At 53.2% G+C, this 286,985-nt stretch overlaps 1 protein-coding gene across 5 annotated transcripts; it reads right to left on the bottom strand.

Annotated features, from left to right (window-relative positions):
• Positions 1–78,810: 78,810 nt before the first annotated feature.
• ARHGEF10L (Rho guanine nucleotide exchange factor 10 like) lies at positions 78,811–224,386 on the bottom strand. Of its 5 annotated transcripts, none has more exons than XM_082613283.1 (27): positions 224,256–224,386; positions 187,861–187,934; positions 182,367–182,558; positions 181,548–181,581; positions 169,243–169,334; positions 167,397–167,480; positions 163,452–163,624; positions 155,754–155,862; positions 153,136–153,242; positions 150,815–150,892; positions 149,189–149,368; positions 148,133–148,249; positions 146,740–146,832; positions 145,822–145,995; positions 141,049–141,194; positions 138,853–139,034; positions 135,861–135,976; positions 135,209–135,336; positions 133,758–133,858; positions 124,727–124,848; positions 118,622–118,708; positions 117,129–117,355; positions 115,342–115,496; positions 108,314–108,462; positions 88,454–88,628; positions 81,167–81,289; positions 78,811–79,894 (listed from the first exon to the last, which is right to left on the bottom strand). In XM_082613283.1, the coding sequence occupies exons 2-27, from the start codon at positions 187,892–187,894 to the stop codon at positions 79,356–79,358; spliced, it is 3,717 nt and encodes a 1,238-aa protein (XP_082469409.1). In that variant the 5' UTR covers positions 187,895–187,934; positions 224,256–224,386; the 3' UTR covers positions 78,811–79,355. The 5 variants fall into 5 exon arrangements, with proteins under 5 accessions (XP_082469409.1, XP_082469412.1, XP_082469410.1 ...); XM_082613286.1 differs by having other exon boundaries at positions 163,452–163,621; XM_082613284.1 differs by lacking the exon at positions 224,256–224,386 and adding an exon at positions 214,935–214,952.
• Between the last annotated feature and the right edge of the window lie 62,599 nt (positions 224,387–286,985).

The following is a 286,985-nucleotide window of genomic DNA, read 5'->3' as shown; positions in this document are numbered from 1 at the left end:
GGATGGCGGCATCCTCCCATAGAGCCTATGCAGGGAGCAAGGCCCTACCTACACCTTCATTTCAGTAAAGCGATACTTACTTCCGATTTCTAGCCTCCAGGACTGTAGAGAAAACACACTGCAGTTATTTTAAGCCAGCAAGTTTGTGGCAACTTGCTAGGGCAGCCCAGAGAAACGGACACAGCCCCTCATCCCAGAGAGACTATAGGCCCCAGTGTAGACCCTCCTTGGTGTAAGCCAGTAGTTCCCGAATCTGCACATGCAGGTCAGAGCCCCCTGGACACTCCCCACTTCTGCCTCTTTGTCCTTTAGCCTCAGGGTGCTCCCCGCCCCCCCAGCCCCGCCTCTGCCCTTCTCCAATGTTCTGCTTCAGTACTGGTTCCATCCACCCAGGCTCTGAAGCCAGCACCCTCAGCCACCACTCACACCCTCCCCTCCTCTCCCACATCCTATTAATAAAACAAAGAAAAATTAAATTACTTCTAACATACCCCCAGTCTGCTTTCAAGAGGGCCGGATGGTTTGAAATTCTAATTTGCTTTCCAAGGTCTTAAAATAATTTCACAAGAGCCCCAGCGACTCCACCCCCATCCCTGCCTGCATCACAGCAGGATTAGACAGCAGGACTCCAGGCTACAGCGTCAGAAGAATAAGGAGGAAAGGACAGTGTCTGGACAACCGGAGGTCTGAGAACAGTTCCTCGCCCCTTTGCAGACTCCACGTGCTGCCTCGGGTGAGACCCCTCCCGCTCTGGACCTCAGTTCCCCCATCTATAATGTGACATGGGAGGCATTCCAAGTCTGTCCAGGCTAATGTCACTTCTTGGCTACTGCCAGTCATGAAACCAGAGGCTCTAACCCGTTTTGGATTCATGGACTGTGATAAGAGCCCTTAGTGCTCATCCAGATCCAGGTCCCCCTCCCCAGGCACGTGGAAGAAATTTCCCTGCCCTGCTTGGGGCCGAGAGACCAGTTCTGGCCTGTGAAATGTGAGCAGGAGTGATCACTTCTGGAAGAAGGTATTTAAAAGTCACTGAGCACGGGCCTCCCTGGTGGCGCAGTGGTTGAGAGTCCGCCTGCCGATGCAGGGGATGCGGGTTCGTGCCCCGGTCTGGGAGGATCCCATATGCCGCGGAGCGGCTGGGCCCGTGAGCCATGGCCGCTGGGCCTGCGCGTCCGGAGCCTGTGCTCCGCAACGGGAGAGGCCACAACAGTGAGAGGCCCGCATACCGCAAAAAAAAAAAAAAAAAAAGTCACTGAGCTTGGGCTTCCCTGGTGGTGCAGTGGTTGGGAGTCCGCCTGTCGAGGCAGGGTACACGGGTTCGTGCCCCGGTCCGGGAGGATCCCACGTGCTGCGGAGCTGCTGGGCCCATGAGCCATGGCCGCTGGGCCTGCGCGTCCGGAGCCTGTGCTCCACAACGGGAGAGGCTGCAGCGGTGAAAGGCCCACGTACCGCAAAAAAAGGAGAAAAAAAAAAAAAAAGTCACTGGGCCATCTCCATATGCTGCCCCTTTCGCAGTGACCACGGAGGCCCCATGTTGAAATGGTGGAGCCAAGGCCCACCCTGGATCTCTGAGTTACACTGTGGAAGGGAGCCATCCCAGAGAGCCACCCAACTCGTCTCAGAAACTTTGCATTGGCAAGAGCCACACTTGGCTGCTTAAACCACAGAGATTTCAGACCACATTTATTAATGCAGCATAGCCTGGCCTAGCCTGACTAACACAGGTACTATTTCCTTTTAAGGATCTGATGATGAGGAATCTGGGCAGAAAGTAAAAGGGGCTTTCCCAAATTCACACACCGATGGCAGTCATATCCAGACAGTGAGGCAGAAAACTGAACAGGCAAGGGGGTGGGTGGTGGGAGTCTTGGATCGCCTCTAACTCAAGCTAGGCACAAGGTGCAGGGCAGAGGTCAGAGACAGCTGTCCACAGAGCTCCACTCAAGCTGAGTGTTAAAGGAGCCGAGAAGAGGTGGAGGAAGGAAAGATCCAAAAGAGGAATCAGCAGGTGCAAACACCCAGAGGAGAAACCAAACACGGAGCTGCACATTATCGAGTGTGGCTCAAATCTCAGGGGTGTACAGGGAAATGAGGGCTGGAGAGGCCAAGGTGAGAGCACCAGCGGGGGAGGAGGTGACCAGAGGCTTTTCCATGAGCCTGGCCCACCTCCAAGCACGACCAGCCCTGGGGAGAGGTGGGCCTGCAGACGGGGCTGTCCTGACCCAGAAGAGGCCTGTCTTCAGTCTCTCTATGATCTCCCCACCGGCCACTCAACTCTGGCACTTCCTCAGCAGCCCCCCTGCCACCTCATCCACACACAGGAATGTGCAGTCAATGACCGGGAGAGCGGGCCCCCGGGACGCACCACCACTGCTGGGTTCAATCTGCAGACACACCCCGCCTGAGAGTAATCAGACCCGGGGTGTGCCCAGGACAGCCCACTTCTGCAGTTAGAGCAGAAAAGGCCCTCAGATCTCTAGTCATTCCCCTTCCTTGTATGGAGAAGAAAGATGGGCACAGAGTGGGGAAGCAACTTGCCTAAAGCCAGACAGCAAATCCATGGCACAGCTTGGGGACTAGCATGCAGACGGGGCCCCCAGCATGCTGTTCTTTCTTTTACTACTCCACTTCTTAAGATCCCAGGGTCCTTGGGATTTCTGTTGCACCAGAAACTGGCCCTTCTCTGATTCAGCAGCCACTCCCAACAATACATCTTCAGGGTATCAGTTCTAGTTTGTATGCAGGGAGGAGGGGAAACGGTGATCCAGGGTCTCTGTGGGAAGAACTAAGCCTAGGCACCTTCATGGGTCCTGATAGAAACCCCAGCCCTGTGCTCCTCCCCACCCCCACCCCCAGGAGGCTGAAAGGCATTCTGGGTTATGGCCCAAGAGATGCTTCAGCCTTGCAGCCGCTCTGCCCCGTGAGACTCCACTGAGGAAAAAGCAAGCTCTGTGCACCAAGACTAGAAGAATCTCAAGGCTTGTATAATCACATCCTGTTTACCCCGAAATGTGTGCTGGCTCTTGGCAGAACACATGCTATCAGATAATCACATATCTCAGGATAGAGCAATTCCCAACTGTTCCCCAAAACCAGAACCTGTCTCCCATTCAGCCCTCAAAGCAGCCGATGGGCACCTCCACCCACGATTCCAGCTTTCAGAGCCCACGGCACGACAAGAGAGGAAAAGGCAACAGGGAAGGTCCCTAGCCCCAGATGGCAGGTTCTAGCACACGGTCCACCACTCCGCTCCCTCGCAGTCGTGGCAGACATCACTAATCAATCATGCGATTCTTCCCCTCTAAGCACAGCCTGGAATCTCTCCACAGCCCATTCCAGTTAGCAACGGTCATCTATCAGAGCTGGCGCACTAGACGAAAGCCACTTTCCACACATGCTATCGCCGGCCAAGAATCTCAGATACGAGGGCTGCCGTCCACCTCTGGGCACGCATTTGTCTGATGTCGTGAGTGAAAGAGTCAGGACACACTGAGAGGTGGGAAGGATGCATGCTTGGGGCCCCGGGATAAGGAATTTCAAGTGGTACTCTTCCTAGCAAGAGATGCTGAGCACACAGAAGTCACGGGCGGGGGAAGATGGCGTTTCCATGATGTAAGCCACCAGTTAGTGCTCTGGAGAGGCCATGAGGTTCCTTGAGAACCAGGACATAGAATCTCAGACTTCCTGAAGGGTCTGACCTGACACAACACATACATTACTTGCATTTTTCAAGAGATGGGCTTGCTCTGCTGTGGTTAGGTTACTGGCTTAGAAAACAGGAAATAAGAATAGGGACAAATAGGCCCCTTTGGAAGGGAAAATGTGAAAAGTGAGGTCGCCCCAGGGATTGGTGCTAGAACCAGTCTTACTTAAAATGCTTAGAAGTGCGCCGGGCAAAAGAACGTGCACAAGATTGCCAAGACTGCAGATGGTGTCGCCTGCCTGCGAGGGGAGATGAGGCCATCGGACCACGTGGCAAAGAGAAGGAAGAAGGGGGGAGTGGAAAGGAAGCCAAGACGGTGACTGCAAGAAAGCTGCCATCCACACTCCCAGGAGGCTGCAGGGAACCGCCCTCCCAACTCCTAGAACTGCCCCTGCACCAGCGGGAGGATGAAGGGCCCAGAACAGGAGCAAGGCAGGCTCAGGACCAACACAGAAGTTCTCATAGCCCGCTCCAGGCACTGAGCCACTCGGACTCATTGGCCCCAGTGGGCTGACACAGGATCTGGCTCAAATCCATGGCCTTTGCCATCTGCTAGGTCCTCCGTAGCACCTCCCAGTGAGGACAGTTCTTGCCAGAGCCAGTGGAAAGGGCAAGGTGAAGGCTGCCTGGGCAGGTCCTATCCTGCCCAGGACCATCCTGCTGCTCTCATCACAAGCCTCTGTCCATAGCTCTAAAGCCTTCTATGGCTCCCTGTGGCCCTCAGGGGCAGGTCACGAGACATGGATGGGGAGAAGAGTCTAAAGGGTGCAAATCCTATCCTTGTGACTTCCCGCCTGTGTGACCCTGGCCAGTGACCCCGCCATCCTGCCCCTCTGGCACCTCCACAGTGCAGATAATGACAGCTCCTCCAAGAGTGGAAGACAAGAGACAATGTGTGCCTATGCCCCATAGATACTCAAGGGGTCGCTGTCATTGGTATCAGTCTGTACAAGACCTTCTATGATTTTTCTTCTCCAGCCTCCCATCCAACATGCCCCCCAACCCTCAGAGATGAACAGCAGGCACGTGGAACTTTCTGCAGTCTCTCAAACATGCCGTACTCATATCACTGTGCCCTTCTGCCTGCAATGACTTTCCCCCCACCCCACCTTAGACTCCCAAGTAATGGCTCTGCTTCCAGTCCTTTCACTGAGTGACGCCTCCTCCAGGAAGCTCTCCCTGACTCTTCCAGGTAGACCAAGCACTTCCCCATACTATCCCAGGAGCCCCTGTCCTAGCTCTAAGACCACCTCCCCATCCCATGCTGGCTTCACTAGCCCTGGTCTGTCCACCCCACCAGACGGAGACATCTGAGGGAGGTGAGCGTTATGAGGGAAGCAGGAGGGAAGACAGGAGAAGCCCCAAGGAGCTCCAAGAGAGACGTGCTCACACATAAACAGGGAGTGCGGTTAAGTCAGGCCAAGAGACAAAGAGTGTATCTTTGAGTTGAATCAGGTTGAGGACTGAAGTGGTTGTTAGTGTCAGCTGTCATCTGTCACAGGTGACCTTGGAAGGGGGCTGCAGCCTTTTGATGGTCCACTCTGGTCCAGGCCCACAATGGTTTCCTTTCAGTGTCACCTTTGGGTACACCTGAGCTTTCAATGCTGATGGCACAGCCCTAGCCGGCTGGCCCGCCTGGCCTCTGGCACCTTCCATCCGCTTCTCTCTACAACCTCCTGCCTCCCCAGCCCGGTGCTGGTTAATGAACTTCTTGGTCACTCCCATCCCCAAAGGTACCTCTCTTTCCTCCATCTCCAGGCAGAGCTAACTCAGCTTCCAGAAGCCCATCAGCGGGGTGGGCAGGGGGCAGCCTCTGCAGGCCCCTCTCAGGACCCTCGTTCCTGCCCCCACCCAGCTAGACACCTTGGGCTCCAGACTTCCAGCCTGATGTCAGCCCTGGGTCTCTAACTGCTGGGTGAACTTGGGCCAGCCCCTCCCCTACCTCCCTCAGTTTCTCTCCCTGCACTTTGAGAGAGTCAGAGTTAATCCTGCTCTGATCTCCTAAGTCCTTCCCACGGAGGAGCCGGCAGACCCACCCTCCCTGAACTTTGGGGAGGAAGCATTTCCCAGGAACCTCTAGGCCTCTCCCCTCACCCCCAGTCTCCGGGGCCATGCCTCCCGCATATGAATCAGGTAAAAGAAGATGGCTAGAGGCCATGTCAAAGAGGAGGCAAAGCCTGACAACCAACTAGGTGGGAGGGGACACCTGTCGCCAGAGACTGGACAATGACACTGGTACAAGTCTTCCAGGAGGTGTTCCTCAGCCTCCTTCTAGCTGCCCTGGAGATTAACTGCCTCTGTCACCACCCAGAGTCTGGTGCCCCAGCTGTTGTCAAAGCAGGGAGAGCTCTGACCTCATCCCCCTTGCTCCCTGCACTCCGGGATCCCTGGCCCCCTTCTGTTCTTTAAACACTCCAGGTGTATGCCCACCTCAGGACCTCTGCACTTGCTGTTCCTTCTGCTGGAACCCCCTTCCCCCAGACAGCTGCACAGCTTGCTCTTTCACTGCTTTGGAGTCTCTACTCAGGTGGTACCTTTTCAGTGGGTCTTCTCTGGCCCCTGGGGAGTTAAAATTACAAGTTTCCCAAAATACTCTCCAGAATCCCTGTCCCCATTCCCTGCTTTATCTTCCCATTACACTTACCATCATCCGACATACTGTAAGTTCCAAACGAGCAGGGGTGTTTGTCTGATATTTACTGAGCGCCTACTATGTACCAGGAGCTGTGTCTGGCCCTGAAGACAGAGCAGTGGATGAGACAGCCCACACCCCCACCTTGGTGCTGACATTTGAGCCGGTAATAAACCAAGATGCCCAACAGAGCCGAAAGTAAGGGCACCATAGCTCCTCAGCTGGCAGAAGAGTGTCCCCCATTTGCAAAAAGGGGGAAATGCAGGACCAGGACCAAATGTAGGAAGCAATGATTTGTAAGGCTGCTGAGCTCTTGGGCATAAAAGCCCACTGGAGCCAAATGAGCCCAGATTTGGGGCTCAGAAAACGCCGAGCTTTAGTTCTGATCTGCCGTCTGCAGCATGCACTTCGGACTGTGCTTGTCTGTGAAAGGGAATGAAGAGACACCTCTAGGGTCACAGCGAGAACCGACCCCCATCTCTGACTGTTCCCAATGTGCCAGGCATCACACAGACACAACCCCACCACATCCTCGTGATCACCCTGCAAAGCTGGCATCACCATCTAGCAAACGGAAGCTTAGAAACCCTGTCTATCTCCCAATAACCAGCATCTAGTCAGCATGGGCCAAGCACTGTTCAAACACTTTGTATTGTTATCTCGTTTAATCCTCTCATAACCCTGTGAAAGAGATCCTCTAACTATCTCCATTTTACAGACAGGGAAAGTCGGGCACAGAGAGGCCAAGAATGGCGCCCAAAGTCACACAGCTGATGGGAGAGCAGAAATTTGAGTGCTTGCAGTCCTATCTCTTCTCTAACAGGCAAGACCACCCCGTATATAACATAAACTAGGACACAACCTGGCACTCTAGAAAAGCTCATTCCAGATACAAAACTGCTAGACTTTCAAGCACAATAAATATATATGTGTGAGTGGGGTTTAGCTACCTGCTTTATTTGGCCATTTCTAGAACAGCCGGCATTTATTCACACTTGCTCTGCGCTAAGAAAGTGCTTCCCGTGCATTCTCATTTCACTGTCATTGCTGAGTCCTCTCATTTCACACAAGAGGGACCAGAGAGGTTAGACCACCTGCCTGAGCGCACACAGCAAGGTGTGGTGAGCAGCAAACCCCTGCTCCAGACTCCCAGCCCAGTGCTCTCCTGACTTCGGGTTGAGGGGCAGGTGCTGGCAGTCACTCAGCTGGTGGCTGCTTGAACTAAGAGATCTGCTTCTCCTAAACACAGAAAACAAGCCCCTAATCCTTGTTATTAATGTAAATAATATTCCGGCAAAAGAAAGCAAGCTCCCTGCCTCCCCAAGGGGCTTCGGGGGATTACGTGTACAGAGTCTGCCGCAGCAAGGACAATAACCAGTTGACTCTTATTAAAATTCCAATAATGCTGGTGTGATTGCGGCTTTGATAAGCGCACGCCTGTGGGTGGGAGGGTCAACATTAGGAAAATGTAATTAGACTAATAAATTCTGGGCAATCCTTTTGTGTTTTTTTCCCTCTTTGCTCCAAGGAGGAGCCACTTACCAGACCTCATTACCCATGTGGAGGCCCCACTGTGGGCTCTGCTGCAAAGGAAGGTGGATTCTTAGACCGCCTGGGTCTGACCAGAGAAAAATCCCTTGGCCCCCAGAGCTCCGGCCAAATGGCAGAGGCTCCAGGGAGCTGGGAATGCATGAGTGAGATCAGATTTAGTAGAGGACCCGGTGTGGGGCCTTGAGATCAGAGAGACCAGCTGCTGGGGGTCAGAAAGGGGACAGACGTTAGGGGAGAGGCAACCTCACTCAAGTCCCAGAGGCCTGAATTGCGGAGCACGAGCCCACCTTGTGGGGTGAGGCACGACTTACAAGGAAGTCCCTATTTAAGAGACACTCCCACGCCTCCTAAGTCCTGACTTTTCAAAGTACGCTCTAACCTGCTAGAGCACTTGTTCTGAAAATGCAAATCTGTTCCAACACAATCCTTGTATTAGGGGACAGTTTGAGCATCATGCAAATTTCACGTTTGCTTCCGAGAGACTTCATCCACAAGAAACACTAGGTAAACAGAGTGCCCTGCCCGGCTGAACTGAGCCAGGTAGGAAGACACAGACAGGACACACCTCTCTAGACAATGGGCGCGTCCACACCTGGGGCTACAACTTCCATCCAATTTCCCATAACCTTCCTCCTACCACTTCCCAGGGCAACCTCATGCCCTCCCCACTATTTCCCTTCAGCCAATTTTGTATTTTTTTCTCTCCTTCCTCTTGCCTTTTTCTCTCTTTATCTCTTTCTTTTCTTCCTCTTGCACACTGGGTGGCAGGTGTGGGAACTGGGCGGGCGGCCAGCAGGTAGAATGGCACACACTCCCACAAGCAAACTTCAGGTCTCCTTCAAGATGAAGTGCCATACTTACTTTAGTATTTATGTATTTCTTAACCTTCAACATGGATAAAACTCGGCTACCATTTTATGTGGTTTCTATTTTTTTAATGTGCTTGAGTGTTGCGCTCTTAATCCCATTTTCCCATAAACCCTGTAGTTTTTAATGTGCGATTTTGCATAGCACGATGATTCTAAGGCACAAGTAAAGGGCTGCTACAGCAGAAGCGGCAGTTCTTCTCATGCACAAACCATCCTGTGAGGCAAGAGCAGTGATGGGGATCACGTCCCCATCACACAGGAGGGAACATAAAGCCCAGGGTGAGTCAAGACACACCAATCTCCTAATAACTTCATGCTAGCCTCAGTCTTGGGTTTTTATGTTTATTGCTCACCTATTCTGTGCCCGATGAAGGCAGGAGAGCCAAGTGAGAACAGGATTCAGAGTTAGAATTCTTGGGTTCAAATCCCAGGCTCTACCGCTCAGCTTTGTGAGCTCGAGCAAAGTATTTATATGACCTGTCTGTGCCTCAGTTTTCTCACCTATAAAATGGGAATAGCTCAGAGAGTTTGTGAGGATTACAAAATTAATCAATGTAGGAGAATATTGACTCTTTTATCCTTTACACTGTTACTTAGATCAACGTCTGGAGCATCATAACCGCCCCCAGAAAGCTGGCTACTCTCATCATCAGGGCTTACTCTATACCCTGTGGTCTCCAGTGCCAGCCAAAAGGTGGAAGGAGGTAGGGATACGGGGTTGGCAGATGCAGGCTTTTGCTGTCAGACCCAGGTTCAAAACCCAACTCTCCCACTTTCTCCTCCGTGGCCCCAGACAGGTGGCTGGGCTCTCAGCCTGGGTTTGTTCATTCATATAATGGGGTAAAAACTGCAGGCTCCTCATAGGGCAATTGTGAGGATTCATGGAGTCCCCCGTGTGAGTTGCTCCTGTGGGGGGCCCAGACCCTGAAGCCGGTGACCTTCCCAGCCCAACATCCCCACCTGCTGTCACCGCTGGATCACATGGGCGGTTGCTATGCCCCAGACTTGGCTTCACCTCCCTGCAGGCTCAGAGACGTCTGGGCTGGGCTGGAGTCACTCCATCCCTAACACCCATCCCTGCCCTGAAGATGCCGGCACCACAACGTCAGGAGAGGATTCTGATACAGCCAACTGCTGGTGGACAGGCCATGTCCCAAAGGACAGCTCCTCCCTGACCCTCCCAGGACACCCCAGCAGCCTGGGACCAATGGCTGGGACTAGGGTGGCCACGAGAGCAGACTGAATCCCTACTGTCTGTCCGCAGGGATGCTGACGTTTTACGTGCAATAACTCATTTCAGCCTTGCAACTGCTTTGTCAAGGAGGTGATATACTTCCACTTTACAGATGGGGAAACTGAGGCTCAGAGAAGGTCACAAAGGTAGGAAGCAGCAGAGCTGGGATCTGAACCAGGTCCAGGACCACAGTCTGTGTGTTTCCACCATACCATGCCTCCCCACCTAGCTGGCAGATCCGGCCAGCTTGTCCTCTATCCCCCACTCCCCCACCTGTTAAAGAGGGGTAATGCCGGACCCGTACACATCGCTGGATTATTCAAGAAGCAAGAGGGCAAGGGGCTTTGTGAATTAGGAAAGGGGACCGTGGAAGAGCAGGAATCTCCTCACCCCCTCTCCGCACCGGCCAGGGCTGCAGGAACCCAGCTCGGACCCCGGCACCTCAGCATCCATTCACCCAGTGAGCCAGCCTCCTCCGCAGCAGCATGTCAGGGGAACCTGGCCTCTGCTTGAGCACTTCCAGTGGCAGGAGCTTACTACGCCCAAGGCAGTCTGTTCCAACTTTAGGTACCTCGAGCTGCTGCTAGAGGTCTCGGAGCCAAAAATACATCAGTCCCGGAGGACACCCCTATTGGACTATCAGAACAAACTCCACCTTCCCTTCCTGAGTGCAGTCACTATGTACCCTCTCTTCCCCACCCAAGTCATCCCGTTCTGGACCAGATATTTTACTGCCTTCAACCCACCCTCCTAGGATGAAAATAATAATGAAGGAGATAAAGGTAATTTCAGTGACTAACACTTAACGAACATATAATAGGAATTATTTTATAACAGGAGCCAGCAAACTATGGCCCATGGGTCAAATCCAGCTGCCTACCTGTTTTTGTTTTGTTTTGTTTTGTTTTTTGCGGTACGTGGACCTCTCACTGCTGTGGCCTCTCCCGCTGCGGAGCACAGGCTCCAGACGCGCAGGCTCAGCAGCCATGGCTCACGGGCCCAGCCGCTCCGCGGCATGTGGGATCTTCCCGGACCGGGGCACAAACCCGTGTCCCCTGCATCGGCAGGCGGACTCTCAACCACTGCGCCACCAGGGAAGCCCCCTGCCTGTTTTTATATGTGTGGCCTGTGAGCCAAGAATGGTTTTTGCATGTTTAAATGGTTGGGGAGAAAATCAGAAAAAGAGGACTCATTTGTGACGCATGAAAAGTATATGAAATTCAAATTCGAGTGCCTATAAGAATAAAGTTTTATTGGAACACAGCCCAATCCATCATTTACATATTGGCTACGGCTGCCTTCAAGTTACTACAGCAGAGTTGAGTTTGGCAGAGATTCTAAGGCCCAAAAAGCCTCAAATGTTTACTATCTAGAACCTTGACAGGAACAGTTTGCCAACTCCTATTCTAGATGCTTTACGTGTATCATCTCAATCCTCAGCATAACCTACGAGGTGGTTACTGTTATGATCTTCACTTTACAGACAAGGAAGCTGAAGCTCAGAGATGTTAAGGAAATTGCCCAAATCCCATGGTGGTGGAATCAGGAATCGAACCCAGACAATTTGATTCCAATATCTGTGTCTTATCCACTCCCCTATTCTTCCTGTCAGAGCCCAGGGCTGACAACTAACATACACCACAGCTCCAGAGGAGCTGTCTGCTTCCCCTGCCTACAGGCCCTCTCAGCTTCACTGTGCATGGTGGGAATGACCAGAATACCTGGTCAGCTCATTGGCCACTATGACCCCCCAGATCCTCTTCTACTCGTAGTGGCTCTTTTAAATGGGCCTATAAACCCATTGCTCTCTGGATACTAAAAAAAAAAAAAATTGATCCGCAAGTACCCTCCAGACTAACGACAGCAGCAGATGTGATAAAGTGAGGAGCTCTAGCCAGAGGTCTCTAAAACTTTATGAGAGCCAACAAATCTTGCTCTTGGGCTGCCCACTGGCTTCAAATAAACCTGTCCTGCCCACAGTCTCACAGGGGTAGAAAGTAGAAGTCCCTGGGACTGCTGTCCAGGTTATGGAAATCTCAAGGCCGCTGTGCCCGCTTTTTTCTCTCTGTGAGTATACGATGTGGGGAGAAAGCAGCATACTCTGTTGCCATAGAAACTAGGCTAGGCCACGTCTGCATCAGGAAGGATTAAAGATAGATGTTAGAGGCGGAAGTAATCCAGAGGGAGAGGTCCAGGCACACAAACTCCTAATCTGTGATTAAAGTTTCTCAAAGAAGTTCCTGCCCCATTATTAACTCTGAGCTTACATGCACATTATAAATCACAGAGGTCATCAATAAATACAAATCAATATATCTGGAAGGCAAATATTTGATTTTTATTTATATGCATATTAAATGGAGCCACATCTCAGCCGGCTAGAAGAAACCCAAACAATCCAGCCCAGGCACTGCAAGCCAGCAACCCACAGGCCAGCGTCCAACCATGTAGCTGCTCTTACTGGCTTCCACAATCTTTCCCCAAATTTCTAAATAAGTTGCTAACATTTAAAATTTGAAATATTTTCAAGTACAATTCAGAGTTCTGGCTTTTTTTGAAAAGAATCTGAAGATCGGGCGATAGCAACCCTACACTGCAGCAACCGGTTGGCCCTGACCGGGGGCTGGCCCTGCAGGCAGGCACGTGCCTGCCAGGCCCCTAAGTCTCCAGCACCCTCTTCTCTCCCACACCTGGCCCATTTCACACCTTGTGTCTCTTGGAGGATCCCTGTAGGTCTTTGAATTTGTGACACCCCACCCGAGTACCAGCACCCCCATTTTACCAGTCGAAATGCTTAGGCCTACGGAGGAAGAACATCCTGCCTAAAATGCAACAGTAGATTCATGACAGAGCTGGTCTCCCAACAACCAGGGCAGGACTCAGCTCAGACCTGTCTGGAAGCAAAGTTCAGAGGCTGGGTTAATATCTGTCAGCTACAAACGTGTCTAAGGTAAAAATTAGATTTTTCTATTGACTCCACTTTTGCCAGCTTCGTTCCAGCTCTTTTCAGGGAAAAGGGAGGGAGGAGGGAAACCTCTGCAGAGACAAGGGGAAAGTCTCCTCGGACCCTCCCCAACCCCCCTGCCTTCGGCCATCCTTGCCTGCCCATAGCCACACTCAATGCTGTTTAGGAATACTGAGGAAGAAAAGGCTGGAGGAAAAAGAATGGGGGTCCGTAGCCCAGGAGAGCTGGCCAGGCTGCCCCCGACTTCACAGCTGATGATTCTGTAGCACAGATGAGTAGAGAACGTCAGCCAGGCCTGGGCTCAAATCCCCTTTCTGTTATTTGCTCACTGTGTGATCTTGGCCAAGTCATTTAACCTCTCTGAGCCCGTGTCTCTTCACCTGCATAGTGGGGGTAATAGCAGCACTGTCGGGTAGGCTTGCTACGCAAGTTAGATAAGGCCTAACAAAGCACTTGGTGGAGTGTCAGGCACACAGTAGGTCCTCCATAAAGCAGTGTATTCCATTACTACTCAAAATGTGCTTCCACCCCAGCCAGACACAGTCACCCTCCCCCGCCTGGTGTTCCGTTCCATCCTCAGCCAGCAGCTCCAGCTGCACGCCCCACTCCCTACCAGTGAGTGAATCACCAGCTGGTCTCCGCCTCCACTAAAACCAGCAGGCACATCCCAGCCTCCAGCCTCTGTGACTTTGCCCAAGCGGTAAGCCTCACTCAGAGCACCGTTCCCCACCCTTCCCCCTCCTACTCAAGAACACTCAGACCCCCAGTTTCCACAACCTCCCCCAGACCCAGAAACCTCTGTCCACTCTGACCTCTGCTCCTCCATTCGCTTGGAGGAATTTGGTCCTGTTCTCTAATATTCCATATGGTGACACGCTCTGCCTTTAGCATCCTGAAGGTCCAGGATGCAGCTCACATCTCTGAGATCCTTTGAGGGGACACTAGGTATCTGTAGCAGCCAAGCACTCGTCCCCTCTTCTTTTGATACCAACACCCCCAAATTCCTGTCCAGGACTGATCCTCACTTCCAAAATGCAGTCTGGGCGGGACCACTGATCACGAAGTCCTAAACACCCCCAAGCCAAGACTGGTCATATGACCAAAGCCCTTTCAGTTAGATCCTTCTCTCCCAGGGCACAGAAGTACATCCTGTGCAGTGCTTAAAAGCTGGGGCCGCCCATCCTGGTGGGGTCCCAGAGGCCTTTGAAAGATCTTGGTAAGAGACCACCTAGAGCTACCTGGGCTCTTGGTCTTTTTAAGCCAGTCCTTCAGCTCAGCCTCAGATCCCCCGAGATTCCTTCTGATCAATTCTTTTTCTGCTGCTGTTTGCAGAGCCTGCTGTTTGCAAAAAAGAGAACTGGCATTCTCTGGACTCCACATCACATACGTGCTCACATAAGCCTCCCAGAACCAAATCCCCAGACACCCAGTCCCATCAGAGAGGCTCATAGGTACCACTTGCGTGTGGCCAAAGAGGCCAAAAGCCTCACGCTTTCAGGGAAAAAGCCAAGCAGCTTAACTCCTCCCCTGTGTCAGCAAACAGAATCCAAGTGCACTGAGAAGCCAAGTGGGGGTGATACCTCTTGCTTGAAAAAAATAAAGGTAACAATAAGATGTACTTAGCAGACTACATATAAAGCAGGTATTTCTGCAGATGCCAAAAATAAGAATTGAGGACCTAAGTAGGACAAACACAGCATGCACGAATCTTCAATGTCCAAAGAGCAAAGGACTTACAATGTGCTGAGAGACCAAAGGACAAGACAGCCCAGCGGGCACAAAAGAGCAGCACCCAGGGGCCCTGGGCATAGATACAGCCAAACTTACCCTTCCAGGAGTGCAGAGAAGGTCTTGGCCATGAGGGAAAGATGCTTAGAAGTCAGCCAGTTGAGGAAAGGGGAGAGGAGAGATTTCTAAGAAGATCCTTAGAACCACCGTGGTCGAAGCAGCCAGGACCCTCTCTCCCCTGTATCACGGCAACGGCGTCCACACTGTCCCCTCTGCCACTGCCTCACCCTACAGCCTGTCCTCAACAGTGGAAGTCAGGTCGTATTCCTCTGCTCAAACCCCACCACCACCACCACCACCCAGCACCTCTCCACTCTAATCTTTCTCCACTCCCACCTCCCTGCAGGTCCCTGAGCATGCTTCACACAGCCTGACCACAGGGCCTTTGCACATGCTGCTCCCTCCGCCTGAGACCTCCTCCCCATCATATTCTCATGGCCCACCTCTTGCCTCCCTAGGGTCTCTAACCCACCCCTACCTCTCTAGCTAAGGTCTCCCCTCTCCCATCACTCTGTCCTCCTTCCTAATTCATCTCTCTCCACAGCTCTTCCACCCTGAAACTGCATTATCTGTCTGCTTGTGGTTTGTCTCCCCCAACTGGAATGGAAGCTCCATGGGGGCAGGAACCTTGTTTTGCTCAGGACTGAATCCCTAACACCTAGAACAACGCTTGGCCCACAGTAGGCACCCATAAACAATGGTTGAATGTGAATGAATGAATGAATGAATGAATGAAGTCCCTGAAGAAAAACTAGAGTACATCCAGGAAGGCTGACTTTCTGCACAGCTCACAAGGCAGGATGGTTAGAAGCTTGGCCCTGGGGACTGCCTGGGTTCCAACCCTGGCTCTATCACCTCCTGGCTGCCTGCCCTCAGGTCAGCATGCCCTCTCTGGGTTTCAGCTCCCTCATTTGTAAGCTGGGTATTATAACAGCCCCTACCCTGGCGGGCTGGGAAGATGAAACGTGTTACATATACAAGGCAAAGAGGATGGTGCCTGGGGTGAGCCGTGAGTGCCCAAGGTTATGATTTTTGCTTTTATATTATTGCTCTTCAAGTGTCCGCTGGGTGGTAGAATCATCAGGAAGTCCTCTCTAAGGGGGCCTCTGAGCAGGAGGGATGGGAGACAGCAGGAGAGCACGTGACCTGGGGGCAGGAGACCCAGGCTGGAGCCAGGCCATGCCACTCACACGCCGTGCAATTTAGGGGGACAGACAACTTCTCTGCCCGACACATCAGGGCCAAGCACCCCTCCTAGCTCACTGGCCTGCCACGAGCCTCCAAACTGGATCAGCCATGTGTACACAACATGGGGGGGACAGTGAATCAATGCGTCCCACCCTTCAGTCATGATTCTATTCACACAGCAACCACGAAGTCAAAAAGCCAGAGTTCAAAGGTGACGATGCTTCCAACACAGGCCACGAAACCCTAGCTCCCTTGGGAGATGTCGGCAGTGTTTTCAAAGCCTCAATTACAAGGGCAGGGAGTGTCACCACTCCTTACGTTTCAGTCACAATATCAGCCAAGAGCTGAGGGTGATGCAAGGGAAATTATAGTAATTACTTCGCAGGAGGGCTGGCTGCATGAACTTCGGCTGATCTAAAACTTGGGGTGAAATTTAACTCCCTGGAAGCTGGGGTGGGGGTACACCGGGGGAACCTCTGCTTCGCATCAGGGTACCCGGGAAATGATGCCAATGTCACTTAATGAACTCACAGCTCTCGTCAAGCCTAGCGGCAGCAAAGTGTAGTCATCAAGAACCCAGATGTCAAGTCAGATCAGCTGGCTCTGCCCTCCCTATGCCCACCATGAGGCAGATGCTGTTCTCAGAGACCTTTTTCCCAGGGCAGTAGTGACAGGACATTCCTACATGCTATGGAGGAAGCAAGGAGGCTGATGTCTATGCAATTGGCCCAGGGGTCAGGGCAGACCCCTCCGAAGAGGCAAAACCGAAGCTGAGCCCTAAAGGATTGTGAGGAGCCAGCCACAGAGAGGGGCCTGGGCATGCTCCCTCCCTTCCCTAGGCCTCAGTTTCTTCATCTGTCAAATGGGTATAAATATCATGCCTACTTCATGGCCTTATGATGAGGGTGTGATGAGTTAACAGACACAAAGCACTGAGCACAGGGTCTGGTCCGTAGGGTTCAAGAAGAGATTGTGGTTTGGAGGCAAGGAGGGGGCTGTCCTGTCTGGTGAAGTGTGAGACCCGCTCTGTGCCGGACCCAGTCCAGCCACCGGAACACAGTGGTGAACTAAAGCAGATACAAATCCCAGCCCCCAGAGACCAGGATGGGAGGAAGGCTACCCCACCATGGGGTACCCCACCAGTGGAGCCCTGGGTTCACTGTCCCTTTTCAGGGGGGTTCCGGCTCATCCCATCTCTCCACCAGCTCTGGATCCCAATGGCGCCCCTCCCCCGTCCCCTCTGGCTGAACCCCCAAATGCTGCACAGTTGCCCACTGAGAGCTGTGTGTCCCCAGTCCCTGAATCAAGGTCTCCGTCATGATCCCCTAGGGAGCTTGTGACAAAATACAGATCCCAGGGCCCCTCCCAAGGCCAGGCATTCTTTGGATCTGAGGAAGACCAAGACTTCATTCTGATGCTTGGTGACCACACACAAGGCCACGTGCCCGTCATCTCTCCTCAGCCCTGAGTCCCCAGGGCCTGGCACACAGGAGGTGCTCAGCAGAGAAAACAGAGGGTGTTCAACAAAATCAAAGCCTCCCCCTCCCCCGCCAGGGCACCAAAGGCCCATCACACAAGACACGAGGGGTGACCTGCTCTGTACCTGGCTAAGTGGAAGGTAGGGGAGGGACAGGCAACCTGGGCACAGAAATGCCTTCTTCTGAGCCTCCATTCCTCATCCTGGGAAGGGAACTCCATCTCCTCCAAGTTTGGAGAATTCAAGGCTCAGAGGATTTTATCTCAGACATCTTCCAGTCCAGCCCCTCACACACCTGAGAAGGATCCCCTCTGTCCCACCTGGACAATGGCCATCGGCCCCTGCTTGAATACCGCCAGTGATGGGATGCTCACCACCTCACTAGAAAACCCATCACACAGATAGGCTGGTCTATTGCTAGAAAGTTCTCGCTTTAGAAGCCAGTCCTGCCCTTTGACTCCACAGATTAAGGCTGCTCCTTGTTTCACTCATCCAACTGAAGGGAAGTCACGGGAAACCTGCTAAGGACTGAAAAGAGGGCCATGGGTGGCAGGCTCCGCAGGCACTGACCCGGGTCTAAGGCCCAGGGTCACCACTCACCAGAGGTGAGACCTTGGGCAAGTGACCCCTCCAAGTTTCAGCTTCCTGGTCTGTAAAATGGGAGAAATAACAGCATGCCCATTATTACGTAAGGTTGTTGTGAGGACTGAATAAAATAAGGCTTGCTGGGTGCCTAGCTCAGAAGCGTTCCAGGAATTTTGCAATGACAAGGGAGGCGTAGGGAGGAGGCAGATCACAGGGCCTTGAAAGCTGGGAAAAGCGGCTGGATTTATCCCCAGCACAGCCTTGAGGGCCTCCCTCTGTTTCCCTCATGGAGAGTGGGTGGCTGGACAAGGCACAAATAAATGACCACGCCCTAGAAGGGACCAGAGTTTGGCAGTCCCAGGGCCCGCGGCTCAGGCCACCAGGTGGATTCTGACATTTGCTGCCCGCCTGCCCCCCCCACCGCCTGGACACAAGGCCCAAAGTCAAGCACCAGCTTGGGCTGCAGGCAGGGGAGCAGGGAGCAGCATAGAGGCTGCCGCCCTCTCCGCAGGAAGCTAAGTGGGAGCCAGACCGAGAGCTGCTGCCGGTCTATTAACACATTGGTTTCTGCATGAACTCCCACGGGGAGCCAGGCAGGCAGAGTTGGAGGAATGAAGGCCTCGAGACAAGTAGAGTTTTTTTAAAGAAATATTCAGCTGTTAAAACCCAGGCTCTCGGGCCAGGCTGCGGCTGCATACCAAGTGGGCCTGGTGGATTGTCAGCAGCGCGTGGGTGAGGCGAGGAGGAGGAGGAGGCTGGAAGGGACTTAGGCATCAGGTGGTGGGGTCCACGGAGGGGGCCCAGGAGGCTGGGCCACTGTGGTCACAAGGGTACCCAGGCTCGATCAAGCCTGCCTAGCGGAATCTTGTAATGTTCCTGTACACACCCATCAAAGCAGTGGAAAGAAACAACGTGAGACAAGGAAGGAAACTCCCAATTTTCAGGCTGACTTCATACCAGTCCCCTGGCCTTGCCCCAGATTCTCATTCAGCCAGACGTTACTGAGAGCCGACTATGGGCCCAGGAATACTGACATTTGGGGCCAGAGAAGTCTCTGTCGTGGGGGGAGGGGCACCCTGTGCAGTGTAAGATATTTATTAGCATCCCTGGAGTCAACCCACTAGATGTCAGTAGCACCCACTGACCCCAAGTTATGACAACCAAAAGTCCCCTGGGGGACAAAAAAGTGCCCCCATGTCAAAGACTACTGGGCTAGAGAGAAAAGCAATTTAAAAGCAAGCTTGATCTCACTGCTCCCCTGTTTCAAACCTTCCCTGGCACCCATGACCACTGGCATGGAATCCAAGCTCCATGGCCTGACATTCAAGGCCTACGTGACCTGGCTCTTCTACGTCAGTGCTCACCATTCCCTGTCCCACGCTTGACCCTCCAGCAACAGCAAGGCACAGGTCATCCCTACCCAGAAGCCCTCTTGCCTCCTGGCCTGTCCTTCCAACCCTCTTGTCTGCCTGTCTCCTGTCTGTTCGTGTTTAAAGATCCTATTCAGGTGTAACCTCCTCCAGGAAGCCTTCCCTGCTACTCCCCACCCCCCGGGGGAAGTAGCTCACTCTCTGTGCTCCCACACCCCGTATCTAACTCCATCGTAGCACTCACCTAAGCATTTTGTGGGCAGGACCATGCTGTGGTCAGCTGCTTGCCCAGGACAGCCTTCACCCTCAGGGAACTTGCAACAGAATGAGTGTTCTCTGCCTCCTACTGAAAGGGGTCCCGCTCTTTCCTTTGGTCATAAAGGGAAATCCAGAGCTGGAGGGGACGCTGATAAACTTCAGGGGGACCCAGACTCTCAGGGAAAGACAGAGGGACCTTAGGGGAGGAGGACCAAGGACCACACCCAAGGCCAGCCCACCGGGTGGAGGAACTAGCCAGTGGTTTGTGCACACATCGAGGGGCACAGAACCACGACTAGCTCTGCCGCTGGCTTCCTAAGCCTCACTCAGCTCCACTCCTCATGGCTCTGTTTCCATCCTTTGCTATTAGATCTGGGACACATCACCCAAAACTCATGATGACTGTGATAGAAAGCATAAGAGGAGCCCTTTCTCATTAACCCTGGTGTCGCCCTGTGGGGTTACCGTCCCCACTTAGCAAATGGGAAACTATGGCTCAGACTCACGGGGTCATCAGCTGATAAAACAAAGAGTTCCGTCTCAGATCCAGGGTTCCTGAGGACAGACGCCCATCACCCACTACACCTGTCAGCTGGAAGCTCCCAACCTCCCGTTCTTTTGGGCAGGGGGCGGGGGCAGTGGGAAAATACAGGAAAAGATGAAGGAGCATTTTGCTCTAAGCGTTCCCGTGCCAGAGGCCTGGACACAAACGCAGAAATCACGGAGAAGGCCTCCGGCTAACAAGGAATTGGGAAGAAGCGATGTAATCAGCCCCTTAGAAAAGCCCCTCCAAGCCTGAGAGGGAATCTACAGTGCCCTCCAAACCATCCTTTCCAGAGGGAAATCACCAGACTCCCCTCCCAGACTAGAGGCAAAGAGCCCTGGGAGCGGGAGAGAGGGGGCGGGGGTCCTACATCATCATGGTTCAACAATGGGGAAGTGGGGGGAGTGGAACGGGGGGAGCTCAGAGCTGCCGGGCTCCAGGCCTGGGGGCTCCCAATGACAATCCCCGCCCGCAGCCCGTTTGAGCTGGGAGACCCGGTGGGGCGGGAACATGCAAATGTGACTGAGGAAACCGGGAAGCACCCCTCCCCACTGGCACACTTCATCCATTATGTCCACTGCATGGTAGTCCCAGCGCTGCGCCTTATCTGAAAACTTTTATGCCTGGGTTGGCTTGGTCACCGTCCATCTCCCCACCCCACCAGGGGCACCACGTGGGCTGGCTTCTGGCCGTCCTTGCTTCTCCTGCCCCTAGTACAGCACCGGGCACCAGAGGGCACGTTCAATACATAAATGCTGCATTCGTCACAGTGACAGGAAGTCCGAGCTCCGAGGCCTGAAACCAAGTCCCTCCAGCCCAGCCCCAACCCCTAAGCATGTTTCGTCATTTGTAAAGCAGGAATGACGCAGGCTGTGTTGCTATCCTGACATCAAAAGCAGGGGAAGAGGGTGGGGTGGGGACTTGGGGGAGAGGGGAGGCAAGAATGAGCGCGTGTGCGTGTGCCATGGGCCAAGCCAGGACCACCATAGGAGCTGAGCCAACAAAGCCCCCACCACTGCTTTATACACCGTGAAACCCTGCCAGGGCTAAAGCTATCAGCACAATGGAAGCTCATCCAAAGACCAAACTCCTGCTGTTGTTCAGAGCCTACAGACACCAAGGCCCTTCCCTGGTGCCCACCCCGTCACAGGCTCTTTCATCCCCCAGTGGGGTGCCGGGGAGAGTTCTAGATACTCAAGTCACTCCAGCCCCAAAGCCTCCCCTCCCCAGAGGTCTCTTAGCCTGACCCGAAAAAGCAAACACGGAATCAGAGACCCACTCCTGGCCAGGGGTTTCTCTCCCACACTCTCCTCTCACTGTTGCCCTGACCCTACAAGGCAGCCTTGTCATCCCCACTCACAGGGATGGAAACCAAGTCCCCGGGAGGTCAGGGGACCTGCCCAGATCATGCAGCCGCAGCAGAGCTGGGGGCCCCTGCGCAGCCAGATTCCCCCATCCACAGCCCCCGGCAGCCCAGAGGACCAATCTGTAGGAGGGCCCCGTCTGAGGGCTGTGGGGGGACCCAGGGAGAAGGCTTCCCTGACAACAGACGCCACCAAAGGGCTCGGCTCCTCGTGCACCAGTGCCTGCCACGCCCCACCCTCAGCCCCAGCACCCATGGCTCCAGTCAGGCCCCAGGGGACTCGAGACACACCTGCTAAATGGTCACCCTCAAACCACCGGGCAGATAAAGGGGCCCAGCCCAGAGTTACCTGCACGGAGGTGGGCCCGGGCCTGGGAAGGACATCCTGATGGCTCCTGGCCCTAGGTGTGGGCTATTCAACAGCTGACTCTAAGGAATGAAAGTGCAGCCGGCTGTGAGGCCTGGGCTTGTGCCCCTGATTTTAAAAGGGTCCAAGAGGGAGGGGGCAGGCTAGTTTGTGCTTGATGGGGAGGTGGGCAGGAGAGGCCGGGGAGGGACAGAGAGTGACCACGGAGAGACCCCTGGCCTAGCAGGCTGGGGACAGTGTGTCTTCAGACTCTCAGGCCCAAGCCCTGCCTTTGAGGGCTTGGACCCTATGAACTGCTCTCTCTGGGGTCGGGTAATTCACCCCCACCCTCAGTCCTGTTTGAATCCTTTCCAGCAAGACCACTGACCTCACCGGTTCACCCCAGGAGCCCAAGTTTGCCCCCAAAACGTGGTCTTGCTCTCAGCATCTCAAGTAGAGTGAAGGAAAGGGCCTGGACTTCTAAAGCTATGCCCCTCCGAAAAAGCAGGAGCACCTGGCATCCAGGTGCCCTCAGATGAGCCCCAAAACCTTCCCATCCAAGACGGAGGATGTCACCTTCATCCCCAGATGCTGAGGGGTTAAAATGGGTCAGGCACTGGAGCACAGCCATATATTAGTAACAGAACAAGGTTGGGCCCACATTCTCAAAGATCTTCTCTCCCCAGGTTCCTTTGGGATGGACGCTTCGTAATTAATCGTCCATTTTAAAAATGAAGCTTTAGAGACGCAATGGGGTTACATGGCTGCTCACATAGAGTCTGTGACAGCAAGACCCTGGCCTAGAAAGACTGCTGCCTCTGACCGGGAGCTGGGCTCAGGCCTCAGTGGAAGAGGGAGGGAAGCAGGGAAAGCAGAAACATGCGTTCATTAAGCACCTGCAGCGTGCATCCAGGATCGCTATAAATGCCACAACCCCCAAGGTTCAAACGCAAAGGCCCCTTTTCTTCCTCCCTCTGCAGTGATGGACCTGCCCCCAGCAGCCCAGCCCCCTCCGGCCCAGCCAGCTCTGGTGATCTGGCTCACTCTGATGAGGACACCTGCAACCTTATTTAAAAGTCACTACTGCACATAATTAGAGGCACTTACCCCCGTAGGTCCATCCTTCTCCTCCGATCAGTTTTATAGCCAGTAATAACTCTCATAATTTCCTCAGCAGATGGAAATTTTATTTGACTAATCATGGCCATCTGACTTGCTGGGGTGCAGTGGCTCGGGGCTCGGGCTGGCAGGGTGCCAGTTGAGGTGACTGTCAGGGGGCCGGGCAAACAGCCCAGACCCCAAGGCCATTTTGCAGGTCCACTCCCCAGAGGGAAGCCACAAGAAGGCATCAGAAAGCGCCAGGCGCTGGACAGCAGTGGGCAGCTGTGCTCCGCCTTTTCTGGGTCCAGAGGTGCCTCTGGGCAAGGTGTTGAGACCCTTTTCCACCCCTCCAGGCTCTGATCTCTGAACACATGGTCGCCAGTGCCAGGGAGAAACTGCAACATCCTGGCTTAAACACCTAACAATATCAGTGTGTTGGCTGTCACGTCCCATGCACACCTATCCCATGCCAGCCCTGTGCCAAGTGCCCCATGGGCATCATCCCATTCAGTCCTGCCGACAATGCTATGGATACATGTGAACATTCCCATTTCATAGACTGGTTGCAAATAGATGCTACAGCAAAGCCACATGCCAGACTCACTAGGCTGAGCTGCCACCTTCATCTTGGGGAATTTAAGTTTGGTGCTCCACCCCGCCACTCACACAAGGCCAAGCAATCCTTCTAAGACCCACAATGAATCCCATCGCCGCTACAAGAAAACAGACCCACAAAACTCCTGGTAACTCCTCAGTACCCTCCAAAGTTAAAACCCATTAGCCGGGGACTTCCCTGGTGGCACAGTGGTTAAGAATCCGCCTGCCAATGCAGGGGACATGGGTTTGAGCCCTGGTTCGCGAAGATCCCACATGCCACGGAGCAACTAAGCCCGTGCACCACAACTACTGAGCCTGCGCTCTAGAGCCCATGAGCCACAACTACTGAGCCCGCAAGCCACAACTACTGAAGCCCGTGTGCCTGGAGCCCATGCTCCGCAACAAGAGAAGCCACCGCAATGAGAAGCCCACGCACCGCAACGAAGAGTAGCCCCCGCTTGCCGCAACTAGAGAAAGCCTGCACATAGCAACGAAGACCCAAGGCAGCCAAATTCATTAATTAATTAACTTAATTTTTAAAAAACCCATTAGCCTGGCCTTCACAAAGGAACCCCATTCGAGGTATCTATCCAAGCAACATGAAAACATACTACACAGAAAGGCTTGTCCATCTGGGAATATGCATAGCAGATTATTCATAATATCCTCAAATTCGAAATATCAACATGAAAATGGATAAGCAAACTATATCTATACATACAATGTGTATCACTTTGCAATAGATCAGGAGGGAAAACCACACAGTAATTTGAAGAGGGAAAGTGCCACATAAAGAATTACTGGGGGGCTTCCCTGGTGGTGCAGTGGTTGAGAGTCCGCCTGCCGATGCAGGGGACACGGGTTCGTGCCCCGGTCCGGGAAGATCCCACATGCTGCGGAGCGTCTGGGCCCGTGAGCCATGGCCACTGAGCCTGCGCGTCCGGAGCCTTTGCTCCGCAACGGGAGAGGCCACAACAGTGAGAGGCCCGCGTACCGCGAAAAAACACGGACTGGCTAGAAAGAAGTAAAGAGAACTCGAGCGAACAGTATCCAGGAAGAATCCCCCAAGGGCTGACATAGAGCCCCTGAGGAACAGCCCCCCTGCAACCTGGACTGAACAGAGCCCACAGGAAAGCACCCCTCTACCCCAGGATGAAAGAGTGCCCAAGGAAGAACCCCCAAGGCTGAGGCAGAACCCCCAAAGGAGTATACACACACACACACCCTCCAGAGCTGACATCCAGACCTTGTTGAGTGGGGCATGCCTGTGGCTCAGGCATGTAAAAAGTGGTCTGTGCCACACACCCGCGGAACTTGCTAGAAATCCAACCTGTGGAACTTACCAGAGATCTGCTCTGGAGGATGCCACACAAGCGGCTCACAGGAGGTGTCTCACCAGAGGCAACCCACTGCAAAACTGCCTTTAGAAGCGTGCTGGGGGAGCAGCTGGCCGCTACTGACCACCGTGCCCTGCAGGAGCCACGTGCCGGAAAGGCCGCACGTGGCACCGGAGCCTGCCTGTGAGCGCCTGGAACCCGGAAGCAGAACCCTTTGCTGCTGCATGGGCTCTCCAGCGCCCTCTACTGATGAAGCTCAGCTTGCCGGCCGGGCGGCCAGGAAAAAAATATTTAAAGGGCCCAGATCCATTTTCAGCCAGTAGGCAAGAAGGATGAGTTTGGAGCCGCAAGGCAATCGTGTATAACCAGCACACTCCATCCCTCGGATGACTCAGCTTCCACGTGAGCCCTTCTCACACGACTGAACTCCTGTACAGCAACACAACTCTGTATTTCTATCTAAGAAGACACAGCTATCGTTCTTACAAGCCAAGTTCTCACCCTTTCCATAAAATGAAACCAACAGTCCCACAGTCATAATACCGTCTTCATTACCCCTCAAATTCAGTCACAGTTCCACAGAATATTGTCACCTAAAGACTAAATTGTAAAGCTAACCTACAAAAATTTGCATATAAAATAAAACTGGAAAGGAGAGAGAAGAAAACAGTTAGTTGCTAAGTGTCCTTATTCTAATTTTTCATTCAAGAACTGGGGAAATAACCTCAAGGTGGGTCCATGGACCCGCCCAGCCCATTGTGAGTCAGACTGGAGCCAAGACTCTATCACCTACCATCAGCCCCACTTTGATTTACGGGCCACAGTGGCACTCTAGGTCCCTAGGAATTACGGTGTACTCAGGCCAGTGCCTAGTAATCTCAGAACCATCTGGGCATTTCCTTTTCCCCAAGGCACAATCACTCTGGTAAATGGCTGCGGGTCCCTGTGGGGGAGGTTTAAAGGAATATTTACAGTAAGTACTTGCAGCAATGATGCAGGCTCCTTCCTCAAGGGGACCTGGCCTCCTGAGGGCTTCTGGGTCGGTGAATTGACTTAGGTCTGGGAACTGCAGATTTCATGTAATACATCCAGCCCAACACTCCTTTCTCCCCAAAGCTTTGAATTCCCTCTTCCACATCATGACCTTGCAACCTCATTAATTATAGGCCACTGTTGAGTCCAGATTTCAGTCAATCAACCAAGTAAGCTGTTAGAGCCCCCCCCCCGCCAGCTGCACTTGCTAATAATCAAACCCAGAATCTCTAGTAAGGGCATCCAGAGCAATGAATTCAGCCCAGTCTAGTGTTGTATGCTGCCCTCTTCGGTCAGAAAACCTTAGAATACATTCCCACACATGTTCCCCAGGTTTCTGCTGATATATATTAGCAAAGTCCAGCAATTCTTTTGGGTTTTCCTCGTAGGTCCTACTGTGTCCCTGTCACCAAGGGATGGGCTAAGATTTGATCCTTAACATCTAGTGACAACAGGGGGTGGTTATGTAGAACCTTAAGGAAAACGGGCATCTGCCCCCACTGAGGTTATTACAGGATTTTTAAGTAGAGGAAGAATAGCCTCCTCAGACAATGGAGGGCAAACTCCCACCACCCATATGGGAGGCTCAGAGCCACTTGCAGTTTGAGGTCATCAGTTTCACCTGGGTCTCACAGATGTCCCCATTCCATGTTTCAGGACCCCCTTCTTTCCCAACTAATACCCTCATTTTCACATGAGCAATTTGTCAAGATGTGAATTCAATTCTCACTGTAATTCAGCAACCAACACAATTAAATTTTGTATTTGACTTTCAGCAATATCAGCCCTGGGACTGCAAGAAATAAGAGCTTCTGTAAGGGCTGGCATGGAAGCTCTCTGGTTCTCACACCAGATGAGAGTGAGAGTTAATGGACCTGAGCTTGTCGCTTTTTCTCTGTAAGTGCTCAAGAGCCCTCAGAAGAATCCACCCTGGGCTTCCCTGGTGGCGCAGTGGTTGAGAGTCCGCCTACCGATGCAGGGGACAGGGGTTCGTGCCCCGGTCTGGGAAGATCCCACATGCCGCGGAGCGGCTGGGCCCGTGAGCCATGGCCGCTAAGCCTGCGCATCCGGAGCCTGTGCTCCGCAACAGGAGAGGCCACAACAGTGAGAGGCCCGTGTACCGCAAAAAAAAAAAAAAAAAGAATCCACCCCATCCCACAGTTCTTATAGTCATCAGTACTGCCCTAGCAGTCACGGGCAGCATCACTCAGGCTCCCAAGGGATGCGTCTCTGTGGCACTTTATCTCAATCAACCATGGATGATACCTTGGTTAACTGTAAGGCCACTACGTGCCTTGGGCTACCAACACGCCATTTCCTATTGGCAAGTGCTCATGCTCGGGCCCAAAGATATGAGAAAACCAATCTGTAAATCTCATATTTACAGATCAATCTCCCGGTATCTCTCCTGACACCAATTCTATATTGGTTTGGGTCCAACCAAGAAAAAGAAACCACACAGTAATTTTAACAGGGAAAGTTTCAAATGATGAATTATTAACTTATAATAGGGGACTGAATCAAGAGGCATTGGCTAATTAATGTAAGAACAGCAGCTATAAAGAGCAGCGCAACCCACAGAGTTGAGATTGAACCCCTAAGTATCCACCACCCACCCCCAGAGCTAAGATACAATCCCCAAGGAAGATCCTCTAAGGACTTTGGTAGACCTCCCCGAGGATGAATCCCACTCCCCAACCCTGAGGTGAAGAAAAGTCCCAAAGAAAGCGTCCCCTGGGGCTTCCCTGGTGGCGCAGTGGTTGAGAGTCCGCCTGCCGATGCAGGGGACACGGGTTCATGCCCTGGTCCGGGAAGATCCCACATGCCGTGGAGCGGCTGGGCCCGTGAGCCATGGCCGCTGAGCCCGCGCGTCCAGAGCCTGTGCACCGCAACGGGAGAGGCCACAACAGTGAGAGGCCCACGTACCACCAAAAAAAAAAAAAAAAAAAAGAGTCCCCTGGGGCTGAGGCAGAACCCTGAAGGAAGAGTCCCCCCAAACCATGGCTGATACAGAGCCCCAGAGAAGAGCCCTCACCCTAGGGCTCATATAGAGCACAGAGCCCCAAAAAAGAAACCTCTCACCAGGATAAGATAGAACCCCAAAGAAGAGCCCCCCCACAAGGAGGAGCTCCCACCCGGAGCTGAGCTAGGGTCCCCAAGCAAGAGCCCCCCTGAAATCTGGAATAAGGTCCCCCATGAAAAACCCCTTAGCTGAAGGAGAGCCCCCGGAAGTAGTGCCCACACACACAACCCTCCAGAGCTGACATCCAGACCTTGTTGAGCGGGACATGCCTGTGGCTCAGGCATGGCAAAAAGTGGTCTGTGCCACACACCCGCGGAACTTGCTAGAAATCCAACCTGTGGAGCTTACCAGAGATCTGCCCTGGAGGATGCCACACAAGCGGCTCACAGGAGGTGTCTCACCAGAGGCAACCCACTGCAAAACTGCCTTTAGAAGCGTGCTGGGGGAACAGCTGGCCGCTACTGACCACCGTGCCACGCAGAAGCCACGCGCTGGAAAGGCTGCACGTGGCGCCGGAGCCTGCCTGTGAGCACCTGGAACCCGGAAGCAGAACCCTTTGCACGTGGCGCCGGAGCCTGCCTGTGAGCGCCTGGAACCCGGAAGCAGAACCCTTTGCTGCTGCATGGGCTCTCCCGCGCCCTCTACTGGCGAAGTTCAGCTTGCCGGTTGGCCAGGGAAAAAAAATTTAAAGGGCCCAGATCCATTTTCAGTCAGCAGGCAAGAAGTATGAATTTGGAGCCGCAAGGCAATTGTGTATAACCAGCACACAGTGAAATATTACCCATCAATGAAAAAGAAGAAACTACCGATGCCTGGATTAATCGTCTAGATATTATGTTGAGTGAAAGAAATCAGACACAAAACAACACATTCTGTAATTCATTTTTATGAAGTTCAAAAACAGGCAAACTAATCTACAGTGACAGAAATTTAAAAAACAAGATAGATAGAGGTGTCTTACTGTAAAGGGGCACAATGGAATTTTCTGGGGTAATGGAAATATTCCCTATCGTGATTGGGGCAGGCATTTACATTTGTGAAAAACGTTCAAACTGAACATTTACTATCTGTGCGTTTCACTGCAGATAACTTATAACTCAAATGTTTTAAATTAGCCCCCCAATTTCTGGTTTCAAACTTAGCCGCTATGTAGTGCTTGCACACGGTAGGCAAACACATATGTTTAAGTAAATAAATGCATGCATGAATCACATACTTTTTACTTTTCTCACATCTAACTTGACAATCCCCCCAAATCATTAAGCTACTGGTCTGCTTTTCTGGGCTCCCATAGCCCTCAGCTCTTAGTTCAGTCATAGCTTTTATTATACTGATGTTCACTGCAGAGGGGTAAAAAGCACTATCAGAGTGACCAGCATATCGTGAGTACTCTGTGCCTGACCCTGCTTTGAATAGTCTAATATGTCTAACAACCCACGCAGTAGTTACTTCTATCATCCCCATTTTACAGATGAGGAAATTGACATACAGTTTGTGTACACTCTTAACTACTTTGCCTCTGGAGTCAGACTGTCCTAGGTTCATATCCCAGCTCTTCCACTAACTGTGTGTCTTGGGCAAGACAACTGATTACTCTGAGCCTGAGTCTACTCATCTCTGAAATGCAGATGATATTTTGCCCTTGGGTTGTCAAGAGGTACAAGTTAGTTTATTCACATAGACTATGTCCAGTGTCCATCCAGAGCAATGGCTCACCATAATAAGTAAACAATGCATTTCATTGGTACTAAGACCCATATGTTTTCACGTTTTTGCATGTTTGAAAGCAGAATGTGTCTTGCAATCAATGGCATCTCACAATCTCCTTAGACAGTGGCTGTCGTGATATAGTTGTCACAGCCTATGCAGGAGGAAACCTGATCTAGACTATTCATATCACTGCCACTTCTATGTCTAAGTAAGTATTAATAGCTCTTTCCGTAAGAATAAAATAAAAATACAGTGAGCTGAGAAAGCATCATATCATACTTCAGCTGGCGGTCACTTTTCTTTCTTAGTGGTACATAAATTAATGGTGTGTCTTAAGGTTGATGGTTTCCTAAATTTGATGAAATGCACTACAGTATTATCACAGGTCTGTCTTCCCCCCTGCAGATGATTAGATTATTGTTCCCTATTCTTCCTGCCTCCCTATTAGAGAGTTAGAAATCCGTGCCTTTGTTGTATGACTTTGCAGTTCCTCCCACCAAGTAGAAAAAGAAAATTTCCCCACCCCATCAATGTAGGGCTTGGCCACTTAACTTGCCTTGGAATATGAGCAGCAGGACAGTGCCCCCATTTCAACATGAAGCCTTAGGGGATATTGTATATTTCTGCCCAGCCATGAAAGCAGGAGCTGAGTAGCCACTGTTACAAGGAGATGGAGACAAGGGAAGCTGATCTGGACCCAACTGGCAGCTTGAAGCAGAGCCTTCACAGCCGACCCAAACACTGTGAGTAAGAGGAATAATTGCTTAGAGTTATAAGCCACTGAGATTTGGGGGACTATTTGTTACACAGCATTCATGCAGTAGCAATAGCTAATACACTCTCTAAACTAGGAGTGCTTTGAGAGCAAAGCCCATAGCCCATTTACCTCTGTGTCTCCAGTATCCAGACTGGTACTTGGACACAGTGGGTGTAGAGGGCACTCAGAGAGATATTAGAGATGGGAAAAGGCAGCCTTTGGAGTCAAACAGATCTAGATTCAAATCTCAGCTCTGCCACTTAGAAGATGGGTGACCTTGGGAGAGTCATCTAGAGTTCCTAAGTCTCAGTTTCCTCATCTGTAAAATGGAGACTCCTATATCCCAGGTGTGATGAGAAGTGAAGCAAAGGATGTGCAAGGGCTTCACTCAGTGCCTTGCACCAGCAGGCACTCTGGATGCACACCAGTCCCCTTTCCTTGTGATTGAATACATGACTGAGACCCCTGTAACCCATCTATACCCCAGGTCCTGCCAGAACACTCTCTCCCAGATGTTCCTGGCTCATGGCAGGTAGGATCTGGCAGGGAGGAGACATCCCTAAGATGGATGGTCTGGCAGGAGCCAGGAGAGGTGGTTGCCAAATTGCTCCCAGCAGTTCAGCCCCTCAGGGACCCTCTTTACTAATTCTATTTCCAACTTGCTTGGTACCCAGGTGCCCAGGCTGATGCCAGACTCAAACTTGGCAGACTGTGTGCTCCCCCAGAATTTTCTGCCCCAGTTATTCCAGTGAAAACGCGAAGATGGAGAAGATGGGAGAGGAGAGGGCAGCCCATCTGGTCCAGGCAGGAGGCAGGGGTGGGTCAGTTCTCCTGGCAGTAGATCTACCAGCCAGAGGGGCCCATGCACACAGGAGGCCTCTGGACTAGGGCATTCCAAGACACCCACCTTAGGCCCCACCCTGGGACAGAGTGTTCAGCAAGGAGGCCTGGATTCCAGCCCTGAGTCTGTCACAGCCTGCTGTGTGACCTGAGGCAGGTTCCTTAACCTCTCTGTTCCTCCATTGCTCTTGTGCCTACAATGAGCAATATCTAGGAATTCTCCATGGTTCAGGTCACAGTCCCATCTGAGAAGCTGGGGAAAGCCATAGACAGCCTCCCAAGAACAATGCTTCTAACTTCAGATCGCCAGGACCTTGGAGCAAATGACCCCAAGGGAGCCATCTGATGGGTGCTGAGAACCTTGTGCTTCTAGAATGTTGGGACTAGAGGTCCAGGGGCTTACCTCCCATTCAGACCCTCTTTGATATCTCTCTACCCAAGAAGTCTCACGGAACCAGGGAAGCAAACCCCAATGGACCTTCCTCCTGGGCTTCTTTCTCTGCCGTCTCAGAGATATACCAGCTCCTGGCCTCCCCCATCCCTGCTCATTAATTATCTCTTTGTTGCCATGGTTTTTCTGAGCCTTCCACAGAGAGAAGGCCAGAAACAAGCAGGGAATCAGATCAGCTGCCTTGGGCTGAAGGGTTGTCAGAGGCGACCTAAACACACCCACATATACACACATATACAAGCACATACACACATGCACAAGTGTTCACATGCACATGCATACACATGCACATATGTGCGTGCACATGCATACACACGCGTTCACACACATACACCCGCACATGCACACATATTTGTACACACACCCCTACATAAACATATACGGTATGTGTATGCACATGCGTATACACGTGCACATACATGTACATGTGCGCATGCACGCGTGCACACAGACTGTTCCTGTGCCTCAGCCCTACACCCCCTGCACATACCATGGCTGCTCGCCCTCCCAGAGGCCCAGAGACTGTCACCGCCACCATCACATCTTCTGCCCCTCCACCCCCGATCCTGCCATTTCATTTCTGGCAAAGCCTCCAGTGCCCACCAAGGTCAGTAAGGTTTAGGGGACACAAATGGTTAAAACAGGGCATCTGGGAAACACAGGATCATCAACCCTGTTACCCCCTTGGTATGCGACTCTGGGGGTTGTCAATGATATGCTTTATGCTGTCATTGTTATATCTCACACAGCCTTCAACATGCATCATGTACCATGCAAAGTGCTTACCTGAATTTCATCCTCACAACAAACCTACAAGACAGATATTATTATCCCCATATGTTATTTACCCACTACTGTGTACCAAGTTACCCCATAACTTCACAGCTTAAAATGACAAACACTGATTATCTCATGCAGCTTCAGAGGGTCAGGAATTTGAGAGTGGCTTAGCTGGATGGCTCTGGGTCTCCCATGAGGTTGCATGCAGGCTGTCAGCCAGGACAGCTCTCTCATCTCAAGGCCTGCCTGGGCCTGGAGAATCCACTTCTAGGCTGATCCACATGGCTGTTGGGAGGCCTCATTTCCTCACCACGTGGGCCTCTCCATATCCTGCCTGAGTGGTCTCAGGACAAGGCAGTTGGCTTCCCCCAGAGCTAGTGATAAGAGAAAGAGAGAGAGAGGAAGAAAGGGAGAAAAAGACAGAGACAGAGAAAGAGAAACCCAAGACAGAGTCTCAGCATCTTTAATAACCTAATATCCTAGCCTTGGAATTGAATACCATCCCTTTTGCCATGTTTTGTTGGTCACACAGACCAAGCCTGGTACAATGTGGAAGGAGATTGATAAAGGGTGTAAATACCAGGAGGTAGGGGTCATTGGAGGCCATCTTGGAGACTGGCTATCGCACCCCATTTTGCAGATGGAAAAACTGAGACTCGGAGAGACGAACTGACTTGCCCAAGGTCACACAACCAGCAAGTGATGGAGTAGAGATTTGAATGCAGGATTGTCCAGCTCCAACGTGTCTCCCCTTAACTGCATATCTTCTCCTCCATCTGGCCTTGGTTTCCACAAATAGTAGAGATGTTAGAGGAAGGAGTTAAACTGGAAAATCTTTAAGGGCATGGCCCATCTCTTTAAAAGTTCACCAAAATGTTCATCGCAGCTCTATTTACAGTAGCCAGGACATGGAAGCAACCTAAGTGTCCATCAACAGATGCATGGATAAAGAAGATGTGGCACATATATACAATGGAATATTACTCAGCCATAAAAAGGAACGAAAATAAGTTATTTGTAGTGAGGTGGATGGACCTAGAGTCTGTCATACACAGTGAAGTAAGTCAGAAAGAGAAAAACAAATACTGTATGCTAACACATATATATGGAATCTAAAAAAAAAAAGATAAAGGAAAATGGTCAGAAGAACCTAGGGGCAAGACAGGAATAAAGATGCAGACCTACTAGAGAATGGACTTGAGGACATGGGGAGGGGGAAGGGTAAGCCGGGACAAAGTGAGAGAGTGGCATGGACATATATACACTACCAAATGTAAAACAGATAGCTAGTGGGAAGTAGCCACATAGCACAGGGAGATCAGCTCGGTGCTTTGTGACCACCTACAGGGGTGGGATAGGGAGGTGGGAGGGAGGGAGACGCAAGAGGGAAAAGATATGGGAAAATATGTATATGTATAACTGATTCACTTTGTTATAAAGCATAAACTGACACACCATTGTAAAGCAATTATACTCTAATAACGATGTTAAATATATATATATAACTAAAAATTAAATAAATAAAAATAAAAAATAAAAGTTCAAAGGCTTAATTAACAAAGGTACAGAGTGAGACCAGTCTCCTGACTTCCAACCACCAGGCTCTTGTCTACTTCAACAGAGCAGCCCTCAACCCTGGGACCTTCTCTTCTGTATAAAATTGGCTGGTACAAGTCTCAAACCATCTCTGGGTCTCGATTACCTCCTCTGGAGAATGGGAGCAAGAGAGGGCATAGACAAGCGCTAATGATGATGCCAACCACAATGAAAATGAAGTTGATAATGATGATAAAGAAGATGATGCTGATGCCAGGGATAAAGATGGTGAAGTTGAAATGACGATGATGATGGTTGCCGTGATGATGATGGTGATGATGATGATGATAAGTAATACGTACTTTGAGCACCTCCTATGATGCTAAGAACTTACATTTCATTTCATCTTCACAAGCTTTGCCATTCAAAATGCGGTCCATGGGCCAGCAGCATGGGCACTACTTGAACACTTGTTAGAAATTCGGAGTCCTGTCTCACTTGCCCACTCCAGGAGATCGGTGTGCACAGTTGAGCTTGAGAAGTGCTCAGACTTCCCAGAATCAAAAGCTAACACAACCGGGCTTCCCTGGTGGCGCAGTGGTTGAGAGTCCTCCTGCCGATGCAGGGGACACAGGTTCATGCCCCGGTCCAGGAGGATCCCACATGCCACGGAGCGGCTGAGCCCGTGAGCCATGGCCACTGAGCCTGCGTGTCCAGAGACTGTGCTCCTCAACGGGAGAGGCCACAACAGTGAGAGGCCCGCGTACCGCAAAAAAAAAAAAAAAAAAAACTAACACAACCATCCAGAAGGGGATGTACCAGTCTTGACCCTACTTTGCAGGTAAGAAAACTGAGACGTGGAAAATTTCCCAGCCAACAAGGGGTAGAGCCTGAATAAAGTTCTTGATCCTCACCCCAGACCTCTCCCACTCCTGCCCCTTTGGATTGAAGACTCTGTCTGTCCCTCGGCGAGGTGAGGTTACAGCCAGGGAGGACCCAGCCCTGAAAGCATCAGGACTGGTCCCAGCACCTCCTCCATCAGACTGTCTCCTGCTGGCTCACAGCCCCTCCTCCTGGCAGGGGCCTCAGCAGATAGATCAGATGCGAGGAGGCCCTCCTGGTAAACAGTGACCTTGTTCCAAATTACTCCAGGGGGAAGGACATTCAGAATCAAGAAATAACACTCAGCACAACATTTCTGAAAGAAGGGAAAAAATTAAGTCTTTGAAATAACATTAATCATGATAATGCTTTTGCTGGTTCCTTCCCTTGGCGTTTGCTGGATGTTCTTTCCTGATGTAGGTTTAACCCTCGGCAGCCCGGGCTCCCACAGAGTCCCTCGTGCTACATTCTCTCCCTGGCTTGGCCAAGAAACTCACCTGGTGCCTTGCAGCCCAGGGAGCTCATCTTTTCCAATCTCCCACCAGCCTTCCTAGGGCCAGGTGTCACTCCAAAGCAAGGTCAAAACTCAGGGGCCGGGACTTCCCTGGTGGCGCAGTGGTTGAAAGTCCGTCTGCCGATGCAGGGCACACGGATTCGTGCCCTGGTCCGGGAAGATCCCACATGCCGCGGAGCGGCTGGGCCCGTGAGCCATGGCCGCTGAGCCTGCGCGTCCAGAGCCTGTGTACCGCAACGGGAGAGGCCACAACAGTGAGAGGCCCGCATACCGCAAAAAAAAAAAAAAACAACTCAGGGGCCAGGCAGGTAAAATAAATGAAGGAAGTGGGCTGTGATTTAAGACTTGAATGCCCAGCACATCCTGGGTTGCCTTGTTTTAAAAATGAAAGACTGGCGTCCCAGGAACCCCCTCTGTCCCAGGCAAACCATGAAGGGTAGTCACCCTAATTGGGACTGTTATGAACAGAAAAAAAAAAAAAGCCCTGTCCTGAGGGAGCAGCTGCTGTTCACCTTGGGCTGATGCTACACCATGATAGTTTGGATTGAATTATGTCCCCTGAGTTGACGCACTAACCCCCAGTGTAACTACAATTGGAAAAAAGGCCTTTAAGGAGGTAATTAAGATTAAATGAAGTCTAAGTGTGGCCCTAATCCTATTGGACTGGTGGGTTTTAAGGAGAAGGAGAGACAGCAGGGATGCACATGTACAGAGGAAAGGCCATGTGAGGACACAGCAAGAAGGCGGCCGTCTGTGCACCAGGAGAAGAGGCCTCAGGAGAAACCAACCCTGCCAGCACCCTGATCGTGGACTTCCAGCCTCCAGAACTGTGAGAAAATAGGTTGTTTAAACCACCCTGTCTGTGGTATTTGGTTGTGGCAGTCCTAAGCAGGTTAATATCCATGGGGAAAAAAATAACAGTAAGAAAAGACAACGTTTACACAGCCCTCACTGAGTTCCAGGCACTATTCTAAATCTCTACATGCATTAATATTTAATCCTCACAATGACCCTATAAGGAACGTACTATCACCGTCCCCATTTTACAAATAAGGAAACTGAGGCACAGAGTTTAAGTAACTTCCCCCAAAGACTCACAGCTAAAAAAGGTCAGCACTGGGATTTGAACTCCTGGCTGGGTGCAAAGCCTGGCTCTTTACTACTACGCTAGGAGTAGGAGCCCATGTTGCCCAAGCTTTCAGTTTTCCGAGGGAAACTGAAAAATTGCCTGATTGTTAAATGCTGGCTGTTAATTAAGAAAAAAATCCCAGTATTTATGGACATGAACAAAGGATACCTGTGTCTCAGCTGCCAGCTTATAACTGTTGCTTTTCAAGAATTTCAGCAAGTCAAAATTTAAATTTCATCCACCTCCACCACCCACACAACTACCTCTGCTTTCCAGTATGAGTGTGGGTCTTACAACTCTGGGGCTGAGAGAAAATTAGATCATCAAAGAATATTAGGAACCCAGTGGGAATTTGGAGACTGCTGCAACCAAGCCCTCATTTCACAAATGGTACCACTATCCTCAGAGAGGTTAAATGGGTCACTGAGGTCACACAGCAGACTAATGTCAGGGCCAGTGAGACCCGCTCACTGGCCACCCATCAAATCAAGGACAAAGGGAGCTGCTGTGCAGCCTGTCTTCATTGCCTGCTTTTCTCTATGTCTCCAAATTTGGCTTTCTGTCCATCCATCTGTCTATCCATCTATCCATCCATTCATCCACCCATCAATGAGTGGATGCACTCATTCATTTGTCCATTTATCTACTCATCCACCCATCCAACCATCCATCCATCCGTCCATCCATCCACTCATCCAGCTGGTCAGCCTAGTTCAAGGCTTGCCCTGATTGTGAATACCTTGAAATCAGGGGCTTTGCCTTGCCTGTTTTTGTATTCCCAACTGTTACACAGCACAGTGTTTAGCAACTTAACCCTTATCCAACTTAACCCCTTCCTGGCTGTTATCCTTGGACAAGGCACTTCACCTCTCCAAGCCTCAGTTTCTCCATCTGTAAAAATGGGGCCATGGGCTTCCCTGGTGGCGCAGTGGTTGAGAGTCCGCCTGCCGATGCAGGGGACACGGGTTCGTGCCCCTGTCCGGGAAGATCCCACATGCCGCGGAGAGGCTAGGCCCGTGAGCCATGGCCGCTGAGCTTGTGCGTCCGGAGCCTGTGCTCCGCAACGGGAGAGGCCACAACAGTGAGAGGCCCACATACCGCAAAAAAATAAAAAAATAAAAATGGGGCCATAAAGGTACGTACTTTGTAGTGTCAAGAGGAGAAGAAGGAGATGTGGGCACCTAATAGGTGTGCAGTAACCACCAGCTGTGATCATCAGCTCTCCTGTGGGGCTGGAGCCCATGTTGTTCAAGGCCCTTCCAGCTCCACACTGCTGAGCCTGCGTGATCAGAGGATGCGACAGGGCAGGTGAGCCTTGCTGCAGGAGAGGGGATCGGGGGGGTGGAGGACTGCAGTGGGCCATAGAGCAGCACAGGACAAGGCTGCAGAAAGCTGACTGGAGATCTGGCATTGCAGAAGAAGACAAAGAGGGACAAAGGTCAGTGTGGTCGCAAGGGACACAAGATCTGCATAGGGGGGATGGGGGGAGCTGCCCAGCCTCAGGGTCTCTCTTGGAACCACAAACACTTTGGGAGGCAGGGCCCACCCACCCTGCTCCCCTCCTGGTACAGCTTCCAGAACGATGCAGAGCTGCACTAGTTTCTCATCATCAACTTCTGAGAAAAATCAACTGTGATAGCTGAACTCCTGTTCCATTGTTGTTATTGTTTTTTAATTATACCTCCTTTTTTTTTTTTAAGCTCAGGAGCCAAGTTGGATCTAGCCGACCTGAAATTAATTTGTGGTGTAACGTGATGGTGTAGAAAACTGGGCCATCCGCTCTCTCAAGAAAACTGGTCATTCTCTTCTCCCCCTTTCTTCTCCATCCTGTCCCTGTTGGGAAAAGACGTTTTCTCCTCCACGGAATCGAGGCTGAAGAAAAGCTGATGCCTGGGGATTTTAGCTCCTGTTTCAGGGCACAGATGGCATTAGAACCCCCAAGGGGATTCAGGCTCCTCATCCCACATGCCACTCCCAGGGAGCATGGGAGTCCTGGGGGGACAGTGGGGGCCCTTTTCCAAGACTGAATTTCTCTCTCCCTCTTTGTACCCTCTTTTTTCCATTATTTTAATGTATTTTTGCTCAAGGCAGGGGGCAGGGAGGATACGGAGCCCCTTTCCCTTGTATCCCTGGGCTTTTTTGGAAAGGGTTTTCCTCCTCCTCCAGAAGTGGGCAGGTCAGCCCATGTCCCAGTGCCCCAAGCTGGGAGAGCCCCTTAGGCCAGCCAGAATCCTGTGTGGCTCAGGACTCCTCTTCCCATTGCCAAGACACCCCCATCAGGGGTCCCTGCCCCACTGCTGGGTTCAGCAAGTTCTCCCTAGGGACTGCTGACTCCCACTGGCCAGGAGGAGCTGCCCCGGCTCCCTCCCCGCATCTTCTCACCCACCTGCCCTTCCTCCGTGTCAGCTTGGTACACAGCAGACATCCCAAAGGCACCACGCAGTTCTCTGGGAGGGAACTTTCCCAGGAAAGAGAAGAAACATTCCCAGGAAAGAGATGACCTGGTCACCCTGGGCTCCATTTGCCTGCCACCATTTCCCATTTTCTTTTCAACCCGAGTCAACTTGGGACTCAAAATATAACAGCCTCAGTAAATATGGTCTGTACAAGATGACCTTTAAAAAGAATACGGTGTGGGCCTCCCTGGTGGCGCAGTGGTTGAGAGTCCGCCTGCCGATGCAGGGGATACGGGTTCGTGCCCCGGTCTGGGAGGATCCCATATGCCGCGGAGCGGCTGGGCCCGTGAGCCATGGCCGCTGGGCCTGCGCATCCGGAGCCTGTGCTCCGCAACGGGAGAGGCCACAACAGTGAGAGGCCCGCATACAGCAAAAAAAGAAAAAAAGAAAAAAAAAAAAAAGAATACGGTGTTAGAACAAAAAATATATACTGACATTAAACTGTGAACAGCGGATGTCTTTGAGAAGGGGGAGGGTTACAAATGACTCTCACGTTCTATAGCATTTTAATTTTTCTCTATAAGCAAACATTACCTTTCTAATCAGGAAAATGAAATGGAGCAGTTTCAAAAACACAAAAGTCAGAAACCCCTGGTTCAGTCTCAGTTTGACAATCAAAGGTCTAGAACAGGGGTCAGTAAACTATGGTAGGGAGCCACATCCAGCTTGCCACCTGTTTTTAATAAATAAAGTTTTATTGGAACACAGCCACACCTATTCACTTATATATTGTCTACAGCCCCTTTAGCCCTACAACTACAGAGTTGAGTAGTTGTTACAGAAATTGTGCGGCCTGTCAAAACAAAAATATTTACTATTTGGCCCTCAGAGAAAAAGTTGGCCAAGCCCTGATCTAGAAGAACATAGTTTTGTGAAGAAAAAATTAGTCCTTGCCCAGTGCCAAGGCAAGATTACCAACATTTATAGGTTGGTAATCTGGGCATTACAGAATCCTGGGTCATTCGGGATTCAGAGGTCACTCAGTCCATCTCCTGCCTCCAACCCCCATAGAGAAGGGTCTTCTCTGCCCTGACCAATCACCTAGGGAGAGCAATACCACAACCACCTTCTGACAGGGGAAGTCCTTTCTTAAGTCTAACTTAAATCTGGAAGCCCTGAGTCCTCCTGCCTCATGGCTCAGACCCCTGGCCCAACCCCAGGCACTTTGTTGGATGACCCCATTGTTACTGGCTGAGGCTTGGATCTTGTTCAATATCCCATCAAGACAGCAAGATCTCAATTATCAGGAGGGAAGATGGCGCTACCCTCCCCCTCCCCCTCCTGGCCTCCGGGCCCTGGGGATGTACACAGGCAGGGCTGACCGATGGGGTCCACCACCCTGGCAGTAGGTAGGAGCTGATGGCTTTGGAAGCAACGTTACCACTTCTGGAAGAACGATTACTTTAGCGTTGCATAAACCCCCATCCAGACCCGTTCCTCAGGGGTAAATGAAAGTATGAGAGCAGCTGGGCTGATTTATCCCAGCCAAAGGAAGCCAGAGAAATTCATTTCCCCCTCTAAACGATCTCCTCTGGGTCCTAAATATTCAATAATTTCCTAGCTGGGAAATGGATTTCCTCCCCTTCCCCGTGGCAGAAGTTTGCATTCTTACGCCTGACGCCATCAGGGGATTAAAAGGCACACTTTACGGTGGGCTCTGTAACGCAGCTCAGGGAGACTTAGTAGCATGTCAGGACCACAGACCCCCTCTGAGCTGGGGCAGCTCTCACCTGTCCCTGAGCCAGGTCTGTGGTAACTGCCCCAGCCCAGCCCACCCAGCCCACCACCAGACAGGCTGAAGAGGAGGTCTGGCCGCCCAGACCTGGAATCTGATGAGAGCTCGGAGCCTTGTCTGTCTTCCCCACTAGGGGGTGACTCTGAGGGAAGGGACTGTCTCAGGTTTATTCCTATATCCCCATGTGTCGGTGACATAGAAGGTGGTCACTATTTATTGAAGGAGTGAATGGATAAATGGATGAATAAATGAACGATGAGAGACTAGAAGGGTCGATGAATGGCACTTTCAACATCATTCACTTGACTCCTTAGGGTGAGGACTGTGATTTATTTCTCTCTCTGCCTCAGTGCCTGCAACACCATAGGCAGCCCACAAATGTTCATTAAATTAAATGTATCAGAGAATGAACCAGAGTCACTGCCCTAACTAGTCTTGAGGACTGAGCTTCCTAACCCAACCAAGATTGGAACCTGTTCAATGGAGACTCTGACCCCTAAGTAGCCCCTACCCACTCCAGGCCTGTGGGGAGGTGGAAAGGCAGGATGCTACAGTCTGCTCTGCATGCCCTGGCCAGGGAGAGAAATTTGCATCCATTGGCAGAGGAAGGGAAGCAAGTCAAGCTGACCAAGGGGTCTCGGAGCATCAGGCTTGGAATATGTTCATCGAGAGGGAAAGGATGTAGCCAGAGAAGAGAAATCCAATCATGAGAGACGCTTCCAGATGTCCCAAGGTGTCAGGGGTCCGAGTGTGCCTGCAGGGTTGGAGACAAGCAAACAAAGGAAAAATGGAAAGAGAGAAGCAGAAAGAAGGGGGCAAAAACAGAAGATTGAGACAGAGAGTGAATAAAAAAAGGGGGACAAAACCAAAGAAGGAAGAGAATGGGGTGGAGACATGAGAAAAAAGCAGCCCCCAGACCCACCACCTCAAGACAGGCCCCAGGGGAAGACCTGCTGCCATCTTTTCTGGAGGCAGAGGGGTGGACTGGATGATGCTGAGATGCCCGTCACCTAGAAGCTGAATCAAGGTCTGACAAACAGGAGATGGAACCCAGGAAAAAGTGTGACTCCCTTCTTGGCCAGGTTTTAGAGACTCTACCTAGAGGGTGTGCTGGGAGCCTCCCCTACTGCCCCTGTACCCAACCCTGACCCCACTGCCTGCCCCAGCCTCCAGGCTCCATCACTTTGCCAGCCGTGAGTATGAACAAAGAGATGTTCAGATGCCAGAACACCTCTGGACCACACTTGGCATCATCAGCACTATAAACTCAAACTTGAGCTTCATGAAAGCAGGGATGTCTCTCTGTTTCACTCACAGAATGTATACCCCAAGATCTAGAACAGTGCTCATAGTAGGTGCCAAATACGTGTCTACTGAATATGGGTGAATGAATGAACAGACCCCCTCACAGTACCAGATCCAGGAGAAGCCATCTCAGTAGCTCCACGAGGAGGGTCCTGGGCTGCCTGGGCCCTGAGTCTGGGGCTGCCCCTGCTGGGAGCTAAACCGAAGGTTCTGCCCCAAAGCCCCAAGGTGTGTCTTTCCCCCTCGCATCTCAGAAGCTCTAACAGGACACAGCTGCTTCTTACTCACCCCCATCCCAAGCTTGGCTGAGCTCAGTGGTTCTTAGCTCTTGACCACACAACTGGAATCACCTAGAGAACTTTTTTAATTACCAGCTCCATCCCAGATCAATTAAATCAATTTCTCAGGGTGGGTAGCGGTTTAAAATCTCCACAGATGAGGGACTTCCTTGGTGGTCCAGTGGTAAAGAGTCCACCTTCCAATGCAGGGGATGCGGGTTCGATCCCTGGTCAGGGAACTAGGATCCTACATGTCACGGGGCAACTAAGCCCGCACGCCACAACTACTGAGCTTGCACGCCTCAACTGGAGAGCCTGTATGCCGCAAACTACGAGCCCACACACTCTGGAATCCACACACCACAACTGCAGAGCCCATGCACCCTGGAGCCTGCACACCACAACTAGAGAAGAGAAAACCCACACACCACAACTAGAGAGAAGCCCACGCACTGCAACGAAGAGCCCGTGCGTCACAGCGAAAGATCCTGCGTGCCTCAACGAAGATTCTGCATGCCACAACTAAGACCCAACACAGCCAAAAATAAATAAAATACATAAGTAAGTCTTTGAAAAAAAACTCCACAGTTGATTGATTCTACAATGCAGCCTGACATACATCCAGACAAAACAAGAATTCAAAAAGATACATATGCATCCCTATGTTTATAGCAGCGCTATTCACAATAACTAAGACATGGAAACAACCTAAATGTCCATCGGCAGATGAATGGATAGAGAAGATGTGGTGTATATATATATATATATATATATACACACACACACACATATACAATGGAATACTACTCAGCGTGAAAATGAACGAAATAATGTCATTTGCAGCAACATGGATGCAACTAGAGGTTATTGCACTAAGTGACGTAAGTCAGAAATAGAAAGACAAATACCATATGCTATCACTTATATGTGGAATCTAAAATATGACACAAATGAACCTATCTATGAAACAGAAACAGACTGATAGACATAGAGAACAGACTTGTGGTTGCCATGGGGGACAGCTGAAGTGGGAGGTTGGGATTAGCAGATACAAACTATTGTATATAGGATGGATAAACAACAAGGTCCTACTGTAGAGCACAGGGAACAATATTCAATATCTTATGATAAACCATAATGGAAAAGAATATAAAAAAGAATATACATATATATATGTGTATAACTGAATCACTTTTCTGTACAGCAGAAATTAACACAACATTGTAAATCAACTATACTTCAATTAAAAAAATTAAAGTACTTTGAAGGCTAAAAAAACTACATTTCAATAAAAAAATAAAGAAAAAAATTTTTAATAAATAAAATAAAATGCAGCCAGAGCTAAGAACTTAGCATCTAAGTTCCAGAACAGAAGTTTTCACAGTGTGGTCCTGGGACCAGCAACATCAGTTTCACCTGGGAACTTGTTAGAAATATAAATTCTTGCGCCCCAGACCTGCTGAATCTGCAGCTCTGGAGGTGGGCCCAGGCAGTGTGTGTTTTGAGGAGCCCTCCTTGTGATCGTGATGCAGTTCAAGTGGGAGAGTCAGGCTCTAATATTTCTCCAAAATCCCTCCAGGGAGAAAATCCCTCACAGGGTCTCCATCAGGCCTGGAATGAGCTCCTGGGAAAGCCAGGTTGCCGAGGGCCTAGGGATGAGAAAGGATTGTTTCTGGGGTACCAACAGCACAGGGAATAAATATTCTGGGAGGATCAATTTCCTGGGATGGGAGTCCAAGACTTCTTGAAAAACAGCATTCTTGGGTGATTAACACTCCTGCAATCACAATTCCCAGAGATTGTGGTTCCAGTGATCCTTAAATATCAGTGTTTCTGGGGCATCAACTTTCTGGGGTATCAACAATCCAATATCAACAGTTGGAGACCAGCAAGATGGGAACTTTAATCTCCCGAGATGGGATTCCAACCCTCCTTCAATAGGAGGTCTGGCAGCGCATCATTTATTTCCAGGCTACTTTTCTCCGTGTCCTGTGGGAAGTCTTTCCCACACCATTTGCCAACTGGGGCCTGTTTCACAGGTCTTTCCTCCAGCCCCGGAGCCTTGGGGGAGAGGGCAATGGGGGTTCTGCAGGTTCCAAAAAATGCTTCCTTCTTTGCTCCCCAAGTTGTTGAAGGGCTCCTAATGGGGCAGAGGAGGGTTGAATGGCCACCTGTTGAAACTGCAAGACTCCTCCTGGAGTCTCCGTCCCATCTTAACTCAGTCCCATCTTAACAATGGTCCAGTCAGGTTAGTTTCTCCAGGGCGTGTCCAGCCCAGCTCTGGGTGGGAACAGGGAAGGTGAAGGCTCAGACACTGGAACGGCAGCCCAAAAGGGCACAGTTTCTACCTGGCTGGACCCATCAGAAGAGGCAGATGAGGGAGAGGCAAGAAGCAGGAAGCCTGCAGCCAGGAGATGGGTTACACACTTGCTGACTGGGGAGAACCCAGATGTCCCAGCAGGAGGGAGGGCCCCCCTGAGGCCACCTCTTTGGTGCTGGCCGTAGAGGCTGGAAACTTCTGGCCCTGGCTCCATCCCAAATGCTGTGTGATCCTGGAAACTCTCTCTTCTTCTCTGGGCTTCAGTGACCGCATCTTTAAAAGGGTAGAACGAGCCTGGATTGTTTCTGAGGCCCCCCTCCAAACTTCCGGTCTAATCCAATCCATCTAATCCAGCTGTCGGCCTTCATTCAACAAAAGTAATATGACCAGGCTTCCCTGGTGGCGCAGTGGTTGAGAGTCCGCCTGCCGATGCAGGGGACACGGGTTCGTGCCCCGGTCCGGGAAGATCCCACATGCCGCGGAGTGGCTGGGCCCGTGAGCCATGGCCACTGACCTGCACGTCCGGAGCCTGTACTCCGCAACGGGAGAGGCCACAACAGTGAGAGGCCCACGTACCGCAAAAAAAAATTTTTTAATAAATGAATAAGTAATATGACCATCTTAAAGATGGAACAACTGAGGCTCAAAAAGGGGACATGAGTTGCCCAAGGTCACGTGATAAATCAGGGACAAAGGGGAGAGCCAGAGCCCTAGCCCCTGCCCTCTAAAAAAGGACAGTACCCTATGGGGTGGTAGGATTTTGAGTTTTAAATTCCAGCTCTTTCTTTACAGCTGTGTGACTCTGGACAAATGACTCCCCTTCTCTGATCCTCAGTTTCCTGATGACCTCTCGGAGGATTCCCGCATGAAGATAAAGTAAAATAGTAACCACGAACAATTTTACAGCCCTAACTTTGGGCCAGGCCCTGTTGCAGGCACTTACACAGATGGATTCATTTGTGTCCTCCCCATGGCCTCATGAGGTACGTACTGCTGCTGTAGTTCACAGTTCACAGAGAGGAAGTGGGCTCAGCAAAGTCAAATTCCTTCGTCTGAAGACACTGGCTTTCTAGTGGCAGAGCCAGGGTTGCACAAGGTCCGTGCATTGAGCCGCCTAAAAGAACATTTGAGGTTTGGGCCCATGTTACACAGTTTAGCTGTTTCTCTCCCTCCTGCATCACCTGATTCCCTTCACGATGACAAGGGTCTCCACCTGCAGCAAATAAACCAGCCAAAGTCAGCTGAGCAGGCAGAAACTTCTTCTAGGGCAACATCAACCTCACTTCTCCGCAACCTGCGAGACAAGAGCCCTCGGGGGTCCCATTGGCTAATGAGACCTTCCTTCTCCACCATCACGGGTGGGTGGACAATTAAACAGCAGCCAAAGAGGATCCTGGGCAGCTCCTTTCTGTCCTGTGCTAATTATGTCCAGGGCCAGGCCCAGTGCAGGTCCGCATCTTTGCAGGCGGGAGCTCACAGGCTGGCAGTGACCCTTGCAAAGACTCACAACCTCCACCCTGACAAAGCTGGACCGAGAGCCAGCCCTTCCAGGAGAACGCAGCCACCCCCTGCACGGTGACAGGGGAACGCACCCAATAGTCCCTGGAGCCAATCCAGCCCTGAGATTTCAAACCAGCCACTTGGGAGACATTTCTGCAGAGAAGCACCAGGCTTGGGGGAAATCCCAGGCAGTGGTCGGGCACCAGCAGCCGCAGCTGGGGGCAGGGACAAGAAGCAACCAGCAGCGAGATAATTGTGCCCTCTTGTCTAAGAAGGAAAATCTGAGCACTGCCTGCGGCCAGATAAAGAAGGCCTCCCCCACCCCGTCCAGAGGTGTGTGGTGGCCACAGAGTTGGCTGGGGGATGAGGTTATTAATTCACCAGTCGAACCCTGTTCAGTGGCTCCATCCTTAATTGCAATCAAGCGAGTTGGAGGCTGTGGGAGGGATAGGAGGGAGGGAGCCACCCCCAGGACTGGGGCCTGGGGCTGAGGCAGCCCGGATGCAACAAGCGGCAGGGTATCTCAGGGACATCCCGTGGGCCCTGGGCTTGGCGGGGGGCTGCCAGGTGGGGTTTCACCCCACCTGGGTTAAGACCCCGTTATGTGTATGAACCAGCATCAGATAAACGCGGTTCCAGTCCCAGCTCTACCCCCCAGGCAAGCTACCCCACCAGCCTGGGCCTCCATGTCTTCATCCGAACGGGGATCAAAATAACCCATCTCAAATGGCTATCGAGAGATTAAATGAGATAATCCGTGCCGTGCAGGAGACACAGCCCTGCCCTGTGCCCAGGGTCAACGAACATAAGCCTGCAGTATTTCTGAGTCAAGAACAGAATGAAAAGGCTGTTTTTAAATAACCACCTCCACAAAATGCTCATTTGATGGCTCTGAAGGGAGGCTGGTGCATTTAAGACAGCAATCGATCCGGCCCTTGGCCAGGCCAAGGAAGAATATCAATCCTTGGGTACATTAAGAGCGGAATTGATGGGGAGTTTGGAGCTGTGATGAATGGAGTCTGTGGGGACCAGGCGCTGCCCCAGCCAGGCCCCTCAGGCTTCTCCCTGCAGTGGGGCTCAGGGGAGGAACCTATAGGACCCTCAGACCCGAACCATGACTCTCGGGCCTTTTCCCAAAGAGCAGCTGGGATCCAAAGCCCTCACACACACGCAAACACACACGTGCACACGCACACACACACACACTCTGAGCTGTGCCCACATCCTAGGGACAGCTGCAGTTTGGGGGCATGGATGACAGCTCACAAACTCAATCCAGTTACACTAGTTATAAAGCACCAACTGCGCCGGGCCCTGGAGCCGGGGAGGTGAATGACGTAGCCCCGCCCTCAAGGGGCTCACAGTCCAGTCTGGGATACAGACCTGCAATAGGGAATCACTGCTGAGCTGATGAGGACTCTGAGAGCCCAGGGGCTGCAGGAGCCCAGAGGAGGGGCCCACACGCCCAGGCTAATAGCCAGGGAGGAAGCAACACCTCTGCTGAGCCCTAGAGGTGGACGTCAGGCAGGGAGAGAGGGAAAAGTGTTCTAGTCAGGGGAACAGCATGAAAAAGGGCCAGAGGCAGGAAAGAGCCGGGCGTGTGTGCAGGGACCAGCAGCCATCCTGCAGCAGGCAAGGGAAAGGGGTCCAGGTGTTAGCCTGTGAGTAATAAGGAAATGAAAACATTCAAGGAGTCAGTTCTAGACCTTCTCTCGGGAGTGGGACACAGGTCGGGGAGCAGGTGAGGTGGAGGGGAAGGCTGCCGTCCTGGGCTCCAGGAAGGCTCTGAGCAGCCCAGGATTCTCTGTGGAGCCAGCCTTCTGGAAGCTACATGAGCTCTGCTGGAACCCACAGAGCAGAATGCCATCCTTGACCCCCAGGGCTGCCCCCCTATAGCTGACTCTCCGTCCACAGGCCTGAGGTTGGAATTGAAGGGAATCGTGTGTATAAAATCGACTCAGCACAACACACTTCTTACCCAGCTTGGCTTGGCTGTGTGACCCAGGGGCACTCACTCCACCTTGCTGAGTTTTCAGTTCTCATCACTGTAACTCCCCCAACCCCTGCCTTTCCCTTGGCCTTGGTAGAAAAAAGGAGAAAGAAGGAAACTGACTTCAATCTAGTAAGTGCCAACTGTGGGCCAGGAGCTACACTTCCTTTCATCACTAGAAAATTCCTCTCTACTAAATTGGCTCTATGACCTTGGGTCAGCCACGACCCCGCTCTGGGCCTCAGTTTCCATGCTATAAAATGCCGTGGTTGGTACTGCTTGCCTTCAAGGGTTCATCCAGGGCTAAACAGTGCAAAAAAACCATTTCGGAGTCAAAGTCCTGGCTTCTGGCTCCTGGGCTGTGTGACCTTAGGCAAGTGCCCCAAACTCTCTGGGCTTCACATTCTTCTGTAAGATGGGGCTAATAACTCCCACCTGGCCAAGAATGGTGGGCACACCAAGAGGCAGCCTATGCAAAGCACGCAGCACATCCTGAGCACACAGAAGCCCCTTCCTATATCTGTGGGGTTGGATGTCTGCATGGCTTCCCGGCGAGGAGGTGGCCCTCCTCCAGCACAGAATGGCTCTGGCCGGGCCCGGGGAGCTGGGGCTGCAGCAAAGGACAGGGCAGCAGAAATGCACACCGGCACCGGCTGTTTGTTCAGGCATTCTGTTGGGAATGAATCTCCTTTTACCCCTGCGAGTGAAGTCTCGCGCACTGAGCAACTCGTCCCAGGTGAGCGTCTGCCGTGACTCGGGCCCCCATTTATCACCCTGGCATTTGATGGAATATTCCTCCTGAAAGAATTGCACTCCCAGACACTCCTCACACCCCGCCAGGGTCTTTGAAACTTAACAGCAGGTTCTTTAAAGGGACAGGAGAGGCGAGCTGCCTCCCAATTTGTAGCTTTCCAACATGTCAACATTAAAAGAGGTCACTGTTCCAGGGGACATGGGGCCCTTCCCAGGAATAAATCAACAGCTGGCGCTGCCGGCCGACCGATCCATTTTGCTCATGTTTCCTTTCTGATCATCCGCTGGTGCCTGGGGTTAGAGGCGTGGGGGAGGTGGCCGTATCTGCACCTCCTTCACTGGGCCTGGCGGGGAGGATCCTGTCTGAAAGAGGCCTAGAGAGGTCGTCTGTCATCCTGTCCCTTCTGCCTTTGCCCCGTAGGATGATGGGATTTCAGTGCAGGATACCACTGAGCATTACAGAGGGTTTATGGGAGCCGGGCACCGGTCTCAGAGCTCAGGGTGCATCTTCTTGTTTTATCCTTATAGCTCCCTGGGGAAACTGAGGCCCAGAGATGGTAGGAACCTTGCCTGAAGTCCCACAGCTGTTAAGGGACTCGGCTGAACCTCCAACTCCGACCAAAGTCTCACCTCAATCCAAAGTCTGACCTTAACCACGCACCAGGCTGCCTGTCAGAAGGGTTTGGGGGGCTTCCCTGGTGGCGCAGTGGTTGAGAGTCCGCCTGCCGATGCAGGGGACACGGGTTCGTGCCCCGGTCCGGGAAGATCCCACATGCCGCGGAGCAGCTGGGCCCGTGAGCCATGGCCGCTGAGCCTGCGCATCCGGAGCCTGTGCTCCGCAACGGGAGAGGCCACAACAGTGAGAGGTCCGTGTACCGCAAAAAAAAAAAAAAAAAAAAAAAAAGAAGGGTTTGGGGGTCAAGAATTGGAGAACATGAGATTTCCTGACCTGCAGACCCACTGGGTATGATCCCTAGTGACCTTATTTCATTTCAGTCTGGCCTTCCCTTTCACCCAGAGAGGAGGCAGGAGGTTGCTGCCCATCTGACCACCAGCTGTCTATCCTGACCCAGCTTCCTGGAGAAAAGCTCCTACAGTAGGAAATCTGGGGGCAGCTTGGCTCGAAAATTACACCCCAGGCTTTGCAAGCAGACAGTGCTGACTCCAATCCCTGCTCTGCCCTGTCCTATCTGTGTGGCTTTGGGCAAGTGACTTGACCTCTCTGAGCCTCAGTTTGAAACATACACTCAGCCTTGGTTTGAAAACACAGCCCCTCCAGCAGGGCCTCTGCACAGTCACGGGATGGGGGCTATAGGGTCTACGTGACCATCACCCCCACTGCCCCAGACCCCTCTGATTCTCTTTTCCCAGCACTTCACTGTCTGCAGTAATGCAGGCACAGAGCAGCCTGACCCTGTGATGGTCCTGCCACACTTAAAACTCTTGCCAATGCTCAGATGTATAATGTTTTATGTTTCTGTCGTTTCTCAGTTACTGATTGTTTTATCAATAGTGCCACTTGTGTGAGGCTTATGATTTATCTGGTTCTGCCCCCACCTCCCTGGGTGGCCCTGGGCAAGTCATTCATCCTCCCGGATCACCGAGCACAGGAGCTGGGAGGGAGGGACCTCGGAGATCATCAATCAGGCCTTTCATTATATCAATAAGAATCACGGCAGCAACCCAACCACTTAAGAAGCTGGTGGTAGACCAGTATACTGGGGGCCCACCCCTCACCGTGCCCCTGCGTCCCAGCCCGCAGCCAGCACCAACTGCCAACCAACCACGAGAGTGATGCCATCCTCAACATCCCAGCCGAGTCAAGCCCATCGCCGGCTGCAGCTGCGCGAGTGACCCAGACAACAACAGTGACCATCTCAGTTTTCCCTGGGGCTCTCCAGTTTTAGCGCTGAGAAGTCTCACCTCCCTGGAACATGCCTCCCCTACCCCAGTCACCCTACCGAAAACAGATGGAGCAGAAAAACCAACCCATCAACTCATCGAGTTAAGAGAAACAGTAAACAACTGCTGTTTTAAGACTCTTAAGTTTGGGGGTGTTTTGTTATACAGCGAATGGATAACTGAAACATGTCCCTAACATGTGCCAACCTTTCAACATAAAAAGTTCCAATCTTCACAACAGTTCTTTTGAGATGGTTTTGTTACCCAGCAAGTGGAGAACATGAGGCTCAGACAGCTCAAGTGATACTTCAAGGTCAGACATTCAGAGAGCTAGTGTTCAAACCCCAGTCTAACTCCAGCAGCTAAGCCACAATTGTCATCACAAAAGCCCTGAGTGTTACTACTGCCATTTAGCAAAGAGGAATGACAGTTGAGACAGAGGTGACTTCCCCAAGGCCACACAGCAAGTTAGTGCACAGGGCTGCATCCTCTGACATCCTAAGTTCAATAATACAAATATCTGCATCAGTCATTTAGGCCATAGCAATGCTGTTTAACAACCATAAAAACTCAGTGGCTTAAAACAAGCATTCATTTAGCTCATGAGTCTGTGGGTCAGCTGAGCGGCTCTGGTTTAGTCTGGGCTCCTGTGTCTGGGGATTGACTGGCTGTTGGTTAATCCACTGGGGCAACTCAGCTCCTCTCCATATGTCTCCCATCCTCCAGCAGGCTAGCCCAGGCATGTTCTCATGACAAAGCAAAAGTGCAAGGGCAAACAAGCGGAAATGTACAAGACCCAGCCTTGGAACTGGTGCAGCATCACTCCAGCCACATTCCCACCTGACCACAGCAATCACAAGGCTAGACCAGGCACAAGGTTTGGGGAATTAGATTCTGCCTGTTAAGTGAGAACACTGCAGGGTCTTTTTTTTTTTAATTTATGCAAATAAGACATTTACTTATCTTTTCTTATCATAAACACTTTTCTATGACGATACATAATGGTATAAATCATCCTAATGACTGCAAAATAGTTTATTGTAAGAATTGCCATAATGAATTTGATAATGAATTTGACTAATTTAACTGATTTGTTGCTACATATACAAGTTCATTCAAGAACAAATATTCAGTTCTTTTTTAAATTTTATTTTATATTTTTATACAGCAGGTTCTTATTAGTTATCTATTTTATATATGTTAATGTATACATGTCAATCCCAATCTCCCAGTTCATCCCACCACCACTGCCCCCAACTTTCCCCCCTTGGTGTCCATACATTTGTACTCTACGTCTGTGTCTCTATGTCTGCCTTGCAAACCGATTCATCTGTACCATTTTTCTAGATTCCACATATATGCAATAATATATGATATTGTTTTTTCTCTTTCTGACTTGCTTTACTCTGTATGACAGTCTCTAGGCTGCCACGCAGCCTAGGTCCATCCATGTCTCTACAAATGACCCAATTTCATTCCTTTGTATGGCTGAGTAATATTCCATTGCATATATGTACCACATCTTCTTTATCCATTCATCTGTCGATGGGCATTTAGGCTGCTTCCATGACCTGGCTATTGTAAATAGTGCTGCAATGAACATTGGGGTGCATGTGTCATTTTGAATTATGGTTTTCTCTGGGTGTATGCCCAGTAGTGGGATCAACTGCAGGGTCTTATTGCAAAGGATAGAGAAACAAGAAAGACTGAAAAATGGAGGTTGTTAATACAATCAGTTTATCACAATAGAGCCTTTACCATGTGCCAAGCAGTGTGCTAGATCTTTTACACTAACTGTTTATTTCTTGAACCATTTAATTAGGTATGATTATTAGCCCCCATAATCCACTTAGGGAAACTGAGTCATGTGACCATTAAGCAACTAGCCCCAGAATATAGTCAGAATTCAAGGTCAGGTCTGTTTTGCCCTTAACCACTGAGCCACACCAGCTCACCAAGCTTCCTGCAGCCGCTCCAGCCCAGACATTAGAGGACAAGAGGCTGGGATCTCTGAAGGCTCCCTCTGGAGTCAGGAACCCGTTTCTTCCCCAGCCAGAAGTTTCTGCTGCTGGGGAAGGAAATCCTGCTCACTGAGATGAAAGCCCTTTGCTGGGAGAGGTAGCTCTGCTGACAAAGGACGGGCTTCCTTTAAAGTCGGTCCTCCAGGAAGGGAGCAGGTGGGAGCCTTAGGGGTGGGGGGAAGGCTCTAGTGTGCAGCTGGTCCCTGGGCATGCAGAAGAGGGGTCAGGAGCCCACAAGCTTCGCCTGCATCGAGGGGTCCAAGGCAGAATGGGGTTTAGAGGACAGAGGCTGCCCAAGCTACTGAGGCCCTAAGGATGGTCCAGGCCCACAGCTTCTGGTAGATATGGGGAAACTGAGGCCCAGAGAGGAGCAGAGACTTAGGGACACACATCCAGAGGGAGGCCAACTGGACACTGGGCACTCCTCCTGCCTGCTGGTGACCCAGCTCACCCCTGCGTCATGTCAGGGCATCCCTACGGGCTCCCACTGAGAAGGGGGCCCAGTAAAGGCAGGGGTCTCCGGGACCTCACATGGCCTGGTCCTCGCATCTCCAGGGAAGTCAGGCCTTGGAGCATTCAGGGCCTGCTGAGCTATTTCTATGTCTTTTCTTCAAGGAGATTCAGTGAACATGGTCTGATCGGCAAACATCATTTATTACGTCCACTGCTCCAGGAGCTCCACTCTCTGAGACAGATAACGCCCCTTATCTCAGCCTGGAGAGTGGGGCAGGGGAAGGCCTTGGAGTGATAGCCCCGCTCTAATGATAAGGATTTGGAAGCACTAGCCTCCGCAGGTGTGAGCAAACACAACGCCAGGGGCACGCTTGGCGTTTGCAAGGGGAATTTTACAACGTGGAGCCCTCGGCTACATAGAGGACGCAGCGGACGCACACCCTGGATGCCACGCAGCCTGGGCCTTGCCTCTGCCCCTGACTCCCTGGGTGACCTTGAGCAGGTCAGGGGACCTCTCTGGGCCTCCTTCTCTTCATCTACATGGATGAGAGTAGGGGTTTTCAAAGTGGATTCCTTGGGATCCCAGGGTTCCCTGGAATAGCCTCAGCGACATTTTGAAGTGGGAGTGGGGGGGCGGGGGAGTAGGGGGCAGTGGAGAAAGTGGAGCTCTGGCCCTGCCCCCCAGCTGCCCCCCAGACCAGACTCGCTTTTATCTGCTTGGTGTGCTGGGAGTTCACATAAGATGTCATTTCAACAAAGGATTCCCCTCCTTTCAAGGAATCTTGAAAGCCTGGACTAGACGAGTCGTGAAGGCCCTTCTGGGAGTCTAAGGGAGGAGGATGGGGCGGGAGAGGTGGGGAGACGGGACTCGGGGGGCTGCATGATGGGGGAGGGGTGTCAGGACTGAGAGGAGATACAGCCCCACCTGGCAGACTTCCCGTATCCCCCCATTTCTCCACCCGCTTTCAACCCAGTGCCTCTCCCATGCCTCCCTCCCTTGAAAAATCTATTACCTGCCTCGCACTGGGCGGTCTGGCCCCAGTGACAGGGAGGATGGAGATGGGGAAGGAAAGCAGGAGGGTGAACCAGCTGATGGAGGGCCGCAGCAGGAAAGAGGTCTGGCTGCAAAGCCCAACCCCACTCTTCTGAGCTGTGTGACCTGGAGCATGTGCCTTCACCTCTCTGAGCCTCCATTTCCTCCCCCTATAAAATGGGGAGGGTATAGTGCCTCCCCCATAGAACTGTGAGGCTCCAATTATATGTCACAGTGTTTAGCGCAGGACCTGGAACAGAACAGGTGTACATTCAGAAGGACACCACACAACCTATATAACCGAAGCCCAGCGGTGGTTGTTAACTCCAGACCATTGGCAAAGCAGGGTACTCCTGAGTACCCATGGGTTCAGGGAAGGGAAAGGGAATGACCAGGCGGGGCAGAGATGCTGGTACTGGACACCTCCTGAGTAGCTCTGCGAGTCCTATCACCCCCGCCCAACACCCGCCCCTTCTCCAGCCACTGCTGAGGACCTCACGCAGCTTCACGTAGGGGCCACTTCACAGCACTGAGGATGCTGACCCCTCGCTTCTGGCCCCTCTTCCGAAGCTGCAGCAGGACTCACACGCACAGCCAGAAGTGGGGGAGCCAACACCCCTAGGCCCACCTCGATCAGTAGGGGACAGGAGCCAACAGGTAAATGTTTCTCCCTCTGCCCCCTAGGTGGACAGTTCAGAGATGTGTTTCTTAAGTCTTCTCAGAAGGTTCCAGCAAGGTGGAACACCGATCCCCCGTGCCAAAGGCTAACTTGATAACGCTTGCCTCCATCTCTCTTCTATTCCCCTGGTGCTTGGGATCTGGTCCCAAATAAACCACCTGCACCCAGCCTTGTCTCAGAGTCTGCCTTCTGGGTGGGGGACCCAAGCTGAGACAGATGTGCTCCAGGAGACGGGTCTCTGCAGTGATGAGCCTGCTGGTGCTGACTGCTTAGAAGGCTTTTGAAGAGTCTCCTGGGGTGATCCCAGGACCCACCGCCAGCCACCAGCCACCAGCCACCACGAGGCTGCAGGAGTAGGGGGGCAGAGCTGGGAGCACCAGCTGACTACAGCAAACTACAGGGAAGCATCAGTATCCCTGTAGGGAAGATGCCACGGGCCTGGGGGAGGGTGGGAGGGAAGAAAGCTTTGAGGCAAGTGGTGGTTATGTCTCAGGGAGAGTCAAGAGGACCCAGGCCCTCACCCCTCAGTGGCCCACACTCACCAGGAGTACATGGAAGCTGATAGAGAATTCCTGCAAAACCCTGAGTCAGCTTCCTCTGCAGGCACCACAGGATAAGAAGTACCAGGGCCCCAGCCCGAGCAAGAAAGGGACAGAGAACGAGAAGGGCAGGGGAAGCTGTGGGCGCTCGAGGCAGACAGGCCAGCTGAGTCCTGCTCCGCCACCTCCATGCTGTGTGACCCTAGGCAGGTGATTCACCTCACTGAGCATGCCCCCCATCAGATCATAATGAAGATCAAATGAAGTTAAGGGTGTGAAGGGTTAGGATGGTGCCCAGTACATAGAAAAGACTCAATGAATTTGGCAAAAGTTATGTGGGGACTTTGTACATTGTGATCTCTATAGGGTCAGGGAAGGCACCATTATACCCATTTTCTAGATATGAAGCCCAAGACTCAGAGATAACAAAGGATTTGTCCCAAACCACATAGCCGGTAGCAGGCAGAGCTGGGATTTCAGCCCAAGTCTGTGTGATCCCAGAGCCCATCGCCTGAAAACCAAAGCAGACTTATCCATGTCACTGTCCCTTCTCTCTCACATGGTTCCTTTAAGAGAATCCCCATAGGAAGTTCAGACGACAGCTGAACTGTCCAGATACATCAGACGACAGCACACAGGTTCCTCAGGTTGGTGCTCACAGAGCCTTTGCCTCCTCCACACCTCCAATCCCATAACCCAAACCCTGGCCCTGGCCCCTAGAGGGCCTGGTCAGGGCTAGAATTCTAGGGCAGGGATCATATCGCCTATTCACAGCCCTGATGGAGTGTGATGAGCATAAACCAGATGGGGTTCAACCCCAGGTTGCTCCCTTACTGGCTGTGTGACCCGGGGTAAGTGACTTCACCTCTCTGAGCCTCAGTTTCCTCAACTGTAAAAGGTGAATTGTAACACATGGCTGATGTGAGACCCACTGAGACAGCATAGAAAGAAAGAGTACACAGTAGGTGCTTAGGGCCCCCCCACCGGCTCAGACAGGAGTGGGGCTGGATGTGGGGTGGGAGGAGGCTGGGTTTCCCAGGCCCATCATAGAAGAATCTAGCCTCCAAGGCTCCTGTGCAAAATTCATCCACTACTGGATGCCTCAAGAGGTGGTCATACAGCGACTCCCCAGGCAGAGCTGAGGTCAAGGCCAGGGGACCCAAGACTTCGTCACCAGAACAGGGCACTGGCCCATGCACCTGCCAATGGGGATCTCGGCCAACTGCCCAGGCAGAGCTGAGGTCAAGGCCGGGGGCCCAAGACTTAGTCAACCACAGCAGGACACTGGCCCATGCACCTGCCAATGGGGAGCTCGGCCGACTGCCCAGGCAGAGCTGAGGTCAAGGCCGGGGGCCCAAGACTTGGTCAACCACAGCAGGACACTGGCCCATGCATCTGCCAATGGGGAGCTCGGCCCTCCCCAGGTGAAGGTCAGCAGGGAGCAGGGAAGGGGGGCTGATCCTGAACTCCTTCCCCCTCCTTAACCAGCCCTGAGGGCTCAAACCACTTCGGCCCCTCGCTCACCACCAACACCCCTCCTAGCCCCTTTACCTTGGGTAAAAAAAACATCCCTAGTCTGAACCTCAGTTTCTTCAACAACCAAAGTCAGTTTTAACACAGATTAATGAGCTAATACATGTAAATCGGTTAGAATAGGGTCTGGCACATACTAAGTGCTCAATAAATATTAGCTGTTCCTATTTGTGGCTCTAACCAAAGTTCCCCCCAGAATCCTCCTTCATGCACCAGCATCTCCACCCCACCTCACACCCAGTCCAGACACCTGCACTGTCTTGGCTTCTGACATAAGGCAAAAGACGTGGAAGAAGGCAAGAAGGTATAAAAGCAAGGATTCTCACCCCAGACCAGCTAAGGAAGAATCCCTGGGCTGAGCACAAGAGTATCCGAGAGGGCAGGAAAACGCTAGATTCTAGCAGAAACTCTATAAAGGTACGGAAATCTAAGGCAAAGATGACCCAGCTGCCACTCCCCAATCCCTGCGTCAACACAGAATGAGAGCAGAAGACATGTCTGCCTGCGGGGTCCAGGCAGAGGGCCTGAGCTTGCTGTCTGCAAGGTCCCTACCTCCCAGAAGGGGAATGTTCCCACACACACAGAAGGCCACAAGGTGGGAGAGGAATGCAGGGGACAGGCAGTGATTAAATGAATCAAGAACTAACAACCACACAAGACCAAGAGCTTCCCAAGGAGGGAAAGAGGCAGCGGGCATGGGGAGCCTGAGCTACAGAGATTAAGTTTCTGCCCCTGGTCAGAATGGAAGGTTGAAATAGAAATTAAGCTCAGGCTTAGAGCAATAAAGAGGGCTGCATTTTTTGCACACTACCATGGGTAGATGAGCCACTGAGAACGCAGTGTTACCAGGGTTCCCCTGCTACAAGCAACACAGCACTGGACAACTTCATATTTCTTTATTGGGTGGTCCCCATCATTTAAGGATGGATTCCTAGAAGTAAAATTGCTGGGAGTCAAAGGCTACTAACTGCTAGGGCTCTTAACACAATATAGAAACACTCTCTTCCAGAAAGCTCAGACCAATTTCTACGCCACCAGCCAGAGATAAACAGCCTGCCTCACTCCACACACCCCAGCATCAAGGATCATTATTTTGTCTACTTTTGACAATTTGCTCAGCCAAAAATGAGACTCTGGCTGTTTCCATTTGCATTCTTCAGTTATTAGAGTGAGGTGCAACAGTGGGTTTTGGGAAAGTGGGAACGTTAGGATAACAAAACCCTTGTTAAGCATAGGTGTGTGCACAGGATTTTTTATGTAAGATGCCCACAATGGCTAAGTGGCTCTCCTCTTCTGGGAAAGCTCCCTCCCCCATCAGAGAGCACCATCCTGGTGCATGGCTGCTCTGATCCTCAGTTTCCTCATCCATTAAATGGGTAGAACGCCTTTTTTGTAGGAAGAAAGCAGTGGATGTTTATTTACAGTTTGGCATCCTTTTCCCTCTCCCTCTCATTGTCCTAAATTTCCTGGTGATGTGGTTTGGCCACAGGAGGGTTTGACTGGCCACAGTGATTGGTACAGGAATGGGCACATGACCCAAATCTGGCTAACCACAGGCCAAATTCTGGGACTTGGATTTAGCTGTTGAGTGACTCGGACTCTTGTTTATCACAGATGCAAAGGAGGAATCAGCTGGTGACCATCCTAGAGGCAGGAGGGGTAGGCTTGCTGAAAATAATGCAACAATGGGGAAGTAGAGTCAAGAAATGAAGAAAGGGAAAATGCATTGGTGGTCGTATCCATTCCAAACAGTGTCTAGAGACCGGATCAATCCTTGCCTGAAGCAGTCCTACCTCTTTTTTTGTTATGTAAGCCAGTGAATTCTCTTTATTATTTAAGCTCCTTTGAGTTAGGTTTTCTGTCCCTGGCAACCCAAATTGCAGTACATACTGAAGATGGGTATCACTTACTGCAGGGACAGTGCCTGGTTTGGCACGTAGAGGACACTCAGGAGACTGCAACCTTGTGCACAGAGACCTGTGCACAGAGGCATAGAACAGAGGCATCTGGGTTTAAATCACAGCTCTCCTGTGTGACCCTGAGAGCAAGCAGCTACACCTCTCTGAGGATGCCTTCTCAGGTTTTTGTGAGAATTAAAATAAAATCCATGTAAAGCACTTTACAATTCTCAGCCCAACTCAACAAATGATACTTATTATTTATTAACAGTATTGTTACTACAGAAATGGTTATTATTACCTATCTCCCAGGCTTGACAGTGAGCTCCTTGGCCGGGGGCGGGGGGTGGGGGTGCGGGTGGAGGGAAGGCAGAGTTTTTTGGCTTTGTGCATCTATTGCAACAACCTGAATTATCACTGAATTGTTGATTGCGTGTTGCATTTTGCCTACTTGAGCCTGGTGGCAAGTTCCCTGCAGCCAGGGCTCAGGACTTACCTCTGTGCTCTGGAGATGGTGGAGAGGTAAGCCATGTGCCCCAAATCCTTCTTCAGTGCATAAGTGGATCCTAGGACCTGCTGTGTCTAAGCATCACAGCTACCAGGAGGCCATCGCCATTCTCCGCTTTGGGCGGATGAGGAAACTGAGGGCTGCCATGGTGATGGGGAAGGCAAAGGCCCCAGGGCCCCAGGGGCAGCAGCTGAAGCAGCATTTGAACTCAGATCCATCGAACTCCAGGGCCATGCTCCCTTCACAGTTCTCAGAGGTGGCTTTCATGGTGATGAGAGGCTTCAATGAGCTCGTGACACACCCCGATGGGGAAAGAGATGAAGGCAGCCCCAGAGCAGACTGGACTGCGGGTTTAGAGGCAAAGGTTAACATTCATTAATATTGTTATTGCTATTATTACATATTTATATATATATATAAAATACTAGACGGGTGCTGCTGCTTGAGGAAAAATGGTCGAGCTAGGGAAGAGTGAAGGGCCCAGAGGATCAGTGGGGAAGGGGCTCAGGCAGATGGGAAATGAGAGGTAGAGGAGTCGAGGCCTGTTGGTCGGGGACACTGGGTCTCTGGCTCCTGGAAGCTGGACAGGGGAGTGAGGGTCTTGTCCCTGGGACCTCACTGCCTCCCCGCAAGGCAGCTCATTCAGAACCAGTAAAATGCCCCCTACTCCTGTGCAGACCGTGAATACGTCAAGGGGAGAGTGGCTGAGGGCCTGAGAAGGCCTAAAAGGGCCTGGAAAGTTCCAGAATCAGATCAGAACTAGGAGATCAGGGCTTCCCTGGTAGCACAGTGGTTAAGAATTTGCCTGCCAATGCAGGGGACACGGGTTCCAGCCCTGGTCCGGGAAGATCCCACATGCCGCAGAGCAACTAAGCCCGTGCGCCTCAACTACTGAAGCCCGCGTGCCTAGTCCAGAGCCTGTGCTCTGCAACACGAGAAGCCACTGCAATGAGAAGCCTGCGCACCGCAACGAAGAGTAGCCCCCGCTCGCTGCAACTAGAGAAAGCCCACGCGCAGCAACAAAGACCCAACGCAGCCAAAAAGTAATTAATTAATTAAATTTTTTCTTTTTTTAAAGAAAGAAATAGGAGATCGGGGAGGTTCCCTCCCTTTGGACACCAAGAAACAAACATCACGACAGCTGTGGTGACTGAACCTGAACTCTGGAGAAACTGAGGCTCAGGCAGGCTGAGCAGCTCGCCCGCAGCTGGGCCGGGGAGCCCGTTAGACTTGCAGCCCGGCCTCTTTCCCAGCACCAGGAGCCTCCCTCTCGGGTGCCTAGTCAGAACCAAAAGACATGGGCAGGCATGACCCCTCCTCCTTCCCTCTCCCTCACAGGCCCTGCCCAGGGCTGCCCGCACCAAATCAGCCAGTGTTTGGTTCCCACATGTGTCTCCCAGGCCTGCGATGGGAAATCCTGCCCGCCTGCAAGGCCTGGGCAGGGTTGAGAGGCCTAGGATACCTGTTGCACAGATGAGGACACGGAGGCTCAGAGAAGACCACAGCAGGCCCTGGTCACTGGCTGGCCAGAGGCAGTGGAGATGTTAGAACCCAGGTGTGTCCCCAAGCCCGGTCCCTCCTGACTCTGACCTTCCACAGCTAAGAGGAGGCACAGGCACCTTCCTGCAGGGCCTGAGTGTCTGACAAGGTGGGGGGATCTGGAGCTTCTGCGCAGCTGAGGTTCTCAGGATGTGGAAACACAGAGGTGCGAGGCCAGACGCTCCCCTCCAAGTCTGATGCAGGCAGAAGTGACTATTTACAAGCACCTTGGGACAACGGGGGAACCATCTCTGCAGACTCCCAGCACCTCTAAAAGCCGTCTAACTTTCTGTTCCTTCCTCTGTCCCCAGCAGCCGTCGATCCACGGCGGTCCCCTCTGCGCCTCCCATCTCCACACCCGGCACCTGCTCAGCTCCCCACCAGCTGTCCCGCCCCGAGGCAGCCCCTCTGAACCACAGTCTCCTCCTCTGAACTAGCAGATGATAAAGCCACACCCCCAGGACTGTTTTGAGGGTGGCCCCTGGCACTTTGTAAGGCCTCAGTAATGTGGGGTTTTTTCCTGTGGAAAAGCAGCCCAAGTCTTGGGCCCGCCCCCAGTACACCAGCCCTGTGAATCCCTCCCCCTCCTCAGGGTGAGGCTCCAGGGACACCCTTGCTGCCCCTTTGCCCCTTGTCTTCCCAGAACCCAGAGTCAGGAATGTCCATTTCCTCAGGATCATTTCTCCCAGCCCCCTTTTCTGTGGTCCTCCAGGCCTAGAGCAGGACCCCCATGAGCTCAGTGAATAATTGTTGAATGATCAACCAACAGGAAAAACAGGGTTCAGGAAGTTGCCACCAGGAAGCCCCTCCTCCAGGAAGTCTTCCCTGACCCTCTACCCAGGCTGGGTTAAGGGCTTCTCATGTGAGCTCCCCTGAAACCCCCAACTATTTTAAGTGTAGGCTCTGGGGTCCAAGCCTTGGCTCTGAACTGGCTAGCTGTGTGCCTTTGGGCAAGTGACATAACCTCTCTGTGCCTCCATGTCCTCACCTGTAACAGGAGGATAATAATAATAGTGTCTGCCAAGGAGAATTGTGAGGGGTCAGGGGACAAGCACCGCACACAGGGTGGTACCAGGCACATTCTGAGCGCTCACAGATGTGAGTGGTTTTTATTAGCGGTCACTAGTGTCGCTCCATGTTGTCTGTTTACCAGAATGTCTTTTGCCACCTGCTCATGAACTCACTGACACTTGTCGCGAAGATGGCTGGGCGTTTCCCAGATCCCCACGGAGCCCCTTCGCAGCTTCTGTGAGCCTCCCCGCTGACTTTGGCCTCCCCTGTGAAGTCTGCACCCACAGCTCTCCTCCAGAGGCTGGGCTGCTTTGCCCACGTCTACAGAGAGCTGAGTTGCCTGCGCCTGTGCAAGCCCAAGGCTGGCCCTTGGCCAGAGACTGACAGGTCACCAGCTGAGACCAACTGTGAGGTGTAACTTATACTCCAGAGTCCCCCGAGGGATCAGGCTGAGGCTGCTCCCTGCGGGGCTTTGCCTGAAATCACACTCTGGCTTGGCAGTCCCCCAGCCATCCCCCACCCTGGCCTGCCTTCCTCACTTTCTTACCCAAATCCTCATCTCTTGAAGCCACCTATGGCAGTGGCAGGTGTCCTGCCCACCTCTAACCCCACTATATATATATATATATATATATATTTTTTTTTTTTTTTTTTTTTTTGGCATGCGGGATCTTAGTTCCCCGACCAGGGACTGAACCCGTGCCCCCTGCAGTGGAAGCACCGAGTCGTAACCACTGGACCTCCAGGGACGTCCCTACCCCACTCTTAACACAGCGCCCAGACACAAGCTGCATGGTCGCTGTGGGGGAATGGTTGACCTGAGTGATGCCCAAGAAAACGATGTAGCGAGTCAGCCAAGGGAAGAATTCTGAGAGGGAGAAGCCAAGGCTGCGAGCCGACGGGTCTCCCCTGGACCCACCCCACCCCATCTGTACACAGCCCCCTCCCCTGCCCACTCTGGGAGCCATTTGCAGCCATAAGTGTTCAGTGGAGTATGTGGTCTTTAATGCACGGGCCTTGGGCTGCATAAACAAGGTTGTAAAATTTAAAGGCAAATCAGGTCGGGATCCCAGGGGCAGCCACACTGACATCACAGCTGGGGTCTGGGCTTGTGTGGAGTGGGGAGGAGGGAGCTTTCGACAGCATCCATTCTGGTATAGAAAGAAGAGGTGATGTGGGCCCGACTGGTGGTTGCTTCTGTTTATTTGCTTCTGTTTAATCATTGGATCTGAAATGACTAGATGGGTGCAGGCCCACATTTAGACCATACCACAGTCAAGGGGGTTGGATATTTTGTCTCTTCCAAAGAAAATGCATCGTCCTCTCTGCAGATGAATAAGGGACCCAACACAGGATCATAGGTGTCAGGGCTTCAGCCAAGGGAACAACGTGAGGCCCTGCCCTCCTAGAGCTTTCATTCTAGAGGGAAAGAAAAAACAAGTAAACCAGTAAGTCATGACAATTTTAGGTACTGACCAGTGCGATAAAAATAAGATTGGGGGCTTCCCTGGTGGTGCAGTGGTTGAGAGTCCGCCTGCCGACGCAGGGGACACGGGTTCATGCCCCGGTCCGGGAAGATCCCACATGCCGCGGAGCGGCTGGGCCCATGAGCCATGGCCACTGAGCCTGCGCGTCCGGAGCCTGTGCTCCGCAACGGGAGAGGCCACAACAGTGAGAGGCCCGCATACCGCCAAAAAAAAAAAAAAATAAGATTGGGAGGGAAGCCTACCTGAGATTGGGGGATCACAGTGGGATGACACCGAAGTAATACCTGTATGAGGAGGGAGGAAAGGGCACAGTCTGCTGCGGACCACAAGGCTGGCTGCTCCACCAGCAGGCCACTCCAGGCTTCTCCCCCCACCTCCCTGCACTGCAAACCAGGCAGCTGCTTGCAGATCAGACTCATCTTCTGCAGCCTCACTCAGGGGCATTTCTCACCCAGCTTCCCAACTCCACACAATGCTGATTAAGCATGTAGGCTTTGGAGCCACAGTCCTGGGTTCAAATCCCAGCTGTGCCACTTCCTAGCTGCATGTCCCTGGACCTCGTCTCCTGGTCTGCAGAATGGAACTAGTGACAGCATCTCCCTGCTGGGATTAACAACACTGGGAAGATGGAGTGAGGCAGCGTGCGGCACAGGGCACGCCCACAACAGGGCCAGCGATTATGTTGTTTTTATCCTCATCACTCCTTCCTTGTTATGACCCATGATAGCGCTGAAGTCAACATAAGCAGACCCAGCAGATTGAAGGCAAAGGGTGGGGGCTACAGAGATGCCTGCTCCAAGAATCTGGCTGAGACCGGAAGAGAAGGAGCCAGTCAGCTGGAGACAGAAGAAGCTGGGGTGCATAGGGAGGGGCTGGGCAGAGGAAGAGGGGCCTGAGGGCCTGGGATCAGGACAAGAATGAGCATGGAGCCAAACGGGGCTGCCTCATCCAAGACATGCCACAGAGGGCATCTGAAGGGCCCAGTGGATGCTCTGGGATGCTCCAACACGCCTGTTGGAAGGTACCCAATTTGTAAGATGAGGGAGGCAGCAGAGGAGGGGAGAGGTGTCAGGTAGGCCTGATCAATCCTGGCTTCAGCCATTTAGGGGCCATGTTATGAAACTCCCTAAGCCTCAGTGGTACCATCTGTAAAATGGGGAGAACCCTAGAACCCACCTCAGGGTCATTGCAATGATTGAATGAGACGTTGCGTGAGTCAGCACTCACTTAATGGAAGTTAATAGAATTAGAGTGAAGAGTCTCTGATTTTAAGATGCAGTGAACCCAAGGCTCCAGATTTTATGTTTCTACATGGCTCACGAGTTTAAGACTAAATCTTACTACAGTGTTGGCTCTGTGAGACAGGGATTTGGTCTGTTCTGTTCATAGTTTTAGTCCCAGTACCTGGCACCCAGGACTTGGGAAATACATGAGGGACTTCTCTGGTGGCGCAGTGGTTAAGAATCCGCCTGCCAATGCAGGGGACAGAGGTTCAATCCCTGGTCCGGGAAGATTCCACATGCTGTGGAGCAGCTAAGCCCGTGCGCTACAACTACTGAGCCCGCACGCCTAGAGCCCGTGCTTGGCAACAAGAGAATGAGAAGCCCGCGCACCGCAACGAAGAGTAGCCCCTGCTCACCCCAACTAGAGGAAGCCCGCGCACAGCAACGAAGACCCAACACAGCCTAAATAAATAAATAAATAAATTTTTAAAAATAGGTGAGCAATGTGTGTTTGTGTGTGTGTGTGTGTTGAATGAATGAGTGAATAAATGAATGAATGAATTGGCAGGGCTGACCATTCTCTGGCCAGTTGCCCAAACCAGAAAAAAGGATGCCATTCCTGACTTTTTCTCACCCCCATCCATCCATCCATCCCACCTCCTAAGGAACAGCTCTCCCATCAACCACCAAACCTCCGCCCTCGGAGCCGGACCCTCACTCCCCTGGAATGCTTCTGCAGACTCCCTTGCCTATCCTCCTTTCTCATCTTAAAAATCTCATTTACCAACAGAAAAGTTCATTAGCCAAATTGGGGGCATGCTGTCACAGGGCTGAGCCATTATCGGGCACAAAAGAAAGTCTTACCCCTGTCACTTACAAAATTAACTCCAAGGAACTCAGGCACTGCAGGCCACGGCACACCCTCCTTCCCAAGAAGCCCTGGAGTGTGGCCAGGGGGTGGCAGCAGTGACCAGGGGTGGTCACTCACAGCCCCAGACCATGACGGAGCAGGAACCCCACCATGGTCGGGTCACGCACTGACACCCCTCCCTGGTTCACTCCAGGACACTCTGAACATAAGGCCAGCCGCTCCCGTATCATTAAGCAACTGGCACAGGCCCTGGGAAACGTCTTAAATAGATGACCACTGGCTCTGATGACCACACTGGTCAGCAAAGCTGACCACAATTCTGAGAGCAGCTGCCCTGAGCTCTACGAATCAGGATCTAGGGAGAGGTGAAAGGGCTTGTGGCCGGTGACTCCAAAGCAAGCTGTCCTTCCTCTGTGGTCTCTGCCACCCCCAACCCCCACCATGCATTTCATCCTCCTTAGACTGAAAGACCCAGGGGACCTAAAGGTCCCTGGAAACAAGCTGGGTTTCAATCCAGGCTTTGCCATGTGCCACAGAAGTCAAGTCACCTGACCTCTGAGAGCCTCACTCTTCTCTGCTGTAAAATGGGCATGACAATCCCACTTCCTGGCACTGGTTAAATGAGATACACATAAAGCATTTGACATGCGCCTGGACATAATGGGTCCTCAGTAAACAGTAGCAGTTACTATTATTACTGAAATAAAATAATGAAGCCCCTTCACTGACTTTGTGTATCCATTTGGAAAATGGTTCTATGGGATGAACGATTGACTCCTGATTTTCATGAGACTTCTCTCATTCTGGGCTTTCTGTTCCCTTTGGGATTCAAAGGGTTGAAGAATTTGATCAAGGTCAGTCACATAGCTGGTAAGTGGTAGATGCAGGATCTGAACCCAGTATTTCTGACCCCAAAGCTAAGCTCTTCTCACCATACCATGTGCTAAGGAGGGGCAGCTGTGCAGACATGTGAGCCTGCAGACGGATGGCTACACCTGAACACATTCGTTGACCATGTTTTCCTTCTTACCAATCGTCAATTGCATGGGGGACTTCAACAAGCTTGAGTTCATACTGGCCATATGCAGTGGGTGGAAAATCTGTCATATTGGGGATCAGGAGACCCCGGGTCCAGGCACAGCTCTGCCACAACTCTCTGTGGCCCCTTAGCTGGGTCACATCCTCTCTCTGAGCCCCTTCACCATCTGTAAAGAGGAAGGAAGGTTTCTGACTCTAAACAATGTTCCAGCCCAATTCCTTCCAAAGGTCCTCCTCTAAGGCACCTGCTCTTAGGTTTGGAGGTGCCTGAAACTTCTCACCATGCATCCTGCACCCCAACACAGTGTCACCCCACAGAGGCTGAGCACACCTGAACCACCTGTGCTCCGTCTCCTCAGAGAGCAGCACAAAGGACTAAAGGTAGACTTCAGGAGTTCCCTGATTCCACATGAGGCAGTTTCGTGGGGATGAAAGATTCTGGAAACGGAAGATCTCCTTGGGATGTAAAATCCCCAAGCTGGGGTATGTGATAACCACTGATCAGTAAAGAAGAATAACAATGACAGCACGAAGCCTTTTTTTCCCCTCACTGTAAATGAAAGAGATGCATTGGGTATCTAATTAGCAAAATATTAGATAATTGGTGTAATCTGGTACTATTCCCTTTTTGACAGCCTCTGCTGTGCTGTCCTATTTCAAGCTAGAGCTGCCGGTAATATCAGCTGATAATTGTAATAGTGAAAATGAAAAATCAAATCAGAGTCATTGGAGGCTCCCATTAAATTGATTTAAGGCTGGAAAAATTAATGGGATTCCCTTGCCTCCCCCGCTCTTCCCCCGCCTGGTCTCTGCCTTGCTCTGACCCAGAGCAGAGCTGCCACATGAAGAGAGAGGTTGGGTGGGGATCTGCCTCTCGGCCTGTGACCCACTCCCACCCTGCAAAATGGTCAGGATCCACCTCCCCTGAAGGCAGTGGTGAGAGTTCAGTAATAGAATAGGGTAAAGGGCCCAACGCCGGGGCCTAGACAGACCAGGTATATCTTTCCTTTCCCATGAGGACCAAGCCTCTGAGACAGAACAAGTTTGATAATGCCAAGAAGTGGAGTCAGTATGATGTGTGTCCCGTCTATTCAAGTGACAGAAATCATCTCAAACCAGCTTAGAGATAAAAGAACATTTATCGGCTCATGAAACTTGGAAGTCCAGAGGAAGAGCTGGTCCAACGATGTCACCACACAATCTTTTCTGTCCTATTCCACCGCAGCTGGAATTGTTCCACAACGGGCTGGTGTGGGGATGGGGGTGGGGAACATGACCACAGACAACTTCTGGATTCACGTCGGTCCCGGTTTAGCAACCTCAGAAGAAACAGCTTCTCTCACCCAGCATCAATATATAAAGTCCAGGGAAGGGCCCTGATTGGTTCATCTAGAGTCACATGCCCATCTCTGAGCCAATCACTATTGCCAGGTGGCTTAATATTATATTGACTAGGCCTGGGTCCCAACCTATTCCTGGGACTGAAGGAACAAGGTGTGGATTGGCACCCCCACCAGGAAAGCAGGTGAAGGGGCATCCCGAAAGGATGCTTTTACTACCAGAAGAGGAGGAGGCATGTGGTTACAGAAAATGAACCATCCCAAAGTTTAGCATCTTAGAACAACACCCTTTATGATGATGTCATGATTCTGTGTGTTGACTGGGTTCAGTTTGCTGGTTCTTTTGCTCGATGTGACATCATCTGGATCTGTAGTCATCTGGGGACTTGACCAGGCAACAGCGCCCAAGACAGCTCACCTGAGTGCGTGGTGCCCAAGGCCAGGACTCTCTCTCAGGTCTTCTCTGTCTCCGTGGGTCTGCCCCAGTTGCCTCTCCAGCAGGGTAGCTGGACTTCCCATACGGCAGCTCAGGGCTCCCAAAAGCCTGAAAGAAGCAGCTACCAGGCCCAGAAATGGCATAGTGTCACGTCCATCATATTCCATTGTCAAGCAGAAAGACAGACTCAGATTCAAGAGGAAGGCAAGAAACTTCTCAATGGGGACAGTGACAAAGAATCTTCAGCATTTTTAACCCATCCTGGGAGGATTGAGCAAACAATGGCAGCAGGTATGCCCCCTAATGTCCACTCAGCTGTGAATTAACTCCAGAAGCACTCATGGAGGCCCTGCTCAGTGCCAGGCCTTGTGCCAGGGCTGGACCTGAAGCTGGACCTCCCCACAACCCCCTCCCTTGTCAGGAGGGGGGTCCTGTGACTGGGCTGTTGTGTATTTGTTGTCATGGGAGCCAAGCCATTCTGGAGGCACAGGTGCTCCTACAGGTCTTTCCCCATGAGGCAGTCCAGTGAAACATGAGAAAAGAAGAGGAGAAGGCCTTTCCCTGGGAAAGAGATGCTCAGGGGCTCCGAGGGGGACTCTTTGAGCTGTCAAAGAGTGGGGTTTCTCACTCTCTCTCATCAGAGCAGAAAGGTTCTGGAACCAAATTGGCCTGTGTTTGAGTTCAGGGCCTCTAAAGGCCAGACTTGAAGCCTTGAATGGGTCCCTTTGGCTCTCTGCACCTCAGTTTCCTCATCTCTAAAATGGGGTTGATAATGACCTACCTCATATAGCTCTAAGGAGAAAATGGACTCACATGTAGAAAAGCTATTACAGTGCCTGGCACACAGTAGGTGCTCAATAATGAGGCCCTATTAGACAGGTTACCACCACTCCCCAATGTCTCAACCTGTTCCAAGGTCTGTGTTGTGTTCCAAGGACACCCTGCCCTGTGGTTTCATCTCAGCCGATTCAGCTTCTTCATACCCAGGTGCCCTAAGCTCTCCTTCCCCCCAGTCCTGAGCATCCCTGGAGGAGCTGGCCCCAGTGTCCTTCCCTGGTCTAACCATCCCCAGGAGAGCACTGGCCCCTCTGAGCTCCTCCATCCCTGCCTGTGGAGTTCAGGCCAGCTCAGAGGGGTGGGACTCAACATACTTATTTCATTTCACACACACTGAGTTCGGGCCTCTTGAACCTCATATCCAGAGAAACATGCAAATTGATGCAAATGATCCCTGATTTATGCAAAATAGCATGCAAATGTATGTCCCTGGATTTGCCAAAGAAAAAGGCCCAGTCACCTAATTTAGCAGAAATAACAGGGGGATAAAATTGTGTCTGTCAGTCAGAGTTAGGTTCAGGCTCAAAGAACTCTGGAGGCCTTCTGGAATGGAGCTGAGGGATCCCTAATCACCCTGGGCCACAGACCCTGCCCCCAACCCTTGCAACCAGGAGCCCCCAGCCCTGGGTTTGCCAACAGAGCCCAGCTTCACAGTGGTGCCCTGTTCCCCTGCAGCTGAGCTCCCAGGGTCTCCCTTCCCTCCAGATGGGGCCCTGGAATAGGATGCTCCCCAACCCCACCTCCCTGCCCACATATACCCACAGGCTCACTACCTATCAGGCACATTGTTAATATCATTCAATTAAAAAGAGCCACCACTGAGTGGGCAGGCCCTGTGCTGAGTACTTTCCACACACGGCTCCTTCACTCCTGGCAGCAGCCCAGGATAAGGAACTGTTATCACCATCTTACAACAGGTGAAACTGAGACCAGCAAGTGGGAGGCCCCACATCTGTGAGACAACCAACACACACACACCCCCCGCCAACCCAGCGTTCTCTCCCCTACACATTGGGTCTCCAAGGCCCTTTTCTTTTCACACCTGTGTTGGTCTCGAGGCTAGGGGCTTAGCTCCAGGAGGGCAAGGACTGTATCTGCTCCGGAGCCCTGCCCAGAGCCTGGGGCACAGCAGTGAATGAAGCCCGCTCTGCGGTATCACTTGCTCAAACACAGGTATGTTTTCTGCAAACTTAAACTGCCTATTTTATGGACCCCTTAAACAGCTCACAATGTGATGCCTATCAGGACAGTTTTCACTGCACTTTGCCCTTATTTTCCAAAAACACTTGGTGAGAGGAACCAGTTTCTCTGTGTCCTAAGGCAGCAGAACCAGTAAGACTTTCTGCACACACTGCTGAGTTCTCCGAGCTATGCCTCTCTAAAGGAGGTGCTAAGGGCTCACAACGTGCCTGGCGCATTTAACGCTCTAAAGAGGGGCATCTCTGTTACAGACGCCTGGCAGGGCTCCTGTGTGAGATGATAATAAGCCAGTCGATGAGGGCTCACTGTGGGCCAGGGGTTGCTCGGAGCATTTTACATGAATTAACTCATTTCATCCTCAAAACAGCTCATGCGATCAGTACTGTTACTATCCCCACGTTCCAGAAGAGGCAACCGAAGCTAAAGGTCCGCAAACATTCTGTGGCTTGCACTGGCACTTGGGTCCCTGTTCTCACACCTCTGTCCTCAGGCAGCAGAGGGAGGGGGCGGGGCCGGGACAGGGGTTGAGGATAGGGCGGCAGGGAATGCAGGGTTAAGGGTATGGGCATCAAGGCCACAGCCCTGGGGTCATCTTCTGTGTTGTGTGACCCTAGGCAAGTGACTTCACCTCTCTGAGCCTCGGTTTCCTCATCTGTAAAGTGGGGATAATAACAGAACCTCCTTGGGGGGTGGTTGTGCCGATTCCTTGCCATCAAGGTTATAACGCACTTAATACGGTGCCTGGACCCGGACGAGAGCTCAGCACCTCTGGACTACTATTGGGCAGGGCTTGGGCTCACAGAGGTGGGGACACGTGGGTCACACACAAAGTGTGACAGAGCCAAAACTCAAACCCACATCTCCTGACTAAAGGCCCAGCACCCTCTCCACCACACAGCCTGCCCATCCGTCGGGGGGGGGCTGGCTTCCAGGATGGGGCACCTGTAAGAATCTGTTCCCTGCAGAGAAGGAGCCAGCTGTCTGCCTGAGGGAGAGAGCCTACAATGGCCAGGCTTCTCAACAGGAAAGGTTTGTGGTTTCTGTTGATAGGAAAAGATAACAAGAAATAGCTCAGGTAATTCTATTAATCTTCCTCAATTTACACATTCTTGCTATCTGCTGTTGCCCCAGGAAAGTGTAAACAAGGAGTTGAGAGCAGTTCGGCAGCGCTGTCATTAGGTCTGTGTTGTGAGAAAGTTTCTGTTGTGTCTTGTTATCAGATCTCTTCACAGTTGAGGGTCCTGCCTCCCCTGTCAGCCTGGAAGCTCACCAAGGGCAAGGGATTATCTCCCACTTCAGGCTGGGGGTCTCCACCATCTAATTGGAGAATCCTCCAAGGCAAGGGATAGATCTCCGCCATCAGACTAGGGTCTCCTCCCAGGGAGAAACTGTATCTTCCCCATCAAACTGGCAGATCCCTGAGAGTTGGGCTGGGTCTCCCCCATCAAGTTTGGGGTTCCCTAGAACAGGCACATGTCTCCCTGTTGGACTAGCAACTTCCCCATCAAACTAGGTGAGAAAGGCTGTGAGTCCTCCATCAGACTGGGAGCTCCCTGAGAACAAGGACCTCTCCCCCATCAGACTGGGAACATTCTCGTCTGGTTCTGTCTTGCCCATCAGACTGGTGGGGTCAGTGCTGTTAACATCCTCATATTCTGTGGCTGAAGCTGACTCCATCCTCGTGTGGACCCCACCCACATGAACACACATGCACGTGCGTGGCAGTCTAAAGAAAGCAGGATCAGACCCACAAGAAAGCAGGTTTCAGAGGTTCTGTGACCTCCATGGAATAATGGGGCAAGTTTATATGTGTGTGTACTGGACTTTCATAGGGTCACACAAAACATGTTGGTGTCAGGAGGGCTGGTTCCCCTCAGACAGGACGAAAAGGAGCCCCACATGGTTCTGGCCTCAGGGAGGGACAGCTGAGGTCCCCTGAGCTGAGCCTAGGATTTGGAAACAGGCCAGGAGAGCCTGGGCCAGAACACAGCCCTGACCCCTAGCCCAGCCCCTGTCCCTCCTGGAACCAGACCTCCCAGAATGGCAGACCTCTGCCCCACCATCCTCATCCCCCTCCCCGGGCTGTGTGCACTGCAGGTTACTGCACCCTCTGAGCCTCCGTTTCTTCATCTCCCTCCCTTTCCAGTTAATTTCGGTTTCTGGTTTTTCTGTTGTTGTTTGTTTGTTTTGTTTTAATATTTAGTTAGTTAGTTGCGCTGTGTCTTACCTGCAGCATGCAGGGTCTTCATTGCCATGTGCAGGATCTTTTTGTTGTGGCATGCGGGATCTAGTTCCCTGACCAGGGATCGAACCCAGGCCCCCTGCACTGGGAGCACAGAGTCTTAACCACTGGACCACCAGGGAAGTCCCCTTTTCCAGTTAGTTTTGAAGATTCACTGAAATAATGTTTGTAGCAGTAGCAGCAGGACTAGAAGATGTAGTAATGATAGTTATAGCTAATACCTAACATCTACTAAGCGCTCACGCCACCCTGCAAGGAAGGCATTATGAACCCATTTATTCAGCTGAGGACGTGGAAGTACAGAAGCCTGTCCCTTGTCTAAGGCCGCATAGTAAATACATGATAGAGCCAAGATTCAAATGCAAATCTGCATCACTCCAAAGCCGGAATCTGCTGCACCACACCTCACTGCCTCCAGAAAGCCTCCCTCGATTGAATCTCCTTGGCACCAGTAAGTACCCTGCTTGCTGGACTGCATGTTCCATGAGAACAAGGACAATTTCATATCCCCAGTGATTCTAGTGCAAAGTACCCAGTTGTATAGCAAGGTGATGTGTTTGAGATATAAGCCCGAGGTTTATTTTCATCCCCTATAAATCTTGATGAGTCAACATCTCCCTGGCCCCCACCCCACTAAAACAATGCCAGATAGCACGTGTGTGTGTGTGTAGCAAGGGAGGAGAGAGAAGTTGTTATGGGCTGAATGTGGGTCCCAACCAGCAATGTGATGATATTTGGAAGTGGGGCCTGTGGGAGGTGATTAGGTCATGAGGGTGGAGCCCTAATGAATGGGATTTGTGCCCTTATAACAAGTGGAAGAGACACCAGAGCATCTTCTCTCCATCACGTGATGATACAGCAAGAAGGCAGACTGCAAGCCAGGAAAAGAGCTCTTACCAGACACTGAATCATCCAGCACCTTGATCTGGGACTTCCCAGCCTCCTGGACTGAGAAAGAAATTGTTAAAGTCACCCAGTGATGGTCTTTTGTCACAGCAGCCCAAGCCGACTAAGACATGGGGGATGAAGCCTAAAAGAAACAACCAGCTTTGAGTTCCAAATTAGATATTTTTGTGTCCATAGCAAAACTATCTTCCTGAAAACCTAGCTTTGTTGGGGAAGAAAACATTTAAAAATTATAAAAGCCACAGCCAGCTCTCCTGGGCACTCATTATGGCAGTCCATGCTCTACTGGGGGCACGGGGGATGCTCGGCCCGAGGCCATCTCTCTGGCTGCAGTGAAGCAGCCTGGAGGGCTGGATGAATGGCTCTAGGAGCAGCCTCAGCCAGGTACCCTACTGACGAGAGGTGGGGATATATGCCCAGTGTCCTCACCCCAAAGCCGGGGAATTCTGAAGCAATGCATGTCTCCCGAGCTCTCCAGCACAGGTCACCTGCTCAGTTAACACACACTGCTCTGGCTTCCGTCCCATCCCTGTCTCACGTCCCATATCAGTGTCCCCAGTTCAAATCAAAATCCTTGTCTCAGGATCTGCTTCTGGGGAAACCCAGGCCAAGTCACTTCCTTTGACGAAGCAAGAGCAAAGCTCCACGTCTGAGCCCAAGAGACCCCCACAGGCCACAGAGCAGCTCTTCCCAGGCCAGAAATCCCATTTTAATCAGCATGTTGGAAATGGGGGAGACTGGAGGAGACAAGCCTGAGGATAGACACTATGTGGGCTCCCGGGGAGGGAAGCGCACTCCCAGCCCACACCCTGGGCCTCACAAGTCCAGGAGAAAGTCAGGAAGATGAAGGGAGACAGAGCCGTGGGCAGGGATGTGTGTCCCTGTCATGCCCACCAGGGTGGGAGAGGGATGGGGACAGCAGGGCACAGGATGGTCTGGGCCCATGGGTCTGCGATGGCCCAGGTGGTGAGTATCCTTGTGTGCAGGGAAGGACAGCAGGAGGGAGAGAGCAGGCTGGGGAACCCACGGGTGGGCGGCGAGCAGCCTGCCATCAGCCTGAGATCCCCAATCAGCAGCTGCACAGAACCCCAGTTGGGAGACGGGTCCAGGTCACAGCTGCCTCCTGATGAGGGTCTCATCAAGAGGCTGTATCTGCTCATCGGGGGTAAAGAAAAGAGTGGTTTTCCCTCAGGCAAGGGCAAGGGACTAAGGCACATGGACTGATATGCTCTGGGCCCTCGGAGCTATGACATCCACACCTGTCACTCCCTCCACCCCAACCACAGGGGCCCCAAGGACCACCCAGGTTGCCTCAGCCTCAGAGACCCACCCCGGACCCTGCTCCCCAGGCTCTTCACCCAGACCAATCAGTTCTTCGCCTCCTGTTCGACCTTGAACCCCCTTCCATCAGGCCATTCCCCACCACTCTGACCAAATTCCTCTTGTCAAGGTCACCAATGGCCTCCACGTGGCTAAACTGAAGGTCAGTTCTCAGGCCTCGTCTTACCCTCTCCACAGCATTGGACGTGGAAGATCGTTCCCTCTTCCTTCCAACATGCTCATGTGGCTTCCAGGACGTCTCACCCTCTTGGTTTTCCCCTTCGTCTGGGCCGGGCCTTCTCAGGCTCCCTGGGTGTCGTGTTCATCTCCCAGACCTCCCAACACCCGCCTTCCCTGTGCTGTTCTCACGTCTCCTCCATCTTGTCTGCTCCCCTGAGATACAGCCAGGCTCACACCTGCCTCTAGCCTGGACCTCTCCCTGGACAGCTCCAAACGCACAGAGCCACCGCGCCCCCTGCTTCTCCACTCCGATGTCCAATGGCAACTCAAATGTAACAAGCCCCAAACCCAATTCCTGGTCTCCCCCTAGAAAACCAGCCATTCGGCAGCTATCTCCAACCCCCACCCCCACCTCAGTAAATGACAGCTCCGTCCTTCCAGTTGCTCGGGCCAGACAGCTTGGGGTCATCCCTCACTCCCCTTTCCCTCCCAGCCTACCCATCAGCTAACCCTGGGGGCTCCAGCATCAGAACCCATCCACACTGACTGGCGCCCTTCACCTCCACCATGCCCATGGTGGTCCCGGCCTCCAGCATCTTGCACCTGGATTACAACAGGTGGTCTCCTGACCTCCGCACTTCTACACCTGCCCCCAAGCATTCTCCTCAACTTAGCAGCCAAGAGTGATTGTTAGAAAGCCAGAGACAAATGGCGTCATTCCTCGGCTCGAAACCCTCCGATGACCCCCCACGTCACCCAGGAAAAGGCAAGGTCCCTCCACGAACTGACCTAGTAACACAGGACCGTCTCCTACGGCCCCCCTCCCTCCGCTCCAGCTGCCCTCCTGCCTCGGCACTTTGCACTTGCTGTTCCCTCCGCCCGAAATGTTCTAGGGCCTCATGTCTGCTCCTCCTTCGGCTCTTTGTTCAAATGTCACATTGTCAGTGAGGCTTCCCCAGCCACCCGGTTTAACATCAGAGCCCCCTCTCCGGTACATTCTAACCCCCTTCTCTGTGTCATTCCTCTCCAGAGCACAGACGCCATCGGACACATTTTACCTATTTATCTTCTGTTCCCTCTGCAACCCCCGTAGAATGGGGGGCAGGTGTGTACCGGGTGTCTGGTTCACCCGTCTACCCAGTGCCCACCTGGATCCGGGTCCTGGCACATGGCAGGCTTTCAATAAACCCTGAATGAATGGTACCCAGCTCCCATGGCAGGAACTGTTTACCATCCCCTCCCTGAGACACAGAGAGGTTAAGGTGCTTGCCTGATGTCACACAGCTAGTAAGTGGGTAAAGCACAGTCGGAACTCTGCGCTGTCTCCCAAGTCCTGCCCTTGGGGGCAGAGTCACCTGGTGGCTAAGAGTCGGCTCTGGCGGCAGACAGACCTACCTCAGTCTTGGCCTTGACACTTTTCAGGAAGCTGCTTAACTTCCCTGAGCCTCAGATCCCTTACCTGCAAAATGAGGCAAACAGAGCAGCTACTCAGGGCGCGGCTATGAGGATGAAATGAGCTGGTGCACCCAGAGCACTGTGGTTATTATTACTCGGATGAATATCTAAAGTGAGGGCCTCTCCTCTCCTACGCGAGGCACATCCACCACTCGACTCGGGAGCCGTTTCTGACGCTCCCCGATCCTCCCTCGCTCTGTTGTCAGAGACTCGGGAGAGGAGCTGTTGACTGATATGATAATTTCACTACAGTAGCAGTCAGTCAATTGCTCAGTGACAGATTTCACGGGCCCCATCACATCTCCCGGGTCCTCTTCAGCTGAGCGATCTGCAGGGCTAGGATCTAACAGACCCGCAAAGCTCTCAGACACTAACTCCTGCACAAAAGGGGGGGACTTCTTAATATGAACAGCCTGCCTCAAATCGTTTGGAACAAGGCAGGCTACGACGACATGAGCAATCATCACAGAGCTGCCGCTGGAGGACCGTTCTGGTGCTTTCCATGGACCTGTTAACACTTGTCCTCAGTAGTTCTTCAAGGCATCATCGTGACCATGTTAGAGGTGAGGAAACCGAGGCCTGGAGGTGAAGGGACGCCCTGGAAGACACACAGCGGGGCTGTGGCAGAGCTGGACATGAATGTAGGCCTGCCGGATCCTAGACTCCAGGCTTGTCCGTTGTCCCAGGCGGCCTCTACCTACCAGTCGCTGTCCCAGGAAAAGTCCCGTCCAGCTCCCCCGGGGAGCCCCACCCAGACAGTGCACTCAGTAATTAAGTTAAGCAATGAAAATGAAGACATGTTGTTTATCCCATTTGTACTTAGAAAGGACCCTCCTCTCCCATGGGAGGTAATGAGCCTCCCTTTGATACAAGATGGGAAACTGAGGCCAAGAGAAGATGGGTTCACCTGGAGTGGATGTAGTTGGTCAGTGTCCAGGGCCAGGGTTCCTCCAGACACAGGTTCCCCCTCCTCCTCCTGGGCAACCATGCTGGAACACTCACCCGCACCCCACCCCCACCCCAGGAATAAGCCAACCTGTGCACAGGCTTTTCCCTCCACAAGGCCTTTCCCCTTCCCTGCAGCACCCTTGACCTCCCCCAGCCCTCGCTCACTGGCTCATGCCTGCCCTACCCGCTAAGCATGTACTTCCTGAGGACAAGGGACAGGGATGGCCATGGCCTTGCTCACCTCCGTGGCCCCAGCAACCAGCATGGTGCCTGAGTACAGCAGGGCTCAAGGGGCGTGTGAAAGGAGTGAACAAGGAAGTGACTCCTCCAGTGCACGAGATCCCATCAGGTAGTCAGGACACGGCTGAAATGTCCCCTCCTTGGTGGCTCTTCCCCTGGGTTCACGGAGCTTCCCATGGAATCGCATCAAGCCGTGAGGCCGGGTCTCATTTCGAGGTTTGCCTCCCGCCTCGGCTTCCCTCCTCCCTGTATCCCAGTGTGGCCGCCGTTACGTGTGGAAGGGAGGACAGGTGGGTGGGTGGGTGGTGGGCGAACAGACACGCCGAGAGATGACAGAGAGGTGGATGGATGGGTGGGAAGATGGAGGGAACACTTCCCTTCTGGGTGGTGGGTTTGGGTTTTGGTGTTTTTTCTATAGGCAGCTCTAGAAACTTAAGGATGGAGATTGAGCCAGGTCTTCCCCTGCCAATCCCACCCCACAGCCTAGGCTCTGCTCCCAGCCCCTGGAACTCACGCCATCCTCCCTCAGACCCAGGGACCTCAGCCCCCTCCCTCGTGGCTCTGTTGCCCATAGCAACAGCCCCAGACCCTCACCCTCCACACAGTGAAGTCCTTCAGTTTCTTTTCCTCCCAGGTTTGCCAGATGGATGCCTCCACACCATTCCAGAGCTGGGGCCCAGCCTTCTCTTCCAAAAACTTTCAGAAAAGAAACTCCCAAGAGCCCCTCCCCGAGCAGAAGAGAACTTTCTGGGGTGATGGAAACAGTCGTGCCTGTGCTGTCCGATGCGGTTGGCACTCACCACCTGGGCATCTTGAGCCACACTAGAAATGGGGCTAATGGGACTGAACAATTGAATCTGTGATTTTATTTCATTTTAATTCATTAAAAAGTTAAACAGCTACATGTGACCAACGGCGACTGCACCGGACAGCACAGTTCTAGGGCCTGGCGGTGCCTGGCCTGGATCCTTCCTGCTGGTTCCAGAACAAACCCTATCCAGCGACAGCTGCTCTGTCTCTTCCCCCATCACATCTCGAAACAACAAAACAAAACAACAACAACCCTCAATCCAAGTGCTGAAGTTATTCTTGCCTTTTATTCCAGCATCTCCCAGAGCTCCAATATGTACAGACTTTATACACATATAATATACACCATATATACGTATTTATATATATTCACACACCAGCCCACACACTCTCATACACTCACACACACGCACCCTTCCAGGAAGGGTGCGTGGCTGCCCCTGAGCCCCGCTCAGGCCTGGACGAGAGGCACTGGGCTTGCCAGGCAATTGTGAGGTTTTGTGTTTTTTGCTTTTAAAAAGAAGGCCATCTTCTCCAGAGGTGTCCTCCCTCTCCCCAAACCCAAACCACTCCCCTAAACACTCTGAATTTTTTTTTTTTTTCTTAAAAAGGAAGAGGTTTTCCTCTGCCCCGCTCAGGTAGTTACCAGAGTTCCAGGCCCGTCCGCGTGGCGCCATGCACGTCCCTGGAAGGCGTTGCCACCCAGTGCTCCCTGGGGACCCTGGACTGCTGGGAGGGTCCACAGCAGGCCGAGAGACTGGCTTGGCTGTGGCCAGGTCTGCAGCTGCGTGGCCTGGGTGGGGGCTATAGCGTCAAGGGCACCTGCCAGATGAGGAGGGCGCTGTCCGTCTCCCCACAGAGGGCTGGTTTCCCGCTGCCGCCCGGGGCGCTGCCAAAGTTGCGGTAGCCCTGCCCTCCGGAGATGATGGCCACCGAGCAGATCTCCTTGCGGTGGGCGTCACGGGCACAGGGCCGGCTGCGCACCCAGATGTCGGGGTCATCAGCCATCTCATAGATGGAGCCGTCCTCCTCACTGTGCTCCAGGGCTGAGCCGTCCATGGGCTCCGGCTCCCGCACAGAGAGCAGCGGGCCCGGGAGGTGGGCAGTGGAGCGCAGGCGGTACTGCAAAAGGATGCCCTTCTTGCGGGTCAGCTCTCGGCCCACGTGGCTCGCGGGCACGGGTGCTGGCTCATGAGCCTGACCGTCCGGCTTGTCCTCCTCGGCTTGCGGCCCCTCGGCCTCCTCCTGGTCACTCCGCAGGATATCGGGGGCCAAGATGCTGGTGGCCACGGCCAAAAAGGCCACAGGCCCACAGTGACCGTTGAGCGAGACCATGCCTTTCCCTGCAAGAAGAGGGCAGAGAGAAGGGGCCCAAAGGCCCAGAGTTTTAAAGACCCAACAGGTCTCTTGGAGAATTTCTGGGTTTTGTTTTTTGTTTTTTTGTTTTTTGTTTTTTCGTTACTGCAATCTACGTTGTTATCTTCCCAGGAGGCCATGGGTCTGGGGGAGGGCTCTTCATGCTCCAGGGCTACTTTTTTTGGAGAACTGGAGCAGGGGAACACGAGTGACTTTATAAACCACATGGGGAACCTCAGTGTGAAGGCACCTGCAGCTCCCTGCCTGAGCCATCCTCACATCTCTGTGCTTTTGCCCAAGCCATTGCCTCTGCCTAGAGAGCCTTTCCCATCCACCTAACTCTACAGCTCAGCCTTGAAGCCCAGCTCAGCCCCTCCACAGGGCATCCTTCTTGCCTTCAGCCATGAAGAAATGATCACTCCTGTCTCTATGCAATGCAGATTCCAGGACACCTGCCATCATAGCACCTGCTACCCTGGCTACAAGCTGCCCCTACCAGACTCTCAGCATTTGGGGGCAGGGTCTCTGCCCAGTGCATCCCTGCAACCCCAGGACCAAGCCTGGGATGAACAAATTGACCTATGTGATAAAATCATGAAAATGGGAAATCTTACAATTTAGGAAGAGAGTCTTCTTTGGCAGAGAGGTTTGAGATCCACCTGGGGCTGGTCTCCCTCAGGACTTCTCCCTCCCACTGCACTCAGCCCTGCCCTCCGGCAGCAGCTGAAAGAGGCCACTTCGTCATCACCCTCAGGGCAGAGGCAGAGAGGGGCCCAGAGCTCTGGGGTCTTCCCTGATCCTGGACCCCAGTGCCACAGTCAGGGCAGCCCTCCCTCTAATCCATGCAAACACAGCTGCACATGGAGCCCCAGCCCCAGGAGCCCTCAGTTATTTCTACCACTGGAGCCTGGACACTTTGAAGCTGCTGTGGGGAGGGGGCAAAAGGGGCCCAGAAGATCCTCTACCATTAGTCAGGTGTCTCAGCCAATCCCCAAACCATCTGGCCAATATGCCTACTGTGCCCATTGCTAGATTAGGTAATTGAGACTCAGAAAGAAGACTCAGAAGGAGACTGCAAGCCCAAGGTGATTTAATTCCACTGAGCCACAGTGCCACCTGCGATGACAGAGGACATTAGAGAATGGACCCCCACCCCCATATCAGAAGAGAGCGCAAACATCTGGGCACAAGATCCACCCCTCCCTGGCCATAGGCAGCTGACTCCCCGGGCCCTGCAGGACTGGCTCCCAGAGTCTCACCTGTGATCTTAGGGATGCCTTCCAGCCGAGGCACAGGCAGCAGGACGATGACACCCTGGTCAGTGCCCACCCAGAGCAGACCCTGGCAGATGAGGAGGCTGGTGACACACAGGTGCTTCTGGCCTGCAGAGGGAGAAGCCAGCATGAGCAGTACATCCTCTTGGGGGTGGGGGGCAGTGGATGGGGGCCACTGCAGGTGAGAAAATGGCACAGTCTGGGCTCCTCTCCTGAGATAAGCAAGAAGCTGGACAGGGTTGTGATTAAGATATGGGGCTTGGGAGGCTAACCTGGCTAGGGTCTGGCCCCTGGGTCCCCCAGCTGAGTGCTCCCCTAATGCAGACTCAGTTTCCTCCTATGTAAAGTGGGGCTGCCTTGGGGATGCTAGGAAGGCAGGCCACGGTACTGGCCCATGTGAGCATGGCTGGTTTATCTGGCACAAGGTGTATGCTTAAGGGCCGCCCATGCCAGGGACACAACTGGCCAGCTGGGGAGTGAAGGGAGGCCTGGGAAAGTGGGGGTTTGAGGGTGAAGCAGATGGTGCAGACGGGATGCATGGGTCCAGGTGAGTTAGCAGTCTGTTGCAGCCCCTTGGTTTCCAGCCCGGGCTTAACATTTTGCCCACATGGGCCCTTCCTCTGGCGAGGGCGGTGTACCCTGCAGTCCCCAGGCCCAACAGTGAAACGGGCACTCAGCACCAGGAACTAGGATGTTTCTGATGCCAGTCCAGATTAGTTCTTATCTGGCTATCCCCGGGGCTGTCTCTTCCTTTTAGTGAGAACAGCAATAGCAGGGAAGGCGGGTCCCTCTGCTCTTCACAGGGAGGAAGCACAGTGTGGGCTGCACAGCATGGCGGCTGCGAGCATGGCTGCGGGGCCAGGCGCTGGGTTCAAACCCCAGCTCTGCTACTTCCTAGCTCCATGTCCCGGGGCCAGAAACAAAACCTGTCTGTGGCATGGTTCCCTCACTTGCAAATATATTTCAAAGACTTGTCCTGAGGAGTAAATGTGCCAATGATTGTAAATCACATAATCCAGTTGGCTGGTACATGGCACTCACAGGTAGGGGCCGTCTGCCATCCTCGCTGCTGTTCCATTGCTAACAATTCCGGTCAACGGGAATGGGCATGAGGGAGGGGCTGGGGGCCCACTCCTGCCCCTCCAAAGGACCGTCTCACTTCTGGCCTGAATTCTTCTGCCCAAGGACAAGATTATTCTCTCCTCAAATTCAAAGTCATGCCATGACGTGAAGTGATGCTTAGAACAGGGGGTTCTCAAGCTGGGCATGCATCAGCACCACCAGGAGGGCTGATAACTGAGGGGCCAACCCCAGAGGTGAGCCCCCAAACTGCATTTCCAGCAAGTTCCCAGGTGATACCGATGCTGCTGGGCCTGGGACCACACTTTGAGAAATACTGCTTTGCAGTTTCCAAAGCACTTCGTATACCTGCCCTAGCCTGACATAAGCCTTGCAACAGCTGAGAGGTATGCAAGACCCAGATGCTGTGCCCATTTTCCAGACAAGGATATTAAGGTCCAAAGAGGTCACCCAGCTGATGAGTGCGGGGTGGGGAGTGTGGAGGAGCGGAGCTCAGGTCTGCCGCGTCGTACAACCTGATGCTTTCACGGCCTCTCTACTCTCGAGCAAATTCCTTGAGTTCCATACCTGTAGGTGTATGGGCTTCCTCTGCAGAGCAGAGTCTCAGAGCAGAATGGTGTGGCTCCATGGTCACCCCAGAAGGAAGGTTACTATCTTGGGGTTCACACAGCATTTCCTAACACACTGGTCGATACCATCCCCCACCCATTCACTCGGCACCCCAGCACATCCCCAGGACCTACTGTGTGCAGGACGCTGCACTCGGTGCTGGAGGCACAGGGGAACCACACACACAAAGTTCTGCTCCTAAGGAGCAAACATTCTAGAACTTTCTACAATAATGAAAAGGTTCTCTACCACACGGTCCAGTTCGGTAACCATTAGCCACATATGGCTACTGACACTTGAAATGTGGCTAGTGGGACCAAGGGGCTGAGTTTGTAATTTCTTTTCATTTTAATTTAAATGGTAGTTACCGTACTAATGCAGCCCTGGGAGGGAAAAGAGGAAAAGAAAACAGAAACAAGGAATATAACTACTAGGCAGAGGAGTGAAACGGGGCAGTGAGGCAGAGAGTGGGTGGGAGGATGCCGGGGTTTTGTGCCTTACTCTGCTTCCTGGGGGGATGGGGAGGCTGCATCCAATGACAAGGAGGTGGCAGCCACACCAAGACCCAAGCAAAAGCCCTGGAGGCGGCACGTGCAAAGGCCCTGTGACGAGATGAGCTCGCAGTCTGTGGAGAACTGAGCCAGTGCAGCTTGGGGATGAGGGCTCTGCGAGACGATGGGGGGAGGGTCAGAAGAGTGGATGGGCCAGGGCTATAGGGCTTTGACTGTTCATTCCGAGCGTGATGAGGAGGAGTTGGCAGGTCTAAGCAGGGGAGTGATGCGCCCGGATTTTAGAGGAGCATTTTAGCTGCAATGAGACGGAGGACTGGGGTGATGGCGGGAGCAAGGAGACCAGCAAGGCAGGGATGGTGGCATCCAAGACACGGTGGTGGCAGGGAGATGGTGAGAAACCAACAGGTTAGAGACAGACCTGCTGACAGACTGAAGGGGAGGGGGGAGGGGAGAGGAATCAAGGACAGCTCGGAGTTTTTTGTCTCAAGCAGCTGGGTGCAGAGCAGTGCTGTGGACCGAGACCAAGGAGGAGCAGGCTTGGGGTAGGAGTCCAAGTTCAATACTGGATGTCGTCTGAAATGCACATTAGATACCCAAGTGGAGCTGTCAGCAGGCAGCGGGATATATGAACCTGGCGACATGATGCAAACTCAGCGAGTCTTAATTCATAAAGTTGATTCGATGTGGAAATGGAAACCACAGTGGGAAAAAAGCCAGTTTGTCAGGGGCTATTTCACAAACCGTATCTGGGTTTGGGGGAGCGGGGACTCTTCCCCACATCCTCATCAGTTCAGAGAGTGTAGGCTCCCAACTGCTAGTACAGCCTCAGAGGACAGTCCAACCGTGGGCGCTCCCAGCCCTCGTGAAATCAGAAAGTGCAGGAGGCTCGGGCTGTGAGCCCTCTCACGTCACCACCTGTCTTCTCTTCTTGGCTCTGCTCAAGGTCTGTAATTCCTCTATTTTTCCCTTTGCCCATTTACTGTTTGCCTTCCCAAATGTAAGCTTCCTGAGGGCAGCAGCTTATCTGTGTCTCAAAGTTGATTCCCCAGCTCCTGGCCGAATACCCTGGTTCATGGTAGACATTCAAAAAGGACCTGTGAGTTCAGATCTAGAGAACAAACTAATGGTTTCCAGTAGGGAGAGGGACCGGGGGGTGGGGCAGGACAGAGGAAAGGGAGTAGAAGGTACTAACTACCAGATATAAAATAAATGTGCTACAAGGATATATTGTACAACACACGGAATATAGCCAATATGTCATAGCAACTATAAATGGGGTATAACCTTTAAAAATTGTGAATCACTATGTTGTACACCGGGAACGTATATTGTAAATCAACTGTACCTCAATAAACATTTTTAAAAAGGACCTGTGAGTAAATGAGTGAATGAGAGAATGAACGCATGAAAGCAGAGAAGTGAGTAAGGACACAGGTGTTGCTATCACTTACCAGCTGCGTGAATCAACAAGCCACTGTCTCTCATTGTTCAGTGAGTATCACAAATGTCCCCTGCTCGATTTTATGATTATAAGCAATATTATATATGTATATATACATAGAGAGTATGTATATAAATATATATATCTATACACACAGTATAATATATACACACAGTTGAGCACAGCTCTTGGCCCATAATATATAATCAAAAAATGGAGGCTATTAGGACAATATTTGTGATTATTAAAAGGATCTAGTCTCTTGAGATCAGCTCCATCAGAGCCAGAAACCCACAAAAATAATAAAAGCCAAGAGAGGGAGCAGTGGCAAATGTTTCATCTCACATGCCTCTCCTCCTTTTCCAGGGCCCCTGGGGCCTTAGGACCAGCAGGAGACCATTTCCTGATGCCCCTGCCTCCCCTCGGCCCCCACTGGACAGCAGAAACCTGGCACATGAAAGGAAGGCAGCGAGAAACCAAAAGAGATGCCGGAATGGAGAAATGACTTCATCTGCAGACCTCATTCCGAGGCCCTTCCTCCTCCCACTCTGCCTCGAGGAAAAGAGCAAGGCACTTCACAAACAGTACGAAAGGAAAAAAAGAAAGTCTAATGGTGGCTAAATATTTTATCACAGAGACTTAATGCAGCAGTGTTCAACTCACCCAAGCCATCTATCTGGAGATATACAACATTAAAAAGCTCAGGCTCTCAGAGAACATTTTATTAATGATCTGTCTAGTTAAGAGGAGGAGGGAGTTTAGGTTCAAAAATGCATTAATACCAGTTGGGGATGCGAGTGGAGGAAAGGGGTCGGGGAAAGGAAGCGTGATGAATTTTTAACATGCCCTTAAAAAAAAATCCGCACTTAGAGGAGGAACAAATTTATTAGTAATTACACAATTATTTCATTTGGTGGTATGGGGGAAGAAAAAATACCTAAAAGCCTTTTAAAAATATCTCTAATAAAGAATTTAAGAATCCTGCTCTGTTCTTCTGCCAGGGCACAGTGTAGGGTGGATTTGATGCCCCCCTCCACCCAGGGCTGGCTCCTCTTGGGCTTGCAGTGTCCCGGCCAGCAGGGGCCCGGGCTCCCCAGTGTTAGGAAAGGTCAGGCCTGGGGGAAGGCGGCCCAGGACAGTAACTCCTCGGGACCTTCGGGAAGCCCTGAACGCAGGAAGCTCAGCCTCCACTCTGACGTGTCCAGGGCCCAGCTCCGGGAGGTCGGGCAAGCGGACAGGTGGCTTCTGTCTGTGCCGATGTGGTGGGAGGGGCCCTAACTGGAGGGTTGGGGGGTGATGCACGGCCGAAGGGGACCAGTGCCATGAGCGGCAGGGACTGCCATGAAGATAACGATGGTGGATGACACCATCACGCACTGGAGCCGGGGACCATGGGGCGCTGTCCTCACCACCTCAGGTAAGGCCCACACCTGCCCTGAGAGGCACGGACGGAAGGTGGGAGAGGCACCCCACTTGCTCCGGTCACAGAGCTGGAAGGCGGCAGAGCCAGGATCCCAGCAGGGCCTGTCTAACTCCGGGCTCTGGTCTGCCCTATGAGCTCCGACCCTCTCTGTACAGATAGGGAAACGGAGGCCCGGGAAGGGGGAGGCCGCCCAGTTAGTCTGTGAGAGAGCTGTGATTCGGGTCTTGGCTCTGGGCCCTCAGTGGAGTGACCTGAGGCCAGTTATTTAACCTCCTGGGCCTCCGTTTACCTGCTCATGAAAGCGAATGTCCTTTCTTCTTTAAGGGTAACTGCAAAGAACAAGTCAAGACAGTGGACGTGAAAATGCATTTTAAACCCACAGTGGGGTCGGAGTTGTGCAGCGGGAACCTGCTGGTTTTCCGCCTGCAGCGGGTCTGTCCACAAAGCCTGCCTCTGACCGCTTGATAAACTTGATTCTTTCTCTACTTTCCACCATCCCCACAGATAGACTGAGAAGATGCAAAAGGCCCATAAGATTATCTGTTTCTTCCATTGTTCCACTAGCTTGAAATAATTTAGCTATCAGCATAAATGTGGAAATATTTCTGTGATACTGAGAAACTTGTACTGTAATTAAAATAGATTTACCTCATATATAAATACTATGAAAGACAATGAAGCTAAAGCTAAAAAAAAGGAAGGGAGGGAGCGAGGAACATAGGAACATAACATAAGTCCCCCAAGCCCCTACCCCAGACCCCAGGAGCAGGTTAGGAAGCCGTTTATTCTCCTCATGGATGCCCCAGACCTAGGCAAGGCGTTTTCCCATGCCTGACGCCATTTATCCTGAGCCAGGAACCACTTTCCATCCCACACAGGGACCAGAGGCTCCAGGAAGCAAAGAGACCTGCTAAGACCCAACAGTGGCCAAGCCAGGACTCTGGCCACCTCTGAAAACATCTCTTCCCCTGTTACGCCCAGTGGAACTCTGAACTGAGTCCGACCTCATGTGACTCCCTGTCCTGCCTCTGGCCACTTTACCCTGCTGAACAAACCTCAGTTTCTGCATCTGTAAAATGGGGACAGTGAGATCCTGTACATAAAGCCCTTGGGACCTAGCTCACTGTAGGGCTCCTGGCAGGTTGGCAGCTACTAGGTACTATCACTGTTGTTGTTGATCTTGTTTTTAGTAACCAACCCTGCCCCCCCACCCCACCCCCGGGCCGCTTCCAGCCTCTGCCAAGGCCCATCTGCCAAGCCCCTCTCACAATCAGCTCCAGGTTCAGCCTGCCACGCCTCTCTGTTTCCCTGGCCCTGGGGCCCTTCGGCGCCCCCAGCTGCTGCATCCAGCCCAGTCGGCTGAGCTTGAACAGAACAGTCCCCACACCCTCCCAGACCAGCCCTGGGTCAGGGCAAGGCAGGCCAAGGCCTGCCAGCCCTGAGGGCTGCTCTAAAGCCCGCTGGGGGTAGGGATGGACCCTGAGCACATGTCTGCCCTGGCTCCCAGCACAGCCCACAGGGATCTGGGCAGCGACTGGGGCAGCAGACAGTAGGGGAGATGCCTGGAGCCGATTCTACAGAGGCCTCGGCAGATGCTGGGTGGCAGCGGGGGTGCTAGGTGAGCTCAGATCTTAATCCTCTCCTCGGGTCTCACAAACAGCTCTGCAGGAGGAAGCACGGGCCCCAAGGGGATGATATCCAAGGTCTTCACCCTCCCCTTGCCCCAAACCTGATGGCAAACTAAGGGGGACAACTGCCTTTCTTTAAAAATCTCTAAGGAAAGAGACCCTTAGTTGACTGTCTCTCTTTCCCTTTGCCTTATTCTGAAGGCGATTTGAGGCAGAAATGGGGTTTTGGTCAACCTGAGGAGTGGCAGATATAGATGAGCCTGGCTTCCTGCCCAGCGTGGCTTTTTAGTGGCCGCCTGATTTGGGGGAGTCCCCTGAGCTCAGAGCCTGACTTCCCACGAGCCCCCGCCTGCTGTGCTGTGGTGACAGCCAGAAGGGCTTTGGAAGGACAGGCCTGGGTTCAAATCCTGAGCCCACTGCTTCCCCTCTGGGAGGCCCAGTTTTCAAGGCTGACCAAAGGCTGCCTCAAGGGTTAATGAGATGGGCTGGCCTGGCCGTGGAAGCTGCTTCCCGGATGTCTGCTCCCTCCCTCCCTTCACAGCCCCAGGACAGCAGGGCACGGCCCAGCAGCAGCCTCACCTGGCAGCAGGAAGGTGGTCCTGGTGGCGATGTTGATCTCCTGCAGATGCTCCAGCGTCTCCGTGTGAAAGAGGCGGATGGAGGAGCTGGAGGAGAAGGCCATCCAGACGCCGCTTCCCGCCTTCACCATGTGTGTCACACTCGCGGCGGCGTCCTGGTGTGCCTCGAAGCTTTGCTGCGGCACAGAGGGAGGGCTGTCAGTGCTGGGCGGGGCCAGCCAGCCAAGCCTCTGGGAGCCAAGCTAACCTGGCCTCTGCCTGAACCCAAGTCAGAGGGAAGAAACCTCAGGAGCCCGGCAGTGCTGTGTCGGTAAACATTTTAACAACTGGCGGGGGGAATCCTGGTGTGTTGTGTCTGATTCCCGTGGTGTAAATACTTCTAACATGGCCCATCTCGAGCTACCCACGTGACAGCACCGAACGTGGAGCGAGGGAAGACAAGCACACACCAGGCTCTACCATGACGCCGATGCAAGGGAAAGACAGAGCTGCAAGCCTACGGAAGAGGAAGTGAGAGCTGACGTATATTATCTAAAGGTCTGAAGGCACCAACAGAACAGAACTATCGGGGAAGGCAGGTGGGTGGCGTGAGCCAAACCCTCGTCTTCACTGCAGGGAGGCGAGACATAATGTCCCAAAACTGATAAATCCAGAAACAGTGGAACAACTGAGTCACAAGAAAAGTGCCCAGTGGATTAAAAACAGAACAGGTGAAAGTATTTTCTTCCAGGAAGCAGGACTGGAGACGGGGAGTAGGAAGGGCCTTTCCAGGTAAACCATTACGTGCTACTTGACTTTTTTTACAGTTTTAAATAAAATTTTAATCTTTAATAAAAAAGGGCTTCCCTGGTGACACAGTGGTTAAGAATCCACCTGCCAATGCAGGGGACACGGGTTTGAGCCCTGGTCCTGGAAGATCCCACATGGCACGTAGCAACTAAGCCCATGCGCCACAACTACTGAGCCTGCGCTCTAGAGCCCATGAGCCACAACTACTAACGCCTGCGCACCTAGAGCCCGTGCTCCACAACAAGAGAAGCCACCACGATGAGAAGCCCGCACACAGCAACGAAGAGTGGCCCCCGCTCACCGCAACTAGAGAAAGCCCTTGTGCAGCAACAGAGACCCAACACAGCCAAAAATAAATAAATTAATTAATTTAAGAAAAAAAAAAAACTCTTACAAAGAGAGGAGATAAACATCAGGCTTCCCATCTACTGCAGGAGAAAGTCTAAGTTCCTTAGCTGGGCTTTCCAGGCCTCAGCTCTGCCCCAACTCCCACCTTTCCTGGCAGGCTCCCTATGCTCCAGGCCAACCGGAGCCCAGGCCTGAAGGATGCTCAGGATGCACTATGCAGCCACGCCTCTGTCCTCGAGATGGCCTGTCTGCAACGTGCACCACCCACTGCCCTCCTGGGAAAAGCTTTTCACCATCTTCAACCATGAAGCCCACTCCAGCCACCCCTGCACCGGCCACTTCCTCTGCCTGCCACATTCCAGCCTGACGACATCTATTCCACTCTGGCCCTGCTCGGCTGCCTCCCACACCGGTCCATGAACTCCAAGGACAGACACTGAGCCTCAGGCCCGTCAACACCCTCCCTGTTCAGCATACGGCCCAGCGCACAGTGAAATCTGGTCAAAGAGCGAATGGATGGATGCTTGAATTCCAGCCATGACATTGAGTTGTTACTTAAACATCGACCACCCCAGCGCACCAGGCTAGATAGAGGCCCAAGCACTAGAGACAGTCAGGTAACTCTGGTGCATCCACCCGGTGGACTGTCCTACATCTATTCAACGTCATGTTTACAGAGACTGTGTGATGAATGTAGAAGAATGTGAATGTTATAGCAGTAATTGCAAACAGGAACAAAAGCAAAAGGCCACATTCAACACTGGGGGAGGGGAAGGGGCAGGAGAGGTGAAACCTGCGCACTGAGGATTATTCCAGGGCCGTACCTGCTGATTTTCCTCCTTTCCAGTTGTCTGATTTTCCATTTTTTTTTTTCTATAAAGAGCAGATCTTGCGTGAAAGCCCAGGACAGCAGGAGGTGTTGGCCAGAACATCAGTGTGGAATCAGGCCTGCTGTTAAACCTCATTTTTCCTCAATAACTTCCCAGGTCTGGGCCTCAGTCTCCCCATTTGTAGGTGGAGGCTGTCATGAGAGTTATAGGGACTCCTGGGTGAGGGAGAGCTTAGCACAAATCCAGTTCCTAATACGGCCTCATCCATCCAACAGATGTTCTTGAGCCCCTATGATATTCCTGGCGTGGATCTAGGTGCTGGGAATATAGTGATGAACAAGATAAACAAGGGGCCCACACAGTTAAAACAAATAAAGATTACTCCCAATAGTAAAAATACTGGGTGCCATTAAGATTGGGTGACCAGAGAAAGTCTCTCTAGGAGGTAGTATTTGTCAGAGACAATAAAAATGTGAAGGAATCGGATCTGGGATGTGGGATGGGGGAGGGGAGAGCATGTCAGGCAAAGGGTACAGCAAATGCAAGAGCCCTGGGGCAGGAATGAACTGGCCGTGTTTGAGAGACAGAAAGGTGGTCAGTGTTGGGGAGCACGGTGGCAAGACAGAGGTGGGAGAGGCGGTCAGGGGCCAGATCACACCCGGCAGCCCTGAAGTCCACGGCGAAGAGTTTAGATTGTATTCAAGTGCGGGAGGGGGCTGAGCCTGGTAAGTGACAAGTTCAGGTTTACCTTTGAAAGAAGTTCAGTTCGAGGGCTGTGCGGCAGCGGGCTGGAATTCTGGGCCTCGCGTGGGCTTAGCCAGTGAGAAGTGGCAATAAGAGGACTCGGTTTCTTTTGCCACTGTCACACCAGCCCCGGCTCAGCCCCAACTCCATCCTGGTTCAAATCACTGGAGGTTTCCCACCGAGATAAAGAAGCTGGGGCAGGGGGGTCTCCATGGGGAGCCAAGGGGGAGCCAAGCCAATGAACTCAGTGCTCACTCCCGATCAGAACACGGGGCCCAGGCTTCCCTGGTGGCGCAGTGGTTAAGAACCCACCTGCCAATGCAGGGGACACGGGTTCGAGCCCTGGTCTGGGAAGATCCCACATGCCGCGGAGCCACTAAGCCCGTGCGCCACAACTACTGAGCCTGCGCTCTAGAGTCCACGCGCCACAACTACTGAGCCCACATGCTGCAACTACTGAAGCCCGTGCGCCTAGAGCCCCATGCTCTGCAACAAGAGAAGCCACCGCGTGAGAAGCCCGCACACCGCAAGGAAGAGTAGCCCCCGCCCGCCGCAACTGGAGAAAGCCCGCGCACAGCAACGAAGACCCAACGCAGCCAAAAACAAATAAATTAAAAAAAAAAAAAAAAAGAACACGGGGCCCCGTGGAGGGCAAGGCTGTGAGACGGCTGATGAAATGGCTTTTTCTGAGCCAGTCCCTGCAGGCTGAGCTCTGTGGCCCAGGTGGGGTGGCCTGACGGACGGGCTGGGGGGACAGGAAGGTGCAGGGTCCCAGAGGAAGGGCTCCGGCCTGCTCTTGGGAGGCAGGGTCCCAGCGCGCAGCTCACCCCTGATGGGGGGCCCCTCGAGCAGAAGCTGCAGCTCCCTCTGGGGCAGGAGTGCCTCATCTCCATCAAAGTGGGCGCTCCAGTGGGGAGGAGGGGGTCGCGTACCAGGCCGGGCACACTCAGAGGGCAGGGAGCGATTTCCTCCCTCAGACTGGGGGCTCAGACTAGGGCCTCCTGGGGGGCTGTCTCTGTTGCTCCTTCCTTGGCTCCCCTCCCGTGCCCCGGTGAAGGCCCAGGCACTGGAGGCTCAGCCAGGCGGCCCTGGGATGTGGGGAGAGGCCCAGCCCCCTCACAGCCTCCACAAAGCCGGGCTCAGTCCGTGCAGCGCAGGGCAAGCAGGGGAACGTCCAAGTCTCTGGCCTTTTGCTCCGCAGTCTACTGTCCCCTGCCCTGGCAGTGCTGGCCGGCAGCTCCTTTCTGGAGAGGAGCTCTCCTTCAAGGAAAGAAACCGCTGTCGGGGGTAAGGGGTGGTTATCTTCCTGCACCAGCCTGCATTCAGCTTTCTGAAAGGCTCAGACCCAGGCCGAGCCCATGGTTACAACAGGACACCTCCCCGAGGGGGCCCTTGCTGGGAGAGTCCAGCCGAGGAACCACCAACCCCCATCACAGATGAGACCCTGAGGCCGGATCCACAGTCCCGCAACGCCCGCCGTCGACGAGCAGATGGCTGAACGGATGGGGCAGCGGGATGGAAGGGGCACCCAACGTGCTTCGTCTGCAGACTTTTCCAAAAACCGGCACGCACGTACTTGCACATGAATGCACAAACACATAGATACCAACAGGAAGGTGTGTGCATGCTCACACCCGTGCAGCGAGACTCCTGCCCGGCTCCCAGAGGAAGGTCAGAAGCATTTCCTGCCTCAGAAAAAGCCAAACCGCGCTATAACCGAGAGACCTGGGCCCACGGAAAGCTGCAGCTGAGTCTCCAGCCAGTCAGCCCGGCGTGCTGCCGTCAGAATCTAATTAAAAGAGAAGTCAGGGCTTCCCTGGTGGCGCAGTGGTTGAGAGTCTGCCTGCCGATGCAGGGGACGCGGGTTCGTGCCCCGGTCCGGGAAGATCCCACATGCCGCGGAGCAGCTGGGCCCGTGAGCCATGGCCACTGAGCCTGCGCGTCCGGAGCCTGTGCTCCGCAACAGGAGAGGCCACAACAGTGAGAGGCCCACGTACAGCAAAAAAAATAAATAAATAAAAAAGAAGTCAGCAGTGGACATCCAGGCTCATTCCTCCAGAGGCATAACAAGTCTGTCTCCAGGCCCAAAGGGTTTTGCCCAAGGCCTGTGCAAAGCTGCCAAGTCCAATGGTAAGGCGAGTGGGGGTGAGGGCAGGGATAGGTGTGAACAGGGGCAGCTCCAGCCTCCGCCCCTCACTCCTCAGTTATTCCTGGGCTGCCAGGACCCCTCCCCCCGCACCGGGAGCCTACTGGAGGAAGCCGGGTCTAGGGCACTGGGGCTGGGCCTCTTGGGCATGCAGGGCAGGGGTAGGTGGCACCCTGGCATCGTGGGTCCCCCAGGAGGGTGGAGGGAGCTGAGCACAGCACCCCTGGGTGGGAGCAGGCGGCAGTGAGGCCCAGCCCTTTGCTGCCACTGGATTCGGAGCTGACAAGCATGCATCTCATTTTGTTTTCCAAACATGGGGTGTTTGCTTGCCCAGAGCCGGGGAGACTATCAGCTTATCAAGCTCTCCTCTCCTCCCAACCAGGACCAGGTGAAACACTGCCCACCTGGCACCCCAATTCCAGGCCATGGCTCCCCATTCTCACCTCTGGACACCTCCTCTAATCCCTGGCCAGCCTGGGGGGCCCAGGAGTGGGGGGACCACCTTACCATCTAAGAGGCCTCTACCCCCTGTTCCTGAAGAAGGCCCCCTGCCCCCCAGCACAACCAGCCCAGTCATGCCCCTCCTCTGGGCCCCAGAAGGCCTGATACTTCCTGCCCACTCGGCCCCTATGGTCCAGGCATGGCTATTTACTGGCTGCTTACCTTGCACCAGGAGCTGCTCTGTTAGGATGATATTCTGGACGAGAGGTGTTCACACAATGGCCCTCAGGCTACACCAGCCTGCCGCCTGTTTTGGTGAATCCAGTTTTATTGGAACATGGTCACACCCACATAGAAAAGAATCCATCCAAGTAGGCTGGGAACTCAGCACTCTGACTACACAACCTTGGTCCTTGTTTAAGGACAAAAAGATCCACAAAAAAATCCTGAACTGGGCTTCCCTGGTGGCGCAGTGGTTGAGAGTCCGCCTGCCGATGCAGGGGATACAGTTTCGTGCCCCGGTCCGGGAAGATCCCACATGCTGCAGAGTGGCTGGGCCCGTGAGCCATGGCCGTTGAGCCTGCGCGTCCGGAGCCTGTGCTCCGCAACAGGAGAGGTCACAGCGGTGAGAGGCCCGTGTACCGCAAAAAAAAAAAATCCTGAACTTTACTTAGTAAGCTTGGTGGTGGTGATGGAACAGGCACAGTGATTCTGAAACTACACAGTGTGACTGAAGTACACTGATGTTATTATTGGGAACCAGGGTAAACAGAAGAGTCAAGTGTAGAGTGAGAAGTTAGGGTAGAGCTCTATGACCTTGGACCTGAATTAGAGGTATCAGTATGAACTTGAGATTTTTCTCCTGGCTCTGTCCACTGAAAGGGTCTGGAAGCAATGACACCCCGGCAGCAGTGAGCACACCACTTCTTGGTTTCTAAACACCATTCCCCACGAAAGGGAACCCTGGAGAAATGGCTGATTAGGGCAGGGGAAGTACCAGATGAGCCTAGAGCTTCTCTAGAGGCAGACAAGCAAGCAAGTGCTCAAAGAATGTTGAGGAAGTGTCCACAGGACCCAGGACCCGGCACAAAGGGGCTCCTGGTGTGCAAATCTGAGACAATTTGAGCATCAAAAGTAATAACAATGGTCCTGGATGATAGCACACTGGATTTTAAAAATACTCTTTGAATTTGCAGTAGTAATAAAGGAGGAGGGTTAAGTGGGGGGAGGAAACTCCTCTTTAAATAAAGTTTGTAGTGAAAATTCACTGAGGAACAGGATAGTCTCCCATCTTCCAAGAATCCCCCACAGTAATTACAAAGGGAAACTGGTACCTTTATGATAGGGAGACCTGGCAGATCCCACCTTAACCAAGTGATGCAGGATGGGACCAGCCTGCATTTCCCGCCTCCCCAGGGATTCGATAGGAAGGCACGGCTTCCTACACCGAATCTGGCTAAATACTCCAATCTCATCAGGAGGAAACAATGGGGCAATTCCAGCTGGTGGGACCTATGAGAAGACACTGGCTTGGATCCCTCAAAAAAGTCACTATCATGGAGGCCAAAAAAAAAAAAAAAAAAAAGGAGAGGAATTATTCTAGATTAAAAGGAGACAAAAGAAACATGACAACCAAATGCAACATGTGTTCCCAGCTGGATGCCGGAGGTGGTGATGGGGAGTAGCTATATTTTGAAGACAACTGGGAAAACGGGCCTATGGTCGGTAGATTGATGGGCACGATACTGCTACTGAGGTTATATAAGGGAGCCCAGCTGAAGTATTTATGTATGAAGGGCAATGATGTCTGCAACTAGCTTTTAAGTGAGTTAGCCCCAAAAGGTGTGTGTGTATATGTATATAATAGGGGAAGAAAATTATGGTAAAATGTTAACAGTTGGTTTACTAGGTGAAGACAATTTGTGCATTCATTGTACTATTCTTTCAACCTCCTTTTAAATTAAAAAGTTGGGAGTCAGGGGAGTAAAGTTATCTTTCAAAAAAAAAAACGGTTGGTCGCTGGAGGGGAGGGCCCGGGCCTGACTCCCGGCTCCCAGCTCATCTCTGGCAGGGTCACTCGGTCTCCCCTCTCATCTGCCAACGGAGATACAAGGAGAACCTGCCTTACGGGGTGCTGGGCGGTTCATGGGACGGGGCCAGCACACCGTGAGCGCCCCACGCATGCGGCTGTGGGCAGGAGCGGGTCAGGGGAGCAGGGACAAGCCAGCGTCCTGCAGCCGCCCCGGAGCCCCGTCCCCTTCGCCCTCTCCCAGCAGCCTCACGGCAGCCCTGCGGCAGACATCTGCTCAGAGGGTCTCAGGTGAGTAATCCCATCCCAAGTAGTGCTGACACAGCCCAGCCTCAGTCTTACAATATTTATGTGCCTCCAGGTGATGCTTCTGGGCCTGGTTTCCATAAATTCCTGGCGTGAGCAGCTCAGCACTCAAAGTCATTAGAGCTGCGATATCGCCAGGAGCCGGGAAGGGATGCTGGGGCCTTCGGGGGCCAGGGGCTGCCAAGGAAATGGCAGAAGGCTACTGCTCTCTGGGCACCTACTGTGTGCCAGGCCATGCCATGTCTGGTATTTCATCTTCCCAGAGGCCTTCACGAAAGAAGAGGGAAAGAGCCCAGAACGGGACACGATGAGCCCAGGTGACCCGCCAGACAGGGGCGGAGTTGGGGTGTGGGCCTGACCTGTGGACTCCAAGCTCCACGCTAGCCCCCGACACCTTCCTGCCAAGCTCCCCAGCAGGGTGTGGGCGTGAAGGGGCTCTTGCCTCCTACTCGCTGCTCGGTCACCACAACCAGCTGGCCTGGGAGGCCCGGTCATGGCCCCAGAGACCATCCACGGAGCACTCACCAGCACCTTGCCAGCTCTGGCTCTGCTTAGTACCCCTGCAACCTGGGATGAGGACACCACCCTTCCATCCTCACCTAACAGGCAGGATGCTGAAGCTTCGAGAAAGCGGTGTGGGGTCACTCCGCCAGCCAGGGGACAGGCTGAGGATTGAGACCCAGAGGTCATGCTCCAAGCCGCTGCACTGGGCAGGCAGAGGCAGTCTTTTAAAGACAATTAGGACACAACTCCCTTCCCTTATCTATCTTATTCTTACCAACATTTTACAGCTGAGAAAACAAATTGAGAGGCTGAGTGCCGTTCACAAAGTCACTGTGCTTGGAAAATGGGGGGAAAGCCAGAATTCCAGCTTAGAGTGACCCACTCGTCCCAGTTTGCCCAGAGAGACCCCAGTTGTAGCACTGGAAGTCCAACTCCTTGCCTGGGCTAAACGGGACAGTCGGTCACCCTAATGGGACTCCAAAGCCTACATCTGACCTCTCAGCCATGGACAGACACCTTTGTGGGGCTCCGTCCAAATCTTAACACTCTGCCTTCAGAATCGGACCTGGTCAAGGCCAGGGGATGGTGTGCCAGTGGGGAGGCTTAAGATGTGGCATCCACCTCTACCTCTTATCAGCAAGTCAGTTAACACCTCTGGGTCTCAGTTTACTCATCTGTAAAGTGGGGGCGAGGCCCTTCTTGTCTAGCAAGAGACTTCATTGGGTGCTGGGCTCTCCTAGCTCAGGGCCACCCCGGGAACCTAGAAGGGACAAAGGGAAGGACGACGTCTCTGCCCTAAGAGTGATAGCCGGTCCCAAACCTGTCGTCAACAACCCATTTTGGAATTGATTGTGCAAAATTTGCTGTGTTTGGTGCATTTTTCTAGAAAGATGATCAATAGTTTTTGCCAACATCTCAAAAGAGTCTGTAAACCACTCTTGCCCCCCGCCGCCAAGTTAAAAATTCCTGCATTGAAGCTTCTTTATCACTAGGCACATAAGGAGGTGGGCACAGACCCTCCTTACCACCCACCACACCCAGAGCAAGGCCCACAGAAAGCGCCACTGCAGGGATGGTTGTCCTGCTGTGGCCACACCAACGTTTTGTCCTTAAAAACAAAACTTCAATATCCCGTAATAAACTACAGTGGAAAAGAAAACCAACCAACCAACCAAAAAAAACTAAACCAAGTTGACATCCACCTGTGTATCTGGCTAAAAAACATCTCAAAGTGTGGGCTATGGATAGTCTCCTCATTAGTCCTATTTAATTTCCTTTTGTTTTCTTCAATTATACAAGCCAGCAGATGCAGTGCAGACACCTGAGAGGGAGCCGGACTGCAGGCCACCTGGGGCCACCGAGCACCCTGGCTGTGGGTCTGCTCCAGCCTTGCTCTGGACTAGCAGGTGCCGGGCTGCACCGGGGTCTGCCTGGTGCCTGTCCCTTTCCAGCACCACAGGGACCCCAGTGAAGACCAAGCAGGAGAGCTGGGGACGTGTAGCTCGGCACCTGTGTGTATCTGGGCTGCGCTCACCGCAGCTTAGCTCAACTCTGGGAGCCCCCGCCAGCCCCGAGATTTGGTGGGACTGCGGAGCCTCTGGTCAGATGAGGAAATTGAGACTCAGAAGGGGGGTGGCCTGTCCTGGAAGTAGTGGGGCTGAGCTCGGCTGCCTGGCTCACCTTCGGTGGGACATCGCTGTGGCCTGAGGTCATCTTGTCACCTGCCTCCTGCTTCCAAGAGGTATTGAGGCCATGGGCTCAGGACCAGACCATCAGGGTCTGGGTCCCAGTTCCACCACTTCCTGCCTCGGTTTCCTCAACTTTCACAGGGTGGGTAATGAGGTGACCACCGGCATTAAACTGTTGTGAAGGTTATACAGGTCGCTACTCTCAAAGAGCTTGGACCAGCCTCTGGGTGAGTCTCGATAAGCATTAACTCATGAGTGGGGGTCTCTGTCAGCCCCGTGACCCCCTCACCACACCCACACCAGAGAGGCAGGTCCATGGGGGTGGGGGCCGCTGCTGGAGCCCAGGGCCCTGCACAGGGACTGGAACCCCAGCCAGTGCGACCCCCGAGCTGGGGACTGGAAGAGCCAGGGAAGAGGCAGCCTGGGTGGTCAGGCTGAAGCAGGGTCAGGTGTGAGGGAGCTTTGTTCTGGAAAGAACTCCCGTGGTGGCTCAGCATTGCTTTCCAGCTCCAAGGGGCAGATGGCATTACACCTGCCGGCCCTGCTCGAGCGAGCCTGCGTGGTGCAATTCCAGGCACCCACCCAGCCCTCCATGGCCCCCACCCCTTCACACGGCATCTGCTCAGCACCTGTGGCCCCTGCTTAACCAGAGGGGGGCCTCCTGCCTCGTGACGGCCTGGACTCCAGATTCCCCTTGGGCTCAGCAGCAGAGGTGAGCAGGCTCGGCCAAGGCGTCTTCTCTGCCGTCCCGCTCAGGGTACGAGTGAAAGGCTCTGCAGAGGGCCGCCTCTCGGACCAGGCGCAGATCCACACCCAAGGCGCTGGGGAGCTGTGGCAGCCATGTGAGAGATCAGGGGGACTGTCCAGAGGGGGTGGGAGCTGGGGATGCGGCCAGGGGATAACGGAGAGGGGGGATTGGTTCCAGGCTTGACCCAGGCCCTCAGGTCCCAACAGGGTGCCGTCAGCACTCTCAGATCACAGACAAGGACCTATATGACATTAATATACTCAACCCATTTCCCTCTCTCTCATGTACATGCACCCATGTGCACTCACATGCACATGTGCTCGTGAGCACAGGCACTGGAGTCACAAGCATCCTGAGATCTGGGCTCCACCACCTCCTGGGGGGGGGGTGGTCCCTGTGATCCTGAGCAGGTCCTGTAGTCACCATAAAACAGTGGCTGACACCTGCCCGCCGTGCTGACTCCTCACCAGGCAGAGAGCCCTGGGAGTTTTACGTACATCACGCTGCTTAGTCCTGAGGTAGGTTCTGTAATGATCCCCATTTTATAGGTGGGGAAACTGAGGCAACAGGTGGTGGAGCTGGGGGTCGAAACCAACCAACCTGGCTCCTGAGTCCACACTGACCATCAGCCGAGTCTGCTCAGACCTCAGCAGGGGCAGCCGGCAATGTGTCTCGAGGTTCCCACCGGGCAGACCCTCCCCCAGCCCAGTGGCCAGGCTTCCAAAGGCCATGACATAACCACCACGTGCACCCTAAGCACGGGGCACTGGCCTAAACCTCTCCTGGTGTGACCCCTCCCGCCGGCGCTCCCAGCCTCCACTGTATTAAGGCCCAGCCCAAGGCCTGGCATTCCGTGGGTCCGTCCGTGGCTCTCTGTGTCTTTGCCAAACCCCAGGGGATTGGACAACTGCTCCTATGGTGTCCCCATCCCTAATCCTGCAGCAGGGCTCAGAGGGGAGAGTAACCATGGTGGAGGGCAGGACAGACTGACAGCCAGAGATGCTGGGGGACAGTGGCTCAGAAGACAGAGGACCGCCCACTCCCCACACCTCACCCCCAGCGCCATCGTCTGCCCCGCCCCATCTCCAGTCCCAGTCTGTTCTCTCTCCAACGTCCCCTCCCATCTGCCTTCCCTCTACCATCTCCCTTTTCTCCTCCATGGTTTCACAGAACCTGTTCCCTGAGCCAACGGCTTCAAACAATTTTTTCTTTAACTGTGAAATCCTTTCATCAACCCAAATCTTCCAGGACGGGGGGAAACCAAACGTCAGAGACAAGAAAGCCCTGAGCTCTTCTTGGTGAGAAGAGAGGAAGCCTGGAGCCCAGCCCCTTAGCCACCCAAGTCCCACAGGACGTCCTTTGAGATATGTCCCCACAACCCCCAGACCCCAGAGCAGAGGCGGCAACCATGGCCCTGGACCACTTCTGACCCATCGGTGCGCCCCCAGGAAGGGAGCCCCACGGGATCCCCAAATCCACCCCCCACATTCTATCCTTCATAAGCTTCCTGAAAGGAAGACTTTCTGAACATCTAACCTCATTTCTTCAGGCTACTAGAAAACACTTGCACTCCTCTGGAACTTGTTACTTTCCTCCTGGGAAGTCTCCACAACCTTTAGAAAATCGAGTTCTCGACTTTCACCTGCCAACATTTAATTCAAGAAAGAAAAACAGGATGACAACCATAACAATGACACACACACTGAAAAAAATTCAGAGAAAACTGCTGAACTGAGATGACCCCATGGAGTATCATGACTCCTGATCCACAAGCTTGGGTGACCTGAACACCAGGGCTCTGGGCCTTGGAGGCTCCCTGGACACCCGAGGACTTGGTGCATCTTTCCACGCTCACACCAATTTGCATACCATTACCCAAGAATCCCTGCGCCTGGATTTCGCTTTTGCAAATTCCCACCTGTTTCGTGTCATAAATAAGATAGGAGACAGAAAACTAATACAGCCCGGTGATGCATTATTCATGCCACATCACACTGTTATGATAGATTTACAACAGCTAATACATGCAAACTAAGTTTGGGCACTAAACGTGAAAATTAAGGCTGGGGAGGGCGGGTGTGCTTGGGACGGGCAGGGGGAAATCTGGGGTCTGATGGTGTCCAGGAAACCAGAGAAGTTTCTTCTCTGGCGTGCTTAATGACAAAAAGCATGAGTTCCAGGCTTCCCTGGTGGCGCAGTGGTTGAGAGTCCGCCTGCCAATGCAGGGAACGCGGGTTCGTGCCCCGGTCCGGGAGGAACCCACGTGCCACGGAGCGGCTGGGCCCATGAGCCGTGGCCACTGAGCCTGCGCGTCTGGAGCCTGTGCTTCACGACGGGAGAGGCCACAACAGTGAGAGGCCCGCGTACCGCAAAAAAAAACCCCAAAAACCATGAGTTCCGGTATCAGAAGCCAGCACCCAGGCGCCGGGGTGGGGGCAGGGGGCAGAGCAGTCGGGGCAGACGATGCTGGAACCCCTACAAGGCGGGACTATTGACAGCACGCACTTGGGGAAGCACCTTCCGTGCTCAGCACCGAGCTCTGGAGCTGGTCAGCTCTTCTGCCCACCCTGGCCACATGCTCCTTGCACACTTAGATCCACCACAGACGGAGCCCACTTCCCTGATGGAAACTGCTTCTCTCTCCACAACCTTTCACTGAGCACCCACTATACATCAGCCTGGTCTTGGCACCAGGAATGTGGCGGGAGCCCACCAGGCACGGTCCTGCCCTACAGGGCCTCGATCTGGCGAATCTGATCATCATGGCAAGTGCTGTGGAGGAGAAGGGCCCAGTGCCGGTGCTGTGACCCAGTGCACATGGATGAGGGGCCAGACAGGCTTCTCCAGGGTGGGGCGCCGGGGCCCAATGAGAAACAGCTGCCCCGATTAACCCTCACAACAGCCCTGTGGAGTGGGAGCCAGGCCCACGGCCCAAACCAGACGTATCTTGCCCTGTGTGCTGGCATTTTCCAGGCAGGGCTGGGGGAGCCTTGGCCCCAGGCCTGTACTTCTGCAATCACACCCAGGAGGTTCTGGGAAGAAAGGGGGCTGCCTTGGAAACGCCTCAAGGCTGGCGCAGGGGCAAGTCAGAGGTGGGACCTGGGCCCTTGTGTGACACAGCTGTCCTACCCGCATCTGTCCCACCTGCCGAGTCCCTCTGCCCAGCGGTGGTGGCTGCTATCGAGCAGGACCCACCCCTCCCAGCCTGAAGACCCTCTGACCAGCCCTTTCCCCAAATTCCTTCCCACCTCTTTTCTGGTGTAGCCTCCTGGCCTGCTTCCTCCAAGGCACTTCTCCATCTGGCACCAGAGCCCCAAACCTCCTCCCGCCCAGATTTTCAAACACGTAAGGCAGCAGCCAGCCCCACTCTCAACCCACCCAACAGAGGAGGGGGTCCCTGCACGCTCCCACCAGCACTGGCTGAGAAGCTGGTGCAGCGCCCGGCCCTCGGATGCGCCGGTGAACAAAACAGACCAGGCCCCGTTTTCATCTGTTTATGGCTGGGTGAGTGCAGAGGGACAACAGTCCTGGAGACAATTTCAGACAGTGACCAACACTCTGATGACAATAAAGCCACTGACGTGTCAAGACCCTGACTGGGGGTGGAGGTGACTATGATGGAGCCGCCAGGGCAGGCCCCACTGAGGACGTGGCAGCTGAGCTGAGACTGGGGGATGAGAAGCAGCCGCCCGAGGGACATGCTGTGGGCACAGTGGTCCTGCTCCAGGCAGGGGGACAGCAGAGGCAAAGGCCTAGTGGTGGGAAGAAGCCTGGCATGTTCAGAGGCCAATGGAGGGGCCAGCGTGGCTGGGGAGCAGAGGTCACAGAGCACAAGTCAAGGGCCTGCTTTCTAGTTGGCACCCCCATCTGCACAACGGGCCCAGCTGACCCCTGCAGCGACGCGAGGATCCAATCACGTAAAGCACACTCGCAGCCCAGCCCCTTCTCCAGCACCCCTCCCTCTCACTACTGCCCCCCTCCCCCAAGCCGGGGTGACGGAGATCCCAGTACACGCTGTGCTGGGGAGCAGCCTTGCCCCGGTGCCCTGACCAGGCCGACTCGGCAGAGTGCACCCCACAAGCCGAAGGCCTCCTGTCGGCCTGTCGCTAATTCATTTTTTTTTTAAATTAAGATGCAACAGTCATCCCACAGCCGACTTCCCCTCCAGCGATCAGTTAAAATGAACTCCAGACAACTGGATTAGACTTTGAAGGTGGCGATCCAGATAATGAACATGGAGGATGCGGTGATGACACAGGGCCTGGTGAGCTACATTATTATTTAACAGGCCCCGCTGCTGCCCCTGCTGGGATCAAGGAGCTGAATAAGCAGTTGGTGGGCAAGCATCGAGCCCAGAGACAGACTGCGGCCCCGGCTCCGCAGGACGGGCTCAGCAAGGTCAGGGGCTGCCGGCAGAGGCCAAGTGGGCCTGATGGAGACGGCAGCTCAGAGACTCCTCCCGGGGAGCCGCCCAACCCCATCCCACACGGCACGGGGCTGGCTCTGCTCGGGCCTGGCCCTCAGTGCTGTCTCTGCTCAGGGCATCCTCCCCGCCTCCTCTCCCCCTTCAGCATCACAGCTGACTCACCTGCCCCGCCCAGCTCAGGGATCCTGACCTCCGAAAACCTCCCCTGTCCTGTCCCTCCTCCCCGTGTCTAGAACCCCTCGCGCCTCCCCTGGGTTCCCACCAGGCCTGGGCCTGCCCCCACGCCGTGCCCCACAGCTTTCCTCCCGCTTGGCTGGCACTGACCGTCCTGGGTCTGCTCCTCATACTGGACTCCGAGCTCCTGAAGAGCTAAGAGCAGGTCTCACCTGTGCCCACCCCCCTCGACCCCCTGCACAAAAGGCCTGCAAATCAGGACACCACCTTCCATCTGTCCACCGCAACTATTTACTTAGAGTACCTGCTACGTGAGCGACGTGGGCCAGACGGACGTGGGGAAATGAACAGGGTGCAATCCTTGGCCCAGAAGATGTGTTGGTGGGAAAAGCAGGCACTTAAATAATAACACTGCCCAAGAGTTACACAGGACAGGACAGAAACTGCAGGGGGACAATGCAGCTCAAAGGAGACCGAGCCTCTGCCCACCCAGGCAGCCAACACAGGGGTTAAGATGCCTCGGTTCAGAACTCAGTCGGAGGCCTGAGTTCAGATCCCAACTCTGCCTCCTTCTGGCTGTGTGACTTTGGGCAAGTCACTTAACCTCTCTGGGACTCTTATTTCCTCATCTGTAAAGTGAAATAATAATAGTACCCATTTCACAGGGTGGTTTGAGGATTAAATGAGCTAATACATGTACAGCACTTAACCTCATGCCTGGTCCGCACTACACTCAATACATGTTGGTTATTATTACTTCCTGGGGGGTGGGAGAAGCAAGGGAAAGGACCTTAGAGTTGACACAATCCCTGGATGAACACTCAATGTCTGTACACTTGGGCCAGAGCCATGCGACCACACTTCAGCTGACAGGACACTCCTGGTCCCCTGGCATGGAGCCCTAGGCAGCTCTGAGGCGCTCCAGTCCCCACAGGGGTTCTCAGCCCTGGGGGAGAGTCTAGCATGTTGCTGCCACTAAGCAATGCCTCTCGTCTGAGCTGAGGCACGCTGCTGCTGCAGGACGTGTGCTGAGCCCTCGGCACCCCTTCAGGACCACAGCTGCCTGGACAGCAGCCCAGCCTACAGGCTGCTCCTCGGGTCGTCTGGCCACCAAGCCAAGCGTGGAGCTGCCGGCTGGGTCCGGCGATCATTTAGCAGCAGCCAGACAGAGCAGTTCCCAGAGCCCCGGCACAGAGCTGGGCAGGCTTCCTCTTTCCCGAGCAGCAGCGAAGCGAGGTTTTATTAAATATGCATGGCGATCGCCTCGTTACTGTGCAAAGGATTGTTTGTACTGAAGGCGAGCCGCTCACATCGCGCCACGCACAAACTTTTCAATTTCCCCGGCTGCGGACGGCGGCGGGGCGGGGGGTGGGGGGAGCGGCGGGCCTGGGCTCCCTCCCGCCCTTCTGCAGAGCCTCCTCCACCACCCCTTCCTCCATCCCGGCTGCCTCCACCCAGTGCCCTCCCGATGCCCTCCAGGTATGCAGAGCAGGGCAAAGGTCATATTGATCCCCTTCTTAAGGACAGCTGGTCCAGAACTAATCTTAAATCATCGCAGCCTCACGCTGGAGCCTCGTGGCCGATTGGCCCGAGGGTCGGTGGGCTGCTGCAGGGCCTGGGTGGGACTGCACGGCAGCTGGTGAGGGTCGAAATCGGGCGAGGGCCTGGCCTGGGCCCCATCCTTCCCTTCGCCCGTCTGTCTCAAGCTCCTAGGACAGCTGTCAGCAGAAGGAAGCCTTCCAGCAAGCGAAGCGAGGGGACAGCAGACCTGCAATGCGGACACACACCCCACACCCACCAACACCGCCGACTCTAAAGGAGGAGCTTGATTTTCCAAACAAACCACATACACAGCAATAAGGACTTAAGTTAGGCAAACAATTACCACAATAACCGATGCTCATCCAACACTTAGTATGTGCCAGGCACTGTGTGAAACAGCCCTTTATATAAAGCCTCCCATTGAGTCCTCTTGTAACTCTGCACAGTAATGCTGTCATCCCATTTTACAGATGAAGTGACTGAGGCCCAGGAAGGCCCAGGGCCTGGTCCAAGGGTGCACAGCCTGGCGGGGCAAGGATCTCCCCAATCTGAAGCAGGCTGCTGGCAAATCAGTAGTCGCCTCCAAGGGAGTGGGGTGCCCAGCAGACCCGAGGTGGGCATGGCCGGGACAGGGACAGGGCCTCTGTCTTTGATGATGCCTCCCAATTCCTCCCCCTCCCGAACGTTTCGTAGCCCTGGGAGGGGCTGCCTGGGGGCCCAGCTTTCACCAGCTCCTCAGGCCCTACTGCCCACACCGCCTGCCCCAACCAGCAGCCACTTTGCTCCCACGGGCCTGTGGTTTCAGGGTCCTACGGCCTCTGGATCCTTTCTTAGAAGATTATTCCTTGAAAACAACTCTTAGCTCACATCCTGTCTCCCACTTTCCTCGGCTGCCTTCTCCCTCTCCTGTCCCATTTCCCCTGCTGGCAGCATTGAGAATGTCTGCTGGCCAACAGGGAGCTCTGAAAGCCTGCTCCTTCCCGTCTCGTCCGCACTCCGCTTTTGGCTTCTTCATGTTTCTGGGCTCACTTTTCCCATATGGAGAACAGAGGGCAGGCTGTGTCTCCCCCATCAGACTAGAGGCCCCCAGGGCAGAGCTGTGTCTCCCCTATCAGACAGGAGGCCCCCCCAAGGGCAGGGCTGAATCTCCCCATCAGAATAGAGGTCCCCAAAAGTAGGGCTGAGTCTCTCCCATCAGACTGGAGGCCCCCCAAGGACAGGTTGGATCTCCCCAATCAGACTAGAGGTCCCCAAGGGCAGAGCTGTGTCTCCCCATCAGACTGGAGGCCCCTTAAGGGCAGGGTTGGGTCTCCCCCATCAGACTGGAGATGCCCAGGGACAGGGCTGGGTCTCCCCCATCAGACTGGAGGCCCTCCAAGGGCAGGGCTGGGCCCTCTTCCCTCTCACCGCTGCCCTAAGCTGGGCCCCAGTGCTCAGCTGCTGGCTGAGTCAGAGCCTGCGCAGGCTGCCAGCCGAGAAAGCTGGGAGGGCACTGGGCCTGGCGTGGTGACAGTGCAGGGATGCTTGGGCAGGGGCTGCAGGGGGGCCTCATCCTTTTTCCTGACAAATGTCTTGAGACCCAGGTCAGTTGGGGACCTCAAAAGCCCTGGGGAGCCAGTCCCCACTGCTCACCCTCCTCTCAGAAGGCCGAGAAGGTGACAGGCCCTTGAGGGAAGTGACAGGGCAGGGCCCGGGGCAGCAGGGAAGCCCCCAAATGAGAACCAGGGGCTAGGAAGGGAGTCTGTGGCCGCAGCTGCTCAGGGCTCCCCGCTCCTGCTCCAGCTCTGCCTGGGAGAAGAAAGAGGACCAAGAAATCCAGAAGCTGGAGTGGTGCAGGCAGCAGTGTCCTTCCTGCTGGCGCCTCCCCGGCCCCTCCCAGAGCCCACCCCCTCTGTCCAGGCCCAGCCCCGCCAGTGAGGTCAAAGGTCCTGGTCCTGTTCAAGCAGCCCCTCAAGGGTGGGTCACCTTTAGCCCCCAGCCCTCTTCTCCTCAAAGGTTGATTATAGTTCAAAACCCAAATCCTCTGATTCTGCCCACGGCGGCGCTGCCTCTCACCCCACCTCCCTTTCCAGCACCCAGAAGAGCCGCTAATCCAATATCTCCTGGCACTGGCACTAACCAAGCATTATCTCACTCAGCGGCGAAAGGACCGCAGGGAAAGGATGCTTGTTCCCCTTTTACAGGTGGGAAAACTTGTGTTCACAGACGGGGTCCCCCAAGGCCCCAGCAGGTGAGTGGGGGAACCGGAAGGCAGAGCCAGGCGTGCACAGCTCCGAACGCTGCACCTCATGCTTCAACAAAGATGGAAAAGTTAGCGCCGAGACCCTGAGGTTCAATCCCGGGTCTCAGAGCTCACCCACAGCTCCCTGGGCCTCAGTTTCTCCATCTGCCAAACCAGGACAGTGACATCCGGGACCCGGCCCCAGTCCCCTGGGATCTTACAGTCGCCTGGCTGTTGAGTAGCTGAGGTATGGCTATACGAGAGAGGATAGAGCAGGCGAGAGAAGACGGGGAGGCATGCGGGGGCCTGTGTGTTCTGACCCCAAGCCCACACCCACAGCTCCCCCCTGGGCCTGGTGGCCGCTCATTTCAAGCTGATAATCCAAACAAATCAAAGAACGGCAAACATCACCAAAATACCATTCAGGGAGCCACGCGGGGATGGGAAGAAGCCCCTGGACCAGGCTCTCATCCCAGGGCTGAGGATCCAGCAGTGCTTGTGACGGGACAAGGCAGGACCCAGCAGGCTCCACGTCCACACTGTTTAAAGAGCCCAGCGCCCAGGATGGCTGCGTCCACACTGGCTATCCCCTCAGCACAGCTGGGTCCTGGGTACCAGTGAGAGCACAGGGACCCCGGCTCCACCTCCACAGGGAGCAGTAGACACAACGGAGGAGCTGGATCGCTGCCCAGTGGGCTGGGGAGCCTTCCCCTCACAGCAGCCCCGAGGGTGCGTGTCGGGGCAGGGGGTGGGGCCCCGCAGGGATCCTGGCCCCCTCTTGCTGCCCAGCAAACTCTGATGATCCCTGACACGCGGCTGGGAGCCGAGAGCGGTGCCAGGTAGAATGCAAGATGGTCTGCGAGGGTGTGCCTGGAGATGACCCCCCAAGGGCCTGGACCCACAAGCCACAAGGCAGGGCCGGTACCTGAGTCTGCAAGCTGGTGGCATCCAGGACAGTGACCCGGGGCCCACAGCTGGCCCACACGGTGTCGTCCAGGCTCAGCAGGGTGCGGACGGGCCCAGGTCCCACAGTCAGGCACACGGGCGGGCTCTCCAGGTCCCAGGGGACGCCTCCTGAAGGGAAAGGAAGGAAGCAGGTCAGCAGCAGGGGGTGGGGCATGGCAAACGGGTCAGGGGCCCAGGGCTCCTCAACCCTCGGGAACCATGGGCCACAGCGGTGGGCCAAGCCTGGCTCCGTGACAGCTTCTGGCCCCTTTCTCTGCCCCTCACCCTCCCCAGTGGCATGGCGGCTGTTCCCACCTGCCTCTGTTTATGTTCCACCCGCTCTGAGGGCTGTACTCCCCACTTCTCCCTCCCTCTTTTCCTCTCTCCCTTTCCCTCTCTTCTGTGCATTCAGTCCACACACACCTAGTAAGCACCTACTCCATGCCAGGCCCCGTACTGGGTGCTGTGAAGACAGAAATAAATCGGACACAGACCCTGCCCTCAAGAAAATCCCTGCTGGATGGAGAAGACAAAGGGTTAAACAGCAGTTACCATATGAAGTGCCAAGCCCAAGTGGCCAGGCGTGCACAGAGGGCCTTGAGAGTTGTTAAGATGGAAGGAACCAACTCTGCACAGGAGAATTCCAGGGAGGCTTCCCCAAAGAGGTAGCATCCACAGAGCCCTGCCAAGAAGGTGGCTCATGGTGGGGAGTGTCCTGGCCCTGGTCCTGCTAGCAGCTAACTAAGGACCTTGAGTGCACCTCTCTACTTCTCAAGGCCTCAGTCTTCCCATCTGTAAAATGGGGAGGGTGCTGCGACTAAGACTGTCTCTGAGGACATTTCTGACACCGTAACTTATTGAAAATGAGTCTCGCCTTCTCACACATCTTCTCGCCTACTCCAAGGCACTCTGTCACCTCTACCAAGATCTCTGATGACCTTCCTCCTCCAGAGATGCCACCACCCCAGGTATGGAAGGAGGAAGTCCTGAGAGGCCATCAGTCCCCAGCCCACCATCCCTGAAGACAGGCAGATGAAGGGATCTGGCCCAGCACTGAACGAGGCTCTCTCCCACCACCCTCAGGGATGCTCGGCTCACCCAAGAACATGCCAAGGATCTTCCCTGGCATGAGAGCGGTGCCCACGGAGACTGGTTTTTCTCTGAAGCTACACCTGATGCCACACAGAACCCCACAGGCTGTCCTGTCTGCCAGGGTGCCAGATGGGACAGGAGGGTTGAGCAGGATGTGGGGCACACCTCTGAGATACCGTCAGCAGTGGAAGGCAGGACAGAGCCTGCCGCTGGCTTGCCAGTGCCTGGCCACTCCCATGCCCCCCTCCACAGGGTCCCTGGAAGGGGTGCAAAGCAGCCCCGGCACAGGCCCTCCCTCTGAGCCAGCTGCTGGGTGGTGCGATGGAGCACAGCTGTCTGCAGAGCTGGAGGGGTGTGGCAGGAGGACCCATGGGAGACAGACCAGATTCCCCCACCAGCACCCTCCCCTCCCCTTCCTGTCAAGCGGGTTCTCCTCTCCCCTTCAGCCCTACTTAAATGTGGCGGACTCCCAGCTCAGCTAAGAGTTGGAAAATACACCCCCCCGCCCCCGCCCAACCAACACACATCCAGTTCTTTCCAGCCCATGAATAGGAGCATGTGGGAAGCTGTGGCCTCTCAACCTCTGCATTAACTTGGATGGGTGATGGTGACGTCACCTCTCTGAACCTTAGTTTCCTCATCTGTAAAGTGGGCACGATAACCGTGCCTACACCTCGCCGGATGTTGGAGGGATCAAATTAAATGTGTAGAATGTTTAGCACAGGGTGGGCACCCAGTGAGAAGCGTTGACAGCTGTTGCCACATTCTGTTACACGTGGGCATGCCAGGCACTCTTTTCATGAATTATTTCATTACCTCCCACCAGCCTATGTGGAAGATTCTATTCTTATCCCTGTTTTACAACTGAGAAAACTGAGACCCAGAGTTTAGAGAACCAGTCCGAATCACACAGCTCAACAGGACCCGCTGCTCATTAGCTCTGGCTGTTGGCTGTCTTTTGACACAACACGAGAGCCCGCAGAAGGGCACTGACTGATGCGACGGCAGACACCCAGGGAGCCCAGAGCTTGCACAGAGCCACCCAAGGAGGGTGGGCCAAGCAGGGTTGGAACTCGGCTAACTCTGGTCCTGGCCTCCTTCCCCAGTCCCTGCTGCCCTCTCAGGTTCCAAGGGTTTCCAAAGATCTCTGGGGAGAGTGACCGTGACGCAGCCAGGCCTCCACAAGGGACGCTGACCCCCATCAGGACACCAGAGCCACAAAAATAAGAGGCTTTGCGCGCCCTCCAGTGGCCAGAGGTGAGTGGTGCTTGTGGCCAGAAGCTGGAGCTCCCACCACTAAGGCTAAGGTGGGGGCTGAGACCCCTGCCAGGAAGGAAGCAGCTGGGATACTGGAACCACACCCCCAAAACGGAAATGCGAGCTCTGCCCCATGGGCAGTGATGACCAGCAGAGCCCGTGCACCCTCTACTCTCTACCTTCCTGGAATAGCATGGCTGCCTGGGGTAGGGGGTAGTGTCTGCTGCCCTTGACGGTCACATGTGCACTGACCACTCCTCCGCCTGCTGGGTGTCTCCTGAGAGCCCTGACTCCAGGAGAGAATGATTAACTGATAAAATGTAATAATACCGATATCATTATATCAAAAAGGACACAGGACAGGAGTCCCTGATCCGAAGGCCCATGGTGGGACCCTAAACAAGAGGTTTCCCCTTGCTGGGACTCAGTTTTCCAATCTGCACCCCAAGGGGACAGAACTCTGACCTCTAAGGTTCTTCCCAGCCTCCACAGGCCACAAGTCTAAGACTTTAAACATAATCATTGTGAGCTCTGGGCAGGGCTAGACCCCTACCCACCCCAAGCCTGCCGGGGGATCCACCCCTCTACCTGCTCCCAGCCCACCAGTGGCTCTAGGTACACATGCTCCAGAACACACACGCACACCTACAAATTCACACCCGGCCCCTGCATGACAGCCCATTCGTGAGAGCTGGGCCCGGCATCAGCTCTCACGCCAGATGAATGGAGATGAAGCCCCTGTCTCAGCAAAAGCAACTTCAAGAGGCAGGAGTCCCTCCTCCCCCAGGTTGCAGGAGAAAAAGCCCAGCCGGTATCCTTGGGGGTCCAGATCGAGCCAGAGCCAGAAGTTAGGACACAGAGTGCAAGTCGTTGAGATCGAGGGGGACCCAAAGGGCAGCCGGTACCCCAGAAGTAATAACAACAGTAACAGTGATGATGGTGGAAAGGTAACAGACGTGAGTCTCTGTGCCCAGGCTCCATTCTGGGCACTTGTGTGACTGACCGCACCTGGCCTTCACAACCACCCGCTGCAGTGGGGCTGAATTCATCCCCATTTTACAGGTGAGGAAACTGAGGCTCCAAGAGGAGGAGCAGCAACAGGCCCGATCTCTCACAGCAGGGACCCAATCCCGACAGCCTGACCAAACCCCAGACCATCACTCACCCATTCCATCGTCCAGTTCCTCCAGGGGGTTGACCCTGGCCCACGTCCCCAGCATCTAACCAGGGACATTCCCACACCCCAAACCAGTCCTGGTCACGCTCCTGTCTCTGCTCGGAGCCGGGGGTGGGGGCGGACAGAGGGGGTCCAGGCAGCTCCACCCAAACACAGGATGGGCAGGGGCAGGGGTTGCCTGGCTCATGTCCCAGCACAGTGCCAGCCACCTCGTGGGCACTGAACGTGTATTTGCTGAGTGAGTGAATGAACGAATGAGGGAATGAATGCTGATAAGCGGAGGCTCCTGGGGGCAGCAGACTGACTGCCACGGCCACACTGCCATGGAGTCGGATTCTCCATCTGTCACCTGGAGCTTGGACTCCAAGGCCCCCCCAGCTCTGACAGCCCAGGACTCCAAGTGGCCTGATGACCTTAGAATCTTCACAGTCACCTCACAGCTGGTCCTGGTTTCACAGGACCTCCAGGACTCAGCAGGTCCCCAGGTTGGTTTCTGCCTGTTTCACCCAGTATTTCTGGTCCTGCCCTTCTCCAATGAGCCAAAGCTGGGCCAGGGATGCCAGCTTTATCTGGTCTTGGTCTTAGCCAAACCCAGGCAAGACGGCAAACCTGTCATATGAACACTGACACATATCTCATCAGTATCTGCTCCACGCCCAGAATAAGGGTCTGGATTATTCACAATCCCCATGGGGCACCAGAGGTGGGTTCTGCGGGCCCAAGGCCAGGGAGGCTGGCCTGAGAGCAGCTCCCAGCTCCAGCTTCAGGGCTGGGATGGAGTGGGGGTATCTGAGGGGTATCCAAGGCCCCACGGCTGGGTCATGGGCCAGGCTGACGATTCCAGACCCAGCCACATGCAGCCCAGATGAAAGGTGTGTGGTCCTGAGAGCCCCCCTTGCTGCCCTGGCCACCTCTGGAGGACACCATAGGAAGGGGAGGCACCAGGCCAAGGTCTCTCCCAGAGGCCTTCCTGGCCAAAGCCAAACCAAAGGCCAGAGGGTGGGCTCCCATGGACAGAGTGACCCAGACTCCCCTACCCGGCTGGCTGTGGCAGCCTCCCAGACAGCCTGCCGACGTCCACTCCATCCACCAGCCACAGTGCTAGGCCACTCCCAGCACTTCCCTCCACTTCCCATTAACCGAGACAAACCCAAGGCCCACAGGCTCCAGTCCATCTACTCCCGGACCCTGCCTGGTGCCGCTTCCCACTCCGGCTACTGTCCAGCAAGACAGCCTCCCCACCAGACCAACCACTCTCCTGCTTCCAGGTCTCTGCACATACACTTCCCTTGGCGAGAACACTGCTCCCCCAACTCTTCACTGGCCTGGCCGCTTCTCCTTCTTCAGGTCTCACCTTCAGGATCTCACTCCTTAGAGAGGCCTTCGCCAACCAGCCCACCCAACGCACAGGGGGTCAGGCTCTCACCCGACACCCTCTTCCTCCCCTTAGGACCCTCAGCACGATGTGTAATTGTAAGCTTCCTGCCTGTTCATTTGACTCATGTATAAATTTAACTTGTCTCCCTCTATAAACTGTGAGGGTGGGCTCACATCTGGTTTGCTGGCCACCATATCCATGGTGCACAGTAGGTGCTCAGTAAATATTTGGGGGACAAATGTTTGCAAGGTGGGACAGCTAGTGGAGCACCTCAACCTCCTCCTCTAGGCAAGACAGTACCCGGCCAGCCCTGGAGGGAGGAGACTTAGGTTCAGGTCTCGGCTCACCTGTAGGACTCTAGGCAGTCCCTTCCCACCCAGAAGATGAGGGTGTGGCATCTGATGGTCCCCAATGGCTCTTTTGGTTGTGACAAACCACCAGACTCCAATCCCAGGCTGAAAGCCAATGGTTAGAGCCCATCCCCCTATGGGTTGAATTGTGTCCCCCAAAATTCAGTCATTGAAGTCTTAACCCCTAGCACCTCAGAACGTGACCTTGGTTGGCAACAGGGTTGGTGCAGTTGTAATTGGTTAAGATGAGGTCATATTGGAGGAGGGTGGGTCCCTAATCCAATATGACTGGGGTTCTTATTCCAAAGGGCTATTTGGACACAGGCTCACCCAAAGAGAACACCACATGAAGATGGGGGTTATGGGGCCACAAGCCAAAGAACTACCCAAAGCTGGGAGAGAGGCCTGGAACAGATCCTTCCCCAGTGCATTCCAAGGGACCACGGCCCTGCCGACACCTTGATCTTGAACTTCCAGCCTCCAGAATGTGAGACAATAAATTACACTGTATAAACCACTCCGTTTGTGGTACTTCGTCATGGCAGCCCCAGCAAACCGATACACCCCCTCGCCTCCTCCCAACCCGGACGCACAAACTGATGAGTCAGGAACCAAGATGGAAAGGGCCGGAGGCAGCCGAACTGGCGGCTGAGAAGCCAGCGCGGGCAGGGCAGGGCTCCCAGTCTCCCGTGGGAGCCAGAGGGTAAAAGTCCCCTGAGAACCCCTGATCTAAATCTCCAAAAATCTGAGCCCATATTGACATTCACACGCACAGTCTGTCTGACGGTGAGAGGGATTTTTCCTCCTCTCTCTATACCCTTTAATTAAAAACTATAAATGCCTTATTGAAAGCTAATTTAAAATACCAACACAGTGCCAAGTGGCAAAAAATAAATAAATAAATAAAAGCTCAGTACAAATATCCGTTTATAATCCTGCAACAGGCTATGATGACGCAGCAATTAGAGGCGCATGGGAGGGGGAGGGAGGCTGGGGCTTCGGCACATCAGCCACCTCTGGGGGTGCTGGGGGCAGCTCTCTGCTCTGCCCAGCCCTTGTCATTGGACCGAGAGCTGAATGAGTCACAAGGGGACAGGGGACCACAGCACTCGTGTCCCTCCCCGAGTCTCAGCATCAGCATCCGTAAAGGGGAGGCAGTTCTCAAGGGTCGTGGTGAGAATTAAGATAATGCGCCTGCATAAGCATTTCACCCCATCCTGGCATACGGCAGCTCAAACGCTGTCAGCTTTGCCCTCCAGATGTTATTATCTGTGCCATCAATGACTTAATAAAATAATGGAGATTGAAATGCCTCACCCCACTGGGCACTCGCTGTGCCAGGTCCTATGCTTTGCCTTCACTGAACCTTTTACCCAACAGGTACCCATGAGCTGTGGGTGTTACAATTATTCCCATTTTACAGATGAGGAGACTGAGGCACAGAGGAGAAGCTGCTCACCCATGGACACATCTGTCATCAGGGCAGAGCATGGACATGAAGCCAGATCTATCTGAGCCCAGAGACCCTGCTCTTATCCAGCAGAGTTTCCCACCAATGGGCTGAGCTACCTGTATGGTAGTGAGCACCCTGTTCCTGTGGGGATCAGGGATCTCCAATCTCCCCAGCACTTCGATTCCCTGATTTTTTTCTGAGCTGCCTCCTTGGCCTGCCTCCCATAGACGCTCTGGTACAGCATGTGGCTCTCAGTCAGGGCCCAGGGCTGCCCCCATCGCCCCCAGCCCCCCATCCTTACCGCTGGTCCCGGGGTACGCGGCGAGGGTCCCATCCTGCAGGCCGGCAAACAGGTGGAAGGGGCTGTGTTGCAGGCAGAGCACGGGCTGCAGGCCTGGGCTCCTGCAGGTCGCCAGGCACTGGGTGCCCGTGTCCACGCTGCTGTAAACCAGGATGCTGTGGGGAGAGGTTGAGTGACTCACTTAGCCCCCCAGGTGCCCACTCCCCACGTGCCCTCCTGGTGAGAGGCTCCGAGCCCCCCCAACCAAGCTCAGCCAGCCTCCCTGCTGTGTGAACAGGCCGATGCTCGGACTTTTCCATGGGTGGCCTTTAGAGGATGGTGCCCATGGAAAACAGGGGGCTCTGGATGCAGCACAATAGAGGGGCTAAGAGAACAGTTTTCAGGGTCACACAGACCCGAGGGTGAATTCAGACGTGCCCCATCCAGCTGACTGACCTGGACTGCTGAGCCTCAGCCCTCTCCAAAAAACGGGGCCGTGATGCCTACCTCACGGCCATAAAAAGGAATGACGCACCGACATGTGCTACATGGGTGAACCTTGAAAATGTTATGGGGAGCGAGAGAAGTCAGGCACAAAAGGCCACACACTGTGTGACTCCATTTGCCTGAAATGTGCAGAAGAGACAAATACAGAGCAATGGGAAGTGGACTAGTGGTTCCCAGGGATTGGGGCAGGGAATGGGAGGTGATACAGGGTTTCTTTTGGGGGTGGTGAGAATGTTCTAGAACTGTGTAGTGGTGATTGTTGCCCATCATGAATGTACTGGAAGCCACTGAATTATACGATTTTAAATGGTTAAAGTGGTGAATTTTATGTTGTTTGAATTTGATCTCATTAAAAGCAAAGAGTGTTCACCAGACCCCTGGGTTCCGTCGACCCAGACCAGGACATCACAGAGCCTCTAGTGTCTCCAAGTTGGTTCTGTGTATGTTAGCTTTTAGCTCCTCCCCCAGCTGCTTGTGTGGGAAACACTTCATAGTGGGGCTACGGTGAGGCTCACAGCCCCTGGCCCAGGGAGCAGCACACAGTAGGTGCTCAGGAAACATCCTCTCTCCCCGCTTCCCCTGACTCTAGGACAGGCATGAAAAGCTTGGAGCTATGAGGAGGACGTGGGGGTGCAGCCCGTCTCAGGATCTTGTTCATCACCATCTTCACCTTCCATTTAAGTGGGATGAATATTCATCCTCCATCCACACGGCTGGACCCTCCAGCAGGCTAAACTCTGGCGGGAGTGCCCCTTGCTGCAAGGAAGTATTGCTGACTCACCAGCTCCGGGAGGGTCTTACTGGGGGAGCCCCCTCTGCCAGCAGGTCTCATAACCTGGGAACACCCAGGATGCCTACCCACCCTGCAAAGCTAACTGAGGCCACAGCTGGGTGGATGCTGTCAATGACAGAGAAGGGACCTGAAGGCTTCACATGTCCCATGTCCTAGTGGACTCTCACAGCGGCCCTGCATGGAAGGATGCTAACACCCACTTTACAGACAAGAAACTAAGGCTCAGAGCGGTTAAATGGCATGAGGAAATAGCAGATCCAAACCCAGCTCTGGCTGACACTGGAGTCAGCGTTGCCCTCGGTACCACACTACCCGGAAGAGAGCCAGCTTGCACGAAGCAGCCACTGAAGGGTCCTGACACTGGGCACCCCTGGCTCCCCCTCTCTGCTCTCAACCAGGGGTGGAGAATGTTGGTGGGTGACAAGCCAAAGCTACACGGACAGCCTCCGATGCACCTGCCCAGCCCTGCCCCAGGCTGTTCCCAGCCCCTCCTCCCCAGGCCCCTAACCTGCCATCCTGGAGCCCGAGGCAGACGGTGGGGTGCACTCCAGCCGAGGCGTCAGCAGCCGAGCACTTCTTATCTCCGTCTCTGCTCTCCCCCTCCTCCGGCTCCGGAATGTACTCCATGCAGAGCACAGGGGCCACCAGCGGGAAGGACTTGACGGTGCGGGGCGCGGGCCGGTTCAGGGAGAAGATCTCGACCTGGCCCCCTGCACCCTCCTGCCCGCCCCCGACCTGGGGCAGAGACCCAGAGAGGCCATCAGGGGAGAACCATGAGAGCAGAGGCAGAGCTCAGCCCTGCCTCCCAGGGACCCGGCCCGAACTTCTACTTGCCACTGGGGTTAGGTATCAAGAGAAATGTCCGCCCTCCTGCCCACACATATCCTGCTGTCACTGAAGGTCGCTGGGTCCCAGCTGCCATGGCAACAAGTTAGATTCAGGGCCCAAAGGAAATCAGGTAAAGAACTAAGGTGGACTAGATACCCGGTCAGCTTTCTATTTCCTTATCTCCAGGGTGAATTTCAACCAACAAATAGTGAGCATACACTCTGCTCTTTAAAATGTCCTTCTCTGTGCTGTTCACTGTTTTACCTCTGTGTCTAGCACATGGCAGGCACTCATTATATACTTGCTGAGTGGATGGATGGATGGATGGATGGATGGATGGAAGGATGGATGAATGGATGGACAGATGATTATAAGGATGGATGGATGGATGGATGGATGGATGGATGGAAGGATAATGGATGGATGGATGGATGGATGGAAGGATTGATGAATGGATGGACAGATAATTATAATGATGGATGGATGGATGGAAGGATAATGGATGGGTGGATGGATGGATGGATAGATGGATGGATGCATCATGTGCTAGACACTGAGGAAACAGTGAAGAACAAATCACCCTTAGAAGGGACATTTGGGCTGAACTCTGAAGGGTGAGCCAGAGTTTCCCTGATTAAGTACCTGGAGACAGGAATAAGCAAGAGGAAGTAGAGGATGACCAGAGGGGTGGTGAGGCTGGAACCTCAGAGAATCTATGGGAGGCCACCATCTGCACACCAGGAGCATGGGAGGTGCGGAACACCTATTTGAATCCAGGGAGGCTCTGCCAGGAACCCCAGGGGCAGAAGGGTGGGCTGGGATCTCCGTGAGAGATGGGCAGCCCTGCCCCCTGTCTCCTGGAGTGAAGACCCTGCCATCCAGATACTCCACACAGCTTCCCGTTAATTTCCATCATGGCACCAAGGCCACTTCCAAGCTCACAAATAAGTGAGCTTATTTGTCCCTTGGTTTTCTGTTGTCCCTGGTGAGGTCACACCTGCCAACTCAGAGCACAGAGCCTGGCACAGAAGTTCCCAGGAAGACCTTGCTGGCTGAAGGTGCAGAAAATGGTGGCCACAGGCAGGCAGCTGTCTCCAGCACCCACCCTGGGTGCCACCCTCCCTGATCATGCCCTGAGGCCAGAATCCCTGGCTGGGCCTGGGGGTTACTCACCCAGAGGTAGCCCTGTGGAAGGGAGGTGCTGACAGCCGAGAAGCCCAGCAGGGGACAGCTGACAGGGCTGTGGATCAGGGCCCCAAGCTGCAGAGACAGACAGCACACACAGGGTTAAGTGTCGAGGTGACTGAGATACTGACATTTGACAGCAAGACCTTGGTCTGAACCACGCGAGGGGCTGTTAAACCTGCAGCTTCCTGGGTCCCCTTCAGGCCCCGAGTGAGGCCCCTGAGGGTGGAGCCAGAAAAGGGGCAGGTTCCTCTCCAGGCAGCTCCTGTGCACTCGCACTGGACCATCTCTCTCCTAAAAACTTCTGGCCAAAAGGGGCCTGAATGAAACTCTGGGCCAGCAGAGGGATTTTCAAACCAGGCAACTTCCAGATAAGATTTGTTGAAAACCACTAATGCCCACCCCCCATATTTTACAAACGGGGAAAATGAGGTCCACGGAAGACACGCAATTGCCCGAGGCCACGGGGACGGTAAGTGCATCCCCCAGGGAAGCACGATGGAGGGGGATCCTCAGGTCAACAGAGCCCCTCTGCAGACGACCCCTCCAGGACCAGAGGGCTGGGTCCGCAGTCTGGGGGCTCCGTCTGTAATGGACTGTCACTGAGAACCACCAGCCGCTTGTTCCTTGTGAATCTGCTGCCCCAAACCCCATGCCTGGTGGCTCTCTGGGGCCTGTTTCCTGAGCTAGATCTGCCCGTCTGCCTCTCCCTGTCCACATTGGCCAGGACAGCAATGTGAGGAGATGGCCTGGCCCTTTCATGGGCCTTGCTGGAAACTCCAGCCAGACTGAAGGAGAAGGAGGCTGAGTGGGGAGAGCTCCAAGGTGCCCCCAGGAGAAATGCAGCACCACTGGACCTTTTGACAGGCAGGTGCTGCCCTCTGCTGGTCCTGAAGGCCCGGCTAATCCCAGCCCTGCTAGAATATTCTACTAAAGTCTCTAATGGCCATGGGTGAGGGGACCCAAAGAGGTCACCGCCTCCAGCCCCCTCATTTAGGAGTTGGCAAACTTGAAGTTTGGTGGGTGGGGGGATGTGACTGGTTCAAGGTCACACAGCAAGTTAATGGCAGAGTCGGGGCTGGAATTCAGTTTCGAATCCCAGCCCAGTGCCCTTTCTGGTTGAACTCTACCCAGAGGCCAGACTGCCAGGCTGGAGACCTTGGCACTCTGGGATACAACTTATGCCAGGCCTCCTGGGCACCCTCAGGCCCCTGTTCCCCATCACTTTGCTTCTTGGGGGGCCACATCCAGCTGGGTGCCTGGCCCTTTCTGCCAGGCTGCTGCTCCTGTCCTCTCAGACGGGGAGGGGGCAACCGCAGCCCTGGCTCAGACGTTTCCATGGCAACTCCAGCGGGCCGGATGTCAGCCCAGTCAACAGAGCCTGGGTCCAAGACGATGGCAAAAACTCAAACGGCTCCTTGGAGGGGCAAGGCCCTGGACCCAGAAGTCCTGTCCATGCCAGGAAGCCGACTCCCCAAAATCGAGGTGCCCCATAAAGAGCAGAGGAGAGCACAGGCTGTAGAAAGGAGGCCAGCTTTGGATGCAGTCAGCGGGCTCCAGTCCCAGCTCGGCTGCTACCAGCTGGGTGACCCCACAAACCCGTTCTTCGTGGTCATGGGGACCTTGACATCTTGTCAGGATGGACTTGGGGGCTAGAGATGGTGGCCATGAAGCCCGGCAGCGGCCACTGCTTACAAGGACTTCCTGGGGGACGCGTGAGCACTCAATAAGCAGTAACACTGTCAGCAGAACAACAGGACAACACTATGGGGGAGGGGCTATTCCACACGAGCCGCTGTGACACACAGGAGACAAGGACCCCCGAACAGCAATTCCGGCGGATGGAGGGTGACAGCCGGGACAGAACCCACTTAGCTAGTGTACTGAGGCCTAGGAAAGCCTGCCGACAAGACCCTCTGCCGCTCTGGGATGCAGCCCCCAGGCCCCCAAGATGCTTGTGTGTTAAATCTCCCCAGAGTGAGCAGTACCCCACCCCCTCCCCAAGGCCCTGTCCCCAGCCAGGCCTCTAACTGGACCTCAGCCCAAGGGAGAATGGGTTTGCCCTGAGCCCTCCCCTTCCCACCCCCCTTGCCCACCAGGGAGAGGCTTACGCCTCGGATGGAGCCCAGGTTCAAGAAGAACCTTGCAACATCTGACAGTCAGGCTATCGGAAACCCCCCACAACAGACACCAGTGACTTTTCTTTCCTGGGGACCAAGATGTCCTCAAATATTTGCTTCCAGTTCTTGAACTCTGAAGGCAGGGCACACAGCAGACAATAAGCATTTGACAAGAATCGTGTCATTGGACCCTCACTATAACCCAATCAGGGAGGCACCACGGCCACCCCAGTTTACGCACTGAAGACACAGCTGTGACATCAAGAGCCGAAGTAGCATTCCTGATGTCACACAGCTGGGACATGCAGAGCTGGGATTCAAACCCACGGCAGGGCTTCCCTAGTGGCGCTGTGGTTGAGAGTCTGCCTGCCGGGAGGATCCCACATGCCGCGGAGCGGCTGGGCCGTGAGCCATGGCCGCTGAGCCTGCGCGTCTGGAGCCTGTGCTCCGCAGCGGGAGAGGCCACAACAGTGAGAGGCCCACACACCGCAAAAAAAAAAAAAAAAAAAACCAGGGCAGGGTGGCTCCCGTGGGTGCTCTTGCCCTCCCCCAAGCAATTCCCTGATGAGTCTGAAGGCCACGGTGCAGCCCAGCGTGGGGACCAGCCATCCTCAGCACTTAGAGAGATGCTCTATCCTTCAGCCCCAGCATCCCTGTTCCCTTGAGGGAAAGAACCCAACACACACCCCCATCTGGCTGGCAGTACAAGAGGTCTGAGCTCATCTACACTGGGAGAGGGGCTGGGATAACAAGCCTTCCCGGGAGAATAGCCTCGGCTGCAGCTCTCGTTAGGCCATCTGTGGAGCCCGAGTCCTGGGCCCCCAGGACTGGGCCTGGGAAGAGGCGTAGGCAGGGGCCCACACGCTCACATCTGTTCGTGGTAATTGGACAAGGCCCTGGCGCTCAAGGCCCTAATCCACCTGCTGCCACACGGAGCTGATGGGCACATGTGTCTGGTCCGGGGTGGGAGGCAGGTGCAAGCAGAGGGCACGGTGTCTTGGGGCCCAGCAAACGGGGACTTTCAGGCTCTGATAAGTCCCTCGGGAGCTCCACGGGCCCGTCACTCGCGGGGATTCCCTCACAGCTCCCTTGGATCACTCGGGGTCGGGGCGGAGGGTGGTGCTCCTCAGGAGAGGTCGGGCAGCGGGCCGGGAGGAGGCTGAGGGTGCTTCCAGTCTACACGGCCCCAGCCCCATGAGCTTCACGTGAGGAGATTCTCAGGCCCAAGTCCCCCCAGGGAGAGGAGGCAGATGGCTGCCCGCTCAGGTGGGCGTTTCTTGCAGGGAGGCCCCAGAGGCTGCGGCCTGTCTGTGACCCCACCACCCCGTGTGGCCTGTCAGGACACAGGCCCACGTCCTGTATTCCCCAGAGGCCCAAGGCCCCGGGGGAAGATGGGACAATCCATTCCCCACCCCAGAAGTCCTTTTCCATGGGATGCGGTAGGGCCAGGAGAGCCACAGGCAGGGGGGACCTGAACTGTCCCCACCCCGAGGCCCCCAGGCAACCCCCAGGAGGTAAGAGCCTCCCGTAATCAATAAATAAGGACTGAAGCCCTACAAAGGCCGGGAATGTTTGGTGAGGGGATGGCGCGGGGGCACATGCCAGCCAAGCCCCAGGGAGAGGCAGGAAGGAACAGGATCGGGCAGGGGTCAAGAACACCCTCCTTGCCCAGCGGGCAACTTATCACTCCTGAATCCCTTCTCTCAGCTGCAAGGACTAGCAGCCCCTCCTCTGAGGGCAGCTGCGGGGATCAGAGTTCATCGCTGGGAAGTGCCCAGAACGGAGCCTGGCACAGATGCCTCTGGGAAGGGCCCGACCCCAAGTTGTCAAGACTAAAGGACTTTAGGTCTTATCGCTGTTGCTGTTGTTATTACGGCCACTGTCTACTGAGCACCCGCTACCAGTCAAGCTCAGTGCTGGGAACCTGACCCAGCCTCTCCCACTGAATCCCTAAATCAGGCTGCGGAACAGGAAACAGCAGCCCACGCCGCTGACACCAGCTTTCGGGAGCGCAAGCCAAATACTCAGCTCATCCATCCTCTCCCTCACCCTCAGCCCCCGTCTCATCTCTCACCAGTTCAGCCATTCCTACCCCAGAGCACTGCCCCACTGTTTCCCCACCAGGGCCGGGACCAGGGTGAGGAGAGCGGGTCACTCATGCCAGGGGCACATCTTCGGGGGGGCCCAACACTCAGAGATTTTAACAAGAAAATATTTTCACACAATCTGTTTACAATAAAAATGCAAAAAAAATCCACAGTGAACAATTACTAAGAGTTTAAATAAAGACAGGACCTGACCCTGCCTCACCCTAACGCTGGCTCTTTATTTACCAAAAAAAAGCAGGCAAACCAAGGCCACAGTTCGCAGGTCTGATTTTTTTTTAAGTATTGTGTGAAAATATCAGTTATTTTGACCATGAGTGCCTCACTCGTCTCGCACTAGTCCACCCCGGCCTCCTCCCCGGCCTCCTCCCCGGCCTCCACCTGCACCAAGTCCCACCCCATCTCAGCAGGACCCCAGCGCCAAGCTCTGCTCCGGGCTCTTGGTCTCCAGTCCTGCTCCCTCCGTGTCCACGGTTCACTCCCACACAAAAGCCAGAAGGATCAGATGATCCTTCCAAAATATAAATCAGATCATGCCAGTCCCCTGCTTGGAGCCATGCTTGGCTTTTCGTTGCCAAGAATGAAATCCAAACCTGACCCAGCCTGTGAGTCCGGTGTGGCCCAGCTCACCCACTCTTGGGCCTCCCCTCCCAGCTCACCGAGTTACAGCCATGCCAGCTGCCCCAACTGCTCCTATCATGGGCTTCTGTGTCAGTCTGTCTTGTCTTGTCAATATTTGAAATATTCTCCCCCTGGGGCTTCCAGGGGTTGGATCCTCCTCGCCATTTGGGGCTCACTTTAAATGCCACCTCCTCTGAGAGGCCCTCTCTGACCCCCTAACTACGTGGCTCCATCTCCGTATCTATTATATCGGATTTATTTTCTTTATAACACACAGCACTCTTTTCTATTTGCTTTTGTTTGCCGGGGCAGGGGGGTATTACCTGTCTCTCCTCTAGACTGAAAGTTACATGTAGGCAGGAACCTTGTATGTTTTGGTCACCACCATATTCCCAGTGCCTGGCACACAGTAGGTCCTCAAAAATTATATGCAGAATGGATGAATGAATGAATGCATTGGCATCTCAAGGGTATTTTAGCTGTTTAGAGCCCCTATCTACAGCCCGGTTTGTCTCTTGGGGATTCACCTGGGCCTAGGTCCCCTCCCTGGAGCTCAGATGACTTCATCTCCTTGGGAGGGGGATGGGCAGTAACTACTCCAGGTGGAGGAGTGAGCTCAGCCGGGACATCGGGGACAGATGACACTGGAAGTGAACATCCTTGTGGTTACAACCTGGGGTGCTGGAGTCAGCAAGGTTCCAATTCCTACAACTCATCCTTACCAGCGGTGTTGTTTTTTTTTAGAAAAATCACGTCACCTGTCTGAGCCTTAGCTTCCTTACCTGTGAAACAGATCTAGAAACATCTATTCATGGGGTTCTTATAAATATTAAAACAAGACAGTGACAGCAAAGCACCAAGAGGCATGATGGCTGTGGAGCCAAAGCTGGCTGCCCCACGGCAGCATCATAAAGGGTGAAACCCGCAAAGTCTGGCACGGCCAGGTGGGCCTATTACAGTCTATCTTCTGAGCTGGAGTCACGCCATCAACTGATGAGATCATTGTTACTTGTTAGCTCAAAATGATGGAATTTTCTGTTCAATGATCCACAGAGGGCATCTGCCCCCTTTTTTGGGGGGGAAAGCTGACTCAGAGAACAACAAAAAGGCTCGATCAACTCCGTCAGCAAAAGGTCTAGAAGCTGACGCTGGAAGCCAGGCCTCCCCTGGTGTGGGCACCACCTGGAAACTCTGGTTGTCCCAGGAGCCACCTTCGTGGTGGGCTCAGCAAGACGCGTGCCACTCACCTGCAGGCGGAGGCCCCGGGAAGAGAAAGCGGGGATGCAGCAGGCCAGGACTGGGCACCAGAACGGGGCTCTGCTCTTCCTGTCCTCGTCCGGACACAGCCAGCCCGGCTGGTTCTCCTCCCCTGCGGCAAGAGGAAGGAGGTGGGAGGAGCTGGTCAGAGAGCGAGGACCAAGCGGACTGTGAGGAGCCCTGAAAGCCCGGGAAGCCACCGCGGGCCCCAGAGGCCTGGCCCGCATGCCCCACGGACCCAGCCAGCCGCTCCCCCAGCCCCACGCCTGCCCAGTGAGATGAAATCCAGCCTCACTCCACGGTCACAGCCATGGGTCCCAGGCTGGGAGTCGGAAAACCTAAGGCTTCAGTCCCAGCTTGCCCACCTTCTCACTGAGCAACCTTGTGCAAATCCGCCCAACTCTCTGAGCCTCGATTTCTTCACCTATGAAATAGGGACGATGAAAATGCCTTCATCCTGCAGTTGCTGCGAGGATCCAGTGAAATAGCACATGTGACAAGAGTTTCAAAAAGCATTAAGACACTGAGCGCAGTCCAGGCCCCTGCTGCCTTGACCTTACCTTCTAGAGGTGGGAGGCGGCCAAAAACAAGTAGGTGGACAAGAGGTTTTTGGATTGTGACAGCGCAGCCGTGACACTTTTATACCTGTGATGACGATGGTCAAGAGGAAGACTCTCCCTCCTACTCCCTTTAAGACCTACCCTGAAACCTAGGAGGTCAGCTGCCTCCAGGTCCCCCAGTCCAGCTGGCATCGAAGCCCCTGGCAGCCTGTTAGAAGTGCACATGCTGGGCTTTCCTGGTGGCTCAGTGGTTAAGAATCTGCCTGCCAATGCAGGGGACACGGGTTGGAGCCCTGATCCGAGAAGATCCCACAGGCCGTGGAGCTACTAAGCCCGTGCACCACAACTACTGAGCCTGTGCTCCAGAGCCCACGAGCCACAACTACTGAAACCCGCACGCCTAGAGCCCATGTTCCGCAACAAGCGAAGCCACCGCAACGAGAAGCCCGTGCACCGCGATGAAGAGTCGCCCCCACTCGCCGCAACTAGAGAGAGCCTGTGCACGGCAACAGACCCAATGCAGCCAATAAATAAATTTATAAATTAAAAAACAAAGGAAGTGCACATGCTCAGGCCCAAGCCAAGCCTGGACCCTGGACCCTCACCTGGAGACTGCTGCGCTCAAGAGCATCTGCTCAACCACATTCTCTGTGGAGTCTCCTTCACGTGGGTCTGGGCTCCCTCACATGCCACCTCCGAGAAGTCCTCCCTGACCACCCTGGCTACAATGGCCCCCTTCCCTCAGAAACCACACTAAACACCCTGTCTTATTTCCCATACAGCTTTCACAATCAAAAATCATGTTTTCTGTTTCCTTGCTTACAGACTGTCTCTATATGTCTCTAGAATGTAAGTTCAAAGCAGCAGGGATCTGGGTTGTCTTGTCCGCCACTATCTCTCTGGCACCCAGCACGCTGCCCGCACATAGTAAGTGCTCAGTGAACATGGGTTGAAAGAATGAATGAGTGAGCAAGTGAGTAAACCGTCATCTCTCCTGAGGAATTCTCCCTGCTAAGGAGCCCATATTCTTTATACTCCAACTGATGGCTGCCCTCCAGGGATCCCATGACGGCAGGGGCAGGGCGCAGCTCAGACACGCCCAGTATGTGTCCAGGCGTCAGGCACACTCTGAGTGCTTTACATATGCTCCCTGGCTAGTTTTCACAATAACCAAGCACAGTCAGAATAACAATGTTCACCTTACAGATGATGAGACTGACAACTAAGTAAGTTGACCAAGTCACGTGCACGGCTGGGTGGCAGAGTCCACATGCGGACCTAGGTCTGTCTGACTGACAGGATGAGTTCTTTGCACTAAACCCAGGCAATCTTCCAGCAATCAGACCCCCAGTGACACCCCTGGGCATGAATGACCCTGGACATGGTGACACTAGACAATGAGGAGGTACTCTGCCCCGAAGAGCCAGAGGCACTGGACAGGGCACCCCAGGTGAGAGAGGCCACTTAACGCAATGACATCAAGATGAGGGGTGCCTAGAGCTTTGCAGATGGGAGCAGAGGTCACCAACCAAAGGGTCCGACAGCAGCCTTCCCCACCACCACCACCACACACATCTACTCAGCTACAAGGAGGGAGGGTCAGCTCAGCCCAAGGGTGCCCTGCGGCCACATGGGGACCTCCTGACCAGTCTTTCTGTGCTCACTACTGCCCCCTAAGTTGGTCCTCCCCACAGCAGCCAGAGCCATCCTGCCAAACTTCCCCTGGACCTCATTGTTCCCCTGCTTAAAAATACCTACTGAGTCCCAGACCAGTTGGAATAAAATCCAAACTCTTCCACAAGAGCTGCAAGGACCCTCCTTCCCTCTCAGCCTCATCCCTCGGCTGCAGGCTCCACCGTGCTACGCTTTCCTCAGCAGCTTAAACGGGACGAGCCCGGAAAGCTCCCTCTGCCTGGAAGGTGCACTCAGCTCTCTCCAGGGCTGGCTCTGCTTCTCTGCGAGGCTTAGGTTATGTCTCCGCCTTCTCGGAAAGGCCTTAACTGACCATCATCCCATCTCCCACCTCCATCACTTTCTATCTCAGCCCCTACTGGTGTGTGTAATGGCCCTGACCACAATTTCCAGCTCTTTTACTGGCTTGGCTCTTTTATCCTCTGTGTGTGTGCGCGCGTGCACGAGTGCACGTGTATATGTGCGTGCATGAGTGTGCACATGTGAGTGTTTCATTGTGCTTGTGTGCCCAGAGGCTCCCCTACAACGCCCGTGTTCCATGACGGCTGAAACCTTCCACACCGTCTCCTTCTGTACCCTCCAAACCCCTCACGTGGCGCTGGACACACAGCAGACCATCAACACCCTTGTGTGGCATGAACAAAGTCTCTTCCTGGAGCCTCATTTTCCAGATTTGTCAAATTGGGATGACGGCCACCAGGAGCAGTCACCACCCCCAACCCCCAGCCAGCACAGAGCAACACTGGAGAAATATGGTCAACTGGGGGTGGGGGGAAGAGGAGGAACCAATCCAAGGGTACGAAGCTTTGTTTTTACAAGGTGAGTAAATCCTAGAGATTATCTGTACAGCCTATAGCTAACAATTCTGTATGACGTGCTTAAAGATTGGCTAAGAGGGGCTTCCCTGGTGGCGCAGTGGTTGAGAGTCCGCCTGCCGATGCAGGGGACACGGGTTCGTGCCCTGGTCCGGGAAGATCCCACATGCCGCGGAGCGGCTGGGCCCGTGAGCCATGGCCGCTGAGCCTGCGCGTCCGGAGCCTGTGCTCCGCAACGGGAGAAGCCACAACAGTGAGAGGCCCGCGTACCGCAAAAAAAAAAAAAAAAGATTGGCTAAGAGGATAGATCTTATGTTAAGCGTGCTTATCACACACACACAAAATCACAATAATAAGGAAGAGGGCAGGAGGGAACTTTTCAGAGGGTGGGTTTGTTTATGGCGTAGACTGTGGCGATGGAGTTCACAGGGGTACGCTTACCTCCAAACCCATCAAGTTGTATGCTTGAAATATGGATAGCTCTTTGTATGTCAATCACACCGCAATAAAGGGCTTTAAAAATGCCGTTGCCGCCAGAGAAAGGTGATGTCTGCGTGTAGGTCACAGCAGAGAGGAGCCGGAATGCGGGGGCAGGTGCGGAGGCTCTTTGAGAAGATGAAGACATCCGCAAATGTCAGGAATTATTATGTGAACAGCTGGCTCCGATAGAGGCTCCGGTGCCTGCCCCACCCCCTCAAGCAGTGGAGGCGCTGGACGGGGAGCTCACTCCCTAAACGGGCCAGAGGCGTCCCCGGTGTCAGGCCCTCTGCCCCACTGAGCCCTGGAGACAGAGTCGCATGAAACCCGGTTCCCGCCACCGAGGAGAAGAGGCCATCAAGGAAACGACAACGATGGCCCAGGATGGGCATCACTGAAACAGAACGGCTATGCGCGCCTCACTTCACAGTTTACACAGCTCTGTCCCGCTCGTCATCCCACAGCCACCAGGGGAAGTCGGAGTTCCCATCCCCATCTACACTGGGGAAACGGAGGTCAGGGAGTCAAAGACAGGGTCCAGGAGCCAAGCAACTAACCTCTGGGGCACATTGCACAGCGCCCGCGGCCAGGCCGTGACAGCCAAGACAAGCCCGCCCGCCCTGGGGGACACCACCTCTCCTTGGCAGGAGCTCACATGTGAGCTCACATCACAGCCACCGCGCTGCCTCTTGGACAAGCCTCCGGGCAGTGAACAAAGATGATCGAGATTGGAGAGTCTGGCCCTGCGCTCAAGGAGCTTACGGTCACGCAGACCCTCGCCTCCCCAGGGGCAGGAGCCCGAGAGAGCAGGCAAGCCCACCTGCTCGCCTGGAGCTCAGCGGGTGGACATAAGCCCCCGTGCCCACCCACCACCACGTCGCCCCGAGCTCATCCCTCTCCTCCCACCACGCACCCACAGCCCATCAAGTCCTGGCAACTTATCACTATACGTTCCTTTAATGATCTGACCTTCTCGTCTCAGATGGTGCCTTCCCTGCCTGCGACTGGGAACGTTAAAAGAAACTGGAGTTGTTGTTCCCCATCTGCCACTACCGTTGTTCCCGTCACAAAACCGGAGCGGCTGAGACCAAATTAGAAGGCTGTTACCACTGGAAATTGAAAGCCCGCTCGGAATAAGTGACATTAAGAACAGGCACCAAGGGCAAAGCTGCGATTTCCAACTGACGATAAGTGGGGGCTTATTTAGCCTCCGGCTCTGTTTGCCGGCGCCCACCAAACTCGAGAGCACTCCAGGGGGGCAGTGGGAGCAGCTCCAGGGCCGGAGCCCACGTCCCCGCTCGCTCCCCCCACCCCCTGAGCCCTCAGGACCACCTGCCGGCCGCAGGAAGCCGACTCTGCCAGAAGGGCCCTGGAGGGTACAGAGCGGGACCCTTAACCTCTCCTAGCCTGTGGCCTCGTCTGGAAAATGGGGGGAATAATTCCAACCACTTGGAGTTGTTGTGAGCACTGGAAAGATTATATTTAATACCTAGTGTATACCAGACACTCAAGAAATAGTACCCATTATGACCACTGGCCTCAGTGTTAAAAAGCTGCCTATTACTATGCCTGAGGTCAGACCACCCACCGCCATTGGGCTGAGCCCACCACCTGCGCTGGCCCTGCCCTGCTTCTCTAGCCCCACCTGCGTCCTAGCACCATGCCCTTCCTGTCACTTCTGCCCCAGCGGACAGTTTGGACTGCACTTCTCTTCCTTCTTAAATCCAAGGCCCCCCTCACACCTCCCAGCACCACGGAGATGCTACTGGCCATGGCCACGGACATCAGGGCTGCTGGGACCTCAGCATGCATCTTATCCTGCAGAGAGAGACACCGGGGTCCAGGGAGGCCAGACAGTGGCCATGATCACCCAGCTGGGGTAAAACCCAAGTCAGGCTCCTGGGCCAGTACCCTCGGTCCCCCTCCTGGAGGGCAGACCTACCACTTCTGGCCAAGGGCTTGGGCGGGTCCCTGGCTCTGGGACGGTTGAGGGCTAATGGAGATGAGAGATGAGGGTTAGAACATGCTCGGCACACAGCCTGGGCCATGCTCAGGACTCCGTAACCAGATCTGGAAACCAGGCTGGAAAACTAACCAAGTCACAGGCAGTGGGGAGAGCCTACCAGGCCACGCCCAGCGAGGACCTGTCCCTGGGAGCGTGGGATTAGCCTGGGGCCTGCCCAGCCCAGGTCCTCCAGGGGTGGGAACCAGGAGGGCCAAGGAGGGAGAGGCTGCAGGGGTCCCTGGGCCAGGGATGCAGAACTTAGAGCTGTAAGGGTTGGGGGGAACACAGGAAGGGAGAGCTGGAAGCCCCAAATCTCCCCTTTCCCCACTGCCACCCCTGGAGCCTCCTATCTGCATCTCTTTTCTGGAGCCTTAATGAACAGAGACTAATTGGCAGAGAGAGGGGGAGGACATCCTGGCACATGACTAAATGTCATGTGACCCCAGGCCAGTCACTTCCCCACTGTAAGATGCAGACACCCCTTTCCTAGGAGCTTCTCCGGTGTGCCAGGCGCCTTCCAGGCACCATCTCCCCGTATGCTCACATGATACCCTATGAACATCCCCATTTTCTGATGGAGAATCCAAGGCATGCAGAGGTGAAATCGTTTGCCCAAGATCACGGAGCTAACAAGCAGCAGAACCGGGAACTGAACCCACGTTGTCTGGCCCCATTTCACGCGGTGCTAAGATCCCGAAATGCAGCAGGGAAAAGGCCCATGGAACTCTAGGCCAAGTTACTGAGGAAGCCTGCCTTTCTCAGGCCGCACAGCACAGCAGTGGCCACACTGGGATGTAAACTGGGTCCCCAGATTCCCCAGGACCCCTGCCCTTCCAAGGGACAGAACTGCCCCCACCATCTCGGATCCCAGGCACCCCCAACTCCAGCCCTCTCTTTCCCAATCTTCAGTGGATTATGTTCTCAGCACGCTGGAGTCAGGGAGAGAGAAAGATGCAGAAAAAAAAAATTAAAGGAATAACATCCTTTGTGAATAAATGTTTTTAACGGTTCTATTTCTAACGGGCCTATTTCTAACGGGCTTATATTGTTTTCCTCGGCACCAGGCACTGAAGATTAAAAAAACTGGCAAAATAGAAGAAACAGATTATTCAAGCCCCAGGGGAATCCAGGCATTCAGAATAGATTTCAAATGACTCTCTTTCCTTTAAAACTTTTGCTGCAGTGAAACCATGTGGAGATAAGACAGCCGAAGGTCTTCACAGGCCGCCAAGAACGGAGATGCTCACATCTGTCGGCTCCTCTCCCACCAACGCCAAGGCCCACTCGGCAAAGCATCTGGGCTTCAAACGGGAGATGCACCTGCCTTTAGCGGGTGTACAAACAGGGCTCAGGAGCTTGCCCTAGACGCACTGCTCCATGGGAAGGGGAGAGAGTGGAGCGGGTGGCCCGAGGCCCAGCAGGCAGGCCACCTTAACCTTTCCTCGGCTGGAATCTCCGAAGCCCTCTGCCAGGGCCGGGGCAGCCTCTGCCTAAAACCCTTCCTCCACCCACCACAGGCCTCCTGGTCGCCCAGAAACATCCAGCAGAGGCCTGTGTGATGTCAACGCCAGATCCAAGAAGGGGCTGGCTGAGCAGAAGGCTCTGATGCCGGCTCCTCCAAAGCCACAACCTCTTCCCCGTTTCCCTCCCGTCTCCACATGCCTCTCTCCGAGTAGCTGCCAGAATGATCCACTTAATTAGAAATCAGTTCACGCCATTGTCCGGTTCTCTCAGCTCTGCAACCCACAGCCCCCACGCGTCAAGAAAGAGTTCCATGCACCTCACCCTGGCTTTCTGGAAAACCTGCTCCCCACTTCCACCTGTCTCCCCCCACACCCCACCATTCACCAACTCTGGCTACCTCAGGACCTTTGCACTTGCTGTTCCAAAGCCTGGATCACTTTACCCAGACCTCTGCACAGCTTCAGACGTCACCTCCTCAGAGGCCCTCCTTGACAGCAGTCCGAGCCCCCAGGCTCGGTGCCAGTCACGCATCCGGTTCTACCCCCTCACAGCACCGACCCCTCCCTGTTGATTTGTTCCTCGTGTAAATCTCTGCCTGCCCCTCATAAACTGTAAGTTCCTTGAGAACAGCAACCTTTCTGTTTTTGTCATTGTTCTTTTCCCCATGCCTGAAATGACTGTAGAGACTCAATAAATAGTTTTTTGTTTTTGTTTTTGTTTTTTGCGGTACACGGGCCTCTCACTGTTGCGGCCTCTCCCGTTGTGGAGCACAGGCTCCGGACGCGCAGGCTCAGCGGCCATGGCTCACGGGCCCAGCCGCTCCGCGGCATGTGGGATCTTTCCGGACCGGGGCACAAACCCGTGTCCCCTGCATCGGCAGGTGGACTCTCAACCACTGCGCCACCAGGGAAGCCCAATAAATAGTTTTTTAATTGATGAAAGCCATTGACAAAGGTCCTGACTCCTTTCCAGAAATGTTTTAAAATCTATCGGAAATACATATTTATCTAGATAAAGATCACGCCAGAAATAAAAACAAACAAAACCCCAGAAATCACTGCTATTGACTGGAATTGGCAAATGGGAATTCTAGTAGGTCACAGCAAATAATGGTCCTGATCGGCAAGAAACTAGGCCTTTTGTCAATTCAAAAAAAAGCACAAAGTAATTATAATTTAATGAATGTGGTTTGGCAGACAGAAGCTCACCAACTTGAGGAAACAGAATTGACAGGGATTGAGAGTGGACTCTGGGAGCCGACTGCCCAGGTTCTGAACTCCTCCCTGCTGTGTGACCTCAGGCAAGTCACTGCACCTCTCTGGGCCTCAGAATCCTCAGCTGTACAAAGGGATTCACAACAGACTTACCTCTTAGAGTTATTGTGAACGTGAAATGAAAGAAATGTGTGTAAAATGCTTAGAAAAATGCTTGCCACAGAGGAAGCACTCTATAAATAGAAATACCCATTATTTATCTGTACTGTTATTAGGGGGTGCATAGGAGAAAAGAATTATAAAGAGGCCTTTCCTTAAGAATCAGTTTAGTCTAACCTGAATCATTCTTTATGTAACAGTTTTATTGAGATATAATTCAGCTACCATAAAACCCACCCCTTTAAAGAGTACATCTCACTGGTTTCTAGTATATTCGCAAACTTGGGCAACCATCACCACTATCTAATCTGCGAACATTTTCATCACTCTAACCAAAAAAAAAACTTTAGTGGTGACTCTCCATTCCCTCCTCCTCCCAGGCCCCTGGCAACCACTAATTTACTTTCTGTCAACTCCCACCATTTTACAGATGGAGAAACTGAGGCTCAGAGAGGGGAAGTGACGTGTCCAAGGTCACGAAGCAGAGCCTCTGGCCCCAGTTGTTTCTCCGCTGCACCATCTCCCTCCACTCAGAAGCCTCCCTGCCCCCCAAGACTGGACGACGCTCTCTGACTCACATATACACTCCCCAGACCTTCCCTCTCCGCACTCCTGACCCCCGGGGCTTTACTCACGGAGTCCGATCTTGGCCAAGTGCAACCTGTTGACCCAGGAGATCTTGCTCAGGGGGTTGGGGGTGATGAAGACCACCATGAAGCTGATGGGGCGGCCGGACCTGCGGTGAGAGGGCAGGAGCATGAATGCTGGAACGGGGCCTGGCTCACCCGGGAGGTACGCAGCTCTTCCCCCCAACCACCAGCCCTGGAGATAGAGCGAGGTCTGTGCAGAGCATCAAAGCATGGCCAGAGAGGCCAGTGGCCTGGCAAAGCCTCAGTCCCCTGGGGAAGGACTCCCTCCACCCACCACAGCCCCGGGGAGGGGGCAGGTAACTCCCCCGAGCGACCAGGTTGCGGCCCCCAGCCCGGCCCAGGCACCCCGGCGTGGGTGCCTAGCAAGGCCATGGGGGGTCTGGCCCTCCGCAGGCTGCGACTCGAGAGGCCCTCCAGGGCCCCACCTGGTCAGGGTTCCACAGGCCTCGTCAGACACCTGCACACGCCTGACCCGGAGCCTCTGACTCGGGCCTGTTCCCAGCACCTGGCACAGGGCACTTGCTTGGTAAATGTCTCCTGAATGGACACATGAATGAATGAAAAAATGAATGAACGGCGGTATGTACAGGCTTGGGGTGGCCAGAGGTCCCTGTTGTCACCACACTGTCATCTCACCTTAGAGCAGCGGAAGCCCTTCATTGTTCTCCGGGGCCCATTTCCCCGCTGTGAGCCATCCCAGCCCCCGGGAGGTGGGCAGGAAGGTGAGGAAGGGGCGCAGAGAAGGGGAGAGAGCCGCTCAGCAGGGCACTGTGAGCCACTGTGCGAGGGCACCCAGAAGGTTCCAGGCTGCTGACCCTCAGACTCCATCCAGCCCTGGGCCTTGCATCCTGGTTCCCGGACCTGCCTCCGACCACAGCGGCCCAGTCTCCCCCTCCCAGCAGCCACTGTGCCTGTAACACTGTCCCCGCCCAACCGAGAGGTCAAAACCTGGGCTCTGAGCCCCTCACTGCGCCAGCCTAGGCTTCGGAGTCAGACTCCTCAGAACCCAGCTCTGCCACCTACTTCTGAGCCTCACCTTCCTCCTCTGTAGAGTGGGGATCATCAGACAGATCGCTTTCCCCACCTCTGCATCAATTCCACAAACATCAGCTGCGGAGCAACTGAGCATGAGCTCCCGTGGGAGCATTTGGGGGGAGGCTGGATCCATGAGAGGAGACCCGGGGCCTGGTCCCAGGGGACTGCACAGTCTACCAACCGATGGCAGTGTGTACCAGTAGCCTAACAGAGGACAGGCTCACCCCAGGTACAAATAGGTCATTTGTTCATTCATTCATTCATTTGACCACGAGCACCTGCTCTGTGTCAAATGCTTTGCCAGGCACGGCCCACGATGCGTGTATGCCCACGCCCACCCCCGCAGTGCTGGCAAGCAGGCTGGTCCTGACGCCCCTCTCCAAGGCCCCTCTTCCTCTCACTTGTCGGGTTTCCCGGGAAGCAGGAGCCTGAGGCGGCACTTGTTGGCCGAGTGGATCTCCTCCTCCTTCACCCGCATAAGCCTCTGCAGGGCCAGGCACCAGTCTTGAGCCACGGTCATGTTCAGGTTCTAGGGTCAAGGAGGCCAAGGAGGTCACCATACAGCCCTCTGGCTCCCCGAAAGCCACCCCACATCCCACAGCAGTTGGGGACCCAAGGGGAGAGGAACCAGGGGTCAGCGCGGGAGCTCGACCTGGGCGGCTCACTCGGCCACAAGCGGTGGGGGGATGCCGACTCCCCGGGCTCCAGGCCTTGGTTCAGACCTCCCCCCTCCACGGCACCCTTCCTTTGAGAGGGACACACCCTCCCAGCCAGCTTCCTCTCCAGCCTGGGACGAGGCTCGGGAAGGAGCTTCAGGACAGAACAGACACTGAACAGAGAACGAAAAAAAAAAAAAAATGCCCATAGCCAGGCCCTGCTCAACTCGAACCAGAGCTTCAACCCGAACCGGAGGCCGCCCACCAGACTTCCAGGTAGCGACAGGAGCTTCAGCCAGTACTGCTGCTAGTGGGAGCCCAGAGGCCAGGGCGCATCGGGGAACCGGGCGGGAGAGGAGCCCACCCACACCTTCCTGCCGAGGCCGGTGCTGGGTACCTGGTAGGTGCCGTGCAGCGTGCTGACAAGGAGCGTGATCTGCTCCACCACAGCCAGGTCCTTCTGCAGGTCCTGCAGCTCCTGGAAGAGGCGCGGGGGCCCGAGGTACACCTTATCTGGGCAGAGAGAGACCCTACTCAGCCTCAGGGGTGGGGAAGGCACCACCAAGGGCCCAAGCATGTACTCACTGCAAAAAAGAAGAGCTGTCGCCCTGGAGATACGGCACTAGAGATACAGAAGGAAATGTTACCAGGCTCTCGTCGACTAGCGGGGACAAATCCAATCACGGGTAAAGTCTAGCGCCTAGGATCTGGGCCACTCTCAGTCTATACAAAGGGTCACAGGAGACCAGAAGACTGAGAACCAACTGTGCCCGTGAGAGGCGAGGAGACTTCACAGGCCCAGGAGAGCGGTGGGCACTGCCAAAAAAGGAAAACCGCAGGTGCAAAGGCACTGTGGCATAAGGAAGCCCAGGAAGAGTAAGTTGTTCAAAGATGTACTAAGAACCTACTACATGGCAGGTTCTAGTCTACATGTTGGAGAGACAGTTGCAACTGAGACAGACAGGGTCCCTGTTCTTGTGGAGCTTATGACCTGGTCAGGGTCAGGGAGGAGTCAATTAACAACTGCAGATGGTGGGAGGTACTGCGGAGAAAGATATCGGGGTGATAGGACAGAGATGGGATGGGGGCTGAGGGTGCCCAGATCTCTGGTGATGATACAAATGCAGTGTCGGGGACATGGAGGGAGGGCAGCAAGAGACAGAGCAGGAGGGCCCAGCAGGACTGGATGGGGAGGTCCCTGAATGCCAGGCTAGGGAATTGGGGCTGTGTCCTCTACACCATGGTTACTCAAGCTGAGATCTTACAGAATCCCAGGGAGGGGCGGAGGCATTTAATTTGGATTTTCATCGAGATGATTATCTGAAGATCAGATGCACATCCTCAGTCACCTGGATACAATGACTTTAAAGCCACATCCCGCTGCTCGGTATCAGGGCTTCCGTGGACTTTGGTACTACGTGATGGTCACCAGGTAATGAACACAGAGCGAGGTGGGCGTGGGCGGTAAGAGATACGCTCACACCAAACGCAGGGCAAAGAAGGGCTCTGCAGCGCCCCAAATGGAGTGAGCTGGTGGGAAATGGAGATCACCGTGAGGCACTTTGGGGTACAGGTGCAGAGAACTCAAAAGAACCTGCCCCATAAGAGGACCACATCTATGTTGAGAGCAATTTGGTGCCAGCAAAACAACATCATCCATCACATTACATTAATGCTGTTCATTTGAATTTTATGATTTTGTAGCATCACTTTTATTCCATTTGTGATTCTGTTTTGGTTTTACGGTTGTTCAAGGGATACAGGCATATGGAGTTTATTATACCTAGTCTTATACTTGCACATATTTGAATAACAATATAATAAAAAATCATTCAAGGCCAACTGCGGTTCAACAAGGATTTCTTTTTTCCTCTTTGAAGGGGGTCAGGCAGCCTCGTACTCTACTTTGAGAAATGTGGCCACAGATAAAACAGTGGCTGAAGGAGCACTCCCAGAGCAAGAGCCCGAATGGAGGGGGGAGAGTGAAGTGGAGCCAGGGCTAAAGGCACCTCTGAGGGGGGCAGATGGGCCAGGAGCCCCTCCCAGGGGGCTTCTGTGAACAGAGAGCCAGGAACACAAGACAGCCTCCCATGCCTCCCAGGCCCGGGGAGGGGGACACAGCCACTGAAGTGGGTGCAGCTTTCTGAGGACGAGAGTGTGTGGTGAGTCCCTCCCTCAGAGCCACCTCCCAGGTCAGGGATGGACAGAGCTGGCCAGTGGGGAGGGGTGACAGCCAAGTGCCTTCCTGCTGGCCATGCAGTTACGTCCTTCGTTCATTCAACAAATGTCTATTAACACCCACCACACACCAGGCTCCGGAGGGCTACAGTCACACCAAGGGGAAAGACGAGATGGCAACCAGACCATCACCATAAAGGTGAAAACACACCCGGGCCTTGAGAGCACTGGACGGGGACCTGGCAAGTCCAAAGGAATCAGGAAGGGCTTCTCTAAGGAAGTGTCACCTGAGCTAAGATGAGTAGGGGCAGATAGACAAAAACAGGATGGCAGGAGAACACTCTGGAAAAGGGCAGAGGCCGGGAGAACGCCCTGGGGCAGGAGGGGGCTCAACCCCCCAGGAACGGAGAGGTCAGGGCAGCCAAGCCCAGGGAGTGAAGGGGCGGGGTGGGCTGAGGTGGGGCGGCAGGTGGGCCCCCAGGACGGGAGTGTGGGCCCGGGCGAGAACCTGGGACTTCACCCTGAGATCAGTGGGAAGCCACCGGCGGATTTCAGGTGGAGGGTGACACACAGCTCTGATGTGCATTTTGAAGAGTCGGCCTGGGGAGGGTAGAGGACAGGGTGGGACAGGACAGGAAAGGGCAAAGGGGAGGAAAGGGCAGCACCAGGAAGTTCCTGCCCCAGCACCACGGAGATGGAGAGGATGGGGCACACGGGGGAGCCTGCCACCCCGAGTTCTCATTGTCCTTGCTGTCCAAGAGTCTGAGGGGATAGCATAGGGGAAAGAGGATCCAGGCAGAGCCAGGCAGCCCTGAGCCTGGGCCCTGAGGGTTTCAGGGACAGGGTGAGTGTCACTGGGGCCCCTCACTGTATAGACGGGCGAACTGAGGTCCCACATGGAGGCAAGCAATGGCCAGGCAGGCACTGGAGGTCACCCTTTCTGATCCAAGGTCACTGCGTGTGCATGCATGCGTGTGCACATGTGTGCATGTGTGTGTGTGCATGCTCGCCAGAGTGGACAGGACTGGGGTGGGCAGGGGCTGTGAGGTGCGACTGCGTGCAGCATGCATTTGCACACTCAGGTAGGGATGTGGGTGTGTGTTTGTGTACAGTTATGTACAGCAGGAAAAGTCTCTGGGCCAAGTGCCCGTGGGCCTGGGGGGGCCAAGCCCGGGCAGGTGCTCCCAGGGCAATGTCGAGCAGGTACTCACTCTGGGCCTGGCCCGCAGCCGAGGCCTTCTTGGCGCCGGCGTGCTGGATGAGTACGTTGTCCTTGTCATAGGAGCTGCCCTCCTGGCCCACCTCCACCACCTGCACCTGGGGCAGCGCCGTGTTCCACTTCACCACATACTTGGGCCCCAGGGGCACCAGGCTGCTGATCTCCAGCTGGCCCCTGCCAGGAAGAGAGGACACGGCCCTGGAGAGCCCGCAGCACCCAGCCCCAGGGCCAGCCAGAGCCGCTCCTCAGCAGGTCAGCTCAGCCAGGCACCTCACAGCCCAAGCACAAGCCCTCAGGCCAAAACCAAGCCAGGCGGAGCAGGGAACGGAGGAGGGGGCGGAAGCATCAGGGCGTCCAGGCCCCAGCCCCAGATCCAGAACCACACGCCCACCCCAAGCCTTGGCGCCCCTACCTGTGGTTGGCAGGCCTGAGGAAAAAGACAAGAAGGGTTGTTATCGTTACGGAGTGGTTTCCGTAAAAACCACTGCAGCCGATGAGACCCCCCTGGGGGTTGGCCACTGGGCTGGGCCAGGTGTGGGCAGAGGGGACCACACAGAGGGTCTTCTCCCTGGACTGGGCACTGGCCTTCCATCACCTATTCCCACAGTGGCCCTGCTAGGAAGCCTGGGTTATTCCAGAAAAGGATACTGATGCTCAGACAGGTCACGTGACTCACCCCAAGTCACCCAAGATGACCCCCCCAAAAGTGGGCCACTAACACCCTCATCACACCTTCACGCCATGCGAGGCTCCAAGCAACAGGAGGGCAGAGAGGGTGTAGGTCAGATCCCTGGCACCTGCACAGAGCCCAGGATATAAACGGGACTTAAAAATTATAGTGCTTGAATGAGGGAGGGAGTGAATGAATGAATGAATGAATGAGTCAGCCATCAGCACCGCTGCACTGATCTGGGACAGAGGCTTCCTTGCCCCAGGCCCCTACCAGGGCCGGATCCCGTCCAGACCTGTGGACTGACACCAAGTAAGAGTTCAGTAAACATTTGATGGATTAACAGACCGAAGGATGAGTGGGTGGAGGCTGTGTGCGAGTCCCCACATAGCCCTGCTTGCTCCCCGCCTTCCAGGACACGTGATCCACAACCACGGATAATCCCCAAATCTGCTCCGTGGCCATGCACAAGAAGGCACAGCGACTCTGGGTGCAGAATCTAAATCAGGCTCCTCGGGTGCCCCCCGCCCCACATGTGCTCCAGCCAGGCGGTGGGACAGCCAGGCTGGGGTTAATGCCCAGCCACGGGTGACTGCTTTCCCTCGTGGGTCTGGGCTGTTGCTGCCATCCTGCTGTTTCTGTGGTTTTTGAAACCACTGCCAAGTATTGAGAACCGAGATTCTCCTCCACTCGAGTGGATACGAGTATGGCTGGAAAGGTCCCAGCTGGCCTTCATTTGGTAAAGGGTCACAATCCCTGATGCCCACAGGACCAAGCAGTGGATGCGAGTGACCCGGGCCAGGTGGGAGCCCCAGTAAAGAGTTCACGCAACCCAGCTGCAGGCCCGTGTGGCCCCAGGCAGTGTGGGCCCAGAACGCGAGATCTTCACGTTTCTAAGAGAAGCCAGATGTCTCAACCTTTGTGTGAATTCCCCGTAGGAGCCAAACATAAGATTTCCAGAGGCCTAGTGCAACCCACGGTCCATGAGTTTGCAAACTCTGGTCTAAAGAATCACCCTCTCCCCACTGCAGGGCGCCAACTCCAATCCCGACTCCAGGCAGCAGCCTGGCAGCCTGCCTGTGGGCATTGCTACAACCTCTGACCCAGAACCGGGAAACCAGGCTCCTGCAGGGAGTTGGGGGAAAGGCAAAGACTCTTGCTGAGAAGCACTCAGATCTGGCGGGAGGAAAATCTTAAAGCAGCAGGGATTTGGGATCTGGGCTGAGAACAGGGAAGAATCTCTTGAATGTCAAAGTGGTCAAAACTCAGCAGACTGTTCAGTTCCAATGGCAGAGTTCCAGAACAGTCCACCCTGTGCAACAGACAGCTGTTTGCCCTCAGTGACCTCTGCAGGTGCTTCCTAACTCTGGGGACCAGGGACAGAGCAGGCACAAAGGGATAGAAGAGGAAGTCAGGACGTTGGAGGCTTCCGATGAGCTCATGTAGGACCCCAGCTATGACGGACTGGGACACGAGAGGAGGGGTCCCCAGGGAGGGGCGACGGCCAGGCCTGCTTACTTGAAGTTGATGTTGGCGCAGACCAGCATGTCGCTGAGCAGGAAGACCCTGCGCTCCTTGGACTTGATCAGCTGCCCGCGGTCACCGTACACAGTCTCCGTCAGCGTCTCACACAGGAGCAGCTGACGCTGGCCTGAGGTCAAAAGCTGGGGGGAGGGGACAGAGGAAGGTCACCACCGACATGGTACACGGGCTGCTCCACAGACGTCACTGTGCCAGAGACCCAGGATTCTCCCTCCACACACAAAGGGGACCACAGCTGGGAGACGTGGAGGATGAGGCAGGGCCACGCCCTCCATCCCCGGGGAACAAGAGGCACCGACCACCCACCGGCCCCAGCAGCCAGCACCCCTGCTCAGGTGAGCCAGCCACTGCCAGCCTGTCCCTATGTCACTGCCAGCGGCACAGCTCCAGAGCCACAGACCCGTGCTCTGACCTTGGTTCCCGGAGCGCCCACTGTGAAGCCCTCTGGCAGGTGCCGTGTCACCTCTCCACACCTCAGCTTTCTCAGCTGTCAAGTGGGCGATACCTCTATTGCTCACATCACCAAGGCAACGTGTGACCGGACCTGGCTACATGATCCGCAGAGCCCAGCAGAGGAGGAAAACGCGGTGCTTGCTCAGAATTATTAAGAATTTCAGGGGCTTCCCTGGTGGCGCAGTGGTTGAGAGTCTGCCTGCCGATGCAGGGGACACAGGTTCGTGCCCCGGTCCGGGAGGATCCCACATGCCGCGGAGCGGCTGGGCCCACGAGCCATGGCCGCGGAGCCTGCGCGTCCAGAGCCTGTGCTCCGCAACGGGAGAGGCCACAACAGTGAGAGGCCCACGTACAGCAAAAAAAAAAAAAAGAATTTCAAGATGGCAATGGCAGAGCATGAAGCCAAACGTGGGGCCCTTCTGAGTGCCCGCCCTGCGTGACGGCACAGGCCACACACCCAAGGAGCCGGCCCTGCGATGGGACACCCCGCAGATGGCCACAGTCCCCACTGCTGCCACTGTTCGTGTGGCCTCAAGCAGGGAGACTCCTGGCCTGAAAGTAGGTCCCATTCCCCACCCTGACTTGTTGAACAGCCTCAGCTACTGGCCTCGTGGAAGGCCTCGTGTGGGGCTGGGAGAGATCTGCTGGTTGACAAGGCAGCCCTCTGACAAGGCTGAAGGCCTTCAAGCCTGCAGCATCCGAACAGCCGTTTGCCCATCTCGGGCTGGATTCCAAGAATGCTGCCAGCACCGGACCACCATCAGACCCAGAGACCCACTGGGAAAACATCTCTTCACTAACTAAGGATTTTGCTGAGGAGGAAAAGGAGTATTCAGCAAAATTCCTTCCTGAAGCCCATGATTCTGATAACAACAGCTAGCGCCTCTCCGCCCCATCCTCACAAGGGAAAGGGCGGATCATCCCAAAACCTCTCCTGGAGAGAACGCCCTTCTGTTCTGGGAAGAACAGTGTCTCTCCAGGCGACACGAAAGCCCGAGTGACACCACATGCCCCTAGATAGTCCACCTCTCATTTAATCGCCTCAAGAACGCTGAGGCCTCCCCATTCCTGGACAAGGGGACGGAGATTCCAGAAGTAAAGTGACTTGCTGAGACCCAATGCCGGTTGAGCGGCAGGGCAGGACACAGCCAGGCCACACACGCTGTTCCCAGCACCGGGCAGCCAGCCACACGCCCTCTGGCTCCTGACTGGGGGTTAGAGGAGTCAGAGGAAGCCCACTGCTCCCAACACACACAGAAAGTCTCAGGGTACCCCAGGGATACCCCCATGACTGCTAAGACTGGGCTCCCCCAGCCCACAGCCTCCACCAGCAAGCTGACTGCCAGCTCGTGTAAACACAGCTGGGACCCTGCAGACAGCAGGCCCCTCAGAAGACAGCCAAGTGTGCCGTGACCCTTTTCCTCAGGGGAGAGGAAAGTCCCCTGGCTTCCGACAACCATCCTCCTGCCACTTAAGCGGATTAAAAAAAAAGAAAGACAAAAGAAAACTCGGATATTGCACAAACAGCCCCCTGCAGTCATGTCCTGAGCAGGCACATTTTGAAACAGCCGACACGGTTCCACTTCGGGCACACCCAGTTTCATTTCCACTTCTCTCTGGGTGATGGGTGGCAAGAGGGAAATCACTGCACTGGCCTCAGAGCTGGCCGAGACTGCCCCAGGGGGGCCCTGGCAGGGGAAGGCGTGGTGTGCGGCCACCATCACTCTCTCCACGACACCATCCCACACTCATGCGACACACCCACTTGACAGGTGGGGAAACTGAGGCTTGGGGCTGTCAGTTCCTCGCCCAACACCCAACAGGTCCCCCTGACCTCCAGCCAGTGACCACTGCTCCTCACAGCCCGGGTCCCCCCCAGCAGACAGAGCAGAAGGGAACAGACAGCTCTTCCCAGAGCAAGTGCTAAGGAGAAGGGTTTCCTTCTCCCGAGTGATCTCACAGGTGTGTGAACCAAAGCGAGAGAAACCCTCTTGGTTACAGGAAAGGAGCTAAAGACAGAAGAAGATACTTCCCAAGTGCAAAGACCATCAAACACTAGCATGGTGGCCATGGCTGGGCTAAGGTCTTTTTAACCCGAGAGACATTTCAAAATAGAAGGCTTGGGACTTCCCTGGTGGTCCAGTGGCTAAGAATCCGCGCTCCCAACACAGGGGGACCAGGTTCGATCCCTGGCTGGGGAGCTGGATGCCGCATCTAAGCGTCTGCCTGCCGCAACTAAAGATCCCACGTGCCGCAACTAAGAGCCGGCACAGCCAAATAAATAAGTAATTTTTTTAAAAAAATAGAAGGCTCGTGTGGGACTGGCTGGGTAAGTCCTGCCTGGAGGCGGGGAGAGGGGATGACCCCCACCCTTCAGGCCCACCCTGAGCAATCCTGGATGGGGATACACCCCAGGGAGGGGGCTCCATCCCCTGCCTCATCTTTTCTTCCCAGCTCTATACTCCTGGAACAGGCAAAGCAAACCCAGGTGCCTGCAGGGCCAGAAGTAACCTCAGTGAGAAGAACTGGATGTGGACTGAGGGGGCAAGGGCAGCCGCTACTCAGGTGACTGGTGCCACATAGGAAGGTGGGCCAGAGTGCCAGCTCTTCCGACCCTTAAGAAGATACATGAGTCTAAATGTTGTGGGACATTTCTCCATTTCTTAATGTTAGCAATTAATTCCATTTTCCTAAAAATACTGTATGGGCCTAAATACACATGTGCAGCCTGAATTTGGCCTGAGGTGGGACAGTCTTAAGATGCAGGACCCTGAAGCTTAGAATTGCAAGGGACCCTGCAAGTTAACTTGTCCGGGCCTTGTTTTGCAAGCCTGTGGTGAAAATTAAACATGACAACGCAGGTTAGAGAGTATCATATACTGTAAAGGGCGGGGCCACATGGTGCTCCTGGTAACACTCCCCAAACATTAGAAAGTTCCACCCCGTCTGGCTGAAATCTCATCGGCCTTAGTCACTGGCCTTAGTTCTGCTTTTGGGGCCACAGAGCGAGGAGGCTCCCAGTTTTCCCCCAGAATACCTGAACACCTCCCTGTGACCCCACAGGATGTCCCTTCCCCAAAGAACAACGCTTGCCCTCGCCAAGTACCCTGGGGTGGGGGTCACCTCACCCCGAACCATCGGGGCCAAACGCCACACTCTGGTGGGTGAAAGAAGGCGGGGCCCAGGACCTCCCAGATGTGGGTGCAGCTGCAAGCGGCTCATGTCACAAGCCATTAGGGAAACAGAGGACTAAAGTTCACCAACAGGGACCTCCCTGGTGGCGCAGTGGTTAAGAATCCGCCTGCCAATGCAGGGGACACGGGTTTGAGCCCTGCTCTGGGAAGATCCCACATGCCGCGGAGCAACTAAGCCCATGCGCCACAACTACTGAGCCTGAGCTCTAGAGCCCACGAGCCACAACTACTGAACCCGCGTGCCACAACTACTGAAGCCCACGCACCTAGAGCCCGTGCTCCACAACAAGAGAAGCCACCGCAATGAGAAGCCCACGCACCGCAATGAAGAGTAGCCCCCATTCGCCACAACTAGAGAAAGCCCGTGCACGGCGACGAAGATCCAACGCAGCCAAATAAATAAATAAAATTTTAAAAATAAAAAAATAAAGTTCACCAACAGGTGACTCTGGGAGGTGACTAATTTTTTTGTACCAATTTTGTGTTTTAAAAACAGAGTTCCCTAATAGACTCATTTGAAATTTTTTCAGGATTTTTTTTTTTTGCTAGAATGTTCCTAAATTGCAATTCCAAAACATGGCATGGATTTTTCTTTCTGCTTCTTAAAAAACAACACTAATAATGACAACTGCCACCTTGTATTAAGGGCTCTGGGTCTGCCAGTTTTCCAGCTCTCTCATTTGCCTCACAGAAGCCCTGAGGGTGAGGCGCCATCGAGCTCTTCTCATTACAGAGGAAGCAACTGAGGTTCAGAGAGGTTGGGTGATTCCCCTGAGGCCACACAGTAAGCACCAGCGGCAAAATCTGGATTCAAACCCAGACTCTGACTCCACGGCCCACTAGTTTAAGCACAATACTAGGCTATCATTTCTGGCATCTTTACTGGCAATTACACTGCTGAATAAAATCAGCCTTTATCCTAAAATCACATGAGTATAACGAATGTGGAGGTCTAGTCAAGATTAAACCTTAAGGTAAGGTCTGCGGGCTCAGAGAGAAGCAAGGAGTCGCCTCCCTCGGAGAACACTGCCACCTGGTGGGTGCCACAAGGCAGGAGGCAGAGTGACAGGCGACGCCAGCTGCAGGGCAGGTACGCACGCACCTTGTTGAGGCTGCTGCGGTCACTGACGCTCTTGGTCAGCTGCTGGATCTCGGCCACCTGGTCGGCCAGCCGCTTCTGCTCGTTGAGCTTCTCGGCCAGCGTCTCCAGCTCCGTGAGCGCCAGCTGCAGCGAAAGCCTGTCCGGGTGGCCCCTGGGGGTGTTCTTCAGCATGTCCTGCCGGGGCCCAGAGGGAGCCACGACTGAGACCCCCACCCCAGCAGACCCTCCCCTGGCTGGGGTCACAGCCTCCGCCTCCACACTCGGGCCTGAGAAGGGCCCAGCTTGTAGCCAGGACAGGCGGGGCCTGACACAGAGCAAGGCCTCAAGAAGCAGCTAGTGAATGAAAAACTAAAATAAAATAGCTGTGTGGACCAATCCCTGATTCACTGATCAACTGTACACTGAGATGAGACCCATTCCTGCTGCTGGTTGCTCTGAGAACAGAGAGGAAATCCTGCTGGGGCCCTTGGGCTGGCAGCCAGCCTTCCCCCCAGGGGGACTCACCCCCTGACTGAGGACCCCCGGCAATCAGGGGGTTGCCTCAAGCTCTCGGGGCCCAGCGTGGAGGCTAACGCTCCCTCAGGAAGCCTGAAGTGCCGAGATCAGAGCATCCACGGGGCATCTCCTCACTGCCAGGGGCCCCACAGGCGCTCGGATTCCACGTGCCTTCCCACAACCTGGGCTAATGTCACCACCAGTCACCAGGTTCCCACCAGGGGAGGGGAAAGTAAGCTCGATGGGCTCCACCCTAGGAGTGGGAAAAGAGGGCCGGGGGGCCGAGGCCCTGCCCACCGTGCACAGATGCATGGGTTGTGGGTGACGGATGAGAAGCCAGGCCTCCTGCCCCAACCCCATGAGGCTCGCACCAGCCCATGCCCCACCCTGCAGGTTGGTGGCCGCCGGAATCCCCCGTGGTACCTGAAGCAGGAGGATGAACTGTGGGAACCTCTGGATGGGCTTCACCATCAGCCCATAGAGCGTGACGCGGTCGGGGCTACACACCTGCCGCCGCTGTTGGAGATGAGGGGGAATAATTCACTGAGCTTCCACAGCAAGGGCCCAGCACCTGGGGTACGGATTCGGCCCATCCCGGGCTCCCCTCCCCGGGCCCAGGACCCTGCTCAGCCTTAGGCCCAAGAGAAGAGCCCAGGAGGTCCCTGGTTCCACAGTCAGGGGTCCCTACCACCACAGGGCTCCCCTGTACAGCCCCTCACCCTGGAAAGCCTAGAGTATCACGTTAAAGTCTCTGGACTAAAAGCATAAGTAGGACATTTCAGCAACTTATCCAAGAAGTCAGGCTACTGAAAGTAGCCGAGACAACTATTTCCTCCACCTAAACTAAAGCGGACGGGCCCGGGCCGGGGTGAGGATCAGCCACGGGGACGGTTCTTACTGTCCTGTCTCTTGCTTCTATTTCCACCTCTCCATCCACACACCTGTCACCTTGACCCGGGCCCTCAGCCCCTGCGACCCAGGCTGCCGCCACAGCTTCCCCACCGGCCTCTGCCTCCATCCAAAACTTCAGTGGCTCCCCGCTGCCTGAAATACGACATCCTATCCCCTGGGCCAGGAGGTCCAGATCTGCCCAAACTGAACTCCACTGCTCTGGGCCTCTCTCCCGGGCACCCAGTGTTCCCAGGATCCAACCAGACTTGCCTCTGACCTTTGCCCCATCACCCTTGCACCTGGAACACCCTCTTCTCCATCTCCCCGTTTCAACCCCACTGACCCCCCCAGGACCCATGTCAGATGGCACCCCATTGAGAAAGCCCCCTGACCCTCTGGGATCCAGGCTGTAGGCTCCTCGGCTGAGGCCGGGGGCCCTAGCCCACCTGCGCCTTCTGCTGGGTGGCACGTCTCTGACTCACCTAAGTGTGCGCCTAGGAAATGGGGATTGGGGACCTGGTCCCACAGCTACTTGAGGCCTATAGTCCTTTAAACTCTATTCTCCCACGTGATCCCCAAAGCACCGCTTTAAGAAAAGGGATCATCCCGGCCACAACCTGAGCCACACCAAGCCCAGCCACCATCTGCAGATGTCACAGGCCTACCCTTCCACCTGTCAAAACTCCAGGATCCCAAGTGGCTTACAGAAACTTTAACTCTTTTTCACCCTCCCCTTGGGGGAGTGGGGAAAGGAGAGGCAAATTTTCTTCCCGTGGGACTGGCGATGGCCCAAAGGAAAGAAGAGAGGTGTCTGGGCCAAAGAAATGATGCTGCAGCGATCCCTCCCTCCTGAGAAACCTCCCTGTCCCCGCCCCCTACGGCCAGGGCTCCATTGAGAGGGGCCCCGGACCACCCTTGGGCCCACCTTGAGGAACTCGAGGAAGGCGGGCTTGGTGAGACAGGCCTTCTTGATGATGGACATGGCATTGGTAAAGTTGTTCACGTAGTCGCTGTACACGTCTAGCACCACGGACTTGGAGAACTGAAACAGGTGTGGGCGCGGCCCGGGAGGGTCACATCCATGCGAGGGGGAGGGCGACCAGCACCCCACCCTCACTGCCGACCACAGTCCTCCTCTGCCTGGAGGGTCTCAGCTAGCCTTGAGGTGAGGAAACCTGTCACCCGGTGAGGGGAGGGGACAGGGCTCAGAGAGGCGAAGAGACACCAAAGTCACAGGGAGGAAGAGGTGGTGCTAAGGAGAGCCCGGGGAGGTCCCTCGTCCCCCAGCATGGCAGCCTGGCTCACAGGCAAAGGGGGGCATGGAGGCCCTTTGCTACACCCCCCAGCCCCCCACCCTCAAGGATGGTGCTCCTGACCTGAGCCCCATGGACACACCGACCAGGGTGCTGGGTTTTTTTTGTCTTTTAGCAGAACCCAATTGCCTACAACATATCGAAGCAGGTTCCACCAGTCTGACCATCTCTCACCCCATGAATCTCTCTGGGGCCCACAGACTTCAGTGTCAAAAACCATGAGTCCAGCACACCCCCTTCTTCTACAGATGGGGACCTGAGCCCCAAGAGGGCCCTGGAGCTGCCCACGTTTGCACAGCTGAGCTGGGACCAGGCCAGGTCTCTGGGAGCACGACACTGTGGCCTGGCCCCGACACCCTGCAGCATCCTCTGGGGTCAAGGCCATGCTCTGTGTGAGCGTCGCACAGTGGTCCCTCTGCGAGCACTCGGCAGGGAGGGCTTGAGATCGGCCAGGTGGCTGCCCACAGTGGCCCGTCTCCTGGAGGCGCTGTCACCTAAGCAGAGCCCGAACAGTGAGCGGGTGCCACGCCGGCGGACACCTCCAAGGACACGCTGCAAGGTGTCACGCCCACCCCCGTGCAGGCCAGGCCGACTCAGGCCCGGAGAACATCCAGATCAGGGTCGCGGTTAGCACCTTGGCAGGCTGGGGAGAGTCTGGGGACACCTACCGAAGCCACGAAGAGGTCCCCAATCTTCTCGGTGGAGTCCCACTCGGCCACGCGGGAGGACAGGGCGATCTGGAACATGGAGTGGCAATGCAGGATCTCCTTCACGCGGAAGAACACCACCTGGCACTTGCGGGTACTCAGCGCCTTGGGCTCCATCTCCATCAGGGGGTTGCGGTAATCCTGGGGGGGGGGCGGGCGGGGTGAGTGCCCCGAGGCCAGGCCACAGCCCCTGCCCCCACTGCCCTCATGGCCACCTGGACCGGGCCAAGCAGAACTCGGCAGACCTTCCTGTGGGGGGAGCACTCACCCCTCACTCTTCACCTGTCCTTCTGGAAGCGTCTCCATGAACGTAACACTCCTGACCCTTTTGCCCATCCATAACCCACCCCCGTGACTTATGTGTTAAGCTGGGTTTTCAGGCAGACCCCTGCCTGCAAGGAGCTCCACGGAGGCAGTCCCCAGGGGCCGGCCCAGATCAGCTTTGCCCACAAGTGAGCCAGTCTGTCTAACGGAGCAGTGGCAGTGATGTCACAGCAAGACCTAGAGCCACACTCTCCAACCAGCTTTGTCAGACACTCGGGATATTTTTGTCTCCACCTGCCCGAGGTCTGGCCTCCTCCACTGTGGATCCAAACTCAGGAGGGGAAATGAGGTTGTTACTCGCATCCTCCCACCCCTACAATTCCCCTCCCTGTTGTCCTCACCGAGAGCCCACAACATCCCAGAAGGTGCACCTTTCCAGGAATACAAACTACAGACCAGGCCAGCACACCTTAGTCACGCAAGCATCTACTTAGCAATTCCTGTGCATCCAGATCACAGGGGAGAGGGCGCACCCAGGGAGCTCCAAGATGACGGGGAGACACCAGCCCCTGCCCCGGGGGCTCCCAGAGTGGCGAGGAAGGCACAAGAGGCACCACATGCCCTCAAGTCCATAGGATAGAGCTCATTTTATTTTATTTATTTTTTTATTAGTTTCTGTTTTATAACAAAGTGAATCAGTCATACATATACATCCGTTCCCACATCCCTTCCCTCATGCATCTCCCTCCCTCCCACCCTCCCCATCCCACCCCTCCAGGCGGTCACAAAGCACAGAGCTGATCTCCCCGTGCTCTGCGGCTGCTTCCCACTATCTATCTACCTCACGTTTGGTAGTGTATACATGTCCATGCCTCTCTTTCGCTTTGTCACAGCTTACACTTCCCCCTCCCCATATCCTCAAGTCCATTCTCAAGTAGGTCTGTGTCTTTATTCCCGTTTTACCCCTAGGTTCTTCATGACATTTTTTTTTTTTATTCCATATATATGTGTTAGCATACGGTATTTGTCTTTCTCTTTCTGACTTACTTCACTCTGTATGACAGACTCTAGGTCTATCCACCCCATTACAAATAAGAGCTCATTTTATTGAACCCCGACATGGTTTCAGAAAATGCAGTCATCCTGTGAACACCAAGGCATCTGGAATTCTTGGTGTCCCCCATCTGAAGGTCCTGCTGTTTCCATAAAAGCCTTGGCCTTTGGCTCCTTCCCCTTAAAAATGCCCACAGTCACCAAACGCTCCTTGTAAAATGTCCCTCCGGGGTCTCCCCTGCCCTCCCCCCAGACCCCCCAGAGTCCTACCTGGAGTACTCGTTTCAGAGACTCCACATAGCTGCCTTCGCTCTGCACGATGGAGCCCAGGATGTGCCTCCGGACCACCTGCTCGGGCGGAAAGTACAGTCAGCACCTGTGCCGACCATGGCACAGAGCGAGCCCCGGCTGTGAGCGGAGCCCCGGCTGATGGCGAGAGGAGCCATGACGCCCAGTGGAGCTGCCGGCCGCGGGACAGAAGGAACTCGTCTTTCCCAGAGCCGCTCCTGGACCACTGGGGCCTGGCAGGCCAGCATTCCCTTCCAGAGCCCCTGCCAACCCCAGACAAATGCCCGTGCTCCCCAGACTGCAGCATGGGGGCAGGGGACGCCGGGACTCGAGTCCCCTGCCTGGTCTCTGCTCCCACACATCCAGGGATGGGAAACCACCACTCTCCTCCACGGGGACGGGCGGCCTCCTCCATCTTTGGACAACTTTAGCAGAAAATTCTTTCTTAGATGAAGTTGAAATCTCAGCTCTCGACACTTATAGATCCAGTCCTTAACCAACCCCTCTCCCATTCCCACCAAGTGGGCTCTGCTTCAAGCTAAACATCCCAGCCCCTTATCCTTCCCCACTTGCCCTCCCTATCTCTCCTCAGCTCAAATTAGTGCATCTCTCAGGTGCAGACCGACCAGCACCCAGTCAAGAAGCCCTCACCTGGATACAGCAGCATGCGGGCTGGGAGGGGGGCTGGTGGGAGGACTTTGCTGCACCCTGGAGTCATGTGGCTCCCACTCCAGACATTCTGAATGAATTGCTATGGGGTGCAACCTCGGTAACAGTGTTTTTTAAAGCTTCCCAGGTGGTTCTATCATGCAGCAAAGCTGGGACAGAGCTCATGAAAGGTATTGCACATGAGAGGCATCCGAGGGGGGAGCCTATGCACCTTGGCCCAGAGCTGGGAGGGTGACTGACCCCCACTGTGCCCCCAAAGCCATCCTGAGAACATCGATCCAGGCGCCCACCACCATCTCCCCTGCTCCCCTCTGCTTCCTCCCTCCTGCCTCTGGCACACCCTTTGCATCTCCTCCCACCACCCTGCCTGCGCCCAGGCCTGACCATGGCCCCTGGCGGTGTGACAAGCCAGGCCACTGTCCTTCAAGTTGCCCTGATGCCTTGTCAAGGATCCCCAGTTTCCCAGGTGTTCCCAGAGCAGCGTTCTCAACCTCAGCATGCTGATGTTTGGGGCCGTCCTGTGCGCTGTAGGACGTGTAGCAGCGTCCCTGGCCCCTACCCACCAGATTCCAGTAGCACCTGACCCCCCGCAAGCTGTGACAACCAGAAGCATCACCAGACATTGCCAAATGTCCCCTGGGGGACAAAATAAACTCGGTTGAGAGCCACTGGCCTAGAGTAACTAACACTGCTGATCCAAGAAATGTAAAAGGCTCCCGAGGAGACAGACCTGGCCGACATCAAAAAGGGGAACCCCTGATTATGAGCTGGCAGCCCAGGGTCCTGCCTGGCTCTGAGCTCTGATGGCTCTGACAGTGACTCACTGCATAGGGGAGGGAGCAGGGGTGTCACCACCTCAGTGTTGCCAGGGGCCAGGCAGGAGAAAGAAGGAAGGAAGGAGGCGGATGGACTCCCAAGACGAGAGGTGTGGCCGTATCTCCGATTTTCAAAAGGGGCCCATCATCAGGATTTGCTGCCAACTCCAAACCGGCCAACCCCCTCATTGCATTTGCTGCCCCGACATGTCTTGCTCAGAGCCCTCATGACCAGAGGGAGGCAGGGGTCTCTCCCCCTGCCTCATGGCTAAGAAAACCCCAGTGGGAAAAAACTCAGACCTGGCTCTGCCGAGGAAGGTCCCAGAGCACAGCCACCCCGATCTCAATGTGACACTTCTGGAGAAGGAAGACATCGCCCGAAGAGTCCCGCTCCTGGGAAGCCTGCGGTGACTCTGGGGTCTGAACTGATGACAGGTGGGTGGATTGGGGGAGGGGGGCCAGGCACCTCCAGGGTCCCCCCCTGAACTGGATTAGCTCGATGCTTCCCAGAAAGGGACTGTGGGCCCTTTGTTCAAACACCTTCATTTGACCCAGTTACACAGGAGCTGGGAAGCAAGAGCTCCACACGCAGCCCCACCACCACCCAGGATGATGGCGTGGAACCTGCAGGGTCCAATTTGGAAAGTCTGTGCAGCAGGTCAAGAAGAGACCCCAGGAGGTCCCCCACCCAGCTGGGGCTCTGTCAAGAGCCCCCTGATCATCACCTCCCCTTCCAGACCCAGACCTGCATGGTCCCAGGGAGCAGGCTGGGGTCCCCACCATCCCTCCCCCTGAAGATACCCCGGTCCTCCCACAAACCTGCTGCGGGCTCAGGCCATCTGGCATGGGGCCCAGCTCCGGGGCTGGGGGCTTCATGTCCGTAACGCTGACCTCCAGGAGCCCCATGTCCTCCTCCTCCGAGTCACCTGGAAAGTGAGATGGGCTGGTGACACATGCAAGGCAAGGATGACACACCTGCTCAAACTCCAGGAGCTGGAAACCACCCTCCCCCCCACAGACCGGGGTCCTGGGATGGGCGGCTCCTGGGGCCACAGAGGATTAGGGCCTACTCACTGTCCTCCTGGCTATACTCTGCTAGAACAGTCCACCCGGAAATGGAAGTGAGGGAGGGATGGAGCGAGGGAGTAGAAAGCAACATGCAGCAGGGGCTCGGCTCTCAGAACCCACTCTGCCAGGAGTCTCTGTCCCCGCTCAGACCCGCCCGCTTCTGGGCTGGCAAAGGCCAGAAGTGATGTCCCCATCACTAGGCACTAAAAATAGTTTTCTTCTGGATGCCAAAAAGGGGGGAGAAAGTAAAGCCCCGAGAAGAACAGGGCTGTTTGGCTCTGTGTTTTCATCTTTCAAAAAAAGAGACCCAACAGGGAAGAAGTCCAGCTGGTGTCCAATAGGGCAACGCAGACATGAGTGGGGGCAGACCTCAGAGGACACATCGAGACAGACGGAGGCGGGGGCGGAGGGGAAGAGCGGAGGTCAGGCAGAGAGCAGTAACCCGGCCGTGCAGGGCGCCCGCCCCACGAGCTACAGGCACAGGCACAGGGAGACGGGACCCTGCTGCTTGCGGCCCTGAAACCCGGCTGCCCAGCAGGAAGCGGGTGCTATGGGGAAGCTGGGAAGAGAGAAGTGGCGGTGGCTCCCAGGGGCCGAGGGAACAGGGACACGCAGACGGGCCTTACCTGAGCAGGAGACAGAAGAGGAGGAGGAGGAGGGACAGTGGATGACAGTACGGGGGTCGGGGTGGTGGAGGCCCTCCTGCCTGGCCCACATGGCACCCCGGGCATCACTCTGCACCCACCCCAGCCGCTGGCCCCGCGGCTTCCTCTTCCCCCATGCGCCACTGGGTAACATTCTTGGCCGGTGATTCGAGCCCTGCCGTGGCTATTAATAACGCCTCTGGTGGGAGGGTCGCTTTAGGAAAGGCTCCGGGCTAACAGGCAGGGTGGGGAGGGAGACTGCTGGCTGCCTGGCTGGCCTGGGGATGGGGAGGGTGACCAGGAAGAGTTCCCAGCCAGCCAGCATGTCCAGCCTGTCCCTTCTCCAGGCCACTCCAAGTTCGGAATGGCTCCTCAGCCCATCGTCCCCTCCCTCATCGGGGGGTAGGGCTTCCCCAAAAGTTTGGCGCTGAATCAAGTATATGCAGTGGTGGGGTTAACTAAACCCGCTTCACAGATGAGGAACCTGGAAGTCCAAGAGGGGAAGAAGCGGGCAAGGTCACACAGCCAGGAGGCCGTGGAACCAGGATCGGATCCAGATCAGCAAGATGCTGTCCCAGCAACAAACACCTCCTTTTTGTGGCTGCCACTGGGAATAACACCTGCCACACAGGGGTCAGGAGCTGTGCTGGGCTCTTTCCATGTACTACTGCTGCTCGGTCATCCTCACCAAAGCCCCCTGAGACAGATGCCAGATTAGCCCCATTGTACAGATGAGGAAACTGAGGCACAGAGAGGGTAAAATACATAGATTTCAAGAGGGTGCAGAGCCTCAAAGTCCTCCCTGGCTTGAATGCCTGTGCTAACGGGGCCCTGTTCTCTCACTCCTGCCCTCACTCCAGCCAGAGGAAGCCTCTTCCATCCCCTCCACGCCTGTGTGTCCCCAGGCAAGACACTGACCCACTCTGTGCCTGTTCCCCCATCTCCAAATGGGAACAAGACAGTCCTCTGTCCCTGTCTGGTGTTTATAAGTATTAAATGAGAAACTGTAAAGCTCTTAGGAGAGTGCCTGGCACACAACAGACACTCCATAAACGATGACCATCATGAAAATCACTTCTTGAACGTTTCATACCTTCCCACCTCTGGACCGTTGGACATGCTGGCTCCTCTGCCCGGAGCACCCACTCCCTGCCCCGTTCCCTGGCCTGATGGACCTGGGTCCCCTTCTCCTTCTGCTCTCAGCCCTTCCCTGCCCTTTCATTCGTGCATTCCACGCTCACTTCCCCCACGCTCCCACCGTGGCACCCCACCATGTGGCTGGTCACTTCCCGTTTGCATGCCTGTCTCCGTACTGTCCCAGGTGCTCCTGCAGGCAATACCACCTAACTCATCTTGGTGTCCCTGCACCCAGCACGGGGCATGGTACTTAGTAGGTGTTCAATAAATGTTGGCTGGCGGAGAGACAGGTGCATGGATAAAGAAGGGATTGAACAGGCGCATTCAAAGATGAGGTCAGGTGAGCCTGGGAGGCAAGAGGCCAAGGAGGAGGCCACGACAGAGACCAAGGGCAGGGATGCTGAAGGGAGAGGCCCATGTTTCCCGGAAGAGATGGGGTCTACCTGCCACAGGCCGGGAAACAAGCTGGCACATTTGGGGATCAGTCCCCAAACCCCACCGCCAGAGGAGCCCGGACACCCAGTGACCTCGCCCACCCACCCCTGCCGAGCACGGAGCCCGCCCCTGGCCCGGCCCGCAGCGCCTCACCGAGGACATCCTTCCTGTGCAGAAAGGACACTTTGCGCATGACTGCGATCCTCGTCTTCTCCAGCCCGTCCTTGGTCCCGCTCTTGGCGGCCTTCATGAGCTGGGTCATCTGAGCAAAGGCAGGGGGGCTCATCAGAGAAGCGGAAGGAGGCCTTGCGACATCTGCTACCAAGGGCCACCGGCCCCATCCAGGCCTCCCGGCCGGGGCTACAAACATGAGGACCCCGGAGCCCAGTGCCTCCCAGGGAGGTGGCAGCAGAGGCCAAGAAAGACAGCAGGGCAGTGCCACCCCGAGACCTCCTGGGAGGCGGTGGAAGGGCATTCACGCCCTGGGGGACCTTCCGGGGGGAACCCTCTTTACTAACCCAGTTTTTTCCCCTTGGGTGTCAAATTAAGGACATGGGGTGACACTGGGGAAAAGGCTCAAGGCCTGGAGTCCTAGGCCTGGTTCAGATCCCAGCCCTACCGCTCCCCACCCCCCCGCGTGACTCTGGACAAGACCCTGAACCTCACTGAGCCTCAGTTTCCTCCCTGAGACCCGCCAGAGCCTGTGAGGACTAAACAGTGTCTGGGAAAGCATGCTGAACAGTAAAATGAGCTGCACAGATGCCCAAGCTTACTTCAGGAGGGGAGCACCCCCATCCCCTCAGTGGAACCCCGGCCCCCCCAGTAGCCGGGTTTCTTACTGAGCCTCTGCCCAGGAACAAGGGGGAGGCTGGTGCCTCCACAGAGCCAGGCGCAGCTTCCCTCAGGTGGGGAGGACCTGTGAGCACGGGCGCGGCAAGCGAAGCAGACACGGGGCGCGGGCGGAGGCAGGCCCAGGACGGGGAAGCGGCATCCTGGGCCTGCAAACAGAGCTGCCGTCCCCTAACTCACTGCTTTGTCCCCTCAGCCCCCAGCCCAGTCCTGGAAGCTTCCCTGACACACAGCCAGTGCTAGAAGTTTCCACATGGTTGGCAATGCTCCCTGTCTGCGCTGTCCAACCTAGCAACGGCCAGCCACACGTCGCCACTGGGCATTTGAGAGCTGGCGGGTGCGACTGAGGACCCCAAGTCCTGGTGATCTTTAATTTTAATGTACTTAAATGTAAAGAGCTGGGTGGCCATCATAATGGCCGGTACAGTTCCAGGAAACCCCCTCCTCCCTGAAGCTCTCTGCTGAAGGTGGAAAGCACTCATCTGGGGGTCCCTGGTCTCTGCTCTCACCATCACCTTCCTCCAAACACCCGCCCTGGTGCCCAGCATAAGGGCCCTGGCACTTCTCAAGGGTGTGGGTCAGGAAGGCTTGCTGAACACCAAGTGGGCGCTGAGGCTGGGGGCAGGGTGGTAACTTTTCAGGAACAAGACGACTTTCTGGAAACAACCAACAGCCAGCAGGGGAAAGGGAAGTCCCGGGCCCCTCCCTGCCTCTAAATGGTATGATTCTAGAGCAGCAGTTCTTGGCCTTTCAGAGAGGTGGGTGGGGCTGTCCTAAACACCTGTGAGAATCTAACGAGAGGGACATTCGACCCCAGACCCCAGAAACCGTAGGAAGATGCTCCTCCTCCTCTGAGGGGGTCATGACCCCCAGACTGGAAACCTCTCTCCTGGAGCCCAGTTCCTGTCTCAGCAGAAAGCCATCAGGGGGGCTGTCCTAGGAATCCCCAAAGTGGTCTGTGGGGGAACCATCAGAGACCCTTCCTGGGCCAAAAAAGAGCAACAGGTGAGCACCTGGAAGGCGTCCCTGGGTCAACCTGCCACCTCCACTGGCTCACAGCACTGAGCACAGAGCCCGGTCTGGGGGCCGACTCAGGGGCCGGGCTGGGGAAAGCACCCTGGTCTCGACGCCGCCCTCCACGTGCTCCCTGCTCCTCCCTGGGCCGCAGCTTCCTGAGAAGTTAAATCTGCCCCCACCTCCAGTCACAGGGCTCTCAGAGGGTGTCCGTATAAGGGCCTTGCAAACTGTAAAGGGCCTCTCCGCCTCCTCCAGAGAGGCCTCCGGTTCTGAGAAAATGGGCAGGGCTACAGCACAGAGGGCGGGCAGGCTCTGGCTTGCACAGACGCAGGCTTGAACCCCAGTTCTGCCGCTGACCGCTGGTGGGACCACCAGCCAGTTGCCTCACTTGCTGGGCTCACTAACGCTGAATGACAGCAATAAGACAGCGGCCTCCCAGGGCGTCTCAGGGAGAAAACGGTCAGGCACACAAGTAGTAATGGTCACCATCCACTGAACTCTTAGGCTATGCCCGGCGCGGCCCTAAGCACCTGACGGTTCTGAGCTCACATCCACCCTGGGGGCTGGTACTGTTCATGCCGCCATGTCACAGGCAAGGAAACTGAAGCTCAGAGAGGTCAAGAGGCCTGCCCAGGGTCACACAGCGAGGAGGTGGTGGGGCTGGCATTCAAATCCAGGCCTGCAGGCCTCCAAAGCCCACAGCACACAGTAGGTGCTCAAGGAATGGAAGCTACTGCTGTCCATATCATCATCCTTATGCAGAGGTCGGAGTCCCATCTCAGAAGAAGGCACTGAGGTTTCTCCTACTGGCCTCCTTACCCCGGACCTCTCTGAACAGCTCCGAGGCAGAACGTCCAATGTCACCAACAGTCATATTTTTCAAAGTGTAACCCAAACCCACCTGCCATAGTTACCAAATTCATAGATTCCTAGGCCTTGGCCCAGACCTGTAGAATCAGCCTCTCTGGGGGTGGAGCTCAGGAATCTGCATTTTTCAAAGCACTCAGGTGATTCTGAGGGCCCTAAAGTTTGAAAGCCCACACAGGAACTCTTATCGACGGTTAAGGTGTCAGTTGAGGGTGGGAAGAAAGAGATTCGAGGACATGGACAGGAGCGAGCCAGCCTTTAGCATCAGCCCGTGCAGCCGACGAAAGATGCCACCAAGTTCCAGGGCTCGAGGCAGCTCTGGGACTCAGCCCCGCCCCTGCAGCCCCAGAAGCAGCAGGAAAGGCCCCGGGAGCCCCCAGGACTTGGAGGGACAGACAGACAATACCTTATAATCGTACTTGTGCTTCAGCTCCTGCATGTCTCTCCCCCCAACTCTTAAAGCCAAGATGTCTCTCTTAGTCCTGGCGCATCGCTCCTTTAGCCTAGTCAGGTCTGGAGAAAGCTGGAGCCCCCAAGCAGCCAGGCAGAAGGACAGCAGGTGAGAGGAGCAGGTGGGGAGGGCAGGAGACAAAACACCGGCAACAGAGTAAAAAGGAGACTCAGGTAAGGTGGTGGATAGACAACTCGGGGCAGGTGGGATTGGGCACCTGGGGACCACCAGGCTCCTGCCTGGAATGAGCTCCAGCAGCATCCATGCCAAGCAGTTGGGGGCTGGGTCTCTGTAGCTGTCGGGGAGGAGAGGTGGGAGGGGAACAGCCCAGGCCCCCTCCCAGTGCTCGGAGGACAAGGACTGTGTCTCGGTCATCTCCCCATCCCAGGAGCCCAGCATGGGGCTCTCGACATAAGAGGTTCTTGGCAAGTTTCTGAGATGGATGAATGGCAGGTGGATGGATGGGTGGAATGGGTGGGCAAGGGGATAAATGGATGAGTGGGCAAATGCAGAAAGATGGGTGAATGCAGAGAGGGGTGGTTGGATGGATGGACAATAGACAGATGGGTAGATGGACAGGCTCATAGATGGATGGATAGACAGATAAATGGATGGATGGGTGAGCAAATGGATACATTTAGTTGGATGACTGTACAGCTGGGCAAATGGGTAGAGGAATGAAGAGATAGGCAGATGAATTAATAAAAACATGGATGGATGGAAGCAGTGCTGTGCTGGTAAATATTCAACAAGTGGTTCTCCAGGAAAAAGAGCCCTGCCTTGTAGTATTTCCACGGTGTGAACACGCCCACCACAGCCAATTTCAGACTACCAATGTGACATCACTGAGTGTGAAGTTGGAAAGGGATGTGCACAATTGGTTCTTGGTTTCTTGTGAGCTAGGATGAGCTGGCTTGAGCACACCACTGGAGGAACAGAGGGAGGAATAGATGGAGGGAGGGATGGGCAGGCAACCGGATGGAGGGATAGGTGGCTGACTGGCTTACATACTATCTGGGAAGATGGACAGATAAATGGACAAACAGACAGACATTCAAATGCATGAACTGTAGGAGCAATAGTGATATTTGGTAAAATATAGAGAAGACCAGGACTGGGACTACTTGTAGAAATGTAGACAAGCAGAGGAATCGAAAGCATGAGCTTAGAGGCAGGTGGGCCTACATTCAAATCACTGCTCCCCGCTTACCAGCTGCAAAAGTCTCTTTCCCTCTCTGAGTGACAGCTTCCTCACTGGTAAAGTAGCCATAATAATAATTACCTCATAGTATCACTGACAAGGTTAAATGGACAAAGCATGTAAACCCCAGAGCTTAGTGAGTGTTCAAACAAATGGAAGCTTTTTTAGATATTAGACTAACTTTCAAATAATAAATGCTCAATATTTGTTGAATGGATGGACAGTTGACTGGATGGATGGATGGATGGATGGACAGATGGATGGACGGACGGAGGGATGAACGGATGGACAAGGTACTTCCTTTCCAATCCTATGTGATGTTGAGCTGTGGTTCTACAACCTACTTGCTGTGTGGCCCTCACCACAACATCTAACCTCTCTGAGCTTCTGTCGCTTAGGTTCTCTGATCAACAAAATGAGACTCTTAAAGCAAGTAATGCCAACCACTGTAGGGTATTAGGAACAATAAATGAAACTGCTCTGTCAGCTGTAGCACACTGGGCAAATATTCACTATTGTTATACAAAGAAGTAGCAGGACAGGGATCCTTCTGAGAGTTACTCAGACTCCTCAGAAAACTGGAGTCCTGTTTCATCTGTAAATAAGACTGACATGATAAATCATAAAGGACCTGGGCCTCTGCCTCTCTCAGGGTCCGAAGAACTAGATTCGAAGGTCAACTGCAGAATTAGCTGGATCAGAGTCAACCAGCTGAGGTCAGAGCTGGCATTGCTGCCCAGGCCCCTGGCCAACCGGATCACGGTCACCTTAATTATGAAGAGATCACAGTCAGAAAGTGGAAAGGTTCAGTGGAGCCCATTTCACAGCTGGGGAAAAAAAAGACATAACCTCCCACGGACCATGGGGGGCGACCAGCAGGCCCTCATTAATCAGGGTCAGGCTCCTGGTCACAGCTGGGTCAAGTGCTCCTGAGGAGGTCCCTCTGCAGACCACCAGTCATTTTCTTTGGCAAAAATCGGCCCACTGAGGGCTGGCTTGGCCAGACACCTGCAGGAGGGGCTCCACTAGTTCTTTTGCAGCTGCACGGGGTGCCAGGCTCCTGTTAGACTCTAAGGACAGGACCCGACTCCACCCAGATCTCTGCTGCCCAAGGCGCCCCAGCACAAACTACATACAGGCAAGCAGCGGTGGCGCAGGAAACATGCAGCGGCTGCAGCACGACGCGTAGGAGCAGTTGCGCCCCAAGCAGCTCAGGAGGGCAAAGCCCTGCAGGTGGGGCTGAGGTGGGGCGGTTCCCAGGCAGAGGGGGTGTCAGAGGAAATGCCCCCCTACAATCCCTGGGAGCCTGCTGTGCAGGGAACAGGAGGGTCTGGGCCCATGGCCAGAGAAGAGTCCTCATGGTCAGAAATTCCAAGAACTCTGCATCGTTTGTCTGCTGAGGAAGAGTCCCAAGCCCCCAGCTTGAGGGTGTGCGGGACACAAGCCCAGGGGCAGCCCCCAGAGAACCCACCCCTGGGGCCAGGCCAAGGTGAGGGCCCGCCCAGCATTTCTCACGGTGCTCTGTGGGCCCCTTGCATCCCCGGAGGACAGAGCGCCGTTAAAAAGCAGATTGCCAGGCCCCACCCAAACCCCGAACCTGGGAGCGAGGCCCTGACATCTGCGATTTCAACCAACTACCCACGTGATCCCGATGCCTGTGCAAGTCCGAGGACCACCATGGGAGAGCCCAAACTCAGCATCCCCACACGTCCTGCCCTGAGAGGTGCTGACGGTTCCCTCTTGGTCCCCAGCAAGAAGGCAGGGGGCCGGGGAAGTGGCCGTGGGAGATCAGGTGGGACAGTCAGAGGCTGAGAACAAGGGCTGGCCCAGGCCTGGGGTCCCACCTGCTCACACCCTCAAGAGCCGGGCTGGGACACAGGAGTCCCACCCCCCCATGCAGAGGCTACCCAGGGCACGTGGCGCCTTCATAACCAAAGCCCCCTCTCTCCCCTAAACTAGAGCATGCTGCCCCTTCTAAGGACAGAAGCAGGAAGAGGCCTGTTCCTGGCCTTTCGCCTGGGTCATTCCTCCAACTGGGGACACCTTTCCCATCTCCTCTGGCTTCTGCACCCCAGCTCCCAACCAGCCTCTCTTGGAAGGAAGCCTCCTGTGATGAGGCCCATCAAATCCCACCTGTGTCGGGCAGGCGGCCATAGGTACACGGGCTTGTGTTCACAGAAAGGCATGTTTTCTTCATTTTTGACAAATCGTTTCATATTCGGTATCTCCTCCTAGACCACAAAGGTTCCCCAAGCCTGGGCTGGGTCTTCCAGTCCCCCTGTACCCCAACCCACACCCTAAGATATGGACTCGGCACAGAGTAGGTGTCAGAGATGCTTAACTTTTTTTGCTAGCAGGAGGTCAAGGCTGTTTTCCATGGTGCCACCCACGGGGGCCCAGCCGAGAGAAGACCACGTTTCAGGAGAGACCTGCTCAGCCCCCAGGCTTCCTGAGGACTTGGGAGCCCTCTTCATCTGAGTAAAATCTGTCTGAAGACTCTTAGGTGTAGGTGCTGCTCTGGCCTGCGCCCCTCTCCCAGAAGGGATCCCCAAACTCAGAAAGGGGCAGGAGGCACTCAGAAAAACTTGGGAGTTGGAGGCCCCTGTAATCCAGCCTGGGCCTGGGGCCCCTGCCTGGTCCCTGTCCCACCTGCAGGCAGGACTCGCTGACAGGTTGAGCCCACTTGCCTCCCTGTGTCTTTTCAAAAGGAACCTTACAGAGACCCAGTCACCTCTGGTCGGGCAGGGCCTGTCTCTAAGAAGCTGCTCCCATTCAATCCCAAATCTCGGCATGGATAGAACCTGCCTTCTGGTGGCTTCTAGAGAACAAATGGGACAGGCAAGGCTGTCACAGAAAAGGAGGAACCAAACAATCCATCCTCCTCTTGGCTTCCGTGGCTCCTTCCATGAAATCAGCAGAATGAACTCTGTTCCAGGCAGAAACACTGGAAGCAATCAACGCATGGATGGCACTTTGAAAGGCTTTGGAAAGAAGCCTCCCAGGCACCTCTGACTTAGCCCGCTTGCTCACTTCCCCAGGGCAGAGGGCTGTGGGGGTCTCGGATCGATCTGAGAAGTATCCTGTGAGGCAAGGAGATCAAGCTGATTTCATCCATGTGTCAACTGTAACCAGTTGGTTAGGCTGCCCAAGCACTGTGTTGAGGAGGATTCTAAAGCCAGATCTGAGCCCGTGAGCATCGTCATCAATTGCCGGGTCTGCCACAGGCCTGGAGCAGGGGCAGCACATGTGCCAGGCACTAACCACGCCCGTCCTAGGTTTAGGGCTCTCCACGGCCAATCAGCAATGCGGGTGGGTCACTACCTGTCTCGGGATTGCTGAGGCCACTTCTCCCTCTCTCACCATACATTCCTGGGAATCACTGAGGTTTAGGTACGAGTCTCAGGCCTGGCCTCACCACCCCACTCGCAGGTGCCTTGGCTGGGGTGAGAGACGCCTTCCCCCTCACCTTGGGCTGGAAGGACACCCGGTGCTTGGCAGGCTCCGCCTCCGGCTTGGCCTCCTCCCCGGAGTCCTCGCTGTAGCTCTCAAACTCACTGGAGCTCCAGCCTAGGTCCTCCGTCTCCCGGGGTGCCCCATCCCGGTGCACATCCTCGTAGAGCAGGTTCCTCTCTGCCCCTGCTGGCCAAGAGACAGGGCTGGTGAGCCGAGGACCTGAGGCCAAGCCCACCAGCCCCTATTTCTGAACCCAGGCAGGCAGGTGGGGGCGTGGGTCAAGGTGGACCTTCAGCTCCACTTCCAGGTCCATAAGCAGGAGGCAGTGAGAACATGACATCCACCCCGCAGAGTGAAGAGGACGTGAAAAATGCAGAGAAGCACAAGAAACGTGCCTGGCACACAACCGGCTCAACAACTTCCCCTATCCGCATCACCTTGCTAGGATCTGAACGCTCATTTGAGGCTTCTGTGGCATTTTTTAGAGGAAAAGAGAAGCCCTAAGACCACGTCCTGACTCAGGCCCTCAGCTCTGGCCTCAGCATCCTAGGGGGGAAAATGAAGATGGTCCGGGGCATTGAATGACTCAGATCCCTCACCCCAAATCTGAGTTCCCCGTGAGGGTCCAGGATGGTCCAGTAGGGGGCGCGTCTAGCCCAGCGTCCAGGAATGTTCCCTTTTCTTCCCCGGCCCCACAGGAAATGCCTTGAACGGGAAACTGGGGGACAGAGACCTGACAGTCCACTGGCCTGGAGGGACGGGTACCACGCCATCAGGGCCGGGCACTCTTGGGGTCCCTGTCAACTCGGGTTTGAGATGCTGTTTCTAGACTGAGGTGGGAAAGCCAGTTTCCCGGGCCCAGAACACGGGGTCCCAGCCCCGGCCCCAGCTCCACCTCTGGGAGCTCTCAGCCTCACCTTCACCTCTGAGCTTCACTTCCTGGGCTGTTACCTGGAGAATAACTGAACTGCAGGCCTCACAAAAGTAAGGGCAGACTCCAAAAAAGTGCACGAAGGTGAAAATGCTTTTCGTTAACACAGACAAAATATGGCACTGAGATGGGTTTAAAAAAAAAAAATCTGCTCAGAAACCACGCATTCTAAAGAGCAGAGAACTTTGGTTATTGGAGCCCTCTCTACAAAATGGGGATGATAAGCTGAAAGGTGGAGTAAATATAATATTTGCACAAAAAGCTCTTAGCCAAGAGCCTGGCACATGGCAGGCGCTCAGCAAAGAGCAGCTGATTAGTCGCGGGGGCTCTGGGTGGGCTTGAAGGTCTCCACACTGACCCCAAGCCTCCACCTCCCCCACACGGGAAAGCCGGGGGTGAGGGGTCAGGGAAGATTTTCAGCCAAAGAGCAAAACAGACACACTGGGGCTTAGCTGGAGACTCAGGTCCCAGGATCAGGAGGAAGCACGGGGTTATTTTTCAGCAAAAGATGATAGTGACTAACATCTCCAGGGGGTAGAGCAGCGGGTGACCAGGCTGTGAACTTCACAAGGCTGGGCTGCTTGTCCTATTACTGCAGTGGAGGCCCCACAACCCGTGAGTCCAGGGGCAGAGCCCAGTCCTTGGGGCTGCCCCAGAGGAAGAACCACGTGGCATCTACTTCCCCTGACTTCCGGCCCCGCCCACCTACATCTACATGCCGGATTCTCCCAGCAGCCCTGTGGGGCTGGAAATTATCACCACCTCCCATCAGACAGATGAGAAAATGGGGCCCAGAGAAGACATGTGCTTGCCCGAAGTCAGGCAGTGAGCGGGGAAGGGGCTCCATCCACTCACCGTGCTGCCTTCCACGGAGGCACTGCTGTGCTGACGACCCCCTGGGCTCGTCCAGAAATACTCTCTCCAGTGGAGACAGTGTCACCAGATTCCTAAGCCTTCAGAGGCCTCACAGTGGCCTGGTCCCCACTGCCCCCCACCTCCCCCCACCTCCTGGGGTCATGGACTTCACTAATGCTCAGGAACGTGGCTTCCCTTTCAAAGCACTTACCACCACCCACTCATTGCTCTACATCAACTATCTCATGGCATCCTCCCCACAACCCAAGGAGGAAGCTAGCATTGCCCAGTTTTACAGATGCATCGACTGAAGCCAGAGAGATTAACCAGAAGTTTTGCGGCATGACCCTCCCCAAAGTCCTGTGAGGTCAGGACGATATTCTGATTTCATACGAAGAAGCCAAGGCCCAAAGCACAGAGCACTGTGCCCTAATTAATGGCAGAGCCGGGATGAAAGCCCAGGGCTGTGTGGGTCCACTGGCCTGTGCGGCCTGCACCTCAGTGGACAACCTCCCCACCGAGCGCCGGCTGAGCCCACAGGCCGTGCGGGTCAGTGCGGGGCCCTGGCAGGTGTGATGCTCACAGTGCTCCTCGTGGGATGTACCTGCTGAGGGCTGGGCCCAGCCTCGCCGACTCAACCCTCCCATAGCCCCGAGAGAGAGTGGGGGTCTCAGGGCAGGGGTCCTGGTCCTCAGCTGGCAGGCTCAACTGGCTCCCAGGCCACCTGCTCTTGCCCACCTCAGGGTAAACCGCAGGACATGCCATATCCCCACACCCTGGGGACCCGAGGGTGCCCAGTGAAGACTGTGACCAAGTGATTCGTGGCTTGATTGGATTCAGGTGGGAGAACAGCCCAAAGGGGTCAAATAATGGCCTCAGGCCACTCCGATCTCCTGGCTCTGGGACCTTCATCCAACCACCCTTTCCCACTCTCCCGGATTCACATGAGCTACAAGCAGGAATGGGTTCCAGGCTCCTCCAGGGCTTGTTAAATGGATGGGTGGATCATGGGCCCACCCACCCTGCTCCTGGGACAGGTGTCAGGAGTGTGCCCCCGGGGGACGTCGGGCCTTGTCATGTTGTCTGTGTGTCTCTCCTGTTGGACTATATGCTGCCCCAGGATGGTTACGGTCTCCCCTGTCAGACTAGGAGCTCCACAAATGCAGGGGCTGTTTCCCCCACTAGATGGGGAGCCCCTGAAGACAGGCAGAACAGTGTTGTAGAAAAAGCAGAGTCCAGCAGATGTCTATTCAAATTCTGGCTGTGTGATCTGGGGCTGGTGGCTTAACCTCTCTGATGTGACTGTCAACTGGAGCCATAGGCCCTGCCCTACCGACCTCACGGGGTTGACTGAATAGGGGAAGCAAATGCGTTTCATCTTTCATAAAATGCCACCCAAGTCCTTTTGGGGGGGAGGGGACAGAGCACTGGACTTGGAGTCAGAATGACCCAGGTTCGAATCCCAGCTCTGCCTCTACAGTTTCCTCCTCTGAAGAATAAGGAAATAATACCCTAAGTCAAAGTTTCAAAGCAGATTACAGGAGGTAAACCATGAAGAGCAGCTGGCAAAACGTGTTTAAGCAAAGACGGCTCTTACTGTGAATGGATATTAAATATCCCTCCTCTCTGGGTAGTCCTCCTTCCAGCTAGGTGAGAATGTGGGCCCAGTTCCAGCAGCACTCACCCTCCTCCACCCTGTTTCTCCTCTGTGGCCCCAATCTCCCTGGCAGGACCCAGGCTTTCCCTGGCTTTCTCTGCTTCACCATTCAGCAAATCTGGATTATTAACCCATTTTCAGGAGGAATGGAGGCTTGGAAAAGTGAGTGATTTGCCTGGGGACCCACAGCCCAGCATGCCCCTGCCCTTTAAGCCCTAAGCCCTGCGCTTGAAGCGTTAACCCCTCCCCATGAAGCCCTAACCCCTCCCCATGGAGCCCTAACCCCGCCCCGTGAAGCCCTAACCCCGCCCCAGCCCCAGCCTGGCCGCGCCCTCAGCCACCTCCTGACTCTCCCGGGAAGACGGCCGTGGTTTTTAAAAGCAAGGAGGGGCCATGGACTGGGTGGGGCCGGGGAGGAAGTGGAAGGAGAGACCCTCCCCAGGCCCCGCCCTCCCGCCGCCCCTCCCACCCCTCCTCTGTCCGGAGAGAAGCAGGACGCCTGAAAGAGGCTTTACCGGGTTGATGGGCGTCGAGGTTCTCGCAGGGGACGTCGTCGTAAATCACATCTTCTTCCAGGGCGGGGAAAGTAAACCGGTCCACTGGGAGAGAAGGGAGAGGAAAAGAGCACGAAGGAGGCTGTGGTGGCCCAGGGCGGCTGCCAGACTGACAGCAGGACTGCACCAGCTGGCAGCTCCCTCCGCCCACCCGCCCGCACCCCCACGGCTCAGCAGGGCCAGCATCCTGCAGCCCAGCCCCTGGGGAGCCCTGCCTGCCACTGCTCTGAGAGGACGCAGCTTCCCCTGCCTCTTCCCGCTCCCCGGCCCCTCCAAGACGCCCTCCCAGTGACTGCGGCACACGCCCCCTGCCGCCCCCTGCCGCCCCGACACCTGCAGGCCTGCCCCTCTGACTGATGGCACCTGCAGGGAGCATGAAGCAAACCCAGCACCTGTGCCCCAGGGCCCGGAAGCCTCTTCAGCCGCCCAGGCCCCCAGGACTACCCCAAAAGGAGTCACCCCCCACCCAGAGGCGGGGGAGGGCAAGGCAGCCATATCTAATGAGCACAGGATACGGCAGGGAGTCGGGGAATGGATTTGGAGAGTGGGGTTAAGGAGAGTCCCTCAAAACTCAGACAGCGGGGTCCTGATTGGTAAAAAAAAAAAATTCTGCAAATGAGCACATCACTCCCCTAACATTTTGCTGGGTGTGCTATGAGTGGGGCAGAGAGCACAGCCTGCCCATTTAGCAGCTCCTGAGCTGGAATATTTAAAGAGGTCTCCCCCCCCCATAACTGTGTGCCCAGTCTCTGCCCTCTCTAGGGGCGTGTGGCCCCAGCAGAGCGAGGGTTTGGAAAACCAGTCCCCCCTCGATGGTAGCCTGTCCTCACCCCACAGGCCTTCCAGAAAGACAGAGGACCAGATGGACTCTGAAGTCCCCGTTCCTAACTGCGTTGCTCCCTGCGGTCCCAGGGCCCCCAGAGCCCTGTAGGAGCCTCACCGCCCCCTCCCCACCGACACAGATTCTGCCTCCCACATGGCTCAGACCTGCCCAACCTCTCTCCAGGTCCCTGGCTCCAGCCATCAGCCTCCCTCCCCTGGACAGCCTCCAGCCCACCACCTTGTCTCGGAGCATCAGTGATGGGACTGAAATGCAGACGTGGTCTCATGGCTTCCTCTTGGCCTCTTATGGCTCACTGTCACTTTGGGGAAAGCACGGCCTCCGAGGGCACCCCACACACACTCTGGGAGGAACTGGGGAGATGGCAGCCTCACCTGGCCCTGCTCACCCCTTAGACCCTCCCCTCCACCACACCAAGGCTCACTGCTTCCGAGGTGCCAGGCATCCCCTCGCCCTTGGGCTCCGGCACAGGCTGCCCTCTCAGCCTAGACACTCTTGCCCGGACCCCTGCTCCTTCACTCTCTGCCTCAGGACTCGTGGGCTCTCCCGACTCCCACCTCCCCAGCCTAGCACATGCGCTCTTCATGGTAACCGCCCGCCTATGTGTCTGGTTCTGCTGCCAGAGGGATCTCGTCTAGGTCACCAGTGTACACCCACCACCCAGATCACCCTGGCCCGCTGGAGGAGCTTTGGAAGTATTTGGGGGACGGATGAGCAGCTGAATGTGTGATCTACTCCTGGATCACGACTCACATCGGGTGGCAAAGGGGGCAACTCTCAAGGGTGGGCAGTGGCCGGTCCACCTCAGAGCTGCCACCAAGCCCACAGCAGCCATGCAGCAAGGACAACCCCTCGGCTCGCATGAGCCCACATCAGCTCTCTCAGCCTAGAGAAGGGGAGGCTATCCTGACACCAACCTCCTGGGGCTGAGACCTGGGGGGTGGGGGGGGGATGCGGGGGACTTACTGCGACGGGAGCTCTTCCGTCTCCAGCTGGAGCGCCGGACCCCAGAGAAAGCTGTGTCCACGGCATCCCCATTGCTCACCACGGCCGGCCCCCTGCGGGCGGAGAAGCAGGGCCAGTGAGCCGGGAGGATGGGACAGCTGGTTCCTTGAAGCGTCAGACAGCCCCTCACCAGGTGACAGCGCCACTTGCCCCCAAGGCCGAGCTGGGGAGGCCACAGCTGGGTTGGCCTTGGACACGCCCCGTCCCCTCTTGGTTTCCTCACCTTTAGAAGGCACTGTAAGGCCGACCTGCTGCTTTACAAGAGCATAAAGGTCAAACGTATAAGGCCGACCTCCTGCTTTACAAGAGCATAAAGGTCAAATGTATTCACAGTGATAAGTGATAAGGGTCAGATGCTCTCCGGGCCAGGGCACCCTGTCTCTCCTCCACCAGGGCAGACTCAGTGGGAATCTCCATCTCCCCAGTCTCCACATGCAAAATGGAGAAGAGGACTGGGGGGCCTTGCGTCTGAGAGACAAGGACCTGCAAAGCTTCACAAGACCATGCACAGAAGGCAGGGCTTAATTCCCACACACACTTGAGGATGGGCTGGACCAGAGCCACGCTTCCCGGGAGCAGAGAGGCAAAGGGAAAGCAGTGGAGAGACAGCAGACACCGCCTTACCCAAGTGGTCAAGTGAGCACCCCCAGTGCCGTCACTCGGGCATCATGTACTCCAGATACGACGTGATGAGAAGGGTGCTCACCTCTGTGGGATTCTTACCCCAAGCCCATAACCCCAGGCTAATCATGAGAAAAACACCAAACAAACCCAGATGGGGGAACATGCTCTAAAACACCTGCCCACTACTCCTCAACGCTCTCAAGATCAGGAAAAACAAAACTGAGGAACTGTCACAGAGCAGAGCAGTGTAAATGACAACTGGATGCCATGTGGGTCCTGGATGGGATCCCGGGACAGAAAAGGAACATAAGCAGAAAAACTGATGAAATCCAGATAAAGTCAGGAGTTCAGAGAATGGTAAAGTACCAACATTGGTTTCTTAGTTTTGATAAATATCCCATGGTCGTGTAAGACGCTAACAATGGGGAAAACAGGATGAGGTGGTATATGGAACTCTACGTGCTACTTTTACAACATCCCTGTAAATCTAAAACTATCTTAGAGTGAAAAGTTTTTGTTTTTTTTTTTAAGCCCACGCTCAAAAAAAAAAAAAAAAAAAAAGCCACATCTGGCAACTCAGAGGGTAGAGGCCTTCTACTGTCCAAGGCAGCAGCCACTGTTATGAAGAATTGACTTGAACTTGCCAGCACGCAAGCCCTTAACAGAGGAGGAGGAGAGGGAGGGGGAGGGGGAGGGGGAACGGAGGGAGGAGAGGAGGAAGGGGAGATGACAACCAGGAAGTGCAGGGAGAGGGGAGGGAGGAGAGTGAAGTGTGGAACACCTCCTTTGAGCAGGCCCTTGGCCTCGCCTTCGCAGTAGCACTGACAGGTAGATCCTGGCATCCTTCCCACTTCGGCAGGTGGCAGGCAGAGGAACCTGCCCAAGATCACCGGCCTGTGAGTGGCAGAGCCGGACAGTGAAGCCAGCCTGCTGGGCCCCTGAGCTGGGCTCTCAGGACTGTGTCTCAGGTAACAGAGCAAGGACGGCTGTGACGATGGAAACATGCCACGTCTGTGCTGTCCAGTGAGCCACGCGTGGCTACGGAGCACTTGGAAGGTGGCTAATGGAACTCGTGTGGCTAAGGAACTTAACTTTTCATTTTATTTCATTTTAGGTCATTTAATTTTAAATAGCCACATGTGGCTAGTGGCCCCCGAACAGGACAGCGTGGGTCTAAGCCACCGGCACGACTAGAGAAGCTAGTCTGGGCTCGTGCTTCTATTGAGCAGCCACCGAGGTACTGGTCCTGGCTTCCCGGGTGGGGGAGCAGGGGCCACAGAGCAGAGCAGTCACCTTTATGCCCACCCTGAGTGCCTCAATGGCTGAGGCAAGCAGAGACACCAGGGGCCCCAAGGGAGGGAAGAGGCCAGTGCCCGTGCATGGACAGGTCTTCCCAGACTTGGTTGGAGACCCCCAGCACCCCTGCCCTGCACTTTGCTGGTATCTTCTCTGCGCCCAGCCCTAGGCAGAGTGCTTGAGGACGAGTGTGTGTCTTACTGTGACCATTTTACAGATGAGGAAAGTGAGGTTCAGAATTGGCAAGTACCTTGCCCCAAACCACCTGGCCAGCAAGTGACAGAGTTGCGCTTTGCCTGCAAAGCCTTGCTCTTGACACCAACTCTGCTGCCCTCAGACCGGAGCAGGTGTTCCCCAGGCAGACGGGATGGGGAAGAGCCTCCCAGGCCAGGGAAGCAGTGGGCATGGCAAGAAATGAGGCTGGGGGTGCCTCCTCCCTCCCTGGCCCTTCTAGCTGCCTGCCAAGGCCACTGACCCACCCTGAGCCCACCCAGGGGCAGCCTCTCCCAGCTGCTGCCTGGCTGGAAAATCTAACTCTCCTTGTGAGCAAACACTCCTGGAGCCTCCCCAAAGGTTTCAGATAATAAAAGAGCCATAAAAAAGCAATAAGAGGCCAATTATCTCGCCCTTATCTGAGCTTCCTGCACTTCCAATGCTTCTCAGCTTGCACAGGCAAGAAAGGCCAGCCACTAAGATGACACCGTCTTACAAAGTGAGGCCACCGCCACTCGAATGCCAAGAAAAGGAGCCAAGTCCGTGGAGAGGAACACAGAACAAGAAGCTGGGCAAAGAAGAGGAGGCCCCCCCATGACAGCGTTCACCGGACCAGACTGAGGTCAAGTACACCAGGAGTCCACCACAGAGCTCAAAGCACCTTCTGAGCCCACCTCCTCTCTCTCCAGGGACACGCCAGGGACAAGAGGGGAATGAGTGTCCTGTGACAGCAGGGACCTGCTCTGGCCTGGTCACCCCATTCCGTCAGCCCCTTCACACGAGGACACTCAGTGATGATGGATGCCCCCGCCCCCCGGCCTCTTTTAAAGACAAGAAGCCCCACTCTGAGAATGGCAGCACCCCTGCCCCTGCTGCTGCTGGGCCCGGTTGCTCAGCAGATTCCACAAGGTCCCTTCCCGGAGGCTACACAGTGTGAGTTATCAGAGAGAAGACCCCCAAAACCAGGGTGGCTGGGTGTGTGTGGGTGTGTGTGGGTGTGGGTGTGTGTGTGTTCGCGCGCACGCACACACGGTATTCCCGATGCCTTTTCCAGGACAAGGTATGAAAAATATGAAAGAGGAAAGAATTCCACCTTTGGGAATGGAAAGGACCAGAATAACATGAGCCTCATAAGGCCTTGAGTAAAGCCCAATCTGCAGCAGACCGAGGGCTGGGACAGCAGGGCTTGCCCAGGACGGCCCGACTCAAGAGCATCACTCCCCTCAAGAAATCCCCCACCAGCACCACTATCACTATCCCTAAATCCAAGAGACACACAAGAAAGGCAAACACATCAAGCCCGGATTAAGCCTGCTGCCACTTTTCTTTCTAGCCCTGGCCATTCTCTAGTTCATATAGCATGTTAAAACCAGAAAGGGGGCAGGGGGGAGAGAGAAAATGGGAGACTGGGGTTGACATATACACACTACTATATATAAAATAGATACTTAATAAGGGCCTACTGTATAGCACAGGGAACTCTACTCAATACTCTGTAACGACCTATATGGGAAAAGAATCTTAAAAAGAGCAGATATATGTATATGTGTAACTGATTCACTTTGCTATACAACTGAAACTAACACAACATAATAAATCAACTGTACTCTAATAAAGATTTAAAAAAAAAAAAAAAAAAGAAGGACTTCCCTGGTGGTCCAGTAGTTAAGACTCTGCGCTTCCATTGAGGGGGCACAGGTTCGATCCCTGGTCGGGGAACTTCCACATGCCGCACGGTGCAGCCAAAAAAAAAAAAAAAAGGCAGAAGGACCTTGAAGATCACCTGGTAGGAGGATTCAAAGCTGCCCACAGCAGTCATTTGGGAAGCTCCTCAGAGATACAGACCCAGAGCCCCTGCCCCAGTGATTCTGACCCATCGGCCAGGAGGGGCCCAGCATTGGTGTTTTTAAAGCTCTCTGCTGGCTCCAATGTGCAGCCAGGGTTGAGAACGGGGGAATCATGGGCTTAGGGTGGGAACAGACATATGCTCCAGAGCCAACAGACCTGGGATAAGATCACAGCTCTGCCACTTGGCTGTGGACCAGGACAGTGGCTAAACATCCTGGAGCTGCTGAGGGATGGGACGAATAATCACTCTACTTCCTGCCGTGAGGATTAAATGAGATAACACAGATATGGCACTTGGCACCTCTCTGTGCCTCAGTTTCCATATCTGTGAAATGGAGCAATAATACTTCTCTCTTTGGGTTCCAGGAAGGAGTAAATAAAGGCTTGTAAAACTCTTAGCAGAGGGTCTGGCCCATGATAAATACCCCCGGTGCACTGTTTCCCTTCCCCCTCCTTCCCCTCCACCCCTCCTCCCCCTCCACCCCTCCTCCAGCTAACAGGGTCCCTGTATGCACTCACCTCTTCACACTGAGCCCGGCCACCCCTCACATACGGAATGGTTCTGGGCCCCAGACTGTTTGTACTGTGCCATCCCCCACATGGTCACAAATCCACTTACTGAATGAGCAGAGTGGGGAGGGGACCCCAGGGAAGTCGGAGGAGGGGACCCTGACTTGATATCTATAACACAGTCCTCAGTGGGAAGCAAGCATCAAGGCCCCTGGAGAACCATCTTTCCCCACAGCCATAGACAATAACCCAGACCCCACCTTGGCCTTCTGCTCTGTGGTGCACGCACCTCCCTCCCGTCATCTCAAGGGCCCCAGGCTCAGCAGTCAGACCCAGGACAGGCACTGTACCCCCAGCAATAACTTATCAAGAGCCTTGTGGGGTATTGAAGAAGTTCCCATGGGAAAATGCTCACCCTATGTAATTCGGTCAAAAGGTGAGCTGAGAAACAGCATGTGCAATAAAACCACAGTTCTATAAAATATTGGTATATATACATATGTATACTTCTATAGCAAGGAAGCTGGGTAGGAACATACAGTGATAGAATTAAAGGTTGCTGTTAGTCTATCATTTTCTGTACTTTCCAATTTTTCTACAATAAACATGCATGACTATTAGAAAAAAATAAAGAAAGAAAGGGAGAAGGAAAACACATCCCAGGCAACGTTGAGCAACAGATTGGCCAGCGCGGGGTCCCTTGTGCCCTGGAGTCCTGCTCCAGGCAGACCCACACCCTTTGAGGACAGTGATAAGAGCAGCTCGCTGGAGCATCTGGTCCTCACATTTCATTTAGCCTCCACTTTACAGAGACGAAATGGAAGGTTAAGCAGATCAGACAATGAACGGGTCCTGGGTTGTGGAGCTGATGTGGAAGACAGGCAAGGTCCCAACCAGATCTATGCGGGAGACGGGAGGGCAGGGGTTAGAACACTGGAAGCCAACCAGGTTCAACCGTGGTTCTGCCTCATCTCAGCTCCATGTCCTGAGGCTGACAGCGTGTGTTCTCTGCACCTGCTTCTGCATCTGTAAACTGGGGATTATAGTAGCACCCACCTGTGAGTGTCACGAGCATTACTGGAGGCGGGAGAGGCTCTTAGAACAGGGCTTGGTGAATAATAAGTGCACAATACGTGCAGGCCATGACAATCTGGCTACAGAGCCCATAAACATACCAAGGCACAGAATGTCAGCCCCCCGAGGGCAGGGACTGTCTGCCTCGGTCGCGGCAACGCCTGGCACATTGCAGGCACTCAGTAGAGAGGTGGAGGATGGAGGACAAAGGGGAAGGGCAGGGGGACTCCCAGCAGAACGCTGGCCTGGGTGGGCAGGGGGCTGCTGCGGAAGAGCAAACAGAGCCCCGGCCCTCTGGCTTTGAACCCAAGCGCCACTACCTGCCACTCAGCTCCCTTGGACCAGTGACTGCACCTCTCTGGGCCTGCACAACGGGACCCATAAGAATTGCCTCTTTCCAGGGCTGCTGTGTTAGTCTCCTACTGCTGCTGTGACAGTTACCACAACCTCAGTAACTTCAAACAACACAGATGTATGATACAGCCATAAAGTTCCGAAATCCACAATGGGTTTCACTAGGGTAAAAGCAAGGTGCTTGCAGAGCTGTGCTCTTTCCGGCAGCTCTAAGGGAGAATCTGCTCCCTTGCCTCTTTCCAGCCTCTGGAAGCAACCTTGGCTCGGCCCCTCCTCCCTCTTCAAAGCCAACTGCACAGCATCTTTCAATCCCTCTCTGACTCCACAGGCCCCCTCATAAGGATCCTTGTGATTCCGTTGGGCCCGCCTGGATAATCCAGCATCATTTCCCCATCTCAAGGCCCTTAACTTCATCACATCTGTACAAGGTCGCACATTCCCAGGTTCTGGGAATTAGAACATGGAAGTCTTGGAGAGGGACATTAATCTGCCTGCCACAGTTGTGCAAATCAAAATGAGATGCGCGTGGAAAGGGCTACATAAACTGTAACGTCTGTGCACATGTAAACTATTAGTACCATGTCTTCTTTGTACCAGGCACTGGGATGGAAGATGCATAAGGCAGAGTCCTGTCACTGCGGGGATCCAGGGGCGGACTTGACACATTCCTGAAGGGGGACTCGATGTAATGAATGCAAACCTGTGTACATTTTTTCAGGCCAGAGACTGTGTGGCCTTCATACTGGGGACTCAAAGGGTCTGTGACCCAAAGACCATAGCTCCTATATGGAAACCCCTTGTAGCCAGGGGTGGAAAAGGGGAAAAACAAAAATACAGCTTTTCCAATTTAGGGACTGGTAAGGGGCCAGACAGAGGTCTTTCATGGGAAAAGGGTCCCCATAACCCTCCCATGAGGGACTCCACTGGGAGGGAAGCTTGTCTCTGTCAGTCCCCGGGTCCCATGGAGACCCTGCAGGACAGGACACAGGAGGCTATGAATGCTCTGGATCTGGGGAAACAGCAAGTTAAGGGCAAGCTCGGGATGCCAAACAACTCCAGACTGGGTCTGCAGCAACCTCACAAACCTTCAGGGACACCTCCATTTCCTCCCGGGGCCAGGGGATACTCCAGCCTCGTCAAGCTGCCCCCCAAGAGCCCCCATGCTCCCCAGACCCTCGGCCCTCAGAAGCCACAAGGCCAGGCTGCAGGCAGGCCCTCCAGCGCCCTGTTTCCATCCTGTTCAAACACTGCTTCCCCAAGCCTGGTCTGATCTTCTCGGCACCTGATACATCCAGAGAGGATGGGTCTCCTTGGCTCTCCCAGCTGCCCAGCTGCTTCCCTCAGGCTCCAGGCCCGGGTGAGAGACGCTGGCCATTGGGCAACACAGTCCATCTTGCCTGGATAAGCCCAGGAAGGGGCAGGACAAGTACCTCCCGGGAGCCACTGAGAGTCCCTGCAGCTGGGCCAGGAGCCAACAGGAAATACTGAGGCTGCAGTGGGGATGGCAGCGAAACTGGGCAGGAAAAGCAAACAAATGCAGAGGGCGTGGTGCGCTCAGAGGTGAGAGACACGGCCCGAGTCCGGGAAAACACAGGGAGCTGGCGACCTATGCGATCTCATTTCCCAGCAAGTACTTACTGGGTGCTCGGCGTGGCTGTGAGTTCACAGGTTTCAAAGTCCACCAGAAAGGCCAACCCTCTGAGCTCCAGTGGATGGATGGCTGTGGAGTCAGACGGGCCAAGCTCCAGCCCTGCCATTCACCAGCTCTGCAAGATCTCGGGTAAACTACTTCAACTCTAAGCCTCAGTTCCTCATCTGCAAAATGGGCATAATCAGTAGCCCCGCCTCCTAGGGCTGCATCGCCTAGCAGATGAGATCTTGTGCAGGAAGCACTCAACTCGGAGTGTGACTCAGGAAACAGCAGCCAACATGAGTGGCATCGGCGTGATCAGCTGCTCAGCCGCTTGAGGCCTCCCGTCCCGCTGGCCTCTGTCCTGGCCTCAGTCAGCTGCCAGAGTCGGAACCCCGGTTCAGAGATTCTGTTTCCACACGGTTTGTTTTCTCTTCATTTTCACGGAGACACTGAGAGTTGCCTTTCAGACCCGGCTCCTCCTTCTGTCCCTTGGAATCCATCGTTCATTCAATGGGGATGCCTTCAGCACTCGCCCCGTGCCTGGCACCATGCAAAGCCGGGAGGATATGGCAGCAAACGAAATACCCGCCTCTCCCACCAAGAAAAATCCCTGTCCCCATGGAGCCGTCCTGCAGGTGGAGACGCGCTTCCACACCCCTCTACCATCACAAGACCTCTGTGTGGGGCAAGAAGGGAGGGGGCTGCTTGTACTCTGCTCCCATCTCAAGGGAAGGGGCGCCACCCAGAATCACACACAGGCAGGGCCGAGGCCACTCTGCTTGGCTCCCCAGGTGGGGTCTATGGAACATTCCAGCGACAGCTTGGACACTACTCTCCCAAGAGCTCAAGAGGCAAAGTTAGATCTCATAAGAGGCCAAGTTCTTACCCCAATAAACACACACCGAAGGGGATCGTTCATATGGAGCCAGCCACCCCTCCCAGCATGAACCGAAGTCTGAAGTCCTGAGTCCCCAGCGCATCCCTGGAGGGTCGGGTGATGGTCAAACACCTGGCCTCCTGTCGGAGGGGCCCTGGTTCTAAGTCTTTGTTGAATGAACATGCACCATCTATATGTAACTCTGGCCACCTAACCTCCCCAAGCCTCAATTTCCCACCTGTGACATGGGTAATGAAGTGTCCACTTCCTAGAGACAAGAGATGGGACTGGGCCTTTAGCCTGGTGCCTGGTACACAGGTAAACACAATCACTGCCATTACTATTATCATTCGCTATTATTGCTGTTGTCCTTGTTGCTGTTATCTGATAATACGTCCTGTTTCGGAAAGAGAAAGTGGCAAAAGCTAGCCGAGCAGGCTGAACGTTCTTTTGCCCGGCGGCAGGACGGACGAGAGCCCAGGCCCCCTCACTCCTTGGGACCGTGGAGCAGCGGGGCCCAACCCTAAAATCACCCCGTGGACCTCGGCACCACACACACTCAGCAAAGCCAGCAACTCTGCCTACCCCATAACAGCCTGGCTGCCTCCTCTGGGCAATCCCACCTACCAGGTGAAGGGACCCGGAAGTCCACAGGCCTCACAGCCAGACAGGGACCCGGTGCCCCTGCCCAGGTCACCTGGACTGCCCGTCAGCCTCAGCAGTCCTCGTAACCAGTGATGCAGCACCGAATAAATGTTAACTTACATACACCTCACAGAGCCCTGCAAGAAAGTAGATTTATTATCCCCATTTTACTGATTAAGAAAGTGAGGCTCGGGACAGGAAACAACTTGCCCAGTGACACACAGGTATTAAGTAACAGGTGAGACTCGAAGCCAGCTCTCTGCGGCTCAGAGCCCGAGCTCCCAGGCCCTCAAAGACCAGGACTCCAGCCTTCTTCACTTTACCCACGGCGCTCCCACCCCCTTCCCTCCCCAGCTGTGGATGAGAGCTGGGGAGGGAGTGAGGTCACTTTGAGGCTGCCCGGATCTGGGCAGTGGTTCTAACTGTGCTGTCAGGAGCCTCGAGTCAGGCAGCCCTTGCTTTTCTGGAGGCCAGGTAGGCAGCCAGGCAAAGCCCAAGGCCATTTCCAAGCCTTCAGGCAGGGACCGTGAAAGAAATGCAGTGAGAAGAGATGAAATGTCCTCCACTTGGAGATTTGTTTTTCCAAAGCAATGTCTGCTTAGTGACTACCTTTGGGAAAAAAATTTTTTAAAAAGAAAAGAAAGAAAGAAAATCAAGATACTTTTTTTTTCCCTTTGTCTTGGATACCAAGGAGAAGGAAAGCGATCTGGATTGACTCTTCTCCCAGAGGACTCCAGAGTGGAAATTCACCATCCGGGGAAGGAGGTGGAACTTAAGTAAATGGAGACCTGGAAGGGAGGGAACAAAGCTGGGAGCAGCACAGAGACATTTGACGGACAAGGAGTCAGGAGGCCTCCAGCATCTCACTGCGTGACTGTGGGCAAGCCCCACCCCTCAGCCTCTCCATCTGTAAAATTAAGGGGTGAGAAAGGAAGTCTCTCGGGACTCCTGCTGCAATCAATATTCTGCAGGGGACTCACAGCCCACGAATGCCCCATCAAGGGCTCTCAAAAGTGATGTTTATTCACACCTGTTGGCAACCCAGGCCCAGCCCAGGAGTCAGAGGCACTGGGCACACAGTCTCCGCCCTTCGGCCCCATCGCACTGGAAACATCCAAACTGGTCAGGAGGCAGGAGCAGAAGCAACCAGCCTCACTTATTCCTCGCGATGCTTAGCGGCAGAGAACACGCCATCTTACAGATGCAGAAACTGGGGCTCAGAGAGCTTCACAGGGAGCCCAAAGCCAGCCAGCTAGTGAAGGGCTGAGTGAGGATTTGAACCTCCAGGAGATGGTGTTCAAGGGAGCTGGGCTAACACCAGGACCAGGTATAGGATAGGTGGGCATGCTACGGAATGGCGGGTGGTGGGTTAAAGGCAGAGGCTGGGCCCCTCTCCCAGAAACGCGTGGCCTACGCTGAGTGATTCTGACGCAGTATAGCACCAGCTCTGGGGGCCACTGCAACAAGGCCTCCACAGGGCACCAGCACCAGCCAGACACTGCGTCTGGCCGCAGTCACCAGGTCTCCAGGACACACAGAGAGAAGGTGGCAGGGCCAGGACAGATGGCTATGCTCCTGACTCTGAGGTCACGGAACCAGGGTCTCCAGAAGGATGGCCTGAGAAAACCAAGTGCCAGACCCCTGGAAGGGATGCACTTGCTGGCTGCCCACACCGTTTCCCAACCCCCTGCCCCCTGTCCCTGCTCAGTGGCTTCCTCGTGTGGAGCCCTCCTCTCTCTCCACTGGTGAATTTATTCTCCCTTGCTCAGCCAAGACCCCCCTAGCCCCCCTCCGGTCAGTGTCCCTGTTCCCTGGGCACCCTCTGTCCCACCTGGATGAGTCTGCTTCCCTGTCCAGACTGAGTTTCTGGGTGGCTTTATTCCTGGCCCAGCCTGGAGGGATGTAACCCCTGGGAGATCACAGCAATGTCAGGACTTCCCAGCCCAGGTGCAGAATCGCTGACTCATTTCAGGTCCCTAACCAGGGAGGAGAGCCTGGCCCCTCTTCTGGCCGTAATTACACAGTGGCAAGCCCAGCAGAAACCCTCCCAGGACCACCCACTCCAACAAGCAAATGAGCACAAACAAGGACTCCTAGGCTTGAATTTGAATCCAGAACTGCCCTGGCTCCCAGACCCAGGGCCACAGTCTGCATCTCTGAGACCTCCAGCTGGGTGACACCTACCTGAGAATTAGCCGCCCAGATTCAGCTCACTCTAGGAAAACAAAGGGAGGCTCAGACACCCCTCCCCAGACTAGGGCAGCCAGGATTTAAACTCAGGACCCCAGGGGCCCCGGCCATCAACTCCAGGGCCTAGATCCACCACTGAGGCTTCCCTTAGAAGAGGACTCTCTAAACACTCAGGTCCTGAAAGCCAAGCAATGAGCAGCAGTGAGCAAAGCTCCAAGAGGCCTCAGCTTTCACAGCCCCCGATCTCCCAAATGCACGGTCCAACTTGCTGAAGACCACAGAGGGAGTGGTGGTAAAACTGCCTTGATTAGGTGCCTGCAGTGTCTCTAGGTGTCTTACCCAGCAGTTCTTCATTCTTCTATGGAGGAAGCAGTGGCCCATTTTACAGATGAGAAAACCAAGGCCTGGGGGGACTGGGACTTACACAAGGACCCATGGCCAGTGCTGGGCCCCGAGTACGATGCAGGCTATCACCCCAACACCCAGGGGTGTTAGCCTCAGACAGACTCCCAGGTGGAAAAGGGCAGAGTCCCCAGCAACAGTCACAGGAAAGGGAGCAGGAACGGCACTGGCAAAACAAGTGGCGATGGCAAAGACAATTACAGAGGGTGGCACCGCGTGGAGCACCAGAGAGCTGTTTAATTCCCAGCCACAACCCAACGGAGTGGGCAGGTACTTCATTGTTTTCATTTTGCATATGAACAGACTGACTTTGGAGACTTTATGTGACTCCTTCTAGCCACACAGCTGGCAAGGGACAAAGCCAGGATGTGGAGCCAGGCCTGCTTTCTACTTCACAGGCTTGTGGGAAAAATAAAGGAAAAAGTAACACGTTTTGGGGACTGGCCTCTTCCCTCCGGCCCAGGGATCCTGAAATGTGTTTCTCTTTAGCCAAAGACCTGCCCTGAGCCTTCACAGCCGCAGCTCCACCCCTTCCCACACCTCCTGCCCGGTCTCTCCTCGTTTTCCAGCTGCCAGAGCAAAAAAACGAGGTTCACTTACTGTGTCTGGGCCGGTGCAGCCGCTGGGTCTGGGTCTGCGGGAGGAGAGCAGAGGCAGAGCCCGTCAGGCCAGGGGTTGGCCCGAGGGACTCAGCGCATCCCCGCCCCCTTTCCCATCTTCCCCGGGGGCCCCAGAGACAGGGCGCCAGCCCGGTGCCTGCTGCGTCCCTGCCTGCCTTCCCCCAGCCCCACACTATCATTAAGCTCCCCTACCAGTCCTACCTGCCTGTCCCCACCCCCAGCCCCATGGCCCACATCCCAGCTCTGACCAGAACCAGTCACGCTGCCTGCTCTGGGCCTGCCCTCACCCGCAGCCCCTCAAGGAGCCCCTTGTCCCCAAGCCTGCAAGAAGTCCCTGCCAGTCCAGTCCCCAGTCCCTCCCGATGACAGAAGCTGTCATTTAACCCCGGCCTTATCAGGGCCTTCCCGCCCCCAGGGCTCTGGGAGGCTGCTGCTCTGGCGGCTGTGATTCCCTGGGAGAAGCTGCGGGGAACGGGAGCTTCAGAGAGACAAGCTCTGGGCAGTAACTGTCGCTGAAGCACAACCGAAGGCCAACCACTGCCATTGACGGCCAACCACTGCCATTTACGACGTGCCAAAGTGCACCAGATGCTGCAGGAATGCTAGGAATCTCCAATTCCCAATGGGAGCGATGGAATGCAGCTTCTTCCCAGTGGTCTGTCTTCCCTTCCTGCTTTGTAGGGACAGTGGAGGAGCCACAAGGCATCACTGGGAGCCTGGAGCCTCCACGCAGCCCTGAGCTCCCTGTAGCCCCGGAGGCCCGGAAATGGGAAGACCCTGGGCTTCCAGAGCACCTTACCAGCGATGGGGGCGGAGTCCAAGTGGATCAGTGGGGCGTCTTCTGCCTCCTTCTCTGGAGCAGCGCCTGGGACGCCCAGGCCAGCACTGGTGTCCTCGTCATCATCGTCACTGTCATTAAACTCAAAGGCCTCGCCAGGGTCGTCCTCTGCCTCGGGGGAGGGGTCTGGGCCTCCAGGAAGCAGCTGATCTCCTGGAAGGGAGGAGGAGTTAGCCTGCTGTGGGGTCTCAGGGTTTGGTCCAGAGAGAGGGCTGGAAGTGGGGAGCAGCTGGGGGTCTGAGAGAGAGCACGCGGGCAGTTCCCAGAGACTAGATTAAACGCATGCCCAGGTCAGGTGGCCCTCCTGTGCCCCGAGGTTCCTGTGGTTGGCTTGGGGCTCTAAGCAGATAGGCAGCAGACGGAGGGCAGGCAGCAAGCTTCCAAGGCAAGCGTGTGTGCATCTGGACTTGAATGTAAGTCTCTGGTTTTCTTGTTTTCTACTTTCCTATTTTGTAAGCAAGGGGGTTTTATAAATGCATCTGCCCACGTGCGTCTGGGCACACACCTTTGTGTGTATTTCCACGTGTGATACGTCTTTGCATTTCGCGTATATGCGAATGAGCTCGGCACCCTGCACTTTATTTGGTATGCATGGGGAAGGGGAGCCTGAAGGCAGCCAGCTTTCGGGTACCAGGGCACAGACTGGCTGGGGCAGGGCTCCCAGCATGAAGGTCAACCCGGCCTTACTCCCTGCTTCTCTCCCCTGGGAGGACCCCTGCCCGCATCCCTTCTCTGTCTTAGCCTCTTGTTTTCTTCATCTGTTCCTGTAAAATGTGTAATGATTTATTTTGCCCCTTTAAGGGGGCAGGTCCTGGCCTGGGGTATGTCACCAGCCACATGAGTAAACAAAGGATGTTGCAGCCGTCTAGGCATCAGCCACTGCAGCCACCCCAGTGGTGCACCCTGAGGGGATTCAGGACCAAAAGAAAAGGATGCTGACCCCAGATAGCTAAAGCGCATATCAAAGGAATGATTTCAAGGAGCACAGCCTCTTGCACTTCCCATATAGAGAAGAGTGCTAAATTCATTAACTTGAGATGCCTGGTTTTCTTTAGTTAACAGTAATCTTTTGATGTTCTCACTACCTGATCTTTGCTGCAAAAACTCCTATATATCCTGGCTCCCCCCTCACCTCTTAGGAGCAGTCCCTCAGAGCTATCTGAGAGGCTGCCTCCAGGGCTTCAGTCCTCAGTAAGTCCGTCAAGTAAAACATAATTCTCTACTTTTAGGTTGTGCATTTTTTTTCAGTCGACGGGCAGAACTCAGAAAACTTGAACAAGAACTTCACTTGTTTCATTAAACAAGTGAAGAATTGGATCTTCTATCCTAAAGAGCATAACAAGCCCTCGCCTTCGGCCCATTTCAGCAAGCTGAGGTCCCGCCGTCGTCTTCCTTAGAAGACTTCTTTTCTAGAATCTGAGCCTAAACAGAACCTCAAGCGTCCATTTAGCCCATCTCCCTACCTCGTGCAAACCCACTCCCAACCCAAGGGACAATGTGGGCTGGTTTGAAGCTGATCGCCCCTCCCTGGGCTGCCCAGAGCAGGCCTGTCACAGCTCATGTCACACATTTTCGGGCATGAGCTTGGGGCGCACCCAGTCCTGTGTGGGTCCCCTTCGCCTCTCTGAACCTTGGTTTCTTCCCTGTAAATTGGAGAACGAGACAGCACCTACCTCATAAGGCTGATGTGACTGTGACGTGAGATGTGGGTCAGGGTTTCTGAGCCTCCTATCGGGGCTGCATGGTCTTTGCGCTAGGGGGCTCTATAGGATGTGTAGCAGCATTCCTGGCCTCTCGCCTCCAGCTATGACAACCAAAAATGTCTGCAGACATTGCCAAATGTCCCCTGGGGGACGCAACTGCCCCTGGTGGAGAACTGCCCTGGCAGATGTAGCTCTTGGCATAGTGCCTGGGATGTAAGTGTTACACAGTGACACCTGCTGTAATTTCTGTCCCCTCCCTGCCTGAGATCCTTGAGGACAGGACTGTCCACAGATGGATCGATAAGTAAATGGGTGGGGAGGTGGATGGAGCAGAGAGACAGCTAGACGGGCCAGCGGATGGACAGATGGACATATCTGATTCTAGCAGTCTCACTGACCAGAAAAATCCAACATCCCCCCCCCGCCCCATCCACAGTGACCTGGGGTTTCCAGAGCAGAACATTTTAGGTGCAAGTGTATCAAATTCAAGAAGACCCTTCCTCAGCTGCTTGACTGCAGCAGAAACCCAGAGCTAACTGGCCCTCCCCAGTCACATTTGGTATTACTTTTGATATTGCTTTCAACACTTCCGTTTTGGATATGTATATGTACACACACATATAAAATGTGTGTGTATAGCATCTTCTACTGTTCTCCCCTTGCTCATTCCACTCCAGCCACACCAGTCTCCTTGCTGTACCGTGAAAGTGCCAGCTCTGCTCCTGCCTCAGGACCTTTGCACTTTCAGTCCTGGGGTCCAGAATGTTCTTTCCCCCAGGCGTCTTCTCCTGCTCTCACCTCCTTCAGGTCTTTACCATATGTCAGCTTCCAATGAGGCTGCCAGGACCAAAGTTGCCCCCAGTGACACCCGGGGGCTCCCGATTTGCCTTGCCTGCTTTCTTTTTCTCTGTGGCCCTTATCAGCGTGTGACACACAGTATGTTTTATTTATTTTACTGTCTGTCTCCTCTGCTAGAATATAAGCTTCCTGAGGGCAGGTATTCTTGTCTGTTTCACTGTCATATTCCCAGCATCTGGTAATGTGCCCGACACATGGTAGGCACATAATAAGTATTTGCTGAATACACACACACACACACACACTCTCTCTCTCTCTCTCTCTCTCTCTCCTATTGTCAGGTCTACCTACGGGTTGCAGTTTTAAAAGTTTAAAAAATACTGGAATAAATGACCACAAAGTCCCTGCCCACTATTTCTGGACCACCAGGTTCAGACCTATCCTGACCAAAGGGGCTTCAGTGCCCACGGTCCTGCCCTCTTGAATCTGCTGGGCAGACAGTGGGGGGAGGGTTCCCTTTGCACATGGCCTGTATCACTGTAGTCACTACGGTTTCACAGTCAGACCACCTGGGTTCAGACTCCAGGTCTCCCTTATACTGGCTGTGCGAGTGTCAAGTTATTTCACCGCCCTTCCCCCTACCCCACCAAGCTGCAGTTTCCTGATCTGTCCAATGAGGACAATAATAGTAACTGCCTTACAGGGTTTTTGGGAGGATGGCATGAACTGACAAACATTAAAGCACCCAGTGCGAGGTATGGGCTCGCTAAATGTTAGCGGTTCTTACAGTGACGATTCTACTTAGCATCACTGTCATTGCATCATCATTATCGTTATTACTGTTATTATTGCCTTGAGTCATAGCCCTGGCCCTGACCCCGGGTGAGATGCAGAGCCCCTCCCCATTCCCAGGCCAGGCCCAGCCCCAGACCCCCAGGCTGTGTCCAGGGACTTAGGTTACTTCTGCACCTTCTCCCTTTAAGAGTACCAATAGCTTCAGTTTGCCCAGCAATCCACACAGTCAGGCCCGCATCCAGTGAACTGTCCCCGAGAGCCCCTGGGCCGGGAGGTTCAAGCAGAAGACAGACATGGCCCCTCAATGTCAAGGAGCTCACTACAGGGTGAGGCAGGCAGATACAGCCAGAGAACAATGTAAAAGCCCAGAGACTGAGCTGGTGCTAAAGAGAGGAGGGGGCTTATGTGGGGCGCGGCTTTGGCACAAGGCTGCCCCTGTGCAGAGCCTTAAAGGGGGAGCAATGGCCTGACAGGCTCAGGTTACGGGTCAGGGGGTATTCCAGGCTGAGGCCAGAGCAGGAGCGGAGAAGAACAGCAAGTGGCCCAGTGGAAGTGAAGACGTGAGCAAGGATGATGGGGGTGAGAACACGGCTGCGAGGTGTTGGGGGGATTTGAATTTATTCGTGAAGACCATGGGAAGCTCTCAGAGAATCAGAAAGTGGCAAAGAGACTGGTTCAACCAGATGAAACCAGCCCGCAATGTCAGATACACCCAGAACAGTAAACTTCCATCAAATGTTTGCTGAACGGAACTGAATTGATTTCATCATAAGATACTTTTGCTCTCAGTTGGCATGTCTGGCCCCTTGGTGTGTAGGAGAAAGGGTTCAGGGTGCCTATGACAGTGGTCGGGGGTGCGGACATCCTGGGACCCAAAGCTATGGCCATGAATCAGGAAATGACCTTGTCCCCAAGATTCTGTTCAGGATCCTGAGACCCGGGCAATTAGACACAGCTCCTTATCAAAAGGAAAAATCAGGAGGCCCATCCCCGGATAATTGAGAGCTGAACTGAGCCCTTCCCACCCATCCAGACAGTTGGCAGGGCTGGAGGTGACCACACACGCCTGCCATGTTCATGGACGTGCCCCGTCCTCGGGAGAGCCCACCCCAGCGAGTCCCCAGCGAATCCAGAAGGCCGGGACCCAGGAAGCCACCCCACGCTATGGAGAAGGTGTGTCCACCGTGCTGGTCCCCCACCCTTCAGAAAAGAACACGGAGGCTCGGGGGGGAAGAGAGTCCTCCCTGGGCTCTGCCCGGGGACTCAGAGCAGAGCACAGGCGGCCCGTCCTGCCAACACCCCAGTGATAGCAGCTGTCATGTACAGAGCCATGGATTACCACATGCCCGGGTCCCACCTGTATTTAAACCTCGAAACATCACAGCAGAGGGTGTCGTTATTATCCCCATGTTTGTGGGTGGTGAAACGGAGCCAGAGAGACACCAAGTCACTCAGCTGAGCTCACAGTGGCAGTGGTAGGGTTGGACTGGAGAAAAAGCCCTGGCTTGTTACCATTCTGCTACCTGCCACTCCACAAAAAGAACAAGAGGTCAGGAAGCTGGGCCCAATGGGAAAAATGGCCTTGCATCCAGCTCCTCCAGGATGGGGTCCGGATTCTACCAGCAGTGTGCAAGGCCCCACTGTTAGGGTTGCCGGATAAAAATACAGGACATCAAATTGAATTTCAGATAAAAAAACAATTTTTTTTAGTGTAAGTATGTATTTTTCTGCTTTTTTTTTTTTTTTTAACTTTAGCAGCCCCACCACTGCTAGATGACCCGGCTTCCTCCGTTCCTTAGCAGATGGAGATGGACGGCCCCGCCCTTCCCCTGAGCCCCAACTCCCCACTCAATTCATAAGCTTTACCCCCAAGCACACCTCAGTCCCCAGAGGGGATCTGCTCATCTCTCCAGGGGACCTTAGGGAGAAAGGTAAAGAGTCAACCCTTACCTGGAGCCCGCAGGAGGAAATCTTTATTTCCATGTTGTAGGCAAGGAACCTGAGGCAGAGGGGTGAGGTCACTTGCCCAAGGGCACACAGCTAATCGCCAGTAGGGCCAGATTCACACCCAAGGTCAGCCTACTCCAAAGCTAGTGGCCCTGGGACAGGCCCCACGGCCCGTTCAGAAGCGGGAGAAGCAGGCACCCGGAGTACCATACCTATGGCAGCCTGTGGAGGATGGGAGGAAGCCATCAGACAGGGTGCAGCTCACCAGCACCGTCCCAGCGCTCGCCTGCAAACAGAAGGCCAGAAATCTGATCAGAGAGTGTTCAAGGCTGAAGTTCCAGCGACAGAGAAGGGTCACTGACTCGTGACCTGTGCACGCCAGCCTGCCAGCTCTCACCCTGTTCCCCAGCCACTTCGGGAGCACAGGACAGCGCCAGCAAGGGCCCAGCCCTCACCTTCATAAATCATTAACCTGCAGAAAAAAACAGCAGCGGCAGAACCCTAAGCCATCTTCCCAGAAGGCCCCTGCCTCCACGGACCTTCCTCTGCCAAGGAACCTCGGGAGCCTGCTGGGTCCAGCTAGGCTGACAGGTGGGTCCCCACTGGCTGACAGGTGAAACTCCAGCCTCAGAAGCCAGGATCACACTCAGCCCCCGTGTTGCAGAAGCTGGATCACACCTAAACTGTCATGGACGTGGCCGGACACTTCCTCCTCCATGGGCACCCTTGGGTCCAGCCACTCTTCCCAGCTCCCGCCCCAGTGGTCCTACGGAAGGCCATTCACTCTCTCTCTGTCTCTCCCTGTGCTGCACCCACGAGGTTGGCCACTTAGCACGTGGGTGTGAGGGAAATAAAGGGCTTCATGGAGACAGGTGCCTCGAGATTGGGGTGGAATCCCAAATGCTGGGAGCTGGGGGCAGTTTCTCCAGGCCTCGCAGTGGAGGATCCCGCAACCAAGAAGCCAGTGCCTCCACCGGGCTTCCTGGGCCCTGGAGCCAAGCTTGCCCAATGCCCCCTGCCAAGCAGTGACAGAAGGAGTTCTCCCCACTCCCGGTTCACACCCCCGATTCTGAGCTAGAGGCAGTCCTTCTAGACTTCCTGGGGAGAGGGGATCGACTCTGGAGGGAAAGCCCCGAGCCCTCCTTTCTAATCAGCGCCTGACACAAACTGGCTGCAAGCCTATTTTCCTTTCCAATCGTTAAAGCTTCTATTTGTATTAGCTGGTTTCCTAAATAAAAATAGAATGCATGCAAAGGGCAATTAATTAATAACAGCAAACATCTATGCAGTGCCTACTATATCTCCGACATTATTCTGAGCACTTTACAAATATGAAAATCCAAATTATGAGAAAACGAGGCCCAGGGTGGTTAAGTAAGTAGCCCAAGATCACACAGCTAGTAAGCAGCAGAGTCAGGGTGTGAACCCAGGCCATGGGCCCCAGTGTGTGCTCATTATGTAACCACCATGCTCTACTGTCTCTCAAAGTCCAAACAATACAAAAGATGTACAATGAAAAGTCAGTCTCTCAAATCCCCCAGGAGTGACCACTATTACTGGTTTCTTATGAATCTTTCCAGAACTATGCCATGTATGCACCAACTTGTTTATCCGTACACATGCCTTGTTTTGTACAGGAGGAAGCACACTGCACACCCGGTGGTGCAACCACTTTTTACAAAAATTTTTTTAATTGAAGTATACTTTATTTACAATGTTTCAGGTGTATAGCAAAGTGATTCAGTTATACACGGGCACGTGTGTGTATACCTATTCTTTTTCAGATTCTTTTCCATTATAGTTTATTACAAGATATTGACTACAGTTCACTGTACTATACAGTAGGTCCTTGTTTATCTATTTTATACATAGTAGTGTGTTAATCCCAAATTCCTAATTTATCCCTCCACACACCCCTTCCCCTTTGGTAATCATAAATTTGTTTTCTATCTGTTTTGTAAATAAGTCCATTTGTATCAGTCTTTTTAGATTCCACATATAAGTGATGTCACATATTTGTCTTCTCTGTCTGACTTACTTCACTTAGCAATCACTTTTTTTGCTTAAGAATCTCCATGATCAATTCAGAACAGTACACAGAAATCAGTCTCACCTTTTTAATGGCTGCGTAGTATTTTGGGGAGGATGGGCTATACCGTAATTGACATAATCCCTATCAAGGGACGCTGGGGTTGTTTCCAGGCTTTGGTGTTATAAAGCCTTCCTCCGTACACTTGGCCTTGAGCGAATGGATGCATGAACCTGTCAGTCACACTCCTAGGCCGGATCTGCTGGGTCAGAGAATTGCACTTTTCATTCTGACTGAACGCAAACTGCTCTCCACTAAGTGTGTGACTGTGTCTTTCACCCACACTGAAAACTCTCAGCAAAGGGTTGGGGAAAGCAAACTAAAATGTCTGCAAATCACTTTGCAAGTTGAAAAGTCAAACAACAGCTGCATAGCAGTCCCCCTGCAGGTCCGTCCTCCCTGTGGGCTCCTCCACTGAAGGAGGAGCAGGGAGACATACCCATTTTGCAAGAAGAAAAAGGAAGGCACCCAGCCCAGGTTCATGTGCAAACTGCTCCTTAAATATTTACTTTAAGGTATGTACATTGTGTTTTTAGACATAATGCCATTGCACACTTAATAGACTAAGGTATAGTATAAGCATAACTTTTATATGCACTGGGAAAAATAAAGCGTGATTCGCTTTATTGCAGTATTCGCTTTATTGCGGTGGTCTGGAACCCAACTCAAAATATCTCCCAGGTACGCCTGTACTAGTCATGGTAACTTTGATCACTTAGTTAAAGTGATGTCTCCCTGAGGTTTCTCCACTGTAAAGTTACTATTTTCCTTTGTAATTAATAAACATCCTGTGGGAAGAAATATATATATATATATATGTTTTCTGATCAAGCAGAAGCCCAGGATCCTTCCCTCTAGGCCAGAAAGTCCAATGTCCTCTCCTTTTTCCTCATTTTCAGGGATGATTGCTGCCCTCCCCTCCAAGCCCAAGGCTTTTCCCAGAAAGGAACAGAGACATCAACATATAAGGAGCCCAGAGATTTATCTGCATTATTTCATTAACAGATGAGGAAACCAAGGCTCAGAGAGGTAAGGATTTGCCCAAGGTCACAGAGGCAAGTGAACAAAGTGACAACACTAGGATTCAATCCAGGGGTATTGACCCCAAACCCTAGTCTCAACCCCTTAATCACACGGCCTCCCTGGACTTCAGGGCTGGCATCTGGGAGGAGTTTGCTGCAGACTAATTGGGGGCAGTGAGGTCCCCGGGCAAGGGCCCCGGCCACCAAGCCCCGTGCACACCCACAGGCCTGTGGCCACCATTTTGCACACACATGCCCCAAGGCTCAGAAGGATGTGAGTGAGGGAATAGGCATGGCTCAGAGCAGCGCAACTCCCTGCTAGACCTTCACGGCACAATAATTAGAAAAGAATTCAAGGCTACCTGATACCACCTGGGCCCACTACTCAGTAGCCATAATACCTTGTATGAGTTACTTAACCCCCGTCTCTGTGCCTCAGTTTATTCATCTGCAAAATGGGGATTAAAAAGTACCTACTGGGGCTTCCCTGGTGGCGCAGTGGTTGAGAATCTGCCTGCCAATGCAGGGGACACGGGTTCGAGACCTGGTGTGGGAAGGTCCCACATGCCGCTCAGCAACTAAACCTGTGTGCCACAACTACTGAGCCTGCACTCTAGAGCCTGCGAGACACAACTACTGAGCCACCGTGTCACAACAACTGAAGCCCGCGTGCCTAGAGCCCGTGCTCCGTAACAAAGAGAAGCCATCCGCAATGAGCCCGCGTACCGCAATGAAGAGTAGCCCCCGCTCGCCGCAGCTAGAGAGAGCCCGCGCACAGAAACAAAGACCCAATGCAGCCAAAAATAAATAAATTACAATAAATAAATTTTAAAAAATACTTCTAAGAAGTACCTATTTCATGGGGTTCTTAAGAAAATTAAAAGTAAATACATGCAACACTCTTGGAGGGGTCCCTGGGACACGGTAGTCTCTGTCATTTAACACCCAGGGCACAGACTGTGATGACCAAGCTCTACCTTGGGAGTCAGGGATCCAGGCTGGAGTCTCATCTCCACTGGCAGGTGAGCTGAGCCTTGGTGTCCTCATCTGTAAAATGGGGTTCCTGCTACCTGGCCCATGGGACTCCCAGCAGCATCCCTGAGGTCAACCACAAAGCCCTAGCAGGCTCAGTCAGTGCCAAGATGCCCATCCTTGACGTGTCACCACCAAAATGGGAAACAGCAAATGGGACCATGTGTCTGGATTCTGCATCCCAGGGGTGTGAGATACCCTGGAGGAGGCTCAAAGGGGAACCCCAAGGGCTTCCAAGCCGTGAGGGTCTGGGGGCAGCCAAATCCATCTGCAGGCCAGGCTCTGCCTCCTCCTCTCGGTGTGACCCCAGGCCCCCCCCCCTTGGCCTCTCAGAGCTTCAGGCTACATCTCTGTAAAGTGTGCATGACAGCACCCGCCCGGAGGATGCCACAGGCTGCCACAGCCAGCAGCCAGGGCATAGGTGTGAACATGAGCAAACAGGTGGGGTTGCTCGGCTATTTCCTTTTTTTATTTTTTTTTAAGTCTTCCTTGAGCTATGCATGGTCTGGAAGCTTCAAGGTCGGAGGCTAAGCTGGAAGAAATGTGTTGTGATGTCCCTGAAATGAGCCTCGCTCTTAAAAGCGATCCAGAACCCTCCTGCCACAGCGGTCTCTGGCAAAAGAGGCAGTCTGGCTGGGGAAGGAGCGTTGACTGAAAACCAAGAGTGGCCCAGCAGGATTATCTACAGAATTATCTACACTCAGGGATTCCAACTGTTTCTAAAGTGCAGAGAGGAAAAGGACAGAAGGAAACTCACTAAGGTATATGAACAGTGTTTGCCTGGGTGGCAGGGCTCCAGAAGGTTTTCTTTTGACCCTCATTCCATTTTTCTGAATTTTCCAGATCTTCTACAGTGAGTATTATAAGGATGGAAGATGAAAAGAAGCATTCTCACTTTTAAAAAGAGGACTAAGGGGCTTCCCTGGTGGCGCAGTGGTTGAGTGTCCGCCTGCCGATGCAGGGGACATGGGTTCGTGCCCCGGTCCAGGAAGATCCCACATGCGGAGCGGCTGGGCCCGTGAGCCATGGCCGCTGAGCCTGCGCGTCCAGAGCCTGTGCTCCGCAACGGGAGAGGCCACAACAGTGAGAGGCCCGCGTACCGCAAAAAAAAAAAAAAAGAGGACTAAGGCAAAACATCACAGGTCGGACCAGACAGTAGCTGCAAGATGGTGTTGAGAGGGTGGGATCTGTTGCTAGATCTGAGTTTGAATCCCATCTCTGCCACTTCCAGCTGTTACAATTCACCCCCTTCTCCCCAGCACCCGCCTCACAGAGGTCCTGTGCTCATGAAACGGGACCGTGGCGTGTGGTGGTGTAGCTCTCAGCCTGCAGTGGCCACTGTTATCACAGTGATATTCACAGTGCTCCACGTGGGTGGTAGGGTTATGGAGACTTTCTTCTCTGGGGGGTCATCTCTTTAAAAACGACTGCCAAGACTGGCTAGGCAGGCAGACCCCCGAACGGTGCTCTTGCCTGTGACCCTACACAGAACGACCAGCAGCAGGCTGTACTTCTCAAGCGCGTTCAGACAGAGCGAGAAGCAAAGGAGCAAGCCCAGCTCCCGGTGTGCTCCCCAAGCAGGTCAAGTTCAGTGACTGGGACCACCCAAGAGCGGCCAGATGAGCACTTCCCTCCACCCTGGACAGCCCTGCTCATCACAGCAGGTGTCTTCCAGGCTCTAATTGAATCAGACCCTTATCAGTTCTTCCTTCCTCTAGAGATCAAGGTCCATCCAGCCCAGAGACCCAGCAGGAAACCCTCCTCCAGCCTGCACGCACCCACCCCTCCTCACTAGTTCCTGAGATTCACGCCATCCCTGACCATCTCCCACCTCCCACTCAAGTGAATGGCCCCATCAGCTCCCCCTGAATGAGGCTTGGAGAAATACACCAGGAAGGCTCCTGAAAATCAGGGAGGCTGCACAAACCAGGCCAGGAGTTTGAGGACAGGGAAGGCGGGACTCAGCGGGGAGGGGAGGGGAGGGGAGGGTGGGCAGGGGCCCAGGTAGGCAGGTAGGCAGGCAGTCAGTCCCAGAGGGAGATGCTGGCATAACCGAGTCGGGCAGCCTTGCCAGAGGAAAGATAGATGCCACCCTGTTCTGCACAGAGGGAAACGGACCGGGATCTGGCCCAGGCCCCCACCTCCAACTCTGGCCTCAGAGGCACCCTATCTGTCTCCTGGAAGCCAGGAAAAAGTGCGGGACGGGAGGTAAGACCAGGGGTGTGGACCAGAGCTCCTCCTGCAACCACAGCCTCCGGGAGGCCTCTCCAGGTTTCGGCCCCTGCCAGATGTGAGCTTGACCAACACACGCCCACCTCTGCTGCCACAGCAAGGGTTCCAAAACACACAGGCTCAGACTCGTCCTCGTCACCTTCGCCTTCGGAATGCAGGTCCTCAGCAAGGCCCTCCCTGACCTGCCACACCACCCTCCCTACCGACCTCTCTGGTCTGGGCGGTTCCCACGCCCGGCCTGACTGTTCCAGCCCTCATGAAGGGCTTCAGGCCCATCGCTTTGCCGACCTGTTCTATATCTCTGGGTCTTTGCTCAGGTTGTTTGTTCCCTCCAGGGAGAATTCTCTCTCAGAACCAAAAAGCAAACTCCTACTCAACCTTCAAAACCCAGACCCTTCTCCTCTGTGAGGCCTCCCCAGACCCATCTCATGCAGTGGTTCCCAAGCCTGGTTTAAAAAATACCTGAATCTGTGCTCACTTCAGCAGCACATATACTAAAGTTGGAACGATACAGAGAAGACTAGCATGGCCCCTGCACAAGGATGACATGCAAATTCGTGAAGCGTTCCATCTTCTTTTGTTATACAGCAGCAACTAACACAACAATGTAAAGCAATTATACTCCAATAAAGATGTTAAAAAAAAAAAAAAAGAAAGAAACCTATGTCCCAGGCCCACAATTCTGAATTGGTAGCTTGTGGGTGCAGCCTGAGAAAGTCTATTTTCAAAGAGCATAGGTGATTCTGGGATACCTACAGCCCCCACTAGAACGGTCTCCCTTCCTAGACTGGACTCTTCTTTTCGTCTCAGTGCCCAGAGCACCGACCCACACGCTAGGCAACAGCTGAGCTTCACTGAACTAAGCCCAGAGCCTGAGAACTTTCATCTGCTTGGGATCCACTCACTGAGGAGACCATGAGGCTGGCGTATCCCTGAACCTGGGGTGGCTGCAGGTATGGGGCTTCCTGACCAGTGGAGGAGGGGCACAGGCCCAGATAGGAACCTCAGCCCAGGTGTCCTCTGCCCTGCCCGGAAAGCCCGGGGCCAGGAGGAAGAGCAGGGTCTGCAAGCTGTATGGTGGGGGCACCTCTGCCCTGGGAGTCCCTCATCGCAAACACCCCCCTGCTGCAGACTGTGGAGGGGGCTAGTTCGCAGGGGCTCTGGAGAGACAACGTGCCTTAGCCAAGAGAACACAGATGGAGGTACAGCAAGAAGGACATGTGTCCAGGACTCAGAGCCCCAGAAAGCACTCAGCCTGGGGTCAGAGAGACCAGCTTCAGATGCTGAATCTGCACTTGCCCTCCAGCGGCCAGACCTCAGGAAGTTACTCACCCTCTCTGTGCTTCCTGTCCTCATGTGTCAGATGCAGATGTAAGTGGAGTGACATCTGAAAATGCCGGTAGGCCCTTAATAAATGTTAGTTCCCTTCCTGGAGTTCCTGCCGCTCCTGGAGGACAGTGTGGCCCCATTCTGCAGATTGCTCAACTGAGTCCAGGCCGACGGTCCACCAGAATATCAGCCCTGACCTTTGTGACCCTCGTCACCCTTGAGATCACAAAATGGTCGTCTTAGAAACGATAATAGCTGACGTCTCCCAGCACTGCCGTGCACCAGAACCCCTGCTGAACATTTTACAGTGTCTGTCTAATTTAATTCCCACAACAGATGAGGAACAGGAGGCTGAGAGACTGAGGATGTTCCCAAGGCCACGCAGTGGCTGAGCAGGGTCCCTGGGTTGTGAGCTGGTAGAGCCAGGGCGGGACCTTCGGGCTGGTTCTCACGGGATCCCAGCACGGACCAGGTGCCAGGTGGCTGAGGGTGCGGGTGAGTGGGGAGAGCATCCTCCCAGACCCTCCACAGCCCGTGGTGGGAGCCTCCAAATGCCAGAGGGACAGAGGGCCAGCTCCCCTCCCTGCACACTAGGCGCCAAGCCACTCAATGGGCTTCCTGCCATGGGCAGGGGTGAGGCTGGCCAGTGGCTGAAGCCTCAGACAATGGAGGCTCTGTAACTGTGCGGGGTAAGTGTCCCCTCTCCCTAGGCGTGCCCCTGGTCAATGATCCCCAGGCAGGACAGGTTGGGGGCAGGCCCCCTCCCACACCAACCCCGAGGAGGCCTCTGGGCCGAAGGGACCCCTGGGGGCTGTCGCTAGGAAACCACAGCCAGCCTGGAGAAGCTGCTGCCGCCAGAACAGCCCCCAGACCCTCCCCATCCTCCTCCCCCTCCTCCTCCGCCTCCCAGTCCCCAGGCACATTAACCCCTTTGTCCCCAGAGGTCCAGTCCAGGCAGAAGGCCCGAGGCTGAAGGGCCAGGTGAAAAACTGCCAATCCGAGGGTCCCATATTCTTGGCCACATCCTGGGTGGCCCATTCGATGGGGCTCCCCAGCACACACACCTGGAAGCTGGGAGAGGACAGCATGGAATATGCACCACGCCTTCACCTTTCTGCACCTCAGTTTCCCCATCCAAAGCCCGGGCAATTTAGTGCCAGGGCGGCTCTAGAACACTCAAACCAGCAGGAGAGCATTTTCATGCCAGAACCAAACCCAAGAGGTGGCTTTGTTCCCCGCTTTTCATGGACAGGGAAGCTGGGGTTCAGACCGGGGAAGCAACCTGCCCGAAGTCACCCAGGAAGCATGAAGTGGGACCAGGAAATGGAGGGGTCTTGACTCCAGGCAACTTCACGGAGCTGGATGTGGGGGAAGGATGGACGGTCCAGGCTGCAGGAATGGCCCAGGCAAAGGACCTCCAAATGCTGGGCTGCTCTCAGGCTCAGGACTCCAACCTCATCTTGATCTGCACCTCCCCAGGCAACCTCACCCGTTTCGTGGTTTTTAAGACCATCTCTACGGTGACACCACCAGCCTGACCTTCCCTTGAACTCCAGACCTCTGCCCAGAAGTATGCCTGCCCAGCACGTCCACTCACTGGTCTACAGGGCATATTGAATTTAACATCCTGCTCGCCACCCTCACTCCTCCCAGGCGTCCCATCTCACCTGACGGCAGCTCCAGCCTGCCAGGAGCTCAGGCTAAACACCTCAGGCTCATCCCTGGCTCCCCCTTCTCTCTCACACCTACATGCCACCCATCAGCAAACCTCGTTGGCTTTACCCTCCAAACATGTCTAGGATCTGACCACTTCGCACCACCTCCCCTGCTACCACCCTGATCCACACCACCATCATCCCTTCCCTGGATCATTAAAATAGCCCCTTGACTGGTCTCCTGCTTCCCGCTTTCACCCCGCTACCCCCCACCCCACACACTTTGTTCTCAACACAGCAGTTCTGCTCAAAGCCTCAAATGCCCTCCTACCTCATTCGGATTGGAAACCAGGGTCCTCACCTTGGCCAACAAGGCCCTACATGATGTGGTCCCTCCACCAACCCCCTGACTTCAGAGCCTACCTCTCTCCCCATAGCTTTTCTACCCTAGTCACAATGACCACTGTGCAGCCCCTCAAACACCCTACCACAGGGCCTTTGCACTTGCTGTTTCCTCTGCCTGGAACACTCTTCCCCCGGATATACACATAGATGACTCCCTCACCTCCTTCAGGGCTCTGCTCAAAGGTCACTGTGTCAGAGAGGGCCCCTCCAACCACCCGCTTTAAAATCGCACATACAGGGCTTCCCTGGTGGCGCAGTGGTTGGGAGTCCGCCTGCCGATGCAGGGGACACGGGTTCGTGCCCCGGTCCGGGAAGATCCCACATGCCGCGTCGCGGCTGGGCCCGTGAGCCATGGCCGCTGAGCCTGCGCGTCCGGAGCCTGTGCTCCGCAACGGGAGAGGCCACAACGGTGAGAGGCCCGCGTACCGCAAAAAAAAAAAAAAAAATCGCACATACATTTCCCCATCACACTCTTTCCTCTGACTCTGCTCTCCCCGCCTTCATAGTATTTAACACCTCCGGGAATCTATACATTTTAGTTGTTTACCTCAGTTTCCTCCTACCAGAATGTGGACATTATCGTTTATGTTCATCGCTCCAACCACAGCCCTGGAATGGTGCCCGGCACACAACAGACCTCAACACACACTTGCTGAATGAAGGAAGGGATGCTGGTCTATACCAGCCGTGCCACCACCATCAGAGGAGGCAAGAAGGTGGCCGAGGCCTGTGGGGCACCCGCTCTTGGGGCCGTGCCTCCTCCTGCCCAAAATCAGCCTCGGCCAGGACAGCTCCTCCCAGGAGAGCTGCACAGAGTCAGTGCCGAGCTGTGCAAGAGGCGGTTCCCCCAAAACCAGTCTGGGATGAGGCCTGGGGCCCATGCCAGGGTGTGATCAGGAGAGGGGCGGGGCGGGTGCGAGGAAGGACTTGGACTATCTTTACAAACTCGCTCCCAAAAAGACCGCATTCTTGCTCTGGTGAGTCAGAGGCATGTGGTCAGGAGAGAAGACAGGACGCCGAAGCCCCGGTGGCTGCCGCCCTCGGCCGCTCGGGCAGGCAGGTGAGGGACCCTGGCGTACACCCGGCTTTCCCGGGAAGGATCACGGGAGCCCCCAGCTGGCCGGCCACCGAGAGCAGAGGAAGCCTCCCTGTCAAAGCCCACAAGGGTCCAGTCTGACTCCAGTCTCTTCTTCTGGCCCAAGCTCTGCTTCCCTCTGAGAGGGGGCTGTCCACTTTGTCCCACAGAGAGCTCCGGGCAGGAAGAAATAACCTTTGCAAAACTCAGAGCTAAAAATAGCTCAGCCCACCCAAGCAAGGCAGGGTAAGCTGGCTGGACAGCACCTGAGGTCTCCCAAAACACAAGCCCCGCAAGGAGCCCCAGGGTACCCAGAGGCCTCAGCCCCAAAGGCCAGCACTTAAGCTTCAAGCCACCCCCTTCACAATGTGCGGCCCTTCCCCAGGGAAGATGTGAGTGTCATTCCAGCAGATCCCTGTCCTCCGCTCCTGCCAGGGAGAGACGGAAATGCCTGTCCTCCCATCAGCCCCCAAAGGGGCGGAGTACCCACGAGTGGATGGGATCAGCCCCACTTTATAGAGAAGGAAACTGAGGCTCAGAGAGGTAGAGAGATCTGTCCATGTTCAAGAAGCTCATCAGAGGCAGATCCATGATTAAGCTGCAGGTGGAGAGGTCTGGCCACGTCGCTGTAGCAGGGTGCCTCGCCCTCAACAGACCAATGGATCCATCCCACTCCCTTGCGATGAATACCACACCTCTGACAAGATGCTGCCTGGGGCTCTGGGAAGGGGGCAGAGGAGACTGGGCTGGAGGTGTTGGGGGGAGGCAGGGTTTCAACCATGAAATAAATTTGCCCTGAATTCTGCTGTCCTGGGCTGGAGTCAAATCCTGGACTGTGACCCCCACGGGGAACTGGTCCCAAACACCGGTCCTCTTTCATTATCAGCTTTGGCGAAAGCTTAAATGATGCTCTCGACACCAGCCCTGTACTTGGAACTCTTGAGGGACTGGCACCCACAGCCTGGTCCTACAGAGAATTCCCACCGTCCCTTCTCACAGAAACCGCACTGGGGCTGTGAGCCCACCTCTGCCTGCATCCTGTTGGCCCGGTGGAAAATGGGGGACCCGTTGCACTCAGGGTGCCCCCATCCTGAGGCAGTCTCTGGTCCTGCAGGGTATCCCTTGGGTGCCCCTTTGTACCACCATCATGCCCCAGGTATGATTTTTAGGAGAGTGAGTCTGCAATCAAACCTGGTTGGGTTCTGGCTCTCCATTTCCTCACCGTGACACAAAGACATTATTTCCCTGTTCTGATCCCTGCTTCCCTCTTCTGTAGGAAAACTCTAAAAATCCCCACTGCAAAGAGTTGCTATAAGGATTAAATGAGAATAATTCACATAAAATACCTCGCTGAGAGCCTGGAACACAGGAGGCGCTCAATAAATGTTTATTGAATGAATGAATGACCACCTCCTTCTAACTGGACAGCAGCCCTGGCCTACAAGAAGGGGTGGTGTCCCAGGTAGAGCTGAGCAGTCCCAGGGCCCTCCCCATCACTGTCCTCCAGAGTCTTTCTGGGTCAGTGAAAGCCCTCCTGCAGCTTCTGACCATGCAGTGTCCCCCACTGAGGGCCAGGGGTGCCCACTGATGTGCTCTGGGACAGCCACCAGCTTGGCCTGGCCCTGAAGCTAACACTCAGCTCCCCAAAGCCTCCACACACCTCCTGCTCCTTTTAAAGTCAAGATTCCAGGCAAGAAGGTCACATCAGGAAAGGAGAGGACCCAAAAAATGACAGCGATGCTGAGTTCCCTTAGTTGGTGTGAAACACAGTGATGACCAAAGCTCAGTGCGTGGTGCCAGGGAGACATTCCAATTGCCTGAATTCACGTGGTCAAGGGGAGGCGGGGCCTCGCAGCTGGCTGCAGATGTACCCCTTATGTAAAGCACCCTGGCTGGAGAATCAGCCCTGGGGAGAGTTGCAAATATCAGGATGCTTCAATTTCCTTGCTTGAACTCAAATGTATTCTGCTGAAGTCAGGGACAGCAACCCTGCCTCCAGGCAGCAAACTTACAGTGACCCCCCCCACCCCACCCCGCCTGCCCACGGCTGTCACTTGACACTGCATCAGGAGCATCCTCAAGTGACCTGTGGAAAGAGAGAGGCCTGGGAAGGCAGGATCTGGTGCTCTCTTCCCTGCTTGCAGCCGACAGGTGCTCCAAAATGCTAGATGGCGGCAGGGGGATACATGCGCGAACACCTGTGCATTTCCTGCCAAGGCTGAGCCTTTGCCAGGTTCATCCGAGGTCTGTCCTGTGGCCAGGGTTTGGGTCAGAGGACGGAGACACCATCTCCTTTCCCATTAGGATGCAAACCAGGAAGTGAGTGAGGAAGGTCACGTCTTCCACATACGTGCCATGTATGTCAGAACTGAGGTCTCCAGGTCCCACTCCCTCCTTCTGGGAACCTAACAGCGTTCAAGGGGAGGGCAGGAAAGCCCACCTACTTTTCTGGATCCACCCCACAATATCTCTTAATCATTCCACAAAAATTGATTGAGCACTACTGGATGCCAGGTACCATGCAAGGTTCTGGGGGTTTGGATCCTGCCCCCTTGAAATCCACAACCCCACAGGGATGCAGATGCTAAACAATTACACAAGTCCATACATCTATACAAACCAGGACAGGCACTCTGGGTGGGGGGAACACCAGGGCTTAACTGAGATCGAGGCAGCCAGTTGAACATTCCGACTCAACTCCCCCAGAACTGATGATGGTCGTATGTACACCCTACGGTTGTTTGATGACCTGCCCTACATTGTAACCACACAGAGCAAGGCGACACAAGGCCTGGCGATGGCCCTGTTCTTTTGCCAGAGGCTCTGCCTCCGGTTGGCCTGGGCCAAGGCACACAACTGCTCAGGCCTCCAAGGGCTCTCCCACCTCCCATCGGATGTTTGCATTTCATGCCAAACCCAAGGAATACAGGATTTTGTGGGCGCTTTTTTCCTCTTTTGTTTTTTTTGGAGGGTGGCAGTATTGGATTTCACATTTTCCGTTCCATCTTGATGTATGCAATTACAGTTTCACTGATCCTTCTAAGGCAGAGGTTCTCAACGGGAGCGACTTTGCCACCCAGGGACACTTGGCAATGTTTGGAGACATTGGGGTTGTCACAACGGGGAGGGAGGGGGAAGCTAGTGGCCTGTAAGGGGTAGAGGCCAGGGATGCTCTGCATGTCCTACAGTGCAGAGCCCGGCCTCCACAGCAGAGAACTATCCAGCTTAAGTGTCGACAGTGCCGGGGTAGAAAACTCCTGGTCTCGGGGCATCTGGTCAAGTCCTCTGAGGATCTAGAGCAGACACTGGCCTGTTAATGCAGGGTAGTGTTACTGCTATTAGTCACAGGGGCACAGAGAGCAAAGTCACTGCCACCGGTTTCCATGGCAGATAATACCAGGTTCCAAGTCTCTAAAGAAACTGAATTATGCTCTGGTTACTTGTTTTTGTGGATCTCAGGGCAGAGACTGGGGGCAGAGACCACAACCTACTTTTCTGTGTGCCTCCACCACCTGGTGTGGCATCTGGAATACAGGAAGTGGGGAGGGAGGGCAGGAGGGAGGGAGAGAGGGCAGGCTGCAGCCTCTTCAAAGCAAGGACCACGCCTTACGCCTCTCCCTCCTCAGCACCCAGCACCCTTCCTGGCACCTAGCCGCCATCTCTGAGTTCACAAATAAACAACCAGACCTGAGCTCTCCTGGGCCAGGGCCGATGGCCCCACTCCCCTCTGACCGCCCCCGCCCCCCACCGCCCCGAGCCCAGCCTAGCACATGGCTCAGCCCTGGACACTTATTCATCAAGCATCTCCAGCGTGCTGGGTGCCAGGCGAGGCCCCACTGGGCTGGTGTAGTGGTGAGCAAGGCGGACACGGCCCCTGGCCCTCGGAGCTCACAGTCCAGCAGGGGAAGGTGAACTGAATGGGCTCCAACCGTCAAGAGCAGGTGGTGCTTCTGCGGGGAGACCTGGAGGCCTAGGGGAACTCCGGGGAGTGGCCCTGAACCCGGGGTGGGGGCATGTCAGTTAATGCTCCTTGAAACAGTCAACAAAAGCATGAATAGTTCATCTCTGCAAGGCCTGGGACATGGGAGCAGGAGAGAGGGAGGGAGGACGGTAGAAAGGGGGCTTCCAGGGGGAGTCACAGGGGCCCCTGCACTGCCCTGGCTCGTCTCTCCCCACCCAGCAACCTGGCCCAGGTACTCATCCACAAAAGTGGCACTGAGTGGGTGGAATTCAGGGCCCGGACACCGGGCACAGAAAAAAGGCAAACGCTCGCTCCTTGAGTTGCCCCCAAGGAGTGAGTGCCAAAATCAGCATCACAACACGTCACGTGTATTAACTGCTAACTAAGGGCCCAGAGCAATTCCAAGTCCTTTACTCCTATAATTACTTTAATCTTTACAACAACCTTTTCAGAGAGGAGCTATTATCACCCCCATTTTACAGATTAGGAAACAGAGGCACAGAGAGGGTAAGAAAATTGCTCAAGGTCACACGGTCAATACAAGGGGGAACTGGGATTGGATCCCAGGCCATCTGGCTGCAGGGCTGTGCCTTGAACCCCTACGGTGTTCACACGTTCGCACCTCAGCCACTAGCCGGCCACCAGTCTGCTGGGCTGCTCTGCTGCCTGGGAAATGCTCAGGTGAGCAGACGGGGCCATGGGGAGCTGGTGGGACAGGGACCCTAAGCAGCAGCACATCAGGAGAACGTGGGGGACCAGCAGACAAAGTGCTCCGGCCCGGCGGCCCTGGGCAAGTGTTCTAGCTACGATGTCCCCAGCAGAGCCTCAATAAGCGGCCCCCTCCCAGAGCAGCTGAATGCAAACATGTCAAGTCTCGCTGGGCATCCTTGTCCAGAACCACCGGGGGGCTGAGGGCAGGCACAGGTTCCCGTGAACACCAGTAATTCACCCTCACCGATCCAGCCACTCCCCTGGAGCAGGCACCTGGGCAGGGTCGGCCTGAGATTCATGTCCCACTGTGCCGGCAGTGTGCCAGCCACCACCTGAGCCAGCGGTGGCTGAGGATGCCCAAAACGTCAGGCCAAGCCTGGCAGGACCCCCTTAGGGCGGGCAGCATCGATCCCCTCCTAACCCCTCTCTTTGAAAGGGCGCCTGCTGATCAGAGCAGGCCGGGTGATCCACTGTGATTCGCAGCATTGGCGCTGCCATTAGTTCTGAGTCAAGCATGTTGTATTTTCCCACAGTCAGTCACTCTCAGAAGAGAGGGATCTCTGAGAGGCTGAAACCCAACCTGTCAGCTAGGGCAAGAATTCCTTCTTGAGGATCCCAACAGATGGGTGGGTCAGAGCACAAGCTTTGCAATCAGGCAGCCCTGACTCCAAATCCTGACCCCACAACCCAGCAAACATGTGACTTGACCTCCATAAGCCTCAGTTTACTCATCTGCATACTGGGTGTAATAACACCCCTGAGACCCAATTAAGTAATATACTCATTCATGCATTCAGTCAATCAATTCCCATTTATTAAGCACCCCTGTGAGCCAGGTACTGTTCTAGGTGCCTGGGATACATCAGTGAACATAAAAAGGAAAAGCCTCCCTGCCCTGATGGAGCTTACTGAGCCCAGCCCTGTGCCAGCCGCAGAGTGGCTATTCCATAAATGCCTCACCTCTACCCAAGCCTGAGTCACTGTCCCACATCATATTCTCATGTTTGAATTCCTCCTTTGGCAGAAGACTCATTGTCCCACATTAGAAAAGTCTAAACCTGCCCTCATTTCATCCTGTGAAGTTTCTCAGGACAAGCCTCCTCCCTCCTGCATGGGACACCCATAAGCTGGCCCCCCTTCCCCGAGTCAGTCACACCCTCGCTAGGGTGTGTTCCAGGCTGCCACTGTCCCTCTCATTGGTTCAACAAACACTTCTTGAGTACCCACTACATGCCAGGAGGTGGACCACCCTGGAACATCATCTGGGTTGTATTTCCTCCTTGCCAAGGTTGGGGCACACGTGGGAACACGGCAGCCTCAGCTCACCACCTGGGACACTAACTCACGTCACCAGTGTGCGTGGAAAATCAAGGCCGTCCCTCCAGAAGTAGGTCCTGCGCTTTTCTGCTAACAAGTGTGAAATCGAAATGACAGTAATTGACATGAAATCCCAACTACTGCTCTGGCTAGCTGGGAATCAAACTAAGGCTCACTATGATCTCCGAGTTTCTAGTAAAACCAGGAGCCAGGTGTGGGTTTTCACACGTGCTTCGGGTTGGAAAGCCCAGTCCCCACATGACTCCCCACTCAGCCTCGAGGCTCCCGGAGGACAGCGGCTGAGTCTGCTTGCTGCTCTACCGGAACTGCCTAGCGCCATACCTGGCAGCTAACAGGGGTTCAATAAATGTGGGTTGGATTGAACTGAGTCCGAAAACTGAGGCTCAGAAAGGCAAAGGGACTTGCCCGAGGTCACACAGGTATAGAGCGGGCAGCGAGCTCCGGACCCAGGTCTGCGCGGCTCCAATGCCTCTGCCTGGCCTCCCTTTAAACTTACCCAGGTTTGAGTACGTGCAGTCCAGCAGCCTAACGGGAGCCCTCCCAGGACAGGCTTCCTGGGGCAAAAGTCACCACTCCTCCAGGCCCAAAGAAAGGAGAGGTGAAAGCCAGCCACACGAGACCTTATTAGGGAAAATTAAAGAAAGGAAAACCCAAAGCGCCCTGGTGGAGGAAAGGCCAGCCTGTGAGTCATGTAGCCCAGAATATTCCATTCATAGCTGGCTTCAGGGCAGGCAGGAGAGGCGAGGGAGGCCAACCGCCCCAGGGGCCCACCCCAGGTGGCTGATGGAGCAGCATCAGGACCGGGTGGACCTCGGGCTAGGGGTCAGGCTGCCTCTGCCACCAACTCCCACCAACGCTCCACAAGTCACTTCCTCTCCTAGGCTTCTGATTTTCACAGTCTGTGAAAACAGCCAAGGGTCTGGGGCTGCCACTGCCTATAGGGCTGGGGGTGGGGAGACCAGGTAAAAGCCAACATTCCCCTCTCTCCCCAGCTAAGCTTACCCCCCATTCCACCCATCCTGTTGTGGAGCGGACGCCCCGTTCTGCGCCATCCCCAGCTGCCTGCAGGACCAGCCCATGCTACTCCTAGACTGCTGGCAGCACCGGGAAGCAGTCTTCACTCAACTTTCAGACCTGCTGGTCACTTTCAGCCTTAGAAGACTATCCCCTGAGAGCCTGAGGAGGGCAGCTTTGAGAACACCATCTCACTTCCTCTTCGCCATGGCCTGGTGAAGTAAATTATAATTCCTGTCTTTCAGAGCGAGCTGCCAAGGCTAAGCCAGACGAAGGCACCTGCCCAAGATCACACAGCTAATAAGACCCGGAATGCAAACCCAGGTCCTGAAGCCCCAAACCTATGTTCTCATTCTGGCTTGTGTATCGGCTCCCAGAGGATGGGAACTGTGGCTGGGCCCTGGGTGTCCCTCTCGTACACGGTCTTGAAGAGAAGGCTTATTTGACTGGCTAGGTGGTTACTCCCAAAGCCCTGCCCAGGCCCCAGGAGAGCTTTGTACATTGAAAACAGGAAGCGCTCCCTGGGATCCTGCCCCCAGCATCACTGCACTCAGGTGTCCTGGGCCCAGTCCTGCCTGCCAGGGACCCCAAACAAGACTGTCCCCACTTTGCAAAAAGGGAATCTGAGGCCCAGGCTCAGAGGAGCCAGAGAGCAAACCTCAGCACCTGTGATCCCCACAGCATCCTGGCATGGCCCTAGCAGCAGCAAGGAGACCACTGGGGGCCCAGGGCCAGAAAAGCATGGGCTTTGCTGAGAGACCCTCCCGGGTCCAATCCCAGGTCCCCCCATTAGCTATGTAAACCTAAGCAGACCTCCTGCCCTCTCTGTGCCTTGGTTTCCTCCTCACTGCAAAACAGACACAGCAGCCCCTGACCACTGGACAGTAATGGCAAGTAAAGGCAGTCACGTGGAATGGAGCAGGTGCCCTTTCTTCCCCTGGAGGGTGCTTGCCTATCCTAGCCATCAGCTGGGCGGGAGGCTCAGAACCTGGCAGTCCCCCAGGCAGCCAGCCCAAACAGGTTCCCATTCGGAGCTAGATTTCTGGGTTTAATATTTACCTGCTTGTGACCCAAATCTTCTGCGGCATCAGGCATGCCCAAATCACTCAGCCCTGAGCATTCAAACCAAGCAGGGACATGATGTGGGAGAGGCAGGGTGCTGAGGCCGGGACAGGTGGCTGAAATCCTGGTCTCTCCAGGGCACCCAGACCCAGGCTGGCTGGGGAAGAAGACTCCCTTCCATGTGCCCCTACAGACTAGTGCGACCCTCCCGCCATAGCACCCTGCTCTGAAGACCCCGTGCCCCTGTCATATGATGATCCATTTCCAAAGGACCCCAGAAACCAGTGAGGGCATGTGAAGGGGGGACTGGGACCAAGAGAGGTGGTCCTGCAGACATGAGACCGACCCCCAGAGTCTGCGGGCTGTGGAGGTGACCATCCATACCACCCTCATCAGATGGAGATTTCACTCTACCGGTTAAGACCCAAGTTTTCGGACTTCAGTAATAAGCCCAGTGCAGAGAAGGAACCACCAGACTCCGTGCTCCTCCCAGCAATCCTACGGGGCATCACAGATGAGAAACCTGAACTCAGAGCCTGAGTCAGCTTGGCAGGGTCTCTATAATTAGTCAGAGGTAGAGGTGGGATTGGAACAAGGCCTTCTGGCTCCAATCACCCCAGCACGACTGCCTCCCAAGCTCCACACTCCAACTAACATTTATCAGATGCTTTACTGGGTGCCAGGCACTGCACTGAGTGCTTTACACACGACAGCTCTCTTAATCGGTTCAAGAACAAACTGAGAAACTGAACTGAAACACGGGGAGGTTGAGACACTTGCCTCAGGAAACACAGCTGACAAGAGGCAGAAGTGAGGGCTTCTCTGGTGGCGCAGTGGTTGAGAATCTGCCTGCCAACACAGGGGACACGGGTTCGAGCCCTGGTCTGGGAGGATCCCACATGCTGCGGAGCAACTAGGCCCGTGAGCCACAACTACTGTCTGGAGCCTGTGCTCCGCAACAAGGGAGACCGCGATAGTGAGAGGCCCGCGCACCGCGATGAAGAGTGGCCCTCACTTGCCACAACTAGAGAAAGCCCTCGCACAGAAATGAAGACCCAACACAGCCCTAAATAAATAAATAAATAAATTTAAAACACATAGTGCCATGTCCCACCCCAGAATTCCTAAGTCAGTGGAGCTGGGGTAGGATCTGAGAATTCGTTTAAAAAAAAAAAAAGCGGGGGGGGGCAGAAGTGAGAATCAAAACCAGGCTGATGGGGCTTCCCTGGGCAGAAGTGAGGGCTTCTCTGGTGGCGCAGTGGTTGAGAATCTGCCTGCCAATGCAGGGGACACGGGTTCGAGCCCTGGTCCGTGGAAGATCCCACATGCCGCGGAGCAACTAAGCCCGTGTGCCACATCTACTGAGCCCGTGAGCCACAACTACTGAAGCCCACGCGCCTAGAGCCTGTGCTCTGCAACGAGAAGCCACTGCCATAAGAAGCCCACTCACCGCAAAGAAGAGTAGCCCACGCTTGCCACAACTAGAGAAAGCCTGCGCACAGCAACGAAGACCCAATGCAGCCAATAATTTATTTATTTATTTATTTTAAAAAAACAGGCTGATGCCAGAGGCCAAGGCTCTTAGCCACCCACCCTTACATCTACTCACCTCCTCAGAGCACCCTGTCCTCCTCATCCACCAACAGAGGCAGAGCCCTTGGGTTGCAGGAGAGACTCACTCTAGGAAAAGAGCCATGGGCTCAACGAGTTTTCAGAGGCAATGGCTCTGATCCGCACAAGGAGAGAACTGAAGGCCCAGGAGGCCGACAAAGGTGAGAGCTGGGGGGCCCCCTTGGTCATCTCCATTCTCCCCCTTCCCCCAGCCAAGGGACCAGGTGATGGTGTCATTCCCCACCTGCACCCTGCCCAGGGCCCACAGAGCCACGAGCTCCTCAGTGTGGCCCACAAGGCCATCCCTTCTTCCAGGTCACCCCACACCTCCCCACTCACCAACGACGAATGTTTGCTGAGCACCTACTGTGGACCAGGCCTCATGGAGAAACAAACATGGAAAACAAAAGACAGAGCCTGAGCTCCAGGAGCAGAAGAGGTGCCCCCACCTACCCAGCCACAATGACCTGCCCTCCCCAGAGCAAGACCCTTCCTTGGCCTGGAAGCCATGCCCTACGTTATCTGCCTGGGACCCTCCCACCTACATTCTGAGCCTTAACACAAGCCAGCTTCAGGGAAATCTTCCATGAGGCCCACTGGGAGAACCAGCCACTCGCCCCTCTGAGCAACTAACGCTCTGGATTGGAATCATTTGCTTTGCTTTCTGACCCCTCCACCCACTAGACTGTGAGCTCCTTGAGGGTAGGGACAAGGCTTTTCATTTCTGTCTCTCCAGTACCTAGTGCAGCCCTCAACACATGGTAGATTCAAGAGTGATGCGTGGATGGGCGGATGGATGGTTAGGTAAATGGGTGGATTAGTGGATATATGGATGGATGGTTGGATGGGTGGATCAATTGATGGATGAATGGATAGATGGGTGGATGAATGAATAGGCGGATAGATGGACGGATGGATGGATGGGTGGATAGATGGATGAATAAAAGAATAAGTGAATGAAAACATGACAGGTGCCCATAAGCAGTGACCAAAGGCCACTGGGCTCAGGGCTCTACTTCAATCTGGAATTTACCAGGAAGCCCAGCTTTGCCCAAGTATTTAATCTGACCCAACCATTTTCTAGACATATTTCCCAAACCTGGCTGAGCATCCCTATGTGATCACTGTCTGTCTCCTTCACCAGGCTGTAGCATAGGTGACATAATGTCCGAGACTGCGTCTGGTCTAACAATTAAGTCCTCAATGCCTTCCCCTGGGCCTAGACCATTGCATGAATGAACGACAAACAAATGAACCAAAGACCTAGGGAGCTTTTTAAACATGGAGTTTTCCTGTCCCAGCCAAGATCTGCTGGCTTAGAATCACTAAGTGTGAGACTCAAGGATTCGTATTTTGTTCAAAAGCTTCCTGGAGATTCTGATAATCAGTCCGGTCTGGGAAACACTAGCTTGTCGGCGAGAAGAGTAACCAGCTACTGAAGGCTGTGACCACAGATGAGGGCAGCTCAGAACAGGGTCACACAGAGTCATCACCAAACCTGGCAGGTTGTCACTCTCCTAAGCCTTTTTCGGCTCAAAGAGAGTCTAACGCCCTTTTTCAAAGTGTGGTCCTTGAACTACTGACTACACAACAACCTGAATGAAGGGGAGGCTTTTTTAAACTGTAGACTCTAAGGTCCAACCCCAACCTACAAACTTAGAATCTCTAGGGGTGAGGCCCGAGAATCTGCATTCTTTGCAGGCTGTCGGGGCAATGCTGGCACACACTAACTTATAAGAATTACTGGCTCCCAGTTCCCAAGGGTGCTCAGAGCACCTGCTTGTATCTGGCACCTTCATGCACACCTAACCTCCTGAGAAAGAAAAGCTCCTGTCAGGACATCTGGGAGTTCCCTGGTGGCCTAATGGTTACGATTCTGGGCTTTCACTGCCATGGCCCAGGTTCAATCCCTGATCAGGGAATGGGGAACTGAGATCCCACAAGCTGTGCAGTGCAGCCAAAAAAAAAAAAAAAAATAGGGGGACATCTTGGATGACTCCAAGAACCCAGCAAATGAATGAGGGTATGAGGCCAAAAGGTAACAAATGTGCCCATTCCTCAGAACATCAGCCCCAAAGGAAACCAACAAATCACTACACCTAGCCTCTTATCTTACAGATGTGGAAACCGAGGCCCAGGGAGGGCTGTGTCTTGCCCAAGGTTATAAAGGAGTGAGTGGCAGAGCCGACCTAGAAGCCAGGTGGCCATGGCCCAGACTCACCCCATGGTCCCAGGCTGCCCTGCCTCGCATCCTCCAAGCCTGCTCCCAGGTGAGCCTGCTAGCAGGGCAGCAGCTGCCGGCCCTGGACCTCTCAGCCAGTCTTGCTGTCCCAGGAAGACAGGGTGGCTCCAACCAGGGGAGGCTCCTTCTGTTTCCACCACATATGGTGATAAAGCAACTCGTGCTCCAGGAAGGACGAGGCATCAGAGAATGGAATAAGCAGAAACAGTCTTGTCGGTTATGCATCCCAAGGAGACTGGTGAGGGTGCTGAATGTCACAGCTCAGTAGGGATGTCTCCCCAAAACTCTACGATCAGTCCACAGTGCCTGAGTTCAAATGTTTAAATCGTCCTGAGGAACCACCGACATCAGTGTTTCTCAGTCTGCACATCTGGGGGAATACCTGTGTCCTGAAATATGCTAATAGATACTCAGTGCAAAAAAAAGGTGTTCAGTGGTCAAAGACCATGGAAGAACCAGGGTAGAAATTGCCCTTCTAGACGTTAAAGGCACTGAAAAGTCCTGCAATTTCAGAATCTGCTTGAATCATGATACAGATGAAGAAAGCTGGAGGCTGAGAGGAGTTACATGCCTTGCCCAGAGTCACAGGGCGAGGAAGGGGGTGGGGGGACGGTAAGGCTTGAGCAAGACAGCCTGGCTCCAGAGTCCATACTGGCAGCCACCGTGCTTATACTCGGCAAGATGATTCCTCTGTTTACTATCACTGTACTTGTTCTTTTTTTTTTTTTTTTGCGGTACGCAGGCCTCTCACTGTTGTGGCCTCTCCCGTTGCAGAGCACAGGCTCCGGACACGCAGGCTCCGCGGCCATGGCTCACGGGCCCAGCCACTCCGCAGCATGTGGGATCCTCCTGGACCGGGACACGAACCCGTGTCCCCTGCATCGGCAGGCGGACTCTCAACCACTGCGCCACCAGGGAAGCCCTGTTCTTGCTCTTGATCTTCTGATGGAAGGGAGAGAGGGCGGGCAGCAGCAGGGCCTGGGCAGGAAGTCATCCCCATGACAGTGGCCAGAAGGAAGCTGAGGATCCAGCTTCCCAGATCCTCTTCTGTTCTCGGGTCTGCTGTCACTGGCTGTGTGACCTGGGGCAAGTCACGGCCCTTCTCCAGACTAAGATGTCCCATACATAAAATTAGGAGCTTGGAGTAGATAATCCCAGAAGGCCCTTCCAGCTCTAGACAAGAGTCTGACCCCACTGTCCTACCCTCAGCTCCCATTTCCCTCCCCGTCAGCCACAGCCTCTCCCTGGTCCCAAATCCTCGACCCTGTAAACAGCCGCGGCCTGCGCTCTGTGTCCGGGCTGCCAGGTTAGACTGAGCTCTGGCCGACGGCGGACTAAGCACTGCTTTGCTCTCCCTGCCATCATCCCTTCATCATCCTCCCTGTGACTCACCCGTTGAGTGTTTACAGACTGGACCCCAATCACCATTGCTCAAGGGTGGATGGATAGGGTGAATTTTTCCATCTGGGGTCCCAGAGAGCCGGTTTTACCAAGAGCTCTGTACGATGGGCCACAAGGCAGGACGGATCCTGCATAGACCCCTAGCACTGCCTCTGGGCTTTTAAGTCCAGTTCTCATATAAAGGTAACTGTATAGCCTGGCCCTCGGGAAAGTTAGCTAACCTCTTTATGCCTCAGTTTCCACACCTGCAACGTAGCTAATAATATCCACCTCCCTGGTGAGCACACCAATCAGTCATACGCACAGCGGCCAGCTCAGTGCCTGGCGCACGGGGCGCTCCATCAATGCTTAGATCATAAGCTGCTATCTAACTATAGGGCCCTCTGAGTTGTTTTCTCAATTCAATCTCCCCCTGCCCCCCAGGCAACAGAGGACAGGAAGTAGAAAAAAGTGGCAGATGTTTCACGCTTGCAGACTCCCAGAAATCTGAAATCCTATACTCGTGGATTATTAGAATTGGTAGAGACCCTATATTCTCCGCCTGCTCATTTTGCAGAAGAGGAAACTGAGGCTTAGGGTGAAGTTAGAGGCAGGATGAAACGTTGCCCAAGCTTTCCTGGCTGGTTTGAGGAAGAGGTGGGATTAGAACCCAGGTGCCAGGCTCCCAGTCCGGTGGTCTTCCTGGGGCCCTGGGGTAGCAAAAGAGCAGAAGGCCAGTATCCCTGGGATGCTGGGATTCTTGTCCCAAGTCTGGTCCAAGTGGCTGTGAGATGATGAGCAAGGGGCTTAGGCCCACTGGGGCTCCAGGACATCATGATAAAACTTATGGGGTTGGACTAGATTGGTGTGCCCCAAAGTGGGGTGGCCAGAAAGCTGGAGCCCCAGAAGATTCTATCAGGTGATTTGCCACGGAAGTTTGACAGGGACCAAAGGGGTTTCAGGGAGGGCTCCAGAGTCAGACGGATCAGTGTTCAAGTTCTGCCACTTACAAGTTGTGTGACTTCAGGCGAATTACCCTCTCTGTTCCTCGGCTGCCCCATCTGTAAAATGAAGATAACCCTACATACCTCAAAGGTTGCCACATGGGGCTTCCCTGGTGGTGCAGTGGCTGAGAGTCCGCCTGCCAATGCAGGGGACACGGGTTCGTGCCCCGGTCTGGGAGGATCCCACATGCCGCGGAGCGGCTGGGCCCGTGAGCCATGGCCGCTGAGCCTGCGCGTCCGGAGCCTGTGCTCCGCAACGGGAGAGGCCACAGCAGTGAGAGGCCCGCATATCGCAAAAAAAAAAAAAAAAGGTTGCCACATGAAGTGAAAGAAGATAATGCATGCTGCCTGGCACACTCGAGGCCCTCAGTAAAAAACACCGGTTATTTTTTCAATCCCTCGGGAGCACGTTTAATATTATCCCTCCCTCACAGATGAGGTAACCAAGACTCCAGAGGGGCAAGACACCTGCCCAAAGTGACAGGACTCACAGGAACAGGGCTCTGGGAACTGCTCCCCATCTCTTCCAGCCCCCCAAGAAGGAGGTCTCTGCCTGGCATCAGTAAAATACAGCCATCCTCCCCAGAGGAGACCGCTGCCCTTGCTGGCCTCCCATGACCTGGCCCAGCCCCAGAGAGTTTTCTCATCACTCACTGGGGAGGAAGCCAGTTCCCCAGGAAACTGCGTAAACACGGGGCCCCAGCTCCTGGGAAGGCGGACTCCCAGCTCCCAGCAGCAGCCCAGCTCCTCCCTCCCAGAAGTCCCACCCAGCCTCTGAGACCGGTAAAAGGACAACATTTAAAGGCACAGGAGGACCTGCAGGTGGTGACGGTCCACTGGAGCCTCCTGTGAGCCCCTCGCAGAGGTTACTTGCCACCTGCTTCCACCTTTGAGACTCTGGTTGTTTCACTCAAGAAACCAGCAAACAGGAATAATGACACAGACCTACTTGAGGATATGGGGAGGGGGAAGGGTAAGCTGTGACAAAGCGAGAGAGGCATGGACATATACACTACCAAACGTAAAATAGCTAGTGGGAAGTAGCCACCTAGCACAGGGAGATCAGCTCAGTGCTTTGTGACCGCCTGGAGGGGTGGGATAGGAGGGGTGGGACAGGAAGGGTTGGAGGGAGGGAGACGCAAGAGGGAAGGGATATGGGAACAGATGTATATGTATAACTGATTCACTTTGTTATAAAGCAGAAACTAATAAAAAAAATAAAAATTAAAAAATTTTTCAATTAAAAAAAAAAAGAAACCAGCAGAAGCCTGGATGCCGTGTTATGCTGCGTGACCTCAGGCAAGTTGTTTAACCTCTCTGAATCTCGGGAACCTTTCTAGACAAGAGAAATGAGCAGAGTTTGGGAAGCACGAAGAAAGCAGCAAGAGTCCACAGAACAACCTAGGAATCAGAGGGCCTGTAACGGCCTCTAAATGTCTCCCTGATGTCTCCTGTCCCTTCCAACTCAGCCCCCACCAGGACAAAAAGTTCTGACCACGCTGATCATGCCCCTCCCCAGCTAGAAACAACTGAATGGCTCCCCATGGTCAAGATAAAGTGCAAGCTCCTAGTGAGACGGACAGAGTTCTCAAGTGGCGTTCCTGACCGCACCCATCCTGACCTTGCAGGGTCCTACTTTGCACTCACCTCCAGCCTCTGTACACACCTGGGACGCTTCCCTCTCCCAGAACCAACTCTGCCTCTAGGCTGCTTGGCCCAGCACTCCCTGGGAAGCTCCGGTGAGCCCCTATGCCTGGGTCAGGCACTCTCCCCTCCCTCCACTGGTTACCTGCCTGCTCCCCCAACCCCAGATAGGTGGTCACCATACTTCACTCATCTCTAGCTCCTAGCCCAGTACCCAGCTCCCAGGGGGTGTCCAGTAAATATATGCTGGGAGGAGAGGAATGCGAGGACAAGCAACTGAGAACAAATTAACGAATCCACGAGCTGTGGCGTCCTCCTCTGCAAAACGGGCATGCGTGGGAGAAGCAGCTGGACTCGCTGGGTGCAGACCCTCACCCCCCTTTTGTGGCTGGCACAGGCTTGCTGAGTGGTACTGCACCTCTAGGGACCCTTCTCCCCGTTGTAGAGAGAGGACAATAACAGCACCCGCACCTCACTTACCGTGAGGACTTAGTGGGCTAATCTTCCCAGAGTGCTCATTTCAGTGCCTGGCAGGAAGAGGTGAGTTCCTTGCACTTGACCTCTGGGGAAGAAAAGTGGGAGACGGGCGTGACATGGGGCGCTGAGCTACTGCTGCAGGGTCCGAGTGTCCTTGACACCACCCTCCCAACTGGCTTGGAGGCTGCCCCCATCTGCTGGCACGGGACCCACACCCCAGCAGCCCAGTGCCCCAGAGAACGTGAGCACCACTGAGTCGGGAATGAGGGCTCAGCCCCTCTGTGCCATCTCAGACCAACCACTGACCTCTCTGATCCTTTCTGTCTATACAAAGGCGGGCTGAGGCTGCTTCCGTCGTTGGGGAGACCCAGCCATCTCTGCCTGTTCTTTTAGTGGCGGCAGAATGACCTCTCCTGGGGGGGAGCAGTCTTGGGGGGACCTTACCTCACTGTCCTCTGGTCCAGGTTTCATTGAGAAACATGAGGCCATCAGATGGGACTGTCCCCAACTTCTCATGTATAATCCAAATCTATCCCATCTTCTCCCATTTCCTAAGAGCATCCTGGCTCCCATCAAGGGCCAATGCCTTCCCCCACACCGCCCCAACTCCCACATCATCACACCGGGTACCACCCTCTCTCATTTGCCTAAAGATCTGGCTCCTGTAGCTGCCCCCTGTGTCTTGTCCCCTCTCGGAGCAGTCCTGGCCACCAGCACAAACCACTCTCCTGGGTCCCCCCACTTCCCCTCCAGCCGAGACATCTTTTTCCAACCCCCCTTTGCCTGGCCAACATCTCAGCGCTGTCCGCACACGCTGTCTCTCCTTGCTCCCCTCCGGTCCCAGCCACTCCCACTGCAGATTCCAGCCCCATCCCTCCTCCAAAAGTGCCCTTACAAAGGCCCACACTGCCTCCGTGTTTCTGTCTGGTCTTACTTCCACTCTCAACGGCCTGCAGCCCTGTGGCCCACCAGCTCTCTTCTGCAACAGGCCCCGTGGCGTGGCATGGCATGGCATGGCGGGGTGGGGTGGGGTGTGGTGTGGCGTGGTGTGGCGTGGCGTGGCGTGGCGGCTTCCCAGAGACCCCACTCTCCTTCCCTTCTCCTCCTAGCATCCTGGCTGCCCCTCCTCGGCCTCCTCTCCTGGATCCTCCTCCCCCACCTGGCCTCTGGGTGGTCCCACCTGTGCCATCTATATGCTAATGACACCCAGCCAAGGGGCCCCCACCTCTCCCGTGGACTTCTAAGCCAGCCTCTCAACGTGAACCTGTCCCCAACTGGATTCCTGGATTCTCCAAAAACATGCTCTCAACCCCCTCTGAACCACCTGTTTGTAATGATACCACCACCCACCTAGACACTCAAAAGAAGATTCTAGAAGTCTTGGCTCCTCTTGATTCCTCTCTTTCCCTCAGCCCCTGTGACCAATCCACCAGCACTTCCAGCCGATTCTTTCTCTAAGTCTTGTCTCCAGCTCCATGGCCACCTCTCATACCCGAGCCACCCGAGCCTTTCCTCCAGGCCCAAGTCCACCTGGGTGCCCACAGCCGGTTCTCCTCCTGCAGCCAGAGGGTCCCTTCCTGAGGTGAGTCGGGGCCCACAGGCTCCAGCAGGCTGTGGGAGGGGTCAGCGGGACGGCAATGCAGGCACGCAGTCACCAGTCACCAGTCACCTGCTGGCGAGGCCTCCCCTTTCTCATCTATGAGTCCATCCCTCACCCTCCAGCATCCACTCCAGTGCTTCCCTGTCATAGGCACTCAGTTATTTCTGAATGAATTATCTGAAAAAAACATAAATTTCTTTCCAGAGCTATTTATAGCTGGAATCTTGGGATTGTATTTCGTGAATAAAGGTATTTACAGGAAACCAAAAAGAAACTGCTGATGGCTTCCTGCTTGCCTTGATCCACATGGCCCTCCACAGCATCTCCTTATACTGCCCTCCCCGCGTTGGCTGCTGCAAGCCCTGGGCTTTCTCCTGTTCAAACCAGCCAAGATCATTCTGACCTCAGGGCCTTTGCATGTGCTGTGCACCTGCCTAGAACACGTTTCTGTCTGCTCTTTGCAGGGGAGGGGGGTCCTCCCTCGTCATTTGGGACTCAGCTTAAATGCCTCTCCTCAGAGGGGCCCTCCTCACCATCTCCAGCTGACAAATTCTGCACCACTAACCCCCACATACACCCCCTCCTCTCCCAACAGCCTCCCCCCAGCCCCTGCTATTCCCATCCTATCACATTAGATTGTCTCCTTGGCAGGACTAATTCCATGACATGCGGTTACTTTAACTCGTTTGTCTGGCTTTTGTCTCCTCCGCCATCACATAAGATCCACAAGGGCAAGGCTACTTACAATTGGCCTGGTCACTGTCGTAAGAACCACCAATTCTGCCGGGACAGTGGGCCAGGCACTGTCCTGAGCAGTGTACTTGTATTACGCCCTTTTTACAGATGAGAAAACTGAGATACAGAGGGGCCAGGTGAGTTACCCAAAGTCCAGCATAGAAAGAGGCCCAGCAGGGACTTCCCTGGCCGTTATGATTAAGACTCTGCGCTTCCACTGCAGGGGGCACGGGTTCAATCCCTGGTCAGGGAACTAAGATCCCATCTGCCACGCGGTGCAGCCAAAAAAAAAAAAAAAAAAAAGAAAGAGGTCCAGCAGGAAGCAGGGTACCATTTACCTGTGCCCACTTCACACCCAGCACAGACCCAGCCCTTTGTAGGCCCTAAATTGGTACTTGCCGAATGATCAGATGAATCGCTGAATAAATGAATGTTATACACTGCAATACTGAGACAGGTTGTCTTCAGGTGGTGCAACAAGGGGGATTTTCATCTTCTTCTCCCTGTATATTCCAAGTTTTCTTCAATGGTCACATAATACACGCATAATTTAAAGTAAAATAAACCCTTATTTTAAAAGAAATTCAAAGGTTCTGGGTAATGTCAGGGTTCCGGAATATTTTTCTTCGATTTCCAGAGACGGTTATTCCTCTACTTCATTTAAACCATTGTTTTTCTAGGGAAATTGAATAAAAAGCCCGTATTTTTAAAGCTCACTCCAAGTCTGCCCACTTCAAACAATGAAGAGGGCAGTGATGGGAGCTGGTTCCCGCCTTGCGCGCTCAGGGCTGGAATTCAGGGATGCGTACTAATCAGGCAACCGCTGGGAGGGGGGTCCTGCAGAGGCCAGCCTCTCAAGTAGGAGGGGCTCCAGACCCAGAAATGCCACCTCGCCTCAGGCCCAATGTGCAGTCATGGACAGGGGTCACCCCAAGCCACCTGCACTGCCCCGGACCTGCGATGTCCCTGCAACAAGGTGGTGGTGAGGCCGGGGCCAAGGCTACCCTCCCAACAGGTCAGTGGGAAGATGAGCCGCTTGGCAGGGGGTTCTCTCTCGACAGACAGGTCAGGAAAAGGTAAAGCTCTTGGCTCAGCACCAGCCTCTGACCAAGGGGTGGGCACAACCTGCACTGCTGGCCAAGCGATCGACTGCCCGCCCCGAGTTCCCACGGCACGTGGAACCCGCTGCCAGGGGCTGCCAGAGGCACAGAGAGGCCAGGCCCTGGAAGGGGTGGCACGGCTCCAGGACACAGGGTTGAGAGCTGGGGCTCTGGGCAAACAGAACAAGGTCAAGCAGTGCTGCTTTCGCTCCTCCGCGCTACGTGTCTCTGGGCAGGCAAGGTAACTTACCTGAGCTGCAAGACGGAGCTGATGATACAGCCCACTCGTCAGGACTGCCCAGGACCAAACTCCTGCGAGCCCCGCCCCCGCCCCCGCCCCCGCCGATGAGGCTGCCGCTCTGTCAATCTGAGCTATTACAATTAGCACTCTCCATAAACACAAGCCATTATATAAGCACTTTCCAGACACCAGGACTAGCGGTCCACCTGGGCACCGAGTTCTATTCTAGGCCTTGACCCTGAACCACAGGGTGATGAACCCAGCTATATGCAAGAGAAAACACGCATTCACTTCCAACGAAGAAGGGCTGAGTGTTTTGAGATTCCAGACATGTGTCGAATCTTCTCTTCCTCCCCTCCTCAAAGGGCAAAGGGGAAAATAGAACAAAGGGGGACTGTAGAAAGAGCTCAGGGCCCACCTGGTTCGAATCCTGCCACTTATACTGTGGCCTTGGGAAAGTCACTCAACCTCTTTAAGACTCAGTTTCTTTATCTATAAGATGGGATAATAGTACCCACCTGCAGGATCAGTGTGGGAATTAAATGAATTGATGCATGAAAAATGTCTGCCACACAGAGGCATTAAAGTAACATGAGGGGCTTCCCTGGTGGTGCAGTGGTTGAGAGTCCGCCTGCTGATGCAGGGGACACGGGTTTGTGCCCCTGGTCCGGGAAGATCCCACATGCCGCGGAGCGGCTGGGCCCGTGAGCCATGGCCGCTGAGCCTGCGCGTCCGGAGCCTGTGCTCCGCAACGGGAGAGGCCACAGCAGTGAGAGGCCCGCGTACCGCAAAAAAAAAAAAAAAAAAAAAGAAGTAACATGAGTTGTCTTTAAACAAACAAGCTCCCATACCTAAAAGAAGGGCAAAAGTAGCAGAGGTAATCAAAATATTGGATAACCTAACTAACCGTTACTTTTATCTTTGGGGTGGAGGGAGGGCAGCAGACCCACCTTCCCAATTCTGTATTTTTTCAGCCTGATATTAAAATGGAAATTTTTTTATGAAGCCACCAGCCACAGATGCTAGGGCTGGAGCAGCAGCAAGCTTGAGGATAACAAGAAACTACCCGGAAAACTTAAAAATTTTCAGGGGAGGGGGTGATCCGCAGAGCACGATGCCCCTGGCAGAAGAGGTCTGGCAGCGTTCCCTTGCTGGTACCCAGATGATGCTGTGCGCTCTGACCTGAGAAAGGTTCAGGACTTCGCCTGCTCTGCCACCAGCTCTGCAGGCTCCTGGCTCACCTGACACCTGAGCCAGACTGAACTTCCAACAGCTCATGCCTCCAAGCCTTTGCACATGCTGTTCCTTCCACCCAGACCCTTGCCCTCTCCCCATCCATTCTTCTGCTACACTCTGCACACACTCCCGCTGTATGTAACTGTGCTCATGCCCCTCTCCCAACCAGGGCTCTCAGACTGTACAGGAGCTACAGCCTACCCATTCAACAGTCTGACTCTACTCTGCCCCTGAATCCATATGGATGGGTCCTGTCCACTGTTGCCTAAGCCACCCCCAGGCAGCTCTAGCCACCGGAGTCCTGGCCATCACACCTTCACCAGCCCCGAGCTATTTGACTCGTCCATAGTCTCTCCTCAGGCACCCCAACCACTTTGCCTCCCAGACACCTGAGTCATCTTGAGTGTGGTTTTCCAATCAATGGCAAAGCAGGCTCTCAATTAACTGAAACCTATCCTCATCCCACGTCCCCTCTTCTTGGTGCATGGGAAGATAACTCAGTTTCTGGAGTGGAGAGCTCATTTGAGGGCCACTTATAACCCTACCATCATAGCAGACCCAGCCCAGCGGCTGCCACTCTCACTGGGACGACCCTGAACCAGCCCTGGAGTTTTGTCACATGAGAATGCAAGCTCCAGGGAGGGGCTGTGCTCAGGGAGCTCACTGCTAGATCCCCATGGTGTGCTGGTAAAATGTTTAACAGCTGGTTCTCCACAGGGGGGAGAACTGGGACACCTGCATCGTTTTCCAGTTTCTGTGGTATAAGTGCTCTCACCGTGGCCACTTTGAGCTACAAGGTGAGACCGCTGAACAGAGTTGGAAAGAGATGGGCAGGAGCACACCCGTATGTACATTACATCCCCGACTTACAAAGGTTCAACTTTTCAACTTTATGATGGTGTGAAAGCGATACGCATTCAGTGGAAACTGTACTTGGAATTTTGAATTTGGATCTTTTCCCAGGCTGGTGACATGCAGTACAACACTCTCGTGATGCAGGGCAGGGCAGCAGGCTGCAGCTCCCAGCCAGCCATGCAGTCACCAGGGGAAACAGCCGACACGCTTACAACCATTGTGCACCCAGACAGCCATTCTGTTTCTCACTTTCAGTACAGTGTTCAATAAATTGCGTGAGATGTCCAATACTTTATTATAAAACAGGCTTTGTGTTAAGTGATTTTGCCCAACTGTAGGCTAATGGGAGTGTTCTGAGCATGTTCAGTGCAGGCGAGGCTAAGCTAGGATGTTCAGTAGCTTAGGTGTATTAAACGCAGTTTCCACTTATGAGATTTTCTTTTTTTAACATTTTATTTATTTATCTATTTATTTATTGGCCGTACCTCACGGCTTGCAGGATCCTAGTTCCCCAACCAGGGATTGAACCCGGGCCCTGGCAGTGAAAGTGCCAAGTCCTAACCACAGGGACACCAGGGAATACCCTCGACTTATGGTATTTTCAACTTACAATATTTTCAACTAACAATGGGTTTATCAGGACCCATCAGAAGTTGAGGAAGATCTGTATGTGTGTATATATATGTATATACACACACACATACACACACATATAAAGGATCTATCTATCTATCTATATACACACATACACACACACACAAAAGATATAAATAATCACAAATACACAGGTATCTGTGAAAAACAGTGAAATAATCAGGAAGTACTGTATTCTGAGTACTTATTACCCTTGTTTTTGGTATAACTTATTTAATTGTAAATTTATATACTACAGCCAGCTTACATACTATAAACTTGCAGGTTAACAGCCAACTCGCAAAACGCCTAAAATTTATCAACCAGATCTCATTCTTCAGTACAGACTCCAGCACACCACTGCCTGGGGCCGAGCACAGGCCGTGCGAGGATGGGTCACTCCTGGGAGCTCATTAGACTAGGACCCCAAAGGAAGGCGACTCAAATGCCCTCCATTGAGGCAAAGAGAGACCAAGGAACTCTTCAGGGACACATGGCAAGAAAGGAGCTGAGCTGGGGCCCAGGTGGCACAGTGAACACAGTGAACACAAAGAGAACTTTGGCCTACTCTGCTGTTTATGAGTTTGACTGTCTTTCCTGGACTTGAGCGCAAGCACAGCAGATGAGAATCCAAAGATACTAAAGACAAGCTTGCAGAAGAAAGCAAGGACTGGGCGGTCAGGGAGACCCAGGCTTGAGTCCTTCACTGACGGTGACCTTCGGCATTCACTTAAATGCTGTGCTTCATCTTCCTCATCTGTAAAATGGGTATATGAGCCCATCTTCACTGCCTAATTATCAGGGTGGTTGTAGAAACAAAAAGACAGCAGACATGAAAGAGCAACATAAATCTAACCTACTATTATCATACATATATATGCAGTATGTATCACCCACTTTATCTTTTTAAAACTTATCTAAGAAGATTGTATTCTTTCCACTCTTCTCCATCCCACCGTTTAAAAGATGACATATATGCACCAGCCAGCCCAGCACCTGGCACATACTGGGTTCCATAAAGAGCTTTTAATTTACTGTTGATTTATCTGTTAATTTACTATTTATTTAAATAACAGTAGGCCTTCCTCTTAAACGAACCTGGTACCTGGGTCCCAAGAAGTCCACCAAGTTTTCCCCTCCCCAGACTCCTTCAAAGCTAACCTGTGAAACAGGACAATTTAGGAAGCATTAGTTCCAGGGCATCCACATAATCAGCAACCATTTACTGAGCACCGACTATGTGTCAGGCGTTGGTGATCAAGACAGACATGGTCCCTACTCTCGAAGGCTTATAGTCCACTGGGAGGGGTAAAAGCCCACCCCGACCGCAGTGAGGGCTCTAAGAGCATCACGAACAGGAATTCTGGAGCCAGCCTGGCTGCCCAGAGAGGAGGAGATCCCTGAGTGAGAAGCGAAGAGGAGAAGGATGGGACCAGCTAAGGCAATGTCTCTCTGGTAGAAGAGGAAGGAGCAGGGGAACTCAGAAAGGCAAGTGTGGAGCAAAGTAAGAAAGACGCAGGCACAACCCGAGGCCTCACAAGCCAGAAGAAGAGCTCCATCCCAAGCAGTTTTAATCCAGCCACAGGGAGCTTGGAGATTTCCAGACTGTGCCCTCCTTTCTAGTTTATATACCTGAGGCCTGGACACTGTGGGGCATAGTGCTGGGTGGACAGACAGAGGGACGGATGGATGCTGCAGCTCAGGGCCATTCAGGCAGGGCCTGCAGAGAAGAGCTGAGCATGTGAATAAGCCTGCACGACCTGTCCTCTCTCCCCAGCATCCGAGGAGGAACAGATGGGGCTTCCGCAGGCGGAGCATGACTTCCCCGGACTGAAGCCCTCCAGAAGGCCAAGGCCTTTGAGGCAAAGTCTTAGCTCCAGAGCCCGTGGGCAGGGCGGCCCACCCCTACCACCTCCCTGCTGTGGCCCGAAGCAGGGTCCTCAGGCTCTCAAGGCTAAAGGAAGCTTCCTGACCCCCTGCCCCAGGACCCCAGCGTGGAAGAGGGAGAAAGAACTCCCCCCAGACTCCCCTACATCAGGCCTGACCTTCCTCTCAAAGACCACCCCCGGAGGCCCAGGGGGCTGGTCTTCATCTTCACAGAGCCTGTCCCGGACACACTCTTCTGTCTCCAGGAGTGTCCAGGCCTGACCGGGTTCTGTGGCCTTGGCCTTCCGGCTGACCAGGGCATCGTCTCCTCCCACACTCCCCTCCTCCAGGAGGCCGCCCCGTTCAGTCTCTGGGCAGGGGTCCAGGGTGGGAGAGGTGGGCCCAGAGCAGAGGCGAGAAGAGCATTCCTGACTCCACTTAATCCCAGGGACCCTCAGGTCAGTGCACGGGGGAGCTGAACCACAGTGACAGCAGGACCTGAAGGCCTGGGTGAACCAAAGGGAAAGTGAAGCCCAGGGTGGGGGTGGGGGGATTTCCAAACTGTCCCTGCCAGAACCTGCTGAGGTCACACACACACAGATGCACAAAAGCCAGACAGGAGTCATGCAGAGGGATGGGACACCCAAGGGACACAGAGTCTCCCATGGGGGGAGGGGACACACACACACACACACACACACACACACACACGTAATACAATCGCTCCAATGTCACAGGACATACATACACACAGAGAAGAAACCCCAGCTCCGGGACCTCACCCCCAGAGACACTGAGATACACACTCGCATACACAACCGGGCACACGGAGGAGACCCGGGCTCCGGGAGAGACTCTCCCCCGGAGAATCGGGGACACAAGGATCACGCAGGAGAGGAGACCAGAACCACGCGGGAGACCGAGACCCTGGACTCGGCGACACTCGCACAGGGACGCCCACGGCCCCGGAGAGACCCGGAGCCACACGGACACCCTGACGGGGTCTCGGGGATCGCGGAGCCCCCCGCCCGGCCCCGCGCCCCGCGGGCCGCACTCACCGGCTCCGGCCGCTCGGCCGCGCCTTTGTTGTCCGCGCCGCTCACAAAGGCGCCGGCGGCCGCCCCGCACCTCAGCTGCCCCGGCGGCCGCGGGCGCCCATGGCCGGGCCGGCCCAGCCCCGCGCCCCAGCCGCCCGGCCCGCCGCCGCCCGAGCCAATGGTCGCGCCGCGCGCCGCCCGCGAGGTCACGGCCCGGTCCGGGGTGCGCCCGCCGCCGCCGCTGCTGCCGAGCGGCCTGGTCCAGCCGCGGCGCACAACGCAGCGCGGCGCCGCCCCCGCCCGCCTGCCAGCCCGGCCCGCCGGCCTGCTCGCCGCGGCTGAAGTCACCGCTTAACCCCTGCTGGCCAGACCGCCGCGCCCGGCGACCCCCGGAAGGCCGGGAGCTCCCCCAACCGCCCGCCACCCCGCGGCCGGAGGAGGGCTTCCCTCCCTCCCGCCCACCCAGCCTCTCGCCACACGGGTGGGGAAACCGACGCCCGCAGGGGCTGGGGCAAGACCCTCCAGGTTTCACAGGGCTTCCCCTCCTTCATCCCCACCCCCGTGTCCCCCCTTCCCCGCTTCTCCCTTGGAAACGTCCCCGGCCCGCGCCGGCTGCTTGCTTCTCCCTCACTTATAGGAGCTTGCCCAGGGCTACCCCAGAAGGTTGAGGGATGCCTGGGTTGGTCCCGGAGGAAAACCCAGACCTGCGATGGGCCCCCACCGAGCCCCTGCTGCAGAGAACCCTCCTGACGCATTACATCAGCCCTGCACCCTGGTTTCCCATAATAACCTCAGGAACCATAATCCTGGCAGCTGCAGGCATTGCGGGCTTTGAACTAGCAACCACCCTGCCATGTAGCTCCATTTGCTTGATGAGGAAACGGAGGCTCAGAGCTGTAACTTGCCAAAGCCCACCCAGCAAGGAAGTGGTGGAACCGAGATCCTAGCATGCCCCTCCCTTCCAGTACTCAAAGATGCCAAACCCGGGCTTCCCTGGTGGCGCAGTGGTTGAGAGTCCGCTTGCCGATGCAGGGGACACGGGTTCGTGACCCGGTCCGGGAAGATCCCACATGCAGCAGAGCGGCTAGGCCCGTGAGCCATGGCCGCTGAGGCTGCGCGTCCGGAACCTGTGCTCCGCAGTGGAAGAGGCCACAGCAGTGAGAGGCCCGCGTACCGCAAAAAAAAAAAAAAAAAAAAAAAAAAAAAAAGCTGCCAAACCCTAGTTACTCCCTCTCAGAATTCCAAAGAGGGCCTCCGGATACGATGCAATTAATTACAGTTATCAGCTCATTAATTAAAATGATCCCTGTTGGTATTAAACACTGCCCTGCTACCTCCCTATATGCAAAGAAACTCACACTCAGGCTTATCAGCAATTACTCCTGGCTTGATAATGAGTTCTGCAGCCTCCAAAGGGCACAGGTGTATGTAGCCTGGAGTCTGTGTTGGCCTGTGTGCGTTCTTTCCTACAGCCAGCAAAAACATTTTTTCTTTTAAGTACTCCCTGTTGGGCAGGCACCAGCCTCGGGCTAGGTATGAAACAAGGAACGAGACAGACCCTGGCCCTGCCCCCTCGGCTCTCCTAGGCTAGGAGGAGACAGGGATAACAGGGATAACAGGCCACTACAGTGCAGCAAGACAAGCCGCACCAGTCCACGCTCTCTGAAATCATCTTATTCATTGATAGGTTTGCTTGTTTATTGTCCATCTCCACACAAGAACATAAGCCCCATAGAGCTTGTCCTAAGAGTCGTTCATAAAGTCATCCTAACTCCCAAGCCTAGGGCAACCCTGGGCTCACACTGTACAGCCAGTGAATATTTGCTGAGCACTTACTATGTTCCAGACATCATTCTAGGTACGCAAGAGACATCAGTGAACAAAACAGGCCAGGCCCCTGCCCTGCTGGATTGTCCATTCCAGGGAAGAATAAACAATGGCCGTGACAGCAGGGAGGAAAGTTTCTGGAATGCCAGGAAAGCAGCAAGAACATCTTCAGATGTCTATCCAGTGACCTCGGGGCTCATGGTATTAAGCCTTGGACCAGAATTTAGATATTCGGGTCCTGCTGGCATAGAAAAGGTACAAGTCCCTGGACCTGCATTTGCAGTCTTTCAGACCTCTTCCAGCCCCCCTCCCTGGCTATAGTTGTTTCCCTCCTGGGCCTGAGCCCTCCTGAGTCCTCCAGTCTGGAATGCCTGCCCCCTGTTTGGTTGCACTAAGGTCTACCCTCCCTCCCAGAACAATCAGAAGGCCCAGAATCTCCAGAAAGCTGCCCCACATGGCCTCTGTTCCCCAACCACCTCTCCCTCTGAGCTCTAAGCTCACTTCGTGCTTTGGTTAGTTGCTTCTGTTAGCGCTTTTGTTTCTGTTAGCTGATTCTGGGCATGTAATGACTCGAACTGTCTCCAGCTTGAGGGCAGTGGCCATACCTCAGGCCCCCATTGTCCCCCAGAGCCCAGCACAGGTTAGGGGCATACCAGGTGGACACCCTCAAACCCTTATCAATAGAAACTTCTGGATCCAGGGTTGCAAACTACCAGCTCATAGAACAAATAGAGCCTGCGGAAGCATTTTGTTTTGCCCGCAGTGATTTTATTATTGCTAATTAGCTACCAACATTTAACAATTGAGAGATTTCCCATCCATTGCCAGACTGCTGGCTTCTCTTAACAAATCTGACCATCTGGTAATGCCAGGCCCCCATGGCCACACCCTAGAGGCCCCAAGGAGCAGTGGCCCCTTAGAAAGAGCCGTGTCCTTCCACTTGTCACCATTCCTCCCAGTCCTGTGTCATCCATTTGACCTTGAGGCCCCTCCTCTGTGAATTAGTGTTTTCATTTCATTTTCCATCTACATCCTACTTATACTGTATAAGAAAAAAAAAGCACATCATGAAACACATAGTCGGGAATAAATGAGCCTGCAGCCCTCACCTTCTAGGTCAGCCCAGGCCCCAGCCCAGCCCAATTCTCCTGCATTCTTGCTCTCTCCACCATCTTGCTCTCCTGACACGCATACACCCCTTCTCTCTCGCCTGCCCAGCCTCACATGCTAAGCTCCACAGCACGAATGAATGTACAAGGCGTTTCACTGGGTCTTTGCCTATACTGTTCCCTCTGCCTGAAACACAATTACTGCTCCATCCCTCAGACACTGTGGCTTTTTGATGCTCTCCACATAGAAAACACCTTCTCAAGGATCTGTTCTCTAGTGCCCCAAAACTGGGCTCCTGGGCTCCCATAGCATCCTACAGTCCCCTCCTCCATGCACCCATCCTACCGTGTTGTGTAGGGTATTTGCCCCATGTCTTCCCCCGAACTGTGAGTCCTCAGGAGCTGGGGCTCTGCTATCTCATTCATGCTGGAATCCCCAGCACCTGGGACAGAGCCTGATGGAGCATAAGCACGAGACAAATATTTGCTAAATAGTTGAACAAATGGGTTTCAATAGCCACAAAAGGAACAAAAAGGATTCCTGGGAACGTTTCCATGTCCCAGAACATTCAATTAACCAGAATTTCCCCCTCGCTGAGCATTCTGGTGGGGCGGGATCTATTGTGTAAGCATAATCATGGATGATACATCTGGATGGGGCTGGGACTCTGTTCTCCCTGGTCTCTACTGCTGACCCGGGAAAGAGGAAGGGAGGGAGGGAGGGCATGGTGGTATTTCCCATTGGTCAGAGGGGCTAAGTGACTTAGCCAAGGTTGCCTGGCAAGCTGGTTGCAAAGTGAGGATGGGAACCCAGGGCTCCTGCCTCTGCCTCCCAGCCTGGCCCTGCTTCCGTCGGCCCAGGCTTGTAGTAGATCAAAAAGGAAGAGGGTAGGGGCTTCCCTGGTGGCGCAGTGGTTGAGAGTCTGCCTGCCGATGCAGGCAACATGGGTTCGTACCCCGGTCCGGGAAGATCCCACATGCCATGGAGCGGCTGGGCCCGTGAGCCAGGGCCGCTGAGCCTGCGCGTCTGGAGCCTGTGCTCCGCAGTGGGAGAGGCCACAGCAGTGAGAGGCCCATGTACCGCAAAAAAAAAAAAAAAAAAAAAGGAAGAGGGTAGACGGGAAAGTGGACTTCCCAAGTCCAGATACCACCCCTGCACAGGCAGTATGAATGGAGAGTGTGCAGAAAGCAGCTAGTCCTTGTTATTTCCTGTATCGTCAAACCAGTCACGAACAGGCTCTTATCTAAGAGAGGCTGCATCGCATTTTGATTGTGAATGAGGACGACATAATCTGTCCTACCAAAATGAAACTCTCTTCTAGCAACACTGCTGTCCCTGTCCAGTAGGACGGGCATTTGGAAGGCAGCTGGGCCGCACTGAGCAATCTCCCCACCACCTCCCAGTTTCCTCATAACTCAAGACCTGCCATTTGTGGGGAAACACACAGCTAGAGGTGGTTTGGGGGGCTCAAGTGAAGAAGGAAACCTGATTTTCTGAGCTACCACTTTACGGGCCTTGGTGTAAGGGGGAGGACAGTCTGAGCAGCTCTTTCTCTTGGGGATGTAGTCTCAGAGTTCTCCCAAAACAGCCATTGGGGGTAATGGACACTTGTCCAGTGGGCTGGACACAGACACAGGACAGGGCTCTGCACCCCACGCTCTCCATAGGACCCTGAGAACAGCCTTCAACCTCTTCCACTTGGTCCCAATGCCTGTAAAAGAGCAATAATCCTTTTGCCCTCTTCTATCTCATAGATTTTTCAACATCTCACCAACAAAATTAGATAAATATGCTATTTGACACTATATTATCATAAACGATCATACGTATCATTGATGAGAGGCATCCTAGTACAGTGGTTGTCAAGAGTTCAAACTCCAAACACTGTTGGAGAAGGGAATACAAATATGAAAAGGGAGAAAAGTAGAATGAACCCTGTGGTGCTGGACCGGAATTGGAGATTTGGGTGTGAGCTCATAGCTCTGTCCACCAAACGGGCCTGGGAGCAGGGACACCCCATGACAATGAACACACTTAGCAGTCAGATCTTGGTTTCTAAATACCATCCTCTGAGACTTCCCTAGTGGTCCAGCGGTTAAGACTCTGCGCTTCCACTGCAGGGGGCATGGGTTCGATCCCTGGTCGGGGAAATAAGATCCTGCATGTCACACGGTGCGGTATGGTATTCCATTCCCTGTTAAAAGGAACCAGAGCTCCTTGGAGAAATGGCTCATTCCAGAGGAAGCACAAGCTGTGCCTGAAACATACTGTTGGGCCAGAAATTAACAAATTGCTCAAGAAATGACGGAAACATAGCAAAAGGACACAAAAGCCAACTCAAAGGGGCTTCCACTAGCCAAATCAAGGGCAATCTGAGCATCAAAATAAATGATGATTATAAGGATTTACATTCCATTAAATACAATTGGAAACCAAGAGTCTATACTGATGTAAATAAGTAAATGAATAAATTGAAAGCTAGGAATGCTATTCGCAGAGTCTCAAAGTACTTCTTCACAAAATACTTATTAACCACAAAGGGGGAAAGAGCAACTTTACAGTAGAGAAACTTGGCAGTTACCTTCTCACCCAAGTGGTCAGATTGGGTTACCATGACCAGCTGGGGGATATTTTGACATCATGAGTCTCCTGATGTGATTCGCTGAGAAAGACACAATATCACTTCATGATCTTCCTGCCAAATATCCACAACTCACACAATCACAAGTAAACATCAAACAAACCCAAATTGAGGGACATTCCTCTAAACGTCTTCTAAAGTGCCAAGGTCACAAAAATCAAGGAAAGAGCAAGGAACTTTTCCAGATTGAAGGAAACCAAAGAGATTCGACAACCAGATGCAGCATGTGGTCTGAACTCCATCCTTCGCCTGTAAAGGACATTATGGGGACAATCGGCAAAACTTGAATAGGGTGTGAGGATTACGTGGTAGAAATGTATGATGTGAATTTCCTGACTTTGATGGTTGTATCACGGTTGTATAGGAGCATGTCCTTGTTTGTAGGAAGCACATACTAGATATCCAAAGAGAAGGAACGTCACATCAGCAGTTTCCTTTCAAATGCCTCAGAGGGAAAGTCATATTTTACTTGCAGCTTTTCTGTAAACTTAAAGTCATTTCTAAAGTCAGATGGCCCGTGCTAATATAGAGCAAGTTGCTTAATTCTCTGAGCCTCAGTTTCACGATCTATATAGTATACGTGAAAGTAATAATACCTGCCTTATGAGGTTGTTTAGAGGATTAAATGAGGTAATATTTGTGGACTATTTAACACAGACCTGGGCTCATGTATATATTCAAAAATTTTGAAAAGCTACATAATTTTTCTTGTTCTTTACGCAGTTCCCTTCCCTGGGTAAAAGCCAGCGTATGGAGTAAGGTAGCAAATTCCAGGACCTAGGGGGTCAGATAGGAGATGAAAATGGGAGAAGCAGTCTGAACATGAGCACTGACACTATGTCTCAAGGTTGGAGGCCTGGAAAGCACTGCCCCAGGTAAAAGGGGCAGTCACCACCCAGTTCTAGAAGATGAGTCACTGTGCACTATGCAACTTTCTTATTGTTTTTCCCAAGAGAAGCTAGAAATCCAGATTTCCATATGAAATCCCCTGATTTTTAATATTGGCAACTATTTCAAATTTTAAACGGACCAATAATTTGTGAGCCAAACAGGCTCCAAGTGCCAGCAGCAGGAGTTCTGAAAACTTGTCCTGAACACTTAGAAACATGGAACGCTCCTGTGGATTGACAGAAAAAGCACCAAACCGCTGTTCACAGTTCTTCTGCGGCTCTGATAGAGCCTCTGAAGAGGCTGGACTGGACGTGCCAGGACGCGTGCACCTCCGTGTGCCGTGAGAGCAGCCCATTCCCCAGTGCACTTGATTGGACAACAGGGTGAACATCTGACCAACACTGGGCCTATCAGCTCGTCTCACCCAAGAATTTGGCATCAGAATGCTGAGAGGCTGAGTCAGTCAAATGACCACGGACGCTGAACCTGAAAGATGGTGCAGAACCAGAGCTGGCAATCATGCTGCAACAGACCACAGCCAAGTTCAAGCTGAGGTTCTGGGAGATCAGAAACGCCACAGAAAAACAGAAACACCACCACCAACAACAAAAAAAAGTAAAGTGGGAGAAAAAGACAGTGAGGCAGAGATCACCTAGCCCTAGCAATAATAAGAGCAGATTCTTCCATGACACTCTGTACTGAGCTCTGTTTAATCACTTTCATGTATTAACTCATTTAATCCTCACAGCAACCCTATAAAGTAGGTACTTTTATCCCTGTTTTACAGATGAGGAAACTGAGGCACAATGATATTCTGTCCTAGCCTTGAAGGTCCATCTGAGTGAACTGTTGTGTCCTTACAGAGACAACCCCCCTTCACTGCACGCACCTGAGTGGATTTTTATTCATATGATAAAAGGAGAGTGGTGCCCACTGCCCATGGCTACCCTCTTGGTGCAGGATGAGGGGGGGATTCTGGGACCAATTCATGTATCCAAACATCCTGCTCTAGTCTCTCTGTATCTCCCAAAATGGAAAAGATGAAATGGAAAAGGGAAAAGTTGCAGCCTGGGCCATCAGAGGCAGCTGCAAACATGTAAAGATCCTCTGCCCATCAGCCCATGCCCACCGGCCCCGTGTGCCAGCCCAGTCTACACTAGGAAGCCAGCCTCACCTACTCCTCAGGGCAGCCTCCGCTGGGGATAAGCAGGCAGAGGACTTGGGGCTGCCTGCGGAGCCATGGGGAGGTTGGGTTTCTCTGCCTGGGACCTGGCCAAGGAGCCAGAAAGGACAGAGAGACAAGGTCTTCTCTTCCTGGCATCAGGTTACTGCCCCTACCCAGGGCTCAGGGTGCCAGGCAAGCCTCCCAAGCAATGAGAGTTGCCAGTCAGCTGACAGCAGACAGAGTCCAAAGCCTATTCTAGAAGCTGCCGTAAGAATGAAGAGGATATGGCACCGGCCGCTGAGGAGGGGGAGCAGAAAGGGAACCCGGCAGACCCAGGGAGCCTCCAGCCTTGCCAAGCAGACCAGGCTGGGCACTGGGGACCAGACAGAGGGTCTCTAGGAGAGAAGGTCCTAGGCCTGGGGAAAGGGAGGCACAGCGGCTGCCAGCCTGACGCTGCAGTGACACTCCAGGGAGGCCTTAGCCCCTGTCAGCAGGAGGGCCTGGCCAGGACTGCAGCCTGGCACCAGCCCCAGAAACCTTCAGCATCCCCCAGTTTCACCGCCCAGGGCTGGGAGGTTCCATAAGCTCCCTGGTCTTGCAGATGAAAGACGCTTTCTAAGAGTCATAAAACCGTCCCCACTGGAAACAATGGGCCCTTATCCCGCTGTGTCCTTCACGAAAACTCCCATTAGCAACGCACCAGAAGCTGCAGGCAGGAGTTCTATAGACTGGATTTTTGGACCAGCCCCAGCGTTCATTAACACCTACTCCCTCGCCCTCCGTGGAGCCTGCACAAATCACTCCCCTTTACAGAGGCCCACTGTGTGCTCGGCCTCCAGAGAATCCTGCAAGGAAGGTGGTTTTGTCCAGTTTTATGAATACAGAAACAGACCCAGAGAGGTTAAGTGACTTGCCCAGGGTCACACAGTGGGAGAGGAGAGGAGAGGGGATTTAAATCCAGAATCTGCTCCTTCCCCCCTACCCTGTGGCCTCGGGTTAAGACCACCCAAGAGATTAAGCCAAATGGTTTCCTAGGTTTTCTCCTGGAAACAAGCAACTTCTGGGACCTCAAAGCCTTCACCAGGATGGTTCTGTTCACCTACACAATATGTCAGCAGAGACACAGCGGGCCGGGATTCCCAACACATCAGGGAGGGACCTGAGCCCCTTCCCTCGGATGAAACGCAGAGTCCCTCACCGTATCTCACATTCACGCTCACAAAGGCTTTTCACCCCATTCCTCCGGGATGGCCACCAATGATAAAGCCAGCCCCCTTTACTGGGCCGTAAATCCCCCTTTACTGAGGAATATGCCAGTCCCTGTGCTCTTCATGTATGACCCCATTTACTCTTGTAAGAACTCTGTAGAATGGCTGCTTTCAAGATCCCCTTTTGTTCACATGATGAACTTAGGCACAGAGAGGTTAAGTAGGCCACCTAAGGTCACACAGCAAGTAAGCAATGGATTCTAGGTCTATCTGACTCCAGCTACCACACCTCCCCCAAACATCACAATGTGGGGTTCAACAGACACTCCATCCCCACCAGCCCAATCCCACAGTCATGGCTCACAACTCTGGGTGTCACCCTAGATGTGTGGAAAATGACAACAGCTGTCACTTCTAAATCCTTTCACCATCTCCTGTCTACCCAACAACCCTCAAGGCTGATGTTGCAATTCTTATTTTGCAGATGAGGAAACTGAGGCTCAGAAAGGGGAAATGTCTTATTCAAGGTCCCACAGAGCTGGTAAGTAGGGGTACTGGGGTTTGCACCCACTCTTGTGGGTTCCAGAACCACTGCTTCCTACAGGTAAACCAGCATGATAGTTAAACCAGACCATCCCAACAGCGTCTTGGCGTGTGTTGGGCTGCACCCCATAGGCCTGCCAGCCCTGTACTAGCCCAGCCTCAAGACCGAAGAAAGAGCCTGGAGTCAGCAACAGAGACATTAATGGTTTACTTGATGGGGGAGCTTACATGTCTGAAACAAGGTCCTGGAGCGACACCCTTCCACACGCGGCAGACGGTACACAAGACATGGCTGCTGTCTTTGCTTCCAGGGTTTGGGGGAAAGAGGTTACTAGTTATAGGGGGAACTTACATCAGGATGGCTCATCGGTTACCAGGGAAACCAGCAGAGGATCATCCCCTCACTGCCCCTTTGTTAAGCTATGGTGGAGATGTTCTGATCTAAAGATTAGAACAATCACTAGCTGGGCCAGGGGGCAAGTATGTAGACATTTACAGATTAGGCTCTATGATTACGAGGAAAGGTCAGTCCTGTGAGTAGAGTGTAGGTGAAACAGGGACTGGTGTAGCCGGGGATGTATGGAGAGCAAGAGAACAGCCGTCTTGCGTGGCCTGATCATACAGCATGCATTCAACTAATACTCCCCAATTAAGTGCCTAAGGTTTTCCTGGCACTGCTCCAGGAGCTGGGGGCACAGTGGTGAATAAGACTGCCATCCTCAACCCTCATCAGCCCCATGGGGGACCACCAGGGACCCCCTGACCACTTATGGCTGCTCCCCCTAGAACCTCATCCATAGCCTCCCCCTGCTGAGCCCCCAGTGCAGGGGTTCATCCCCACCTCTGCTGCCCTTGGCTGCCCTGCCCTCTCTCAGCTTCTGGGAACTTTCCAGATAGCCTGCTCCAGCCCTGCAAAGGCAGTCTACAGCACCTGGTCTCATGGCTGATTTCACCCTAAGACGCTTCATAACCAACTCCTAACTGGGCCAACCAGAGAGGCAGCTGCGTTGGCTCAAGCTCCCCCTCTGACCCACACACCCTGCCGCCACATGGCATGGCCAGCACCCTCGGCCCCTTTGTTGAGATGATTAGCTCATGGACTGCCCCACCCTGAGAAGCTGGCTCGGGGCCTGCCCTTGGTCACCATTCCCCTATTACCTGCTGCTGCCCAGAACAACTTATGGATGTGCATGGTTGCTAGTCAGTGCCAGGCACTGTTTCAGGTGATCTGAATCATCATCGTCTTTATCATGCTCACGAGCATTGTTTTATCACAGCTAACACTTACTGAGCACTTTACTACATGCCAGGCACGGGCCAACTCTTTACCTGTATTATCTCATCAAATCTTCTCAATACCAGGAGATAGGTACAGCTACCATCCCATGCGACAGATAAGGAAACTGATAAATAGATAAGGCCATAGCACCCCGGGTACTATATTGCCTAAATTGTCTGTCAGTCACCCCTGCTATACTATCATCTCCCTAAGGATAGGAGGTCTGTTTTGCACAGAGTTGTATCTCTAGAATGTAGTGTCTGGCAATAAGCAGTCTTTGGATGGATGGGCACATGGATAGATGGATGGATGGACAAATGGATGGATGAATACAATTGAAAAACTACAGGAAAAAACCCACTCACCCCCTGGGTGAAGCAGGAAGAAGCTGGATACGGTTTCTCTACTAGAAAATCCCCCATCCAGGATTCCAAGAAAAGCAGAGAAGATTGTGCTGATTTTTAGGGGAAGGAAAAAAGAAATGTCTTTTAGGTAATGAGCTTTGAGATAACAGCAGGTAGCTTTATCAGGCACGTTCCCCCTTCCCAGAAACCACCACTTAGCCAGGGAATTCCATCTGCTCCATCCCCAAATGCACGTCTCTGAATCAGGGGCAGCCAATATGATGCTCCATCTTCAGTGAGCTGCCTGCCCTGTGGCTCCAGGGCTGGGCCGAGGAATACAGCTGGGCCAGACCCCAGGCTTTGGTTGAAGTCAGCTCCAACCCTTTCCCTGGGTGTGCTCTCAGAATTCTGGACCACCCCCCAGGAGCCTTGAGCTTTAGGGGGCTCATTCTCTAGTTCATTGGCGAGATCTCACCCTGACCCATGAATCCTTATACCTTGTGAATTCTGATCAGTCATTTGAGCCAGCCAGCCAGATGTGGCGATGAGGTCAGTGTGTAGCAGGCTGCCCCCCTCCCCACTATGCCCTGGCTGGAGCCTAGGGCTCCCGGTTTTCCGTGGGGAAAGCAAGACTCGGGGTGGGTGGTGAAGGAACCCAGCGGCCCCAGGAGAGCAGGCATTGAGGCATGTGGCCCAGTTTTGTAGTTTCCAGAGCAACTTTAAGAAAGAGGAAGAGGAAAGACTAGAACTAGGGCCATATCATCCCTATCACACCTGGAGACATCCGCTCCTCTGCATGGAATGTGTCACTGAGATCCCGGACGAGGCGTCCTGTCATTCTGGAGCCACGAGGGATCAGTTGGCACTGGTGCCAGGGACCTGTCCTCTCTTTTATTGAGCATCTACTCTTCGCTGGGCCAAGTGCTCTGCCTGGGAGAACTCATAACCCTCATAACGTCTCAGTGAGTTCAGTATTATTATCTTCCCTTTCAAAGGCAATAACTGAGACCAAGCAGCCTTCCCAAGTTCACACCATCAGGAACGACAGAGCTGGGATTTGAACCCAAGTCTGACCCCAACGTCCACACTTTTTCCACAAATAACAAGGTGGAAAGGGCCTCAGGCAGCCTCTCCCCTGTAGTCAGACAAACACTGGCACCCTGGGTTTATTCCAAAAATCGGCCAGACAGAGTCGGAGCTGGTTTTTATGGAGCTTACTCCCATCTTTGCGAGTCCCCACGTATCAGAAGCAAACGGGAGCCTCCCCTGCATTCCTGTGCTCCCAGGGCCACGTGGGGAGGAGAGAGAGCGGGCGGGGAGCTCAGAGGGCACCTCGGGGCCATCCACTCAAGCAAGTCAGAGACTTTCAAAGCTGGCAGGGCCCTTAGGGATGATCCAAGCCAAGCCCCTCCTTTCACAGAAGGGGAAACTGAGGCCCAGAGAGGGCAAAGGATTTGCTCAAGGTTACACCAGGCATGAAGAACGCAGTGGGAGAAGTGGCAGCCTCCTGGCTCCCGGCCTGGGGTCCCCTCGCCCACCCCAGCCAGTCTCAAACAAGCCATGATATTGGAGCCCCTCTTATCAGATAGAATGAATGGTTATCAGATTCAATTACGACACTGCTCAGGAGGAAAAGCAGGGAAGAGGGAAAGATGGGGAAGGAAGAGGTGGGCAGAAGTGTGACCTAACCCCGATGTGTCTCTCCCTCTGCCAGGGCATCAGACGACTCTCTGCAGTTGCTGAGCTGGGCCAGGAGGAGGAATCAGGGTTACCTTCAGGGCAGGTCCCAGAATGACTCAGGAGTGCTCCCGGTTTTCCTGTCCCTTTGGGACAAGGACTGCCTCTGTCCCTGAGACAAGGAAGGAGGGGGGAGGGGAGGTCCCTCTCATTCTACTGAAGGGCCAAGTGGGAGAGGCCTGAGCAGGGGAGACAGGGACTCACCTCATGGCAGCACTGCCCCACCTGCCTTGAACCCACCTGCTAAGCTCCTGGGACCCTGCTCTTGGGAGTCTGACCCCCTTGAGCCAAAGGGTCGATATCTCCAAACCCACTCACTGCTCCAAGCCTGGGTACCCTGGGACATCCCCATCCCCAAGGAGCTCTCATCGTGATGGGGGTGTTCACTTCTGAGGTCAAATCCCTGCTTCCCCACTTACTAGTCCTGTGACCTCAAGTGAGTGACTTCACCTCCCTGAGCCTCAGCTTCCCTGCTGTAGAGCCGGGCTTGTGTTCCTGCATCCCAAGGTAGTGGTGGGGATTCAATGTCAAGGCTGTCCCAGGCACAGAGTGGACTGGAGATGCTGCTTGGGTAATTACCTCTCTTCACGCTAATTGTCTGCATGCATACTGTGTCATGGTTTGCTGTTTTGTTTTGTTTTGTTGTTTTTTGTTTGTTTTTGGCCACACAGTGCGGCTCGAGGGATCTCGTTCCCCAGCCAGGGATTGAATCCAGGTCACTGCAGTGAAAACCCAGAATCCTAAGCACTAGGCCACCAGGGAACTCCCTGTGTCAAGGTTTTTAAGGCATTCCCAGCTGTGACTATAATTCACAGCCCTCCGTGAGATCACAGGAAAGAAATGATCAGCTCCTGCACCCAGATAGGGGTGACCCAGGCCCCCAGAGGCTGAGGGGCTTGCCCAAGGTCCTGTAGTATTTAGAGGCAGAACACGACCAGATACCATGTTTCTCAAGTCCCACCACAGTGCAGCCCAGCCCAGAGTAGCCAAGTAGGAAAAGCTTGAAATCTGGGGTCAACCAAGCTGGACCCTGGCCCTGGCTGCACCGTGAACTCAGCGTGCAACTTTGGATGATGTGAGCTTTCAACTTTCTGCTGATGACTTCAGCGCCATTGGCCAGCTGTGTGACCCTGGGCAAGTGACTTCACCTGAGCCTCAGCTTCTTCATCTGTGACATGGGAGTTCTCAGAATGACTGAACAAACTATGGCATGCGGGTTGCCTGACTCAGAGCTTAGCAGGTGGTGAGTGTCCGACAAATGGAAATGGAGCAATGGTGGCAGGACCAGTAGTCAATATCGCTGTTGATATCATTATTATTACCAGGAGGAGAGAACAGAGCGGAATCACCCTGGGGACCTCTTGCCCACGTGACTGTCCTAGGGAGGGAGCTCTGGAAGGAGACCCCAGGGACTCTTCTCACCTTCTAGGTGGTAGGGATGTGAATGGGGCCAGAACGGTCCCCACCCTGAAGTTCCCAAAGTCCCACTAACTGAGGAGACCCAGCTGGAGGGCTGGTTGCATTAATCCCAGAAAAGCTCAGCCCTCGGGGGATAGAAGAGAGAGGGTAGTCCCCAAACAAGCCTCAGGAGACCCTGATTCAGGAACCAAAAGCTGGGGAGGCAGCCTCACTCAGACACTTCTGCCCCAAACGTACCAGGATCCTCTGGAGGAAAAGCTACCCAGAGGAGGGGCCGGCCTGGTGCAGCACACACTCTGTTAGGAGCCAAGAGGGAGAGTCTGACTCTCTGCCATCTCTTAGCTGTGTGACCTCAAGTAGGTCACCTCACCTCTCTGAGCCTTGCCCCTCTCCCGGGAGGTCAGCCGGAGGGGCACACAATCATCTAAATTCCCCATTCCAACCTTGGCCTCACCATGCCCAGCAGGACTCCCCACCCCAGGAAGCCTCATCATCACCCAGCAGTGACCAAGTCACAGAGCTAAGGGCTCAGTCGGGCTCTAGAACCAGACTTGTCTGACTTCAAATCTCAGCTCCCCTTGTTCAAGCTGTGAAATCTTGAGTAAGTTACTTAACCTCTCTGTGCCTGTTCTTCAGCTATAAACAAGAATGATAAGAATAAAACTTACCTCATAGGAGTGTTGGGAGGATTAAATGCATTCGTACATGTAATGTACTCCATTAGCAAAGCGCCTGGCACCAAGTAAGTGCCCAGCAAGCATTACACCGGCCTTCACCAGACAGCAGTCACACAAATGAAAAGGCCACCTCCAAATACAGTGAGTTCTCCATCACCGGAGATATTCAAGCTGGGGCTAAACAGCCACCTGTCAGAGACTCACGGCCAGGACTGCCCGGGTGACCTTTCAAATGCTTCCAACTGTGAGTCCATGAAATCACACCCGTGAGATTACGTGCAATGCATTCCTCCCTCCTAAGACAGCCAGGATAGGATGAGGTGCGAGAGAGCTACCGAGGTGGGCCAGGGGCCCAAACAGCAGCGCAGGCCCTGAAGAGCCGGGAAGGAGCCCTGGACGGGGAGGCGCAGTTGATTCTGGTTTCCAGCCCCTGCTCCGCCACCAATTCACAGCGTGACCTTGAGTTACTCCCTCTCCTCCAAGCCTCAGTTCTCCCAGCAGTAAAATGATGCCTTTGAACTAGATGTCCTCTGAGGCCTTATCCAGCTGCAACTATCAAACTCTGTGACCCTAAGAAGGGAGGTGGGGAAAGTTCCCACCGCACACACGCCCCAGCCAGGCTCCCGCTGCATTCCTCACCCCCATGTTGCCCTGACCTGCCCCACAAGGTAGCCACGAGGGTCAAGGTCATGTCCACTGAGGCTCCCAGCGGAGTTCTCTTCCCTGAGTCCAGCACAAGGCATTCCAAGCCCCACCACCACCTGGGAGGGAGCAGGGTGTCCCTGGGCCTGAAGCCCAAGGATGTCAACGGCAACAGAGACCCAGACACACCCAGTGACCTCCAAAGTGTCCTCCTCCAACTCAGCGAGGGACAGAGATGTTTAAAAACCAAAAGCCTGACCTGGATTCTGTGCAGTCCAATTCCAACCAAGGAAGAAGGGAGCGCGGGTGATGGGGGCGGGCCCCAGCAGCAGGGAAGGGTCCCGTCTGGTCGTCACAGCAGCTGACAGGGCGAGCAGGAGACCTGGGGTCATGTACACGGACTCCCCTCGTTGGGTGTGCAGTGGACCCAGGTGCGTGAGTCACTTACTTGCCAGACCTGCCAGGCGGGCGGGCAGGAGGACAGGAGGCGGCCCCTGGCAGCCCACAAGGAAGGGCTAGACTGAGTCAAGCCAGGCAGGGCAGGGCAAGGCTGGGCCGGGCTGGGAGGACCAGGAAGTTGCCAGGATGAGGAAGGGAGGAGGGGCATGAACAAAGCACGGTGGGGGGGCCTCTAAAAGGGGTTTCTGAGCAGAAGGGCTGAGCGCCGACAGCTGCCTGTTGGCTCAGGAACAGGTGGAAGAGAACGTGACTTTGAAGTCGGAACGTTTCAGGTTTGAATCCCAGCCCTTTTCAGCTGCAAGGCCTTGTCTCTCAAGCCCCAGTTTCTCCCTGTTCAACTGGAGTAATTATAATAGTCCCAATATGACAGCATTCTCATGAGAATTAAATGAAACTGTGTAAGGATAAAGCTGGAGTCCCGGCTGCCAGGGGACAGACAATATGTTGACTCTGATCACAGGATGCTTTTCAGGAAAGCAGGACGGCACACTCAGGGCTGACCCTGTCTGCATTCTCATTGTCAGCGTTAATCACCCCCCAAGATTTTAGGCAAACATCTGCTGAGCTGATTAAGAGCATGCACATCTGGACATCAGGGAAAAAGTCACTTAACCACAAAGACTTACCCTGCCCTAACCATGTGCTTCTGAGAACCCAGGATGGGGTCTCAAAGGAGATCAGTCCCTGCCCTTAAAATGCTCACGGACAGCTTGCACTTCACACCAAACCTGACCTGGACCCTGCTCCACCTTCTGCTACAGCACTCTGGCAGTCAAGCCTCAAGGTCCTAGATCAGGGCCAAATCTGGCCCTTCACCTGTTTTTGTAAATAAAGTTTTACTGAAACACAGGCACGGGCATTGGCTTATTGTTTATGGCTGCTTTGGGAGAGACAAAGACAAAATTGAGTGGTGACAGAGACTGCAGGTCTGCAAAGGCAAAATATTTGCTGTCTGGCCTTGAAGAGAAAGTTTACTGATCCCTGCCTTAGATGATGAAGATGATGATAATAATGATAATCCTGGGTTTTTGCTCTTAAACGTTTTATCCACTCCATGAATAACTTCATATAAGCCTTGCAAAAGTGTCTCCCCCTTTTACAGAGAGGGAAACTAAGGCTTCTGAGAGATCAGTAACTTGCCCAGGGTCACATGGGGAGTGCAGTAGATGGATATTTTGAATCATGGGCTGATGGAAGCAGAAGCCTCTGGTGAGCACACAGACCTGGGGCACAAATGGCTCAGCAAACCCTAGTACGATCGGAAGTCCTGCCCCACGGGAGAGAGTAAACAGGTCCGGTTCACTGGATTCCCACCTGGGAGGCTGCCAACCTCTGGACCAGAGTCAGACCACCTCCTGGCTCCACCGGGAGCCAGCTGTAAGGTGGGCATGGGAATAGTGCAGAATGAAAGCACCTGGAACAGCATTGGGCAGGCGGGAAGCCTTCTGTCATTTCTAGAGCTTCCTTGTCATTATTATTGGGGCCTAAAGTTTGAGCAAAAAGAAGGCCATGGAGGAGTGGCCCCTCCATCCACAGAAGTGGCAGAAGGGGAGGGCTCTCCCTTCCAGAGGGCCTGGCCGGGGTTGGGAGGGATGGTTCCTGGTTCTCTCTTGAGACGAGAGATGCTGTCTATTACCGCTTCCCTTGCCTCCATTCCAGCACCTTCCCTCAGCTCTGGCCAGGGAGAGGCTGCCATGTCAGGAGTCTGCACTCTTGTTCCCAGAGCCCCACCCCAGAGGGCACTGCCTTCACCCACCCAGAAGGAGGACCTGGGCCTTGCTTCCCAGAAGAAGCAGCACCAAAGGTCATGGAAGGAGGGTGGGAGGGACCAGAGTCACTCTTAGTGCTTTTCTTTGGAAATCTGGACCACCACCCCACGCTCCCATATCTTCTGAAAGGTATAAAGGCATCTCTCCTGCTCTCTGGGGGTCTCCTCTGGCCCCTGCTCTCCCCACCCACCCCCAAGGCCCAGTGGCAGAGGAGGGGCTAAATATTAGTTGAGAAAAAACCATGAGTTCAGAAAAAACTCAATAAATCTACCTCCACTTCTTTTTCCCAAACTGTTGGTCCCGCCAAGAGGTTAGGGGAGGCTTGCTTTCCGCCATCCACACCATAACTGGTTTCCTGAGCAATGCTCTGCTAGGTGAGGCCTCAGGGCAGCATTCGGGAAGCACCTGTTGCCAACAATGGCTATGCTTACCCACAGCAACTTATTTATTCGCTGATCCAGTGTCCCAAAGAGCCCCTCCCCACACCAAGCCTTTGCTCCTAGTCTGCTCTGCCATCTGTGCAGGGCCTAAACAGCTGCATGCCAGGCTTTCCACTAACTGAGGAAAACTTGGATGTAAAAACAGAATCTAAGTGCTCACTACATGCCAGACCCTCAGCCCCCTTCCCACCATAGGGAGGGGCTGGGTCCTTTCCATCCTTGAATCCTCACCAACGTCCCTCCTCCCCCAGCACCCAGCACCAAAAGGTGCTCAAAAAGTCTTGCAGAATGAATGAATCTTCCAAGCGGCACTAGACCAGTGTTTCTCACCTTTGGCACTGCTAATGTGTTGGACCAGCTAACTCTTTGTTGTGGGAGCCATCCTGTGCTCAGTAGGATGTTTAGCAGCTCCATGGGTCTCTAATCCCTGGATGCCGGTGGTACCCACCCCTCCTGGTTGTGTCAATCAAAAATGTCTACAGACATTGCCAGATGCCCTCAGGGGGCCAATTGCCCCCAGTTGAGAACCCCTGCTCTGTAGTCATCAGTTTCATGTGACACCTGCACCAACATCTAAAGAAAACAGAAAGGTATTATTAGCCATTTTATCACTAAGAAAACTGAGGTTTCATAATATCAAGAGATGTGTCTCGGGCTTCCCTGGTGGTGCAATGGTTGAGAGTCCGCCTGCCGATGCAGGGGACACGGGTTTGTGCCCTGGTCCGGAAAGATCCCACATGCCGCGGAGCGGCTGGGCTCGTGAGCCATGGCCGCTGAGCCTGCGCGTCCGGAGCCTGTGCTCCGCAACGGGAGAGGCCACAACAGTGAGAGGCCCGCATACCGCAAAAAAAAAAAAAAAAGAGATGTCTCATGTCAGTTAGTTAGTGGCTCATAGTCACAAAACAGAAGTTGGAAAAGGTACAAGTCACTCTACTGAGGGGCCTGAAGGATGAGTGAGGATGCTGGGGCAGAGGCAGGGCTAGTCCAGGGACCACCAGCCCCAGAGGTTTTGAAAGAACAACTGGATGACACTCCCTCCTCCCATACCTGCAGCCAACTGGCCTCCAAGGCAAGCAGGTCCCCAGGCCAGGTCAAGGTGTCAGCCTAACCAGGGCCCAGGATGACTTATAGAAGCCCTCAAAAACAATAAGCCAGGTGACACAAAACATGCATGTATGCAGAAATTAACAGCATTTTTTCTGAGTCTTCTGATTTTAAAATTCCAGATAGGTTCATCAAAGTGGAAATATTTCCATCTGGGGGTGTCCTGGCTTAGTTTCTTTTTTAAAAAAATATTTAATTATTTATCTATTTATTTGGTTGCTCTGGGTCTTAGTTGTGGCAGGCGGGCTCCTTAGTTGCGGCATGCAAACTCTTAGTTGCGGCATGCATGTAGGATCTAGTTCCCCAGCCAGGGATCAAACCCTGGCCCCCTGCAGTGGGAGCACGAAGTCCTAACCACTGCGCCACCAGGGAAGTCCCTTAGTTTCTTGTTGAGGAGGAGGTTGCCAGGTCGCAAACAACGGCCATGTCCTTTCTGAGAACCATTCCCTACTCCCAAGGATGGATTCCATATTGGTACCATGTAAGCCCATGCCATGGCTTATACATGTGACAGTCACAGTCTCTGCTTCAGAAATTTAGAACTGGGTTTCTGCTGGAGGCTGGAACTGAGCACTTTCAACTCAAAAGCTGCAGGGTGGCCATCTCTGCCACAGGCCCAGAGACACTGAGAAATCTGGTCCCAGATGCAAGGAGAGAAGCAGAGATGAGATCATGTTCTTGGCATTACTCACAACAACCAAAAAGCAGAAACCACCCAAATGTCCATAGATGGATGAATGGATAAACAAAATGTGATCCATCCATATAATGGCATATTATTCAGCCTTAAAAAGGAATGAAATTCTGCCACAAGCTACAACATAGATGAACTTCAAATACATTGTGCTAAGTGAAATAAGCCAGACACAAAAGCTCATGTCATATGATGCCACTTATATGAAGTACCTGGAATAGGCAAATTCATAGAGACAGAGGTAGAATGGTGGTTACCAGGGGATGGGGGCAGGAGCATGGAGAGTTGTTCTTCAATGGGTGCCGAGTTTCTGTTTGGGATGATAAAAAAAATTCTGTAGATGGATGGTGGTGATGGCTGCACAGCATTGTGAATGCACTTAAGGCCACCAAACTGTACACTTAAAAATGGTTAGAGGGCTTCCCTGGTGGCGCAGTGGTTGGGAGTCCGCCTGCCGATGCAGGGGACACAGGTTCGTGCCCCAGTCCGGGAAGATCCCACATGCCGCGGAGCGGCTGGGCCCGTGAGCCATGGCCGCTGAGCCTGCGTGTCCAGAGCCTGTGCTCCGCAACGGGAGAGCCCACAACAGTGAGAGGCCCACGTACTGCAAAAAATAATAATAATAATAAATAAAGGTTAGAATAATAGGTTTTATGTTATGTATATTTCACCACAATTTCAAAAAAGAGAGAGACAGTGGGAATAGAGACAGGCAGTGCTGCCTGCGTTCCCAGCCCCTGTCCAGCTCCTGGTATCAGCCCCCATGAGGCCAGGCCAGCTCTCTGGATTTCTGAGACACCCCTGAATTCTCAGAAGATATGTTCCTTTTTTTGCTTGAGCCCATTCACTCAGGGCTCTGTATTTACAAATGAAAGGATCTCAGTCGAATATCAGGGGACAGTTAATTCTGGGAGGGCATCACCCTCTGTCCAAGGTCAGCCCCGAAAAAGGTCTGGTGCCTCCATACCCCAAGCTTCTCTTCCTGACCTGTAATAGAACCACCCTCCACACATTTATTTTAAAACTGCTTAAATTAGAACCACAGCCCTCCATAGCAGAAAACCTTTCTCCACCCTCCACCCTCCGCCGCCCCCTGCATTTTAATTCTAGCTTTCCCTTGTCAGCATTTCCCAGTTCAAACCTCCACCCAAAGTCAGCAGTCTTGGATCCAGAAGATTCCTTGCTAATTCCAAACACCAGACCCACCCTCAGAGGATGAATGGGCCTCCACTGAGAACATTCAAAGTGGTGCCACAGGTTCTGGGACATTTCCAAGAGCCAAGTTCCCCAAAGAGCCTCCTGACAGGCGACCACTTTGGAGAAACAACAGTCTCTTACAGAGATAAGCACGCATGCAGTTAGAACAAAATCAGAGAAAGAACATTTGTGGGTCACGCTCTGTTCTGCAGACTCTTCATATCAGTTGGGGAGGTGCCAACACCCCAAGCTCCTGGAAGAATAGGATTCAACTTTATGCTCATCAACTAAGACTATATAATCTTCTAGGAGCTGGATGAAACACTTTATATAAATCATCTTATTTAATCTCCCAAACAGCTTGAGAGGCAGGTCTTATTATGCCCATTGAAAGATGAGAAACTGGGGCTCAGAGAAGTGAAGTAACTTGCCAAAAGTCACACAGTAGAATGTGGAAGACCTGGGGACTTCCCTGGCGGTCCAGTGGTTAAGAATCCATGCTTCCACTGCAGGGGGCACAGGTTCGATCCCTGGTAGGGCAACTAAGATCCTGCATGCCAAATGGCGTAGCCAAAAAAAAAAAAAGAAGTGAGAGAGCTGGAATTTCAATCCAGTTTTATGTTAATTTCCAGGGTCCAGGCTCTCAACCACAGGGAGAACAGGATTGGGGCTACAGAGGGCAGGAGGTAGTGGAAGAAGGGAGTCCAGATTCTGAGCCTGGGTTCCTCCATATTGGCTCCCAACCGCCAAAGCCACCTGCCCCCAGTCTTGAAAGTGTGAAAGGTCAAGGCCATAACTCACACTAGCCATCAGGTGTTACATGGATGCAGAGTCAGGGCACCCGTCCCCACCCCATCATCTTCATCCAGCTTTTGCAAATAAGGTTGAGGTCAGGGACTCTTTTCCAGGTGGAAGGGACCATGCATCTTGGAGACAAACACTATTTGCTCCCATTTGTTAAGAGACAAGCCTCTGGACTGGGCCTGGACATTAGCAACCCCCAGCTCCAGGTCTCACTGCCCTCCCATCCCCTCTCCCAATTCATCCTCAAGGGAAGGGACATGCCCCAGTAGTCAATTCTCTCCTGTTGCTCTTTCCCAGCCCTCCAGCCATGCAGCTTTAAAGCCCCCTGCCCAGGCTTAACAAGACAAACAGTGTAGCATGAACCCCAGCCAGCCCTGCACAGACAAGGTCTATGATGATAGCAGGGACAGATCAAATAAACCCAAGTTTGAATCTAGCTTCCTTAGCAAGCTATGTGACCTTGGGCAAGTCACTTGACCCCTAAACTTCTGTTTACAGATGCTCATCTGTAAAATGGGAATAATGACACTCAACTATGAGGGCTGTTGTAAGAAGTGAATCAGCTCATTTATATGGAGCACTCATTTACATATGTAGCCTTAGCAGGCCACTGAGATCTATGGAGATTGTCATGGTTATTACCACTTTTATTACAGTATCCCAGAAACACCTTCCATGGGCTAGGCTGAAACTTACCTTTGGATTATCTAAGCTTTAATAAGCAAATACGTTTGTTTCCTCCAAGGCATTTATGCAATTTGTAATTATGTAATATAGCTGTGTGTTTGCTTGGATTTTATATGTGCTCTCAACTCTGTTAGAAACTCCATGAACATAGGATCCCACCTGTGTGATTCATCAGTATCCTCAGTAGCTAATCTGGTGCCTGGCGCACCCTAGGGGGTTAAGTAACATTGACTGAATGAATAAATAAATGTAAGAAATTGAAGAAAGTGACCTAGAGGTTATCATACTAAGTGAAGTAAGCCATATGAAATATCATATGATATCACTTCCACCATGTGGAATCTAAAAAAAAAAAAAAAGATACAAATGAACTTCTTTACAAAACAGAAATAGACCCACAGACATAGAAAACAAACTTATGGTTTCCCAAAGGGGAAAGGGGGGAGGGATAAATTAGGAGTTTAGGATTAACATATAACACTGCTGTATATAAAGTAGTTAAACAAGGACCTACAGTATAGCACAGGGAACTAAACTCAATATTTTCTAATAACCTATAAAGGAAAAAATCTGAAAAGAATATATAATATATATTTTTATATATATGTTTTATATATATTTTATATATATATATATATATATATATATATATATATATATAACTGTGCTGTAAACCTGAAACTAACACAACATTGTAAATCAACCATACGTCAATAAAAAAAAATTTTAAGAAAGCAAAAGCGAATAATATGGAAGCCCCATTTACATTAATGGTGGCCAGGATAATGGCAAATGATTCTTACCTGTCAGTTAAACAGACCCGGTGAAAATCTCAAGTCAAGTCATTAAAAATGCATAGAAGAGATTAAACTTCTCCCCTTGAAGTTCAGGCTTTCAGCTGCCCCGCCTACACTGCCTGTCCTGAGCTGAAAGGAAGGAGGAAGGAGGGTCTAGATGGGACACAGGTGGGGAAACCTTACCTTAAGACAGTGCTCCAAGGGGCAGAACTTGACAACTGGTATTTGCTAAACGCCTGCTCCATCCCCATCACTGTGCCACCAAGATTCATGCCCCTAAATTTATTATAGGTTTATTAATGTTATTTTCCATTTTGTAGATGAGAAGGATTTGAGAGTCTTGCCTGTGATCACACATAGAGAAAGAGGCAGAGTTGGGATTTGAAGCTTCTATTTTGTTCAGTTTGGGCCGATTTGAGCAAATGTCCCATCAGAGGTCCCTCCCAGGTTGGGGTCTCGATAGCGACATCCAGGTGGTGGCATTACTCAGTGTTAGGAGGCGGGTGGCACTGCCATTTGGAGCAATCTCTTCAACTGCCTGGGCCTGGAAAGGAGGATCCAGCTCCTCTCTACTGCAAGAGACGGGCAGGGTAGGAGGCCCCAGCCCGGGGAGACTGAGGCAGGTGCCCAGGTACAGAGGACAGGTAAGGCAAGGGGGCCATGGAAGGTCTGAGCTGGCCGGGCATCAGCCAGGGTGGCCACGATGCACCCCTGAGGGGTGCCATCACATACAGCCCATCTGGTGCCCCCAGAGTCATGCAACACTCAGCCCACAAGCCTGAAGGTGGCAGCTGTGACATCAGGTCGCCTGGCTGCACCAAAAGTAAGGCTCCCCCGGGTCCTGGAAAGTTTAAAGGCTGATTCACTGAAAAGTAGTTCCTTCCAGTGGCCCACCCCCGAGACCTTCCTCTCCCTGTGCCCCTGACCTCTCTGAAGTTGGCGGGTTCCAATGGCTGCAGCAGGCTGTGCTTTCAAGAGCTGATGCTGCTTCTTCAGAGACTTCCAAACAGGCCTCAGGATCATAGATCAAACCTGGGAGGAAAGGGCTTCCCTGGTGGCGCAGTGGTTGGGAGTCCGCCTGCCGATGCAGGGGACACGGGTTCATGCCCCGGTCCGGGAAGATCCCACATGCCGCAGAGCGGCTAGGCCTGTGAGCCATGGCCGCTGAGCCTGTGCGTCTGGAGCCTGTGCTCCACAACAGGAGAGGCCATAACAGTGAGAGGCCCGCGTACCGCAAAAAAAAAAAAAAAAAAACCTGGGAGGAAAGAAAGTTGAAAAGAGATAAGTGATTTCTTTCGCCAACAAAGTTCCTCGGTTAGGGCCTCATGACACTCTGCCCCACTCTCCAGACAAATGTCAGCCACCAGTGAAGAGAAGTTGAGCTCCTTGGGGCTGCACTGGCCATGCCTGACGTGCAGGGGCTGGGAGAGATGGAGGGTGAGCAAGACCCAGCCTCTGCAGGGCGGGCAGTGGGGGAAGGAAGGAAAGGGGAACAGGCAGGAGTTTTCAGGGCCCCAGTGACTCAGAGCTCCAGTGTGTCAGAGCAGTGAAGGCAGGGAGGACTTCCTCACCCCACACCAATGGTGATGCCCTCTGCACACAGAGGGTGAGCTACTTGGCGCACAGTAGGTGCTCATTCCTGGGAGGGGTTGCTGTTATTGCTTGTACAAGAAGCCCCAGATCTCCCTGGACCTCAGTGCATTTGGACCGTGGGCCTGATGCCCACGTACAGTCCAACATGGCGCGCATACAGCACAAGAGGGGGCCTCGGGCAGAAGCCTGGGAAAGCAGGTCATTTTGTAAAGACAAGAGGTATTTTCAGAAACCTCATTCAGTGCCCTTTTAGAGCCCCTGGAGGGCAGCCCCTGGAGGCCTGCTCCTGGAACTCTGCGTCCAGTAGCTGTGATGCCCGGCACTCAAACATCCACACTCTCCCCAAGCCCCCAGGAGACCCGAGGGGACCAGTGACTCAGGAACCCGCCTCCATGGGTTCTTCTTACAGCAAAGCAAGAAGGCAAGAAGCTGTCAGTGACCACCGACTAAGGTGCCATGTGTGTCCATAAGTCTACCTCCCAGCGACTCCCTGCGGCAGGCATTGCTGGCATCCCCATTTTCCAGATGAGAGGGCCCAGAGTAGGGAAGTGCCTTGCCCAGAGTCAAGAGGACACGATCTGTCCTCAAGGAGCTTGCAGTCAGTCTTGGGAGGTGAGGCTTTCACCTGAGAAGAAATTCAGGTGCTCCATGGAGTTCTAGAAACTGGAGGATGATGTAGCCCAGCTCCCTCAGTACTGCATCTGGGAAATCCAAAGTCCAGACCAGAGATGTGATTTGTCCAAGCTCATGATCTGCCCGGCTGCAAAGCCAGTGCCGGACCCCCTGCCTAGGGTGCTGCCCCAGGGGGTTCTGTGGGGCTGGCACAGCTGGTGAGAAGCAAGAAAAGCCAACAACCTGTTGTGGAGTTTGTGGGCAGGGGGCCGACACAGTGTGGACACAGCTGGAGTCCCCTTGAGGGCTCCTTTCTGGGCAGTGGAGGGCAATTATGTCCAGAGAGGCTACCAGAGTGTCCTCTCTTGCCACCTCCTAACCTATGGACACCAAGGGATATCAGGCGCCCCCTGCTGGCCATAGGAACATGTCCTCCAGGATGGGGATACCCAAGATGCAAGAGTTTTCACCAAGAGGCAGTGATGGGATGCTGGAGGTCAAGGCTAACCTGAGTCTCTGCACTATTCCATTAGGGTTCCACACTCTCTGTCCCAGCTTTCCATGGCCCTGGGGGATGGCCAGGTATTGATGCCCTCCACCTGGAGTTTTTAACCATGTCCGCAAATTCTTTGACTCTCCTCTCATGGAGAGAGGGTCTGTGCCTGAATCCGGGCAGGCTCATGTAGCCAACAGAATGCAGCAGAAGTGATCCTGCTAGGTCAGAAGAGGGCATGTGATCTCCATCCTGTTAGCTCACACTCACCTCTGGAGCCACCGCATAAGACACCAAGCCTGCCATGACATGAGGAAGCCCAAGCTACATGAAGAGGTCCAGTGTCAACAGCCCAACTGAGTCCCAGCCACACCTGGGATCAGTTGCTTCCAGATGATTGCAGTGTCCAGCTCTCGACTCACCCCTAAGCTTTAAGTCTTTCAGCTGAGGCCCCAGACGACATAGAGCAGAGAAACGCCATCCCTGTTGTACCTGGTCCAAATCCCTGAGTCTGTTAGCATCACACAATGGTTGTTTTATGCCATGAAGTTTTGGTGTGTGTGTGTGTGTGTCTGGGGGAAGATCAGATGAGCTCAAGGATGTGAAAGCCCTTTGTAGCTTGGTGGTTAAAAGGGAGGATATGGGGCCAGGCTGCCTGGACTGCAGTTCCTCAACCATCTGTGTGAACGTGGACAGGACACTTAACCTCTCTGTGCATCTGTTCCCACTTGTGTAAAATGGAGATGATAACAGAGGGTTGCAGAGAGGTTTCAGTAAGAAAACTCTCATGAAGCCCCTGGCGTCCGTGGGCAAACAGCGAGAGTGCCGTGAATGATGAATGGCTTTGCAAAGGGGAAGAGCCTGCCTCCAGTCTGATGGGGGTAAGAAAATCCTGAGCCTCTTGGCTCATCTGGAATTCCTCAGAGGCACGATGTACTGTGAAACCAGAAGGAGCAGGGGGAATAAAAGTGCAAAAACAGACAACATTTTGGATTTCTGATCGTAACTGATGGGAGTCCAGGGACAGCCTTGCCTAGCTGGCCCTGTTTATGGAAGCCTGGTCTGGCCCCTTGCCTTACCTCTGGGCACTCTCTCAAATGCCCCTTGGTCAGCCTTTGGGGTCTTTGAAAAGGGGCCACATAGTCTACTAGAAAGAAAGTGAGCTTTAGAGTCCTGGGTCCAAACGCTGGCTCTGCCACCAACCCGGAGCACCAGGCAGGTCGCGTAGCTCTCTGAGCCACATCCCCCATCAAACGGAAATGAGGACTCGATGACATATGTAAAAGGCTTCTCACGGTGCCTGGCATGTAGTATGCCCTCAATAAATGGACTTGTTATTATTCCTTCTATTAGCATTGCTTCTAGTACCGTTTTGACCTTTCCACTCTCTGGACTTGAAAAGCAGGAAACGATAGTGAACATTAATGAACGTTGTTCACCCAATATTTCCGGCTCTCTCCTTCTGGTACGAAGGATGCACTTCCTGACCCCTTGAATGGGTGGGGCAATGAGTTGGGAGTGCCATGTGTGTCGCTTCCAGGCTGAGCGCTCAGTTCCCAGCACAAGACTCTGCCGAGTTCTGGCACGGTGCCCGGCTCTGCACCATGAAGGACGGGGAACTTCAGCAGCCCAGGACTCTACGTGACCACAGTGAGCTAAGTCCTGGCCCACAGGCCATCAACACGCAGCAAAAAGTAGAGTTTTGGGCTTCCCTGGTGGCGCAGTGGTTGGGAGTCCGCCTGCTGATGCAGGGGACGCGGGTTCGTGCCCCAGTCCGGGAGGATCCCACATGCCGCAGAGCGGCTGGGCCCGTGAGCCATGGCCGCTGAGCCTGCGCATCCGGAGCCTGTGCTCTGCAATTGGAGAGGCCACAGCAGTGAGAGGCCCGCATACCGCAAAAAAAAAAAAAAAAAAAAAAAAGTAGAGTTTTGTTGTTTTCAGTCATTAGGATTTTTGGAGGTTGTTTCTTTATGGCAGTGCAACGGGGCCCATTCCAGCATCCTCGCCATGCCGGACACTGTGCTCAGTACTTCATATGCGTTTCATCCCCTCCTCATGTCAGTCCTCTGGGACACAGAAGATTATTGTGCCCACCTCACAGAGACAGAAACTGAGGCTCAGAGAGGGTAAGCAATTTGACCATGACAAGTGGCTCATCAGTAAACTGTCATTGCATAAAAAACCAACCCAAACTCAATGGCTTACAACAGTCAGCATCAGTTGGTGGTCAGCTGTGTGGTTCTCCTGACCAGGACCAAACTTGACCTCAACTAGACTTGACTTGCCTTTGGGTCTGCTGTCAGCTGGTCTAGTGTGACCTTGCTTGGGACACTCTCCTTCACAGGGCCTCTCAGCCCCCTGGCCTCTAGCACACGCTTGTGTCACATGGAAGCTACAAAGGTCCAAGAGAGGGCTTCCCTGGTGGCGCAGTGGTTGAGAGTCCGCCTGCCGATGCAGGGGACACGGGTTCCTGCCCCGGTACGGGAAGATCCCACATGCCGCGAAGTGGCTAGGCCCGTGAGCCATGGCCGCTGAGCCTGCGCGTGGGAGAGGCCACAGCAGTGAGAGGCCCGCGTACCGCAAAAAAAAAGGGTCCAAGAGAGAGAATGTGCAGGTGGTCAAGGCCTCTTGAGTCCCTGGCTTGGCAGTCCCATGTCCTCACTTCTATCACTTTCTATAGGTTAAGAGAAGGAGTGTAAAAACTGACTCCACACCAGTGGGGGAAACGAAGCATGGTAGCCCTTTTTGTCACTTATACAGTGGTTGGGCCAGGATTTGAACACAGGCCTGTCACTTCGCCTTTATGACATCCTGTCTCTAATCTCAGCTCATATCACCAATACTCACCTTGTTTGGTGTCGAACTTGAACCTCTTCCCTTTCCAGCTCAGGCCCTTGAACAGTATTCTAAGGATGAGTTACCCTTCAGCAAGAGGCTCAGAGGCACAACTTAGTTACATTTATGTGCCTGGCCACACATGCATTTATTAGATTCCTATGGTGTCTCTCTTCTGCCAAGCTCAAGGCCACCCTGAGAATTAAATTCACAGCACAGGGCTTCCCTGGTGGCGCAGTGGTTGAGAGTCCACCTTCCAATGCAGGGGACACGGGTTCCTGCCCCGGTGCGGGAAGATCCCACATGCCGCGGAGCGGCTGGGCCCATGAACCATGGCCGCTGAGCCTGTGCGTCCGGAGCCTGTGCGGGAGAGGCCACAACAGTCAGAGGCTCACTTACTGCAAAAAAAAAAAAAAAAAAATTCACAGCACAAACAGCTGGGACACACTCAAGACATTGCAGAAATGGAGAGCAAGTCAGAGGGGGGACTAAAACCAATGGCTTGAAGAGCACCAGTTCCCAAGAGGCCAGTGATGGGCATAATGGGTCATTACCAGCTACAGTGCTGTCCTCACAAAACTGTCTTCACAGAAATCAACGGTCAGCCACAGCTGTGGCTCAGAGGGACAGCCCTGAGGGCCAGGTTTCACCAGGAGGGTTCTGCCAGGTGAATGATGCCCCCTGGAGTTGTGCACAGAGCAGTAGGGTCAGGACTGGCATGTATCAAGGGCTGGACAAGTTCAGGACAGCACTGTGCTCATGTTCTCATGCCCTCTCCTCCATCCCAGAGGCAGCCTCTGGGTCACCTGGTCCTGCAAATGTGGATCTTCAACAAGTCACTCCACCTCCTGGAACCTCAGTCTTCCTATCTATTAATTGGGATGGTGACGTTACCTCTCACCATTGCTATGAGGAAGCAGTGAAACCATGTATGTAAAGGGCAGTGGGGGCTTCCCTGGTGGCGCAGTGGTTAAGAATCTGCCTGCCAAGGCAGGGGACACAGGTTCGAGCCCTGGCCCGGGAAGATCCCACATGCCGCGGAGCAACTAAGCCTGTGTGCCACAACTACCGAGCCTGAGCTCTAGAGCCCGCGAGCCACAGCTACTGAGCCTGTGTGCTGCAACTACTGAAGCCCGCGTGCCTAGATCCCGTGCTCCGCACCAAGAGAAGCCACCGCAATGAGAAGCCCGCGCACTGCAACGAAGAGTAGCCCCCACTCGCCACAACTAGAGAAAGCCAGCACACGTCAACAAAGACCCAACACAGCCAAAAATAAATAAATAGAATACACAGAAAACCTTTTGTTCCCTAACATAATAACAACAGGAAGAATAAAGTAAACACACACAACACGTATTGATATATAACATTTTCAATCCTCCCAGCATCACTATGAGGAAACTATGAGATTCAGAGAGGTTAAGTCACTTGCCCAGTGTCACACAGCTGGTAAGAAGTAGAGCCAGGGTTCAAAGCCAGATCATCCAAAATGTGGGCTTTTCTCCTGCATCTAACTCCACTGGATGAAGATGTTGCTCTGCCAGCCTGCCCTGAGAGGGAGAGAGAAGACAGGTTTTATTGTCCCCATTATGCGGACAGAGAAAGAGAGTGGTGGTCCAAGCTCCTCCTGCCCCCCCCCCACTTTGGCTGTAAGGCTGACCCAGCCACCAGCCTCCCTGCTGCCTGCTCTCCACCTCCCGCCCCCTTACAGAGAGCAGGGCCTGCTCAGTGGCCCGGGGCAGTCTCGGTTTCTGTGGAGTAGGTGTGGGGGCATTCTAGGGGCACCTTGGACTCCCACTCCTGCCATGAGCTGCAGCCAGGTTCAGGGGATTCAAGTTTCCAGATACCACCTGGCACCCAAGCTCATGCCAGGAACTTCAACAGACGTTTCCCAAGAAAAGTTGGGATGCTGATCTTGCCCTCACCAAGAGCGTTAGCTCCAGGGGAACATGGGGGAGCCCAGGAATGTGAGGTGGAGCAGCCTTTAATCTGGACCCATAACCAGCTACAATGGAACAGGTAAATATCAAGGCTTGGTCGTCGTTGTCATCATCATCATCATCAACATCATCAAGGAATAATAATAATAATAGGAATTGAGTAGGTAGCCTATGAGGAGGTAGTTTAAATTATCCCCATTTTACAGATGAGGAAACTGAGGCGAAGAGAGGTGAAATCACTAGTCCAAGGTCACCCACGCACATCCTAATCCTGATTCAGGCTCTGGGTTAAGCAATTCACGTGACCATTCCGTTAAATGTTCACAAACTGCCAAGAGGCATTATTATAGCCAACTTATAAAAGAGAAAATTGAGGGTCAGATGGGCGAGTCACAAAGCCCAAGATCACACAGCTAGGAATGTCTAGGCCCAAGTCCCAGCACTTAACCATAGGTGACCTGGTTCTCAAAGGACTGGGAAGCCTCCACTTTGCCCCAAGGCCTCCTGAGGACGAGACGGTCTGAGCTGTTCATCCCCAAGGCTGAACCCAGCTGGGCAGAATTGTGGTGCTGAGGTGCCCTCTGCTGGCTGCAGTGAAAAGAATACCAAAAGGACTGGGGATGCTGAGATGGATAATGCATCATCCCTGCCCTGATGATGCATTATCCACAGTCCCCTCAGAGGAAATGTACCATTTATGAGAGTGGTAATCACACAGCTCAGAAGAAACACCTGCTGAGCCTGAGTAGTCTGGGAAGGCTTCCTGGAGGAGACTATCTGCATAGAGCAATGGGTAGCCTGATTCAATTCAATTCACTGAAGACAAATTAATTTAGGTTTAATTGGCCAGGCCAATTAGGATAGGCCATCTTGCCCATGACTTAAAAAAAAAAAAAAAAAACCCTGAGAACATTATCTGAGCTGTTATCTTAAAGAATGAGAAGTCATTAATGGGGCCAGAAGGATAAGAAGAACCACATGTGTAAAGGTGCATAAGGAAAGAAGAGGAATCCCAGGCCAGACTGGGGAGGGTGGAGAAGGGGTCGGGAGCTGGGCTGAGCAGGTAGAAGTGAAGCTGCAAGTTTACAGTAGACCGTTAGCCATGGTAGAGAAAGAGAAGTAGTACTGAGCTGTGAGCCAGGGTAGCTGGTAGCAACTTGTCATCTGGGAACTTGCTAGAAATGCAGATTACCAAACAAGCCTCCCCCCACCCCACCCCACCCACTGCAGTTGATGCTAAAATTTGAGTACCACTGCTCTAAGCAATCCCCTAGGATTGCCAATTCCTGGCTGCACTTCTTATTCCCTTCAAAACCAGGTGAGCTCCAGAGAAGGAACACTGGCTGGATGGAGTTTTGAGAAACATGTGGCTTTATTTCATGGTTTTGTGGGTTCCTAATATGCTGACATTTGCTGCTCAGTGTTGCTGGGCTGGGCAATTCACCTACATCCTTTCAACAAGCACAGCAGTACTTCCGTTCTAAAGGTGAGGAGACCGTGTCAAGGAGTTGAAGGAACATGGTCTGGTGTCACACAATAAGGATTGAGCCCAGCAGAAGATTCTGGAACATGGCCCTCATCACTACATCCCACTGCTGTGGCCCTGACCTTGATCTTTCCTCTTCTGCTCTTGGTTTTCTTGTCCTTAAAATAATGGGGTGCCTTCCCAATGTTCATAGCAGCACTATTTACTATAGTCAAGAAATGGAAACAATCCAAGTGCCCATCAATAGATGATTGGTTTAAGAAGATGTGGTGTGTATGTGTGTGTGTGTGTGTATATATATATATATATATATATATACACACACACACACACAATGGAATATTACTTAGTCATAAAAAGAGTGAAATATTGCCATTTGCAGCAACATGGATAAACCTAGAGATTACCATACTAAGTGAAGTAAGTCAGATAAAGAAGAATACTATATGATATCACATAGGTGGAATCTAAAAATTAATACAAATGAACTTATATACAAAGCAGAAACAGACTCACAGACATAGAAAACAAACTTATGGTTACCAAAGGGGAAAGGGAGGAGAGGAGGTATAAATTAGGAGATTGGCATTAACATATACTAACTTCTATACATAAAATAGATAAGCAGCAAGGACTTACTGTATAGCACAGGGAACTATATTCAATATCTTATAACCTATAATGGAAAATAATCTGAAAAGTATATATATACATAACTGAATCACTTTGCTGTACACCTGAAACTAACAGAATATTCTAAATCAACTATATTTCAATTAAAAACCCAGCTTAAAAAAAATAATGAGGTGTCAAAAAGATCTTAAATCTTAAGACTTATGACTCTAAAAATAATATAATTCCTAGTGCCTGGGACCTGATAGTCCAATTTTCCATTCAACAAATGTGCAGTGGAGAAGACAGGATTCTACCATTTACAGTAAGTGCTGGACGGGGAAATAAAGCAGGGAAGGGGACAGGTCAGGTCCCTCCCTGAGAAGGTGACCTCTGAGCAGAGAGCTGAGAGGGATGAGGTCTGAAGAGTTCCGGGATGGCTAGGGGGAGCCTGTTCCAGGCAGGTGGGACCGCAGGGCAAAAGCTCTGAGGACAGGGCTTTTCCCAGCTTCGGGGGCAGCTAGGAGGCTGGCTGGACCAAAGTGAGCAAGGGAAGGGAGAGGAGACACTAGGGGCATAGGGGAAATTGTGAAGGACTCTGAAATGCAGTGAGTGCATGACCAGCTGCCCACCACCTTTCTTAGTCTATAAGGTAACTTACAGCTCTGCAAATTGTAGAAAACCTGATAGTGATACAAATAATTCTTACATTAAAATGTAAATTGTGCTATTTACAATAGCCAAGACATGGAAGCAACCTAAACGTCCATGGATAGAGGAATGGATAAATAAGGTGTGGTATATATACACGATGGAATACTACTCAGCCATAAAAAAGAATGAAACAATGCTATTTGCAGCAACATGGATGGATTTAGAGATTATCATACTAGATGAGGTAAGTCAGACAAAGACAAATGTCATATGATATCACTTATATGTGGAATCTGAAAAAATAATACAGGGAATTCCCTAGCAGTCCAGTGGTTAGGATTCTGCACTTCCACTGCAGGGGGGTTGGGTTCAATCCCTGGTCGGGGAACTAAGATCCCATAAGCTGCATGGTACAGCCAAAAAAATATAATAATAATAATAGTAATACAAATGAACTTATTTACAAAACAGAAATAGACTCACAGACTTAAAAAACAAATTTATGGTTACCAAAGGGGAAAGGGAGGGGGGAGGGATAAATTAGGAGTTTGGGATTAACAGACAGACACTACTATATATAAAATAGATAGATACTACTATATATAAAATACATAAACAACAAGGACCTACTGTATAGCACAGGGAACTATACTCAATATATTGTATACTCAATATATTGTAATGATCGATAATGGAAAATAATCTGAAAAAAGAATATATATATATATATAATATATTCATATATATATATATGAATCACTTTGCTGTACACCTAACCTAACACAACATTGTAAATCAACTACATTTCAATTTTTTTTTTTTTTTTTTTTTTTTTTTGCAGTACGCGGGCCTCTCACTGTTGTGGCCTCTCCCGTTGCAGAGCACAGGCTCCGGACGCGCAGGCTCAGCGGCCATGGCTCACGGGCCCAGCCACGACGCGGCATGTGGGATCTTCCCGGACCGGGGCACGAACCCGTGTCCCCTGCATCGGCAGGCGGACTCTCAACCACTGCGCCACCAGGGAAGCCCCAAGCCTTTCTTTAAAAGCTAACGTGTGTGTGTGTGTGTGTGTGTGTGTGTGTGTGTGTTTCTTTCATCCCCTCCAGACACTTTTAAGAAAACTTTCCAAGAACATTTGAGCCAGTTCAGCACGAAGTCATTGAATGAGCTCTCAGGCTTCTTTCCTTCCTTTGATTCTTCTTCTTTCTAGAAAGACGCAAAGTCCTGGCTCCCAGTGCTGCTTGCACAGCATAATTACCAAACATTAATTCGCCCTCACATCTACCACTGGGTAGACGATCCTTACACTTGGTTTTGGTTTTGGAGAGTTCAACATCATGAGGCTATTAGGAAACTTGGCCATCATGCTCAGCATCGTTCAGAGTTAAAACAGAGAAATTGGGCTTCCCTGGTGGCACAGTGGTTAAGAATACGCCTGCCAATTCAGGGAACACGGGTTCGAGCCCTGCTCTGGGAAGATCCCACATGCCACTGAGCAACTAAGCCCGTGAGCCACAACTACTGAGCCTGTGCTGTAGAGCCCCCGAGCCACAACTACTGAGCCCACGTGCCTAGAGCCCATGCTCCGCAACAAGAGAAGCCACTGCAATGAGAAGCCCCAACGAAGAGTAGCCCCCGCTCGCCACAACTAGAGAAAGCCAGCGCACAGCAAGAAAAGACCCAACTCAGCCAAAAGTAAATAAATAAATAGATAAATAAATAAATAAAATTTAAAAGTTTTTTAAAAAATGGAGAATTTGCATTTATTGGGCAGGCCAATTGCTGACCACACAGTCTGCTGGGCACCTCTCATCCTTGGGTGCATTTGATCCTCACAACCCAGAGAGGTTAAATAACTCGCCTGAAGCCACACAGCCATCTAGAGCTGGGCCAAGATCAGATACCAGACTCTCCCTTCTTCCCTTTCCCTTTGTGGAATTGGCTCTTTCTTCACTAATCAAGACATCACTCACATGTCATCACCTTTCACTGCACCGAGGGAGCCTGCTAATTCTCAGAAGTTGCCCCCACCTCCAAGACAATGAAGAAAACAGTCTCTGAGGCCCCCTCTAGATATAAAACACGTGGCCATAAAGTGAGCTTCAGTGTAATGATCAAAGCGATACATCTGGTTCTGGTCACCTCTCCCTGTAGGGACCCCACTCCAGACCCCTTCCAGCTACCACAGCTGAAAACAATTCTTTGCAGTAACTCGTGGTTCTCAGTTGGAGGGGAAGCGATTTTGCTCTCAGGGAACATCTGGCAAAGTCTGGAGACATGTTTGATTGTCATAACTGAGAGGTGGAGCTACTGGCATCCAGTGGGTGGAGTCCAGGGATGCTGCTAAATATCCTACAATGCACAGGACGGTGCCCCACAGCAAAGACTTACCAGGCCCCAAAGGTCAATGGTACCTGAAAAACCTCTGCATTAGCCCAAGTGCATGAGTAAGGCCTCTTTACAGACCCCGGAAAGATGACAAATTTCAGGAGATAAGTGGGGAGGGAAATTCTTTTATTTACTTATTTTTAATATTGGAGTATAGTTGATCAACAATGTTGTGTTAGTTTCAGGTGTACAGCAAAGTGATTCAGTTATACATACACGTGTATCTATTCTTTTCCCATTTAAGTTATTACAGAATATTGAGCAGAGTTCCCTGTGCTATAGAGTAGGTGCTTGTCGGTTATCTATTTTAAATATAGCAGTGTGTACATATCAATCCCAAACTCCCAACCTATCCCTCTCCCCCACGTGGGGAGGGAAATTCCTTAGCAAAGGGAATGGTGCTGAGGGGAAAGAAGCTTATCCGGGTTTATCCACAATAAGAGGCAAAAATTCCTATACTCTACATCCAGAAAAAACTCTAATTTGAAAAGATACATGCACCCCAATGTTCAGAGCAGCAGTATTTACAACAACAAAGACATGGAAGCAACCTAAATGTCCACTGACAGATTAATAGATCAAGAAGATGTGAGATATAGATATAGATATAGATATATAAAAGAATGAAATAATGCCATTTGCAGCTACGTGGAAGAACCTAGAGATTATCACACTAAGTGAAGTAAGTCAGAGAAAGACAAATACCATATGATATCACTTAATATGTGGAATCTAAAATATGACATAAATGAACTTATTTATAAAACAGACTCACAGACATAGAAAACAAATTTAGGGTTACAAAGGGGAAAGGGGGTCGGGGAGGGATAAATTAGGAGTTTGGGATTAGCAGATACACACTACTACATATAAAATAAACAACAAGGACCTACTGTATAGCACAGGGGACTATATTCAATATCTATACTAAACTATAAGGGGAAAGAATATGAAAAAGAATATATATGTATAACTGAATAACTTTGTTTTACACTAGAAACTAACACAACATTGTAAATGAACTATACTTCAATTTAAAAAAATCCAAAAAAATTCCTATGCTCACACCCAAACCTTGGCCTGAGGGATAGAGCAGGCCACTGGACATGTCCTTCTTCACCACTGGCTACAGACGTGTCACCCCAAAAGCATGAATGTGGACCACGAGATTGGGCAGGGAGATCTTCCAAATCTTCACTGGGTCACTTACCTGTCCCTGGTGCTGGGCTAGGCCCCGTGCTGTTTACAGACATGGCCAGCCACCAGGGACCTGCCCCAAGGGAGGTTATTCCTGAAAGAAAATGGTCACGGACACCCTTCCTACAAGAGAGTTCATGCTGTTCATGCAGAACAGAAAGGCAGATTTTATTCAGGGACTATTGCAATAGACGGAGGGGCCACTGAAATGAAGCTTTGCAGGAAGGGAGAAAACTCCCAACTCTCAACTCAGAATACAACCAGGAAAAGTGGGAATGTATTGCCAAGTGGGGGCAGCTGTCTGTGGATGGAAAATTACTGAGGAAACAGCAGGGGTTGGGGGGAATCTGGGCTGTAAAGAAAAAACACACTATTGGGACTTCCCTGGCAGTCCAGTGGTTAAGACCCTGTGCTTCCGATGCAGGGGGGGCATGGGTTCAATCCCTGGTTGGGGAACTAAGATGCTGCTTGCCGGAGAGCACGGCCAGAAAAACAAAAAGGAAAAACACACTATTGTTTTCCTTTACACCACACACAATACTCTGAACACTTCTGTACTCTGTCACCAAATGTGGTGTGTGTGTGTGTGTGTGTGTGTGTGTGCAGGGGGGCGGTTCCCAAACCAAGCAGTTCTTCAACCCCAGCTGAATGTCCTACGAATTAACTCCATCCTGACACTGTCCACCTAGAATTCACATCGGATCCCACAGGTCAGTGACTCAGTCCCACAAAATTACTCACCCACACACACTTCAGATGCCAACTGAAGTTCAGGTTGTTACCTGTGCTTCCAACCCACAGGCTACAGATCAGAGGTTCCCACAACCCCCTCCTTGGGTTTCATTAATTGGCTAAAAGGGCTCACAGAACTCAGGAAAACATTTTATTTACTAGATCACTGATTTATTATATAAAAGGAGACAACTCAGGAATAGCCCAGTGGAAGAAATGCAGAAAGCAAGATATGTGAGGAAAGGGTGCCACCTTCCAGCACCTCCCTGTGTTCACCAACCCAGAAGCTCTCTGAACTCCATCCTTCTAGATTTGCATGGAGGCTTCATTACATAGGCGTGACTGATTCAACCATTGGCCACTGGTAATTGAAGTCGATCTCTCATCCTGCTCACCTTCTGGAGGTAGGAGGAAAGCTGAAGGATGGGGCGAAAAGTTCCAACCTTCTAATCATGGTTGGTGCCCCTGGCTACCAGCCCCCAACCTTAGGGGCTTCCCAAAAGTCACCTCATTAACATCGGTTCAGGTGTGGCTGAAAGGGGTTTGTTATGAACAACAAAAGACATCCATTTCGCTTTATCACTCTGGAACTATTTCGGGAACTGAAGAACAGAAGTAAATATTGTAATAAAAGATGCCCCCTATGGCTCTTCTATAGGAAATGACAAGGGTTTTAGGAGCTCTGTGCCAGAAACAGGAGGAAAACCTAATATATGTCTTATTGTAAATCACAGTATCACACCGACTTGGCAGGATTCCTGCTGAAGGCAGGTCAGGGTGATCTGACATCACCTGGGGGATGGTGGAGGATGAGGAACCCGATCAGATATCTAGATGATCAGATATCAGTGGGGGGTCCTGGCTGAAGTGACTTAGCAGGATTCTTGCGGAGAACGCAGGACAAAGCAGAGATGAACATGGAAGCCCAAAGTCAGAGCCCAGTTGACAAGAGAATTCAGAGGAGCCTAAGTAGAGTTTGGCCAAGGAGAGAATCTTTGTCACCACTCAGAGCTGAGCCCTGCACTGTGGGACATACAGTGGCAAAGACCCGGAACCCAGAGGCTGGTAAGATGGGCAGAGGACAAAGAAGGTCCAGGGATGGTCCAGTCATGAGAGACAGCTGGCTTCCTGAAGGAGGCAGCACAGACTGGGGGCTGGGGAGCAAGGAGCACTCGACCAGGAGTCAGAAGTCCTTCAGCCTCCCTGTGTCTGAGGGAGGTCATCTTAGCTCTCCGGAGACCTCATGAGCTTGCCATGAGGTCAAATGACAAAGTGTTTGAGCCCCTAAGCCTTATTCATCATAAAAAAATGCAATGACAAACTGGGTGTAGGAAAAGGCGCTGAACTTGGCAACCGGGGAATCGAAGTCTTCTTCCTAAGTTTGCCATCAACTGGTTGTGTAACCTTAGACCAGTAACCTCCCCTCTCTGGGCTTCACTTTTTTTCCTGTGAAATGTGAGCATCGAATGGGCAGAGCCGTGTGAGGCTTTCCACTGCTATTATCTGAGATTCCATTCCTTTGAAGATCCTACGTAATTTCAAGGCTTTAAATAGTATGCCTACACCGCAACGATGACTCACATGTTTATACCTCCAAACCTCTTCTCAACTCCAGATTCTGAGAGCCAGCTGCCTGCTCAACATCTCCACTTGGTTGTCCAATGGCATCTCGTGTCAGCATGTCCCAAATTGACCACGTGTCCCAAGTGGTCCCCCTCTTCTAATCGGCTTCCCTTACATGCCCCCAACTCCATCTGCTTCTACCCAGGTGGGTCTTCCCCTCTCCTTGGACAACAATGACTCCATGCTTCCAGTGTCACACTTTCGTTTGACCTCACACCCCACAGTCAACGAACCCTAATGGTACTACCTTCAAACGACAGCTCCATGTGGCCATTTCTCTCCACCTTCCCTGTACTCAGTCCTCCCTTGGATTTTCATATTGGTCTCCTAAGTGATCTCCGGGCTGCCTCCCTTGCCCCTGCCTCAACATAACAAAGACATTTTTAAAATCCCATTTAAAAAATAAGAGAATCATATCCCTCTTCTGCTCTGTGCTCTCCAGGAGCTGCCATGTCATTTGGAGTAAAAGTCGAAGCCTTAGATGGCCTACCCTACATCCCTTACCTCTCCCACTTCATCTCCTCCCCTCTCTCCCTCCCTCCCTCATCTCCAGCCGTACCAGCCTCCTTGACTGTGCATCCTCAACACAGTAGACATGCACCTACCTCAGGACCTTTGCACCTCCTTTTCCCTTTGTCCAGTGTTTTCCCCTAGGTATCCTCCTGGCTAGCTCCCTAGCAGGGATGTCTCCTTCCCAGTCAAATCATCCCCGCCCACCCCTGTTTGCAATTGTAAACCTTCCAACGTGGCACTCTTTCTCCCCTTTCCCTCCACGGGGCATCTTTCCCTAACACAAGCCACAATTCACTTCTTTATCTTATTTACTGTCTATCTGCCCACAATATAATGGAAACCCTGGGAGGACAGGATCTCTGTCTGCACCAGTCACGGTTGTATCCTCAGTGTCAGGAACAGTGCCTGGCTTGGTCAATGTTCAATAAATATTTGTCAGAGGAATACTCCCAAAAGGTGGTGTTTGGGGCTTCCCTGGTGGCGCAGTGGTTGAGAGTCCGCCTGCCGATGCGGGGGACACGGGTTCGTGCCCCGGTCCGGGAGGATCCCACATGCCACGGAGCGGCTGGGCCCGTGAGCCATGGCCGCTGAGCCTGCGCGTCCGGAGCCTGTGCTCCACAACGGGAGAGGCCACAGCAGTGAGAAGCCCGCGTACTGCACAAAAAAAAAAAAAAAAAGGTGGTGTTTGGAAGAATGGAACACTAGGGCAGGTGTTGAAAGGAACGCAAGGGTAGGGGAGGAAACTTTTCCTTTCTTCCCTCCTAGGTTTTTTGGCTGGTCTAATAATTAAACTGACATAAAACAGACAAACAGGAGAAAAACAAATTTAATTTCGTATGTACAGGAACTTATAAAAATATGAGACTCAAAGCAGTGACCAGAGCAGGAAGCTTTTATACCTTTAGACAAAGAAACAGATTTGTGAAGAATTGACAGGACAAAGAAGCTTGGGCTTGGGGTAGTAAATTAATGAGGAAATAACAAGGTTTGTTTATACCACCTTCTCAGCCCTAAATTTCCTCCTGCGATAAGATGCCATCTACCCTCCTGGTACAGGGAGCACACCTTTCACCTGGGAGATTTATTTCCTGCTTTCAGGGGGAAAAGGAAGGCGGAGTGTCATTCTTGCATTGACAGCTTCTCAAATAACTTTAATTCAAAATAATCAATGTGCTGAAATTGCATATTTTGGGGGTGGTATATTCTTCTCCCCTTCAGAAGATCAAATTAATTCTGAGATATTCACCTTAACTCTGTTTTGTTGTTTTAGCTTTATTTATTTTTTAATTTTTTAATTCTTTTTGGCCGCACCTCGAGGCATGCAGGATCTTAGTACCCGGACCAGGGATCAAACACGTGCCCCCTGCAGTGGAAACACAGAGTCTTAACCACTGGACCGTCAGGGAAGTCCCGATATTCACCTTTAACTCTGACCAAGTGCTTACCTTCTCATTTTGCTCTTCCACTTTCCCCTCCCCCTATCTCTGCCTCCCAGCTTCCCCCGCAAAAAAAGAATTTATATGTAGGGCCACCCCCTCCCGCATTTGTGGAAATACTCTAGGTCCGTCCCCCTGACGTGGGTCAGGGGCCAATAAACGTCCTAAGTAAATCAGGTGAGCCTCCCCCTCCTGGCAGGGGTCACTGTTAAAGAAAAATGATTCACCTGCCTCACTCTGCTTCTTGGCTATAGATCCACCCTCCTGCAATCCTCCCTCCCCTCCCCACCCCCATCTGTGATGTGTTCAGAGTTGAGTTCAGTCTCTCCCCTATTGCAATAGTTTTGAATAACCCTCCTTACGGTTTTTAACTAGTGTCCAGTGCAACCTTTCTTTGCTTTAACAGCACACATTGGCACAGCCGGGTTGTACACACACACTCCTGAATGAGCTAGGCTCTGGCCCTCCTCCAAGCATCTTCCCCATGGCTGGAAAGCCCTCTGCTGGGCTAGTTCTGTATCTCACATCAGCCTCTCGTTACCTGGGTCCCCACCCAGTGAAACCAGGCAGCTCCATGAAGGCTAAGGCTGGGTGTCCCTCGCCCCAGAACCCTGGAGAACAGGCACCCAGCTCAGGACCACGCACTGCCCCACCCAGGCATTTGGCCAGCCATCTGGTGAGTGCCGTTGTCCAGGGATCATGAGGGAGAGAAGGGACTGAGGGAACTTTCTGGAGTGATTGGCATGTTCGACCTCTTGACAGGGGTGCAACCTACACCATTGTATACACTTGACAAAACTGATCAGACTGTACCTTCAAATCCATGCATTTCACTGTATGTAAATTTCACCTTGCTGAAAAGAGTCTTAAGGAAAAAAGCGGGGGAGGGAGAGAAAGATTCCATTTGAGCAAGAGAGGGATCGGAGAGCAAAGGGTTAACCTCCCAGCTGGCCTGAAGGAACTGGAAGGTAGAAAAAGCTGTTTCCAAGAAGTGCTAAAACTTCTCTAAAATAGAGAGAGCAGGCATAAAATTCACATATGGAGCCTGTTTTTTCCACAGTCCCAAACAAAGGGAGATCGTGGCCAAACCTACAAATACCTGTGAAGAGCCAGTGCACACAATCTCTCAGACTTTGCCAAGAGATAATCACTCCACCATGGGGAGGTAGAGGGGCCTGTGCCGTTCTCACGAGAGAGACCTGGATGGTCCCCAGGGATAGAAGCCAAACCTCAAAGGTCCCAGCTCCTGCCTGAGATCAGACCACAGGTCTGCCCATAACAAAATGGCTAGTGTTATCTATGAACAGGGTGGTTGGGAAGAGGGAAGGCTTTAGAATCTGCAAGCTGGTCAGAGGTCAGGGGTCAGGGTCAGCCAAAGGTTAACTACAGGTGGTGTGGAGGATCTGGGTTCAAGTCCTAGCTCCCCCCAGGACTAGCTAGGCTGCTTTGAGAGAGGCTCTCCCTGTTTCTCAGTTTCATCCTCTGTAAAATGGGGATGCTGATGAAAATAGCACCTACCTCAGAGTGTTATACTGAGAATTGTATAAACTTATACATACGTATAGTACAGAAAACTTTGCCCAGCAACTAGTAACTGCTCAATACATACTAGCTATCATCATCATCATCATCATCTCTGCTTTACCAAATTCCAACTGTGTGAGCTAAAGCTAATCAATTCATCTCTCTGGGCTTCCCTCTCCTGGAAGGAACAATGCTTTCTTCCAGTAAAATAATGTGTGCTAAGTACCCAACATTTCCTAGAAAAAGCACAAGAAATGGTAGCTCTAATTATGATGATTTCTCAAAACAGCTGGCCTTTGTTTGCCAGCTTTCTTTCCGGGCCCCTGATCCTCCTGTGTTTAGCATTTAGATCCCTCGGGGGCAGAAACTAAATTGCTTTCCAAGGGCCCAGCCCCAGTGCGATGGGAATTTGAGGTTTAGCCCCTGCTTCTTGATCTGTTCTTATAGGTCACCACCACAACAAAATCAGCCAAAATGGTTGTGTTTAGGTTTTTGAAAATAAAGGCCATCAGAGGGAAAACATTACGGTAAGCAGATAAGGTAGGGGAGTCCCCAGAGGAAGAGAACCAGGAATGGCTTCTGGCCTAAGCCATTTTGTGATCTAAGCCTGGCCACAATCCTTACCCTCAGGTCTCAGTAATTCAAGATCTTAAGGGAGGGAATGCAGAAATAAGGGAGGAACAGTCTAGAAACAATAGTTTCTTGCCCCAGCCTTGGGGCAGGTCCTGGTTCCTCAAGGGATATGCATAATAATATATCTTGGAGCTCTGCAGGAGCTAAGACCCCCAACCAGGTAGAGGGTGGAAGGACGTTGTTGACCCTCCTGACTTCAATCAACTAAGCTTGGACTCTGCTGACCTTTGCCCCTATTCTGTGCTGAATTCTCCTCTGCTCAAGCCCCCTCATGAATATGCATGTACCCTTAGCTTAAAACTTCCCCAGTTTTACTGTCTGGGGAGACATTGCTTTGGGAGAGGTCACCAGTGTAATAAGTCCTTCCTTCTCCCGATTTTTGGCTTGGTTGTGTCTATTGGCTCCACACCCACCTAGAGGTGAATGTTTTGGGGTAACATTACCTGGCCGAGTAACTAGCTGGCTGGGCAAAGGAAGGCAGGGCAGCAGAGAAACACGTGGCATGGGTTCCTGAGGTGGGGTCAGGGGCTTTCAGTGCTAGAAAGGGGGTTCATGGTGTTCTGCGGGTGAAGCCTGGAAAACCACTGCCCTGGAGAGGCCCTTGGTCTGCAGGTGGTTGGTTAAAACAAGTTCCACTGATGTAAGTCAAATCATTATGTTGTACACCTTACAATTCTACAGCCCCATATGTCAATTACATCTCCATGAAACTAGAAGAAAAAAAGTTTCTCGCCGTTCATGGGTCAGGAAGATGTCTTCAGTTAGGTCCGCTGAGTCTGGTCGTCTCCCGCCATGCCAAGTACATGATTTTTATTTGCTTCTCTTTTTTTTTTTTTTTTTTTTGGCCACACTGTGCGGCATGCAAGATCTTAGTTCCCTGACCAGGGATCAAACCCGAGCCCCGTGCAGTGACAGCGCGGAATCTTAACCACTGGACGGCCAGGGAAGTCCTTTTGATCGTTTATCAGCTTCAGCTCACTAGACCCCTTGCCATAAAGTACAGCAATTTTGTGTTGTTGTTATTTTTAATTTAAGTATAGTTGACTTACAATAGCAGTTGGCTTTGATGGTTCCCAGAAAGTGCTGCTGTAAATGGAAAAAAAATTTTTTTTACAGAATGATGGGTCATTAGATAATCTTTCTTCTCCCTTCTTTCCTATACTTTCAACTTTGCTTCAGTGATCTCTGTATTGTTTTCATATTTAAAGATAACTTTAGGGGCTTCCCTGGTGGCACAGTGGTTGAGAGTCCACCTGCCGATGCAGGGAACACGGGTTCGTGCCCCGGTCTGGGAAGATCCCACATGCCGCGGAGCGGCTGGGCCCGTGAGCCATGGTCGCTGAGCCTGTGTGTCCGGAGCCTGTGCTCCACAACGGGAGAGGCCACAACGGTGAGAGGCCCGCGTACCGCAAAAAAAAAAAAAAAAGAAGAAGAATCTGCCTGCCAGTGCAGGGGACATGGGTTCAAGCCCTGGTCCGGGAAGATCCCACATGCCGCAGAGCAACTAAGCCCGTGCGCCACAACTCCTGAGCCTGTGCTGTAGAGCCTGTGAGCCACAACTACTGAGCCCGTGAGACACAACTACTGAAACCCGCGCCCCTAGAGCCCGTGCTCCACAAGAGAAGCCACCACAGTGAGAAGCACGCGCGCTGCAATGAAGAGTAGCCCCCGCTCGCCGCAACTAGAGAAAGCCCACGTGCAGCAACGAAGAAACCAACACAGCCATAAATAAATAAATAAATAAATAAATAAATAAATAAATAAATAAATAAGCATTTGTAAAAAATAAATAAAATGGTTACAATGGTCAGTTGTATGTTGTATATATGTATTTACCACCATCTGAAATTTTAATTGAAAAAAAGAAACATCATCCTGGCAAACAAGGTGGACTCCACTGACAGATGTGATGGCCGAACTGGTACCATACAAGCCCTCCCATTGTAAACAGCCACACAATTGGACAAAGCAGCTGCAGCAGCAGTTTTCAGGCATCGAACCACAAGCAGCACAAGCCAGAGGAGGGAAACTCACAAAATGAGCCCCTGCCCTTTACCACCTCCCTTCTTCCTGGGGACAGCTCCCCAAACACCACACAGCAGCTGGAACCCAGGCGGAGCCCGGAGGTCCTGCCTTTGGGGCAGCAGAAATGCCTGCAAGTGGTGGGGCACGGTGCCAAAGGGGCACTCCTCCTGGCCAAGCCTCTCACTTCTGTGTCTCAGCTTCCTCATCAGTAAAAGGGGGATAACAAGACCATCCACTTCATAAGATCATTATGAGGTTTAAATAACTAAGTTAAAATAAGCAAAAGCATAAAAACCTTTATATGGCATGTGCTAAGGGCCACATATCTCCCCTTTACATATTCAATAAAGCTGTGCTGGGTATAGTTATATGCGGGTACTTGGTGTTAGGAATTTAAAATGCATCCACCAGGCTTCCCTGGTGGCGCAGTGGTTGAGAGTCTGCCTGCTGATGCAGGGGACACGGGTTCGTGCCCTGGTCTGGGAGGATCCCACATGCCGCAGAGCGGCTGGGTCCATGAGCCATGGCCGCTGAGCCTGCGCATCTGGAGCCTGTGCTCCGCAGCAGGAGAGGCCACAACGGTGAGAGGCCCGCGTACCGCAAAAAAAAAAAATAATAATAAAATGCATCCACCAATGATGATGCCAGAAATCTGCACTGTTTATGGCAGGGTCCACACCATCTCTCTTCGTTTGGTGTGTAGTTTGCCTCAAGAGCCTTAACAATACGCACGCACTCTGCCCCAATAATTCTACTTCGGGGAATAAGCCTGAAATAACATTCCTAAATACAAACAAGTTCTGTGATTTGTTTAGTCATTGATTCAGAACATGTTTTTAACACATGCATGAAATGGTTTGGAAAGGAGCCGTTCTCTAGTGCAAAGTGTAGTAAGGATTGAAGGAGGTCTGTGTTTATGGTTGAGGTTATTATTTCACCACGAACCCTAGGACAGGGAGATTTACCAGGCTTCTCTGAGCGGAGCTGCTGGCCAGAAGAGCTTCGATGTCCCCACCCCTTGTGCATGCCTTTCACGTGCCACCTGAAGGAACCTAGGAAGCCGTCTCTTTCATGCAAGGATTTTGCCTGAAGCATCCTTCTTGGTCCCTGGCACAGCCAGGTTGGCAGTTGGAGAGCTGGGACTGCCCCCTGCCCCATGGGACCCTGGGTTGAGGGTCATGACCAGCAAAGCAGGTTTGAACTTGGTGTCTCTCCAAAGGCCTTTCCTCTTCACTTTCACACCCAAACCCATGCCACTCCGGGGTTCCAGGACCCCAAGTGTCCTGGGCTGAGCTGGGTAGGAGGAAGGCAGTGGCTTCGGGGAAGCTGATTGGCTGCAGAGGAGGTGGCAAACCCAGAACCCACCATCTGGTTGGTGGAGGACTCCAGGGAATGAATAACATCTGGAGAACTCTCCCACTGAGGTTTCACTAGGCCCCTAGGAGAAATTGACATGTCTGCAGAAGGGGCACAGGCTCTGGGATCTGGCAAGCTTAGGTTGAATCTGATTCTGCTGCTTTTTTTTTTTTTTGGCCACGCCGTGCAGCATGCAGGATCCCAGTTCACTGACCAGGGATTGAACCTACGCCCCCTGCAGTGGAAGCGCAGAGTGCCAACCACTGGACCACTAGGGAAGTCTCTCTGCTGAATATTGATGTGTGACTTCTGAGAACTTTGCTCAGCTCTCTGAGCACCAAAAAAATAGCAATGGTAACAATAATGATACCTGCTCCTGGGATTGTTCTGAAGATGACAACATATAATTTGTGAAGCACCTGATAGGAATTTGAAACTTTTGAACACAGGCATGAGAAATTATTCATTATTACTCCAGAAGCAGTAGAGTGTGTGGGTGAAATCACTAACTCTGAATCAGTTTGACCTGTGTTCAAATCCTCCATTACTAGCTCTTCAACCTTGGTCTACTTACATGACCTCTCTGGGCTTCAGTTTCCTCATCTGTAAACCAAGGTTGGTAATAATAGTGCCAAGTCACAAGGGCTTGTGAGCAATACATACAAAAATATATTAAAAAACAAAGACCTGTTCTATAATCATCATCATCACCATCATTACTGGTAAATCAGAGAAGGCTTCTGGAAATATGTAACCTTGGAAAGGGTTTTGAAGGATGAATAGGAGTTTGAAGGACTCAGAATGGTGCTGAGCACATGACAAGCACCTAAGAAGTATTTGTGGTTGTAAGATGCGGAAGGGCAGGTTCTGCAGGACTTGGGGTGGCAGAAATTGACAGAACCACCTTCTAGAGTTAGCCTGGTGTCCAGGAGAGAGCCTGGGTTTGGTCAGCTTTGTGTTTGAATCTGTATTAGTTAGGATTCTCCAGAGAATCAGAACCAATAGGACAGGGAATTCCTTGGCAGTCCAGTGGTTAGGACTCCGTGCTTCCACTGCAGGGGACCTGAATTCGACCTCTGGTCCGGGAACTAAGATCCCACAAACCTCGAGACGTGACCCAAAAAACAAAAAACAATAGCACGTATAGAGATAAAATATAGAGATTTATTGTAAAGGATTGGCTCACTTGGTTCTAGAGACTGAGAAGTCCCATGACCTGCTGTCTGCAGGCTGGAGGCTCAGAAAAGTGGGTGGCATAGTGCCAGTCCAAACCCAAAGGCCCGAGCACTGGTGGGTGCAACTGTGTAAGTCTGGGTTCAAGTCTGAAGCAGAAGCACGAAAGATCGAGGTTGGGAGAAGTTGGGACGTCCCAGCTCCTGCCGAGAGAGCAATTTGCCCTTTTGTTCTATTCAGCCCTCAAGGGTTTGGATGACAGCCATTCACCTGGGTGAGGGTGCTCAGTCTATCCATTCAAATGCTAATCTTTTCCAGAGACAGGCTCACAACCACACCCAGAAATAATGTTTTTTCCAGCTATCTGGGCATCCTTGAGCCTAGTTGAGCTGACACATAAAATTAACCATCACAGGATCCTGGCTCTGCCTCTCCCTGGCTGCGAGAATTTTCTCTGCCTCTGTTTCCCCACAGGAAAGCAGGACCCTGACAACACTTGCCCTGCAGGTCAGGTGTCTGTGGAAAGTCCCCAGTGCATGATGGGTACTTTGTAGATGACAGGCACCGTTAGGGGGTTAAAAAAATTCAACCAAGTAAATTTGAAGATCTAATTGGCTTTAGACAAGGATTCCTAAATGGGGCAACTAGAAAGGGTGCTCCGGGGGTTCTACAAAATACTAGGTTTTTATGGGAAGAAGGGTAGGGCAAGGGAACTGCTAGCAAAAGGAAAGGGGTTTAATTTTAGGCAAGGATGGCTTCTTTGCGGGGCGAAGGGAGTGGCAAGGGTTTTATCGCACAGATAGATGCCTCTTCTTCCTCTGGGGCATGGAGGGGTTCCACTGGACAGGTGACCTCATCAGTGCTGACCAGAACATTCCAGAGTAGTGGATTAAGTTTACATTTCTGGGAAAGGCTGAAACTGCCTTTAGGTCAGGTATTAAGTCTAGGTTTGGTAGCATGGGCTTTAGCACAGGTGGCGCCATTTTGGACCTGGATTTCCTCCTTAACAGGGTCTTTGGGGAAACAGCAGCCTTGTCCCCACTCCTCAGTAGCTGCTCACCCCCTCCTTCTGACACACACCATCCTCCACTGCCGAGGGACACACAGTCTGTCACCCACTTCCTTATCGTTTTATCTGGACGCCCTCGCATCTCCCCCAACACTTGCTCAAGTTTTCCCTCTCTGAAGTTGGGGCTGGCAAACTTTTTCCTCAAAAGCCCAGATTGTAAATATTTTAGGTTTTGCGAGCCAAGAGGCACACTTGGGGATATTATGTGGGTACTTATATAATGAGAGAAAACAAATGTTCATAAATGCTTTATTGTTTGTTTACAAATTCTAAAATAATAATTGAATAGAATTATTTTTTTAATAACACAGATCTACCAATGAGCAGAGTGAAATTCTTTGGAGAGGGGATAACATCTTGCTTACCTGGGGTTCAAATGTAAAAACTGTTCTTAACTCCCAGGTTGAATTTTGTCTCTCTTGGTGCCTTTCCTTTCTCTTGGCTGGATCTTGTTGCAAAAAAAAAGAACTGCCAGACTGTTCATCCAAGTGCTGCTGCTTTTCTGATTAGCTTTGTCTTCTGGGGCATTACTCTTCTCAACTGCACAGTATCTTCTGAGCAACTACTATGTTCTGGAAGCTGTGCTTAGACCCGGGGACACAGCAGTGAGCAAGTCAAGCCTGAGCCCTCCCTCTTGAAGCTTCCGGTCTAGTAGACAGAAAAGTTAAAAGGCAAACCACTTGACCTTTCTGAGCCTCAGTTTCCCCTTCTGTAAAATGGGCATAATAATCTATGACCCATGCCCTCTCCAGATGGCTCTGAGACCCAAGAGAGAAGACCACTGTGCTTTACAAACTTCAAAGCATCCTACTGATGTGAGCAGGGACCTTCTGCGTTTATTATTTTTAGCTGCTTTTTTTTTTTTTTTTTTTGTCGAAAACAAGAGATTTTGACAAGCAACCTTCAAGGTCTCATTGCAGTTGGCAGGGACGGCAGAGAGTGAGTGGAGAGAGACATCAGTTACCAGGGGAATCTGGGCCATTCCTGATATGAAGTTAATCCCGGAGCATCCACGTGTATTTGGGGAGAGTGGGTGCAGAGGGAAGTGTTCCCATATGCCCCTCAGCCCTCTGCAACTGCTCCAGCTTCAACAGGGGGCCTTGAGTGGCTGGAATTCTCTTCCGGGATCAAAGAGCCAGTGGATGCAGGCAAGTTTTAAATTCTCATTGTGAAACCCCACACCCAAGTCCTCAGGGCTGGGTCTTCTGCCTTGATCTCCACCCCCTCATCTAAATTGCCCGCTCTTATTTGCTCCTCACAGGAGGGTTGCCTGCCTCCCCGCGGGCCCAGGCCCCTGGCCAGGGATGTCATTTGCCCCACTAATGAACCTCCAGCCAGAGAACCTGCTTTTCTGGGGAGAGAGGCCTCAGATGGTGAGAAGAAGGGGTCCTGGAGAGGCCTGGTACCCAGGAATCCCTTTTCTGGGAGGCTTTCATGCTGAACTTTATGCATTACCCAAGACGTGTTAGCTTAGGACTAACTAATAAGGTAATTAGAGCCAGGGGAACTAACTAATAAGATAATTAGAGCCAGGGGAACATCGGCCTCTTCTTGTTCAATCGTTTTCAAACTATTTTAGCGGTGCAATTTTTTCTTCAAACAAAATCCTGCAGGGAACACAAATAGATAACTAGAGAGGGCAGAGTGTTGTGGTTTTACATCCACTCTCAAAAGAGGAGGGATAAAATCAACTACACTTCAGTTGAAAAAAAAAAGATTAAAAAAGTAGGTTAAAGAGGAGGGAGTTTTTTCAACAAATGGCACTGAAGCCATGAAGTTGACCTAAACCACACACCTCATATAAAAACATGTAAAAGTTTTGCTGTACAGAGATTAACACTACATTGTAAATCAACTAGACTTCAATAAAAAATAAAATTAAAAATTTTAAAACATGCAAAAATTAACTCAAAATGGATCATGGACTTAAAACATAAAACTATAAAACTTTTAAAAGAAACATAGGTGACTGCCTTTGGTATCCAGGACTAAGGTCCTCAGCAAGATCCATGAAAGAAAAAAATCGATAAATTGGACTTCATCAAAATAAGAAAATATTTGTAAACCACAGACCAGCAGGGAGTTCCTAAGAGACATTTCTGAAGATGGTTTACAAACGGCAAATAAGCAAATGAAACGATGGTCAACATCAATAGCCATTAGGGAAACATAAATCAGGACTCTCATGAGACATCACTACTTTGTACCTACTAGAACAGCTAAAATAAAAAAGATAGTGACGGGCTTCCCTGGTGGCGCAGTGGTTGAGAGTCTGCCTGCCGATGCAGGGGACACGGGTTCGTGCCCCGGTCCGGGAAGATCCCACATGCCGCAGAGCGGCTGGGCCCGTGAGCCATGGCCGCTGAGCCTGTGCATCCAGAGCCTGTGCTCCGCAACGGGAGAGGTCACAACGGTGAGAGGCCCGCGTACCGCAAAAAAAAAAAAAAAAAAGATAGTGACAACAACAAATGCTGGTTAGGGTATGTAGAAACTGGAGCTCTCATACATTGCTGGTGGGACTGTAAAATGGTACAGCTACTCTGGAAAAGAGTTTGGTAGTTTCTTTTTAAAAAACTAAATATACACGTACCTTATGATCCAGCAATTACAATTACACTCCTGGGCATTTATCCCAGAGAAACAAAAAGGTCTACACAAGAACCTGTATACAAATGTTTATAGCACCTTTATTTGTAATAGCCAAAGACTGGCAATAAGCAAAAGGTCCTTTATTTGGCTGAATGGGGCATCTGTACCACAGAATACAATTCGGTAATAAAGAGGAACAAACTACTGATACACAGAGCAGTTTTGTTTGTTTGTTTGTTTAATTTATTTATTTTTATTTTATTTATTTTATTTTTGGCGTTGGGTCTTCGTTGCTGCGTGGGCTTTCTCTAGTTGCAGCGAGCGGGGGCTACTCTTCGTGGCGGTCTGCGGGCTTCTCATTGCGGTGGCTTCTCTTGTTGTGGAGCACGGGCTCTAGGCGCGTGGGCTTCAGTAGTTGTGGCACGCGGGCTCAGTAGTTGTGGCTCGCAGGCTTTAGAGAGCAGGCTCAGTAGTTGTGGCGCACAGGCTTCGTTGTTCCGTGGCATGTGGGATCTTCCTGGAACAGGGATTGAACCCGCGTTCCCTGCATTAGCAGGTGGATTCTTAACCACTGCACCACCAGGGAAATGGAATCTCAAGGGATTATGCTGAGTGAAAAAGTCAGCCTTAAAAGTGTATGATTCCATTTATATAACCTCTTGAAAGGACAAAATTATACAAGTGGAGAACAGATTAGTGGTTGCCAGGGGTCAGAGATGGCAGGTAGGAGGGACGTGGGTATGGCTATAAAGGGCGACACAGGGGAGATCTTTGTGATCATGGAACAGTTTCCTATTTGATTGCTGTGGTGGTTGCACAACTCTACCCATGTGATATAAGCTGGCACAGAACTATACAATACTTGTACGTACCAATGTCAATTTCCTGGTTTTGATATTGTACCACTGGGTAAAACTGGGTATAAGATGTAACCACTGGGGAAAACTGGGTGAAGGGTACAAAAAACCTCACTGTACTCTCTAGGCAACTTCCTCTGAAGCTATAATGATTTCACAATGAAAAGTAAATAAATAAATAAATAAATACCCAGGCTCAGAGGTCACTCAGAATTGAGTTTAAATCCCAGCTCCACCATTAACTTGCTGTGTGACCTTAGGCAAATTGCATCACCTCTCTGGGCTTCATGTCCCCCTCTGTAATGTGGAACTACCTCAGGAGTTTGTGAGGGTTAACTGCACCCATGTAAAGTACCTGGTGCTTAGTAAGGACCCAACAGATGTTTGTTGTTATTATAGAAAGGAATATGCTCTGATTGGAGTGGGGCTGGGGGAGCTGGGGCAGGCACCTCCAAGGAAACCTCACCGGAAGACCACTTCTCTTTGTACCTTGGGTGCAGCTGAGGCCCTGGAAGTAGGAGGAACTGTACCCTGGGTCATCCAGAGCCCATGGCGCCGGGAGACTCAGACCCAGTGCTCCTGACTCCTAACCCTGGGCTCTTCTCACTTTACTCCTCTGTCGGCCCCTCCCACCCATGCAGCCAGAGACATTCACTCCTCAGGATTATCCTGAGCACTCCCTGTGTGAGGCCAACAGGATTCCAACGATGTATAGACCAGAGTCTTAGCTCATGCAAGTTCTTCTTTCTCAAGGGCTCCCTCTGTGCCAGGCTCTGGGTTCGAGTCCTTGACTCCTGAGAACAAACCCAGGAAGTAGGCTCTGTCATTGCCCTGATTTGACACATGAGATAACTGAGGTCCAGTGGAGTGCAAGTATGTGGTTCAAGGTCATGGTACAAGTAGGGCTGGAACTTTGATCCTGGCCAGGCTTTGGATCCAGGGGCTGCCCTCCTAAGGTCTAGGATAATAGCAACCCGATAGCACTTGCTAGCACCATCCTAAGACTAGCTCACTTAGGCCACAGAATGGGGCTCCAAGGTAGCTTCTGTTGTCATCATTCCCACTTACAGAGGAGGGAAGAGAGGCACAGAGAAGTTATTTAACTTGTCCAGGATCACACAGCAATTGGCAGAGCTGGGATTTGAACACGGACAGGCCAGTTCCAGAGTCTGAGCTCTCCATCTCCCTCCCACACTGTCTCCCACTCCAGTCCACCCTTTTCAGCCTCTTCAGATGGGCCCTGCCTGTGTTCTTGGGGTTGCCTGTGCTCACTGCTGCCCTGTGAATCACTGGAAACCCCTTTCTGCCAGCCTGGTAGGTCCCCAGCGCCCTGTGTTGGATACAGAGCATTAGGTAATGATGGCATGGGAGGAGGCTGCCTCTGTGTCCAGCCAAATTTCTTCCTTCCCTCCAAGGCAGGGAAGGGGAACCAGCCCACAACTCAGGCAATTTAATGAGGTTTGGTAAGAAATGCACTCTTTCGGAAAACGTGCACTTAATGATAGTTATTTAAACTACCCAGAAGATAAAAAGTAATGAGCGGTTTAGGTGTCGGGGGTGGATCCTGGAGGAGCAGTGCGGAGTCAATGCAGGGGTCTTCATCCGGCTCAGAGTCCAGACAGCTCCCCTCCCCTGGGTCTTAGTTTTCTCATTCCTCAAAGGAGGGGACTAGATTCCAGCTGGAAAAGTATGATTTTCTAGAGCAGCCTACTGGACACAGAAATGACGATATTTCCCACATACACACTAGACTCGACAGGTTCCCACCTGCAAGGTTCATCCTCCTTCGGTGCCAGCTTCCTGCTTCCTGAGCCCCGCAATCAGGCTGGTGTTTGAAGACGGGTTGCACACCTGGTCACATATTCAAAGCCAAGAAGTCTTCCATGGATCAGGTCCAGACCTGCGTGATCCCATGTGTTCATTTAAACAGGTCTGGGACTTCCCTGGCGGTCCAGTGGTTAGGACTCTGTGCTTCCACTGCAGGGGGCACGGGTTTGATCCCTGGTCTGGGAACTAAGATCTCGCGCGCCGAGTGCCACATCCAGAAACTTAACAAACAAACAGGCCCACTTTCTTGTCCACTCCCTGAGTTCCCTTCACGGTGGATTGTTCTAGATGGTCAGAGTCTGGTCCGTCATAGAACTGAGAACATCAGAGCTGGGAGAGGTGCCAGAGTAGCAAATCCAAGTCTCTTAGGCCAAGGCTGTGTGTGAACCGAATTCCCCATTTTTGCAAGATCTATGTAACACCTCAGTAAATCTCTTTCTTTAAATAAGCACCTATTTTATTTATTTTAAAATTCTTTTTTGGCTGCGTTGCGGCATGTGGGATCTTAGTTCCCTGACCAGGGATCGAACCCATGCCCCCTTCAGTAGAAGCACGGAGTCCTAACCACTGGACCACCAGGGAATTCCCAATAAGCCCCTATTTTAAACTGAAATGCATCATTTTGAAAAGGAAACTATCATTCATGATTGAAAACATGGATTTAATTGCTAGTTAAACAAACATACACATTTCTAAAATGCACAGAAATACACGTGTAGCAATTGGAATTTTAAAAATGTTCATCTGCGTCCCAGCTAAAACACCTCCTGGTGCACAGCCGTGGTGCCTGTGTATGCTGTGCATCCACGGACCACGTCCACAGTGTGTGTCTGTGGAGCATGTCCACCGGCACGTCCGTCCATGGAGCACAGACCCATTCCTTCCATTTTGCAGTGAGGATGCCTGGGGTCCAAGAGGTTTGCCCACAGCCCAAGCTTAACATCATTGATGCATATTCTGAGAAGAAGCCCGGGTCTCAGGGTTGAGGGGCAGTGAGGTATGGCATAAAAGATGTGGGTTTCAGAATTGCCAAGTCCCAGTGATCGCCTCAGACCCCCAGTTTCCCTCATTAACTGCTGCAGCTTCACAGGGCACATCTCACTGGGCTGACACCTTAAGAGTACTTGGTCTATAGTCATTCTCTTGCTCCTTCTCCACTTTGCCCAGAGGAACAGGATGCATTCCTACCCCGGAAACAGCCTTTGCACATGCTGTTCCTACTGCCTGAATTGCCAAGTGAAGAGAGGATGCTGAGGCTTGTGACACTCATGCCTTTGTGTTGGTTGTAATCTAGGGACCCAATCTAAGGTCATGATAGAGTGGGTGACACACCTGGCCTGGGGCAGGTCCAGCATACAGCAGGCACTCAGCCCACACCACAGACTTGCCAGCCCATGTGGTCCACTCTGCAGGAACAGCACAGACCTGGGGTAGAAGCAGGGCCCTGGCATCATCCAGTTCCATGCCTGGTGTCACGGTTGCCCATAGTAGAGAGAGTATTTTAAGATGTTGCCTCCGCTTGAGACTTAAAACCCACAGAACCATGCGTGCTATTGCTATTCATTCCAGAGAGGACCACTCTGTTTCCAGCCTCAGAACCCAAGTGAGGGAATATCCTGGTGGTCCAGTGGTTAGGACGTGGTGCTTTCACTGTCACAGCCTGGATCCCATCCCTGGTCAGGAAACTAAGATACTGTAAGTCATGCCACATGGCCCCCCCCCCCAAAAAAAGGAACCCAAGTGAGACCCCAGTAGAGATAGCAAGATAAGGAATTAAATGAAGGGGTCATAGGAAGAGGGAGTATTTAAGAAAATGAAGGAGGGGGACTTCCCTGGTGGTGCAGTGGTTAAGAATCCACCTGCCCATGAAGGGGACACAGGTTTGATCCTGGTCTGGGAAGATCCCACGTGCTGCGGAGCAATGAAGCCCGTGTGCCACAACTACTGAGACTGTGCTCTAGAGCCTGCGAGCCACAACTACTGAGCCCTCGTGCCACAAGTAATGAAGCCCGCCTGCCTAGATCCCGTGCTCCGCAACAAGAGAAGCCACCGCAATGAGAAGCCTGCGCACCGCCACGAAGAGTAGCCCCCACTTGCCGCAACTAGAGAAAGCCTGTGCAGCAACGAAGACCCAATGCAGACAAAAAAATAAAATAAAATAAAAAACAGTTAAAAAAAAAAGAAAATGAAGGAGGGCATGGGGGGAGGACAGCAAGTAGAGAGCTTGTGGGGGACAGTGGAGTAAGTACAGGAATGGCTTGGGTAGAGGCCTTGAGGTCAGAGGCTTTGAAAATAGACAAAAGTTATGAAAGTATTATATCATTATTCCTTATATTTTATCTTGACATTGTTATATCTCATATTGAATCCTAGTGAACAACAAAGCATTAAGTCACTGTCAACACACTAGAAAGTACTCAGTTTAAAGAATAAGGTCCTACTGTACAGTACAGGGAACTATATTCAATATCCTGTAATAACCTATAATGAAAAAGAATCTGAAAAAGAATACATATATATATGTATAACTGAATCATTTTGCCATACACCAGAAACTAACACAACATTGTAAATCAACTATACTTCAATCAGAAAAGAAACAGAGAGACGGTACTCAGCTAAGGTGTTCTAGTGATTGCACGACAGGGAAACTAAGGCAGAAAGAGGTGGGCTCTGCCTGGCTCAGTGGATGCTTGTGGAGTGGATGACTTCCTCAGGTGACTTCCTGGCTGAGCCTCACCAGGAAGGGCTGAAGAGGAGACGCACATGGTTTTAGGTGCTGTGTTGACCTAAAGCCACACTGTCCCCTGTTGCCAAGTTTCCCTTACATGGGAACAGCCCCTTAACAGTTTAGGAAGCCCTTTCATGTGCCACCCCTGGGAGCAGGCAGGGCAGGAATGGTTGGCCCCATTGAGAGTCTAGGAGCCCAGGTCCTGGAGAGGTCAGTGGGAGGAGGCCAGAATCAGCTCCATCATGCACTTTCCATGTGCTGGGGAGCGTGCGCCTGCTGGACCTACAGCCTTGAGCGGAACCCTCTCCTCTTTGGTGAGCTGGCTCTGTTTTCCACACTTGGGGCCTGAGGTTCTCAGAGATTGCCCTGTGCCCAGTCCCAGGTCTGGGTCTGTCTGACAAACAAGAAAGAATGGGTTGGGAGTCACTTGCTGAGATTGAAATCTCGGCTTCTCCACTTCCGCCTGCTAGACCTTGACCTAGTTACTTAACCTCTTTGTCTCAGTCTCCTTATCTGTAGAATGGGACTGTTATGGGATGAATTGTGTCCCACCCCCACCCCCCTAAAATTCTTATGTTAAAGTCCAAACCCCAAATACCTCAGAATCTGATTGTATTTGGCAGTAGGGTCTTTAAGGAGGTAATTAAGTTAAAATGGGATCACTAGGGTGGGCCCTAATCCAGTATGACGGGTGGCATTATAAGAAGAGGAGAATAGAACATAGACACACACATAGCGAAGACCATGGGAGGACACAGGGAGAAGATGGCTGTCTACAAGCCAAAGAGAGAGGCCTTGGAACAAGCCAACCCCACCAACACCTTGATATTGGACCTCCAGCCTCCAGAATTGGGAGAAAATAAATTTCTGAGGTTTAAGCCCCCCCAGTCTGTTATGCTTTGTTACAGCAGCCCTAGCAAACTAATACAAGGACCCATAGCAGTAGCCATTGCTGTATGGATGTTATAAAGATTAAACAGGCTTTTCTACATAAAGCACATGGCCCGCTCTCCGGCACATAGTAGGTGCTCAATAAATGTCAGAGCTTGATTCAATTTAAGACCTCTTTTCTTTCACCCGGCTGACTCAGTCCATTCAGTGAAGGTGAAAATCAGACAGTCCAGGTAGTTAGCACAGTGGGGGCCCCCATTGGTTTGGTTTGTTCATTTTCTAAAGGGTTGTTATAGTTTGGGATGACATGACATGGCCTGAAATGCAGGGGTTCCCAGCCAGCAGGGCCACCTGACACATTCAACAGGCTGAACTCCTTCTGGCTTTATCACTAACATTCCAGGCACATGACCCAATTCTGTAGCTGAGCTCAAAGCCCTGGTTTTTCTTGTCCATTCAGACTCTGTCTCTTGACCTCACCGGAAAGTTGCCTGGCTTCTCGGTTCCATTACACAATCAATGCTGGGTGAACATCTGTAAGGCCTGCAAATCGTTTGTCCTTCTCTAGCCTCAAAACCGTATATCCATCCTGCCCACGGCCAGAGGAAAATAGAATCTCTGCAGTAGACAGCTTTTATTTGTAAGCTTGGATGAGGGATAGTCTTAAAAAGACCAATTCTGCCAACTGGGCTCCATCACAGGCCACGAACACACCACGAATTGCGAACGCCAGTGCAGAAGCAGAGAGGGGAGGCACCGGTAGATAGAAACAACATACAGACATTGATGCAATTGATTTTGATCCTGTTTTTTCTGGATCTGAAAAATTAGATTGGACTCCCAAGGTGTGCCTGGTTTCGTTTCAAATTTCTCCTGGACTCCCTTGTATGAAAGCAGGATAGCAGGACCAGCGGGGGGCCACCTTGTGAAGAACTGCTTGTTCCTTGAGGTGCAGGTGGCTGGAGCTACAAAAGTGTGAGCCCCTCAAGCCCTCAGGAAGAGAAGCAAGTGCACTGGCTCCAGGTACTGGGCATAGCAGAGGCTCAGTCAGTATTACTGGAACATCTTTAAATCTTAGTCTTGGGCTTCCCTGGTGGCGCAGTGGTTGAGAGTCCACCTGCCGATGCAGGGGACACGAGTTCGTGCCCTGGTCCGGGAAGATCCCACATGCCGCGGAGTGGCTAGGCCCGTGAGCCATGGCTGCTGAGCCTGCGTGTCCGGAGCCTGTGCTCCGCAACGGGAGAGGCCACAACAGTGAGAGGCCCGCGTACCGAAAAAAAAAAAAAATCTTAGTCTTCATCAGCCAGCATGTGAGACTTGGTGACTAACATCCTATACCTCTTCACCCTGGAAATGGACTTGGAATAGCTTCTGCAGGGCACAGACAGGGAGGCTTTCCTTGAGAGAGGTGACATGACTTCAAGTGGCAGTTTTCATACTTTAACATACATACAAATCACCTGGGGGGAATCTTAGTAAAAATTCAGGTTCAGATTCAGTAGGGCTGGGGCTGGGCCTGAGATTCTGTGTTTCTAACAAACGCCCAAGTGTTGCAGCTGCTGCTGGTCCAGGGACCACACCAAGGGTTTCCTGAACTGGTTCAAGAGGAGTGTATTCTTCTTGACTCTCCTACCAGCCAGCTGTGTGGCCTTAGGTGGTCTCAGTACCTCTCTGGGCTTTGGTTCTTCGTCTGGATATTATATAGGTCAACAAACATATATGGACAGCTGACTACAAGTCAGACTGCCCTGGGTGGTTGCTGGAAAAACAAAGATGAATGAATCACAAGCCCAGCCCAGGAGGGGCTTACAGACTAGGGAGCCTAAAGTTACAAAGATAATATTTAAAGACCACTTGGATTCTAAAAGTTCATGGCTCACTGGTAGAAAAGGCTTAAAAGATCTTCCTCTACTAGAAAACATCTTTCCAAACACTATGACAGGGAGCCTCCACCAACTACTGTTCTCAGAATCAGGGAACATTTAATCCAGAAGTAACCCCCCGAAAATTTAGCCCAAACTATATCTTGCATTTAGCTGAGGGGGGAACTAGGGAACAGAGGCAGAAAGTGTTGGGTCCTGAGCGAATTACTGGTTTCCAGCTATGCTTTTTGGAGGTAGTGCTCTCCAATAGAAATTAAATGTGAACCACAAAATTTTAAATAGGTAATTTAAAAATTTGTGCTGGCTACATTGAAAAGATTAAAAAGAAACAGGTGATATTCATTTTAATACTACATTTACCTAAAGGTCAAAAATATTATCATTTCAACATGTGATCAATATAATTAAATTATTAATGAGATATTTCATACTCTTTTATGTTGTCCTAAGTCTTAGAAATCCAGTGTAAGCACACTGGCAGCACATCTCAATTTGCACTAGCCACATTTCCGGCATGGCTCTCATGTTGGATGATAAAGATCCAAGTTGTATCGTCCTAGTCTAACCCAACTGTACAAACACAGACCAGTTTTCCACTGGGCAGTAGCATCATTCCCATGATCAGTGATCATTTTTTATAGACACTGGACCAGAAAGTTAACTGTCCAACAGGAGGTGTAGCTTTCTGTGGCCAAGTTGAATAGCATTCCTTGTCTGGGAGGGACCTTAAAAGTAGCCTAATCTAACTTGATGTATGATTTTATGAACACCCGGGGCAGCAAAATAGCCTGCTGTGGGTCCCAGTAATGGCAGGCTGGCAGTTGGAACCCACAATTCCGCAGTTCCGTGTGTGAAGTGCTTAGAACACAGTGCCAGCCACCCAGTAAGTGTCCGAGAAACCTCCGCAACCTTCTCTCCTTTCTCCTCTTCCAGTTTTGCACCAAACTGCTCTGTCCCAGAGAAGTTGCTCCATTCAAGTGAGATAGAATTCAGAGCCCATCTTGGAGGCAGAAGTGTCCTTTCCAGCCTGCCTGGTAGGTGCATCTCCCTAGGTGACATTCGTTACAAAGCCGCACGCAGCATGACACACCTAACTGATGAATGTCGGCCGCACACCCATTTCAGCCAGGAAAGCCACACCGGCTTCCTCCGGGAAAATAGTGGTGTGGACCCTGAGGCATGTAGTTGTAAAAATTACTTTTGCCATCTGACGAGTAGGGTCAGTTCTTGGGTGTTCTACCCAAAGCGCTTTTCTATGGCAGCATGACCTCAACAAAAACCAGTTTCGGGGCACCACACCTAGGATCATATGATGCAATCTGATATTAGCGTCTCGTTGCATCAGTGTTTTGACGCATGTGTCTTTGCGCAGGCAAAAGGCTTTATAATTGGGAAAGAGAAAAAAGAAAAAGACTCGCTGGCTGACATCTAAAGGTACTGTCAGTACTGCTCCTAATTGGCCACACAGGGTGTTTGGAGGATAAACACCCACCTAACCACTGCAGCTTGACAAGCATCGGCATACCATTTCCTGGAGGGGACTTGATGGCATATTTAGGTGAAATTCTTGTCTGGTTGGCTCTACTTATGTTTTATACCAAAATATCAAGGTTTAATCTCCTAGATCTTTTAAAATACATGACTATTAAGAGGCTTTCAAAGGGTGCTTGGCCTTTCTGGAAAATCTCTGAAATGTACCAGATGATTTCTCATTTCCAAAGTTCTTTTACATAAGCGCTCTTGGCTCCCTGGACACACATAGACTTTTGACTCTGATCAAATACCTTAGATTTAGGCCTCTTGGTTTCTCTGTCATCCTTTAAACATTTGTTGCCTCCTGAATCCTGCTTTTTTTTTTTTTTTTTTTTTGTGGTGCCATGTGGCATGTGGGATCTGTAGGACTTAGTTCCCCAACCAGGGATCGAACCGGCGCTCCTTGCCGTGGAAGCTCGGAGTTTTAACCGCTGGACGTCCAGGGAAGTCCCATGAATCCTGCTTCTTCCTATAGTGGTTAAGGAATTAACTGACTGCAAAAATCTTAGTACTCTAGCCATCTTCAGGAAGTTGCCTAAAGTAGGAACTTCCTTGTGCAGAATGCTTAAGGAAAAAGGAAGCCGGTAAAAATCTTTGGTAGGAGACCAAGTGATATTGAGATGAGATCATAATGTAGAAGGGGAGACCATATTGTTCTTCTCTCTCAACCCCACGGGACACTTCTCCCAGGAGGCATGTCAAGACCCCTGGGCTTTTGTGTGTACAGCTCCCTCCGCCCACCCTGGAAAAGTCTTCTCACCCCTGTTCATCTGTTGAGTCTTACCCACCCTGTCAGTCACTCAGCTCAGATGATTTTTCTACAGGGATGCCTTCCCCGACCCCAGAATAGGATGTATTCCCTTGCCATAATGGTCCTACATAAGTGTCACTTTGCAATGCTTATGTAGGGGAGAAAAAAAGCTTTCCTTGACCCGGTCCCTGGCTGGGTTTGAAAATTATGCTGACAGAGACAGATTAACAGGAGAAAAGCCTACAAATTTATTTTAACGTAAGTTTTACATGACACAGGAGACTTCATAAGGAAATGAAGACCCAAAGAAACAAATCTGTGTATCTTTCTGCTAGTTTTGATGAAGGCTGGAGGGTCTGGA

This window comes from Mesoplodon mirus (assembly GCF_964341445.2).
Source record: "Mesoplodon mirus genome assembly, chromosome: 3".
NCBI classification, from domain to species: domain Eukaryota; kingdom Metazoa; phylum Chordata; class Mammalia; order Artiodactyla; family Ziphiidae; genus Mesoplodon; species Mesoplodon mirus.
Note: the sequence above shows the minus strand (reverse complement) of the source record. Positions and strands in the feature narration are given on the sequence as shown.

Coding starts and splice junctions, on each gene's coding strand:
- ARHGEF10L (XM_082613283.1), bottom strand. CDS start 187,894: ATGGCTTCCTCCCATCCTCCACAGGCTGCCATAG. Junction 153,243..155,753: donor GCACAGGAAGGATGTCCTCG/GTGAGGCGCTGC, acceptor CTCACTTTCCAG/GTGACTCGGAGGAGGAGGAC. Junction 135,977..138,852: donor GGCTGCGGGCCAGGCCCAGA/GTGAGTACCTGC, acceptor CTCTCTGCCCAG/ATAAGGTGTACCTCGGGCCC.